The sequence below is a fragment of the Amphibalanus amphitrite genome, unplaced genomic scaffold (genome assembly GCF_019059575.1).
Source record: "Amphibalanus amphitrite isolate SeventyFive unplaced genomic scaffold, NRLGWU_Aamphi_draft 000453F_arrow, whole genome shotgun sequence".
NCBI lineage: Eukaryota > Metazoa > Arthropoda > Thecostraca > Balanomorpha > Balanidae > Amphibalanus > Amphibalanus amphitrite.
In genome coordinates, this window is record NW_024881947.1 from 251,584 (window position 1) to 520,183 (window position 268,600).

A 268,600-nucleotide genomic window follows, 5' to 3' on the forward strand; every position below is an offset into this window, starting at 1 on the left:
CTCAGTATCTCTTTATCTTGCAAATTTGAAGGACAACCAGGTAGCTGATCCGGTAGCTCATTTTCTATGCTTTCTTCGAATAACACATGAGAAACATGTGGGATGTATAGTTTTTGAGATATGCCGTACGATCTGAGAGGACTACAAATCGGGCGTTTTGCCCCACCCGTGGGGCATAACGCCCAATCCTAAAAGTTTCATCACTCTTTTGATACTCTGGCAAAATAATGTAGCATTCATCCATTCCCCATTTCGTTAGACTTCAACTCGACAGATCTAACACCATAAAAAAACATCCTAAACACTGCTGTCGGGCCCACCCCACTCTTAGTCCACCCCACTTATTCAGTCAACGCCTGTCATTGCCTTGAGGAGCGGAGATCATTCTTGCGAATAAATCGTTCCAGACAATACTAACCAGAAAATTGCATATTCAATCAGAATCCTGAGCATTAGAAACGTATCCCGCCACTCACTTTAAGCCCAAAATGCTCGCAGTTACCCGTGCTGTATTACTCCCATTGGCCCATGATGGGCGCTTTGCCCCACGGCAAAGTGGGCGTATTACCCCAACAGCACACCAAAATCAGGCCTGTCAGATTGTGTTGTAAACAAATACATGCTCAAAACGTAGCTTAAAGCTACAGGTTCGACATAGCGATATTTCATTGCCTTCTTTAACCCTCGCCGGACCTATTGGTTTTCTACATACGCGCCGGCCGAGGGGGGGGGGGGGCGGGTACGACCCCCCCCCTCGCCGTTTCGCCCCTGGTGGAGCTAGCGCGCCGCGGAAAAAACGAGCGTGTGCGCCGTTACGAGACGCAGAGATTGGTACCCGATTTTGAGGTCCTAGGTCAACCGGTGACCTCTGAGGTCAGGTCAAGTGCCCCAAGGTACGGTTCAGTTTTTAGTGAATAACTTCGCAAAAAACGGCCGCAGAGCGCCGATTTTGGCAGCATCGTGTTCGTCTCGCTCAGGCGCGTCGAATGATATACTTTTTGTCCGGGTCAGGTCAACTTGGGGTGTTGACCTCAGGTCAAGGTCAGGTCAGCACCCCCAGGTCACGAAGTTGGTCGAAAGAGGTCATGTCGCATATCATTCGATTCGGCAGGTCTTCCTGAGTCCATTGGTGGCTTTCCCGACTCGCTAGCTCAATTTGATCAAGAGTTATTGACGAAAAACTAATATGACCTTGATGACGTCATAAATGACGTCACGCAAGGTCAACATTGCAAAAGTGACGCATCTAACCTTGCAAGGAGTGCATCAAATCACGATTCTGTGTGCTTGAGATAGTTGAAGATCGTTCCCGGCGCCAGAATAGCAGTTTTCATTTTTCCCCATTGACTTATAATGGTGAGGTCACGAAAATGACCTGACCTCATATGACCTTTAGGAAAAATCCGAGATATACAAGTTGTGGGACTCATAATGGATACTAGATCCTGCAAGTTTCATTTCCCTGTGACATCTCCTCTGGCAGTGAGGGCGTTGCGAAGTTGCGACATCTGAAGACCGTGCAGAGGTTCACTTATGACGTCATAGGTCAGTGACCTGACCTGACCCAAAAATGCGGTTGGTGTCAAAAGATCCGGCTTGGATCAAAGGTCAGGTATGCCAAGTTTCAGCTCTCTATCGCCAGCGTGTTCGGAGCTATCGCGAAAAAAACCCTATGGGGGGGGGGCGGCACCCGCCCCCCCCCCTCGGCCGGCGAGGGTTAACCCTCGCCCGTATTGGTGTTTTTCCAGCCGCGAACGTATAAGGGGGGGGGGGTCCGTTGGACCCCCCCTTGCCGTTTCGCCTCTGATCGAGCTAGAGCTTCGCGGAAAAAACGAGCGTGTTGCCCGGAACGAGAGGAAGCCGATGATGCCTAATTTTAAGGTCCTAGGTCATTGGTTGACCTTGCAGGTCAGGTCAATGACCCAAAAGTCGGGAAAATCGGGACCTGTTAGAACGTCGTAAAGTGTGGCTGCTATGGGGTTTTTCGGGGCGCTGATCACGGATATCATGTTAGTTTTGATCACGGATGATGTCTTTATGCATTTAGTCCAGGTCGGGTCAGGTCAGGTTAGGTCAACCAGTAGGGGTCCTGCCGGGTATTCCTAGTAGGTGTCAACCGCCTCTGACAGCTTCGTAACATGTTACGAAGGCACCAAAACTACTTCGTAAATGTTCATATGGTTGCTAAATTCGAATTCAGCTCCAAAAACTGGCCTAGAAACATGTAAAACTCGAAAAAGTGAACCGAGGTCACCAAAGGTCAGTGACCTGACCTGACCTTCAGGTGACCTTGACACCCACCCTAATGCATGGGGGCAACATCATGTCACATGTTTGAACGCTTGAAACCACGAAAAGACTGCAAACGCGCGGCTAACGCGAGCCGACATACGTCGAATCGCGATTCCGGCCAAACATGGGTCTCGTAAAGTAGGTCACAGGTCAAAGGTCATTGGGGTCAGGGTCATGAAATTTTCAGGGTAGGTGTAAAATTGATTAACGCGAGGGTACAGAAAGTTTCGTGGCGATCGGCCGCTTTTTACGCGAGTTATTCGCGAAAAACCATGGGGGGGTCCGTTCGACCCCCCCCCCCCCCTATACGGGCGAGGGTTAATCTCTATCAGACAAAGTTTTAGCAGTAAGGAAGCATATATTTCCTAAAAATGTAAGAAATTTACTAATCTTTATCTTACGTCCAGAATCACCCTACTTGTGGAACCAAAAACGGGAGTACAAGCAGACTGCTGAGTGTTCTTGAAAATGGCTATCAAGGATTCTTTGAAAAGTCGAGCATTTCACAAAAAAGAGGGGTAGGCGTTTTACCCGCCCTGCAGGCGCTTTACCCCACTCTACCCTAATGCTGTCGAATGCACCAAAGCACTGATCAACCCGTGTCGTATGTTGGTATGTAAATACACATTACACATGCATATAGTCAATCTATCATAACTGGTTAGCTACTTGCAAAAAAAAAAACGTGATTTTGATCAGCAAACCCCTATTCAATCCTTCACTTCCATTACGTCCTCTTTGACCTCGTTGTGTTCTGCCAGTCAGTGACATGACATCCGAATAAACGGCACATTTTCGCATAGGCACTCGCGACTTCAGTCCAATAATGTGTTGTGGCGCACTACAGAAGGTTGCAACACTCCGTCTGTAGGTGATACCTGATTTATTTCGCAATTCTTCTACCGTGCGGTAAGAAGCACAGAACAGCTACCGATTCATTTATAACATTTCATATGAATAAAAATGCTCAGTGTCTGCTTTTGTCGCGATCGACCGCAGGCGCCGATCAAAAATATTGATCCAGTTGTCCCACGAGTCATTTGTCGCTAGGAAGATTGTTTCACACTGGCCCAAGGTGAGAATTTGATGAGCAGAATCAGACTTCAGTCATATCCGGATTCAGCCGTGATGCTCATATTTATGTCATGTATTCTAAAACGTTGAAATCTTATTATCCTTTATCACGGCCAAACTAAGGACAAGCAACCGCATGGTTTTAGAGTGGCTAATCTCTCCTGTGTTCTCTCTCGGGCTATGTCGAGAGAATCGGATTCAGTGTGCCACGGTTAGTGGATTTTTGTTGGTCTGCAGATAGAGAAAGCCCGTCTCGTCCACTGAGTCATTCTGTTTGTTGTGTTGGAAGACCTTGGAAGTAATACGACAACTGAGCGATAAGCAAAATGATATAATGATAAAGCGACAGCCAAAATGATATTATATAGCATATTTAGGACTACTATAGCATATTTCACAAAGGTTTATGAAGATTCACTAAGCATGCTTTTTCGAATATTCCCGTGATAACATGGGTCTCTGAATAACAATCTTAAACAACACCTCTTAATCACAAAAAGAGAACTAATATAAAGAACCCTACATCTTTCACTTGAGCAGGCACCAACAGTCCACACTTATGCATCAGATATCTCCACTCCTTATCTCGACAAGCCGATCTCCATGCGCGCACTTCCTGCCCCACCCAATACGCTACCCGCCACACTGAACTGGACCCCGCGGCGGTTATGGTAATTTCCGCTGGACGGCCGGCCGCTCACACAACATGAATAGGCTGCCTCAGACCGACTCACTTCCGAGGTCGCTGGGCCGGTGGATTGGGCGTTTTCCGCCAGAGCCGCCGCTACCCGGCGGAAAATGGTAGTGGTGTCAATTTCAGAAAACGTATGTCCAAAGTCCGTCCAATGTCCAATGCTTACGTCGATTGTCCGTCCAAAAATGTCCAAGCCAGCCATTTGTCCAAAGATGTCCGACACCTACGCAATAGTTTACACTCAACACTGTTATTTATATTGCTTTTCATGTACCGTTACAAGCTCAAAAGTGTTAATCATATCGAAAGCTGAGGTTTCCAATAGCCAATCAATGGTGTTTGTAAACACGACTACTTTTAAAAATGTTGAGGTGTAGCAAACGATTGTCCAAAGTTGTCCAAAGCCTGCTGCCATTGTCCAACCGAATTCCGATTTGGACATTGGACAAAATCGGAATCCCGAAGATTCAAGTTCCGATTGACACCACTAGAAAATGGGCCACAGAAACTGGCGGCGAATCAAGGGGCAATGGCGGGTAGCGGCGGTGGCGGCTCGAAATTCGAGAACGCGTCCACACGTCGCGTTGGACAGAAATCGTACCCATGATGGTTTTTACATGACCCAAGTGAGGTTGCTTGATGATGTAAGCTCGCCAGTTGATTTTGACTTTAAATGTTAGCGGCACAGGCAAGAAACAAAAATAAAAAGCGTGTTGCTAGTTAGCCGTAGCAGCAATATCGGGAATGTCAGTGACACGATTACCTATTCCTATTCTATGTCTATTCTTATTCCGAGCGCCCAGGACGATATTTTGATCGCTACCTGGTGCACACAGAGCCGCAGCGAACCGAATCTCGACCTCGATGCTCTGTTCCAATTGAATAACTTCGTGACATCTACCGAGACGGGAGGGAGGTCCAACATATGGCGAGGGATGGATCGTCACGGATGGCTGATCACCCCACCCTTGTCCGCACCGGCCCCATCTCACCTCATCGCGGGTCATTCCACATCACCTAGCCCGTCCGACCGACCTGGCCACGCTTCAGTTCACCTCATTCGCCTCTGTTCGATCTTCTTTCAACACACAGTTGATCGACTCAGTTATAACTGGAGACTCATTCTGCCCTATATCTTCAGCGGTGGTACAGTCGTGTACAGGTTGATGGTCCTCTAATCTTTATCCACCGGGTTCCTATGGCTCAGCATTGGCAGCAGCCGCCTGGTACCGGTAGGCTGTGCCGCATGACCCGAAAGTTATGCGGCACAGTCTACCCACGCCGTTTGACATCGGCTCGGGTCGCCGGGTGGAGCGCTTTGTAGACCAGCTGTTGCGTCAGACCAGCGCGGGGGGGAGGGGCTCGTCTCAGTGGTTGGCGTGGGCTGGCGAGTGGTGTGGGGCGTGTTGGTGGACCATGGGGGCTGGTCGGGTGCGTGTGGTCACTTCCTGGACCTGCATTGCACATTTTGCGTCGCTTAACAATGGCATTCCTGTTTGATAAGCACAATGCACGAAAGACCCAGCGAATATAATTTACTTTACTTGTGCATTGTGCAAAACGTGATTTGGCACGGTATAGAGGCAACCATAGGTCTTGTGCCTATGCATGATATTTAGGCAATACATTTAGGAAAACGGTAGATTGATACTGGATGTCAATTCGTACGCTAAATGTCGGCACGTATTAAATGAATGATGAATGAATCAATCAATCAAACAATCAATCGACATGTATAAAACCGCAACCACTAGTAGCAATCAAACCATCCTAACTCGGAAAAGCAGCCGGAGCCCTGATGAGGCTCGAACCGGGACTCCACGCTGTAAATTTTGCCTATGATCCATCACCATTCCACCAAGCTAGAGTGACCGGCACCCGAACCCACAAAAACATTAATTGACTTTGCCGCCGACCTCCCGGCCCCGCCGCCCGCCCGGCCAGACTTTGTCCCGGCCATAGCCACCGTCCGGTGTAGCTCAGCGTAGGAGTGCGCGACTGTCAAACTGACCGGTAGTGAGGGGCCCGGTTCGAAACGCTTCGGATGCTGGATGTTTATTTCTCGTTGGGAGGCTTTGCGTTTAGTCCACTTTTCAGAAAGATCAAGATCATTTGGTGACTGACCTGTTTTCTTTCTTTGCTGCAATTCATGAGGAGACCGTATGCACCCTTACCTGTCCTTCGGCACCCCACTTGGGAGATGGGTGGTTGCCCCCCCCCCCATGGGTTTTGTGAATATATCTAAAACGAATTTTTGGAGGGGGGATACGATCGGTTCTATGCGACAAGTGACCACACACGCCCAGCCCCAGGTCCGCCCGCTCACTCCCTCCCCATATCACCCCCTCCCCACACCACACTCCAGCCCGCCTCATCCACCGAGCCGAGCAATGACGAGCCTCAGCGCCCCGGGGCGCGACCTGTCAGCGAACCGGCGGGGACGCGGGCCGGCGGTTGCGTGCGCCGCGGGGGCAGGGGCGCGTCCAGGCGTTGGGGACATCGAGGCGGCGCGAGCTGGCGCCGCCACGGCGACACTGGACCAGACCTGATAATTGGACACCTCAACATTCAGTCGTTGAAGCCCAAACTGCCGGATCTGCGAGACGACATTCATAGAGTTTCAAGGATTTGACATATTGTCACTGTTATTATATAACAGTGTTCGCTGACAGGTCGCGCCCCGGGGCGCTGAGGCTCGTTATGGCTCGGCTCAGTGGATGAGGCGGGCTGGAGTGTGTTGTGGGGAGGGGGTGATGTGGGTAAGGAGTGAGCGGACCTGGGGCTGGGCGCTTGTGGTCACAAGCGCCCAGCCCCAGGTCCGCTCACTCCTTACCCACATCACCCCCTCCCCACAACACACTCCAGCCCGCCTCATCCACTGAGCCGAGCCATAACGAGCCTCAGCGCCCCGGGGCGCGACCTGTCAGCGAACACTGTTATATAATAACAGTGACAATATGTCAAATCCTTGAAACTCTATGAATGTCGTCTCGCAGATCCGGCAGTTTGGGCTTCAACGACTGAATGTTGAGGTGTCCAATTATCAGGTCTGGTCCAGTGTCGCCGTGGCGGCGCCAGCTCGCGCCGCCTCGATGTCCTGTAGGGATGTAGGCATTTCGTATTGGAATTTCGCATTAATGTAAACGTATGCTGTAGAAATGTAGAAATTGTAGGGATGTAGGAATTTCGTATTAATGTGAACATATGCTCGTAGAAATTGTGTGAACGTTGTTCGTCCGTTTGTTCCTTATGTAGGGATGTAGGAATTTCGTATTAATGTAAACGTATGCTTGTAGAAATTGTAGGGATGTAGGTATTAATGTGAACGTTGTTCGTCCGTTTGTTCCTCCGTTGTGCTCGCGTCCGCGTCGAGGGTTAAATCGTGGAGGTCAGCGTGACGGTAACCAAGCGCCCCGGTTGGTCGGCCTTAGCCTCGGGCCGGCGAACGGGGGGCGTTTCCACCTCGAGCCCGGTACATAAGCACAGCGAGAGGAGGAGTCGGGGCTCAGTGTTGGCCTGCCGAAGTGCTGTGCTGCGCTGTGCCCGACTACTCTTCTGCTGCTGGCTCTCCTGGCTCGAGGTAGGTTCCCGTCACGCAGGGATTGTCGCGGGCTCACGGACATCCCTTAGTTAGGTTAGGAGCACTTGGGTGGAGGATTAGGTAGTTTCGCGCGTCATTTGTCGTTAGGGTATTGATAGGGTAGTACGCGGAAATTATATTGTCATCTCTCTAGCAGTCCTTTATTATGTTCGGTATTTACAATAAATGGGGTTCGAATTGACCAGATGCTTTTGGAGACGGGTTGAGTCGGAGGAGAACGGAGTTTGAGCGGAGTCAGATTCACTCGGTACCTTAGTTAGTCATCATGGCTCAGGAGCTTAGCTCCAAACCCACGAAGGGCGCGCTAAAAACCGCGTGTGCTCCAAAATGGCGGAGTTATTCACCTGAACCACGATGCATAGTTTAGTTCAATTAGATTAGAGGACAGTGGCTCGTGTGGCAGACGGGGTAAAGGCTGGTGACGTCCCGGCCTAACACTGCTCCTGTAGAGTAACGTAGAGAACCGGAGGGGAGGCAACGAAGGGCCTACAGGACCGGCCTAAGCCCCCCTTTCCCGGCCGATGCACCATTATGTGAGGGGGGCTTAGGCCGGTCCTGTAGGCCCTTCGTTGCCTCCCCTCCGGTTCTCTACGTTACTCTACAGGAGCAGTGTTAGGCCGGGACGTCACCAGCCTTTACCCCGTCTGCCACACGAGCCACTGTCCTCTAATCTAATTGAACTAAACTATGCATCGTGGTTCAGGTGAATAACTCCGCCATTTTGGAGCACACGCGGTTTTTAGCGCGCCCTTCGTGGGTTTGGAGCTAAGCTCCTGAGCCATGATGACTAACTAAGGTACCGAGTGAATCTGACTCCGCTCAAACTCCGTTCTCCTCCGACTCAACCCGTCTCCAAAAGCATCTGGTCAATTCGAACCCCATTTATTGTAAATACCGAACATAATAAAGGACTGCTAGAGAGATGACAATATAATTTCCGCGTACTACCCTATCAATACCCTAACGACAAATGACGCGCGAAACTACCTAATCCTCCACCCAAGTGCTCCTAACCTAACTAAGGGATGTCCGTGAGCCCGCGACAATCCCTGCGTGACGGGAACCTACCTCGAGCCAGGAGAGCCAGCAGCAGAAGAGTAGTCGGGCACAGCGCAGCACAGCACTTCGGCAGGCCAACACTGAGCCCCGACTCCTCCTCTCGCTGTGCTTATGTACCGGGCTCGAGGTGGAAACGCCCCCCGTTCGCCGGCCCGAGGCTAAGGCCGACCAACCGGGGCGCTTGGTTACCGTCACGCTGACCTCCACGATTTAACCCTCGACGCGGACGCGAGCACAACGGAGGAACAAACGGACGAACAACGTTCACATTAATACCTACATCCCTACAATTTCTACAAGCATACGTTTACATTAATACGAAATTCCTACATCCCTACATAAGGAACAAACGGACGAACAACGTTCACACAATTTCTACGAGCATATGTTCACATTAATACGAAATTCCTACATCCCTACAATTTCTACATTTCTACAGCATACGTTTACATTAATGCGAAATTCCAATACGAAATGCCTACATCCCTACAGTCCCCAACGCCTGGACGCGCCCCTGCCCCCGCGGCGCACGCAACCGCCGGCCCGCGTCCCCGCCGGTTCGCTGACAGGTCGCGCCCCGGGGCGCTGAGGCTCGTCATTGCTCGGCTCGGTGGATGAGGCGGGCTGGAGTGTGGTGTGGGGAGGGGGTGATATGGGGAGGGAGTGAGCGGGCGGACCTGGGGCTGGGCGTGTGTGGTCACTTGTCGCATAGAACCGATCGTATCCCCCCTCCAAAAATTCGTTTTAGATATATTCACAAAACCCATGGGGGGGGGGGCAACCACCCATCTCCCAAGTGGGGTGCCGAAGGACAGGTAAGGGTGCATACGGTCTCCTCATGAATTGCAGCAAAGAAAGAAAACAGGTCAGTCACCAAATGATCTTGATCTTTCTGAAAAGTGGACTAAACGCAAAGCCTCCCAACGAGAAATAAACATCCAGCATCCGAAGCGTTTCGAACCGGGCCCCTCACTACCGGTCAGTTTGACAGTCGCGCACTCCTACGCTGAGCTACACCGGACGGTGGCTATGGCCGGGACAAAGTCTGGCCGGGCGGGCGGCGGGGCCGGGAGGTCGGCGGCAAAGTCAATTAATGTTTTTGAGGGGTCGGGTGCCGGTCACTCTAGCTTGGTGGGATGATGATGGATCATAGGCAAAATTTACAGTGTGGAGTCCCGGTTCGAGCCTCATCAGGGCTCCGGCTCCTTTTCCGAGTTAGGATGGTTTGATTGCTATTAGTGGTTACGGTTTTATACATGTCGATTGATTGTTTGATTGATTGATTGATTGATTCATTCATTTAATGCGTGCCGACATTTAGCATACGAATTGACATCCAGTATCAATCTACCGTTTTCATAAACGTATTGCCTAAATATCATGCATAGGCACAAGACCTATGGTTGCCTCGATACCGTGCCAAATCACGTTTTGCACAATGCACAAGTAAAGTAAATTATATTCGCTGGGTCTTTCGTGCATTGTGCTTATCAAACAGGAATGCAATTGTTAAGCGACGCAAAATGTGCAATGCAGGTCCAGGAAGTGACCACACACACCCGACCAGCCCCCACGGTCGACCAACACGCCCCACACCACTCGCCAGCCCACGCCAACCACTGAGACGAGCCCCTCCCCCCCCCCCGCGCTGGTCTGACGCAACAGCTGGTCTACAAAGCGCTCCACCCGGCGACCCGAGCCGATGTCAAACGGCGTGGGTAGACTGTGCCGCATAACTTTCGGGTCATGCGGCACAGCCTATCGGTACCAGGCGGCTGCTGCCAATGCTGAGCCATAGGAACCCGGTGGATAAAGAGTAGAGGACCATCAACCTGTACACGACTGTACCCACCTGTTGTCCGCATCGTAACCCATGGCAGCGCTTTATTATTTGCTCATATTCCGTCCACATCCTAGGAGATCTCTTCGACCCACTGCTGTTGCTTCCCACCAGCCTCATTCATACCGCCCCTCAATGTGTTAGCTGCGCTAGAGCTGCGTCTCAGAGACGTAGCCAGTAGCCTTCCCATAGTGTAACTGTAAAACACTTGAATACGGCTTCCTCCTCCTCGCTAGCGGCGTGCTCGAACAGTTAGCACGGTACTGCCATTTGCCGCGCCAGGCGGCGACACGAAGCGCTCGCGTTCAACCTGTTCTCCGGCCCCTGTTCAGTGTTCACTGTTCAGTGGGCTAACGTCACCGTAGTTATTCACTCTAAACGACATGATGTGGTAGTGTTTGAAATGACAGCGATTCACCAGTAAACCCAACGAGCTGACATTATTCAAACCACGATGTGCGCCCGTTATAATGGATAGTGTATGAGAAAATTCGCAGCAATCTGTTCCACATGTATCGTTACTATAACTACAGATGTTTTGCGTGCAATAGGACGACAAAAATGTAAAAATATAACGTCATGCAATCAAGATTCAAGACAGCGATCATTTTTTTATTTCAGTAGATGCATTCGTGATACGGTGTCATTCGTCGCCATTTCCGGACGGCTTTCCACATGTCTCCGTTGGACAGGAGGCTGACTTTTAACATTCAATGCAATGTGCATTTCCAACGACTCTCGTGAAAAAAAATCGGTGGTATGTTTTTCGGGAAAGTTCTAGCCAGGGATGCGGAGCCGTGGAAATTTCAGACGGCTCCGGCTCCGGCTCCGGCTCCGGAGAAAAAAATCGGCTCCGGCTCCGGCTCCGGCTCCGGGTGAAATGTAATGGCGGCTCCGGCTCCGGCTCCGGCTCCGAGTAAAATGGTCCGGCTCCGGCGGCTCCGGCTCCGGCGACTCCGGCTCCGACTCAGTACATCCCCTATGCAATCAATTAAATACGGGTGGAAGAAAAATTGGATTGGTTATACGCGTTACTCTTTGCCATGACCGGCTCATGACCGCGTCCCCGCGCAAACGCACCTGGGAGAGAACTGGCAGAACAAAGGACTAGGAAGCGATGGCATTGGAAACGCAGTCGCCGCGAATCGGAGTTCACTGAACCATCGTAAGCTGACACCCGTCTCGGCAGAGACGGTGCTGGGAGTCGCAGTCCACTGCACTGGCTTGAAAACAATGGCCGTCACCTGATGACCGGTCCTCATGTTCTGGGGATGCAGTAGACGTGGGGGGGGGGGGGGAAGGAGCAGACAGGAAGTTGATTGCGTACTGTGGGATACTGGGGATATTCGGCTTTTTTCATTCACTTGATGGCCCATGACGTAAGTACATACCATATGTTTCACTGCCTTGTACTGTCAAACCGAACTAGGTCAATTATTTTTTTCCTCTTCAAAAAATAAAAAGGAGCCGGAGTCGCCCCCTTTTTTGGCGGCTCCGGCTCCGGCTCCGGCTCCGGTCTATATTGTTTCACGGCTCCGGCTCCGGCTCCGGCTCCGGGCAAAATATGCCGGCTCCGGCGGCTCCGGCTCCGACTCCGGCTCCGGCTCCGCATCCCTGGTTCTAGCCGCCATACTTCCACCGTCAATAAGTTTTTTTTTTTTTGCAATAGCACAGCTGGGAGGGTTCCATCGGAAAATACATGGCTGAGAAGTGAGAATGTTTCGCATTCTTTTCATTCACGAGCGACAATGTCTGCTTCAAACGAAGACCTACATCACATTTTTAGCCCGCCAGTGACAAAAGCTATGCCTATCCCACGCATCTCCCTCGTTACTGCAGTGAAACACGTCCCAGGAAAACCACATCCACGGTCTCCACGCCGCCTCCGACAGCCCGTGAACGATCACGACTGTGTCGCTACCGTGGTGCCGAATTTTCACGGCGAACCTCTGCTTTCCGTGGCGGTCACGGCTCGGCGGACACGCCCACCGTTAGTTTGACCAGGGAGTGGGTGTCCATCCGTCCGTCAGCACGCACCACACAACTCCCCAAAACGACACCTCACCGGCGAGGTGGCGTGGGGACTGCGACAGTAGGGGAATGCACAGGGGAAATGTTTCGGCCGGGTTCACATCATCGTGTGGTGAGACTGAGTGCCAGTTATGCCGGAACGCATGCAGCTGACCCTGATGGCATGTCCTCGACAGCCAAACTAGTGCCAAATATCAAAGTACAGTCACGCATACGGAAGCTTCGATTTTTACATTGCACCACGTCAAATGAAATAAGTAATTCAGGTGTCAACTTGAGCTGTTCTTGCTATCTTTATCGAATATGATGAGGTATGGCCTGTCATTACCCCACTTCATACTTTCTGTATACAAAACGACCTTCTAATGAATCAGCAAAGAACAGGACCAAAGTCCACTTTCCGCTGAGTTTTTTTCATCCTCCCGTCTTCCTTGGAGCGGGTTTGTATCGTTTATCCTCCCGTTTGGGGCCCCTCCACTGTGGTCGTCGTTCGCCCACCACCGCGGCTCGGACCGGCCGGGCGGAACGACCAGCTACCGCCCGAGGCGGCGGCAGCGGTGACGGCGGCGGTGTGGCGGCGGCGGTGGCTGCGGCGGTGGTGTGGCGGGCAGTGGGCTGTGGAGGCTCGGCCAGTGAGGACGGGGCCGACGGAGAACACTGATACCGAGAGGAGAGTGAAGAGAAGTTTGGACGGACCGCCATCTGTGCAGAGCAGGTGAGCAGGGATGTGTAAGATTGAGAGGGTTTGCTATGTGAATTGCCAGTCGGCAATGCCAATTTTGATATCGTTTGAACGACAATAGTGTCTGAAAGTTACGAGCTGAGTTAAAATATGCGATGTTCGTCAGGGCAGCAGCGTCCAATCCTAAGACCGGTCACGAACTCGCCTACATCGATCAGCCCGGCCACGCCACAGAGCTAAAACCGCAGAACCGTACAGCAGGACCGTGCGCCGATTGGTAGACGGAATAACCGCAGCTGTGCTACAAAATATATTGACCACCATGCTGCAAGCTGTAACTCATCGCATCGAAAGCTTTCAATACATACTATCCCACAGCTTCGAACCCCCACCCCTCCCAACACCCACATACCCAGGGCACAAGCCCACTCAGCGACTATCACAGCACAACTCCTCTCCCCTCCCCCTCCCCCCGCAGCGTCGACCGTGGGAGCGCAGGGGTCACCGGCGGATCCATCCGGGGTCACTCCGACCTCCTGAGCCGACAGCGGCCGGGCGCGGGCGTTCACCCGCAGATGAACTATTAGCAGAGCTGGATGACTGTCGGTAGCACGTTGTAGTCGGCTCATGGGGCCGTCGGACGGGTTGGCTGCAGAGCGGGGATCAAGGCGGTAGGCTGAGAGCGGCGCAGTACTTCGCTAGCTACTTGATGTCATGCCGGTTTTTATCACGTGTATGGTGTACGACATAAGAGGAAAACTGTTGTGGTTGGGCCTGTACCTACTGAACACCTGAAAAGGACATCAAAGGACTTTCTTTGTATTGGCTTGATGCGGCTTCAATGCCCGTAGCCTCGTAGTGGTGATACTGACATATACGTAGTTGCAGTCTCCATCCGTCTATTTTTGTTCTGTGAACATGCGATGAATTCTTGGCCTATCATTCGCAGAAAATGTGTGCGTGCGGTACCTCCAAACAACCTCTTCTTGATGTGACTATCCATCATGTTTATAGTGGTCTCCCCGCAATCTGCCCTGCCGTCTCAGTCGGTAGATTATCACCCACGCCCGGTACTTTCTCTGAACCCCGGCCATTGACGGTGACGTATGGTGTTTTGGTCTTGGCTTGGTGGCAGGAAACTAGCCACAGCCTCATTCGTAACACCTGAGCACTGACGGTGTGACAGCTTTCTTCAAAACTGCATGCATCCCTCGACATTTATGAGTTATTTGTTTTTCATCTCGTTCAGGTATGTGTAACCTATGCGCAACTACAACTGCCGGCCTGAAATGTTCTGAACGTCTCAAGCATGATGCACTGATAAATCGCCTAATACTCGTAAGATCAAAACGTTTATAGGTTTCATTTCCAATGACGGTTTGGTTTCTTTAAATTAGATGAAAAAATACACTGAAAGCAATGTCAGCAAGCAATTCAATCCGTCAGTTCATAATTTACATCAATCTGACATTTCAGCACAACTTAGGAAGCATTGCATAAATTACCAGCTTTGTTGTTAAAAACTCGCTTTAAGTATGATGCTCATTTCGAAGAAGCAATATCTGTCGTGAAACACAGGACAGCGACTAGCGAGTGTCCTGGCCCTACACAGCGCGCCCGACAGCCGGCTACAGGAAGGTCATTCGCGGTCGTAGACGTCATTTCCTTTACCGGTAGTTTTGCTGAGACAACCAGACCAGGAAGGTGACGATATTTTACCAGGAATGTTGGGGCATGGCATGGAACTTTTCATTAGATATGACCAGCGAAGCTAAGCTTTTTTATATTTTGGGAGATGGAGCTGAGATGATAATTACGTAATTAGTAAGTTACGCACGTCTTTTGAATAAGTTGGAAATGAAAAGGAAAAGGAAAGGACTTGAGTTGTCCGAGGTAGGTATAAAATAGAAAGTAAGAGGAAATGATCCTAAGGATTGAATTCGTCCAGCTAGTGTTCAACTTATGTTTAATCGAATGATTTTTTTAATGAGTGTCAAATAAGAAGAGCTCAAGAACTGATTTGCATTTTCTGTACCTACAATATCGATCCATAATAAATTATTGCTGAGTGCTGGGTGACACTTAAACATGGATACGCCTCTGCACGACAATCCAGTCAGCGCCGACCCGAGGAGTGATTTACTGACCCATGACAAGCCATGACCAGCATGTTTCGGCGGATCGACTGGTATGGTCCGGTTCTAGGAAACGGTGGTTGTTGTACTGGGATTATGCGTCGCAGTGGACTCCGGTTCAGTGAACTTCCCTGAACACGCCTCGAGTGTTGAGCTCAGAAGCACGTTACGACGTCACAGAGGTCAGCGGCACCTCACTTCGACGTGTGAAGAGATCGTGTTAGGCATCGGCGTGGGGTTCGTATTATACAGAAGTGTGATAGCACACAGAAGTCTCACTGAAGCGTTACAATTGTTTCAAGCTGCTGGGTGTCACGGTCTACCGCCGATGCATGCAGAACGATCAACACCACATGTTAGCATCAGCAAGAGGGTGCAAATTAACAGTATCAGAACTGGTGACCTATAGGACTCGTCTAGAGGTCATCGAAATTTGGGCCAGAGGACCGAAATTGCAGTTGATAAAAGAACAGGGCGTCCTGAAGTCAAACCAGAGGTCTTACCAACGGTCATTTGCCGACAGGAAGAGGAAACGGCAATGACATTGTCAATGTAGAGAGTAGCTTATCCATTAGTAAAGGCGACGTGGTGTCTATGAAACATTTTCTTCACAGTTCACACAATATAAATTTCAACTTAAATGACATTATCTTTGAAGTTTATCGTGTGAACTGTCATAATCTGCAGCGCCAATCTCCGAGTAAGCTTGTCGCATACATCGCCGAGTCACTCATGTCCATTGCATGGATCCTTCCACGGGGATCCATGGACTGGAAAATCCTGCAGTCATCACTGGCTCCTACAGGGTGTCCCATAAGTTCCTTCTCACCTAAATTTTTCTTTAAAGGCCGGAACACAGCACTCGCTTGCAAATCGCGTCGAAATCGCGTCAAGCGCGGAAATCGCTTCGTCCGCTGTGTTTTCACTTGCAATTCAGCTCACAACCCGCGTCGAAAACGCGTCCCGCTTGGAAAACGCTTTGCGCTCCCAAATCGCGGCTGAAACGCGTTGATTTTTGATTGCACTTGACCTTTGCACGTGACATCTTAGCATATCAATGCGTCTGTTTCATGACAAAATTTTATGCGGCGTTCTTTCGATGAAAATTTTTTAGGTTTGATATTTTAAATGACCTTCTCCTCGATCATTGATTAAAATCAGCACAGGTTAAAAGTTACTTTCTTTTGAAGGAAATTCCTTAAAAACAGTTGATGCCATGCCACACAGGTAGTTCATCATGTCACATTTGGAACCTAACTATAATTTGTTCAGTCAATTTTATTTTAGTCAGCATTTGTTTGCCACGTATTATGGTCACAATCGGTTGTTCAGAAGTTTTTCAAACGAATACAACACCGCTCTTGCAAATCTAACAACTGTTATCGTTCAATCTTATCTAGCAATTCATTCAATCTAATAATCCAACGATTACCATCCGTAAGTAAACTACATGTTTCTCCCTTTGCGTTATGCAAATCACAGGATATACTTAACCCTCGCCCGCACATGCCATTTTCCCATCTTAGAACGCACATGGGGGGGGGGCGTGCCATTCCCCCGCGCCATTTCGTTCCTGTTGGAGATAGATCTTTGCGGTAGAGACCAAAAAGATTCTTTGGGAAGAGACAAATCCAATACTGACGAAGGCACCCTGAGGCCGAAACGTCTGGCTATTTAGAATATTTGTTTTTGTGTTGTCATCGAAAGTGAATAAATATCATCATCATTCCCAGTTTTACCTTCTCAGGTCAGTCGTTGACCTTCCAGGTCAGGTCAAACTAAAAAATGTTGTTGTTTCGGGTTACCGCTGGATATTAAAGGGACCCTCCCACCTTCAAAAAAGTTAATGAATTGGCACGAAAGTGATGTCGCTCGGTTCAGAAAGAGCGAAAACGAATATCTACCAAATTTCATCGAAAAATATTCACCGGTTTTCAAGATATTAGACTTTTACTTTTGTTTACTTTTTGGGATCTCCGCTGTTCCTAGCGACTTTATTTGAAAGTGCGGCATTTGTTGCGCGCAAAGCAGCATATACCACCGCGTGCTACCAAACGTTTTAGTAAAAGATTTAAAAATCGTTAGATCTCCGCTGACGTCACAAATTCTAAGGGGGCATACCAATGCACTAGCCCCTTAGAATCCGAAAACTGCAAGTTTGAAATTCCATATCTCCGAATTAAAGCATTTGTCGATGTTGTGAGTGCCCAAACCGGTATTTGCAGGCCATGGCCACCAATTTGGCTATCTCAACTCAAAACTAATGTAAAGGTGGGAGTGTCCCTTTAAGTGCGCTGCTCATCATATACGTACCGATGACGATGCCGTTTTGTGGTGCCAAGCCAGCTAGAACCTCTTTGTCACACTATCCGACCAGGTTTTTGCTGCTGAGGTCATTTCAGGTCAAGTTAGGTCAAGGTCAATGATATGTGTTTGCATGTCTGTGAGTGTATGTGTGTATACTGATGTGTGCACCGATTGTTATGTGTCCATATTACATGAGATCATGAAATGAGAAGGTTTTACCAAAAATACAGTCAAAGAAACTTCACGAAAAGTAAATTCATCTTGCCTAAATCGCAATGATTTTAGATGATGTAGGGGTGGAGAGTCGAGCCCGGTCCTGTGGGTCTGTCGCTATCTCCCCCTTTATCAGCTACTTTACTCTATAAATGACAAGTGGTTGGCTGGGACGTCTCCCTTGTGCCGTTAACCCGTCTACCACCCGGGCCACTGTCATTCTACATGTGCATCTACGGTGGGGCCGTTTACTCGAGTGGTTCAGTGGTGAATGCTCACCATTTGGTAGCCACGCGGTGGGTAGCGTGCCGATGGGTATACTAATCTAATGAGCACCAAACCCTTAAAGGGACACTCCCACCTTAACATTAGTTTTGAGTTGAGATAGCCAAATTGGTGGCCATGGCCTGCAAATACCGGTTTAGGCACTCACAACATCGACAAATGCTTTAATTCGGAGATATGGAATTTCAAACTTGCAGTTTTCGGATTCTAAGGGGCTAGTGCATTGGTATGCCCCCTTAGAATTTGTGACGTCAGCGGAGATCTAACGATTTTTAAATCTTTTACTAAAACGTTTGGTAGCACGCGGTGGTATATTGCTGCTTTGCGCGCAACAAATGCCGCACTTTCAAATAAAGTCGCTAGGAACAGCGGAGATCCCAAAAAGTAAACAAAAGTAAAAGTCTAATATCTTGAAAACCGGTGAATATTTTTCGATGAAATTTGGTAGATATTCGTTTTCGCTCTTTCTGAACCGAGCGACATCATTTTCGTGCCAATTCATTAACTTTTTTGAAGGTGGGAGGGTCCCTTTAAGCCAGCTAAAGTTAACTGGCAAAACTAAAGTACCGGCATAAAATTGCTTCCGCTCTTTCATTCCTCCTTCTCGTATTCCTCCATGAAAAGTTGATATCTATTTTACAAGTGGCTGCGATGGTCAAGTGGCCCAAGGAGCGGGTTCGGTTTTGGTAGGGGAGGATGGGATAATTTGGCCGCTTTTTTAGGAAGCGCTGTAGCTCGAAATTGGCGACAGACTTCTGTTCTCTCTCAAGGCTGACAGGTGTAGCATTCATTTTACTTTCTTATACAGCAAGCTGAAAATGATAGAGCAACTGCTTATGCCTGAATTTTGTCGTTATACAAAGGTTTGCAAAGCGGCTAAATTGCCCCGCTAGCAGGGTTATTTGGCCGGTGGGGTAGAGCAATTTGGCCGGTGTTAATTTGAGGCCTGGATTTTATGTTACAGGCAAGTCAGCTTCAGCGCCAGCAATGACATGTGTCCTTTGCCTACGCATTTTTAGGCTGACTCGATGTCGGACTTATCTTCGAATGATTTTGACTCAGGTCTTGTTTCAGCATTTTCCTGCACAACTGAAAATGCGCTTCCTTAGCATACACTGCTAAATCAAACATTTGCATTTTATTTGTGGTGAGAAAACGTTAACTGTTTATTCTAGTAAGGAAATACTAATCGACTAATTTCAATAAAAATTTTTAGCAATCAAAGAAACTACTCAACTCAGTCTCAAATCCTCACATCTCATAGGCCTCCGATGTCTGCAAACGAGTTGTTAATAGTGTTTACTAGCTGGAGATGTGACTATCAGTTTGGTTTGAGCAGATCCCTAGCAACGTCGTCGTGCTGCTTTGCGCAGTGTCTTGATGAGCCCCTAGGAGACAGACTGTGCCGCAATGCCACCGCCAACGGCTATAAACCCAACCAGCTCGGTACGACGACCTTATCATTACATAGGTGGCGGAACGGGGAGGGGGAAGGGGGCCACCGGGGCACCGTGCCCCCCTTGATCTTGCCATGTTTTAACATTAGCCCTTTGGGTGTTAAATGGAAAGAATGGGCAGTGCCCCCCCCCCCCTAATTGATGTTTCGCCGCTTCTGCTTATCCAGTCGGCCGTTCCAGCATAGCGATCCTGAGAGCACCGTCAAAGCTGTTCCACTAGCCGGCAAAATTACCCCGTATTGCCACTCTGAAAAGTTTTGTCTACAAAGTAGTTTGGTTTTACGGAAATACATGAAATTACTCTTAAAATCGCTGAACATCCTAAGCAATGGGACCACAGTGTCAAAATTTGTCTACAGCCCGAATTCTACATACCAGGCATATAATTTTTCGAACGGAAGTAAAAGTCACCATTTTCTAATCAAATTTATGTTTTACTGATTTTGAAGAAAATTACGAAGGGGAGATTTTTAAAAATTTTCCACGGATTCCTCATTTTATGTTGACCGCAGTACAAGATACGTTTAAGATTTTTTTAAACATCGAAATATAAAAACTAAACAATTTAATACTTTGTACGTATAAATCTGTCAATCAAATGAATACCGATGTGCTAAAAGCAGGAGGCTACGCCAGTATTTAGTTAAAATTGCCGTAAGCCAAGGTGCTTTATTTGGTTTCCATGGTTACTGACGCTATTACGCTTGCATTTCGCGAGCAGAGAAGCTGAAAAGTTGAAACAGATTCAACTTTTCAGCTTGCAAATCGCGCCGGACTGATTTTGCTTGCGTTTCGCTCGCGATTCGCTCGCGTTTTCCGAGCAGGATCCGGCGTGATTTCGCGGCGTAAAAGCGAGACGGCCTGCGTGTTGGGAGCTGAAAATATGCCATGTATTGCAATGGGAAAAGCGAGACGCGATTTGCGAGCTTAAAAGCTGTGTTCCGGCCTTTAGAGGCTCTCTTATTTAAAGCCACGCTTAATTTATTTTGTAACTGAGCTTTTGGGGTTGCCATGGCAACTGTGAATGTGCTCCACGGTAACTAATTCGTCTAGACAAAATATTTTTTGCCAGAGAGTTCACTTCCTTTGGAGACGGCTAACGCCGCAACATAGAGGTCTCTGATACGGGAACGTCTCGGTATTTAGACCGCACTGGGCCATTCACGACGGTTGAGGGTGATTGAGGCCATCCAGTATGTAGCCAATGTCTGTCGCTAACTGGACGCCGGCACAGTCAACAAGTGACGCCGATGATTTGTCGGGAGTTAATCGCTGCAAGTTTATGCTCTCTTTTTGTCAGCTTTCACGAGTGAGCCATGTGGCCAAAACTGTGTGGCGCCAAAATGGCCGTCAAAAAGGTCTTAGCGTTAGAAAGTTGGTAAACAGGCTTTTCAGGATGTATTACCAGCTGTCTAAGAGTATCATTTCGGGGTACCTAACTCAAGGTGACTTAAGCTCTACTTACCGGAGGGCTCAAAACAGTCAAAAACGTCTGAAAATGGCCAAACATGTGTTTCGTTATGCCTGAGGCTAAAAAAAACTGAAGGGTCGATGACATCAATGTGGTCATCTGGACTAGTGATGTCAATTTCAGAAATTTTGGAAACCAATACCAAACCGATACCGATCAAAACCACTGAGAGTATACCGAAACCGAACCGATTTTCAGAAACAGGGGGAAATACCGTCTAGATACCGAAATCAGGGAATTATCAAACAAATGCTTCAAACTTTCTCAAGACATATGGTAAGCCTTGAAAGGTACCTAATACTTTGAAATAAGGTAACAAAAACAAATCAGGCAATCTCTTAATTATTTGCATTGCAAAAAAAAACATAACTTATTTTGTAACTATTAACACATATTCAGGTCAGTTATTTTACTGGAATGTGGATTCAAGTCAACTGCATGAGGTGTTAGGAAAATAACTTGAACCCTGAATCTTGTCCATGCCTGGACCATCAAACCTTCTTTCAATTCAAGTCATTCATTTCGAGTCCGGTCAAGACAGGGTTAAGTGTGTTATCATGATCCAAGAGTGGTGACCCAATTGACAATGATGGGCTACATACACCTTGGGCTGGCTACTTTATACTACTTTATCGTCCTAAACAAAGCCCATGCCTAAACCTAAACAAGCCTAAACCTAAACAAAGCCCATGATGGTGATTGGTGACGATACTGACGCAGCCAATTTTCCTTCATAAACAAATGTGTAACACAACAAAACTTGATAAATAATTACTTACGAGGCACACTGATAGATAGCAGACACCACTGTAATGATATCGCGATGAAATCTAAGTAAAATGTCCATAATTTTACGGAAGCATTGACACACGTCATGTGTCATCTCTTCCATAATGGCGGCCTTACAGGCGGCGGCCATTTGCATTAATGATTAAACTGTATAAAATAAAGTTTTTCTTTTCTTTTTTGCTTAAGTCCACTTAAATCAAAATTCCTTGTATAAATTTTGACATCTTAAAATTAATTCAAGAAAGTTGTAGGCCACTTTTGCTGAAAAATGAAGTACCAGAAAAACATAGTTGTTCAATTAATTTCAATTAGTTTTTGAGCTATATCGGTTCCTCAACCTGGCGCAGCTGCGACATTGAAATGTTTTTAGATGTGTTCAGTTTTGAAACTGCTGTGTGCGAGTCAAGCCAACAGCCAATTATATTTTATGATTGCTTATGACTAAATTGCTAGCGATCTGTATCTGTTGAGAGAGCAGGAAAGAGAACACTAATTGAAGAAAATAAATTATCCACAGGATCATGACAGCATCGCTCACTACAAGGCTTTTTGAAGTTGAGCGAAGTTGAAGATTTGTGGGGTGATGCGGGTGATGATGAAGTGACAAATGCTGCCTTAAATATTAGATGATAATGGTGAAGCTAGTGCTGTATTAAACAGGGTTTTGGATAATGTAATTGCATTGCAGTAAAATGGAGAGGCAGACAAGGTCAAGATCAATCACAGTCTCCTCAAAACAAAGTCAAATTTGTTGCTAATAAATGCTTTGGAAATTTTGAGAAAGGTAGTTTAAGGATGTTTTCCAGCATACAGTGAGTTAAACATTAATTCATGTTTATGTCTTGCACATTGGCTTTCTTTGTAGGATAATTATCCTCATGGTATTGGAATTTACTAACACTGATAAGTTGCCATTTAACATTGGTAGACTGATGTATTTGATATTACAGTTGATGTGTTTGCCCATTTGGTAGGACATCATGCATTTGGGAGAAATGTGTCATGATTGCCATTTTTCTTCATCCAGTGTCATTTAGCTGAATCAAATTTGAGTTCAGAAGGTTTATAAAAAATGTTTTCAATTTTTTATGACAGTAGTTGATTTTCATGATACCGACAAAATACCAAATGCTTGTGGTATATAATACCGAATACCGAATCGGTATTGGTTCGGTATCGGTATACCGAAATTTTGGTAACCGATTGACACCACTAATCTGGACTACCTAGTCCGTGCTCGAGATAAAACACCCGTCCAAACCCCAAAACGGTCCCATATGGGCGACGGAAAAGGCCTTTGTGTCATCCAGCTTTATTCCTATGCAAAAGGCCAGGGTCACGGTAATGTGGGGTAATATGCGTCCAGACACTGATCACGTTGCGAATGATGCTCCAGAAACAGTCTTGGGACGCAGAATGCTTCTCCAAGAAGATCTAGGAGGAGTTTCAGCTTTCTAGCTTAACTTGAACCGCAAGTATGACCACATTTTTTAAGTAGAAAATGGCATCCGGGAGGTCGTAGGCCCATCTTCAAGCAAGACAGTGCATCAGTGCAGAGGTCAAGCAAAGCATAAAAGCAGTGCCAGGAGACTGTGATAGGCGTGTGTGGCAAGATCACATCCCAGGCAACTCATCAGATCCAAATTTCATAAAAATGTGTTGGGAACCTATTGAAATCGAGGCTCGTCGAAGCGAAGCGGTGTTCCAGCATTGAGGAGCTCACGGCGCATGCCAAGTCAGTCTGGGCTAACTTCAAGCCTACTATGCTGCCAAACATGCCGGTTGGCATGTCGCAGCATGTATTCATGTGTTTGCTTATGAAATGGGGAGCACATTGAGGGGTTATAAACATATCAAAACGCAATGTACTATGTTTTACATGCAAACAAAAGGTGAGAACGAACTTATGGGACACCCTGTAGAACCACGGCCCGCAGCCGCAGTCGGCTCAAAGCAGCCGCCGCCGCCCCTGACCGAGCTCAGCCCGTCTTTCGTCTGTCGCCGGCGCTCTCCTGCGGAGAAATCGGCACAGATCTGGCGCTGCCAGCTGTGCCGCGGCCGTGGGATCAGCCCAGCAGCCGGCGCCCATCCGAGGCTGTATCGTTCCTTAGTCACGCACCCATCCTCGCTCAGTGGGCAGGCATCTCCTGGCGGACGCGTCTCGACGGTTGAAAGTGCCGCTTTCTCGCCAACAGTCGCCGTCACTTGTGAAGTTTTCAGATTCTGCTTAGTTGCGTGTTACCCCAACGTAGTGCCTTTGTTCAACAGGAAGATGGAATTTGAGTTGTTCCGATTGGAATGAAAACAATCGGATTTAATTCTGCTTTCCCCAAGACGCATTACTCCGGATTTCAGCGTGAGCGGAAAATCTCCGACTGAAATGCCGTCACCTGTTTCCTGCTCTATGTCTATGCCACGCTGGACGAACACAATAGCCAATTAGCCGTATGCATACGACTTCCTATCTCATGCGTGACCGGATCGAACTAGTGGCGCTCCAGTAATCCCATTTACACGCGGCACATGGGCGTCCGTTTCCACTTGATGGTCCCTTCCGCCGACCGTCTCAGTTCGTGAGTAGTTTAGTGCGACCTAGCGCCAGTGGCGAGGGCAATAAATCCCCTCCACCTCCATTCACCCGAATTTAGGCCAGAGTTCTGTGAGGGTACCGGAACCGGCTCCACTCTGGACGTCAGGGTAATTGTCGGTGCGCTAGGGACACAACAGGACGGTGCCGTGTGACACATCCAAGGCTGTTCCCACGTTACTTGAGCTGACCTCGGCGTGGTGCTGTCGAGATTTATAGTCAAAGGGCCGAGCTCTGCTGCATCCCCCAGCGCCCTTCCTGTGATGCCGTTCGCCTACCCATGTGAAGCTGACCAGCTCTTTTGTTTTTCAGTCCTCCTTCGACGGACCAGACCAAACCAGCTCCTGCTCGCCACACCAGCGAACCTAACCAGCCCCCCTTGTGTGTGTTTCAGTACCCCTGTGACGGACCAGATCAGACCATGGAGTCGCTCCTGCTCGCCACACCGGTGAAGATCCCGAGGCCAAAGTTCCACTCGTCGCGAAGATTCTACCCGAAAGAGCCGCCAAAGGACTACATGGACGAGCCAGCCGACTCCAAAGACGCCCCTGAGAGGAAAACCACACCAGAGTCGTACACCACCGCTCAGCTCAGTAAGGATCTCCAGGACAAGCTCTGACGTCATCAGTGTGATCCATGACGTCACAGAAGGGTACGTCTGTGACGTTACTGGGACATGTGCCGAACATTATGCAGTGGACTGAGGCGGTGATTATCCGTGCGAGTTTCCGCGGGTGTGTGAACTGTGAGTGTGCCTGTGTGTTGTTGGCCGAGTGGTTATGATGGACTTATAGCGATATGCTCCCGGAGACGAGAACCTCTGGTTACTGGCTATCAAGAAGAAATGTGTGTGAACGCGGGCCTGCGCTATATTATAGGTGGGTAGTGGTTCGCTTATAGTTCGCTGTGGTGGGCATCTCGAAGGAGGTGAATCGTAATGATGTAGAAACTGCGAGACCATCGTGAATCAATCAGTCCGATGATTTATGGTTCATTTTTCTTTATGAAAACATTTGTACCTACTGTATTTATGCCTCAAGTCAAACTCTTCCCTTTTAACTGCATTGCTTTTTGTACAAAACGTTTCGTTTTATGAAGCGTTATGCTTGTAGCTGGTACCGCTGCGGCCGAAAATGTGTGGCAGTGTTTTCATATATGTCGTCGAAACTCGTATACATACGTTACATTGAAACGACAATTACCACTAAATAAATAAGACGGATGCGGTATGTATCTACCTACCAAAATGTGGCCAACACAACAGTGTGACATACGGCGCTGTACGGGTACTGGGACAGAACGAAAGCAAGGGAACTTTCAAGAAGTGAGTTAAACACTTCCGCCAATGTGTTCTCAACTTTGACCTGAGGTCAGCAGTTTGACCCCCAGAGGGTAGATTCGTCAGAACTGACATTATATTTTGTGGAAGGATTTTTTTTTTTTTGCTATAACTTTCGACACAAAACATCATAACATTGATTGGAACAACAACGTGGTTTTATCGTCAAGACTATCGCTTTCCTCCGACATTAGCTGAAAATAGAAAACGTCACAAAATTGACCTAACCATATGTCAACGACATACAAAACTGAGATCTTTTCATACATCTAGCCGGCTGCCACTCGCCGAAACTTTTAATGAATCGTGTTGTCCGTGCAGCTATTGCTGTATTTTTATTAAAATGGGGTCATCTGAGTTCTGACGTGACAGGGTGACCTGACCTTCAATGACTTGAGTTTATACCTAATTTTGAATATAGTTTCGTCGTCGTCGGCCGCCTTTTTCGCGAGCTATTTGCCAAAAACCGAGGGCACAAATGCATAACACACATCTAGGTTGTGTATTTCATATGATTGACAAATGATGTTGGAGGAAAGTGGGTGAATACATTGATGACGTTCAGTGAGATAGCCAAAACACGCTGTTCATTTTGACGCCAGATTCAGCAACTTATTTACGTTTGTTCAGATTGCGCGCGTTCAAAGTTTCACGACCGAATGTGCCTCCAAAACGGAACTGCTGGTTGGGCACATGTCCACCGTAGGTGGGTAGCAGGCCCTCTTCAACTCGGTATATCGGGTGTGGATCCTTTCTCCGGAACATCTTCATTTTGCGCCGGGGTCCCTCGGCGCCCGAGCCGCCCGCCTGCGGCGCCCCAGCGAAGTCAGGTCCCGCGCCGGCGCCGCTGAAGTCTGCCTCTGGGCTGTAGAAGCTGCCGGCCACCGCGCCCGTGCTCGAGCGGCCCGAGCCGGAGGCGCAGTCGCGCAGGATGGTTGGGTCGTACTCGATGCCCACGTCGGCGATGTTGATGGTACGCAGTGGCTCCTTACTGCACTGCTGCAGCTGCTCCACGGGCGGATCAAAGTCGCGCTTCTTGGTGCTCACGATCACCGGCTTGCAGAAGTTTTGTTTCACATTACACTGTAGATCGGTGAATTTGCGCAGGCCCTTGTTGCAGGTCAGTGGAAACACATTGCCGATAACGGACTGGGTATGCGGAACGAAGCCGGTGTAGCCAGACATGAAGAATTTTCTCGGGTCGTCGTTATCCATGTAGTAGGGTGACTCGGCGTAGTGGTAGGGCGCCTCCTTGTCGTACGGTCCGGTGTAAGGCACGGCGCCCTTGAAGCCCTGTTTGTTGCGGCTCCACAGCGGCACGGCACACTCGGGGTTGTAGCCGGGACGCTGGGGATTGCACGAGTGGCCGCCACTGTACTGGTTCATAAGCTGCTGCTGTTTCGCCACCTTGTTCTGGTCACACACGAAGTGGTTGTTTGGCAGCAGGAGTCTTTCTGTGGCGCATCCAGGAGGACCAGGTGGCATCTGAAATGGAATATAAATGTTCATCGAAATTATTATTTTTTAATTACAATTCAATGCGTGGATGGCGATACAACATTTTGACACATTTACAATGAAGAGCATATCGTATATATGTTACAGGCCGTATGAAAACTCAGTCCGTTTGCAAACGGCCTGGCCCGATTCAGGCCGTTTGCAAACGGGCTGGACAGCCCAGTCAGTATGCAAACGGACTGAAAAGTCAGGCCGTTTGAATACGGGCTGAAATTCCAGGCTGTATGCAAACCGCCTGAAATTTCAGGCCGTTTGCAGACCGTCTAGGCCGTATGACAACTTTCCAGACACCAGGCCGTTTGCAAACGGTCTAGGCATTTTGAAAACAATCTGGTCTGCATAAAGTTACAGCTGGACAATGTTGAGTTTGTTGAAGCACGACCGTTTCATGACATTACATGGCACCATGAAATCCTGAGGTGCATTCGGCATCCGGAAAAATATTGTCACTCGGATATTCTCCGTCGGAAAATTATTGTTGAGCGCCTATATTCAGCATGTTTTGTTATCGCGATACCGTTCGTGATCCCCGATGATTCTCGCTAGTTCCGGAAAATTATCCATCATTTTCCCGATGACGAATGCAGGCCTGGTCAGGAAGAGATTAGCAGAACTGAGACCCGGCCCGTATAGCGCCCGGTCGACCCGGGCTTCCCCCAGACTTCAAAGTTTCGCCTTCCACCGCAATGGTCAAGTATTGCCGGCGTATACGCCACCGGCCAGCCGCCGGCGGTCGACCGGGCGCGGTGAGGACTCTAATGTGAACCAGTGGCGCGGGAACTTCTTCCAGACTGGGGGGGGGGGGGGCTGAACCATAATAGAGATCAACCTAGGGTACCCCCAAATATATTTTTCTAACCGGTTTTAGGCCACTTATTTTTCAGACCTTGGCCTTTTCAACAAAAAAAAAAACGAAAATATTTGCAAAAAAGTCCGCTATTCCTTCTCAGCTGAGTGAAGAAACTACCGTTTTGGCAGCCTGGAATAAAGGTTTTAATCTGCCAAATGAGTTGCCGAGCCAGTGAAAGAGGTGGATTTTTCACTAACATGTTTTCTTCCTTTGCGACCCACAACCCCTAATTAGGGGAGGACAAGCTGCCCCAACGGTTCCTGACCTCATGAAAAGTTGTGGGGCACCGCCCCCACGGCCCCAGAGCTGTAGGAGCAAGCTTCCCCCACTGCCCCCTCCCCGGTTCCCGCGCCTATGTATGAATCTATGAAATTATGTTGGTATATTTCCGATTTTGATTCCTCCAGCGGGGGGGGGGGGGCTCAAGCACATTACGAGCCCCCCCCCCAGCCGAAAAGTTGGAGGGGCTCAGCCCCCGCTAGCCCCCCCCCCCCGGTTCCCGCGCCACTTATGTGAACTCTGATGTCCATTGCGCGCTCCGGCGTTTTATGCCACAAAATAATCGGTGAGTCTTGTAGTGATACGTTTCACCAGACCTCACCAGAAGTGGCTTCACCAGGCTCCATCAACTGGATGGCCGTACACAGGCGGACCGTGAACTTGTATAATTAGTAATATTGTCGAAAAAACGGCCGGGTCGAGCATCAGCACAGTAAGAAACTGTTCGACGTATGTAGACGAATCATTCGGCATGGAATGCGCAAGCATTCACATGGATGCAACCTGATTATCGACCAACCTGGATCCATTAAGTTCAATCTTCAGAGGCTGTTGTAGTTCGCCAGACCGTTTGAAAACTGACTAGGCCGTTTTCAAACTGTCTAGGCCGTTTCAAACTGCCTAGGCCGTTTTCATACGGCCTGATATTTCAGGCGGTTTGCAAACGGCCGGCTTTTTCAGGCCGTTTTCAAACGGCCTGACTGGGCCAGGCCGTTTGCAAACGGACTGGGTTTTCATACGGTCTGTAACATATACATATCTATAATAAAGTTCGAGTGGAAGTCCCACAATGCCACCATACCTGCTTCGGCGCTCCCTAAAACCCTGAGTTTATTACCTGCTGTTGGTGTCCATCCCTGAAAAACAATCACCGTTCATGACCATTGAGCACTTTGCAAAACAGGTGACAAGTGATAACTCCTACATTAGATTAAGACACAAGATATGCATCACACATGCATTTGATCAGGTGCAGTGATTACTGTGATAATTAATAAGCACTGACTGTTATTATAATTGCAACTGCCCAATATATTCACAGTATGTATTCCTACAATGTAGTTGCAATCATATGAATATCCAAAAACATATAGAAAACCTTCTTTATACGTGTTTTAATAATGCATACAGATGAGAGTCTGGAATTAATTTTGATTGCCACCTCAAGGTTAAAAATGTACCTAAAAGTTCACTCCTTCTTATTCGCTGCGTGCATTCGACCTCACAACCTGTAATGTGCTTTTCATTAGACAGGGCCAAAGCAGTTTATGCTCTCTTACTCTAAGCAAATACCTAACTACTTAAATAATAATTTGAGTTGAAACAAATAAGCGGGTCACCTAATCAGTTAAAATAAAAAAAAGCTAGATGGTACTCACTCGGGTAAACAGACCGGCTGGTATTTGCAATCTCCATTTTGCGGCGGCATCGCTTTGTATTTGAGTTTAAACCCCAATAAAAATTAAAACAGAAAATTTAATATGCAACTATTATGACTTAAAATTTATCAAATATTTCCCAAAAGATTAACTTGAAATTTTAGAAATTCTAACGCGGCAACAACCAATTTGCAGTGAACATATTTCTCTCTTCAATTTATTGATCGCGTGCATGCATGCTCGAGACAAATTCTAAAATGCACTTTTACCTTTTCAGCATAAAATAGAGCAGCCATGGCAGCCATTGTGTTTGCTATTCGGGGAAGGAACCATGGACGAGAAAATTCTCATCCATCCATGCGATTATCTCATCCATTGAGAACTATATAATGTAGCCTTGGTTCATTTTCGATCACTTCCTTGATAACCATACAATTTAGGATTATTTTCACGTCCAATTGTCTACTGAGGTCACTAAGGAATTATTACGAAACAAGATAAAGATTCAGGCATCTGCCCCAATTTCAGTCCGCACCAAAGCTTTGCAGTGGTCCGATCGCAACCCTTTGAGGAAAAAACGAGCACTTTGATACCCCCTCCTTCCCCCTCCAGCCCCGATGCTAAGCTATGTAGCGTCAAGCGGTAAGAAACATTCAAAAGGTCGTTGAAATCACGAAGATAAAAAACAGAAAGTTGCTTCCAGCTCACGAAAGGTCGATTTAACCAGCCATGACTTGGCTTAAGGCTGTTAGTGTGTAATTTACATATAGCTCGATGATGAAAAGAAAAAATGGGCAGTGCAACGTAAAGTAGGGCATCCATCATTTTGAACAGTTCCCACTTATCACCATGAGGTGCAAATGCCGACTAAGATCAAATCACGCAGTGGTCGGGACGAGGATTGACGACGAGGAAAAGGGCACGTGAACGATGCTGTGCTGCATTACTGCTTTCGAGCTCCGTGGATCAGTCTGTTACAAATTGAGAACACCGTTTCCCAATCAACTATAGGCCTAATGTAACTCCAAAAAAAAAATGCGGCAGTCTCTACCGCTTGACCCAATCGGATTCCCGACTCCGACTTCGAGACATCACTGAATAGTGCACACTGCACAGCCTCGTCCACCACACACACCAAATCAATAATTCACAATAGTCTGTATTTATGACATTGACATGATGATGTATAACAGGCGACAACAATGACCCACACAAACACAGTTCGCGGACGCAGGGCGGCACTCACCAGGCGGCGCTAGAAGCCGTACTTTGTCCTATAGGCGTTCTTGGTCGCCCGGTTCTGCGCCCATTCGTTCTTCAGTTCCACCTCGCGTTCCTTGGCCTGTGGGTAGTGGAATGGAGGGGTCAGACGATAAGCGGACAGACGGGGACAGTAAGACTACGGACAGTGGGGACGAGTATGGGGGGGGGGTGAAACTACAGGCAGGGGACAGATAGGGAGTCAGTGAGACTATTGGCAGGGGACGGACGAGGATAGCAAGATTACGGGAAGGGGAGGGGGACGAGTGAGATGAGCCAATGGCAGGGAACGGACTGGGGTAGTGGGACGACGGGCATGGACAGTGAGACTATGGTAGGGGATGGATGGGGACAATGAGACTACGGGTACGGGAGGGAACGGGTGGGGGTGAGACTACGGGAAGGGGACAGACGGGGACAGTGAGACTACGGCAGGGGACGGACTGGGGTAGTGATGCCCACAGATAAGGAACAGGCGGTAGAACAGAGGGCAAGAAAAGTAGGGAGAGTGGAAGTGAGCCACCAGACAGAGACGAACAGAGGACCGACATTGGAACCGAGTGGCTCGAACGGCAGGTGGGAGCGAGACACCGAACAGACCGACACACTTTGTCAGTCTCTTTCCTTTCGGTGTCCGCTTTCAAAGCAGATACCGAAACCGAGGGCCTACAACGCGGCAGGGTGGAAAAACGATGATCGGACAGAGATTGTGGCGAGAGTTCTGGAAACGACCGGCTGGTGGTACCGAGGGTCTGCGGAAGCATTGCCTGTACCATACCAAGCACTGACCGTATATTTGGGCACGACCGTACTTCACGGGATGTGGGGAGATATGGGCGTGAAGGAGACCGCGACTAAGTTTTCTCCGGTTTATCGCATCGGCGGATGTAATGAGCTTACAATCGTAATCAAACTGGCGGTAAGTCTTTTGACAGTGGTGATATTATCGTCAACTGTTGCCATTTTACGTAGATAACACCGATCATAACAAACAATCCTGCAATGCCTTGAGTTTGAACCGTCCCATGTCCCCGATTCAAGCCAAAACCACCAGCTCTCCCTAGCCTGACCATTGATAAGCACACACAGCGCCACCTGTGTGGCAGCGGTCTGTTCCGCCCGGTGCCCCTGACTGTATTATCTGTCCGTCATTGACCCCCCCCCCCCCAGACCACGCCATCTGTTCGTGGCCACGATCGGGCGTTCCACCGCACACGGCGCATCCATGCTGTACTAGCTGTGTGCACACAACGCGCCCAGACTCCACTGACTATCCGTCCCTGACCCTACCACTACCAGGCCACCTATCCGCCCAGCGCGGCGGTCGGCTCTCCCACCTGGTGTGCCAGGTACGTGATCTGATGCTTGCGACGCTGCTGCGACGTCGGGTCGTCCGCCGACTTCTGCGGCCGACGGACCACCTTCTCCTCCGTCAGCTGCTTCGTCATCCACTCGTCGCGGTCCGGCAGGATGTCGTCCTGGTTGACGTCAATGAACTGGATGTCCTCGGGAGCCTCACGCCGGCCGCGCCGCCCGCGCAGGTGCTGCAGCTGCGAACGGCATGTAAGGAGAGTAAGTGTCAGCATGGGACGATCAAACAAGGAGGGTCGGATACACACGCTGGCTTCATATTCGGTGTCAAAACTGAATAACAAAAGACTGACCTACGCTTAAATTAGCTTTCACTTGGCTGACGTTTCGCAGGCGTAAAAAAATAACGTATTCAGGGTGCAAGACCCAATTTGCCTCTAAATGATGAAGCGACTCCTAAACAATCTCAAGCAATGGATGATTTTATCGATATCTGTGCATTATCGCGTGAAAATGTTGCAAAGCAACATACGTCATCATTTTCTCAGCACACCTGCAGTTGAAACGCTCTGAAAAACTCTGCACACTTACCGCTTCTGCGGGCATATCCAACTGGGCGGCAGCCGACTGGGGCCACTGTGACCCGGCGGCGGCCGGCGGAGGCGCCCCCTCCATCGGCTCCGGGCTGGGCGACCGGCGCCGCGCCGCCGCCGCCGCCTCCTGCTCGCGCTCGCTGAATGTGAGCGGTCCGGCGGCCGGTCCGGCAGGCAGCGCCGGCAGCGACGGGCCCTCCTCCGACAGGGAGAAGAAGTCGCCGCCACCGCCCTCCTCGTCGTCCGAGTCGGCGGCGGCCGGCGCCGGCGGCGGGACGCGCGGGGGTGCGGGTGCCGCGCGCCGCGGCGCCGCCGGTCGGGACACCGAGTGGGGCACCAGCGCGCGGCCCAACTCCTTGGTGGTGGCTGCCTTGGGTGGCGGCAGCAGTGAGAACAGCCCAGACCCTTTCTGAGGAGGAAACCATGAAGCAGTTAGCAGAGCTGATAATCGTACTACCGCTGAGATCAACTCTTATCTTTGGCATAAATCAATTATTATTAGCATAAATCAATTAGTTTAGCATCATAAATCATTAAGATATGCTATCTTATTCAAATGGAACATATCAAAGATGCATGTGATGGCAAAAACCTACTACCATCAAGCTGTTGCTATATGCCCAACCTCACCTGTGATGGCTTCATTTTCTTGGCAGCAGGCTCCTCCTCCTCCTCATCATCCTTAAACTGAAAATAAAATGAGGCATGGTTCTTGTGCATTCAATAAAATACTCATAGAACAAGTCATTACAAATATACACCTCATGGCTCATTCCGATGCTGAAAATGTATGCAAGCACAATGTAAAAAAGCAATGACAATGAGTATAACTATAAGGTCCAAAATATAGTGAAGAAGGCTCATGAAATATAATAGTTCAAGAAAAAAAATCATCACCACTTCTAAATCCAACTATGTTCTGATGTATATCTAACTGTAATTAAATTACATCAGCACATATTTATGTCAAGAAAACATACTGACATTGAGCAAAACCTAACCTGTGATAATGATGGTATGGATATTTTCACAGGTTGGTTCTTCTTTGGAGGTTTTTCAGCCTGTATTTTGCTAGCCAATGGGACATCATCCACGACATCATCTGCCTGGAATATACTTCCAGACACACTGTCTTCTCTGCCTTCCACCTGTGGCAGTGAAGATGTCACTGTTGCACGGGCCACTAAGTCATCCTCTTCATCTTCAATCAGATCCACACCAGACTTCAGTTGACCTTGTGAAGAGCTTGAAGATGGAGTGGGACCAGGAGCTGGCTGACTCAACTGATTGCTGTTCACATTGCCAGCCTCTTCTGGTTCAGACTCACTTTCATCACTGCTGGCATAGGCAGCAAGGCTAGCCAATGACATCTTGTATGCAGACAATTACCTATATTATTTTTTTAACATAAATTTCTGCTCCTCTTTGCAGCAGTATTCACTTCAGGATTAGATCTGTAAGCAAAGCAAAAAGTATAAGATGTAGGCAAATGTCTCCTGCTGAATGCTGTGAAAACACCACAAGCAAAACTAGGAAATGGTTAGGGATCTCAGAGCTGCCTGTTAATGTGATGCAGTAATATCATTCATTTAAATAAACTCAATATGAGGGAGCATTCCACCATTACACATTTATCTGACATTTTATCACTTCTTCCAGAAAGTACATAGGCATCAGCATACTATGCAGAATAAGTTACATACTGACAATGCATGTCGCATGCATTGTTTTTTGGCTATTGAAATATTGTCATTTGTCACTTTCTAGCACTTTCTAGCAGCCATTCATGGAGACACTTATGAATGGCTCAGGGTCATTGTATTGTATTGTATTGTAATGAACAATCATGAGCAATCCACATTCTCAAAGTGTGTTGCGATTACTGCTCAGAAAAAGCTGCGAAGAAGCTCATTGCAATTGTGCTCAGCAGCTCGCTCAGCCACTGCCCACTTGCGGCGCAAAAACATGCGACTAATGACTAATGAGTGGAAGTAAGAGACTGTGCACGGTCCCAGTCCCTGAACTTGCACACAAAGTAGACTGCGCATAGCACGGATCACAGACAAACTGAAACACAAAAAAAAATACAAGCCAGGGTCACCCCCAGGCCCCATTCAATATAGATACCTGATATTTGGGGATCAATGAAGCCACTAGGATTGCCCGGTGGTTCCGTCAGAGAGCTCGGGTCAGAGCAGCTGGGGTAGCGTCAACAGTCTTCTCTATTTCAATTTACAAGCCCCGAGCCCCTATGTTGATATATTTTGACATCTCCCGTTGTTTTTGTCACCGTGTGCTTAGATAATCATTATTCACGCGAGAGTTCAGCTCTGCGCGAGTGCTGAAACAGGCCCGAATGACTGTTTGTGTGACATTTGGTTGTCTTGCCACTGCACTGGCTGAAATCATCAGTAGAGTATGGACCAGGGGGGTACGCTCCGGCTGTTTAGCATTATGAAAAATGGTGACAGACGTTTGTGGAGGATTGTCGACGAACTCTTGTTCCGTGAGCAGTACTTACACGCTAACGGAAAATTCACCAATCAGCGCTCGGCGGTACTCGACGCTGATTGGTCCGACGCTCGTGACGAAATTGCGGGGGACCGCAGTTATTCTCTATGGACCCGAATAGGCTTTTGGATTTCGGAGGGGTTTCTTTAAGATTATATGCTGTTTCGAGCTGTTTTCGAGTTGAAATATATTTCTTATGACTGTTACCTATATAATGGCACCATAAAATCATGATTTTGATAAATATTACCGATGAAATATCGGCCGAAAAGACATGCTGTCATGGTACGGACTGCCCTGCGGCTGATGTGGGGTCCCTAATGCCAGCGTATGGTAATAATGGGGTGACGAAGGGTTATTGGAGACTCTTAGAGCCCCATCAGCATTCAGCATAGGGTCATCAGAGGCCGGGAACGTCCATCAGGGGTCTGAGTAGGCCTGTCATAGGGGCATACATGACACATCATGGCCCATGGGTCAATGTAGATCCATTCCATGGGGCCGTTGAAGGGCCATCATTGTTCAGCGTGGGCTCGCAATTACCTCTGATGGGCATATGCCGTGCCCCGATGGACTAACGCTGGCCCCTGATGAACCATCACCAGCCCCTGATAGGTCTACAAAGCCCACTGCTGGGTCTAAATTGGTCACTGATATGCCCAAATGGGCCACTGAGAAACCCGTACAACATCCCCTGACTGCACCTGCTGGACCAGTGCCGTCCTCTCATGGGCCCACCACAGCTCTTGAATGACCTTTTCAAGTCCCTTGAAGTGCCTTAATTGGCCTAAATGGCCCCTGATTGGCTTATGTGGTCCCTTTTGGTCCTATATGGCCCCCATGAGCCCTCAACGTCCCTAGACGGCCTTACATTATATGTCACTGGGCCCTGTTGGGTCAGCACCGGCCCCTGATAGGCTTGCACTGGACCCACCGGGCCTATACCGACCCATGAAGGGCCTATGTCGAGCCCTCATGGGCCTCCGATGACCACACGCCGGCATGTGTGGCCCCAATCCCATCAGCAGTGGTCCGTCTATCCCATGTACTTACGGTCTTTTTGGTCGATGTGACACCGGTAGTATATAGAAATGTTATGATTAAATGTCGTTATTACACAGTCAAAAGTCACAGAAAGAATATCCAAGCTCAAAAATGGCCTCAAACCCAACAAAAACTGGTATAAATCCCCTTCAAAAGCCGTAAGTCTATTAAACGCCATAGGGGAATAGCTGCAGTCCCCCGCAATTTCGTCACGAGCATCGGGCCAATCAGCGTTGAGTATTGCCGAACGCCGATTGGTCGATTTCCGCTAGCCTGTAAATGCTGCTTGCGGATATAGTTTTGAACAAAAGAGGGTCGCGGCTACTAATTATCGCTTGTCACCACTTTTTCGTCGGGAGCGTTCTACCTGGTTTATATAGCCTTGGTATGGACCCAGAGTCTGAAATAAAGCTTATCTATCTATCTATCTATCTATTCAAGGTTTAAGGAAAAACAGCTATGAAATGCCTATAGTGCTACCAAACAATATGTAAGATACTTGTGGATCTGTTACTTGATTGGTCAGTACTAGGTAAATGACGTCATTGGTAGATATGGTAGCAACATTTCTGAAACCACGCAGCTGCTACAGTTTCTGGCGCACTAAACAAACGTGTTCTCTCTGGGCAATATAACAAACAAACGTGTTGATGGCAGTGTGCGAAGCAGTGATTGCAAGGAAGTTGGAAGGAAGTTTGCGAGGAAATTTTTAGGTTGAGAAATTCAGATGTCAGGAGCAACTCATCTGCCAGATACTCAGGAAGTGTTATTGGACCATCTTTTAGTAAAACTGAGGTATGTTAAGTGTGCCGTGTGCACAGAACAAGAACTAGGTAAGAAAACGGTATTTATTTACTTTAGGTCCGCAAAACAGAGGGGTAAATAAAAGTCATTCACACGATACTCTAAGACCTCCTGATTTCATTTCTGATACTTATTCCTTCTAGAAACCAATTTAAAAGCACCAGTACACTAGTATCACCAGTATCACCACCGCCGGCCCCACCTCTGACCGGAACTGCACGTGTCAAAAGACCGTCTGCGCAGCGCACCCGCTACAAATGGTCCAACCAAGGTTGAGCGAAATTACGGATGATAATAAATTGTAAGGAAAGTGACGTCAAAATAATTGAGGCGGAGCGGTGCAGTGCCGAAGGCAATGCCTTAGGAGAGATTACAGGCAATGGTAAGTCAAATATTTTTAGGTTAAGTGGTTGTGTATCTGGCTTCAGGCTGAAGGCCTGAAGCCTGATGCATAACCACTTAACCTGAAAATATTTGACTTACCATTGCTTGCAATCTATTCATGCAAGTCACTTTTTCCTTTTCCCCCAGTAGGCAAACATCAGTAGGTCAGGTTAGGTAAGGTTTGGTTATGTTCTGATCATTTTCTCATGCTCTATTAGCTTTGCTAAATATATTCTCTTTTTTATTCACCGTTTTTCTTGTGCTTTGGTATTATGACGTCATTTTCATAACGTCGAAAACTAATGAATATCCGCATCATTTTTTCTTTTATAGGGCAGCGTTGTATGTTTTGTTTTTGTCGCGGAAGCGTGCTTTCTTCGGTGTATATTGTGCAGCAATTCGGTGTAATGTGCTGGGGTTTTAGTATCTTATTTTACATTTTTGATGTATTTAAGCATCATATCTGAATTCAGGACATCAAATAGTGTAAGAATGTGCATTTTGTCTTGTTAAAATAATATTGCGGACCTAAAGTAAATATTTACCAAGAAAACTACCTAACTCAATTCAAATTTGGAATGCCTGCCTTGACCTATTGATTTATGAATCTCATGTTGTAGTTACGTACATCAACCCTGATGATTTCATGCCTACCTTAGTGCACAACTTCTTGAACATGCTTTTTTCATTTCATTTTTCATTTCAGGCACCTTTCGCCGGGTCAAGAGGACAGCCTGGTTGAACTTCTTGGCGAAGGTCTGACAAATGAAGAATTATTGCAGCTTCTTCAGTCAGACCGGGAGCTTGGAAGTGCTGTCCAAACATTGCTTTCTTATCAGCAGACTGGGAGGTAGGAATTGTAGACTTTGCACAAGCTGCTCACCTGTTCACACACTCTTTCATGCACTTGGTCATCTGTTCATTGAAATCTTTTCTTTATGTCTTGGTGGTGGAAGCCAGGAGAGGCATTTTTGGCCACACTTCATTTTGTTTTGTGTGTTAACAAAACTGCATTACATTGACATAGCTTATGATGCATCCATTTTGCATCATGTGCAAAGTTTTCTGTCCCAGGTCATCTAAGGTCAGGTCACCACTCACCAGGTCAAGCTAAGTGCCTAGGTGTGATCCTGTCATTCATTACTATATATTTATATATTATCTCTTAAAAGTTTGAAACTTTGAAGTGCATGAGGCCTAAGTAAATCAGTGGCAACAATTTGGATAGGTAGGTCTCTCTGATTTTTCATATCTTGATCTGTGCTTTGGGGTCAGATCAGATTTGTGACCTCACCATTGTGAGGTAATTGGGGAAACAAACACAAATGGCTCCTGTTTTAAACAAGATGTCAGAACCATGACAAGATGTTTACAGAAACAAAACCATCTGACATGCCAGCTGTGCCCTTTTCATATGCCATGGACAGGATGCAACTGATGGACAGTTGCCTCTCAAAAGGCCATGCTAGGTCATAAAAGGCCACCAGAAATTTCTTTTTGACAATAGCTTTTATATGGATAGCTTTTATATGGAGCTTTTAATGGATATTTGGTAGAGTGATAAAATCATCTATAATGTGTTCAGGTCATCAATACAAATTGATTGATACCTATGCAACATGACCTTTTCCAGCCCGGTCATGACCTTGACCTGAGGTCAAATTCTAAAATTGGCTTTAGGTCAACTTATTGTTTACCTGACAAGTCTCGACGAGAGAAACACGATGGTGGCAAAATATTTGTCATGGATGCCAAAGTTATTGCGGGAAAATTGTTTCGACAAAATCTGTCTATTTTGGTGGTGTTTGCTTTCTCTGGGCCAAACCGATGACCTGAGGTCAAATCTGAGAGCATGTCAGGGAAAGACTGACATGCTCTCCTGTAGCTCAGTTGGTAGAGCATTGGAATCCCGGTGGTAAAAGCCCGGGTTCGGGTCGCTCCGGCGCTCGATAGTTGAGATTCCAGATGGGGATGGTCTTTTTTTTTAAATATTTTTGGTGCCCGACCCGGGCTTTTTGTGGTAAGTAGCACACACTCATACTGGGTTAGTTCACACACGGCAGTGGTACGAAGCGTTTTCGGCACCCGCTACACGGGACAGCCTTGACCGCACACTTCCTGTCACGCACCCCAGGTGGCACCGCATTGGTGCGCACGCTGGGGCTATCCCGATTTCTCGGGCCCGGCAGGTCAGAGGGCTGCTCCGGGACATGAAGCGTGGCCGTGCCCTCGGGACATGTCACCAGACCGAATGATCTGTTTAAAGGCAGATCAGGCCCGTGTACTTACCTGCGGCCGGGGGCGCTGGCTGGCACAGCGGTACCGTAAACCAGAGCAACTTTGTACCACTTTTTAGGTTTTTGTTGAATATCTTTTTTAATTGTTGTCCAATCTGGCTAGTTTTTTGCAAGGTGGAAGCTACAACCTTTGTCAACAGTTTGCTCTAGAGTAAAAGAATGCTAGCATCTTGAGTTATTTTATTTTTTTATTGAACAAGTGGTCAAAGTTGTAGAGGGGTTCTACAACTTTAAACCACTGATTATAATCCTATTTTATTCAATGCTAACGAATAAAATGGTATTTTACAGAGCATCTTTGGTCCACATAAGTTCTTTTAAAAAATATCCTGACACACCAGGACTTAAACTGGCTGAAAACAATCACAGAAACACTGGTTTACAATGGGGCAACAGATTCACAGTGAACGGCTGTTCCGGGCTTTGGATGGAGTAAAATCTGATAGGTGCGACCTCCCACTTTTTTCTAGACTTTCCTGCACTTTCTCCTCCCATAGCATTAACAGTGAAGCAGGATCAAAGGATCGTATGGCACAACTCGGACCTGAAACAGAAAAAATCATATTGGATAGGTATGGAATACAACAGGCTGGGAAATAATCTGGATTTGGAGGGCTAAAAATGAAATATAGACGCAGCAGCATAACCAATCGACTATCAACATCAATAACTTCCAGCATTGACTGTCATAAATGACGAAAAAAGTATGCTATAGTGATGAGAAGCTTCCTAAGAATGATTTCCAGGTGGACCAAAGTTGTAGCATTTTGACGGAAAAAGTGCTTGCAACTTTGACCACCACCCCTAAAAATTGACCATAAAAAGAAAATGGGGGTTTTCTTCCTCTAAGCCTTTGGAGAGCTCATGTACTTACTGTCTAGATAGCCAGTGTCGCTCCAGTTCTTACCAGTTCCGCTCCTTACATCATCCTAGCAACTTCTGTTTTTTGCGCCAAAATCAAGGCTTTTATTATAAAAATTCTGCTGCTGTCAAGGTCACATAACAAAAGCAGGTCTGTTCACACATAGTTAGGGCACATATTGGGCTAAATTGCCTGCATGAAAAAATGTCCCAAATATTACGATGGATTTTTTAAAAAATCAGCAAAGTATCTTTTCCATGGTGGACCAAAGTTGCACCGATGGACCAAAGTTGGTCTGGTTTACGGTACCTAATCTCCACGACCGAGCGAACACTCCCCAGTTACTGCCATCTCCTGGGTAGGAGCCGGCCGAGGAAACGAGACGGGGATGGTCTGCGGTTGGTGGGAGCAGCCGCAGCCAGTTGAAGTCAGTTGAATGGGACAGATTGTTTCCGACTTTGATGGGCACGTTAAACTTTGCCATCTAACTTCTCCCATTACCCGGAATTGTGCGATCGGGCGTTAGGGGTCGTTGTCCATGCAACAAACTCTGCTTGGCCCTGGCTGGGGCTCTGTCAATCCGTCCATTCAAACATTCGAGCTAAATTTATTAAAAAGAGTTTTGAAAGAGGTATCGAATGCGCTCTTCCGTGAATCTAGCCCTTTCACTCGCGAGTTATACGCCGATTTGTGAAAAATTAGAATACATTCGGACATATTTTCGTGATATTGTTTAATTGGTGATCTCCAGTGACCGCAGCTAAGGCCTAGTAAAAAATGACACAAATAGCTCTGAAAGATCTTATAGCGAGCTATATTTTGCTTTTCGCGTCCTTCTTAGTTTTCGAGATAATCATGTGCGGCCAAATACCTCCTCCCGAGTCCCTCCTCCCCCACGATGGTGAAACTGGTTGAAGCCCCTCCCCCATGGACGCGGTTTTTGACCCTCCCCCCCCCCACACACACACTATCGTAAGTTGTATGTATGCGTAGATGTAGTGAATATTCTAGAGCAAGGTATTCCAAGGTCAGGTCACCAGATCACGTCAAGTATGTACCTAACCTGAACTCAACAAAAGTTATAATACCTACTCGTCACAGCTCCGCCGACGGGATGAGCGCTTTGAAACTTTCAGCGATTTATAGGGCATAAGTATGTAAAAAGCATTTCTCAAAACTTTGATGTCAGTTACCTAAGGTTAAATCAAATTTGCGATCCATCCGTTCCAAACTGGTGACTGAAAATAAAACTGCTCTTCTTTTGGCTGGACGTCATTCTAGACACTCTCAAACATCGGGTAACAGACAAACAATGAATATTGAATCGGAAAATTGCATCCGTGACCTCTTGTTATGCCCCTGAGATGTCAGTTTTGAAAGTTTATTTTAGTTTTTTTTTTCGACAATAACATTTGATAGAGAGATACTAGGGCGATGAAAACACCGTGGATGTGTCCAGGCTTCAGCTCCACAATACGAATCGACTCATATGCAACATGACCTTTCCGGCCAGGTCATTACATTGACATCAAATGACCAATGATTGCCTGTGAATTGGAGTGCGGTTTCCTTTCGTGACTTGTTTATTTGTCATTTTACCCACATTTAATCATTCATTTATGATTGACACCTAATTAGTTAGCTGTAGGTGTTTAATGTGCTCGGTGTTCATTGCTCACCATTCACATGATATGTTTGATTGGTTCAAGCTTCACCTTCTCTTGGGTTGAACTGTGTACATTACACTCGCACACTCCCGCACCGCTCGTTCACTGTGTCTGTGTCTGTCCGCCAGCCTGACGCTGGGGGAGGCGGTGTTTGCGCGCGTCTCCCGGCTGGACTCAGAGCTGTGCGCCCAGCTGAGTGGCATGCTGCTGGAGATGCCGCCCCTCCGGCTGGCCAGGCTGCTGCAGGACGAGGGACGGCTGAGGGAGGCCGTCGCCGCCGCCCGCGCCGAGTACCTCCGCTACACAGGCGCCAGTCAGGTGCGGCTCGTATGTCAGGGCCATTTCAGCATGTGCCCAATAAATCGTACCCAGCATGTGGTACTTACCCTTTGTAGTTATACCAGGTTCTTTTATCTTCCTTGGCTCCGTGAGCAGTTTACAAATAGGAAAATTATCGGGTGTTTTTCAACTTTTTTTAGCAAATTTGTTTTCCCAAATATTGAATATATGTAGACCTCATCCACGAATGGCCTATTCTGGTCCATATTTAGTTGCGACATCTCCCTACCAAGACTGAATCAACCACTTTATAACCCGTTTGTAGCCCTGCCCTCGCGCTAAAATTTAAATACCTAGCTATGATGGATAGATTGCGATTTACTTAGCCTTCACCTCTCAGTCTGACGTCCTATGACATTATCGCTACTCGGCAGGTGGCGGCGGCGGCGGGAACCACGGCACCGGCCACCCGCGAGGAGCTGGCTGAGCGGCTGTTCGCGGCACTGCACGAGCAGCACCCACAGCTGGCCGGCCGTCTGACGGGCATGCTGCTGGAGCTGCCGGAGCCCGAGCTGACCGAGCTGCTGGACGACCGTGAGCTGCTGACGCTGCGAACGGAACAGGCGCTCCGGGCACTCGGACGGTGACCGTGAGCTGCTGACGATGCGAACTGAACAGGCGCTCCGGGCACTCGGCAGGTGACCGTGAGCTGCTGGCGCTGCCAACTGAACAGACGCTCCGGGCACTCGGACGGTGACCGTGTATGAGCTGCAGTGTCTGAGACGAAAAGGGAAGCTGGCACAGGCGCATTTATTTGCGCTCTGCAACAATTTAGAGAAGTAAGCGATGCGACGCAGTGGCAAGCTGCAAGCTGCAACTTCTTTCAAAGCTGTTTAAGGTACGACTTACATCTACGAATATCCAAAGAAGAAAACAACGACGAAGGTGCGTGGCTCCAACACATGGTGAGTCGGAATCCGTACGACGCTGAGAAGCTTTCGATATCATTCCAAGATGCGTAGCTCGCTTAGGAGCATGCGTAATGGGTATATTTACCAGAATCGATAAGATTTCGTAAATATTTGCATATAATATTATGAGGGTACGCTTCCTAAGCTCTGTGATAAAGAAGAGCCGTATCGTACCTTGGACAAAAGGCTTCTAATATGGCTTTACTGAATTATGTCTCTGTTGGGCTGTTGGCATTTTATCGTTATCACATAGATATTCCATACACATTCCATTGGTAATGCTCGTTTATGGCTATTTTAACGCGACTGATCGGTGATGATACTTTGATAAGATATGAGTAGCACGGTTCTCGCGCGTAAATCGTAAACCTGCTGTTTTTACGATACTAGATGAGATATCATGAAGCAGATTGCCAATAGCAGTCCACACCCTATCTTATATTTGCTTCTCTTTTATCACAAAATAAAGCCTGTGGAACATGAGTTTGCAAAAGTTTGTCAAAGTGCAGATAGCTATGTATAATAGATATATAGTAGATATATAGGGCAGGGCTAAAATATCTATATATCAGGGCATATATAGTAGATACAGGGCAAGATCGAACACATTACAAATAAAAAGCAGACAATTCCAATCAATCAACCAATCAAACAGCCTATGCGATCTCTGCAGACGAGAATCAGAAGATTTGGAACATTTTTTTCTTAAGATGCGAAGCGCTCAATGATGTGAGATCTGTAATTGAGCCGTTGCAACGACCACATGTGGAAGATAGCACCGAAATATTGGCAAACCTTTTATTTAGTAATGATGAAAAGCAAATGGAGAAAAATAAACATAGTGTTTACAAGATGTGGGAAGCAAGAAGAAAAAGGATGAGGCAGTGAAGTGTCAGCAAATCAGCGCCACTATGAAAAGTTAAAACTATGAAAATGATGACAAAGAATCAGAATGAAAAGAAAAAGATTACGAAAACAATATTTTCAATTAAAGCCAACTATATGGAAATAACATGAAACAAACCGAGAAAAACATCACTGAAAATGTCATATAGGTACCTACTTGATGCCTACTTTGTAGTATGTGTTCGTGTTCGTGTTGGTCGTGCCATGTAAAACTGTTGTGTTTGTGGGGGCCGTTGCAAAGGCATTACCCAAATAAACGTCATGTCATATAATTATTTATCATTTAAGTTTTAGATGCCCCGATTTCCTTCCTTATGTAGAGGGACTCCATACTATTTCCTGACTCGTAGCTGGGTGAGTAATGTAACTGCAGTGTTTCGATATTAACGCACGTTTTTCGGTCGGGTGCAGTGTAGCTATTCCTTTTTTATTTCAAAGTTAAATCTGTTTTCATTTTCATTTCATTTCATTTTCATTTATTCACAGTATCACCCACGGGAAAAGCCCATTTACGGGTAAAGTCACATAGGCATAGGCACACTGATCATACAAACACGTAATAAAGGTATACAGTAAATGATACAAAACAGACCGCAATCTTGCGACACACGGCAACATCATTGGTCTGTGGGAAAGGCGCGGGAGGATAGCTGAGCAGCGTAAGACTTAGCTGTTTTCCTCACTGTGGCTAAGGAGTCCGTAAACAGGTCTAGCTGGTTGTTTTCACGCAGAAATTCATTTGCGAGCCTCGGCACCCTACAATAGAGCCCATTCTTGATGGTTTCGACTCTGGCGAACGGCACGGCGAACTGATCGAGGCGGGACGGCGAGGCCAAAATGAGATCGCAGGGAACTGGAGTCAATTTTGTGCTTGAAAAGACGAGCTACATAAACCAAGTCATGTTGCACCCGTCGTGCTGCCAGAGAAGTGAAAGAATGTGCCGAAAGAAGATTTTCGTAAGAGAGAGAATCCGAGTTGGTGACAGAGTTAACTGTAAGCCAAATAAGGAATTTATGCTGGATTCGTTCTATGCGATCCGTATGTGTTCTCGCCGCTCGGCCCCACACAACACTGCAGTTCTCGAGAACCGAACGTACATTGGCGAAGTATGCTGAGGTGATAGCGCCAGTGTCATACCTAATTCTCGCTCCGGCTTGGAGTGACCGAATCAACAAGCCGAGTGCTCTATTGCCCGCCGCGACAATCGAATCAACATGCCGCTCGAAGGTGAGTTTCTGGTCCAGAGTAACTCCCAGATCGCGCATAGTGGTGACGCGATCTAACGTCACTCCACCTATTCTATAGGGACTGATGATGGGTGACCGTTTGAGAGTGATGGTAAATGACTTGCACTTTGACGCATTTAGTTTTAATCTCCAGGATGACGACCATTCTACTAGGCGGGTGAGATCGTCATATAACAGCACGGCATCTGCATCTGTGCGTACCTCCCGGTAAATCTTCACATCGTCAGCGTACATCAGGCATTCTGAGTGAACATACGATGGCAAATCATTAATAAATGCAATGAACAAGAGGGGAGAAATCAGGCTACCCTCCGGCGTGCCCGAAATCACCGGAGTCCAAGCAGACGTTTGACCGTCTAACACCACCCCCTGTTTACGGTTTTCTAAAAACGAGCCTAGTAGTGCAAGAGCAGGGCCGTTGATATCGTACGATTTGTGCAGCTTGTGTAACAATAGACGGTGGTCAACACTTTGGAAGGCGGCAGAGAAGTCGGTGTATATGCAATCAAGCTGGTTACCGTTTGAGATTGCCTGCCAGCCTGCACGGACAATGTGACATAGGTTACTTTCGCAACTACGATGTTCGATAAAACCGTGCTGTTTCTCAGACAGAACACCGCGAACGTGCGCATACAGTGACTCATACACTATCCTCTCCAAAACCTTACCAAACAACGGTAGAAGTGAAATCGAACGATAGTTTGCCGCCACTTTTGTTGATCCTTTTTTGGGAACAATATTCGCCTCCTTCCACTCCACCTGTCCGGAAAGACCCCAGATGACAGTGACTGCCTGTACAACATGAACAGCGGCACAGAAAGCTCGGCAGAACACTCACGGACTATTCGCGCGCTGATGCCGTCCGACCCGCACGCTTTATGCACTTCTACAGCATCAAGAATACGAGAGACAGACCCAACTGACACATCGAACTCCGAGAACTGAGGCAAATCGTACTGAGGTGCTTCGGGTAAAGGGTCTGTAGACGGTGGTGCGAACTTGCTCGCGAAGGCGAGATTCAGCAGCTCAGCACTGAATCTCGCCTTTTTTCTTTTATCTTTACTTCTTCTAATCTTTTATCTGTACTACTTCTAATCTTTTATGACTTAGAAGTAGATATAGCCGAAGACAGTCGATGGGTCGTACCATCGTGGATACAAGCTGTCTATTTGGGTTTTCTATTGCAGTGCTTGGCTATTTTTGTATGCATTGGTGTACTGAAAATGAAATAAATGGCAATGGCATGATATGATGCTATAATAATCATGTTTTAATATTTCTTATTTCTGTCCCTGACTGGGTTTCATTGCTCGCAGATCTCGCAGATAAAGTTTTGGGTGGACCGTATTGTGTAGACATCTGAAGTGTGAGCGAATGTGGTATAATTATACGCCGATCAATCGCGTTGTAGTTTTCCCAAAGCTAAATTTCAAACTCATACGAGTGATATTGTGATAAATGCACAGCCAATTCATAGTGGGTAGAACTAACGATTATGTAGACTTCATTCGATCTGCTGTGCTACCGCGAAGGTATGCTCATCGTCAATAAGGATTATAAAACAGACTGGTGCGAAATTGGGCTCCCATATTTGGTGCTGATATTTGTGTATTAGACAGGAGTGATTATGCGGACGTATCACGGGACACATAGCTACATGGTCACATGGTGCACACATTTACAGGTCATGCAGGTTTCGCTCCCCGACCGGGTTAGCTCCAGTCGGCGCGTTCGGTCCGGTCGGGATCACTGGCGACCCCGGTCCGTTCAGTCAGCCTCAGTTGCGGCTGGTGCTCCGCCCTTCCCTCCCCATGGTGACTGGTGCCGGCCCTCCCCTCCCGCTGGTGATCGATGCTGGCTCGCCGCGCACCAGTGCCGCGATGTGCCGGTGCAGGTGGTCGCTGACGGTAGGAGTTCGGACCGCCGGCACCACGATCGTCACTATACCCCTGACAGGAGCCGGCGGCGGTAGCGGTGCGGGTCGCTTCCTGGCCCTGCCGCGCCTGCTGCCTTTGGTAGGACTCGGCTTGATGCGCCCGTTGCCGTTGGTAGGCATCTGCTTTATACTGGCAGAGTCCCGTCCAATGTCACCGTCCTGGCTAGCTGCCGTCAGGACAGACAGCTCCCTGCAGGCTCCGGGTTCCCGCTTCTGATTAGACTCATCAGGTCCCTCTCCAAGGGCATCGGTTTCTCGGCTTGTCTTCGCCTTGCCTTTCTCTTCGGTGAATCGTGGTTCTCCGATGTAGGAATCACAAGACCTTGGAATATCTCGCACCTTCCTCTGTTTTGGTCGACTCCCGGTGGTCTCCTCTGAAGTACAGCATTCAGACATTGGTTTCATACCACCGTACATTTTCTCATCCCGCGCCAGTGTCCAGTTTGAATCGATATTTGATTGAATGGACTCCGTGCCTTTCCTACATCCAAGAGAACTCGAACCATCCTGTCGCCGGTGGGACGCTCGCTGCGCGCTGTGACTCTGCGGTGCTCTCTCGGTGGATTTAGCAGATATGTTAGACGACGCTGCAAACGTCGCTCCGACCGGACAGACGGCGCTACCATCGGTGCTGGTCGGGGTGGTGACGGGAGATCCTGTACCTCGGTCTGCCTGTGCCGGCTCCGCACCGGCCGTGGCTTTGGACGATGGATCTTCAGTCGTCTGGGTAGTTATGCAGTCAGACTCGGTGGTGGGAGGTGTCAGAGGAGCTTCTGCTGTGTTCGTAGACCAGGGAGCCGTCTGAAGTGGAGGGAGATGAGAGTGAATTTATCATTATGGCATGCTACAGCTCCCTACTTACAGATTATCCGCTTGTCTTTTCTCTCTAGTGACATATGAATTAGAGCACGAAAGTGGCCCGATCTTACATTGAGTTGGCTCGACATGCAGAAACAATAACAAAATTATTCCAATAAACAAATTAATATGCAGGCAAATTTTGAAGAAAAAAACTCCCGACTTTTGCCCCTACTTTGGTGTATACCTATTACCTATATTTAGTTTTCAGTTTCAATTCAAAGTCATTGTCTTGCTTGGTAGCTTTGTACCCGGGTTTGGCAGCTGGAGCTGAAGAGGAGACCGCTTTGCTATTGGGCGTAAATTTCCATGTGTGTGTCGAATGTCCCCCATACTGGTTTTAAATGGCTCCCTCAAAATAAAGTATCTAATCATATTTATTGACATAACGATGGTGATGTGGCGAGTACGAGCAATGAATAGTTGACAGGCCAGTTCACACTTCACAAGACCTCTGAGGTCACGACAACGCCGCGAAATTCGCTACCCTGGCCAACCTCCAGCGATTTTCACTCCGCTGCTGACTGGGTGAACACTTAGAAACGTGGACGGGAAGCACAAGAGCGCGGCGGTCCAGAGACCGTCGTCTGCTCCCGACCTCTGCCACCGTGGACATATAGACCCACCACTACACGCCGAGCTCTGCTCGGAGGGTGCCAGGCACCAGAGAGCTGTTAGTGCTGTTCGATACATTTGTGTCAGTGGAGGTAACACTTCTGTGAGCGCTGTGAACCAAGTGTCAGCCAGGTTGAACAGCGTACGTGGCTTGTGATTGCTTCTGTTTTAGCATACTCCAATTCCAAACGTACAGGAAACGTGTTCATGTGTGATATCAGCTGTTCACCGGGGTGTAATACCAGAATCTGACTCCAGATTTAACATGGTCATCTAACCATGGCTAACAGACCACCTGGGACCTGCCAAGCCACACCTCGTGCGCCGATACCCATCGAGCAGGCTCTAGAACCCTCGATCGGGAACTGTCTGACGTCCTTCCTTATCCAGCTACTGGTACTACCGCCTTCACCGATACCAACCATCATCGTGAGCATTCCTCGGGACTAGCCCGTATTGCACATAGTTACACTCAACAGTATCATGTGTTGTTTTTAGAGGTAAAGATGCTTTGAGCTTGCAAAGCTACGCGCGTCGCTAGGAGGCAAGTGACGTCAAACTGCGTCGGACACCCTCGCTTGCTACTGGTTAGCTATACGGGCTACAGATGGCACTGCCTATCTAGCAGTAGCGTCGTACTACGCCTCTACGCGTCGATCTGAGCGACACTACGGCGAAGCTATAGCGTCCAATGTCATCAGTCAGTGCCGTCCTCTATCGTTTCAAGCTGGAGGCGGGTTCACTGCGGATGTCTACCAGCCCGTGCTACCGCACCTTCTGCCGTAGGCAGGTCACTGGGACCGCTGCAGGCTCTTGGGTCACTGCAAGTCACTGGGTAAGTGCAGGTCACTGCCCACTAGGTCGCTACAGGGCGCCCGGTCTTGCAGGTCACTGCTCATTGGGTCACCGCAGGTTGTCTACAGGGCGCCGGACGGCAGTACCGCGATGCGACCTGCGGCGTGGCCCTCCGGCGCCGCCATCTGACTCACAGTAGCCATGGTGAATGGTCGCTGACGTGTGAGGATGGTGAGTTTCCCTGAAACGGAGCCGGTGTGGTCAGCGCCTCGTTTCGGTCAGGTGTGAGAGCTCGGTGGGTGAAGATGCTAGGAGGCAACATATCAATATGAAAACGGGCTGAGGATGATCTGCGGGATTTTCTTACGGTGACATCTTTTTAAGACAAGCAATGGTATATAAAAAATAACACGTAGGTAAGGGATATAGCCTCACGATACAATGTAGCCAGCTTACAGTACAAAGATGTTAGAAATTCATGGTGTTTTATGCGTTTGAGCTAGCTCCAGGGGCGTCGACGCGTAAGGAAAACTGGTCCGACTTTTTCTCGGGGGCCCCCACCGGTGGGGGCCCCCAGGTGTCGAACGGCTTCCCAACGTACATTTACATACATACATGAGTATACAAATGTATAGTGCAGGGGTGCCAATTTATGGAAACTGTTGCGGGGGGGGGGGGCGAAGGCCGGGGGTCAAGGTACCCCCTATCAAAAACCAAAGTCAGCGAATTGGGCCCACTATTTTTTCGAGAGGCCCAAATTCACATAAAAAAGCTAAATGTAAATAAAATTAATAACTTTCTGTTGGCGAGGCCCATGGGGCCCAGGCCCATGGCCAAAAAGAATAAAAGAAATAAATGTTTCAGTATTTTGACATTGGAAACATCATTCAAATTGTGGTTATCTGCTTCTATTAAAGCTCGGGGCGATTGCTTTTTATCGTTTTATAACAACACCCTGCATTGTGCGCTTTACACGTTTAAAATAGCAAAAAAAAGCTTAAAAGCGATTTACCACCAATATTTAGGGTAAATCGTTCCAATGTGGAAGACAACAAAATCACTCTTCTGTCATCAGAAAAATGGTCATCTAAAAAACACATCCTATGTAGATATATTGATACCAGTTACCAGATACATCTTGCAAGTAAAACAAACTACTGCAGCTACATACTCGATTAATCGACCATCTTCAACAGCCTTAACAGTGTTCCATTTTTCGGAAAGTTGGGTGGAAAGGCACACCTATTGGCAAACATATTTTCATCCTAAAATTTCAAAACAATAATAAAATTGTGTCATCTTTGATAGTTCCAGTCACCTTAACCTGCTCTCGTGACCGTCTGTTGAAAAAATTTGCAGACAAAGGTATTCCAAAAAGGAGAACTATTTTACCACTCCTGATTACTGACGATAAAATCGGAATTGTCATCTTTGAGCTTGAAAAGCCACCTTTTACTCTCACATTCGTCATCCGAGGAAAATTATATCATCATCCGCACACCTAACTTAACCCGCGCCCTGCTGGGGGGGGGGGGGGTGTTTGAACACCCTCCCCCTTGTGGTTTTTCGCGAATATCTCAATAACGGCGGGGAGCGCCGCCGTTTTTGGTACACCTTATCATACATCAATTCTACACATGTTGTGAAATTTTCAGACCAAGGTCATTCAAGGTCAGGTCACCAGGTCACTTGAAGTGACCTCACCTCATAAAAAGTTTCAATGTCTGTCATAGCTACACCGAGTGACCAATCACTTTGAAACTTTCAGCGATTGCGAAGAGCAATAGCATGTAGGGGAAGTTGGGGGAACGCCGAATACTTTTTTTCTGACGCCCGTAGCACGCAAGGTAGACAACATAAGCTATACTTGTTGGCGTCATTCGAGAGGCCAGTCTTTTGCCTTTCAAACATACCAGGCGCATTTGATGAATTCGCATACCGTTAAGCGCACAAACTAAAAATATCAAAGAAGTGACTTTTTCGGCGTTGCCCCGGACTGCGGGGAAAGCCGAAAATGGGAGAAATGATCTACGGGAATGCCGGAATTGATGTTTTGCTATTTTATCTCAAATTTTATCCAGAATTCGTCAAAGCTGACACGCGTTTTAAGAGCTTGAGGACGCTTGGTGCACACTGGAAGTTATAATTGTGTGATATAATAAGAAAAGGCCAGGTAAATCATTCCTTATGGTAACAGGCCGTTGTGTCGGTTAAAAGTGTAATTTGTGTGACTAAAAATACGCGTTGCTATTCTACGGTAAAGTTAAAGTTCGGTAAAGTTCACGTAGCATGCTTTAACGCGCGTAATTGCACGTTTTCGGCATTACCCCAGCCAGCCATACTTTCATTTGCAGGCCCATAACTTTTCAACGTGCTGTATATATTTCAAATAGGCAGCACACTTATGCAAAGACGTGCTGAAGATTACTTGACCGAATTGGCCAGACAAACGGTAGCATAATGAGTAGGAAATGCATCTTAGAAGACGCATGTAGTACAAAGGAAACGTACCTTGAAAACGCTCTTGGCGCCCTCACAGCCGAAGTATTCCGAATTACGACTGGTAACAAACATGCGATAATTGGTAGTCACTTAAGCTTCAGAGCATCACTGACAGGTGTCATCCATGTCGTACGGTTTTCGAAATATCTCGAATTTCGGCTTTGCCCCAACCCCGGCATTGCCCCAACTTCCCCTACAAAATGTATATCTCAAAATTTTGATATCGATGACCTAAGGTCAGGTCAATTTTTGCGACCTCCCCATTATAAGTCAATGGGAGAAAATTGAAATGCGCCTCTTTTGGACAAAAGACATTATAAACACTCCCAAACACCAAACTACAAGTGGTTTAGACACACTGAACATGAAAATGGTGTCCGTGACCCTTCTTTATGCCCTGAGGTCATCTTAGGTCACACCTATCTAGCAGTTTTTCGCAAATAACTTTTGATAGAGGCATGCTAGAGCGATGAAAACGCCCTAGATGTGTTCAGCTCGACGATACGGATCGACTGATATGCAACATGACCCTTTCCGGTCAGGTCATGACCTTGACCTGAGGTCAAATTTTCAAGTTTACCTTTCAAGGTCAACTTATAGTTCATTCGATGCGTCTTGACGAGAGGAACACAATGCCGGTAAAAGTAAGCTCATACAAGGCTTGAGTCAAAAGTTATTACAGAAAAACTGTTTCCGAAAAAAATCGGCTATTTTTGCAGTTTTTGCCCCCTGCAGGCAAAACCGTTGACGTTAGGTCAAATCTGAGAGAATTACTCAGAAAGGGCTTTAATAGGGCTATGGAATGCGCTTTTGCGCGGCGCTGTAGCTCTATTGGTTCTCGAGTTTTGCGTTGGCTTCTTGGAAATTTTCGATATTCGACCTGGAAATCGGCGAAATTTTGCCTTCAATGACCTCTGGTGACCTGACCTTTGACATGACCAAAAAATTGACCGAAGTGATTTCGTCATTATTTTTGACGCTCTTTCGAACGCCGTCTTCCGCGTATCGCTACGTGGTCCAGGAGCCGAGTTACAAGGGGGGGGGGGTGTTCAAACACCCCCCCCCCCAGCAGGGCGTGGAAATCCAGGACCCCCAGCCGGGCGCGGGTTAATATCAATTTTCGAACACTGTGGGCACAACTGTACTGTATTGTAGTGTTGCGTAAAGTGTTTAGGCATCACCAAATACTCTCCTCCGGACGTCATCTGCTGCCACGAACGCCCGTATGACCTGTTCCGGGTCCACCTCGTCCAGCAGGGTCTGACGCACGTGGCAGACGAGTAGATCAGAGAGGCGTCTCTCGCCCATCCTGTTTCTGAGCCAGGTCTTCAGCGTTCGCAGCAGTAGGGCCCCGCGGTCTGCAAGACTAGGGGCCCCACGGGCCGCAGAAGGGCCCTGGCGAACCATGGGCCCAAACGTGGCGAGGCAGGGCCTCACGTGCCGAAGCAGGGCACCCTCAAGCTACAGAAGGGCCCCAAGGTCTGTAGAAGGGCCCCCGCGATCCGCAGCAGGGGCCCCGTGGCCGCAGCTGGGCCCCCGAGAGCCCCAACAGGGGCCCTTGCGGCCACAGCAGGGGCTCCCGCGGTCGCAGCAGGGCCCTCGCGAGCCCCAGCAGGGCCCCCGAGCCACAGTAGGGCCCCGCATTCTACAGCAGGGGCCCCCGAGCCGTAGCAGGGCCCCGAGAGCCGCAGCAGGGCCCTCTCAAGCTACAGAAGGGCCCCGCGAGGCGCAGCAGAGCCCCCGCGAGCCGCAGCGGGGGGCCCCCGTTGCCGCAGCAGGGGCCCCCGTGGCCGCAGCAGGGCCCCTCCGAGAGCCCCAACAGGGGCCCCCCGCGGCCGCAGAAGGGGACCCCCGGGCCGCAGCAGGGCCCCGCGGTGTCTAGCAGGGCCCCAGAGGCGCAGCAGGGCCCCCGCGGTCTCTAGCAGGGCCCCCGAGCCGCAGTAGGGCCCCCGCGGTCTGCAGCAGGGGCCCCCGCGAGCCACAGCAGGGCACCGCCTAGTCGAAAAAGTGGTCCGACTAGTCGGAAAAGTCGGACCGGTGTCGACGCCCCTGGCTAGCTCACCTGATCTCGACACGTGAGAGCCGTGATGAGCAGAGTCGTGCGTGCTGATCGGCTCACTCTTACGGTCCCGGCGTGAGTGGTGCGACCAAAACTTAGGAAATCTGCAGCAAAGGTCAGGGGTCAGTTACCGCGATTGCAGGAAAGGATTGTGATGACCGCTTTTAGGTATTAAGTTCATAAGTATTGTGAACGATGAGGGTTTCTTCTTAGCAACCCGTACTTGTCATCACTTGCTTAGATTTATATTTACTATGATTGTTCTCTGCAAAGATAATACATAATTCTTTGAAGTTGGAACCCAGCCCATCATTCCAGCTAGTGACCGTCACTGGAATGTCATGCTCACCGTTTGGCTCGCGTTGGCGCCTGGTGTCCGTCGTGGGTGTCGCGGTGGTCCCCTTCCTGGCGACGTCTCTCCGTCACCGGACTCAGGTGGCGCAGCAGGCTGCGGATGCTGGCCACCAGACGAGGCGACTCGGCCGGACCGCTCTCCGCTCCGGCAGAACCGCCCTCAGTCGCGGCAGGCCCACAGTCGACCCCTCTAAGCCGCCCTTCGACACTGGCAGAACCTGCTTCGGTTTCTGTCAGCAGGTTATCGGCTTCGATATGGTCACCATCGGGTCCATGATGCTCGTCTTCAGTTTGGGGATGTTCGTTCTCGGTTTCAATCTCCGAGTCTGCTGGGAGTTCTTCATGGTAGTTGGAAGATTGGAAGCGCCTGTCAGCATCAGCAGGATCGTTGGGATTTTGAGGAGCGGAGTCAGCTGCCTTGGGACAATTCAGACTTCCTTGAACTGTTTCGGCGAAACTTGTTCTCGAAACCTCTTCAGGAAGGCTCGCATCTGCTTTGACATCTGCGACGTTTCTGGTGGCCGCATCAACTTCTTCATCCATGCTACCGTTCGTCTTTAGATAGACACCAGGGTCTTCTGATGGTTTGAGAGCGAACCCAACCTCGTCTATCGGCTGGCTGGATTCGTTCGACGGCAACTCGTCGTCATCTGTTGTCCTTGGCTCTTGTTCGTCATTATTGTGTCGTACCCGGTCGCCCCTCTCCTTCGTTTGCGGGCTGTTGTCGAGTAGAGCAACATTCTGCTCTTCCTTACTGTCCCTCTGGTTTTGTGTTTGGTGGACTTCATCGTCTGTTGGTATTTGTTCTGGCGCCGGATGTTCAAACTGAGTCGACAGGGGACTAGATCCCGGTAATGGTTGACTCATTTGATTGTCAACACTATCTGCCGATGATTTCGTTGGAAGCTCCATAAGTCGGGTATCCTCTGAACTCACATTGACCTCCTTGGTTGATGCAATCTCCAGCGATTGTGGGCCATCCGTTAAAGCGATTTCACCAGATTCTCTCGCTGTTTCTCTTCCCGCAATATTGTTGGCTTTTGACGAGTCGTTTGTCGCGACTTCTTTCGTGTTGAGCGTTTCAGCGTCCAATGCCTTTTCTCTGCTGACTTCAGCGTCAATCAAACCTCTGCCATCGTCCTTCAGACTATCGTTGGCGGTTGGCTGATGCTTAGTCGCGTCGAACGCTTCAGCATCCTGATTTCGCTGTGCTGGTTGTTGTGTCTCGCCCTCCGGTTCTCCGGTTTCGTGCCCGCTCTTCTCTGAAGAGCCGTTACCATTAGCGAATGGTTCATCACCATGTCTTGGTCCATCGCCAGCAAGGTCGTCCTGCGTGGAAGATGAGGTAGGATTTGTTTGGCTATGTTCCGTTGTCTCGGATTTCGCCACATGTGGAGTTATGGTAGTCACCTTTGTTGAATCCTGCAGAAAGAAAGAATGAAAGGGAAATGAACGATATGGTGCGACGCTATCAATACAAATCGCTCATGAAACGACGTGGTCATGATCGGACATATTTTATAGGAGCTTGAGGTATTGTGATTTGTGGGAGGCATCGGTAATTCACCAACGATGCAAATCTATGTACCTACCGGACAACAATGCGTCAATTTCGTTATGGCTGTTATGCTGAGATAGAACTGAGCACTAACACTCTGATGACTTTACCAAGCTACGAGACGAGCGCACCTAAACTTGCATCCGAAATTCTAAAAGAACCTAATGGTGACATGCAGCGACACGTTGGTATGTACTAGGTATGTAGCAGCACTTGTGGCAATTATCCCCTGTCTTCATTGTTTGCCCAGTGCAAGACAAATAACATTCATGCGCGCCCATAATATGGTTTCTATCATCTGGCCTCAACAAGTTGAGTCACGTTCCTGCCACTTACCTTATCAGTCCGATGTGAAGGTGCTTCCTCTCTCACGGGAGACTCATGGGTTTGGTCCTCCGGACTTTCTAAGTCGTCAGGAACCTGTATTTCAGCAGCATCAGCTTCCTCCTCGTCGGGCTGATCCTCCGATCCGATCCCGCGGAAGCTGTCCGTGATGACTTCCAACGCTCGCTCAACGCTGGGCTGGCCAGTGTTTGCCACCACTCCCTCAGTGGTTCGATAACAGCCGTCTTCACCATGTCGCCTGCTGGTCTTCGGTCCGGAGTAGGGGATCACGTCGATCCCGTTTGCCCACATTCGCACCTTATTCCGCATGTGCTCGGAGGCCTGGTGATCCTGCTGCTGATTAACATCGCATTTGATTTGCGTCTGCCTCTTGCGCGGGACCGGCCTTAGGAAGGAATCGCGCTCCGGCGGCGAGGGCTCCTGCGGTGCGCTCGAAGAAGACGCCTCCTCGCTGATGGGCGACAAGATGTCTGAGCCGGACACGAAGCCGTCCAGTTCCTCGGTGATCTCCTCGATGTCGGAGAGCGGCATAAGGCGGTCGGTTTGCGTTCGGTAACCGTCGGCCAGCTCCAGAGTCAGGTCGGGCGCCACTTCGTCTTCCAGATCTGGCAGGCCGCCAAACAGCGAGTTCTGGCTGTCACCGCTGGATGGCGCCAGTGTGGCGTCCTCACCGGTCGAGTCCAGGTCGCAGGCAGATGCCGAGGTGGCCGGGGAGCCGGAGGTCAGGTAGCTGCCGCGGCTGGACGGAGTCGCCGGAGAGAGGTCTGCACTGCCCCGTTCGGGCGGAACCTGCCAGAGCGCGCCCAGGCTGGTGGCGCGAGGCACGGGCGCGGCTGGCGCCGCCGCTCCCGCCTGCCGCTCGAACGCTGCCACCTGTCTTGCCACGAGCTGGCCGTAAGGCCGCTGGAGCGCCTTGGTCGCCCCACGTCGCGCGCAAGGCACGTAACCGTGGCTGACGTCTGTCACCAGATCACAGCTAGTGCCGTGGCGCGTCAGCAAGGCGCCTGTGACGCCAGTGGTGCTGGCCCCTTGCTCATCGACGTCATCACACCGAAAGGCCGGCAGCACCTCTTCACTCCGACAGGCCAGGGGCGGGTCAGCCGGGTCGGCTCGCACCTCCGAACGGTCCAGCGAGCTGGGGATCGAGCCGGCGCGGCGCGCCAAGCTGGAGAGGCTGCTGGACAGCGCAGTGGACAGCACCTTCTGTGAGTGGCGCTCCAGCAGCTCGTCACTGCGCGAGAGGTAGGCCGAGTCCTCTAGCTCGGTGAGGTCGTCCCGCAGGACCGTGGGCTCCAGGATCGTTGTCTCCGCAGTCCAGCGGTCGTCGTCGGCGCCGTCACGAGCCGTAGGCTTCCCGTGATCGCCCAGCGAAAGTGTCGCGGGGATGCGGGTAGGCGAGATAGACGCACGCAGTACCGCGAAGTCAGTGGAGACTTCGCCGCAACCTTCGCCTGCGTCTGGTGACTCGTCTACGAAACCGCTGCACTGGCTACGAGGACTACCGGACGTTCTACTCTCAGACATGCGCCTGTCGTCATGCTCTTCGGCGCTGCTGTTCCGTTCTAAGCGCTCCACTCTACGACTATCCTCATCGATGCTTTCCTTTACGTCTCTATCGGCCGCGTCGCGAGCGTATGAACTTGGTTGGCTATGGCAAGATGCATCTGATGAAACTAGTTCTCTCGGAGAAACCGCAGAGGACTCACCGGCAACAGGTGATGGTGGAGGTTTCGAATGTACAATAGCGGCAAGAGTTTTGTCGTTTCCGTCATTTTCAGGGTTTACGCATATTTCGTAGCAGAGTGGCGCTCCCAGTACTCCATTTGAAGCTGGTAGTGATAGCTCCAGTACGGGCGATTCACTTTCGTGCTCCCCAGACCTGTTTGTCTCTTCTTCGTTCACACTGGTTTTTCTTTCGCACTTGCCAGTCGTCACGGATGATTCTGATTCACCGTTGCACTTCTTTGCCGTTCTGGAAAGTTTCTCACACTCAAACGATTGCTGATCGCGGGACTCTTGTTCGTAGCTTCGATCTATCTGCCTTAGTTTAGAGCCCTGAACCACATGATCAGTGGCCTGCTCAGTTACCCTGTTACAAGTAGTTACCCTGTTTGTCATCTCTTCTTCATTCATCTCCTGCAGCCTGGCCTGTCCGTTCGTCTTGCTCCCTGTTGATTCAACTGTCCCTCTCAGGAGTGACAGCCCGCCTGGTCCGGTAGGAGACAAGTCATCATCGTCTGCGAACTTCATGGACGGACTGGGCAGCAGGCCGCGTTTGGATTGCGCCGCGCCGCCGTTCCCGCTGTCCTCTGCGACCCCTGAGTCCTCTGTTGACCCCTGAGTGAGGGAGGGTCGGCGGACCGGCGCGCCCACCAGCTCCGGGTAGTCCTGCTCGATCCTGTCGTCCAGGTAGGGGTTGTACTGGGGGCGGCAGCGGCGCGGCGGCGGTGGCGCGCCCCGGTAGCGCACCACGTTCACACACCCGTACGACACGTGCCGGGAGCCCGGCGGCGGCGGAGTGACGCTGTTGGAGCTCAGCTCGTCGTCCAGCAGGAACGTCTCGAACGCGCCGTCGGCGCTGTCGGCCGACTGCACGTCGAACAACACCTTCTGACGCTTCTTAACGAAGTCGGCGATCGTCATGTCGCCCTCGCGCTCGAACACGGGCGTGACGCGGCCGCGCTCGCCGGCCGGCACGTTCAGGCTACTCAGGTACTGGCAGCACTTGGCGGAGGCGCTCAGCTTCTTCACGTTGAGCGGCCGCGGCCGGGCCGGTGCGCCGAACAGCCGCGCGCGCAGCGTGTCCGGGCGCTGCCGCTTCACGGGCGCCGGCAGCACGTGCGAGCCGCTGCTGGTGGAGAGCCGCCGATCAGACGTCGGCGGAGAGCTGCTTCTCCGGCGGCCCCGCTCCGCGCCATGCGGCTCGGCGGGCTTCAGGTCCTCGAACTGAAACAGGCCAAACGGATAGGTCAATTATTATAATTATCTGTCGTCTGTGGACGATGGCTTTGTTATGTTAGAGTGTTACTGTGGATATTTTATGTCGTCTTTGGACAAATCGCTTATTATGCTTATTGTTATGAGCCATGATGTACCGTGATAAACGATGACTTGTCGGTCATCAGTGGAACGCTGCCGTCGGCGTTATGGACGTAAACTGACTGGGACAGTCAGTGCGCTCTTAGGTCCCAATAGATAAACAAAATGACTCATTCGTAGCATCGTCAGAGTTGGCGATCAATTGCTGGTAACAGCCGTCAGTCTCTAACGTCGTAACTGACCAATTGGCCTAAATTCTTGCATTCTTTGAAATTTGTTTCCTTTTAAATGGTTATTTTGGACGTCTTTTCTAAATGACAGTTGATACATTGCTCTCGCTAGTCGCTATAATATTTGCCGTTATTAGCTCACAAAGGATTGCATAATACAAAGACATTGTCCAAACTAAACACAAAAATAAAAAAGAAAATCCGGTATTTGAGCACACTCGGGAAGGAGGCTGCGCCTCCACTACGCCCCGGAGCACGGTCCCCGTCAGTCCGTCAGCCTTGGCCTTGTCTCGCCACCGGCGGCGTCCCGTCACTACCCAGCCGTACATCACTGGGCCGTCACTAATCACATTGGCGGTGTCAGCTGACGATTGATGCGCCGCCGCCGCGCCACATTGTGCGTCCTTTGACGGGCTCACTCGGTGGCGCAGTGTGGACGGTGCATAATGGACGCACCGTGTCGGTCGGACTGCGTGCTGGATGACGGATAACGGGAAGTGTCCCGTACCGTATACCGGGCGTCAGGTGTAGGAACTTAGTACGGGGAAATTATGTAGTCCTGTACACGGCGAATATGTAGACTAATGTTGACTAACCACTCTACATCATACCTAAATACTGGATAAGTACTTTGCAAGAAGTTTAGTGAACTGGAGAAATAATCTATTTTGTCTTATTTTTTTCGCATTTTGACATTCAAGGTCCATGTTCCCATGTAATAAAAGCTTAGTCACCTAGGATAAAGATGTTCGAAGCTGTATTTTATATACATACTAGATGGCATGTTTTGCGCTATAACTGTGCGTTTTGATAGATATGTTTAACGGGGGCATTAGTTTGGGTGTGGGAACTTCTTATTTTTATTTGTCTTATTTTGTCGGAGTTTGATATTTGTTTGAACGGCATGATATGCTGGTGCTGGTTGCGGGTTGTTAGAGCCTTTCTCATGGTTTGCCTTTATCGAACTGAAACCCACCCTACCCTACCCTAACCTACCCATACCCTACCTTACTAAAAACCTACAAATAGTTACCCTTCTCGATTAAAGTAACGTACCAAATTTGAGGGCAATCGGCCCAGCCGTTCTTGAGATATAAAACTGGCCCACTGCACGTGCGCACGCGCTAACTGAGATTCCAGATGACTTGCGCCAGCCACCTTTCTAAATTGTCCCCAACAGTGTACAAAATTTGAGCGAGATCGGCCCAGCCGTTCTTGAGATGTATAGGTGGACCCCTCACGTGCGCACGTGCAATCGATCCACCCTACCTGTCACAAATGACCATGCATCGCCAGGTGAGTGCCCTGCCCACCCGCTGTCCAAGTTTCAGCGCAATCGGACCAGTAGTAGCTGAGTTATTCCTAGTACAATAATGTGCTGTTTACTGGTAGGCGCTTATTTTCAGTGTTTGGAATTCCCCTTGGCGGGCGGTGCATTGCAGCCCATGCTTTGATAGCTATTGTCAAAAGTTGAATGGCCTGCCTGCCGAAGCCACCGATCCGATTTCGTCGGAAAATACGCGTAACGTTATCAAAACACGGTCGCATGCTTGAGTCATTTTCACAGAAGTTTATTGACTTTTCGATAATATTTTGGGTGGATATTGGTCAGAAAAGAATGCTCTTTCCGAATATGTAGGTTTCATAGCGATTGATCAGCGTTTTCAATAAGTTTTGATGTTGTAAAGGACATCGCGCTCCGCGCGAATCAAATTTTCAAATTAATTTTTGATTATTAAGGAAATGGTACGGATCATCAGTTTTTGTTTGCTATTCTCTGATAACACATACATTTGTCTGCAAAATGATACAACACCGATTTCATTCCGTCAAACCGTTTTCCAGCGGCATCGATTTTCCCGTCACAATGCACGAAATCGGTCATTTTTTCACAACCGGGGGTGCTGTCTTGCACGTGGCGCGTGCTATACTATGAAACCATATCAATACGCTAGGCCCATCTCTCCTCTATCCAGTGGTGGCAACCCCACCTCGCTACGGCAATCTGTCGCCGAGTTTTGGGCCCGGGAAGTGGGCGCCGCAGGCCGGTTTTCGCCCGATCTTCGATTTGACCGTTTCCCGTGTTAACCCTATGGCGCACGCGAGCGCGTGCTGACGGCGCACCCCTGGTCCGATCACGCCCAAATTTTAATACAAAGGCCGCCCACGCCCACAGATTCGGCATGCCAAATTTCACGCCGATACGCGGCGCCTTTCAGGCGCATTAAGACACATAAGACATGACACATGGATGGATGGATGGAGAACGCACGGACGACTTATAAATCATAATATAGATGTACGCTTCCTACCCATTCTTCTGTGTGACCCTATTCCTACATTTAAAGAACCAAATGTATTGGTGAATGGTTGCGTAGCAAATTTCCACCGCTGCGTGGCATGACTCGGTGGCTCCTGCATAATGAATACATTGCTGGGATGCGTCGAACAAAGGCCGTGAATCATCATATAACATTCATGCATCTCGCCTCAAAGGAGCGACATGACACGTGCTTTGTTCCTATGAGACGTTCAAAGGAATAATGCATGTTTCTGCGTTGCAGGTGAGCACAAAAGTTTGCGCCTTGGACTGCGGAACTGAAATATGCCACTGTTCCGCACAAGTTAGGTGCACTAGATTGGAAATGTTGCCAAACATGTCGGCACAAAATGTCACCCAGAATTCACATGAAGTTTCTGACAAATGAGCGTCACGTTGTTGTGTTAACATACCTTGTACGTTTCGATGAGGGCGTCACAGGAGACGCTGCGCTGTGACGCCAGGCTGCCGGAGCTTTGGCTGGCCCTCATCAGACTCCTGGGGACACGGGGGAGGGCGGGGGCACCTAGGTCAGAGGAGAGCCTCAGCGGCGTACCGGCACACCGGCCGCTCAGAACTGCAGGTCGCTAACTTTCCCGACTGTTTCTCGGCTGATTAGAAAGGTTACCAAGCTGTGCCAGGAACAAGAAAACATAGTTGAAGCCATAAAGCAGTGTGGCACGGCGCACATTACCCCAATGTCTTACAAACTTAGACATCCCGATGTGCGAATGACTTCTGGAAAGCTGATGAATCTAGTTTGTGATATGTTCATTATTGCGCTATCCGCGTCAGACGGTCATGGATCTGGGCCTGTACGGCCGCCTTACATCTGCTTGTGGACCTGGTCCTCCCATGCGAGCTTGGCCTCCAGGTTTGGCGCGCGGAAGGCAAGACAGCGCGGCTTGCGATGACCGCCGCCGGCCGCCGGCACCGTCAACTGGAACTCTGTCTCTGGGGGGCGGGGATGCGTCACATCAGCTAACCTGTGTCGACAAGGTGTGTCACACCGTCCCACCTGTGTCAACAGGGTGTGTCATACCGCTCCGCCTGTATCAACCAGGTGTAGCACAGCACGCAGCTGCGACTGATCGACAGGCAGACGCATACAGCGCCTGTATCAGCCAGATGTGGCAATAAGAATGCTACATAAATGTTTGAGTAGTAAATAACTAGCATGAATAAAAAATCAGCGACCCTCAACTTCACGAATAAAGTCAGTGGAATATACACTGATCTACATTGGCTCTATGTATCTACATTGGCTTCGGGTTGCCACTTTTCGAGACACCAGGACCGTCGATGTGCCAGTTGTCTCGTACCAGTCGTACCTTTCTTTTTGACGTTGAACGTGTGCTGGATGACATCGACGAGCATCAGCGGCGGCTCGGTGACGAACACCACCTGCCTGTTGCGCTGTGCGATCAGCACCAGGTCGGAGAGCAGCACCAGGTAGCAGGGCCGCCACTGACGGCCGCGGCGCATCGCCACCTCGTCCGCGTGCACCCAGCGCCGCTCCGACAGCGACACCGGCTGGTGGGGGTCAGAGGTCAGCATTACGACACTGACACTGGCTGGCAGAGGTCAGCGCTTCGACAGCGACACGGGCTGACAAGGGTCAGAGGTCAGCGACACCGGCTGGCAGGGGTCAGAGGTCAGCGACACCGGCTGGTAGGGGTCAGAGGTCAGCGACACCGGCTGGTATGGGTCAGTGGTCAGCGACACTGGCTGGCAGGGGTCAGAGGTCAGCGAAACCGGCTGACAGGGGCCAGAGGTCAGCGTTACGAGACCGATACTGGCTGGTAGGGGTCATAGGGCAGCGACACCGGCTGGAAGGGGTCAGAGGTCAGCGCTACGACAGCGACACCGGCTGGTAGGGGTCAGAGGTCACTGGTCAGCGACACCGGCTGGCAGGGGTCAGAACTCAGAGGTCAGCGCCCGGACAGCGACACCAGCTAGTACAGTGTCAGATGTAGAGTGTCAGATGTAGAGTGTCAGATGTAGAGTGTCAGATGTCACGACTCACAGTTCACAGGTCAGGTGCATTGGATCAGGGTCAGGGCGCCGCTTGGCTACAGCGAACTCGGCAGTCGGCAGGCAGGGGTTCACAGAGGGAGGTATAGGTAGGAGGTTCACGCTCCGACAGACACCGAATACCGAAGGTCACATGGTCAGAATGCAGGGCGCTCCCGGTGGTCAGAAGCAAGGACTCCTCTGTAGAGGCGTTAATCGACAGGCACTTGCTGACAGGAGTCGTAGGTCAGATATGAGGGATAAGGGCGTTAGGGGGTCATAAATCAGAGATGATGGTTTGGGGCAGTCTTATGTCAGAGGTCAGGGTGCGTTTGGATCTCAAGACTGGCCACCAGAGACTAGAGGTCGGGCGCTGCTCCGGTTCGAACAGCGGCTGTCGGGGGTCAGAGGTCAGCCAACCGCGTTGAACGCGGCTGCTAGGCGGAGTTCAGGTGCCGAGCTGATTGAACGGATGCACAGGAGCGCAGTGTCAAAGTTGATTTGAAAGTTGGACTTGAATTCGATGTCAGAGTTGAACTTCGCATTTCGAGACGCATAAATTATACGCTTGGGAGTCATACGTTCTTAGTGAATTGAGAGCCGAGGTTGAACACTGAAGACTGAACACTGAACACCATAAATTGAGGGACCAGGAAGTGCCAGGCTGAATGAGCGGACTGACAGACAAACAGTCGTCTGGGCTCCCTTTATGGCCAGAAACAACGATAACAAATCCTACCGCTGGCACGAACGCTACACACCACAAAGTTACGGCCATAAATAACTAAATCGATCCGGTTATGTGACGTACCGTTGTTTATTGCCGCACTCTTCTCGTTCATAATCCCACTAATTCATTTCCGGCGGATGGATGGTGGCGCCGAGAAAACTACACCTTCCCAGGCGAACCAACAGAACCCCGCAGCGCCCTGCCCAGCCAGCAAAAATGGTCTGGGCCGTAGCCCGGTTTTACTCTGGCCTGGCTAGCTCCGGCACTTTACTCCGGCCGAAGTACGGGTAAGGTCTGGAGCTCTACTGGAGCTGACACACGATCCCAGAGCTCGCCCGCACCGCAGCCGGACTTATGACGCATCAGCCGCATGCCGTACCTCAACCGTACTTCAGCCACAGTAAGCCAGAGCAGCTAAGAGACAGCCGGACCTGGCCGTAGCAACGTCATGGCAGGAAGCAGGACTTGAGCCGGACTTGGCGGTCCGAAACCATACCAACTCCGGAGCGCTACGGCAAAGACTGGCTGGCCGGAATAGAGCCATACCGACCCAACCCCCTTGTTCCGACGGCGATCCGTTTACACCGGCCCAAATCTGGCATGTCGAATTTGCGGGGGGCAAAACAGACTTGAGTCAAACCAAATTCCGGGCTGGGTGGCTTGCCCTGTGACCCGACTGACCTGACTGACCTGGCTGACCAGCTCGCCTATGCCCCGACTAACCTGGATGCCCTTCATGTAGGTGAGCTGTGGCTGAGAGACGAGCATGTCTGCTTCCTCTGGCTGACCCCCAGTTATAGACTCCGCCGGCTCCAGAACATTCTGTCGGCAGCACATACGTAGATCGTCACGGTGGTCACAGCGGTGGGATTTCTCGCAGATTGATGCAGCCACAGTGCTTGGTCGTGGAATATTTGAACTAGGCATTTAAGGTGAAGGAAGGCATCTTTATCTCATAGCTATGCACTATGCAGCGCTCAACTTTTGCTGTCATCGTCAATTTTGTGAAATGAGTACCTATAACACAGAATAGGCAAGGCTGTTTAAACCGGTACAGATAAGTATCAATTAAAAGCAAGATTAGGAGGTAGGTTGTGCATGACTTCCTATATCCTACAATATAGGGCAAAGTCGTCACTGAAAGTCGAAACAGCGAAAATTGCATCGTCAAGCTCGGTCTCGTTAACATCGATATTTTAATTTTGGAATGACAATGTTTCACAAATTGTAATCAAGGGATGTCAGCCAATCTTTATTTGAGCACCGTGCTGTGGAAATTGGCCGTAGGTTCATCCAATGTTCCAATCGCGCCGGCCGCAGCTGGCCACCAGCCCGCCAACTCAGTAACGTTCATCACCGGCGCTGAAAATGACGTCATTGGGGTGGCAGCGCTGATAAATACGTCTGCAAACTGTGCTACGGGTGGCAGCCAATGTTTATAGTTATTCCCGATGCGATTCATTCCCGCTTCGATACGAAAATATGAAATGTAACTTTCTGTCAAGCGCATGGTGTTTTAAAATGACACTAAGCTGCAGAAGCTTGCCTGCTTTTGTTACTTGTGTAGGTATTTCTATTCATTAGATATCTCGTGCTACAGACGATGTTTATCATTAACCATTGTACAGTGAACAAAAACTAATGATCCTTGCATAACTGTTTAAACGGAGACAAAGTTTATCCAGCTTGACCTAAGTTTGTTTCCTTTTACCGGGTAAAAGGAAACAATTTACCGGTCAGGCTTCATGGGCATTCAATCGTACCTTGCATGAAGTTACATTTTAATTTTAATTGCTCAGAAGTTTTATATATGTAGAAGCGGGGTGGACGGCAGGGACATTTAGCCATCCATCCATTCACCACTTTTTATATCGTGTTTGTATCCTTTCCTCTAACAGAGAATCCCGTATTCACCGGGTGATCGACCTTCTGACCGTGGTCTATCTGTCAGGTCCCCAGATGAACTCCCGGCCTCTGTCGGCGTGCTGTCGAGCCCGGGCCATGGCTCAGTCGGACTGGCGAGTTACGGCTGATGTCACTGTCACCGTGTGCCGAGCCGGGGCTGAACGGAGCCCAGTCTCACACCGAGACCGACAAATCCCGGTCGGAGCGAGTCAATCCGGGACGCTCCAGAAATATGGCCCAGTGACACGAAAAGGATTCAGACCTGGCACTCTTCCCGCCAGTAGAAGCGAAAAGGCCGTTCAAAGGCGAATGTAAAAGTTGCGCAGATTTGGAATAGGAAAAATTACTTTCAGCTGTTTTTGTACTTCCCTGAAAGTTGTCTGTTAATGAATGGCTTTGCAAATTTGACTGGAATGAAATACAGTGATTAATGATTATTAACCTATGTGTAGACCAGTAGAAAATTTCAATCAATTTAAGTCTTATGAGAAGTATAGTTTTTTGCTACTTTTATATTGCTTTGCTTCTCTTCCCCACACCGCACGAGTCGCAGAATCGCTGGAGCAATCGCAGAGCTGCCTCGCGCTCCTCTGTTCCAAAATAAACCCGGGCCTGATGAAGTGACCGCGCCCACGGGCGGCCACAGCCCTATCGCCTGTCCACCGGCCATCTGTTACTGGCGGTCAGAGCCGCCCGGACGGCACTGGCTGCAGGTCCGCCGAGCTGGCAATTCAGTGACGGGAGAGCTGGACAGTTCGATGACCGTCCGGTGACCGTCTAATGACTTTTAAATGACTGTGTGGTGACCGTCTAACGACCGTTCAGTAACCGGTAGTAGGGTAGCCTGGGGCAAGACGCCCCAGATAATTTATTTTGCTACATAGAATTTGTCTTACATCACCTGGAAGGCCAAATTTGTGCTCAATGCGTTCTTTGGACATTTTACTTTAAATTGCACCCCTCAAATTCATTCACTTATGATTGGACTCCAAGCTAGGAAGTGATTTGTGAAGCAACTGCAAATGGGGCATTTTGCCCCAACCCCAGGGCAAAACGCCCCACGGCCTGGGGCAAGTAGCCCCATACTTAAGATTAAAGATTTAACATGGTAGTTGGCTAAATCTTATGTGAGAGGTCCGTTAGACCTCTGGAGGCACGGCACTGAAGTTAGCACATTCCATCCTGTCAGGTGTTCAGCTAAGACACTATTGTATGAGCAGGTTTTTCACCTACCTCATAAGACCAAATAATAAATTATTGCAATGCAAATGTTAACAAAATACTTCCTTTGCCATCCAGTTGCTGAGAAAAATACACATAAAGGCATAGAAACTTACTGTTCGCCAGCTACCGAACATTAGAAAGTGGGTAGCCCAAACAACACATGAGGTAAAACGCCCCAGGGGCTTTTTGCCCCGCGACCTACTGGGGCGTTTTACCCCATCACGTAGTTCGGTCAGAGAACAACGCCTTGCACTCCAGCAAGACATAATTTAACCCTCGCCGGACCTATTGGTTTTCTACATACGCGCCGGCCGAGGGGGGGGGGCGGGTACGACCCCCCCTCGCCGTTTCGCCCCTGGTGGAGCTAGCGCGTCGCGGAAAAAACGAGCGTGTGCGCCGTTACGAGACGCAGAGATTGGTACCCGATTTTAAGGTCCTAGGTCAACCGGTGACCTCTGAGGTCAGGTCAAGTGCCCCAAGGTACGGTTCAGTTTTTGGTGAATAACTTCGCAAAAAACGGCCGCAGAGCGCCGATTTTGGCAGCATCGTGTTCGTCTCGCTCAGGCGCGTCGAATGATATACTTTTTGTCCGGGTCAGGTCAACTTGGGGTGTTGACCTAAGGTCAAGGTCAGGTCAGCACCCCCAGGTCACGAAGTTGGTCGAAAGGGGTCATGTCGCATATCATTCGATTCGGCAGGTCTTCCTGAGTCCATTGGTGGCTTTCCCGACTCGCTAGCTCAATTTGATCAAGAGTTATTGACGAAAAACTAATATGACCTTGATGACGTCATAAATGACGTCACGCAAGGTCAACATTGCAAAAGTGACGCATCTAACCTTGCAAGGAGTGCATAAAATCACGATTCTGTGTGCTTGAGATAGTTGGAGATCGTTCCCGGCGCCAGAATAGCAGTTTTCATTTTTCCCCATTGACTTATAATGGTGAGGTCACGAAAATGACCTGACCTCATATGACCTTTAGGAAAAATCCGAGATATACAAGTTGTGGGACTCATAATGGATACTAGATCCTGCAAGTTTCATTTCCCTGTGACATCTCCTCTGGCAGTGAGGGCGTTGCGAAGTTGCGACATCTGAAGACCGTGCAGAGGTTCACTTATGACGTCATAGGTCAGTGACCTGACCTGACCCAAAAATGCGGTTGGTGTCAAAAGATGCGGCTTGGATCAAAGGTCAGGTATGCCAAGTTTCAGCTCTCTATCGCCAGCGTGTTCGGAGCTATCGCGAAAAAACCCTATGGGGGGGGGGCGGCACCCGCCCCCCCCCCTCGGCCGGCGAGGGTTAACACGAACCAACCCGGCATGATAAGCGTTAGACAATAGTTGTTCAAAATACATAAAAGTCGTTAACCTGATGTGGACCATAAAAGAACGCCATGATACATAATCTGACAACAAAACATAAAAATCACTCAAAAAACACATTTTTGGCTATATCTCCCGAAAGAGTCATCACAATTTCTTTCCAGTCTGCTCATATAATCATCATATAGTGCACGTTTTATAGAAGAGATGATGTTTCCCCAGAACTCTGCCAGTTCCGAGAAACATCGGTGAGGCGTTTTACCTCGGCGGGGCGACTTGCCCCGGTCTACCCTAACCGATTGGTGACCGGTAGTGATCGATTGGTAACCGGCAGTGACCAATTGGAAACCGGTAGTAATCGATTAGTGACCGGTAGTAACCGATTGAAGGCCGACAGTGACCAATTGCCAATAGGTGATCGTAAGTGGTCATTCGGTTACCGGTTGTGACATGCGATGATCTGCGGTAACTAGCTGACCATCTGTGGCCGTTAGTGACCACTCGTGCCCCCTGCGGTTCGTAAATCAGACATCGTGACGTTTATTCGGGAGAGTTGTTACATCAGCCAATTATGATGGTAGATTATCCAGGAATCGATGTGGTATGATGAAACAGGACCCGGGGTCCCGTACCCTGCCAGCATTGACTGCTGACTGCTGTTGACAGCCCAATAACAAATGGGTGATAAAGGGAACTGAGAACCGCCCGAGACGTGGTTCTCTATGATCGCTGCCAGCTAAATATAGGGCAGGAGCAGCTTGCAGGAGCTGTTAAAGGGCCTCATGCATCAACTGCACGGTGTACTTACTGCGCCAGAATAACAATCGAAGAAGAAGAATAGCAATCGTGTTCTGACCTCTTGTTGTGCGTAACTACGATAAAGGTGAATGATCTTCCATGGTCTTCCAAACACTGCGTTAGTTTGGACGCGTGAATACAAAACGTGGCATTTCATGACTCTTTGCAAATTGCAGGGCAATAATTTTCACTACAAGATCCAGAAGGAATTATAAATCATATCTTACAGGGTGTCCCAGAATTACCCGGACATTTATTTTCTGGCTAAAAGTACGACTGCGCTCGCTTCTAATGATATACAAGCATCATACTTTTATAAGATATCCCTAAACTATCGAGATTGGAGACTGTGTGCTTTTGGTGGCCGGTAACGACTCGAATCAATTATTATCCAGAGTCAAGTAAGAGGAGTCCTTTTCCGTTTTCAGCTTAAGCCACTAATAGGCAACCATGGTGAATCAACTCCCGTTTTCAACTTTGTAAACGGACTTTCGGCATGGTCTTTGCTGGAGAGCTTCAGCAGCTCATCTGCAAGCAGTTAAGATTGAGCAAAGCGCAATTATATCAGCTAACGAAGCCAGAGAGAGCAAGAGATAAACCTGATTGACAAGCTTGGGCTCGGCCAAAAAGGGCCATGCACCAGTTGTCAAACAAGGGGTTGCTTGTCATAGACAACAAACGTCACCGATCTAGCTAAAAACTAGCTAAACAATAGATCAGGATTATCTACAAAACATCAGTCTACTTTGCACCACTATCTTCGACAAAATTTTGGAATTAGGGGTCCTTCGCCAGAAAAAATATGCGAAAACTACGGGGAAAGCAGCGCAAATCACTACAACTCATCCCAAAAACATAACATATACAACTAAACAGTATATTGAGGCACACTTTGTGGTCTAACGAAGTTATTATGTCATTTGAACCGCCCCAAAAAAGGCTTGTGTGAACGTCAGATGGCTAAAACGCCCCAACAGCAGAGACGGCCAGGCACCCGTCGAAAATCAAATTGTGAGACATCTTGAGCCACCGTGCACTCATTGGGCTTGATATGATGGCCCAAAGACAACCGTTAGCACAGGGTACTACTGCGGTAATATTCTACCAGTGCGTAAACTGGATGCCGTGAACCAAATGGCCATGAACGGGTTTGTTTTGGAAACCAAATCTGTTGGAAGCCAAAGGTTGCGCAATGTTCAGACATGGAGCTTCTCCACTCCAGATGTAAAAAAACGCAGCAAAAGTGGCGTAGGCAGAAATTTTTGTTTTGGGGGATAATACCTTATGGCCTGGGAACACTTTGATGTCAAGTTTATCTTATATGATCGTATTATCCTCCGGCAAGAGGTCAATGAAAACAGGCCTACACCCAGTTTCGGGAGACCCGTAAAACAACTGAGACCAGCAATGGCTGGCATTTTCCATCATTGTCGGCTGAACTTGTAACAAGCGTATCTATTGCATGTGCTATTTCACAGCCACCCTAGTTGACTATATAAGACGGTAAAAAGAAAAAAAGCGCAATCATGTTTGCCTTATTTTATATGCTAATTAACAATGTCCGGGTAATTATGGGACACCCTGTACGTATTCGTTATAAAATCAGCGTTGAACGATGAAGAAGCAGGCATAAGATGACTTCTCACCATCTCCCAATGAGCCCGCACCCTACGGCCGTCACACGGTGTGTTTGCAGTATCTCCTGGTCGGACGGTATATGACGCCGGCGCCGCGCCGTTTTCCCATTTACCCCGTCTCCCGCCACTCTGGTGCCACGCCTCCGGCGGCGCACATACCCGTAATGGGTCAATATTTACCCACGGTCCGGCCGAGGGCCCTCCAGCGAACGGCGTCACACCATGAACGGCGCGCTGCCGCGGGCTCGATACCGCGAGTCGATACCGGCAATTTGGGGACCGAACGTGACAGCTGCGGGTGGTGCGTGACCGCTCCAAACAGTTCAGGGGCCATGAACGTCAGGTGACCATTCGACGATGGTTGTATGTGAATCGATGCTATTAATTAACCCTCGCCCGCACATGCCATTTTCCCATCCTAGAACGCACATGGGGGGGGGGGGTGGTTACCACCCCCCCGCGCCATTTCGTTCCTGTTGGAGATAGAGCTTAGCAGTAAAGACCAAAAGATTCTTTGGGAAGAGACGAATCCAATGATACCCAGTTTTACCTTCTCAGGTCAGTCATTGACCTTCCAGGTCAGGTCAAACTAAAAAATGTTGCTGTTTTGGGTCACCGTGGGATATCAAGTGCGCTGCTTATCAAATACCGATGACGATGCTGTTTTCTGGTGCCAAGCCAGCTAGAACCTCTTTGTCACACTATCCGACCAGAATTTTGCTGCTGAGGTCATTTCAGGTCAAGTTAGGTCAAGGTCAATTATATGTGTTTGTATGTCTGTGTGTGTCTGTATGTATACTGATGTTCGCACCGATTGTTTTTGGGTCCATATCACATGAAATCATGATCTGAGAAGCTTTTACCAAAAATGCAGTCAAAAAACTTCACAAAAAGTAAATTCAGCTTGCCTAAAATGCAATTATCTTAGATGACCTAGGTTGACCTTGACCCTGACCTTGACCCCTGTACATCGTCGAACAACATGTTCCATGATAGGTGGGAGGTAAGACTGGCAAAAAAGGCCGAAATCAGGGTGTCAAAAGCTCACAAGGCCCATGGCAAACGCAAGATGTTGAGAATTGGCCATTTGGGTCATGACATGACCTGAAAAACAAGGTCATATCTCCGAAACAAAAAATCACAGAAACTTGAAATTTTCAGTGGACATCAAGAAAGGATAGACGAGCAGCTATACGAAAAATCAGCCCTCTAGCTCTAAAAATGTGGAGTGCAGAGCAGAAAGACTGCCTGGGGGGGGGGGGTGGCAACCACCCCCCCCATGTGCGGGCGAGGGTTAAATGTTAGTGCTTGTATCTTTTTATTGTGAAATGGATGTGCGCTTAAAATTAATGTCATGGAAATATTCATGACAAAAATAGCCACCCTCATCATATTCAAAGAATCCGTTCGAGAGCTGCCCCTGCCTCTTCCATTGACCATTCTCTGCTGAGACGACAGGAATTTCAGCACGGTCCACTCGGCGTCCACTCGGCCGAACCCCCTGAGCCGGACCGGCGGCGGTCCGTGCCGCCTCTCAGACCGACCGGTGGCACGGACCGAGTGTGTCTAATCAGGCGACCACGGCTCCCGTGGGGCCGCTAATTGCGGCTTTGGCCGCCGGCCGTGCCGTGGCGAGCTGATGTGGTAATTCCTTCCGACGAGACTACCGGCTAAGAGGGAATTATCACCTTGGGGCCATCAGCGCACCATCGGCGAGCCGGGAGAGAATCCTCACCAGAGGAATTCGTGGGGCTTTGAGTTGACATGGCTAATGTGGTGGATTTCACGCCGAGATGGATGCAAATGTAAGTAATTTTCTCCAGGGGTCTGGACAAATTGTGTAATCTGGTGGCACGGCCACGGATTCGCTTACTAATCATAACAGACGCAAAAGCGTCACCCCCTCCCCAGCCAGCACTTACCGTGATTTCTCTGATGAGCGCTTGTAAAATCGGTGCCTCCGTTGATGAGCTGAGGCCACGGAGCCGCCGCAGGATTTTCAGTCGCTTCCTCAGATACTGAAAATGAACGAAACATCATCAACTGGCTTATACAGAGGAGTGGTATCAAACTGAGAGAAGAAACGGCGCTGGGAATCTCAGAGGCCACCACTATCATGCGGCCGGCTATTTAGTTTGTCTCGTACTCCCCGAACCGTGGTCATTGGCCACTATCTCAGCTGGTCGCCAGACCGATAACACCAGTAAAATTTGACCGCGCCCGGCTGGGCTGCATCCAAGCAGTCAAGGTCGGTCTGGCGGCCCAGGCTCGATACCGGAGAGGGAGGATGTCGCAGTCGCCAGGGAGCGGCTCAATACGGCGCCGAGCAGGACAGGATCGTCCCGATCGCCGCCGCTGCGCCGAATCACGTAACCTGCGCCGCTGTTCGCCGCATTATCGTGGAATGGTGGCACAATTACTGGCGGCGGGCATCCCGGTCACGGCACAGTCATCGAATTTCGCCTGGTCTGAGTCTCCGCGGCGCGTACGGGCCCCGGCGCTCGAGCGGGCCGGGTCGGTTTTCATTTTGTTTCGACTGGGCCAACCTCTGTGGACGTTTACGGCGTCCCGAAGCGGCGCGGAGCTGGCGGACAGAGGCTGTAACAGGGCGGCAGGCCAGTGCTCGACTTGGCACAGACACTCGCTCCGGGACCGGTTAGGCCCGCCGGCCACGGACGACTGAGTCCCTGGCCCAGCTTCAAAGCCGCCCAGTTGTGGACAGACGCTGCAGGAAGCTGTATATTAGCAGGAAATAGCTCACCCTCCAGAAACATAAACTGAGTAAATGGGTAATGAAACTTGCGATCGAAACGAGACTGAGCTATGCTGCGGCATTGAAAATGATTGTGCTATATGAAAATAGATTTTAACAGTTTTCTCAATTTCTAGACTGTGAAAAAAATGCATAACTCCAACCATTTAAACTATGGAAAGACTTTCAAACGGTCTGCTAAAAATATTTTATACCTTAGAGTGAGTGGAAATTTTGAGCATGTAAGACTTCACATTGTACAAGCTTTGCTTGAACGAACTTCAGGTACCTATACCGTGGCACAAAGACAGAAAGTAATCACAAATAATCGGTACCTACGTGCACTAAACAATTTGACTAGATATTCTCAAAGCTTTGCAATGTTTTTATCTTAGATTGAAATCATGCAAGGAACGTTTTGTTTTATCACTTGTCAAGTAGGTAGGTAGGGGAGAGTGGGGCACATTCGTGCATGGGGAACATTCGTTTTCAGCAATTTATGGGAACACGAGTGACTGCACGAGCTAAAGGTAAATATGAAAATATGTCTATCATTGCCGCCCTTCGTTCACTGTAGGAGACAACACTGTACCTGATGTCATGCTTGATAAAAACGCAAATTTGTCATATTCGTGGGCTTTCCAAACTTTTCTCATATCATCCATTTTCGTGATCCTGACTCGGAAATGTGGTTTAACTTTTCAAAATTGGGCCCGAAGAAGCTCATTTCACGGAACTGCTTTCTATTCACGGAACTGCTGCAAACTTGTTTGTTGAAAAACTGTCATTTTTTCAATAAGAAATTTTGAATTATATTACAAATAGTGTTGTGGGGCAGGTTCGTGCACGCACTGCCTAGGGGCACATTCTTGCATATTTTTTTCGTTTTTGCGATTTATGACTTTATCTGTAGTAGCGACGCTCGCCTGACTCAGTCTCGGCTGCTTGCGACGTCGTGACAAGTAATTCACGTGACCCTTGGAGAGGTCACGGAGGCGGGTCGATGGCCGGCGGTTGGCACATTCTTGTTGGTCAGCCAATTCTTTCTACATACGTTGTGCAATGCATTCCTGTGGAAAGGAATCAAGTAAAATGACCCCCTGCCCATTTCTTTTGGTAAATTTCTGGCAATGCCCGGTAATTCATTTAATTTTGCAGGGTGCACGGAAGTGCCCCACCCCATGCACGAATGTGCCCCATACCTGGGGCAGTTTCGTGCAAACGTTAAGAGTTATTAAAAGTCATTTTTTCTAATAGAAGCGGTAACTTAAGAGGATAAATTTTAAGAGGAAAAATATGTGCAATAGTTCCATTCCATACTACAATAAACAATTTTGCCGTTGCACTAACCAAAGAACATATATATGGATTTATCCATTTTTGCACGAATGTGCCCCACTCTCCCCTACTTACTTACTTACTTGATAAGTACATACAAAGTAGCCATCCGTCTACGATGTCACAGATTTACAGCTAAATGACGTTATAATTACAGCGCAGCAGTTGTTCATTACTGGCGGCGAATCACATGAAACATTTACATCGCCACGTCCATCATTATCTTTCTCGCGTGAGAGGTCCAGAATTACCCTGGCAAGGCCCTGTCCAACGTTCGCCATTTCGTGGCGTGACAAAGGCTGACACGTTCATGGCAGAACGACGTCATGAATAATCACTCACGACCACGCCAAAATCTGCTGCCGGCCTGTTAGAACCATCGATCGTCGGCTGATCTTTATTGCAAACTGCACAGTCGCTTCTAATAATTGAGGATAAGCTTCAGTCAGAGTGTTCAATGTTCTTGTGGCGTTTCTTGTCTGGTGGCTGGTGAGATGATGAAAGCAACGCGTGCTGCGCACTCGTATATGGTTATAATGTAAAGACGTCCGCTGAGAGTTTATACCACCACGCACGGCAGCAAGATAGATTTCTGCTCCCACAGCAGAGGACGGGAAATGGTCAGTGCACGGCCAGCGATTGTTCGCTAAACGTTATCGCAGCGCCGGGGTAAGGGGAGACGGCACCACAATCATCCAGCGCTCGGACCGCCCCTCGCACTGACGCTGAAAGGGCAGCACAAGAAAGAGATGGCGGGCGGAGACACAGAGATGGGGGAAAGCGAGGAGTGACGGACACAAAGAAAGAACATAAGTGAAAAGCAGATACAAGGCGGAACCGAAATGAAATGCATGATGCTACGAAAAAAACTAGGGTCTCATTGAGTTGTCACGATGTTAAACCGCTTGCAGCATACGTTGTCTGGAGCGTCGTTTCTAACCTAGCTGCGATACGCGGCGAATTTTATGTGGCAGAGCCAGCCAGCTCCAGCTAGCGATACCTTCGATGCATACCGATGAGTCCTTTATTAGCGGAACGTCAGAACATCACAAATTTAACAGGCTTGGGCGTCATTTCTTTCATTCATCAAAGTGCTACCACCCTGATTAAAAGAAAAAGACGGGCAAAATGCAAAATATGCGGGACGGAATAGACGGAGAAGACGAATAAAATCCTGACCGTTTTACCGCTCGATTAAGAAGCATTGTCTATGTGACCGCATTTGCGACTTATTGAGATCTAATGGCTGTAGCTAATCCCAGGAAAATTTGGGATTCGTGTTTGGTGTCGTATTCACATTGATTTTATCAGTCGGTTGTATAAATACTTGTTGGGACCCATCCTTATAAATACGAGACCTCAAGACTCCGTGATTTCCTGAGTCCTTATGCGATAGCAGAATTATCTTTTTTTTTGGTTGGGCCCTTTCGGTCTGACGAGACCATTTCAGGGCCGGAAGGATGATAGGAATTAGGGGGAGATATTGGTCTGGGCAGACACCCTAGAGAGTCGCCGGGGCTGAGCCCGTCCAAAAGGACCGGCCGATCAGCCCCCCAAGCACTCTCTGCACCCGGCTACGGGTTGCGCTCCCTCGGAAGCAGCGGTGCCGCTCCAAGGGAGCAGCCCGCATGAGATAAAGGTGCCTGTCCAGCCCGGAGTGGGGGTTGCGGTGTGGAGGAGAAGGATTTCTGTGTCCTGAGGATGGAAGCGATGGAACGGAGCAGAATTATCTGTTTTATTCTTTATCGTATATAGAACTGGAAAGTCGCATGAAAGCAACTTACAATATAAGACGATATACAGTGTATGTTTTACATAAGTTGGTAATCATGAGCACTCATTTTAATCTGCAAGGGAATCAGTGGCGGTCGAAAGGGGAAAAGAGATAAATGAAAATGAGGTGTTGCTGAAGCTTGCAATGTGTGGCGGGGGATGCCAAATGTCGTCACCGACTGCAGGGGTGCCGAATTCAGCGCGGACCTCAAATATCATACGAGATAGCCCGCAAAATTTGGGTTTCCGCCTTCTTTTCGCCTTCGGTGCATCATGTGATCAGTTTTTACTTACGTAAATGTGTTGGATAAACGTTCCTGTTCGAGTGATTGAGTGCTTTGCGTATAGGTTACCTTTTTGAGATCATATTTCATCTTTTCAGGCGTCGCATTTTTTGCCATTTTTAATATGGGGAAACCCATAGACTTATTAGCGACCCTCCCCGGTCGCTTATCGGGAAGAGTTCCCTATTAGCGTTTTTTGCGATGGTTTGCCAAAATGCTCACTACAAATAAGTTAGTGAATATTGGGGCAGAAAATGACTATACCTTAATAGAAAAATGAACGATCCCTCCGAAAATCAAGCCAGTAATACAGTGGCACCCACAGAGCGTGAGTAATGACGGTTCAAATTAAGGGGGTCGCTAATTAGGCACCTTACCCTACCCGTAGAAACGTGATAGGTCCATGGGTATCACAGCCCTTAAACGCTGTCTTGCCTTCGCGATATTACCATTTCGGAGTAATGACCTTTTTGCCACTGATAGCAATCGACCGAGCGAATAGCACGTCCAGCACTTTCTGACAATAACCCACTCAGGAGGAAAGTAATAATGTAAAATGTAAGGTAGAAATGAGTGCTGTTTCAAAGGTCAGGCGCCTTCGCATTGCATCGCACATAAAGTCTGCAGCGGAAATGTAGCACGATGTTGGCTTTCGTTTGCCTGCTTTTATGATTTTGAGTTCTGAAACCACGCTGTTGATTCAATATGGAATGTTCAAGATATATGGATTAGTCCAGAGTGCAGACAAGTCAAGTTGGTAGTCCAATTATTGACAATGTGAGACATGTAGCACAAAAACATTTGTTTGTAAGTTCTTTGATACTGTCCTGATAAGTTAATTTAAAATAGCTAGGTAGTTGATTTTTTTTTGCATTTGTTCACGCCAATCGAATTTTGCTCGATTAGTGGTGCTGTCTCTCTCTCTCTCTCTCTCTCTCTCTCTCTCTCTCTCTCTCTCTCTCTCTCTCTCTCCTCTCTCTCTCTCTCCTCTCTCTCTCTCTCTCTCTCTCTCTCTCTCTCTCTCTCTCTCTCTCTCTCTCTCTCTCTCTCTCTCTCTCTCTCTCTCTCCTCTCTCTCTCTCTCTCTCTCTCTCTCTCCTCTCTCTCTCTCTCTCTCTCCTCTCTCTCTCTCTCTCTCTCTCTCTCTCTCTCTCTCTCTCTCTCTCTCTCTCTCTCTCTCTCTCTCTCTCTCTCTCTCTCTCCTCTCTCTCTCTCTCTCTCTCTCTCTCTCTCTCTCTCTCTCTCTCTCTCTCTCTCTCTCTCTCTCTCTCTCTCTCTCTCTCTCTCTCTCTCTCTCTCTCTCTCTCTCTCTCTCTCTCTCTCTCTCTCTCTCTCTCCTCTCTCTCTCTCTCTCTCTCTCTCTCTCTCTCTCTCTCTCTCTCTCTCTCTCTCTCTCTCTCTCTCTCTCTGTCTCTCTCTCTCTCTCTCTCTCTCTCTCTCTCTCTCTCTCTCTCTCTCTCTCTCTCTCTCTCTCTCTCTCTCTCTCTCTCTCTCTCTCTCTCTCTCTCTCTCTCTCTCTTAGTATCAATGCTGGGACCGTGTTCACTGAACTCGTCTGCCAAATTGCATTACACCTTGTCTCACCTTGGCTGGGATCTGAAGAAATTCCAGCAGTTCCTCGCGTATCGAGTTTCCGGCCGCCTCATCAGCTACCCTCTCCAGGACCGTGAAGTAGGCCCGAAACAATTCACAGCTCGAGTCCAACTGGAAATTCAGCAACACGGTTAACAACGGTTCATATACGGTGCAGATGTTAACGGTTTAGCATCTCGCGGCACCATGAACAATTGAAGCTAAAAAATATGTCTTATAGGCCGTTAGAGCTTGTTCAGTGCGAGCATGAAACTGATAGATCAGTCAGCTTATACATGCACCGTATTACAAGAAAATTACTTGGCTCCAGAAAAGATCAAACTGGACGTCGATGGAGAGTCTCAGCGAAGACGAGCAGATACAAGTGCTTTTAGGTTCCGCATGATATGTTGAGACGTTGTGATAGGACATGTGGTGTTGATGAATGACATTCCGTTTGCAGGGTTTGATTTGAAATTTGCAGCCTTTCCATTGAATCGCCAGTCGTCACCTTAGATTTAGCTGTTGGGGCACTTAACTCATGTATGCATCAAATAAAGACTTAGTAGAATTTTATAAGAACTGCACGATGTCTAATGAAACGCACAATGCCAATTGCGCATTTGGCGGTAAATTTGGGAACTTTGTTGGGTTGATACGCATTACGCATGTCCCATGACCTCATCGTCAAGTCCGCCATAAGTGGCTCCCGAACTCTTCAAGCTTCACATTAGATTGACTAGCCAAAATTCATCATGTTTTACTTGAAAAACTGCAACAGAGAGGGTAATGTGGCGCTGCATCTTCTGTATTAGTCTCCCACTGCCCTCAATTATGCGCACTGACCTGTTCAGTCCCGGGAAGGGTCGCCGAGGCTCACCACTGCGCCGCTCGCGCCCACCAGACCCTCGTGGTCGGCCACAACAAAGCGTCGACGGCTCACGCTGCCGGTATCGACCGCGCGTCCGGCGGGTCGCCGCCACCCGTGCCTGCGCCCGGGCCAACGGCGGCGCTCGAATTCAGCCGCGTCGCCGCCGGCCGACCGACCCGTGCCGCGCGCGCCAAAATTGATCGTCGGCCGGTCGGCCAATCAAAGTCGCCGGCGGGTTACACCGACGGGCGCGCCGCGCGGCCCGGGCGATTTCGCGCAGCCCGGAACTGCGTTTGAACGAGACGTTCTGAAGTGGCGAATCCCACCCTTGGTGTTAGACTGTGTGATAAGTTACCCCCGGCCCGCATCGTGCGTCGAAAGAGTTGAATGTAAATGGCGTGCTAGAGCCCCATTGAGCTCACATTTCTGTAGAAGATTCTCAGGGCTAAGAAGCCGTTATCTTCAGACACCATGGATCTCATAACCTCGTCAGCAACGCCATCCACGTGCGAGATAATCTGAAAAGAACAATGGACAAGTTACACAGGCAATAAATATTACTATTACAACAACCTATCAATTATAAGAGTATGTATAGATTTTTAGCTATTTTAGTTCAATATTAGAATGGAGTAAGAAAAAGAATAACCTGCTCGATGCTATGTAGAATATCTTGCCGCAGCTCTGAGCTGAGCACGTTGAAATCTGAGGGCGCCGCGCAGGATGCGAGGTCCCAGTCAGACCCGGCCGAGCCAGGCTGGTTGTCCACCGCTTCATCCGATCCCGGGGGCTCGGGAGGGTCGACCACGATCGAGCAGGATGCCCCCGCCGCTGCAGGATCGCACAGTTCGTGGCTGTGCGGCTGGTCCGGACCGTCATCTTGCTGGTACGCCGGGTGGGTTTCACTGACCGGAGGACCGGCCAGAAGACGACCGATGAGCGCCTGGTCGGCGGTAACCAGCGCGTGCAGAAGTGCCGAGTAGTCCAGGTGTCTGACGGGCCGAGACACGCCCTTAGCCGGACCGGAGGCAGTCGGACAGTCAGCCGCAGTTAGACTGTCAGCCGGACCGTCAGCCGAACAGTCAGCCGGACCGTCAGAGGCAGCCGGACCGTCAGCCGCGGCCGGACGGTTAGCCAGGCCGTCAGCAGCAGCCGGACGGTCAGCGGAGCCTTCAGAGGCAGCCGGACCGTCAGCCGAACTGTCTGCCGGGCCTTCAGTCTCAGACGGCTGCCGGCCGAACGCAACCCAACAGGTGTTAGATGTGAGCGAGCACAGTAGGCGTGGGAAGTTAGAATACGAGCATAAACACGGAGTAGACGCACTAATTAATTCGTGAATTACGGCCGCGAGAAACGCAATAAGAAATGTACATACAATGTGCATGCATGTTCCGTACCTTTGCACCGATCCGGTCCTCGTGGTAGTTTGGCCTTGTCGCGTCTCTCCATATTTCTAATTCTACAGTTCCCTTGATATCCCTGAAAAGGAACACAAAAACACGGTATTAGTTTATCTCAATGCAACTACCTACAAAACTCTTTTCTGTCGATGTGGAGTCGAGGTGACATGCATCATCACAAGAATTCCTTCAGAAAAAAAATATCCATGGGTGTTTGCATTTTCACGAGCATGCCAGTGCACTGATTTCGTTGTTGAGGCGCAGTTTCCTATTCACTTACTGGCACGTAGACGCTTCTTTTGTGTACGTACACATAAATAGTTATCTTACTGCAATTTAACTGATAGTAAACATCTTGTTGACTTCCGACCATTATCAAATTCGCCAGCTGGTTGGTTGGACTGCCTTCAGAGGTAGACTGTTCCGCAGGACACAGCGGTCCTGCGGAACAGTCTACCTGGCAGACGCGGCGCCTGCGCGACGGTCGGCGCTCGCAGATCAAGCGAGGCCGTTTTGTCCGGAAGTGGATGAGCGGTACAGCCTTTGAGTGACGTGAGATGAGTGGCAGAAACTTCAAAACTTGTTCTGATGCCTACAAATACGTCAACTTAAAACTTCATAAGCATTTTGGCTGAAAAAAAGACGATCTGCTGGCAACATTTTGGCTTCGGAGGACGCTTATTTTTTACACAAGTGAAACGTTACCACACGTTATCTTTCACGCTTGGTTCCTGCAAGTTTTCCTTAATTTAAAAAAAAGTTACTCCAAATCGCTAAGCAGGTAGTGAAAGGTGCACAGCATAGGCCGATAAAAGCCTTAGCTACATTTACAATGCCAAGCCAATCCAAGATAAACCTTAGCCTTAGCTACAAAAGCCTTGTATGAGCTCAAGTAGCTATGCACTTACACCATTCCGGTATTTGTCACGACCTCCAGAGGAGCCCTCTCACCTCAGCAGCTGAATGGACTCGTCCTCAGTTAGATCGCTGAATCTGACACCAGCTGCCGAAAGGAGACGGTCCCCGGGCAGAATTCCAGCCTGGAATGCTGGGGTACCCTCGTGGACGGCCTCCACTCTGGCGGACGGGCGAGAGGGAGAGATAGAGAGAGAGAGAGAGAGAGAGAGAGAGAGGAGAGAGAGAGAGAGAGAGAGAGAGATAGAGTCGACAGTGAGATAAAAGAGAGGCAGAGAGTCGACAAAGATTAAAGCTTTTTAGATAAATCAAATAAAGCCTTTTCATTAGGGTAACTGTGGGGAAAACGCACCCCTGGGTTAAGCGCCTCCCCTAAAAATCGTATCTCTTATCGACGGATAGGTGTTTTATCCTGTCTTTCAGAACAGTCAGCTGCTTGTTTACGTAGATCTCTATTTCCGGTTATGCGTCTTGAGGAGCAGCGTGGGTAGGTGCTGATGTTGGTTTTGGGTGTTGTTTTTGTTGTTTTTACAGAATATTCCTAATATTTTGAAGCCCTCTTTATATAAAAAAAACTTGCTATTATGCACATCACTCAAAACTGCGTTTTATTGTCATTCTGGTGGTGCGGTGTGGGCGTATTACCCAGGGTATGGGGCAAAACGCCCTTTTGTAAGGGTATGCTAAAACCTTTTTGGGGGGTTAAATACCACACGCAGGTGTCTTTTTTTGTCTCAAAGCGCAGTAAAAAGAATGAGCTACATGATGGTGCCCAAAGGTTTAAGTAATCTGTGTTGGGTTGAGTGTCAGAAGGTTTCGCGCTTAAGGGGGCGTTTTTGACCTATTCACCCTACCTATGCTTGCAAAAGAACTTTGACTACTGGTGTAGTAAGAGTGCTTACGAGAATACGGATGATTTCAGAGACCAACTTGTTTTGATAAGCAAATGTGTAAAAAGCATAATTATTTTTCAGTCATTAAATTAATGGGAAAATGTGCTGCACGACTTTTCATCCAATATGCGAATGTCACGTCGAATATATTTCACAAAAGCTTTCAGTCGAAATTATCAAATACACATGAGCACCCATCTCTATAGATCAAACGTCCGCCTTACAATAGCGACACAATACAAGGCGCAAGAACGTTATTTAATACGACTTAGTTACAGTCAGCACTCAGCAGTTAGCACCATTGACCTCGTTGGTTACTATAGAGGTCAATGGTTAGCACCCACCTGGGCGGAAGACACCAGGCTACGCGGAACCCGAACGGGGCGCCATCCCTCCTGGGTAGCTGGACCCTGATGATACCGGTGCCCGCAGAGGGCGGATTGCTGGGGCCCGGGGCCGAGCTGTCCTGAGCCGACGGAAGGCAGTCCGCCGTCCCAACGGGAGGCTGGTGAATGGTGGTCATGGTGTCTGAGATTGACGCTGTGAAAGAGGCGCTTGGTAACTGAACGAACAGGACCAAAAGCGAAAAGCTAGTTGGTAATTTTATGGATAACAGCGTTGCGTCAAGATTTTAATTAGCAACTATTAAGCTAAAGGTGTGGGCCGTCGGTATCTAATTATGTAGGTATGTTTGTGTGAGTGTCTTTTTCTGTGTTTGTGTGTTGGCGTCTATTTGTGTGTCTGTTTGTATGTCCGCCCTGTGTCTGTCTGTGGAGGCCTGCCTGTCTGTCTGTGTGTCTGTCTGCGTGTGGGTGTCTGTTTGTGTGCGTCAGCTCAGTGTCGCCGGGGACGCAGTGTCCAGCCCGGCCGGACTGGGAGGTCGCCCTGCCTCATCAGCGGACCGCCATTCGGTCGGCGGATCAATCAGGAGTCGCGCGTGACACGCAATAACAGCATCAGAGCCGGCCCGGCCCGGGAGCAGGGCGCCGCCGGACCGCTCTGGAATAAGATGCAACGTGCTTTAAGCAAACTCATCGATCGAATAAGCTTAGTATCGCATTCCACGCAGGCTACATAATGCGGTTAAGGACCTGGGTCATGTTATATGCACATTAGTATCAACTCTGTCTATGTATTGAAGTGTAAATCTCCCAACAAAAAGGGTGTCATTGCAACGAAGCCATAGACATGCCAGCGTCGACAAATCAGTACCGATGATATGAGGATCAGCGGAGATGTTCCGCCATAGCAGGACGACTAATTGACTGCACGGGGATAAACCATGGCATTAAAACTATTGATAGGGATACATACGTAGATTATGACAAACATTATCTGCATATGATAGACGTCCTTTTGTTCTCAAAGGGCAACTTTTAAAGTTTGATCCTGACTGGCTTGCCCTTAAGCTGACCTCGACCTCAACTTTATCCGACTTTGGTTACAGGACGTGTCATGATGCCTCGTTCTTGTCTTTTTACCGTCTAGACTGTGTAACACAATGCTCGATCAAAATAATGCAGCAATAGTACATCAAAAAAGCAATGAATCTACCGAGGTGATCAGTTCATCAGTCAGCCTGTCTCACTACAACAAACGTCGGCTGTAACGCGTCTCACAGCTTCGCTATAATGTTACATACAGCCGGGCGCGACCAGTAATAGTGTCATGCGGTACAGTATACTTTTCAGGCGCTTACGCTGCTGCCATCTAGCGACGAAATGTGAAGTTACTCTACATCTGGTTCTTTTGTGGGTGTTGTCGCCAGATGAAGGGTATAAGCTGATTCGGAATTTCGGACATGTGCTATCTTTTTCAGTTTTCCTTATCATGAATGTCAACACGCATATACCTATCTTGACCACGCTATTTGAAAGAAGAAAAAAACGCAAATACGATAACATATCGATTTATTATGAACGAGGAGCTCCCGTGGAAGTTATTTACGAGAACATTTACGAGAAAAAATAATCCTGTGATATTCACTTAACAACGCACAATCAAGACTCAAAACAACACCCACTTCACGATAAAGACTGCAGAGCGCTACTTACCGACATTCCCGGAACGCGCGCTGCTCCTCAGACACCTCTCCTCACGATCAGACCCCACCAGTCAGCTGACAAGGCGCGGCAGATGCCCCGTCCACGTCCGTCCCGAGTTAGGCCCGGTCCGTGACGGGACCGGCGCGGTCGATCCGGGACATTCGCAGTGCGGCCCGCCGTCTGACCGGCGTCCTTAGCTCGCGGCGCAGGGGAGGAAGCCCCACGTGTACTGCAGACTGGGGGGCGGGGGAGGGGGGGGGGCGCATATAGGGACAGACCGTCTGCCCCACAGCCGACGAAACGTTGAAACTACAGCGCGCGATGCTTTTGTAGATATAGCTTAGCGACGTGCATTGTGCATGGCTGGCTTTCAACTATCAAGACGCCGATGATCGATTGCTAGCTCCACAAATGTGGAGGCCAAGTTAATCGATCGGACCGTGGCCTTCAGGCTGGTTAAAAGCGATGACCGGTAAAGGTGCATTAAGTCTTGGCTGCAGACACGTCTTTAATTAATCGCACTACTGTTCATGCCGCGTTCCTTTGGGAAGTTACTGTCGTGCGTCATACTGGACTGGATACTATAGACCATTCACAAAACATTACAATGCAACAGACGCAGGTAGCAAGATCAGCATAATATATTGTCCAGAATACCACTGTCAGCCAAAATCCCAGCCATCACTGTCCAAATGCAAAATGCTTTAGAAGCTAACGAACACTCCGGCATCTGACGCCGCATACAGGCCCGACCAGAGCCCTGTTCAGACTGACTTCAACGACTGAGATATCGCATTGTCCGTACAAAACAATTCATTATCGAGCGCTGTCACCAACCACAAACATTAACCAAAAATAGCGACGACTACCGGCGCACAACCACGACACAACTCGGCAGGGTAGCGCCATCTACCATTATACAAGACAGGTGCTGTCATTTACTTCTGGGCAGCAGACAGCCGACCGGCCACGTCCTTCCAGTTGGCAACCTTGTAGATTGCGTTGACGTAGTCGGGTCGCACGTTCTTGTACTGCAGGTAGTAGGCGTGCTCCCAGACATCAATGCCGAACAGAGGAACCAGACCTGTCGCGAAAGAGAGCATCAGACATCTGACATGAGACCCAAATTCGTTAAGGGCGGAACACCACACGCTACACTATCAAGTCGCCTCCTAATCTAACCATCCACTCTACCCGCCGGCCGACTCACCGGTGGTAGCCTGCAGCGGGTCCTGGTTGGCGCACGTGGCCACGCGCAGGCGTCCGGCCTCCTTGTCGTAGCCGAGCCAGCCCCATCCGGAGCCCTGGACAGCCACGGTGGCCGCCGACAGGCGCTGCTTCAGCGCCTCGAAACTGCCGAAATCACGCTGGATCGCCGCCAACAGTTCGCCTGAAGCAGTAGTGACACATAGCGGTGGTCAGGGATCCTCCGCGAGGGGAGGTGTTGGTGCAATATGTGACGTTTATGTAGCACGCAATACACGACACATTCTTTAAGACGGGACAGGCCGCTAATACCACTGCATGCAGCAAACCTATGCCGTACTGTACAACATGCACGGGCCAACATAACACAGGCACGACTTTATAAAATATGATCGACATTAGCTACGTCCTCCCCAATTCACAGTCGGATTAGCGGGCCTACCCCTCGGGGCGAGCCCGCCACTGGACCAACTCTCGAGCCCGACAGTCACTGGACTTACCCTCCGGCTCGCCGCTGCCGCCCGGGCAGAGGTTTTGCCAGAAGATCGAGTGATTTATGTGTCCGCCACCGTTGAACTTCAGAGCTCCTTGCAGGGAAATGATGGTGCTCGTGTCGTCTGCAGGCATTCATAAATGTGATTACATGTGACTGCACCATGCCAATTCACACTTAAGTCGTACCTCAGACTCTTTAGTGCCCTGACTCGTACACAGCAGTCAAAAAAAGTGAAGGGCGACAGCGCCTAATGCTATCGCGTAGCGCGCCAAGATATTCAGTCCTTGGTCCTACGAACGGACATCGAATGTCTTGAAATTAATCTATCTGATTTCACAAAAAAAACATGATATTGTCATCAGCGTGTAACATCGGTACCCTAATAAGAACAAAAAGTTTGGCCACATCACCGCACGATTTCGCCCACCAGCTCCCTCCACCCCCCGTTCACCAACTTTTGGCGACGGCCTCGGCCAGTTTCTCCTCTGCCACGTTGAGGTTGTTGACGTAGGTCTGGTGGTGTTTGGAGTGGTGCAGCTGCATAATCTCGGCGCTGATGACAGGCTCCAGGGCGCCGTAGTCGTACGGCAGGTCGGGCAGCGTGTGCGCCAGCCGCGTCGCCGGCCACGAGCTGGCCGCACAGCGCGCGGCGCCCAGCCTGGCGGGGCAGAGAGGGGTCGGGTCAGGGCGCTGGACAGCTCAGGGTGCCAGTCAGGTCACGATGCCAAACAGGTCAGGGCGCTTTGGACAGATCAGGGTGCTGGGCCAGTCAGCTGTCAGGTCAAGCAGGGTGCTGAATGTTTTGAGTCAGGGTGCTGGAGAGGTCAGGGTGCTAAACTGGACTGGCCCGGCCAGAGCACTGGACATCTCAGAGCACTGGACTAGACCAGTCAGGGCAGTGGGCCAGTCAAGTCACTGAGCAGGTTAAAGCTCTGTATAGGTAAGACATTGGGCGACTGTTAGGTACCCCAACTGACATGGATGATGGGACCAGTGTAGTCTGCTAATGCTGCAAGTACACAGCTCAGGGCATGGGTGCTGTGCAGTTGTTTATCTCCATTTTGTCTTCATTGGATGTCATTGTATACCTACTGAAATCACACAATAATGATGTTAATGCACATAATGACCTAAGGGACCTGTCCTGTGTTACACTCAGGACCTATAAATAAACCTAGAAATTAGCATTACACTTGCAGCAGGTAGCAGGTAGGTACATTTGAGGGTATTTCAACAAAGAAAGAGCATTAACCAGTCCAGTTATGATTCAATTTGTGGACAGAACAGTAAGCTAAAAATATCATGTTTCACTGCATTCTTATTGAATGGAGAAATAATTATCTAAGTATCAAATTATTTTCAAATTTTGGTGTTATATTATTGAGATTCTAGCAAGTAGCATGGTAGGTGTAGTAAATATAAAGTGGGTATCAAATTGGGTTAGGTAAAGTTTGATAGTATTTGTTATGTGAGACATTTTAAAAATAGAGCTGAGTAGTCAAACTGATTATGCAGCAAAGATCTGACATCGCAATAAGGAAAAGATCTGTAATCACCTGCAATCAGCAATGTCATTGGTTCTGAAATGGTGGCCAGTCAGTGTCACATGTTAAGTGACTCTTCTCTCAATGGTATTTCATTTCTTGTATTGTAGGGGGTTTAAGTGGTTTGTATGGGGTATTGTATGGGGTCTCCTCTTGTCAATTTTGATTTATAGTCAATGAACATACGCCTTAGTGTTTATCATCCAGACATGTGCATGGATCCATGAAAATTAATCTGGGATCTGATCCCACAGATCCTGATCTCAGATCTGAAGGGATCATATATCAACTCCTTAATTTATCCAGAGATCTATAGGGATCATAGTTCTGAGTCTTCTTTTTTTTTTGCTTGAGATCCAGTGACATCAAAGAACCTTACTTATTTTTGTCAAAACAGAAATAAAAAATACTCAAATGTAACTCACAGATGACATTCTGTTTTAGTGATTTTATGTGATTGCGAGAAATAATAAATGGTTTTGTGGCACTCATTCACATAAAACACTTGGAAACCTGGTTTTCAATGTTGAATTTGGTGGAATCCCGTAAGACCATAGATCCAAGATGAATTTTTCATGCCAGATCTGGTGGGATCATAGATCCTAACCTGCACTTACCCACTTTGCTTCAAGATCCATTGAGATCATTGATTCACTCGGATCCATGCAAATGTCTGCTATCATCCTTCAATTCCTGAATACAAAGAGTATTAAATCTTTGGCATGGTGAAGTGAAAATTATTACATTATTGACAATACAATATTCAACTTACAACAATGAGTTACGCTCCGAGATGTCAACACAAACATACAACAATTCATATAACCTCATATGACCTACCTAGTGACTGAGGAAAGAGCTCGGTGCATGGCCATGACTTGCTGGCTTGTGCGTCCCCAACTTATGAGGAATGGTCCACCCAAATTTAACTTCTAGAGTTCAAATGAAATCAAGCGAAGACGAAAATGAAGAATAGAATGGTTTTTCAACGCCAGCCGGGTGCAAGGTATATGCCGGGTGATGCGCAGTCGCCCCTTGTAGCTTTGCGTAATCGGCTCAAACAGTCTTGAGGATGTGTTCAATTCAATCGTTGGTAGGCATAAGTCCTGCTCAAGGTCGATGAAGCTGAGGCGTTTCGGCCTGAGTCTTCATCATTAAAACGTCACAAAAGTATTTTGATTTGACAAGAAAAGATTTTCGAAAAAGACGTTTACCTACATAGAACGATTGCACTTTTACCTCAGTCTCGATGACTTTGAAAAAAAAGTTTTTTCATTATTTTTTTAGTTGACTTTACTTTCGAACAAATGAGTATGTCTTATCTGCGCAGTATATGCAACAGAATAAATCAGCTGACTTTTCAGTCGTTGGTGTGGTCAGCTACTAAATTGTTGCTTGGCATCAAAACAATACATAGCCTGTGTGGCTTCAGTTTTTGCATACCATTTGTAGCACAAGTACGAAGCATACTGTTACCACCGCTACCGCTACTGCTACTGCTGCTAGCAGTGGTAGTGACCGGGTTGTATCGGGCCAGATTGAGCCGCTTGTTTTTGTTGTGCACAAATTAACTCGCTTGCTCGCTTCGCTCGCTCATCAAATACCGTGCGTTTTATACACACTTCTTAGGCAAAAACGTTATTTTGCCCAAGACTCTTCAAGATTTTGCCTACCAATTTTCTACATTTTCGCAGGTCCAAGACCGTCACAGAGAGGCTCGTCTGCAGGGGGACAGACCCACCGCACACTGGGCCAGGGGTCCGGAAAAGCGCTAGAAATTATTTGTGATTGAGTTGTTGATCTCAGTGACAAGCAAACATGCTAAAAACGAAGTGGGGCTGCTTAACCCTCGCCGGACCTATTGTCGGACCCCCCACCCCCTCGGCCGGCCGAGGGGGGAGGGTTGGTACGACCCCTTTTTGCCGTTTCGCCCCTAATGGAGCTAGAGCCTCGCGGAAAAAACAAGCGTGTGCGCCGTTTCAAGGCGGAACGATTGATACCCGATTTTAAGGTCCCAGGTCAACCGGTAACCTCTGAGGTGAAGTCAAAAAGCCCAAGTTAGGGTTTGGTTTTTGGCAAATAATTTCGCAAAAATGGCCGCAGAGCAGCGATTTTGGCACCATCGTGTTCGCCTGGCTCAGGCGCGTCGAATGGTATACTTTTTGTTCGGGTGAGGTCAACTTAAGGTATTGACCTCGAGTCAAGGTCAGTTCAGAGCCCATCAGGCCACGAACTTAATCGAAGGAGGTCGTATCGCATATCATTCGATTCGGGAGGTCTTCCCGAGTCCATTGGTGGCTTTCCCGAGTCGCTGGCTCAATTTGATCATGAGTTATAGACGAGAAACTCCTATGACCGGTGTGACGTCATAAATGACGTCACGGAAGGTCAAAAATGCAAAAGTAAAGCATCGCATCTTGCAAGGAGTGCACGAAATCACGATTCCGTGTGCTTGAGATAGTTTGAGATCATTCCATGCGCAAAAACAACAGTTTCCTTATTTCCCCATTCACTTTTAATGGTGAGGTCACGTGACCTCGAAGAGTAGCAGGCATTAGCAAAAATTGCGAGTAGGGCATGACAGAAAGATGATTGGTGGTTTGTATGGCATGGCCATTTTTAACGGCTCGAAATAACATTTCTCAAAAAGTCTAACTAAAGAGCAAGTTGTTGTTGATTATCACTGACTTGTGTTTAGGGGTTAATAATGACTGAATTTTTGAGTTTGGCCCAGAAATGTTGACAGCATTGTGTGCGTTGATCAATTCTGAGCTCAGGGACATATATTTCATTTAGATTATAAGCGTTTGTTTTTCACAACTTCCAGCGCCGGGCCTTCAGTAGAGCGGCGAGGTGATAATTGCCCCTACATCACGTGGTTTACTGGCGCATATCTCGAAAAGTAGCAGGGAAAAGCAGCAAAGCACCTATATGGAACAAAAGATGAGTAATCAGAGGCTAGTATGAAATGTTCATTTTTAGCCGCTCGAAATAACGTTTTTATAAAAGTCTATTTAAAAAATTGGATATGATTTCAAATTACGTCTTGCAGCTGCTTGCAAACAGCTAGCTTATCCTTGCAGAAAAGCGATGCAATATGTCAGAATGATGTTGGCACAGTGAACAACAGTGCCCTGAACTAGTCTGACAGGAAATTTCGTTCAAAACGACGATTGGTCAACTAATAAATTACGACTAAAGTTCATCATTAAAATCGGTAAATGTGGTGGCCTATAGAGAGTCTAAATTGTCTTGTGTTTGGTGACAACTGACGACCTCAATTTTGACCTTAGGGCAAAACTAGCATCGGAATCGTATTCTTCGATCAATTTGGGATTAAATGATACCTATTTTGTTCATATTGCGGACAGTCAGTTTGGGGGAATTTCTAGCGCTTTTTCAGGCTGCCGGCCTACAGTGCACCGTGCCCAACCCCCGCTCCCTCGAAAGATTCTGGATTCGTCCCTGCCTGGGCTGACCCCGGGCCTCGGGTGGCCCGGGGGCCCCTGTGAGACCAGGTGGCCCCCTCCTGGGCGAAATCCTAGGTACGAGCTGGAGTCTGACCTACTGTTAGTTGTTACTATAGAGGCCAGTGGCGTTGACGCGGCTCCTTAAGGAGCCGCAAGGCAATTGCCTTGGACCGGAGCTGGAGCCGGCTTATTCGTAACGAATGAAACGGAGATAAATAAAAGTGAAGAGCACTTTTTTATTCGTCAATGTTGCAAAAATAATAGATAGGCTCAAATACCCAAAAAAAAAATCAAATAGGCCACGGATCATGATCGTGGATTCGGATAATGTTGTCTTGAATGGACCTACGGCCTACGCTACTTACATAGGTTCAAGGTCCTACATCTACATTCACGTGAGGACTGTGGTCTTACCTATTTGTGTACCGTCGAACTGACCAGCTTCAAAATTCTTTTGTAGGTCTGTTTCTGTTTACATGGCTTCCTTATTGCGAATGACCGCTGCAAATAGTCATTTCTTAAATAATATCCTTGGATGTTTATTTTGTACCTACACCCAAGGACTCCTCGACTGGGAGGACGCGTCCCCCCGCCCCCCCCCCCCCCCCCGCTTTCGACGCCCATGACTATTATGTATGTAACTGTTGATGTTTTTGGCAATGCCGAAATGTAGGTATAGGTTAGGTGATGCGTGCATCCTTCAGAAAAAACGTGTCTTTATCAGTGTGAATAAAAGGTGTTTTTATCACACTGGAACCCATCACAGGGCCAGGCCGCTTCAAGCCTGACAACTGAGTGACAGTTGTTCTGTCACGGATAAATCTCTCCTTTCAGTCTCTGTGCCGCCAAAGCATGAAATCAGATGTTATTTTCTGTTCTAGAGGGCAGCCGACAGATCGGTTTCAGAATGACAATGGATTCGGAGCCGTGACCATGTGAATAACGTCGACAGACCCATCCAATTGTGGAAACGCCACCCGGAGAATGTCAGCCGGCATTGTATGCGGGGGCGTCAGCATTGTCCGACGACTGGTGCTTCTCGGCTGACCAAGCGCAGCTCGATCGTTCAGCGCTCACTGAACAAGAACAGGCGGCCGGCGGGGTTTTCACCAGGGGCGTCCTCTTTGAATACAGCGCTGACACAACGTGTCGCGCGCCACTCAAATTGGTGGTTACGGGACACTGTGCGCATTGGCGAGCAGAAAGGAAAAGTGGCCGTGGTAGGCGCATGCGTGCCGCCCGCCGCTCGGGTGTCTGAGAGCGTGCCGCCGGCCTGTCGCGATCACTGTCTAGCGCGAGCTGGTGCGCTGCAGGCACGGAGAGGAGCCCGGAGGTAACCGGTCGCGGAGCCTGGTGTTTAGGGACGATACCGCGGACTCAGACAGTGCTGGTGATAGACGCAGTGACGGGGATGTGATTGTGTGACCGGGCGAACACAGGACATCGTATAGTTATCAGTGTCGGAGACATGAGGCCGGCACAAGTAATTGTGCTCGCTGCTGCCCTGGCGGTGATGGCGACCGCAGAGTCAAAGGTACGATGTTCAATGACGTTTCATTACCTCGCATTATTACTCAAATGATTCATTAACATTTAATAGCTAAGTGTCCGTCGCTTTTGTGGAGATCTTGATAATGGAAGGCTGATTGCCGTCTCTACACAAAACAACCACTTCATATGAACAACATGACAATACGTGTGGTGGCTGGTGAAAACCACTGAGGTCAGCGAACAATTCGTTCAAGTTAACCTTGAACGACCCGGGTCCTAAATTTTCCAATGTGCAGAAACGATGCATCAATAACTGTGCCAAAACATATATAGTGTGCAAAACGTAGGTATGTTTTGGATTTTCGATGTCGGTGACCGAATGTCAGGTGAATCGTGAATTTTGTAACTTCATCATTATAATGGCAAACTGAGCGAAAGTTTTGTGGTGGAAATCCCTTATAAACACTCTAAAACTGCAACAGTTTATTATTGAATGCATATTGCATGTTGAGCCGGAAAATTGCACCCATGACACCATCTTAGACACCGGTGAGGTCACCGTAGGCCGTGAGAGCTAAATATAAAATTGTTTTCAATTACTTTTGACATATAGGTATATTCTGGAGCGATTTAACTTTGTTCAGAGTGACGATATGGATCGAACGGTACACTTACGACCCTTTCTGGTCATGTCATGAGTCATGACCTTGGGCCAAATTTTCAAATTGAGTTTTTTAGATCAAGTGATGGTTCATTCGACGCGTCTCGACAAAATGCGCGGATGCGGGTTAAATCAACTTAGAACATGCACATGGTGTTGAAAGCTATTGCAGGAAATCAAACTTTTTACGAGACATCGTCAGTTTTGAAAGTCTTTGCCCTCTTGAGGCTAAACCTTAGGTGAGCTCTGGGTACATTAATCAGTAATAGTATTAATGGGGCTATCGAATCCACTTTTCCGCGGCGCTGTAGCTCGATTCGTTCCCGACAGATATGCGCCGCATTTTCAAAAGTATCGACATTGGCGCAATTTGATCTTTAATGACCTCTGGTGGTCAGGCCCTTAACCACACCTATAAAAATTGTCTGAATTTCTGGTTAATTATTTTTGGCGCTCTCGCCAAGCCTGTTAACGTGTGTCGCTACGTGGTCCAAGAGCCGAGTTAAACAGGGGGTGTTCAATCCTCCTCACGACCCGGCGAGGGCTAAAATCAGCGTCGGCTTCCTCTTGTCATGTGCAGCGCGCTCGTTTTTTTACGAAGCTCTAGCTCTATGAGGGACCGATGGATTGAGGGTCAGGTCGATCTTCCTCTCTGTTCTTGACCGTTGGGGCCTGTAAAAACGCCAATGCTGGCAAGGATCAAAATGCAATTCCATAGTAAGTTACGATTTAAATAAAGGTACCGATTAGTGCCCTAAGAGTTTAGGTGAGCTGAAATTACTGCTGTGTTTTAGTACGGAGCAGCCGAGAGCACTTCCGGCACCGGCGTGGTTCATCTCTCACGGTCGGTTAGTTCTTAGTTGGTTCTCAGCGGTTACGGCCAGACTGCCCAACGCTATACAATGAATCTGCTATATGGCCCGTGACAGCTGACGAGCCTCAGCTGTTGATAACACTTTTTCTATGTTGTCAAATCATTCATAACAATAATTCCTTAGGCTTTTTCCCGTGTAGACAACTGAATTATTCTGTAGCAGTGTAAGTCTTCATTCGGAAGCGTGATCCGCTCATGACTGGAGTTAGGAGTATATACCTATATTTGATAAAGCGAGCGACTGACGGGAGGGGTTTTACAGAGCCCTCCGCGTTCCTATACCCAAAGCCTCCGCTCGTCCTATTTCCAAACTTCAAACGACGTGTAGTGATAACCACAGAAAAATTGTCATGCGAAACCTATCACCTAATTTTGTGAACCTCGAAGATACTGATGATGCCAAAAGTTAGGTCAAAGTAAAAGTTATCAAATTAAGGCATGTTCGCATTTCGGTCTCCGGCCGTATCGCCGTAATCGCCACGCCATATGCGGAAGGCTTTTTTTTTTGGTGTCAATACATACAATACATACATACATATCTGAGATCTCGTCTTGCTGCATGTGGCTGTGCCAACAGTTGCGTTCCTTAGAAGTGGTAAATAACTTGTTTTCCGAACACTCCAGGCGTGGTGGCTGTGTGGTTTTGTTTCTGACAAGTTACTGGTGAGCGACAAGAACACCTGAAGTCCCTCACCCATGACGATAACGAACCCCTTCGCTACTTCCGGGTAATCTCCGTCGAGCAAGATGACTGCAGTAGTGCTCACCCTCACTGGTTATTTAGCCTGCATTGTTAACCCGGCACCGCCTGGGCTATTTCCGTACCCACGACAGCCTGGGGGGGGGGGGGGGGGTCGGATCCGACCACCCCCCCCCGTTATCTCGAGAACCAATGGTCGCACCGAGCCCCGCAAGGCGGCGTTCGAAAGGCCTTCCCAAAGCACTCTTAAGATTTTAAGATTGAGGTCAACTTTCGGGTCAAGGTCAGGTCAAAGGTCAAATTCTGGGGTTTTGCATGATTAGGCTTACGGACAGCGGAATCGATAGCTGCTGCTCGAAACTCACCAAAAATGACCTCAAAGACCTAGTGAAGGTACCATGTGCGTATAGGGGTCATACTAAGTACGGGTCAAGGTCAGGTCATGTCACGAAAGGTCACGGTTTTCATTTTCTGCTACATGGGCGTGCGACACATGTTTTATGGCTTATTTTTCACGCCGAATCCGATAGTAATGGTTATATGTGACCCCAGCTGGTGATAAATGTGCATTGAAAGCATACATAACTAAACGAGGGCTAAGAAAAAAGGTCAATTTTTCAACTTTTTATTTTTGACATAAAAATGCACTTTTCTAGACGAGCTTTGTCCCCGGAATCTAGTGGTGCCATTTGTTTTCACATGCGATGTTCAGAAGTGCCCCTAATTCACGAAAATGCTTATGACGTCACCATGCCCTATGCATGTTGGAGCTATTTTTACATTTTGGGGGTCAAAAATGAAGATAGAAAGTTGAAATTTGGGACATATAATGTTCTAATAGAGCTCTATAACATATATTCCGTTTTTTTTTTGGAAATTCTCAAAATTTTGGATTTTATTAGTTGTTTTTCAAAAAAATATAGTTTTTTGAATTTTTAGGGGTTAAAAACGCATTTTATGGAAAATCCGAGATAGCCATTTTAAAGAACTCGTTGAGCTGCGTCTATTCTTGTCCTTAATTTGCAATTTGCTTCAAAGTTCAAACCCTGATTTTTGGCGATTTTTAAACATTTACCACTTTTTGACTGAAAACGCCATGTAGTTACATCACTAAAATCGATATCTCAAAATTTTTTGGAAAATGTTTCTTAAAAATCACACAGGAGACGTCAAATTGATGGGGGAGAAGGTATGCCAGGTTTCAAGTTGATAGCGTAAGCGGTTCATGAGTTATTCAAGAAAAACGGAGGGGGGGTCGGATCCGACCCCCCCCCCCAGGCGGTCGCGGGTTAACCGCAGGTTGTTTGAGATAGACAAACACTATTCCAGAGGTATACAGAGGTGTATGACTATTCGTTAGAATTGTGTTTTTCTATTGAAAAACAATCGGAGCAGTTCTCGTAGTCTGCAGTATTCCCGAGCCTTTATCAAATGCCTAGGTATTATCAGCTCAAGTGTTCAGTTATGTAAAAGTGGATAAAGCCCGACATCCTGTTCAGTGATTGCATATTGCCACATTAATATTACGTTACAGCACATTAGCCAAAACATCATTGCAACAAACCACGGATTTATACAGTTATACATTTGTATAAAATTTAACAATGCCGCTGAAAGGAGGCGTCTCTCCTGCGATCTCTGTAGGGCGGGACAGGCAGTTGAGTGACAGGTTCGGTTTGAATCGGTTTGGGAAGGGCCCGGTCTTGTTTCCCACCCGGTATACTCTGACGACACCCTGCACACTGCCGAGCCACTGCAATGCTGCAGCGCGCCCGCAGACACGCGCCAGGCACTTCCGTGAGAAATTGGAGGCTCTGTTTTGTCACTGCGAGCCGAACGTAACTGTCAGTTTCAGATAACTATAAGGTGTTTCTGCAACTTAACGTAATCGATGCCGTTTAGAATGTCGACAGAATACCTTTCTCGGTGTAAACGTAACAAGCGGTTCATTTGTCTTTACGAGAATAGTGTGGGAAACGTCGATGATTAGATATATGTTCATGCCTGTATGGTTTAGTCGTTGGCAACTATTGCACAGTGTACGGCTAAAGTTAGTCTGAATGATGCCACAACTGTCTGAAGCAATTCGAGACTGAATCAGCTCACCGTCTTGTCCGCTCCGCTTCCAGGTTGTATCGGGAAAGAAGGATGACTCCAGCGGCCAGACTCTGCCTGGAACTCGCCCGTCTGACTCCGGGTCGGACGGGAACCCTCCGGCTGCGGACACAGGTCCCTCCGGCGAGGTTCGAGCGGCCACCGCCCTTCAGCCACAGTTTGTTGTCCCTGACAACGGCGAACCGGTAGGTCTGCTGGTGAACTCTGGCGTGCCCAGAAGGGATGTCAGTGGCGATGGGGACACGGAACCTACAGTGGCGAGTCGCGGTGACGGTTCCGCGTTCCCCGGTCGCCATGGGCCGTCGGCCGCTGCCCGAACGGACCTGTACGGCCTCCTTAGCGGTCCAGAGGTGACCGCCAGAGACGCCGAGCAGTCTGCGGGCTCACTGGCCGCACAGAGGCGCAGCGGAGACGCGTCAGCTCGCCGCTCTCTGGCCGAATCCGGTCCCCGCAGCCGAGGCCGTCTGCTGTCGCTCATTGATGGCGTGTATCAGGAGAGTCTGGACCGGGACGGCAACACCACCTACATCACACCGCTGGACCGGGTGAGTGAGGAGCCGTTCGAGCTGTCCGTCAGACGCTACAGCAGGTTCGTGGAGAGCCGGGCACAGCGGGGCGGTCGGATGCACGCGGAAGAGGACCTGGAGGACCTGCTTCAGAGACTGAGGGGCAGACTGAACCTACAGGAGTCGAACGGAAATTCAGCTGGAGAATCAGAGGATCAGCAGGGAGATAATCGTGAACGCAGCCACACTAACCTGGAAACTTCTGATGCTTTGGTAAAAACAGAGCTCGGTGAAGGGAATAGAGTGGATGAGTCATTTGACCTTGCCCCTTTGATTTTGTTCAATTCCAAGAGTGATACAGGTTCGCCTCCATCAATCGAACAAACTGAGCAGATTAATGATATTAAATATGAAAGTGATCCCGACAGTTCTGATGAATATTACGAGGACATAAATGCTGATCATGAGTATGAGGACTACCAGTATGACACTTATACAGAATACGACCACGGACAAGAACTAAGTAATAATGATGTTGCGGAAAACAGCAGAGCTCTGGAGGGACTGGAAAATAAAGTCTCATTAGACACCGACTACTCAAATGCCAAAGCGGAACAGGACGCCGGCTTTGTTGTGCTACCTCCCGCAGAAAAGAACGAAAGACCAACGGAAGGTCACGACGAACCCACTATCATCGAATCTCCTTTCGGTGATGACACACATTCTAAGGAAAGTAAAAGTAATATTGAATCGCCAGCGTCGACAGCCAAACGCACGTTATTTGACGAAGATGAGGAGCGTGAAAACCATGTCGACACAAACGAAAAGATTACCTCTAGAAGACATTTAAATGACCTCACCGAACTACCCGATACGCTACAGCCACCTCTAGATGATGCATTGGAATCTTATCTGCATTTTGATCCGGAGGCACAAACAGTCCAAGAATCTGTACCTTCTCTACATGAGCACACAGATAACGTCTTAGTCACGGCTGAGTCAGTAGACGTTTCGGACACCGAGAAACATTCTGATGATGACCGATATTCAGGAGGAACAGACGAAACGCCTAGACGTCTTCCGGAGTATGAAACACATGCGGAGATCAGTCTTAGAGGAGGCATCGAATCCTCGGATCCAGAGGCGGAAGGCTACGGTCCCGCCAAGCCGTCAAGCATTTACAAACCAGGCGATGACACTGAGCTGAATAATGTGACCAAGTTAGAAGATAGCGATTCTGAACAAGTACTGCAACGTGCGGTCACTCCGCGTAGTCTTGACCAGGACATCTCTCTCTACGACTCTCCGCCTAACTCTGTTACCGAAAAAAGCAGCGAACAGGCCGAGCCTCGGCTGATCGAGCCGTGGGAGCCGCCAAAACAGCAGCCCAGAATCCGAATCCACCTCCCGTTTGTGCAGGAGGAGACCATCATCCAGTTCCATCCACCCGACCGACACAATTATGGTCCACCGAAGGGAGTCGCCTCGACCAGCTCCAAGCCGGCGACTCACAGCAGCCATCCTTCGAGGACTCGCGGCAGTGCTCCGAAGACCAAGAACTCGCCACCGCCCGCCCTCCGGAATCCTGGCCGTTCTCCCTCCGACGGACACATCGCGAAGGGCTCTCCCGTACCGAGTCAACTGCTGCCGAAGGAGCACAGAGTAGTGCCTCAGCGCCCTCAGCAAGTCAAGCGTCCACGACCCAGCGCGTCAGTGCACAAGCTGCCCAAACCCTCTGTTCCTGCCAGCACCCATCGGCCTCTTGCTCACACGACTCCTCGCCGGCCTGTGCACAAGACTCACCACAGACCGACCACCAGCCATTCCAAGCCGTCCCTGCGCCCGGCATGGCTTGACGTCCCACGAGAAGTTCTTCCGCTAGCAGGTCCTTCCGACACTTACGCTGACCTACCGTACGACCCAGCCACTGAGCTGTCCTTTGACCCAGTCCAGCTCACCACGACTTCTCCGGAGTACTTACCGGTCTACCCACCCACGCATCCGCACAGTGCCGCTCATGAAGACGAAGAGAAGTCGAGCTATTCACAGGTGGAGCCCATACCAACTCCTCACGAACCTACTCACACCGTGACGAGCTATGTATCTCCGATTCCGGTAAAGTTGAAGCCAACTGAACCCTCTTCATACGTGTCGCTGCAACCGAACCCCTTGTACGTTTCAAATAATCCTTCAGCATCACCGTCTTATGTCCCACCAACGCCTTCTTACCCTTCGACTACGCCAACCCCTTCATATTCGTCACCCACTCCATTCACGTCACCAAAACCAGTCACAGTACAAACATCACCGAACCCTATTTCATCGTATGCTTCGCCAACCCCCAGTCCTTCGTACGTCCCACCAACTCCCACCCCAGAATACATTCGACCACATTTCCCTTCAGCGCACGCTTCCCCCGTGCACCCCATCCCAAAACCTCTCATCGTAAATGTCCCTCACAATGACATAGTTCATCCTCTTTGGGGACATCAAGATCCACATCCTCTGCCTGGTCATCCGGAGTCGCATCCACCAGTCGTTCTACCCCCACCTGCCATCCGGAACTATGCCGTTCCGTCTGTGGACAAGCTCTCCCAACGTCCTCTGCCTCGAGTGCCAGCTTTCTCACACATTCAGGGTTATGAAGAGCCTCCAGGCTTTGCTCACCCCGCGATCGTTCCAGATGTTCCGCCTCCACATCCTGGACACGTTGAACAGCCCGTTCGCAACTACGTGCGTGCGCCCAGCGATAAACTAGTGCAGAAGCCGGCACCCCCAGTGGCTCATACGCCCAGCCCCGACCAGCCTAGCCACTCTGTTCGAAACTACGTGACCCCACCGAGCCACGAGCTTGCGCAGAAGAAGCCGACCGCAGTGTCAGCGCCCCATCCACCGGAGGTCCACACAGCCGACCCGCCGGTCCGTAACTACGCTGTCACAGCCAAAGGCCACCAGGAGAAGAGGCCCCACCTGGTGTTGGCTCAACCGTCCCACCAGGCTGCTATAGGGCACACCACCAGGAACAACCAACCACGGGGAGATGAAGCCGATCGTCGGACCGCCAAGCAGGACGCCGTGGAGCCGCACATCGTAGTCGGAACTCTGGAGCGTCCTGCTGATGGTACTGAAGATGCCAGTGATAATCAGCTGGAATCGTCCTATTCTTCATTGGAGTCTGAGCCACGGCAGACTGTGGGGGACGATCACGAGCTTCCGCAGCTGCAACAACATCATCAAGAGCTAGAACAAAATCGTCAGCAGCATCAGCATGATAAACTTCAAGAGGCGCAACAGGAAGGGGACGACGAAACCTCTCCCCATCAGCTTCCCGAGGCTTCATTCTCGGACAGCCACCGTCCTCAACCGCAGCGACGGGGGACGACCATCATCGACGTGCTCGAGGCAGCCGACTCCCGCCTCCTGCTGAAACTGATGGACCTCTCTGGGATGCGGGAGCTGCTGGAGGATACAGGTAGGTCGGGATCAGGGGACACAAGGGACGATTGTTATAGTTCAATTCAGGAAATGGGCATGATTTTGTTTTTAATAAGCTTCTCTTTAACCAATTTATTTCATACGCTCCTATAGGCAATGCTATACCGCAATACCAATAACTGTTTTATTTGTGTTTCATTTCAAGCAATTCTTTACATTTTTTGCTATTTTATAGGGAGTGAATGAAGTCCGGCATGTGTAGGTACGGGGACCCGCAGTTGCTACTGTACACGAACCCCAAGTCTAACCGTCTGTCCTATCCAGTAACAACCGACAACATTGATATCGACTGCTGGTCCCTGTACAAGAGCAGCTGAGGTTTTCTGTGCGTGCCCTCTGGCAGCTTACCGTTGTTCACTGTGAGGGTGCTGGGACAATTTGCTCAGGGTCGCTGTACAGTAGCAACTGCGGGTCCCCGTACGGTGTAGTGTGAACTACTACTCTGTAATGCACCACTTTAATAGGTTAGCGTGTTGTGCTGCGTTAGAGTTTCCCGTTTCTCCTCGTGTGCCTGTCACCCCGACACGCTGTTTGAGAAGTTGCCGTGGTAGACACCAATAACATACGAACACTTTCCCAGATAAACAGAGCAATGTTTACTGTCAGCGATCCGCCATTGTCAACCAGATGTTTTTCCTATTCCCATTGATAAACCTGTTTTGTTCGACATTGGAGTTAATTCAGTCGAGCTGTTTTAAATAATAGATCCAAATAAAACCTTTCTTCATCATTTGTTCTTACGGATTGTTCCTAACGCCACAGTATATAGTCCTAGTTACCTGCTTTCCTACCCATCTCCAGGCGTGTTTTCTGTTCCTCAATATGATTATCTTATAGCTTCTGATGATCTCGTTATACCTTCCGTCTCGGTCTGACAAATATGCATGCGTCACGAGTCGGGGGTAACCAGCGGGAGGGGGAGGGGCGGCGGTGTGAGCTCGGGTGCAGTCAGCGGCGCGCCCAGCTTTCCCATGCCGCCGTCGGGCGTGGCGGGTGACGTGTGACGAGTGACGAGGAGCGCTGTTACGCTCTTTGACGGGGTGTAACGACAGAAGGACGGAGCCCGTATCGGCGCCCTGACACGGAAATGCGCAGGCCGTACCTCCATCCCGACGGCAATGCAGAAAAAATGCACTTGACGTCTCGAAGCCTGTTAGTAACTGAAACGCTCTTTGCACCCGACGTTCATTACGGAGCGAGCGAAGCGAGTGGAGTCTTACGTAGAATAACGGAAATTTCTGAGTATGAGCGGCCGGCCGTGGTCACGCTTTTGCGAGGCTTATATCTCAGCAACCCCTTGACCGATTTACATGCGGTAATTTTTGTGGGGTAGCTTCATTCCTTCTACCAAGTATTGGACTATTCCCGATGCATGTGGGTGACCCCTTATGCACGTGCCACGTGCAAAACGAAGAGGTGTCACTTTTTACGGAGCGAGCGAAGCGAGCGTAGTCTTTCCTTAGATTAACGGAAATTTCTGAGTATGAGCGGCCGGCCGGCCGGCCGGCCGGCCGTGGTCACGCTTTTGCGACGCTTATATCTCAGCAACCACTTGACCGATTTACACGCGGTAATTTTTGTAGGGTAGCTTCATTCCTTCTACCAAGTATTGGACTATTCCCGATGCATGTGGGCGACCCCTTATGCACGTGCCACGCGCAAAACGAAGAGGTGTCAGTTTTGTAATTGTTGCAATATCTCGGTAACTACTTGGCCGATTGCGCTGAAAGTTGGCATGTAGGTAGGCACCCACTAGTCACTGCATATCTATGTGCCAGAGTTGGGGTGCTGCTGCACGTGCGCACGTGCAGGGGTCGTTTCCAGATCTCGAGAACGGCTGGACCGATGGCGCTCAAATTTGGTACACGGTTAGGGACCAGTTAGTAGGGTGCCGTGCACAAGTCAGTTGGGACCCATTCTGCACGTACGCACGTGCAGGGTGCCGCTTCCAGATCTCGAGAACGGCTGGGCCGATTGTGCTCAAATTTGGCTCATCGCTAGAGACCGGTTAGTAGGGTGCCGTGCACAAGTCAGTTGGAGGTACCCCCTCGAAATTTCGCACGTGCAAGGCTCACCCTCTCGCTCGCTCCGTTAGTCGCCCCAAAAGGCGCTATACTGGTGTAATTGTTGCAATATCTCGGTAACTACTTGGCCGATGCGCAGATAGTTGGCATGTAGGTAGGCACCCACTAGGCACTGCATATCCATGTGCCAGAGTTGGGGTGCTGCTGCACGTGCGCACGTGCAGGGGTCGTTTCCAGATCTCGAGAACGGCTGGACCGATGGCGCTCAAATTTGGTACATGGTTAGGGACCGGTTAGTAGGCTGCCGTGCAAAAGTCAGTTGGGACCCATTTTGCACGTGCGCACGTGCAGGGTGCCGCTTCCAGATCTCGAGAACGGCTGGACCGATTGTGCTCAAATTTGGCACATCGCTAGAGACCGGTTAGTAGGGTGCCGTGCACAAGTCAGCTGGAGGTACCCCCTCGAAATTTCGCACGTGCAAGGCTCACCCTCTCGCTCGCTCCGTTAGTCGCCCCAAAAGGCGCTATACTGGTCTGTTATCGCAATTACATTGGTTTTGACGATAAAGTTGTAAATTGTCTTGGCGAACTTGAACTGGCTTGCCAAACTCAATGTGTGATATTGATTATTGACTGACTTAAATTGATTTGGCAGTTAATGTTGAGCCAGATTTAGTTGCGTTAATTGTTCATGCACGAAGCGTTCGCAATTGTTCAAATTCGGTAATAGGTATCTATTACATTCCTATTTCCAGATTTCGCAAGATCGAACTCTAAACGAAAAACATTGAATTGCTAATAGATCCAAGATGGCGTGTTACATTCCCCTGATAAGCCTATCCAAACATATCCATATCCATTCAGGTATCTCAGCTTAGTGTCTTTTCGCGAGAGGTCAAAACTCGAAGAATGCAATTAACAATGTGCCACTAGCACAATAGGTCCGGAGGCTGCGATCACTTTGATTGGTGACGTCCATTCAGCTGCTTATAGCTTCCAGACGCAGCAGCGACCGCAAGGCGCGGATAGGGGGAGGGGCATGCAAATTGTTGCAACAGTTATGTTATGACGACGCATCGGAAGAAGCAAACTTCCAAACATCGATTTTGGCATCTGCTCCCCCGTTTCTTCATCACCCAGTAACACGCCCAGTAACATTGTTCACGGCGGAGCACCTATTTGTTTGAGTTTGAAAGAAAAACAACAACAAAGCAACCGACATGTCATTCGAAAGGTAGCTTCTTTTACTAGTAAACAACTGCTAAAGTTCATTAGATTCCAAACGGTTTAAACGGATCAAATAGGTGCCCAATGTTCCGTCGTGAGCACAGTGACTAGAATCAACCAGCCGGCAAACTAAATTGAAACTCCCCGTAACGTCGAGAGCGCCGCGCTGCCGGACGTCACGGCTGTCTGCGTGACGCCGTGACGTCACGGTCGATTGTGACGAGCGTCACGGTGACGGAGCCAGCCGTGACGCTCATGGATCGTGGGGGGATGTGGGGAGAGCGTCCCCAAAATTACCCGTAAGGTGAGCACGGGCGGCGAGGGGCAGGTGACGTCCTGTTGCCCAACACTGTCACAGCGTGACGGTCGGGCCCGTGTGACGCGTGTTGTGCGTGACGGGAGCGGAGAATGGAAGGGCCTGTCGAAGTGCGCCGCTCGATGCGCGCGCACTGAACTGGTGAAAAGCGGACAGCCGCGATGGTGGGTAATTGCTAACTAATGGGTGCAGTTCGGAGTGTTACGAAAGGCCGTATCGCCTCACACCTGTGCTTCTCAATGGCTCGGTCAATGTGGGCTCGACGTCTGTTGTTGGCAGTCTGGTGGCTCATCTGAACTTTTTTGATCGATTACAAAACGCAGCACACCACGCATGGGTGAAAATTGATATAATTACAGCCCATCAACCTACCAACATCTGCCTAGCATGACGTGCTGCTGCATGGCAGTTCATACCGAGAACAACGCGGACAGTAAAGGCGAGGACACTGATTACGCAAAAGATGTGAGGCATGACCGTATATATAAACGTGGATTGAAATCAGGCAACATTGGCAAACAAAAAACCTAATGTATCTACTCGTGTTACCAACCTACACACTATCAAGTCATGTGCTGAACCATGCTATGCCGTGGTCCGTCCGCCCCAGGTCCGTACACGCTGTTTGCGCCCAGCGAGCGGGCCCTGGGGGAGCTGCTGCACCGTCTCGGCGGAGTGGACACCATCCTCGACACCATGGGCAAGGACAGTCTGCTCAAGGTAGGCGGCAGCTCAGCCTCTCGGGCAGGGTGGTGGTAGGTCTGCTGATGTTAGAGCTGCTGTAGATAGGCGTTATTTTGTTTTATTTGATTTACCCACGTATGTCACAGACGGTGGGTTAAGTAAGCGGTATTAGGATTTTTACTTTATTATTATAGCCTCATTACATCATTATAATTGACAATACCTAGGGCTGCCCATGGTAATGCTGTTAAAAGGACCTTGAATATATAACGATATCGGCTCTATGTTGATTAGTTTGCCGTTCCCGGCCACCTCGCCCCACCCCGTCTCATGTCACCCAGCTGCTGCAGTATACTGCACGTCTTCGGTCTTACCCCATCCCCTCTCCTGCCACAGCTGCTGCAGTACCACGTGCTACGCGGCTACGCCCTCCTCGAGGACATGGAGCACGAGCTGCTGGCCAGGACGCTCGAGGGCTCGCACCTGCGCATCAACCGCTACGACACCTACGACAACGTGTACGGCAGCGCCAACGTCACGACGGTCAACGGCGAGCGGCTGGTGCGCGCCGAGCTGGCCGCTGACAACGGCCTGGTGCACTTCATCGAGGGCGTGCTAGCGCCGCCGCCAGCCGACCTGGTGCGCACCCTGAGCAGGGACCCGCGCGGCAGGTTCAGCGTACTCATAGAGGCCGTCAAGCTGGCCGGCCTGCAGGAGGTGCTGGCGGACACCACAGGTCGGTGGCTGCCGGGGGGAGGGAGGAGGAATACGGCTATAGAAGTGTAAAATAGATTGAGGCGGTGGTACGTTACCCATGATGATATAGGTAATGAAACACGATAATATATAAAATGAATAATTGGATTGCATAACAAAGTAGATGCCTACCCAAAACGTGGCATGCGGAGGGTAGGGACTGAGGATGGCGAGAAACGAACTGGTGAAAGGCGCAAGGTGTCGGCCGAAGGGCCGTTTGTTGCGTTTGCGTGACCCACGGTTGGTGTGCCTTGTCAAGTTTACCTTCACCCATCAGCCACATGCTTGCTAATTTTCCCCGCTCTGGCGTCTTTAATATTTCATTATCAAATCTTCACCGGCGTGATTAAGACGATGGGGTGCTCGATGGAACGTTTATGCAATAAACAAGCACTGAGTTTTATTCCACAGTAACTACCGCCCGAAACAGACTTAAAAGTGACCCCCCCCCTTCCCCCGGCAGCCGGTCCGCTGACGCTGCTGGCTCCCACAAACGTGGCGTTCACGCAGCTGCCGGCTGAGCAGCTGCGCCGGCTGCTGCGCGACCGTCGCCGGCTGCGGCAGCTGCTGCTAGGGCACGTGCTGGTCGGCAGTGTGTACTCGTCCGGCCTGCAGCCGTTCCAGGAACTGGAGACGCTGTCCGGATCCACCGTGCGCGTCTTCAGCGACACAGGTTAGCTGCAGAGGCCCTCAGCACGGAGTGTGCACTAGAAACGTACTGCAAATCAGTCTCTTCCTCCTCCTCCTCCAATTCATCCCACCTTTCTTTCTCTTCATATTCTCTCTTTCCATCTTCCTCTCTTTTGCCATCTTGCACACTCAATTGCACCCTGGCCTGTGATGATCACAGAAGGTTTAGGTAACACATAATAGATTGCCTTTCGATTTCGATGAATTGAGTCTCAGTACAACGCTTAATCTGTACAATTTTGGCTAGATAGGGATGAGGGAGCATCAGGTAGGGGAGAGTGGGGAAAGATGCCCAGGGTTTTGCCATGTCATATATTATTCGAAAATGACGATGGGAAAGCAAAAACTTGGAGTTTCAACGGAAGCCGCCATCATTTTTCTCCAAAAATATCACACTTTCGTGCCTGAAATATTATAACCTTTTTTGCTATTAAGCATTTTCCTGATGAAGTGAAAGGGGGCATCTTACCGCACAGGGTGGGAAAGACGCCCCCTGACGTTGGGAAAGATGCCCCCTGCACTATAAGTGACATAAATGGGCACGTGAATCGCCTGAACGAATCAGTAGTCCCTTCGAGCCTGCAGTAGACACCAAACGTCATCATAAGGGCCCTCAAAAGTAGTCGTAAGGGGCTTCAGAGGTCATCGTTAGGGCCATCATCGTCCAGCACGGCCAAACAAGCCTCTGTGGTGGCGTTCGGAGACCACTGTGGGGCTCTTATAGGTCTTCATGATGCTTGAGGGCCCTCGAGCCCATCGTGGGGACCTCCGATGCCAGCGCGGCCCGTGGGCCCAACGTGGGAACCCTCAAAGGATGTCGTGAGGGGCCCTGGAGCCAATAATGGGGCCCACAGAGGCCGTCGTGAGGGCTCTCAGAGTCAGATGCCGCCCAAAAAGTCGCTATGTGGGCCGAGAGACCGGCATGGGGAGCACCCGACCGTACTGGACTCTCAATAGTCCAAGATCGGCTTTTGTCTACATCACAAGTATGTAATAAATGATTTGACGGGCTGTTTGAAGGACAGCCTACGGATTTATGGGGGGCGTCTTTCCCCATCAGGACAGGGGGCATCTTACCCCAAGGTACCGAAGTAACATTAAATCAGTACAATTTGTTAGCCATAATACTACACCCTGAAACAAACTTTTTGGGACACAGTATATACACGCATGCTAATGTATCACGACTATAGTAAGGGACGCAAAAATTATTTACCTTCTTTGATATTTACAATGTTCTGACACCAAAATATTTTTTGAAAGCAGCAAATAAAAAACATGCAATCATCAGCCAGCCGTTGCTCAACTGAGCTTCGCATTTTTTTTTTGTGCAGTTAACAAGGCAGGCTTCCGCTTTACGCTAAGAACATTAATTTCCAGGTCCGATTCTTTGTTTCGCCGCTAGAGGGGTGGGGCGTCTTTCCCACCCTGGGCATCTTACCCCACTCTCCCCTACTGGACAATGGATTTTTTATTTGCGAGCAAAACAAAACGAGCTTGACCTTGCTCCTTATGCAGCATACCACCTATTGTAGTGAGTGTGACCCTTTCCATCTTAGATTAATAAAAAATATATTTAATGTCCATCGGTAATGTCACCTGTTTCCTGCCACCTGTCTTTTCTTTTGCCTCGGCCAACCGCCGTCCCCTGTTGTTGGCACATCTGATCACATTCGTTGGTCATCCGGCAGTGTCGATGAAGGTGGACAACGCGCTGGTGATCGTGCCTGACGTCACGGCCGGGAACGGTGTGGTGCACGCCATCGACGCAGTGCTCGGCCTCCCCGAGGAGCGGTGAGAAGTGTGACGTCATTGTGACGTCATCTGGCCGACAAGGTTCGCCGAGTGTTTCTTGTACTGCTATGATTATGATCACGGAGCTGACCCAAGGCCTGACGTTATTGGGATTCAAGACATGGGTGCATTTTCTACGAGAAAAAGTTGACGTTGAAATGCACGTGTATTTGTATAGAAGCGATCATAGTATGATAGCCTTATCTCGGTATTTACATTATGCTTATGAGCGAATGACATTACTTAGTGAGTGAAATCATAAGAGCGAAACAATTAAGAAGGAGATGAAGTGAAAATGTTCTAGGATGTTGTGTTAATTGTTAGCCGTGTCTTTCATCTATTATGGTAGAATGTGTGCATGCTTGTGGTTTAGTGCATCCGTACAAATTGGAACCCTACAATTAGAAAGGGACGTTTCTCTAGCTAAGTATTGATTCATGAATAACTCGCGATGTTAATACTCACGTGCGTTACTTGATAACGGAAAGGCAAGTAGTCATTTCGCAGCCACCGTTAAATTTCGCGTCCTTCTACACCGTTCCAATGAAAAGCGCCTCAGTAAGTACCTATGTATTTTGCATGTCTGCAATAGCTACCTCCATTATTCTCATGTCGAAATGTACACAATTTGAGGTCAAAGACCGTTGGCGATATCCGTGTCCAAAGAATATTTCAGATAAGCCGGTTGCAAAGTGCGATCTTGATTGGTGCGCACTGGTAATGCAATTATCATGTATATATTTACTTTTACTGCTGCATATATTCAGCATGTTCTTCGAGTTACGAGCTGCAGACTGTTGACGTCATCGTATGTAGTGTTTTTACTTATGTATTCTTAACTATTTGCTTTGTTGTTTCGTAAATATAGAATTGCCTATACAATCGCTGTTATGCCGGCATCTGGGTACTCGTCATTAGGTGAAATCGTCAGTCGTCACGCATCGAGCAAGGGTCTGAATGACGGGACAATATTGTCACTAGAAATCATTAAATTACCCGTGACAGTGACACCCGGGATCGGTAAAATTTAATTGCATCATTTCTGAGGATGAGAGTTTGGTGAACGTCATTTCAGTCATCTTTCCCTTCATCATATTCAGTCACCTGTTAATTTCATTGGTCTCATCCCAGTGCATAACTACGAGTGCTGAACTGCCTTTAAGGTTGCAAATAAACGATACTACATCAGACAATGTCACTATGAATGGGGAACGTCTAACAACAATAGGGAAGTTCCTCGACCGGAACGGATTACGCAGGCAGGCGATGCCCAGCCTTCGGAACCTCGTTTGTCAGGCGAGTTATTGCGAGCAGCTTTGAAAATGGATGCACAATATTGTACGGACTCGTCACTCGTAAGCATATCATTTCAACAGTCAAGGTCAATTATGCTTTTGAGCTGTTTGGCTGATAAATGTTTCTTGTATTTTGTTCCTCGTAATATGTCGATACTATTTACATGACATTTACTATTACTATTTACGATACTATTTACGATACTATTTACATTTCTGCTGTACATGACAATATTATTGAAGCAAATAAGTGGCAATTGTGCTATTCCACAGCCAAGCTGCGTACGGTGTATAATGTATATAGGTGAAGTTAATTACTGCATTGAACTGAAACCTTAGAAGTAGCCACTACTCACCATTAATAGCCGTATCAGTTTTTTTTTTTCAAATAGGAAATGAGCAATGAACAATGAGAACTTATATGGTACGTTTATATATGCACAAGCCCGCAGCATGTCATTAAACACATCGCATGCAAGCTTGCACGCAATGAGTTCTCACCTCACGTGTATCGCACGTAGCCTACAATCCGCTACGGACTGTTCTATCACCTTAACAGTTTTAGTCACAGAGTGGGTCAATGGCACAGAGCTAGTGACTCAGTACCTATAATGTCTACAATACAACATGAACATTTGTATGTCCGGCAACGACCGCACCTATACGGGTCAAAGTCACAGGTCGTTGAGTCAAATGGTGCCTGGAGTCGGACGCCCTGCACACCGCACAGTTCACTCCCGACTGTTTCGTGGACACATCAAAGTCCCATAACGGAAAATACTCCATGTCTACCGACTATGTCCTGAATGATGCTTAGGAATGAGAAAGTGGTTAATCAGCGAGACAATGAACCAATACTACATAGCCATCCCCATTGTTTAATCAGTTGTGATTAGCCGCTTTTGGTTGTCAGATAAAGCTCAAACGTCACACATTGTTATCATACATATATCGTGTAGGCCTAAAAGCAGGTACACTCGGGGGCAGATTGATGTTCCACCACTCCTTGCCCATCGGGCTCCCATGGCTCAGCACTGGCTGCTGCCAGTGTTGCCTGCCCTCAGCACTGCTCAGCACTGCCTGCCAGTGCCAGTGCTGCCACTGGCAGCAGCCAGTGCTGAGTCATGGGAGCCCGATGGGTAGGGAGTGGTGGAACATCAATCTGCCCCCGAGTGCACTACCTAATTCGCAATACCTTCAACATTCAACAAAGCTCTATGCATGGCTCTATGCACACAATACGCATTACACTGTCACTCAAATGGCACATGCTCCTCCACTGCACCCTCCTCTCAGAAGTCACTACCGTCCACGACATTGGCGGCCCTCTGTTCGTGCGCGGCCGACGCCAAACCGTACACCGCCACCGTCATACAGGCGACTAGCGCCACCTCGGCCACGTAGTGCTCGAACACCACCGTCTCCGGGCGCGTGTGCAGCGCGTACGTGGCGCTCACCAGCAGGTAGATGGCGGCGGCCGCCTTCAGAGCGTCCCACACGGTCACTGTGATGGCCCCGGCCGGCCACGAGCCGCGCAGACTGCCCAGCAACAGCAGGTGCAGGGCGATGTCCAGCGTGCCGGCCGCGACCGCAGCGACACCTATGTAGAGCTCGGTGGAGCAGGTGGCGCTGCAGTCGCCGTAGTGCAGGTAGACCAGGCGAATGCCGCAGGCCAGCACGGCGGCGCCACATACCTGTCGGGGAGATGAGCGATAAGCTGTGCTTTTGAATCAAGTCAGCATCAAAAGCTGGGAGCTTTTATTATGTTCGAGCAGAAATAGTGACGAGAAACCCTCCTAAGAAAGGTACCTACCTAAACAAATTCGAGCTTGAGTGACATGACCGGTGACCTAAGACCCGAGCCAGTCAGACACCAAACCAGACAGAGGGGCTCTTTTTTACAGGCGGATGATTGATACTTTTGCAAGAGCACCTGCGAGGGAGCTTGATGACTGGGTCTAACTGACAGGTACACAACTACCACACTTCCCAATACAACCCCTAAAAACGAAAATTCGGCTAAAATACCTAATTGATCACAAATTCGATAAAAACCCAGTCGGTAAGTGTGTAGACAGAATTTATAAAACGAAGATCGAAAAAGAGCGTTTCGACCATATGTATGTGTGTGTATGTATAGTAAGTGTGGTTATACTACAGGATCTTACGTTATCGGTTATCACATGTCATGACACGAAAATGGCAGTAAAGTGTCGGGAATTACCGGCATTTCCCTGTATGTACAGCTGAAACCGTTTACGATACACCGATATAAGCTTGATTTCCTGCAGCAAGTATGTAGAACGGAAAATGAGGACAAGACGTTTGATATACGCTTGATAAAGCCGGGCACCTATAGTCAAAGCTACAGCTGCACCAGTCTGTGCAGTGTGCAGTACGGTGCTGATTCTTTTCCAATGCTATAACTTCAGATGTGGTACAGCTCAAAACAGACAAAGGGTTAGACAAGACCCGTGCAGCTTCGCTGGTTGCAAATCGCCAACAATTGCACACACACATAGAGGCTTTAGATAACCACTAAATGATTCATTTGGACATCTGATAGGCCAAGGAATTGTCATGCCACTCAAAGTATCAGTTGAGCTCTTATCTACTCGTAACTGAGTCATCAAATATTCCCTCTCTGTTCTCTACTCTCGACAGGAGGCAAGCAGCGCTCCCTCCCATATTGACTCATTAAACATAACTACTGCGCTGCGGCAGAGCACCATCCGAGCTGGTCGAGCTAGTCGAGCTGGTGGTTCAACAGATCCCAAAGCGGGCGGTGGGCTCTGTATATGCGCTGTTCGGAAGCTGAAGCTTAGCTGCAGAGTTTTTCACTCCTCCTCCCCCCCTCACCCCCCACTCTTCGATGGCCAATCAATCAACAACCCGATCGATAAATGGTGATTCAGTCTGCAGTGCATGACCAAATCAGGCTGTGCTGCACTGCAGGCATGAATAAACCGACAGATGATTGGGGAGCACCAGCTTGGCAGACAGCAGTGGTGATGGGGCTGGCCCAGGCCATTCGCAGCACAATCGCAGACACACGCTGGGCTTCGAGCTCTACGGGTAATACATAAGCGGGATGTGTATAAGACGTGTGGTATAAATTTGGCTCGGGTAGTAGATGTGCTCAACATTTCATCGTCTTCTCCGTTGTAGGTATGCAATGTTTATGTGTGCATTCATTGATTGAGTGAGCGAGTGAGTAAGTGAGCGAGCGAGTGAGTGAATGAATGAATGAATGAGTGAAATAATGAATGAATGAATGAATGAATGAATGAATGAATGAATGGATGAATGCGTGAGTGAGTGCATATCCTATGGTTTCAACTCAATTGCTGTTTATCCGTAACCCGACCTTTTACACCAATGTTGGCGAGTTTTGACCAGGAAAATAAAGACACTGCACTCACACACATATATGGCACAATGCACACAGAGCCATGTCCGAGCTCCCAAACGATAATGATGTCTACATATGATGCACCGCAATAAAGCATACAAGTCCCGCATTCTACATCATCTCCCAAGTGAGCAGTGAGCACCCCTCGGCCTAATCACATCATTCCACTGCGCTGGCGCCCAGGTGCGCAGCGCCCCCCCCCCCCCCAGTTCACTCACCAGTAGCAGCGCCGCGATACACTGGCCGGCCCGTTTCCACGTGTAGGGCACCTGGAAGCACTCCACCGTCCGGAAGCCCGTGTAGCCCGTGGAGCTCATGGTGGTGGTCCTGTGCTCCCGCATGACGCCCCTCTGCCGGTCCGACCTCGGCGCACTGACCAGCTCGGGGCAGTGCAGGGTCCGCAGCCGTCCGCCCGCGCAGAGGCGAGCCCTCCGCCGCTGCACCGCGGGCCCGCGCCATAATCAGCTACGAACACAATTCTACGCAGCGGACGGTGTTGGGCCGACGGTAATTATGGCGATGAAGACAGACCTGTATGAGATTATATGTGAGATAATACACCATTGTATTTCACCATGCAATTAGCTTCATGACCGAACTTGAGCAGACGTCTTTTCTGTGTATAGCACAGCCCCCACACTGCAGTGTGCTGCACGACGGCAGTGTCACGGCTCCCCAAACGGCGGCGTTTCTGCGGACGGACGGAGGAGGGGCCGGCTCCGGCTCCGTGCCGGTCCGAGTGACGTCATCAGAAGTCAGGTGGGTGTGTTTGAGAGACGTGACCGTGTTTGACTGTTGGTCAGGTGTAACGAACCATCTTGGGCAACACTCACGGCGCCCCGCCCACATGGTAGGTAGGTACTGGTATTAACACAGAGGAGAGGCCCCGACCACACGGTTATACACTGGGGTGACGCTTCGCCTAACATTATAAACCGGGGGCCTAACATTATAATTTATAAAAGCTATTCGTTCGAAAACGAATAGCTGAGGCACACCTCTTCAGCTGCCTCTTGAACACTGATACACTAATATTGAATTAACAGGCGGTCAGTCCCAGCGGCATGTGGGTATGCTATATGCATTTGCGTGTATGGTAAACTTTCCATTCATTTCGTGCAGTGCCTGCCCGCAGCCCTCCCAGACCGCACTCTGAACACTGAACAAGTATCGGCGGCGAGACGCTGTGAATTCACTTGAGATTGGTTTTCTGCCCAAGCTTCCTTATGGGTAGGGTAGACCGGGGCAAGTCGCCCCGCCGGGGTAAAACGCCTCACCGATGTTTCTCGGAACTGGCAGAGTTCTGGGGAAACATCCTCTCTTCTATAAAACGTGCACTATATGATCATTATATGAGCAGACTGGAAAGAAATTGTGATGACTCTTTCGAGAGATATAGCCAAAAATGTGTTTTTTGAGTGATTTTTATGTTTTGTTGTCAGATTATGTATCATGGCGTTCTTTTATGGTCCACATCAGGTTAACGACTTTTATGTATTTTGAACAACTATTGTCTAACGCTTATCATGCCGGGTTGGTTCGTGTTAAATTATGTTTTGCTGGAGTGCAAGGCGTTGCTCTCTGACCGAACTACGTGATGGGGTAAAACGCCCCAGTAGGTCGCGGGGCAAAAAGCCCCTGGGGCGTTTTACCTCATGTGTTGTTCGGGCTACCCACTTTCTAATGTTCGGTAGCTGGCGAACAGTAAGTTTCTATGCCTTTATGTGTATTTTTCTCGGCAACTGGATGGCAAAGGAAGTATTTTGTTAACATTTGCATTGCAATAATTTATTATTTGGTCTTATGAGGTAGGTGAAAAACCTGCTCATGCAATAGTGTCATAGCTGAACACCTGACAAGATGGAATGTGCTAACTTCAGTGCCGTGCCTCCAGAGGTCTAACGGACCTCTCACATAAGATTTAGCCAACTACCATGTTAAATCTTTAATCTAAAGTATGGGGCTACTTGCCCCAGGCCGTGGGGCGTTTTGCCCTGGGGTTGGGGCAAAATGCCCCATTTGCAGTTGCTTCACAAATCACTTCCTAGCTTGGAGTCCGATCATAAGTGAATGAATTTGAGGGATGCAATTTAAAGTAAAATGTCCAAAGAACGCATTGAGCACAAATTTGGCCTTCCAGGTGATGTGGGACAAAATTTATGTAGCAAAATAAATTATCTGGGGCGTCTTGCCCCAGGCTACCCTACTCTTTTAACCCGCGCCCTGGTGTGTGTGTGGGGGGGTATTTTTTGCCCCCCCTCCCTTCAGCCCTTTCGATATATCTCCAGAACCGCTGTACCGATCGTCAAACTCGTATCTCGGATTTTTCCTAAAGGTCATATGAGGTCAGGTCATTATAGTGACCTCACCATTATAAGTCAATGGGGAAAAATAAAAACTGCTATTCTGGCGCCGGGAACGATCTCCAACTATCTCAAGCACACAGAATCGTGTTTTGATGCACTCCTTGCAAGATTAGATGCGTTACTTATGCAATGTTGACCTTGCGTGACGTCATTTATGACGTCATCAGGATCATATTAGTTTTTCGTCAATAACTCCCGAGCAAATTGAGCTAGCGAGTCGGGAAAGCCACCAATGGACTCAGGAAGACCTGCCGAATCGAATGACATGCGACATGACCTCCTTCGACCAACTTCATGACTTGGGGGTGATGACCTGACCGTGACCTGAAGTCAACACCATTAGTTGACCTGACCCAAACAAAAGTATATCATTCGACACGCCTGAGCGAGGCGAACACGATACTACCAAAATCGCGGCTCTGCGATCGTTTTTTTGCGAAGTTATTCACCAAAAACTGAACCTTACCTTGGGGCACTTGACCTGACCTCAGAGGTCACCGGTTGACCTAGGACCTTAAAATCGGGTACCAATCTCTGCGTCTCGTAACGGCGCACACGCTCATTTTTCCGCGACGCGCTAGCTCCACCAGGGCGAAACGGCGAGGGGGTCGTACCCCCCCCCCCCCGCACCCACCCCACCCCCCTCGGCCGGCTCGTATGTAGAAAATCAATAGGTCCGGCGAGGGTTAAAGCGACGGGGCGCGTCAAAAGGACCTATAGGCTTCGTCTGATCGCCAAAATAACGGTCACAATCGATTCCTCAGTCGAAGGTTCCAGACCTGTGGCTAAAACCGACGGGAGACGATCCGAGACAGGAGCTGACGGCGACTCTCATTCACCAGTTCAGCAGCACTCGCCTGGTATTTTGATTGAAAGCAATCCGTTTCCCGAAACGGCCTCTTTATTCAAGCAAAACCAATTACAACAATTACAGCGATCAATGCCTAGAACAGTTTTATTTTTGCAATTACAACAATGCACCTTTTCATCACCAAGCTGGATAAGTGAGGGGAAACGGCGAGAATCGGCATATTTTCGTTTCAATGTGCATTTGACGTGTGGGTCTGATCCTCCACCGATCACACCGAACCCAGTGCCACCCAATGCCCCTATAGTCCACCTATGACTTAGACAATGCCTACCCATGTGAAATCGCACGGTCCCTGTGTCCCTCAGACGGTCAGCCGCTGACGGTCAGCCTCAGTTGGCGGCCGGGTCGCTGCAGTACTCGCCGTCGGCGGCGTTGGCCGAAATCCAGGAGAGCGCATCGGTGACCCTGGCGTAGACGCCCGGGTAGTTGGGATCGGCGCAGCCGATGCCCCACGAGACGACGCCGATCAGCGAGTAGCGGTTGTTCTCGAGGCTGACCAGCGGGCCGCCGCTGTCGCCCTGACACGAGTCCTTGCCGCCGGTGCCCAGCAGGCCGGCGCAGAGCATGTTGGAGGTGATGGAGTAGTCCGAGTAGGCCGACTGACACGCCGAGTTGCTGATGACGGGGACGGTGACCTCACGCAGCGTGGTAGCCTGCGGGCCGTCCGGCGAGGTGGTGCCGAAACCGGTGACGATGGCGTCGGCGCCGACAAAGTCGTTGGAGGCAGTCGGCAGGCAGGCGGGCGCGATTTTATTGTCGGCGGGGAAGATGATGGCCGTGGCCAGCTTCAGCAGCGAGAAGTCGTTGGCGTTTGTGCCAGAGTTGTAGTTGGGATGATTCTTGATCTGGGCGATGTTGAAGCGGATCTCTCCGTCGTCCTGGTTGATGAGGTGCTCGCGCAGCAGGACCTGGATGCTGCCGGCCGACGTCCCGGCCGTGCAGTGGGCCGCCGTCAGCACGTAGCGGCTGTTGATGACGGTACCGCCGCACCAGGTGCGATTGTCGCCCGTGCTAACCAGACCTGCCTGCCACGGGTACTCGTTGGCCTCGGTCTCCACGCCGCCGACGATGCGCGAGGCGCGGTTGACGTTGCCGCAGGCGCAGTTGTCGGCGGGCGGCGGCGGCGCGGCCGTGGTGGTCGGAGGCGACGCCTCGCCGACCGTGACAGCGCACACGAACCCGGAGCGCACCACCGAGTAGTCGGTGTGCCAGTGGATCGCCATCTGGTCGATGGCGGCCACGCTGCTGGGCCCATTGGAGCCGCAAAACTTGTTGCCGTTCAGAGACAGCCAGTCGTACGCGCAGCTCGAGTGGGACTCGACGTCGAACTGCGAGCACGTCACCGACAGCTGGTCGCCGGCCTGGTCGGCGTACAGCTGGTAGTAGCAGTCGACGTCGTTGCTGTAGTCGCCGTCGCCGTCGGTGATAGTGTGCTGGCCGAGCGCCAGCCGACTGCGACCGCAGCTGAGCTGCGAGCCGGCCGGCACCACGGTCGGCTCCACCACCGTCACCGTGCACCGGTAGCCCGACCGGACGACGCTGTAGTCGCTGTGGAAGTCGATGTCGAGCTGAGGCGCGGCCACGGTCGACGGCCCGCTCGACCCGCAATACTTGATGCCGTTGACTCGGAGCCAGTCGTACCGGCACTGGGAGTGAGACTCGAGGTCGAACGCCTCGCAGCTCAGCTCGAGGTCCTTGCCGGTGTCGGTGGTGAGTGTGTAGACGCAGTCCTCGTCGTTGGGATAGTTGGACGGGTAGTTGGGCGACTCGATAACTGCCGTCGAGCCCTCGGCGACCACATGAGAGCCACAGGACAGGGCGTCAGAGCGCGGACTCGGAACGCCGGTGTCGCCCTTAGGAGCTGGCTTCCTTTTTTCGGGAGGCGGCTTCTTACCCTCAGGCCCCCGATTGTTCTCTTCAGGTTCCGGCTTCTTCTCTTCAGGAGGCGGCTTCTTGTCCTCAGGGGGCGGTTTCCTGGGATCCTTGCTCTGGAGCGTGCTGGGCAGCGCCAGAGCGCCGGCCAGCAGGCAGCCGAGCAACAGCAGCTGACACGTCTTCATCCTGTGACCTCCGGAGAGCAGAGAGCTGACTGGGACGCCGACACCACGGGATATGCTCTATTTATACCGCCGGGGGTGCCGCTCTCAGCTGCAGCAGATGCGCAGAAAATCAGCTGAATCAGCTCAGGCTTGACAAGCGATTACAGATGGCATGAAAACGAGCACATCCACAGCGGTTGATGCAAAGACTTCGGGCCGTCGGACACCTTCACACAGGTGTTCTGCGCGATCGAGATAAATGTGGTTGGCTGTTCAGGATGATACTGCAATAAAGCTGCAAGAGGACCGCAAATGTGGCGACGTGGGCCTCTGCCCTCTGAACTTTGTGCAATATGTGATTGTGGACTAGGTGGCGCTGAGCTCACGTCCATGAAGTTAGCGTCAGCAACAGCAACGAGTACAGCGTCGGATTCAGAATCGCATTAAAAACTCGTATCAGGTCAATTGGGGAACTGGGAGCACGAATCTGACATTTATTTTGACCTAGCTCCCTCCTTCATCCCTTAATCGTTCCTTAACCCGCGACCTGGTGGGGGGGGGCTATTTTTTGCCCCCCCCCTCCAGACTTTTCGATATATCTCCAGAACCGCTGCGCCGATCATCACCAAACTTTCAGTACCCTCCCGGACATCAATTTTACATATGGTGACCAAAATTTTTCCAAAGGCTATGATAGGTTGGCCGGAAATGACGTCAGAGTGACGTCATGTTCTGCCGTTTTCGACCCAAAAAAGGGTTTCGCGGGAAGAGCTGTCAGGCCTATAGCTTTGCAAATACAGAAAAATTATGATGACATAAAAGCTGTAGAATTGACAGGGCTACAAAACTGCTATCTCGAATTTTTAAAATTTTTGGATTTTGACCCCCCAAAATCAAAAAATAACTTTTTTTGGATATAACGATCAAAAAATCCAAAAAGTTTTTTGAATTTCGCAAAAACCGGTATACATGTGATAGTCCTTACCGCCTTCCATCCACATACCAAATTTGAGATTGATACCTCTTTTTTTGGCGAGGTTATAGCGAAAAAACTGTTCAAAATTGATGACGTCAAATTTTCAAACTCAATTTTTAGCAATTCTAGACCCTGTAGCGCAAAACAAAGACCACCATTAGACTCCCCGTGACGAGCTGCATCGAATCAATACCCATTTTATGCAAAACTATCAACTTTAAAATTTGACCTTTTTTGGCCTGACCTTGACCTGACCTTGACCTGAATTTCACCAGAAAGTGACCTAAGCCGTACCTGATAGTCTTATAACCAACACCATTGAGTTGGAAATGAAAAATTGGCCCTAAAACATGCATCACACAACCTTAGTAAAGTTGGGCTCATGTGACCTGACCTGTGACCCTTGGTGACCTGACCTGTGACGTGACCTGGTATTGTCAGTGACCTCTAATAGCAACATATCTACTAGGCAACTGACGCCCTATCGCTGATTCTCGACAAAATGCGTTTTCCTCGGTGTTATAGCGCATTCCCTAGAAGACCCGTGAACGGTGAAACATTTCATTTTTGACCTGACCTGTGACGTCATCGGTGACCCCAAGGTCAATGAAATTTGGTTTCCTTAGACAAATTTGACAGGCCTTTCGAACGCCGTTTGAATTTTGCGGATCCGTCCAGTAGTTTCGGAGATACGAGGGGGGGGGGCAAAAAATAGCCCCCCCCCCCCACCAGGTCGCGTTATAAACAGACCCCACCGGCGCGGGTTAACCCGCGCCCTGCTGGGGAGGGGTGTTTGAACACTCCCCCCCTTGTGGTTTTTCGCGAATATCACAAAAACGGCGGCGCTCCGCGCCGCCGTTTTTGGTACACCTTATCATACATCAATTCTACACATGTTGTGAAAGTTTCAGACCAAGGTCATTCAAGGTCAGGTCACCAGGTCACTTGAAGTGACCTCACCTCATAAAAAGTTTCAATGTCTGTCAAAGCTACACCGAGTGACCGATCGCTTTGAAACTTTCAGCGATTGCTAAGAGCAATAGCATGTACAAAATGTATATCTCAGAATTTTGATATCGATGACCTAAGGTCAGGTCAATTTTGCGACCTCCCCATTATAAGTCAATGGGAGAAAATTGAAATGCGCCTCTTTTGGACGAAAGACATTATAAACACTCCCAAACACTGAATTACAAGTGGTTTAGACACACTGAACATGAAAATGGTGTCCGTGACCCCTGTTTATGCCCTGAGGTCATCTTAGGTCACGAATGGTATTTAACAGTTTTTCGCAAATAACTTTTGATAGAGGCATGCTAGAGCGATGACAACGCCTTAGATGTGTTCAGCTCGACGATACGGATCGACTGATATGCAACATGACCCTTTCCGGTCAGGTCATGACCTTGACCTGAGGTCAAATTTTCAAGTTGACCTTTCAAGGTCAAGTTATAGTTCATTCGATGCGTCTTGACGAGAGGAACACGATGCCGGTAAAAGTAAGCTCGTACAAGACTTGGGTCAAAAGTTATTGCAGAAAAACTGTTTCCGAAAAAAATCGGCTATTTTTGCAGTTTTTGCCCCCTGCAGGCAAAGCCGTTGACGTTAGGTCAAATCTGAGAAAATTACTCAGAAAGGGCGTTAATAGGGCTATCGAATGCGCTTTTCCGCGGCGCTGTAGCTCTATTGGTTCCCGAGTTATGCGTTGGCTTCTTGGAAATTGTTGACATTCGACCTGGAAATCGGCGAAATTTTGCCTTCAATGACCTCTGGTGACTTGACCTTTGACCTGACCAAAAAATTGACCGAAGTGATTTCGTCATTATTTTTGACGCTCTTTCGAACGCCGCCTTCCGCGTATCGCTACGTGGCCCAGGAGCCGAGTTAGAAGGGGGGGGGTGTTCAAACACCCCACCCCCCAGCAGGGCGTGGAAATCCAGGACCCCCAGCCGGGCGCGGGTTAAAGGACGGGGTGCGTAGAAAGTGCCTCAAGGCTTCGTCTGATCGCCAAAATAATGGTCGCAATCGATTCCTTTGGTCAATATCTAACCTCAGTCGAAGGTTTCATTCAGACCTGTGCCTCATATCCCTCATCCCTTAATCGATCGTAAGCCCTCGCCCGCAGTGCGGGCCCCGCACATGCCATTTTCCCACCCTAGAACGCACATGGGAGGGGGGGGGGGGCACCCCGCACCATTTCGTTCCTGCTGGAGATACAGCTTCGCGGCAAAGACCAACAGATTCTTGGGGAAGAGACGAATCCAATGGTATCCAATTTTACCTCATTAGGTGGTCAGCTCAAACTAAAAAATGTTGCTGTTTGGGTCCCCCGTTGGAATGTCACGTGCGGTGCCCATCATACGAGTACACCGATGGCTCTGCCGTTTGTGGTGCCAAGCAAGCTAGAACAGCTCTTTGTCACACATCCGACTAGGTTTTTACTGGCTGTGGTCATTTCAGGTCAAGCTAGGTCAAGGTCAATGATATGTGTTTGCATGTCTGTGTGTGTCTGTGTGTATACTGATGTGTGCACGGATTGTTTTTGTATTACATGAGATTATGATCTGAGAAGCTTCTATCAAAAATGCAGTAAAAAAAAAACTTCACGAAAAGACGATGCGGCATAGCCCGGTAAGCATTCCATAAGCACAATCTGCATTCCTGGTTAGGAAGCACACGAGTAAGCAAAATATGGCAAAACACCAAATGCACGTTAATGGGACCGTATTAGAGCCGGCGATGATCACGGAACATTAGTGTCGGGGCAGACTGCGGCGGGGCAGACTGCGGCGACCCCTAGGAGGAACAATTGGGGAGAGCAACGTTCGACGGGTGGCAGCGCTGGACGAGATAATCGGGCAATACTTTGATAGTGATGGGAGAGAAATAATGTCAGTGTTTGCCCTCACCAGGCATGTTGCCACGACAATGGCAGAATGTAGTGTAGTACCCCTCCCCGGGCCCGCCGCGGGCTGGCAGCGGCGGCCGGAGCCGGTCCGACCTTTAGCCGGCCGGGTCAGGGAACCGGGACGGCCGCGCCGCGGCGCCGCGCCCGGGCGGCCGGGAGACGGAGTCGGGTGCCCGCCGGCGAGCCGTCGGCAAGGGCGCGGGGCACATTAGTCGAGTTGAATGTTCACTGTTCAGTCTTGAGTGGCGAGTGATGTATGTGTGAATCGATATGTGAGCAGCAAAATCCAACAAGAAAGCAGAATCCGTGAAGGAGGGGCGGCGCTGGCAAGCATCACCACCATAGTCTTCCTACGCCGAACGGGTTCCACACCAACGTGCATCAGCGAGAGTAAAACTAGGATCCTAACAGACCCGCCCACCGCCCCACCGTCACCCCATTCCTTCCCACGTCTCCTTCCCCTCCGCTCGGGGCGTCTTTCAGCTACGCAAGAAGGAATCGGCAGACACAGGCACCTGGGCGAGCGAGGAGGGGAAGTTGAGACCGTGTTTCCGCCAAAAGAGAAAACAACCAAGGTAGGTGGTAGGTAACTACACCTGCGCTATCTACATCAGCTGCCCCGCATGACACTAATAGTATATTATCTATTCAGCTACGATACATTGGTCATCACAGACTCAGTATCGGCGATGTAAGCATATAAAACGCTCGTCGACATAATACGAAATGACGAAGTCCCTTATCGCTCACCGCCCGTCGCGATCTACTGGGACCGGCATGGACGGATTATTCTATTGCAAACCAAACATTCATCACTCAGTGGATCCCACGTAAGCTCATCAAACCACACAGAGATACTGCATCGCAAGCCTTTCCAAAGGGCACAGCTAAATATTCGCTTACACAGACAGAATGAGGATGCCATACCTTTGAACAATGAACCGTTGAGAATCATTAGATAGGAGTTAACTCAAAGTGAGATGTGGTTTAAAATTGATTGGATTACATATGTAAGACACGTTACGATGAGAATGCACCGCAACAGGTAAATGTTTTTTACACCATTAGAGTAGCAATAGTGTCAATGTTAACATATCGCCATATGTCAACTGGTAGGTACTCATAAAACAGTTGCAGCAGGACTCGTCAATCACGTTCCGTAGATTTACCGACGACTTATATATCACAACACCGTTGAAACATCCATCGTCCGTTGAAAAAAAACTTAAGTAAGGGCAATCAATAAGACAATTTTATAGACGATACGGTGAGCATAAGGAGATGTCTGAGGATTAGAATGGGCGAACAAAACATGCTTATGCATGGACCTGAAATGCTTAAAAACGTCGCAATGAAAATCAGCAAAGCAGAATTCAACTGCAGGTCCAAGTTGCCCCTAAATCTTACACATTTAAAAAAGCAAATGACGATTAACACCTAGTAGTGTGTCGAAATGAGAAAGAGAAAAACGGATTCAGCAATCGATTATCATGATACCATCATAACATTGTAAGTCACATAAGAAGGCACTGATCCACTCAGCGTCTCACCACTGGACCGTTGGTGCTATGCTCCCCACCACTACGTTCGTTTCCACGCGGGTTTCGCACTCGATCTCTTTCTCATCATCTTTGGCTCACACTGGGCGTAGCCCTCCCCAGATCCTTTCTTGCATATAATCGCGGTCCTGGGCTTCCTCTACGTCACTGAACTTAGCACCGCTCCGCCGACCCGAGACCCTCTCACTGGCGGCGTCCTAGCTCTGCCGATCTGAAGTCAACGTTCTGCACAGCACGGGACGAACAGACTGCCCTGCCATGACCTACCTACCGCGACCTGCTGTGACCTGACATGGCCTATCGTCCGGTGGCCGATCAGACCGCCACCTCCGGCGCCTCTTCCTCCCTCTCAATGTTGGTGTACTGCCGCGACCGCTTCACGTTCTCGATGGCGGTCTGCAGCTGCGGCTGCAGGTTCTTGGCGCCACGCGCCAGCCGCCGCCGCTGCACGAAGATGACGCCCACCAGCACCACGCAGGCGGCCAGCGTCAGCATGCCCAGGATGACGGAGGCGGCCGAGGCGCGCGCCGGCGCCTGCTGGCACTCCATCTCGCGCAACTGCATGATGGGCCGGCCGGCATTGGTGAGCGGCCGGCCCGCGTAGCAGCGGTACTTTTCGTGCTCGAGCGCGCGCGTCTGCGTGGTCATGAGCCAGTGGTAGAGCGGCTGGATGTTGCAGTCGCAGATGAAGGGGTTGCCGGTCAGCCGGACGGTGAACATGTCGTCCCGCGCGGCCAGCTCGTCCAGCATGGCCGTCGTGTTGGCGTCCAGCCGGCGCAGCATGTTGTACTCGAGGCCCAGGTGCTTCAGCTTCGGCAGACACTTGGCGGCCAGGTTAACATCCGTGAGTCGGTTGTTGCTGAGGTAGAGCTGCTCCAGCGACGGCAGGTGAGCGAATACGCACGGGTCGCGCAGCACCCAGATCTCATTCTGCTCCAAGTGGAGCTTCTTCAGCTTGGTGAGCTTGCTGCCCTGAAAGATGACCTCCAGGCTGGCCATGTACCAGCGCGCGTCCACCTTTTCGGTGAAGGAGTTGGTGAGGTGCAGCGCCTCCAGGTTGACAAAGTTGCTGAAGACGCGCGGGTGGCGCTGCTTGTCGACGATGGAGAGGTTGTTGTGGTTCAGGATCAGCGTCTTCACGCTGGAGACCCGGTGGAACGCCTGGCCGTCGATGTCCGTGATGCCGTTGTTCTGCATGTCGATCGTCTCCAGGTCGTCAAAGTTGAACTCTGTTCCGAACAGGTTGGGCGGCAGGCGCTCCAGGAAGTTGCCGGTGAAGATGAGCACCTCGGTGTTGTCCGGCAGCGCGCTGAGCGCGAACGGGTCCGTGAAGCGCGTGTTGGTACAGTTGACCACAAACTTCTCGCCCTGGTTCGCGTACATGGCCATGGCGCAGACGCAGCGACCCTGGAACGCCTTGGGACAGCCGGTGTGGTCCGTCCCGTACAGGTCATCATCGTCCAGCGTCCCTCCGAGGCCGGACGTGGGCGCCGCGGTCGTCTCGGAGGTCAGCACCTTGGACGAGTCGTGCACGATGCTGTTGACGCCCTTGGACGGTAGCACGTGGTCCTTGGAGAAGGTGCCGGTCCGAGGTTCGGCCAGCGAGCCCAGCGTCAGACTCAGCAGCAGCAGCCATCGAGCCATGGTGTGCCAGTCCCTGCAAAAAGAGGAGTATTCAAAATATGTTGGTCTATTTAACCATGTTGGACAAAATTGAAACGATTTCACGAATGCAAGAAGCTTAACACCCTTGGAGTGCCCTGTCTTGCAGTCGAATTTCATAAATGAATAAAAGTGTTCGCCAGCAAAAGCATCGTTAAGATATTAAACATTGGAACGCTGTAAAGGCATGCGTTGAACTAGGTTTTTTTTTAACCTTCCATTTATTGACTTTAAAGACAGCAAACGCTTCCATTTCACTGGACCCACCAGCTAAGTGCACTTATCTAAGACAAGTTACACGACGGCTCATACACCTCTATGCATTGCAAAATATAAAACGAGTGAGTACATAAATATGTTAATCTGAGACGTTAGCTGCCAAAACGTGCGTAGCCCGTCCCGAAACCATGATTAGGGTGAGTATTCAGAGAAAGCACGACACAACGGGACACAAGTAAATGAGTAACTCAGCGGGGAGCAGAGGACTAGCGTGAGTGGATTACAGAGATTGCACGTGGGTCAGTGACGAGTCGCGGCGCAGTGCACGCCGTCTTTGGTGTCAGTGAGCGCCCGGCACGGCTGTACCGAGCCGGGGAGGTTAATACAGGCACATGACGATTGCACAACGGACAGCAGTGGACGGCGGAGGTGACAGCGGTGGCAGTGACGGTATCCGCTTCGGCGCCTCTCGTCAGCGGTTAATACTGGTGGGTGGCCGGCAGGGCGGCAGGGCCGAGCGCGGAATACGTCATCACTGGTCCGGTCCGGTCCGATTCCGTCCAGCGAACCAATTGTTCGCAGCGGCCTACACTAGTCCAGTAAGTTAACTCTCTAACAGCCATTATAACATTAAGTAGACGGGTATATAATAATCTCCAGTTTCCATCAGTCTGTCTTCCTAACGAGGCGCACGGCTTACGAATCTTCAGTAGCTGCTTTCCGGCCAGCGAGCGAGTGAGGAGCGATTGGGACGGATTGTTTGTGCTTGACGCGGTGTCTTCGAGGGGGGGGGGGCAGACAGAGCCCGGCGCGCAGACACCACTCCGCCCAGCCTCACGGTAGCGACTGCTGTGTTTGTTCCCATATAAAGCTGCCAGTTTTAGCTACCACCCGTCTGCAACACAGGGCGTGTCTATACATGAGGCAATATACAATACAGTGACATCTGCCCTGCCCTGTTAACACGCAGGCAACCTACATCCTCCCCACACGACTGTGTTCGTGTTGCTCTTACTGAACGTCGTACGTCCGTCGGCGGTTCCTCGCTCACCGCCGCGTCCGACGCCCGTCGATCTCCCGTCCGTCCGATCACCGACTATCAGCTACCAGAGCTGGTGGTGGTCGTGCAGGTTACGGACCTCACGGCTGGCCGGCCGGCACGGACTCGCCGACGAGCCGTGGCTGTGACGACTGAACGAGGGCGACCCGTTGATTCCGACCATCGAAGTGACTTCATACCCATTCTTCATCGGTGATCGCCTCTTGTTGGGATAGAACAGCTCATCCTCTTCGCGGTCTGAGAAGAATCCCGGGTAGACGACAAAGTTGTTCGTCTGCGGGCAGGGCTGTCGCAGTCCGCAGTGTTTGGCCAAGAACGATGTGAGCTTATCCGAGGGCCGGTCAATGGCCAGATGCACAGGCTCCACTCGCTCCGTCTGCAGCATCGCGTCGAACAGCTGTCGTCCGTAGCCGTGCCTCTGCAGCGACTCGTGCACGTAAAAGTCCAGCACGCTGACAGGCATCACCTCGTTCTGGCCACCGGAGGAGTCCAGGATGAACAGACGCTTCCGGCCTACCTTCAGAAAGCCCACGCAGATGTCGGCGCCGTCCACCGACCTGTCAGGGTGCTTCCTGGTGATAATGTACACAATGTGATTCTCTGAAGTCCTCAGCTTCTCCATGGTTGTGATGACCTGTGAGAGACCCTGAGCACGTGCTGATGCAGCTCCCATTCTGTCCAACACTTCACCCAGTGCCATCTTGCTGGATGGGTCAAGTCTGCAGAAGTGTTTGTAGTAATACTCTGAAGGAGTTGATGAATTCAGGGATCCATCAACCACTTTTGGAGTGAGATCTCGTCCGATGATCATCAAATCTTCAGGGAAAATAGAATCCAACGAAAATTGAAAGTTCATGACTAATTTTCCGGTTGATTCTGCCAATAAACACACAGGCTGCCACCAAAGTTTCAATACACTGATAATTTTAGTCCTCAAGCTCACACCTGCCGCGCCAAACCTGCGAGCGTGCCGCCCCGACGTGGCGTTGAACTAGGTAGGTACGCAACATTATTAGGCTGTATTTAAACGAAACTCACGCAATTTCCAATCAATTGCACGATTCACATGAAATTCAGAATGTCAGAAGCAATTCAGAAGAATCATTTACGTTTGTGCGGAAAGACTAAAGAAACGAATAGGTACCGCATTTAAAATTCAGTTATTCAGCGTCCTGCGGAGAGACGATCGGCTCATGCATCCGTCAGAGGAGTGGTGTCCTTGACTGGAGCGAGGACGGGCTATCACGACCATCAGTCGCCCGAGACGGGAGCGGGCGCCGGGTCACGCGCAGACAGAGTCGCTGCACCGAACGGGCTACCGGCGATCGGAGAGCGGTACAGCGGTGTGCGTGGGTGCGCTGCGCGCGTGTCACTTTCACCAGCTGATCGGGTGGAGTGCGGCGGCGCAGGCCAGGACGACAGGCTATAGAAGGTCGAGCGGCGACCGGTCACCCCACCGTTCCGTGCTTCTATCCATGGGTGTAACTTTGTATACTTTCGAGGTCCCATGTGGGACCCCAATGCGAACATTTGGGACCCCAATTGTCATTTTGGGACCCCAATAGTGGAGGCCCCCGAGACGCACCAGCTACTTTACAAATGGAGGTCCGATATTCATATAGAAGGTTCTCTGTATAAATAGGAGGCCCCTTGGATAAATAAGAGGCCCTGTTGGACAGATGGGAGGCCCCCTGGACAAATAGGAGGCCCCCTGAACAAGTAGGAGGCCCCCTGAACAAGTAGGAGGCCCCCTGAACAAGTAGGAGGCCCCCTGAACAAGTAGGAGGCCCCCCGGAAAACAGGAGGCCCCCTGGAGAAATAGGAGGCTCTCTGGACAAGCAGGAGGCCTCCTGGACAAATAGGAGGCCCTAGACAAATAAGAGGCCCCTAGACAAATAGGAGGCCCCATGGACAAATAGGAGGCCCTCTGTACAAATAAGAAGCCCTCTGTACAAATAAGAAGCCCCCTGAACAAATAGGAGGCCCCCTGGACAAGTAAGAGGCCCTCTGTACAAATAGGAGGCCCCTGCAAAAATAGGAGGCCCACTGGACAAATAGGAGGCCCTAGACCTAGACAAACAGGAGGCCCCTTTCACAAAAGGAGCCCTGGACAAACCTTTTACAAAAGGAGGCCCCCTGGATAATTAAGAGGCCCCCTGGACAAATAGGAGGCCCCATGGACGAATAGAAGGCCCCTGGATAAATAGGAGGCCCCCTGAACAAGAAGGAGGCCCCCTGGATAAAGAGGAGGCCCCCTAAAAATAGGAGCCCTCTGGATAATAGGAGGCCGCTTGGAGAATAAGAGGCTTCTTTAACCAAAAGGAGGCCCCCTGGGCAAATAGGAGGCCCCTGAACAAGTAGGAGACCCGCTGGACAAATAGGACAAATAGGAGGCCCGCTGGACAAATAAGAGGCCTCTTGGACAAATAGGAGGCCCCCTAGAAAAATAGCAGGCCCCTTGAACAAATAGGAGGCCCCCTGGACAAATAGGAGGCCCCCTGTACAAATAGGGGACCTCTTGAACAAAAAGGAGGCCCCATGGACAAGTAGGAGCTAGAGGCCCTCTGTACGAATAGGAGGCCCCCTGGACAAATAGAAGGCTCCCTAAACAAAAAGGAGGCCCTTCAAAAAGGAGACCCCTGGACAAGTAGGAGACCCCTGGACAAATAGGAGGCCCCTGCACAAATATGAGACCCCTGGTCGAATAAAAAAACCCTGGATAAATAAGAGGCTTCTGGACAAATAGGAGGCCCTGAACACGTAGGAGGCCCCCTGGATAAAGAGGAAGCCCCTGGAAAATAGAAGCCCCCTGGATAAATAGGGGACCTTCTGGAGAAACAGGAGGCCTCCTGGACAAATAGGAGGCCCCCTAGACGAATAGGAGGCCGCTTGGACAAATAGGAGGCGCCATTAACCAATAGGAGGCCCCCTAGACAAATAGCAGGCCCTCTGTAACAGTAGGAGGTTCTCTGTACGTACAAATAGGAGACCGGCGCTCGACCTGTAGAAGCTTAGCTGTATGTACAAAAAGGAGGCTCTCTGTGCAGGTAGTCGAAGTAGGAGGCTCTCTGTACTGTACCTACAAATAAGAGGCCCCCTGGGCAACTTAGATGCTACACAAATCGGAAGTCACCTATAAAAAAGCGGGACTCTGTTGGAGTACCTGTTTGAATAGATTATTTTCCTGATATTCAAATTATTTAATCCTCGCCCGCACATGGGGGGGGGGGGCAGTGGTTGCCACCCCCCCCCCCCCCCCCCAAGGTAGTTTTTTTCTGCTCTGCACTCAACATTTTGATTGCTAGAAGCCGGATGTTTCGTACAGCTGCTTCTCTATCCTTTCTTAGCGTCCACTGAAATTTTCAAGTTTCTGTGGTTTTTGGTTTCGGAGATATTGATATGACCTTATTCTTCAGGTGATGTCATAGCCCAATTGACAAGTACCCAATATCTTGCGTTGGCTATGGGTCTTGTGAGCTTTTGACACTTTAATTTCGGCCTTTTTTGCCAGTCTTACCTCCCACCTATCATGGAACATGATGTTCGATGATGTAGAGATGCCAGGGTTAGGGTCAAGGTCAACCTAGGTCGTCTAAAAATATTGCGTTTTAGGCAAGCTGAATGTATTTTTGGTAAAAGCTTCTCAGTTCATGATCTCATGTAATATGGACACATTCACAATCGGTGCACACATCAGTATACACACAGACACGCACAGACATACAAACACATCATTGACCTTGACCTAACCTTGACCTAACAGAAATGACCAAAGCCAGCAAAAACCTAGTCGGATAATGTGACAAAGAGGTTCTAGCTGGCTTGGCACCACAATACGGCAGCGTCATCGGTATATGATGAGCAGCACACGTGATATTCCAACGGGCAACGGTGACCCCAAAGAGCAACATTCTTTAGCAACATTTTGACCTGACCTGGAAGGTCAATGACTGACCTGATGAGATAAAATTTGGTATCATTGGATTCGTCTCTTCCCAAAGAATCTGTTGCTCTTGACCGCGAAGCTTAAAATATTGTAAGAAAAAATTGTGGTGATGTTGAATAAAATACCTACACAAGCAGCGGGCCAACCCATCATATACCGATGACGCTGCCGTATTAGTGCCAAGCCAGCTAGAACAGCTCTTTGTCACACTATCCGACTAATTTGCTGGCTGTGGTCATTTCATGTCAAGTTAGGTCAAGGTCAATGATATGTGTTTGTATGTCTGTGTATGTCTGTGTATGTACTGATGTGTGCACAGATTGGTTTGTGTGTCCCTATTACATGAGATCATGAACTGAGAAGCTTTTACTAAACATGCAGTCAAAGAAACTTCACGAAAAGTAAATTCAGCTTGCCTAAAACGCAATAATTTTAGATGACCTAGGTTGACCTTGACCCTGACCCTGACATCTGTACATCGTAAAACAACATGTTCAATGATAGGTGGGAGGTAAGACTGGCAAAAAAAGCCGAAATCAGGGTGTCAAAACTCAAAAGCTCCCATGAGGCCCATAGCCAACGCAAGATATTGGGTATTCGTTATTTAGGGCATGACATGACCTGAAGAACAAGGTCATATCTCCAAACCCAAAAGCCACAGAAACTTGAAATTTTCAATGGACGCTGAGAAAAGATAGAAAAGCAGCTTTACCAAAAAAAAAAACAGGTTTCTACCTTTCAAAATGTTCAGTGTAGAGCAGAAAAACTAACTTGGGGGTGACAACCCTCCCCCCAGGTGCGGGCGAGGGTTAACCCTCACACTTCCTGGGGTCGACTAGATTCCTTGCGCAATGCTGTGCCGTTAAATTATTATTTTTCTATAATAAAGACATTTTGTTTTATTGTCGAAATTGAAAAAGGCAGAAATTTTCGTCCATTTCGGACGCCACGGGGATTATTTACATACAATGTCACCCTGCTGGCCTGGATCCAACAGTAGGGTCAGGTGACCTACGATTTCTTTATTAATATTCAAAAAAAAAATAGATCATGGCATCCGAGCTGTGACAAAAAATAAGTGACCTAAATCCGATGAGAAAACTGGATTTGGGGGTACCCTAGGTTTGGCTTCTGAGCCTCTGGCCCCCCAGTGAAAATTTCTCAGAGGAGGCCCTGGCGTGGTTCGTAAATTACCGCTTCCGCAATTGGAGGCCCCTAATTGCTTGGAGGCCCCCACTAAATGGAGGCCCCCTTGGACGTTTGGGACCCCAATGGTGATGTCAAAGTTTCACCCATGCTTCTATCCTCAGGATACAGAAATCCTTCTCCTCCACGCCGCAAACCCCTCCGGGCTGGACAGGCAACTTTATCTCATGCGGGCTGCTCCCTTGGAGCGGCACCGCTGCTCCCGAGGGAGCGCACCCCGTAGCCGGGTGCAGTGAGTGCCTTAGGGCTGGGTGGCCTGTCCTCTGGACGGGCTCAGCCCCGGCGACTCACTAGGGTGCCTGCCCAGACCAATGTCTCCCCCTATATCCTATCATCCTCCCGGCTCTGAAATGGTCTCATTGGACCGAAAGGGCCTAACCCAACAAAACAAACAAACAACAACAACAAAAACCGGTCACCCAGCCCGCTCCCTAACGTTTCATCTCTGCCGCTGCCTCCTCCAAATTAGCACTCAGTAGGATGTCTCCTGTCCGCAGGATGGACAGAAAGAAGAGCTGGACAGAGTCCGAATTGGAGGCAGTATGGTAGGCAGACAGCCCCGAGGTCGACACAGCTACGGGCAACGGAATGTCATTTAATCTTTCGTAGAAAAACTCTTCACTTTACTCTTCACTTGAGAGCGTCATTCAGCGCATGGAATAGCACGCCTGGGATGCTATGAACTTATGAAGGTAGCGCCATGCCACTGCGATGCAGCTCGATGGCTGCTGGCCGCCTGGAGTCGCCGCTGCATGGGCCCGGTGCATTTCCGGCCGGCTGACTCGCACGTGATTCCGGCGCCGTCACGTCCACTGCAGCTGCAGACAGAGACTGCAAACGGTGACATACTGCAGACTGAAACTGCAAATAGCCAGAGTGAAAATGCAGACTACAGACTGACACTGAAAACAGACTGTCCACTGAAACTGCAGACTGAAACTGGAAACGGCTACATACCGCAGACTGAGACTGTAAATTGAGACTGCAAACAGATACTGCTGACTGAGGCTGCAAGCAGAGACTGCAGACTGTGGCAGACTGCAGACTGAGACTGCAAGCGGTGACAGACTGCAGACGGTGACCTGTGACAGACTTCAGAATGAGACTATAGACGGTGACAGACTTTAGACCGAGACTTCCGGTCCTGAAACTGCAGACGACGACAGACCGCAAAAACAATATCCGGAGCCGTTAGTTTTTAATTGAGGACCCTTTTTGAAGTACCTACGTCCCCACCCCGACTGCCACCAACCTTCCACGACTGGCTGCAGACGACATTTCGCTTCTTTATGCGATATTCATTACTGAGCGATATTCATACAAAGCAAACTTTTTGAATAAAATAGGTTTTCTTTGTTAGAATAAAGCAAGTGATCGTAAATCGTGACCGCCGCGGGAAGCCCATTTCTCTAATGCCCCGGATCCGTTAGGACGTCAGAGATAGCCTGAAGACAGAGGTATGGAGTGGACAGAAGACGTTATTTAGCATTAAAAACTGTTGATAAAATGAATGAATGAATGAATGAGACGTCGCTTCATTCTATTACAATATAGCTGAATAAGTTAACCGAACAACGAAGGTTTACGGTAGCAACTTTTTATGGTTGCCTATAGACATGACACTTCCTAGGATTTCCGTTTTTGCCGAAGTAGGTAATCTTTATTCGCGACCAATGACAAGCAACGTCAGTTATCCCAGTTATCATAACCAAACTTACCTATGAGTTTCAAAGTTCCAGGTCCACTAAAGGAATATCTTCGCTAGCCAGCACGCTCGGTGCCAGCACGCTCGGTGTGCCACCGCCCGGCCGTACCTGCCTCCCCACCCGTCCCTCCCGGCCGTCACAGCCCACCGGTCCCAGCGGCACACCTGCGCACTGGCGCTGCGCAGTGCACCGCGCCGCGGCCAGCGGTCTGCACAGGATCCCGGAAAGATGATGAGATGAAAGACACTTTCAACATTTGGTGATTCGCTTTAGATGAAGACAGAAAGACTGAACAGGCAAGGGACACGCATTTGCGTCTTTCTTTTAGACCACACTGACGGTATGGAAAAAATATAATCTGTCCAGACCCCTGGCGGACAGGTGCCGGCAAAGTGGCGCCTGGAAGCCAGCGGCGCCGCCAGGTAGTTAGCAGGGGATGCGGGCAGCGGTGATGAGCGGACCAAATGCACACGATAACCCGGTAATGGGATGAACAGGTCTATCCACCCTTCAGTAAACAGGGATGACTGCCGGGAATGTCTGCGGCCGTCCAGACAATGCAACGATCTCCCAGAACGGAGAGGGACGCCGGACGAGCCCCTGCGATGATTTAACCCTCGCCGGACCTATTGGTTTTCTACATACATACGCGCCGGCCGAGGGGGGGGGGGGGGCGGCGGGTACGACCTCCCCTCGCCGTTTCGCCCCTGGTAGAGCTAGCGCGTCGCGAAAAAAAACGAGCGTGTGCACCGTTACGAGACGCAGAGATTGATACCCGATTTTAAGGCCCTAGGTCAACCGGTGACCTCTGAGGTCAGGTCAAGTGCCCCAAGGTACGGATCCGTTTTTGGCAAATAACTTCGGGAAAACGGCCGCAGAGCCGCGATTTTGGAAGCATCGTGTTCGCCTCGCTCAGGCGCGTCGAATGATATACTCTTTGTTTGGTTGAGGTCAAATTTGGGTGTTGACCTCAGCTACGGTCAGGTCAGCGCCCCCTAGGTCACGAACTTGGTCGAAGGAGGTCATGTCGCATATCATTCGATTCGGCAGGTCTTCTTGAGTCAATTGGTGGCTTTCCCGCCTCGCTAGCTCAATTTGATCGGGAGTTATTGACGAAAAACTAATATGACCCTAATGACGTCACACAAGGTCGACATTGCAAAAGTGACGCATCGAACCTTGCAAGGAGTGCACCAAATCACGATTTTGTGTGCTTGAGATAGTTGGAGATCGTTCCCGGCGCCAGAATAGCAGTTTTCATTTTTCCCTATTGACTTATAGGTAATGGTGAGGTCACGAAAATGACCTGACCTCATATGACGTTTAGGGAAAATCCGAGATATACAAGTTGTGGGACTCGTAATGGATACTAGATCCTGCAAGTTTCATTTCTCTGTGACACCTCCTCTGGCAGTGAGGGCGTTGCGAAGTTGCGACATCTGAAGACCCTGCAGAGGTTCACTTATGACGTCATAGGTCAGTGACTTGACCTGACTTGAAAACGCGGTTGGTGTCAAAACATCCGGCTTGAATGAAAGGTCAGGTATGCCAAGTTTCAGCTCTCTATTGCCAGCGTGTTCGGAGCTATCGCGAAAAAAACTTATGGGTGAGGGGCGGCACCCGCCATCCCCCCCCCATCGGCCGGCGAGGGTTAAAGATCCCAAAAGTGACCTCAATTAGCAACTTTTTTTAGTTTCATCTGACCTGGAAGGCTGGAAGGTCAATGACTGACCTGATGACGTAAAATTGGGTACTATTGGATTCATCTCTTCCCAAAGAATTTGTTGGTCTTTGCTGCGAAGCTCTATCTCAATCAGGAACGAAATGGCGCGGGTGGCAGTTGGCACCCCCCCCCCCCCCATGTGCGTAATGCGTTATAGGATAAGAAAATGGCATGAGCGGGCGAGGGTTAACCTGACCTGGAAGGTGGTCAAACAATAATCTAGGACCTTAAAATTGGGTATTATCGACTTCCTCGCATCACGGGCAACACGCGCTTTTTTCTCCGAATCTCAAGCTTGATTAGGGACCGAGAACGCCGAACGGCAGGGGTCCACGGACCCGGTGGCCGGTACGCTGTAAAAAGACCAATACGGGCGAGGGTTGAAATCAAGCCGATTATGTCGAACTGGACTTCCGTGAGACAAAGTAAGTAGGGTAGGGTATCATTAGGGGAAAGTGGGGTAAGACGGTCAGGGTAGGTAAGACGGGCACCCCTTCTGCAGACCAAACCAATAGCGCTACGAGCGAGAAAAATTAGGACCAGAACTGCCTTTCCCACTACACACCACCATTGAAGTCTGGTAAATTTGTGTTTAGTCGATAATCTTTTATTTTGATTTCTTTAAAACACTCATTTCATTGAAAACATCCATAATGTATTGTGCAAGCTTTTGTGTGCAGCACTATAGAGTTAAAAACTCGCAATCACTGGTGGTACACTCATATGCCACCAGTGTTCATTTACCGCGGAGTTGCTTTGTCTGCATCAAATTGCCCACAGAGGAAAATCGTTCTGAAATTCTGACATTGAGTTTGGGGTAAGACGGAACTTTGAATCCCATGGGTCTGTAATGGTGAAAATATTTTTGTTGCTGTAGGAAAAAAGAAGCATTTCTAATAAGAATATGTTCGATTCCGATACTCACAGACATGCTAGCGATATTCCTTCGGCACAGTTTATTCTCGAATAATGAATGTGAAAAACGGTTCTACATGGCTTCTGAACTAGGGCCTATGTACGAGCATACGCCTTCTGCACGAATTTCGTATACTGCCATTTCCGAATGTTGATCAAGACAGCCCATATTCAGCCCAGATTCAGCCCGGATTCAGTCCAGATTCGGGACACCTCCGACCAAGCTGAAACTCGCACACAATGTAGGCCATGACATGCCCAATCCACAGTCCAAGTCATTCGGCGGCACTCCCAGCCGTTTGACCTACAGAGGTCAGCAAAGGTTACGTGGCCCAAATTTGCACAGCAGATTGTGGCCCACCCAGTAGAGCTAGAGCGCTAAAAATGGCACCAATCGACTCGCCAGCATCTAATCTTACTTTCCCAACACTCATTTGACCTCTCAAGGTCATGCGATGACCTAAGGTCATTTGTGGGCTATGTCGAAAATACACTTGCACAGCAGTTTTCGAGTAGAGGGATTGACCGAATTCCAAATCAAAGCACATAATCGGGTAGCCCATAGGCCGTAGTAACTTTCCTGAAAAACCGCTTTTCGATATGTGACCCCGTTTGACCTCGGCAGGTCAAAATGTGCAAATAAACGACACTCCATACGTCGCAGCCCGGATTCAGCCCAGATTCGGGACATCTTCTATCAAGCTGAAAATCGCACACAATGTAGGCCATGACATGCCCAATCCACAGTCCAAGTCATTCGGCGGCACTCCTAGCCGTTTAACCTACAGAGGTCAGCAAAGGTCACGTGGCCCAAATTTGCACAGCAGATTGTGGCCCACCCAGTAGAGCTAGAGCGCTAAAAATGGCACCAATCGACTCGCGAGCATCTAATCTTACTTTCTAAACACTTATTTGACCTCTCAAGGTCATGCGATGACCTAAGGTCATTTTTGGGCTATGTCGAAAATACATTTGCACAGCAGTTTTCGAGTAGAGGGATTGACCGAATTCCAAATCAAAGCACATCATCGGATAGCCCATAGGCCTTAGTAACTTTTCTCAAAAACTGCTTCTCGATATGTGACCCCGTTTGACCTCGGCAGGTCAAAATGTGTAAATAAACGACACTCAATACGTCACAGCCCGGATTCAGCCCAGAATCGGGACACCACCGATCAAGCTGAAACTCGCACACAATGTAGGCCATGACATGCCCAATCCACAGACCAAGTCATTCGGCGGCACTCCCAGCCGTTTGACCTAGAGAGGTCAGCAAAGGTCACGTGGCCCAAATTTGCACAGCAGATTGTGGCCCGCCCAGTAGAGCTAGAGCGCTAAAAATGGCACCAATCGACTCGCCAGCATCTAATCTTACTTTCCCAGCACTCATTTGACCTCTCAAGGTCATGCGATGAACTAAGGTCATTTGTGGGCTATGTCGAAAATACAATTGCACAGCAGTTTTCGAGTAGAGGGATTGACCAAATTCCAAATCAAAGCACATCATCGGGTAGCCCGTAGGCCGTAGTAGCTTTCCTAAAAAAACGCTTTTCGATATGTGACCCCGTTTGACCTCGGCAGGTCAAAATGTGCAAATAAACGACACTCCATACGTCGCAGCCCGGATTCAGCCCAGATTCGGGAGATCTCCGATCAAGCTGAAAATCGCACACAATGTAGGTGCTAACATGCCCAATCCACAGTCAGAGTCATTCGGTGGCACTCTCAGCGGTTTGACCTACAGAGGTCAGCAAAGGTCACGTGGCCCAAATTTGCACAGCAGATTGTGGCCCACCCAGTAGAGCTAGAGCGCTAAAAATGGCACCAATCGACTCGCCAGCATCTAATCTTACTTTCCCAAAACTCATTTGACCTCTCAAGGTCATGCGATGACCTAAGGTCATTTGTGGGCTATGTCGAAAATACACTTGCACAGCAGTTTTCGAGAGGGATTGACCGAATTCCAAATCAAAGCACCTACGGCCCATAGGCCGTAGTAACTTTCCTTGAAAACTGCTTCTCGATATGTGATCCCGTTTGACCTCGGCAGGTCAAAATGTGCAAATAAACGACACTCCATATGTCACAGCCCGGATTCAGCCCAGATTCGGGACACCTCCGATCAAATTGAAACTCGCATACAATGTAGGCCATGACATGTCCAATCTACAGTCCAACTCATTCGGTGGCACTCCCAGCCGTTTGACCTACAGAGGTCAGCAAAGGTCACGTGGCCCAAATTTGCACAGCAGATTGTGGCCCACCCAGTAGAGCTAGAGCGCTAAAAATGGCACCAATCGACTCGCCAGCATCTAATCTTACTTTCCCAAGACTCATTTGACCTCTCAAGGTCATGCGATGACCTAAGGTCATTTGTGGGCTATGTCGAAAATACACTTGCAAATTTGGGCCACTTGACCTTTGCCGACCTCTGTAGGTCAAACGGCTAGGAGTGCCGCCGAATTACTTGGACCGTGGATTGGACATGTCATGGCCTACCTACATTGTGGGCGAGTTTCAGCTTGCTCGAAGGTGTCCCGATTCTGGGCTGAATCCGGGCTGCGACGTATTGAGTGTCGTTTATTTGCACATTTTGACCTGCCGAGGTCAAACGAGGTCACATATCGAGAAGCGGTTTTTGAGGAAAGTTACTACGGCCTATGGGCTACCCGATGATGTGCTTTGATTTGGAATTCGGTCAATCCCTCTACTCGAAAACTGCTGTGCAAGTGTATTTTCGACATAGCCCACAAATGACCTTAGGTCATCGCATGACCTTGAGAGGTCAAGTGAGTGTTGGGAAAGTAAGATTAGATGCTGACGAGTAGATTGGTTCCATGTTTAGCGCTCTAGCTCTACTGGGTGGGCCACAATCTGCTGTGCAAATTTGTGCCACGTGACTTTTGCTGACCTCTGTAGGTCAAACGGCTGAGAGTGCCACCGAATGACTCGAACTGTGGATTGGGCATGTCAAGACCTACATTGGTTGCGATTTTCAGCTTGATCGGAGATGTCCCGAATCTGGGCTGAATCCGGGCTGCGACGTATGGAGTGTCGTTTATTTTCACATTTTGACCTGCCGAGGTCAAACGGGGTCACATATCGAAAAGCGGTTTGTTAAGAAAGTTACTACGGCCCAAGGGCTACCCGATGATGTGCTTTGATTTGGAATTCGGTCAATCCCTCTACTCGAAAACTGCTGTGCAAGTGTATTTTCGACATAGCCCACAAATGACCTTAGGCCATCGCATGACCTTGAGAGGTCAAATGAGTGTTGGGAAAGTAAGATTAGATGCTGGCGAGTCGATTGGTGCCATTTTTAGCGCTCTAGCTCTACTGGGTGGGCCACAATCTGCTGTGCAAATTTGGGTCACGTGACCTTTGCTGACCTCTGTAGGTCAAACGGCTGGGAGTGCCACCGAATGACTCGGACTGTGGATTGGGCATGTCAGGACCTACATTGTGTGCCATTTTCAGCTTGATCGGAGATGTCCCGAATCTGGGCTGAATCCGGGCTGCGACGTATTGGAGTGTCGTTTATTTGCACACTTTGACCTGCCGAGGTCAAACGGGGTCACATATCGAGAAGCGGTTTTTAAGAAAAGTTATTACGGCCCATGGGCTACCCGATGATGTGCTTTGATTTGGAATTCGATCAATCCCTCTACTCGAAAACTGCTGTGCAAGTGTATTTTCGACATAGCCCACAAATGACCTTAGGTCATCGCATGACCTTGAGAGGTCAAATGAGTGTTAGGAAAGTAAGATTAGATGCTGGGGAGTCGATTGGTGCCATTTTAGCGCTCTAGCTCTACTGGGTGGGCCACAATCTGCTGTGCAAATTTGGGCCACGTGACCTTTGCTGACCTCTGTAGGTCAAACGGCTGGGAGTGCCACCGAATGACTTGGACTGTGGATTGGGCATATCAGGACCTACATTGTGTGCGATTTTCAGCTTGATCGGAGATGTCCCGAATCTGGGCTGAATCCAGGCTGCCACGTATGGAGTGTCGTATATTTGCACATTTTGACCTGCCGAGGTCAAACAGGGTCACATATCGAAAAGCAGTTTTTAAGGAAAGTTACTACGGCCTATGGGCTACCCGATGATGTGCTTTGATTTGGAATTCGGTCAATTTCTCTACTCGAAAACTGCTGTGCAAGTGTATTTTCGATATAGCCCACAAATGACCTTAGGTCATCGCATGACCTTGAGAGGTCAAATGAGTGTTGGGAAAGTAAGATTAGATGCTGGCGAGTCGATTGGTGCCATTTTTAGCGCTCTAGCTCTACTGGGTGGGCCACAATCTGCTGTGCAAATTTGGGCCACGTGACCTTTGCTGACCTCTGTAGGTCAAACGGCTGGGAGTGCCACCGAATGACTTTGACTGTGGATTCGGCATGTCATGGCCTACATTGTGTGCGAGTTTCAGCTTGATTGGAGGTGTCCCGAATCTGGGCTGAATCCGGGCTGAATCTGGGCTGAATATGGGCTGTCTTGACGGACATCATTTCCGAAGCACTTGAGACCAACGAGCGACTGTATCAGTGCGACTAATCTCGGGCATTTGTTGCGAGCTGTGCTGGTCGGTGAAAGAAGCTGGCCGTCTTGCCCTACCCATGTGACCGTCTTACCCCATGGGGTGGGGTAAGATGGGTTTTTGCAAGGTTTTGAAAAAATAGCTGCAGTTTATTTGTTGAATCAGTTCTAAGTCTCATCTTGTAGCAAATGGAAGTAAAATGTCTAAAAAAGGTTTTCACTCAGTTTCTTGTTTCTATGATGTTCCTAACTGGCCGAAAAATGGCTCCATGCCCGTCTTACCCCACTTTCCCCTACTTCCCACGCCCTGCTAGCTCCGGAAACGACAGGTTTTGGAGAGTTGAGAAAAAACGACAATAAATCAATCGGCCTCATTGAGATGACACTAATAAGACGAAAGGTCAGGTCAAATGTAGAAACTTGCCTTTCACCCTCATTAGCTACCCTGGATTACCAGCTCAGAAGAGCAGTCAGATCAGCAATCCGTGCTCTGCGGAAGTAATAGTTCACCCACCGACAGACAGGTGGCGGGGCAGCCCGTTCCACTCCGCGCCCGACGGACCGCATGCACTCGGCCAGGACCCGAGTCATTCCGCAGAGGCGGATCGAACACTCAATGTAGACCAACTGTTACACCATTGACCATACCCTAAGTTTACGGGCGAACATTCCATGCATGAATGCCTCTTTCGCACAAAACAAGATGGCTCTTGAAACTTTGTCGAGGCATTACAGCAGCGCGACGACGAACATCCTCTCGGCTTCACTGGCCCTCCAGCACTGCCATGGCAACTGAATCGACCAGCTAGGGCTTTTCAAGGTCGACAGTGGGAGGGGTGGGACCGGGGACGGTAAAGTAGGCGTAGTCTGGCGCTCAAGGCCAGTACCGGGGCGCGCCGCGACAACTGGGGACAGACGAGCGCCGAAGGTCGATAAGTCGGGAGCTCATGATCGTGCGGGAGTGACATAACCAGTAACTGACCAAGGACCGCGAGATAGGGGTTCTGCCTCTCAGTGCTGATAGGGTGACGGTGTTCACGTGCATTTCGCTTGAGAACACGAGGAGAAAACGGATACCGTCGCATCTAAACAGGTTTGTAGCTGAGCTGAATGTTCACTTATCCTGTTGTCGTTGTGTCACGTGTAGGTACTGTATTCAGTGTGCAGTGAACCATACATCGGTCGTATATGTGAGACCTTTGACCTAACCTAAGACATAATGAAAGTGTCTTTCTTGACTTTTGGTGGCCTCGAATGCCACTTCTATAGTTCGCAGGAGCCCAGAGCCAAATAAGAAGGTGCACAAAACCGTCCTAGCTCCCCTGCCTCTATAGATCCTATACAATCGTACCACTACCCTGGCGCGGAGGCGGTTTAACTAGACTGGAACAGGAATTGAGGGATCTGCAAACCTGGGCCCAATCTTGCCAATGCCGGAATAGGATTTGGCAGCACGCGCCGGAGTTTATGGCACTGATATCAATGATATCCCTTTTATTTACACTCAGCTAATCTTGTCCAATGATTTTGGTGCCGAGAATGATTATGAATGTTGCCCGAACGAATGAATAAATGAATGTTGAATAGTTTTGAATGTTACCTGACCAAATGAAATGCCGTGAATGCGCATTCACGGCATTTGGTAAGATTGGGCCCTGGATACGGTTTTCGGTTTATTCAAACGTTCTACTATAGTTCGTTTTTTTTCAAAAGGACGCTGGCTCCAAGTATGTTTTTCGAACAAGCACGTGTTTTAGCGAGCAAAACGAGCAAAAACTGAACCTGAGAAAATCGAGCGTCGACTAATTTTAACATGTGATTTCTTCCCGATCAATTCCATATGTGCGTTTTGGAACCAGATATGAGAACAGTGGTGACGTTTTGCTGTCGAACATGTATTGCAATGTAACTTATAACTATCATGGACGGAACCGCTTACTCGATTATAAGCTCGGCAACATTTAAAATCTAAGTTTCACCTAAATTCGTTGACACTTGTCCCATTGCACGGACATTTGGGTGCCTGCTGCCACCAGTGACGTCATCAAAGTATGTTCATTTTTAGGAAACAATTTCCATCTACTTACCGTGCACAATCTGAAATCGATTATTTTTTCGGTAAGAAATTCTTGGCCAGACGCTGAAGCTGCCAAAACTCACGTGAGAGCTTCGATATTGAACTTTGAGCCAGCGTCCTTTTGAAAAAAAACGAACTTTTTTTTTATAGTTCAGAATCACTCGCTGAGGATAGTCATTCTCTGCTAGAGGCCAGGGATGGAGGTTCTCCGTGCTGAAAGTCACGGGCGTAGAATAGCGAGAGCTGTGTGCGCGAGTGGACAATCGCGGCAGTGTCCGGCCCTCGGCTGTCGGTTCTAAAGCCTATGGTATATTGTTGTAGCGGGCCAGCGGCACAGTGCGGTAACGGTTGCTGATATCCATGTCCACTGACCACCGACTTATGTAAGTGTTGACTCATCGCTTCTCTCTGCCGGATGTATCAGTCAATCCTCACGTCTTCAAATGTCCATGTTGCAGCCTGTAAGAGACTGGTTTCCCCAGCATGCTAACGAGAATCCTGTCGTATTGATTTGTCATGTGGACCTCAAACTCAGGTATCTCATTTCCTCCCACTCCAGTTCCGGCGCGGCGTGCCGTAGGATGACGGAGGTTATATGGTGCGTGACGTTCGGAAATTCTGCTCTCGGCCGGGGCAGCTCTGTTCTTTGAGAGCACGTCGCAGCGCCGCTGATCTCACGGCGCAGGAACTCGGTGAATTCCCAACTTTCCACCGAGACCGGCACGACGGCAAGCCTCTTACCAACCACTCGTTAATCAATAAACATCCTCATCACGCCTATGGTCCGGACAGCCAATCGTGATTTCTCCTTGCATCAGTTGCACAAAGCAATGTGCTAATGCATACTGGATAGCAGGCTCCTTAAAAAGGCTCGCCTTTGTCAATACGATTGATGTTATTTAGCCAAGCATCTAAAAGAGAAACTTAGGTGCATGCGAGCAACTCATAAATACCTACAATCTGGACAATCTTGTTTGGCCTTCTCCTTGAATACCTTGGTTTCAATAACGAGCCAAAAGCTAATCAAGTCATTGCGTGACGTTGTGATTTGTAAATGAACGCAAGGAAGCTCTTTTCACAAAACATCTACGTATCATTCTGATTCACCCGTGTGAATATAACCCAATTTAATAAATGAAGCACGATGATGTTGCATATGCAGTATGATGACACTGAAGTTATCAGTCGTGTATCCAAAACCTTTCTCCGCTTTTGAAGTGGACAGACTTCAGACAAGAAAACTGAATGCTACTTATCAAGAAAGGGTTTAGATTTATCTTGCACTACGAATGTTATACATCATCCATTTATCGGTTTGACAAGCTTGTCACACACTGATCTTCATTGGACCCAGCTCCGCTCACGGCGCTTCATTCATTAACAGGCGAGATTAGTGAGTTGACTGCTCATATGCTTAGTGATATCACTGCTCCATTCTGAGCTGAAGTCGAGTGAAAAAACACATCCAACGTCCAACCGCTCCTAGTTTGGCCTAGCTGACTAGTTCAGCGGACAGTTGACCCTCAGTTAGCACAGTCTACCCCGGCGCCGCCTCTCGCTGTCGCGGCTCTCAGCGGTCACCGCCGCCAGTTCCGCCCACCTGACACACGCCGCTCGCACAGGTCATGCTGGTCGGACAGTCGGTGTGGCGGCGGCACTGGACGCAGTACCCGCTGGCCCCGCACATGCTGCTGCGGCACTCCTCGTTGTGGTAACACAGGTCGAGGAGGTTGCCCTGTGCCTGGCACACACCCTCGGTGGAGCAGAACTCTGTCGTCGCGCAGTCGGCCTTCGTCTCGCAGAGTACGCAGCGGTTGAGCCGGCTGCAGCGGTTCGACAGACAGTGGTCGTCTGCCCGGCACGACTCGTCGAACAGCCCCAGCGGGCGGCACCGGAAAAAGTCGCAGAAGAAGCCGGCCGGGCAGTCGCCGGAGCCGTTGCAGTCGACGCAGCGTTCGCCGCGCTGGCAGATATTGGACCAGCACTGGCCGTCCTCCGAGCAGGGCGACAGCGTCGGCCGCTTCTTCTCGCACTTCTCCTTCTCACAGAAGCGTCCGGCGGGGCAGTCGGCGGCGGTGAGACACTCGGCGCTGCGCTGACACTGCTGCTGCCGGCAGGCGTGGCCGCGCGGGCAGTCGCGGTCGCCGCGGCAGCGCACGCACTGCTGCCGCTCGCAGACGGCGGCTCCAGCACAGTGCTCGTCGCGTGCACAGGGCACACACTGGTAGTGAGCGCACACCAGACCGGCGCCGCAGTGCGCGTCGTGCGCGCAGATCACACAGCGCCCGCCGTGGCAGTGGCCGGTGGCGCACGGCTGGTACGCCGAACACTGAGGCTTGATTGTTGAAGGCGTGTGCACAGAGGCTGCTACGTGGGGCTTGACTGCTGCGGCATGAGGCTGGATTTGTGGGGGCGTGTGCACCGAGGCTGCTACATGAGGCTTGATTGCTGGTACATAAGGCCTGATTACCGCTACATGAGGCCTGGGGGCCGGCTTCGCAGTGACGGGAGTCACAAACACAATGTTGCACAGTTGTCCCTGCGAAAAAAACAGGGTTGGGTGAGCTAACCAGGAAACGTCGCTCACAGGGCTAACAAGGTTAACCCGCGCCCCGTTGGGGTCTGCCGAGCAACGCGCCCTGTTGGGGGGGGGGGACCAATTTGCCCGCCCTGAGATCTCGAGAACCACGCAACATAGCGACAAGCGGCGAACAGTGTTGGATAGCCCCAGCAGGGGCTATCCAACCCCGTTGGGGTCTGCCGAGCAACGCAGTCTGATGGGGGGGGGATCCCCCCCTAAGATCTCGAGAACCACGCAACATAACAAGCGGCAAACGGCACTGGATAGCTCCAACGGGGAACTACCTTGTGACCCAATTTCATTGACCTTGGTCTAACCGATGACGTCACAGGTCAGGTCAAATGTCGAATTTTCACCGTTAACGGGCATCTCAAGAAATGCATTGTAAAATCGAGTAAAATGCATGTCATTGAAAATCATCGGTAGGTACTTGTCCATAAAACATATATTTTGCTATTTGAGGTCACTGATACCAGGTCAGGTCACAGAGGTCAGGTCACTGAGGGTCAAAATATGAAAATATCATGTGATGCATGTTTTATAATCCATTTTACATGACAAATGCGATTATGTGGGTCAGTCAGCCTTCGGGGCCTGTTTAGGTTATGTTCTGGTGAAGGTCAGGTCAAGGTCAGGTCAAATAAGGTCAAATTTTAAAGTTAATATTTTTGCATAAAATGGGTATCGATTGCAGCTTGTCACGGGGATTCTAATGGTAGTCTTTGTTTGGCGCTACGTGGTCTAGAATTGCTAAAAATGGAGTTAAAAAATTTGACGTCATCAATTTTGAGCAGTTTTTTCGCTATAACTTGACCAAAAAAGGAGGTATCGATCTAAAATTTGGCATGTAGATAAGAGAGCGCAGGGATATCATATATATTACGTTTTTCCAAATTCGAAAAAGTTTTGGGAATTTTGTGAGTTTCTTCTTTAAAAAAAAAATCGTTTTTTTATTTTTGGGATGAAATCCCATAATTTTGAAAATCCAAGATAGCAGTTTTGTAGCGCCTTCTTTTCTCTAAACAACCACATAAAGAACTTTGAAATTGCTTGTTAACTGTAGATTTTGTGAGCGTTTCAAGATGTCATGTTTTTTGCTCATTTTTTTCTCGAACATCGCCTCAGTTTGACCTCAATAACTCCTGACCTAAGGTGACCTGTAACTTGAAATGTTGTGTGTGAAGGTGTAAAATTGATACCCGGGAAGGTACTGAAAATTTGGCGGCGCTACGCGCCGCCGTTTTATCGCTATTAAAGAAAACCACAGGGGGTGGGGCCAAAATGCCCCCCATCAGGGCGCGGGTTAATGCTTATGATGCTTGTGTTTGCATTGTTGCCCTTGTGTGACGTCACATATGACGTCATTAAGGTTTTTGGAGCTTTTCATTAATAACTCCTGATAACATTGATCAAGCGAGTCGGGAAAAGTCAGTTAAGCCGGGAAGACTGGTGGTCCGTCGTGCCCCACCTTCCCTTACCACAATAAAGGCACATATGCGCTTTTCAGTATTCATGTATTCATTCATTTGCAATGTGCATGCGATTATTAGTTCATTGTTTTATTGGACAGATATAAATAGCATGCACATTGTACCGTCATTCTGTACCCAATCCAAATTATTGATTTATACTCGTATATGTACCAGATGTTCATTGGGTAGTCAAACGTTTCCAATAAGCATGACACTATTGGTTCATCGGATAATTGCCACGTAGCTTGGACACAAGTTCTGATCAACTTGGCTATTAGATGACCCAAAGAGAACAAAGTCATGCCATTAAACCAGAAGTCACAAGTGTTTGATTTTAGTAAGCTGACACACCGGTGAAAAAAACTTCACACCCTCGGAAGTCGGACAGAGGCTGCAGACTCACCTGACAGCGGTTCGGCTGTTTCGGCTGTGGGGTATTGAACAGTGAGCTAAATATGCCCCAGAAGCGGCCCCTTCGTGTCTGGTCATCCTGTGATATCTGGAAGCCAGAGTGTATGACGGCACAAACTACCTGCGGACAAATTAGGCAGCATTAGACGTCGTTGAATATTTGTTCTTGACCTTTCCCTCAAGGCATATTCAAAAGACGAAAGTGATATATTTCTTTATTCGAGAAAAAAGGTCATTAGCAAGTATTAAACAATATCATAACAATATGTTCCTCGCGAGAGCACTCAACAACATATATCTTCAGGCATGAGGCGTGTGCTGATCCGCTTATTTAATCAGAGGCCTCTTGCACCAAAATACCTTGCTAGGTAGCATCGAAAAACCAATTTCATAGTTAGCCATTCTACGGTGGTAAATTCTTTAGCACGTTCTCATAACGTAAACGTACAGGACAGGTGCTTGGCAGAATTTATAGGTAAATTGTCACAGAAGTTTTGGAGTGGGTGTCCAGCACAGCAGTATCTAAGAATTGGTGCAAAAGGTTTTTGGTGCAAGAGGCCTCAGAACTTTAAAACTTATCACATCGTCCAGGCTGATTCTTATCTTTCACTTTTGATTTGTAAACCCGCGCCGGGCCGGGGGGGGGGGGTGTTTGAACACCCCCCCTGCGGTTTTTCGCAGATATCTCAAAAACGGCGGCGCTCCGCGCCGCCGTTTTTGGCACACCTGTTTGGGCATCGTTTCCGCACATGTTGTAAAAATTCCAGACTCAGGTCGCCTTAGGTCAGGTCACCAGGTCACGCCAAGTGACCTAACCTCAGAAAAAATAAGAATGCTTGTCATAGCTACACCGATTGATTGATTGCCTTGAAACTTTCAGCGATTGATTAGAGCAACAGTATCTATAAAATTTATATCTCGGAATTTTGATATCGGTGACCTAAGGTCAGGTCAATTTTGCGGCCTCTCCATTATAAGTCAAAGGGAGAAAATTGAAAAGCGTCTGTTTTGCACGAACGCTATTCTAGACACTCTCAAACATCGAAATGTAGGTAAAATTGACACACTGAACCGGAAAATGGCAACTGTGACCCCTCGTTATGTCCCCGAGGTCATCTCAGGTCACGAACAGAATCTAACATTTTTTCGCTAATAACTTCTGATAGAGGTGTGCTAGACCGCTGAAAACGCCTTAGATGTGTTCGGCTCGACGTTGCGGATCGACTGATATGCAACATGACCTTTTCCGGTCAGGTCATGACCTTGACCTGAGGTCAAATTTTCAAATTGACCTTTCAAGGTCAAATGATAGTTCATTCGACGCGTCTCGACAAGAGGAACACGATGCTGGCAAAAGTAATGTCATGGCTCTTTTGAGTCAAAAGTTATTGCCGAAAAACGCTTTTCGAAAAAACGGCTATTTTTGGAGTATTTGCCCTCTGGAGGCTAAACCGTTGACCTGAGGTCAAATCTGAGAACATTACTCAGAAAGGTCTGTAAAAGGGCTATCGAATGCGCTTTTCCGCGGCGCTGTAGCTCTACCCGTTCCCGAGATAGCCGTTGGCAATTTCCAAAATGTTGAAATAGTCAACATTTTACCTTTGGTGACCTCTGGTGACCTGACCTTTGACCTGACCCAAAAAATGACCGAAGTGTTTTCGTCCTTATTTTGGACGTTCTTTCGATTGCCGCTTACCGCGTGTCGCTACGTGGCCCAGGAGCCGAGTTAGAAGGGGGGGGGGGGTGTTCAGACACCCCTCCCCCCGGCCCGGCGCGGAATCTCAGAGCACCGGCCCGGCGCGGGTTAATTATCTTTCCATTGTATCCTTCCGTCCAAATCTTAGGGAATGACGCATAGCGAAGGAAATGTAACAGTGAATGAAAGCTTACATGCATATTGCCATCATTTTTCTATTGCTTTATTCCTTGTTAAGCTTCTTCATGATCAATACAAATGTAAACACAAATGTGAAACCTTTTTCTGTGCTGTTTTTGTCGCAAGCTTTATCTCGTTTACCGCAGAAGTTTCTGTCACTGGTTACATCATGCTTAGGAGACAGGTCTCGAATCAGGATCATAAAATTTAAAAGGAAAATTAAAATTGCTCAAAACGAGGGTACCTAACATTCAAGTAGGGGAGACCCGGGAGGTATGGGCCGGTTTTATGAAAAGGCAATTTTCTTCCAGTGGGCAGTGGCTAGACCCGGTTTTTAACTCTGTGTACGTGAAATTGCCTTTCGCCTGCAAAGTGTGCGTGATATTAAGCATCTGGGATCAACTATTTTGTCTCGAAATAACTTTAAATAAATCATGCGCTTTTTCGATCCATCAAAATACACCGGGAGGTATGGGCCATGGCCCGGGAGGTATGGGCCGGTGCCATGTTTCATATTCTTTTCTCGACAATGAAAACAATACTCGCAGCTGATATATCTACATTGATCTCTCTTAGAGCCCAGGAACCGCATAAGCGGCCAACAGCTTACTTCATGGACGTCACTTGGGCACATATGTATTTTGGTAAACTCAATCATGTAAGTACCATGAAATAAAATAAATTAACATTTTTCTGTTCGAATGAAATTTGAAGTTAAATTTTCAACCTTGCGCGACAAAAATAAAAGTTATTGAAGATGACACTCCATGAAAGCATCTTTTTTTAGGATCAACGGGGGTGGGTGGCCCGAACCTCCCGGTTAGGACGCCAGACTTTGCGCAGCATTTCAGCTCATAATCTTGCAAGAAAGCTTCATATTGTCTATCCAGTCTTAATTTGCATGCTTTAAACTTTATGTTAGCATTGGTCTGACATCATAAAACGAGCCTGGTTCAAATTTATCACGAATTTTCTGTATGTACAGTATTTTACTCGAAGAGGGTAAAAATGCTTCATCACCGCTCATTGCCAAAGAAGACTGAGGAAGATTATGGAAATCACGTGGGTTGTATAACGGAATGGCTGCTACCAGCTTACGCGGTCAAATGTGTAAAAATACGCAACACTTCTTCAAAACTGCGATGGCCCATACCTCCAGGGGGACCATACCTCCCGGGTCTCCCCTATATAGATAGGACTCAGGGTCTCCATGCCATGATATAAGCGCACATTGTCCACCTTCGTACACTTCCTCCCATTTTCGTGCAACTAAAAATTGTCCATTAACAAGAAGTAGACCAAAGCATATTACAAATGATAATTCCCAGGTTAAAGAGTGTTCATAAAATCTTAAGGTCAAATTATTATAATAATAATAATTATTAATTAACTAGAGGGACAGCATTACGCGCAGCGTAAAGAGGGACAGCATTACGCGCAGATTACGCAAAATTGATTCATTCAAAAAAATGAATCAATTTTCATTAAAATCGGCCCAGTAGCGGCCGAGTTATTGCCAGAATAAATTTGGCGTCTCCTCCTGGCCGGCGGTGCCCTGTTCCGGTATTCATTGCCAAAGGTCAGTGACCTTCCGGCTCTGATTTCCCTCAGTTTTGAAAGCGAAGAAACTGAGCCTACGGCACGTGCTCTCTGCCCGGCGCCGGCCGCGGCCCAAAATGCTGCAAAGATGCGCCCGCCACGTGCACACTGCTGCACGCACCCCCTCGAAAAGTTGATACGACAAACAGATGCACGCGTCTGACTTGCGCCCAAAATTTCACCCCCGTAGCCCGCACCGATCCGGAGCAATAGCCCGCCAAGCGTGACTGACGCGTTACATACATACATACATACGGACATTTTGATTTTTATATATGTAAACTAGATGGACAGCATTACGCGCAGCGTAAAGAGGGACAGCATTACGCGCAGCGTATTTAATCAAGTTTCAATAAAATCGGCCCAGTAGCGGCCGAGTTATTGCCAGAATAAATTTGGCGTCTCCTCCTGGCCGGCGATGCTCTGTTCCGGTATTCATTGCCAAAGGTCAACGACCTGCCGGCTCTGATTTCCCTCATTTTCGCAGCGAAGAAACTGAGCCTAAGGCGCGTGCCGTCTGCTCGAAACCGGCCGCGGCCCAAAATGCGGCAAAGATGCGCCCGCCACGTGCAAACCGGCGAGCGCACCCCCACCAAAATTTAATACGACAAACAGATGCACGCGTCCGACTCGGCGCGAAAATTTCACCTCCGTAGCCCGCACCGTTCCCGAGCAATAGCCCGCCAAGCGTGACTGACGCGTTACATACATACATACATACGGACATTTTGATTTTTATATAAGTAACTAGAGGGACAGCATTACGCGCAGCGTAAAGAGGGACAGCATTACGCGCAGCGTAATGAATCAATTTTCATTAAAATCGGCCCAGTAGCGGCCGAGTTATTGCCAGAATAAATTTAGTTACTCCTCCTGGCCGGTGGTGCTCTGTTCCGGTATTCATTGCCAAAGGTCAACGACCTGCCGGCTCTGATTTCCCTCATTTTCGCAGCGAAGAAACTGAGCCTAAGGCGCGTGCCGTCTGCTCGAAACCGGCCGCGGCCCAAAATCCCACAAAGATGCGCCCGCCACGTGCAAACCGGCGAGCGCGCCCCCACCAAAATTTAATACAACAAACAGATGCACGCGTCCGACTTAAGTCCAAAATTTCACCCCCGTAGCCCGCACCGTTCCGGAGCAATAGCCCGCCAAGCGTGACTGACGCGTTACATACATACATACATACGGACATTTTGATTTTTATATATGTAAATTATTAAATATATATTGTTATAACTATAGGAATATTTACTATTAATTTTAAATAATATACTTATATACTTATAAAAAATAAACATTCAAACATGGGGATATGCAAGCATGTTGGGTACCTAAATGTCCGTATAGTCCACTGCCGCGCGGAGCACTCACCAGCACTCGCATCAGCCTGGCCGTCGTCATGACCGCGAGTCAGCGCCGCGTGCCGCCTTTGGCCAACTCGCGGACAAAATGACGCCGACAATACAACCATGGCGCAGGCAGCGCTTCTCCTTAAGACCGGTCGCAACAGGCAGGCATGGCTCAAACCAGTTCCAAACTTTCTCGAGAGTCGGAGTCTGTGCCAAACTGAGCCGACCCTCTATTGACCTGCACCCACCGCTCCATCTCTTCTGACACAAGCCCGAGTCCGGTTCAGAGGACGCAATCATAGCTGAGGTCACGTCGTTAGCAGACCTTATTAGCGTGAGACGTATGTATGTGCAGTTCTCTAAGACGTAAACTTAGTTCTCTAAAATTGGCAGTTTTCCTTGAAATGCTATTTTTAGCAGTATAAATCCTAAACCCCAAACCACAACTGAGTATTTTCGATGATGAGAACTTAGCAGCTCCTTATCGTAAAAATATGAAAAAATATGCTAGGCTATAAGCAATGAGCATGATTAAAGAAATCAACGAATTACCACATATTTAACCCTAGCCCGTATTGGTATATTGCTAGTCGTGAACGTATAAGGGAGGGGGGGGGGGGGTCGTTGGACATTCCTTGCCGTTTGGCCACTGATCGAGCTAGAGCTTCGCGCGCGGAGAAAAAACGAGCGTGTTGCGGCCGTAACGAGAGAGGAGAGAGAGAGAGAGAGAGAGAGAGAGAGAGAGAGAGAGAGAGAGAGAGCCGGTAATACCCAATTTTTAAGGTGTTTGGTCATTGGTTGACCTTCCAGGTCAGGTCAATGACCCGAAAGTCGGGAAAATCGGAACCTGTCAGAACGTCGTAAAGTGTGGCTGCTATGGGGTTTTCGGGGTGCTGATCACGGATGTCATCTTACTTTTGATCACAGATGATGTCTTCATGCATTTAGGCCAGGTCGGGTCGGGTCAGGTCAGGTCAGTAGGGGTCCTGTCGGGTATTCGATAATAGGTGCCAACCGCCGCTGACAGCTTCGTAACATGTTACGAGGGCACCAAAAATACTTCGTAATTGTGCAAATGGTTGCTAAATTCGAATTCAGCTAAAAACATATCCTAGAAACATGTAAAACTCGAAAACGTGAACCGAGGTCATCAAACATCAATGGGAATGGCAATGACCTGACCTGACATTCAGGTGACCTTGACAGTTGACACCGACCCTAATGCATGGGACCAATATCAAATTGACATGATTGAACGCTTGAAACTACGAAAAGACTGCAAACTCGCGGCTAATGCGAGCTGCCATACGCCAAATCGCAATTCCGGCCAAACATGGTCTCGAGAAAAAGGTCACAGATCAAAGGACATTTGGGTCAGGGTCATAAAATTTTAAGGGCATGTGTAAAATTGATTAACAGGAGGATAGTGAAAGTGCCGTCGTGATCGGCCACTTTTTGCGCGAGTTATTCGCGAAAACCGAGGGATGTCCGTTCGACCCCCCCCCCCCCCCATACGGACGAGGTTAACTTTACTTCACACATCATTTTACCGATTTACAATTCAAATTCCATTCATTTCATCCCTCGCACTTAGGGGGCCGGATGGACCATTCCCTGTTTTTGTTTTTATTATTATTATTACAAGCAAGCTTGTGTTAAAATGGCGAATCGAGATGAAACTTTTGAGCACCCTCGAGGGGGTAATCAATCTTACAGCTACCCCTATAAATTGCATGACCTTGATCCAAATGAACTTTGACTTGCAACCTCTTCTAAAGACCCATGTCAGGACAGAATTGCGATTCGAGGCATGCTGGTGCACATTACATTTCAGTAGAAGAGAATGTTTATGGCTTATTATAGCATAGTGTAAAACTGGTTGACGCCATGCGTAAGGGAAAGCATGCATTGGCTATACCTAATCGCCTTATCAGTCTAAAAGCCCGCGAAAGTAAATCATCATATCGCCGTTTGAAACGAGACGTTGCGTAACAGGCGGTTCTGTTTCCAAGCTAGAGGCTCCTGCGACTGTTCTGTCTAATTAAAAACCTGTTCAATTTCAGACGTTAAAATGCCACTTCAAATCCGAAACCTATGTGCCAGGGCTTCCGAATCGTGGTACTGAGTTAGTGACGTTCCGACTCTGACACCGATCATACGAGCTCCTGTCGGGTGCGACTCCGAGTTCGACTCCGGGTCAATGTTGGCAGTTCCGGGTCTAAGGATTTTAGCAGGATATCGCACCATTTGGCGGAACCCGCTGATATTTTTGGTGCCCTGTGAGACTTGGCTCGTCAGAATTTAGCTTCGCTTAGGGTAGTTAGCTTGAGGCTTGCTTAACCCTCGCCCTGGCAGGGGGGGGGGGTCGATGCGACCCCACCCCCTAAGGTTTTTCGAAGATAGCGTAAAAACGGCGGCGCGCAGCGCCGCCAAATTCTGCACAGCCTATGGGGCAACCTTTTTACATATGACCTGAAAATTTCAGGTCCGGGTGACCTTGGGTCAGGTCACCAGGTCAGAAAAACCGGTACAAGGTCATGGTCAAATTTTAATTTTCTTTTTGCACCTGTGCAGCTCACAGTTTTGGACTGATTTCCTTAAAACTTTCAGGGTGTGCTAAGTTCACCGAGTTGTATAACATATGGTGCGTTTTTTTTAGGTCACTGACGTGAGGTCAGTTAGAGGTCATTACGTCGTAGTGTTAAAGGGACCCTCCCACCTTCAAAAAAGTTAATGAATTGGCATGAAAGTGATGTCGCTCGGTTCAGAAAGAGCAAAAACGAATATCTACCAAATTTCATCGAAAAATATTCACCGGTTTTCAAGATATTAGACTTTTACTTTTGTTTACTTTTTGGGATCTCCGCTGTTCCTAGCGACTTTATTTGAAAGTGCGGCATTTGTTGCGCGCAAAGCAGCATATACCACCCCGTGCTACAAAACGTTTTAGTCAAACATTTAACGGACGTTCGAAAGCCTGATGACGTCATCAGATTCCCGTAATGGTTAAGAGATAGGGACCACGCTGGTCCCACCCTGCAAGTAAAGGGAAGAAATTTCTTGAACACCATAAAGCTTCGGGGGTTGCGACCAGGATAAATGGTGGTTTCTGAGCCTGGCCGCAAACTTGGCTATCTCAACTCAAAACTAATGTTAAGGTGGGAGGGTCCCTTTAAGTCTATGGGAAAATACTAAATTCGGAAAATACTGGAGATATCCGCTTCGTTCTATCACTTTTGTGCTTTGAAACCACAGTACTTAACAGCAGGTCACTTGGTGCTTCTTTGTTTGGTGTACTTATCCATGGGTCAGGTCAAATGAGGTCAACTGAGGTCAAATGACGTTTTTGCCAATAACTTGGCACATAATGACGCTAGAGCTTAAAAAATGGTATCATTGTGTTTCTGGTGATCAGCCGAATCGAATGATATGCGATATGATGCAATTTGGTTAACTTGAACTTAATTAATTAATTTAAGTTTACTTAAAATTTAAGAAAAAACTTTAAGTACACTTAAGCAAGCTAAAAGTAAATCATTCGACGCGCCTTGACGTGCTGAGTTCACTGGTGCTTTTCTTTTTGCTCTATCTTTATTAGATCAAAAGTTATAAGCGAAAAACTTTTGATCTGTTTTTAGCGAAATTTTTACATTTATACCCCCCAAAACCCCCTAAATATTGACCTAGAGCAACCAAATTTGCACAGGGGCGAGAACTCCAGGGGGCCCATCTACCTACCAAATTTGGTGTTTCTAGGTGCCATAGGAGCCAATCGCGAGGGGGGGGGTCGCATCGACCCCCCCCCCCCTGGCAGGTCGTGTTATGAAAAATGCCCTGCCAGGGCGAGGGTTAACCCGCGCCCCGCTGGGGGTCCTCGATTTCCACGCCCTGCTGGGGGGAAAGGGTAACACCCCCCTTCTAACTCGGCTCCTGGGCCACGTAGCGATACGGGAAAGGCGGCGTTCGAAAGAGCATCAAAAATAAGGAAGACATATCATCAGTCACTTTTTTGGTCAAGTCAAATGTCAGGTCACCAGGGGTCATTGAAGGCCAAAATTCGCCGATTTGTAGACGATATTTCGACAATTTTAAGCAACTCACCGCACAGCTCGGAAACTAATAAAGCTACAGCGCCGCAGAAAAGCGCATTTATTAGCCCTATTAACACTCTTTCTGAATAATTCTCTCAGATTTGACCTACCGTGTCCGTCAACAGTTTTGCCTGCAGGGGGCAAAAACTGCCAAAATAGCCGATTTTTTTCGGAAACAGTTTTTCAGCAATAACTTTTGACTCAAACCTTGCACGAACTTTCTTTTACCAGCATCGTGTTCCTCTCGTCAAGACGCGTCTAGTAAACTATTATTTGACCTTGTAAGGTCAACTTGAAAATTTTACCTCAGGTCAAGGCCATGACCTGACTGCTAAGGGTCACGTTGCATGCCAGTCGATCCGTATCGTCGAGCCAAACGCAACTGAGGTGTTTTCATCGCTCTAGCTATCAGAAGTTATTAGCGAAAAACTGTTCGATTCTGTTCGTGACCTGAGATGACCTCGGGGACATAACGAGGGGTCACAGTTGCCATTTTCCGGTTCGGTGTGTCAATTTTACCTACATCTCGATGTTTGAGAGTGTCTAGAATGGCGTTCGTGCAAAACAGACGCTTTTCAATTTTCTCCCATTGACTTATAATGGAGAGGCCGCAAAACTGACCTGACCTTAGGTCACCGATATCAAAATTCCGAGATATAAATTTTATAGAAACTGTTACTCTAACCCATTAGCGCTCGGCGGATCAAAAATGGACGGTGTCTTTGAAAGGTGCCACGGTTGACTGGTTTCGTCAGAGGTCTGTCAATCCCTGGTGATTGATGAGAAAGGTTATCTGTAGATGGTTATCTGAGAACTGAGGACCACAGTCCCTAGAACTTCATTTGGTGGGGTCCTAAAGTTAGCGATTTCTCGATATTACGACACGAATGCAGTGAAACGGCTGCATTTCGGTCATTGCTCTAAGTAATGAGACAGCCAGCTTATAATATACAGAGGAAGGTCCACTTTTGCTAAATCCGTTGACGATAACAGGCTAACTACGCCCAGGCGGTGCGTAGCGCGCGCGAAATTTTGAGCGACCAATTTGGACTCACCGGTCCTGTGGTCAGGCCCTCGCGCAGCTGGTGGCGGGTGCGGGGATTCCCGGATAGCGGCGGCTAATGACAGGGGAGGGTACGCCGGTCAGTTTGTCGCGAGAGGGCATAAAGTGCGATAGGTGGGCCCTATTACTGATTAGGGTGTCTCATACCGTACGCTCCCCAGATATGTTGTCCAGTATTGGCTGTTAATGGCCGTCTGCACCCAAATCGCGTTATCGTTCGTATCATGATCGACAACAAGACGCGATTGTGTCATATTTGAGATTGTAATCTTCCATCCGTGGAACCGAAACAATCACAAGGCCGCGGGAGCGGTATTTGACTCTACAGGAAGCCGTAAATATGGTAATGAACGATCTCGATTCTGTCGATGGTGATATCGATGTGGTGAGCATTCCGCTGGACGACAGTGACGAGGATGAGGGCAACGACGAATGCACCGGTGTCGCCAAGGTGGCAGACGTGCCTGGCGAAGTGGAAGTTCATTTCCAGACACCGCCAACCGAAGACGACACGCCTCCGCCGAAGAAAAAAACGACGCACGGATCAAGACGCTCCCACCTGGCGTAAACAACAACCGGAATACATTGGCTGGCAGGTGCCTTCTAACGGACCGGAAGAAGATCGGGAGAAGATCGCCAGCGAGCTGAGTGGGAGATACGGCTGTGGAGATTTTTGAGAAAATCTTCACACATGTAATGTCTGTTTTTCGTATCTTCTATCTTCACTCAAAGACGGTAAACTCTCTAATCACGTGCTCCAGCGAACATCTATAATTAAATCAACACCGCTGCAAAGTCAATTTTTATCTCGAACGCAAGATCGAACGTCTGTCCCCTGGCCTATCTCGTTAATCAAAATGCAATGTTCTTTGCCAAGTGAAATGCATTTGCATAAAAACGTGTCATCATATTTTCATTCTGGCAAAATTATCCCTTTCTAATTTCATTATGTTTTCAAACTACAGAAGGGCATTGGCCTTGGTCTCAGACAAGACAAAATGATCGTAACGTTTTCTTTCAACGTTTCAAAGCAAAAGAAATGTGGGTTAGGTGACTGAAATAAGGCGGTGAAGAAGGAGCACAACCAACGAATATCGCCAGAATAACGAATTTACTTCCCTGGATACCAGAAAGAAAAGTGTTGAAGGCGCGGAGAAACACCGACGGTGGTGGCACAGTTCAACTCCGTCATGCTTTCAGCGCAATATAATACGAAAAATGCATACGTGGGTGTTATTGTTATTATTACCTGCATTTGTGTATCATAATAGGTATAAGCCCTAAGGCGTTGGTGATTGCCAGTGGTCAAAAAGTCATGTCAGATGATAAAAATCACCAGCAGCTTTCGACAATACCTAATAGCTGCTAGAACTAAAAATGTTTCGACGGCGCTGTAGTTCAATCGGTTGACAAGGTTTGGTCAGATTTGTCCAAACATGTTGAGGTCGGGAGTTTTTTTAAATTTATGACCTTCAGTGGCCTTCACTATTGACCTCAGCAAAATGCGGTATATACTATATACGTATGTTGCTGAAAGTAATTGTTGAGAGCTATCGATTCTTGCCCGCGTCTTCGCATCTTTCTTACTTTTCGGGATGATCGCGTGAGGCAGATAGGAAAACTGTAAGATGAAGCAAATCTGTCTGGGGACCCCCAAGCGGGCGTGGGCTAAGACAATTTTGTTATTCGTCGGTGTAAAAGTTATCGCAACGTAAATAAAGCAAAACATAAATAAAGCATTTGAAAAAAAATATGGCAGAACATAAAACACATTTAGCTTCTTTTACCCAATGAAAAGGAAGTGCAAGCTTTAAACTTTTCTTTAAATGTTCTTAGCAAGAGCGCTTCGCACAATGCAAGTACCTATGAACAGCAAAACGTCCTTGTGTTTAGGTCGGTAGTCAGTACCAAGGGCGCACACAAGGGGGGGGCACACGGGCCCGTGCCCCCCCCATTCGAGTTGGGGGGCCCAGCCGAAGGAATAGGGGCCCATTTGAGGCGGCCGAAGGCCGCCTCAAATGGGCCTCTAACTAATCCTTAGACCACCGAAGCCCGTGTACAAAGGGCCCTCAAATGGCCTTAAAGAGCCCTCAGATGGTCTCAAAAGGCCCTCAGATGGTCTCGAAGGGCCCTCAGATGACCTCACTTAGCGTCATAGGGCCCTCATCTGGTGTCAAAGTGCCCTTAGATCAATGGTGTTAAAGGGCCCTTAAATGGTGTCAAAGGGCCCTCAGATGGCCTCGAAGGGCCCCAGATGGCCTTAAGGGCCCCTCAGATGACCTCAAAGGGCTCTCAGATGGCCTTAAAGGGCCCTCAGATGGCCTCAAATGGCCCTCAGCTAACGTCAAACGGACGTCAGAAGGCCTTAAAGGGTGTTTTAGAGTCATATTTTTCCCAGGTTTATGTTTGTAGATATAAAACTTTATAACTTTATCGGAATTCACTGGGATTGTATTGCGTATGCAAGTCCATGGACTTGCATACGCAATACAATGCCAGTGAATTCCGATAAAGTTTTATATCTACAGCCTTAAAGGGTGTCAAAGGTCCCTGAGCTGGCGTCAGAGGGATGCCAATGATGGCCCCACCAGTGTCTCTAAGCCCTAAGACCCCGCAACGGCGCCTGTGAGGACCCAACACCAGCGCATCTGACGGCCTTTCACTGGTACCTCTGAGCGCGCCACACACCGGTGACTCTGAGGAGCTCGCTCGCTTCGCTCGCTCGTAAAATACCATGTACATTAGGCATTAGTGTGCATAAGGCACACTCCTCGGGCATAAATGATACTTTTACTTGCCAATTTTCCGCATTTTCTCATGCAAAGACCGTTTTAAAGAGACCCGTCTGCCAGTGAGACTGGACCCACCGTGCCTCCCTCCTCCCATCGAAAGGTCCTGGACTCCTGGATACATCCTTGCCTGAGCTGACCCCGGGCCCCGGGTGACTCGCGGGCCCGGGGTCAGGTGACCAGCAGGTGACCCCCTCTTGGGCGAAATTCTGGGTACGTGTCCGACATGCATCGTACATAGTCCTGTTGATTTGATTCATCGGTTAAACATTAAATATAAGTTACGAGCTGGATCTCTAGTCTGTGATCCCGCATCGTATCAGATATAATGACATTTCATGTCATGTGCCTAAAAAAATCTGCGAACATACGTGAAAAAGGAGTGCTGCTCCCGCTCCTACACATCCGGGCCAAACAGTGACCGGCCCCTGCTTCTAGCCACCCGGGGCCGGTCGGCCGGCCGGCAGTCAGTCGCTGCCCGGGGCTGATTTCTGAGGGACTTGCAAAAATGTTTATTAATGAAATGTTTTACGTAATAAATTAAATGATTAGGTATGTGTACCGGCTCTGAGCGGCATTTGAGAAAAAAAACATGCTAGCGTAAAAATATAAATGTTTTGAAAATTAAGCTGGTACCGAAATAATTGTTTTACCTACCATGGATTGACAAAAGGTCAAGCTTCAAACCAACCGAAATTTAACTCCGTGGGCCGTATTTTTTTTTTGGGGGGGGGGCCTTCGGCATGGGGGGCCCAGTTCGAAGGTCGTGCACCCCCCATTCAAAAATCCTGTGTGCGCGCCTGGTCAGTACCAATAAACCGTGGTAACGGTAACACAAGCGATACTCTAGCTTAAAGGTTTCTTTTCCGATTTTATCTGCGCAGCGAAGGCGAACTCCAACACGAGCAACAAACTCTTGCAATGAGTGGTGGGCCATGCGGTCAAGATTTGAAAACTATACCCTAAAAACGTGCTGGAGGGGCAAAACATCTTTGAGTGAAGGTAGAAGATACGAAAAACAGACTATAGTATTCCATCCCATCCAGCTGGAAACCCTTCGGTATGCGAGAGATGTAAAAAACGACCAGGCTGTTCTCTCTGTCCGACCATGAGCTGAAGGCGTTTATCGGAATACTGCTCTATTCCGGCTACAACCCGCTCCCCAGTAGCGAATGTACTGGTCGAAGGACGACGACCTCGCCCGTCCTGTCGTCCGGCAAGCGATGACGAGATCAGATTACCTGAAAATCAAGTGGCCTACCTTCACGTCCAGGACAACAATATGTACACAGCAAGAGACAAAAGACCGTGGCTTCAAGGTGCGTCCGCTTCTGGATATCATCAACAAGTCCCTCCAGCAGTTTGGTATTTTTCAGTCCAAGCTAGCCGTTGACGAGATGATTGTGAGGTACTACGGTCACAACAGCTTGAAGCAGTTCATACGCGGAACGCCGATTCGTTTCGGCTACAAGCTCTGGGCGGTTTGTGGCAGTGACGGATACTGCTATAATTCGACCTGTACTGTGGAAAGGCGGAGCGTTCTGAGCTGCGTGACCAGCCGCTGGGCACGTCAGTGGTGATGGACATGCATGAGAGTGGTGTCGGATCATGGTGGTCATGAGGTGTTTTTTGACATCCTTTTCACCTCCAGAAGCCTCCTCGCGCAGCTGAAGGACCGCGGAGTCCACGCGACGGGCACAGTGCGGGAAAATAGACTGGACAAATGTCCCGTAACCGAGAGGAAGGAGATGGCAAAGTCACGGCGTGGCAGCTACGAACAGAGGTTCAACAGGACGTCAGATGTGCTGCTGGTCAGGTGGCACGACAACCGATCGGCGCGGGGCGGGGCGGTCCCCGCGCCGGCCGCGGAGGCGGCGCGGCGGCTGGGAGCGGGCGCCCGGTGGCTCATTTTGGGTCGGTATCGTATCTCAAAAAGTTTTTGGAATTTTTGCCTAATTTTTCAGGGCTTCTTAATCGCCCGAATTCGACACGAAATCCAAAAAAGCATCATGACTGAATACTTGTTTCTATGCTCGGGCGTTAATGGGCTAATCAATCGCTGAACGTTTCAAGGCAATCGATCAATCGGTGTAGCTATGACGAGCATTCTTATTTTTTCTGAGGTGAGGTCACTTGGCGTGACCTGGTGACCTGACCTTAAAGGGAGATAATGAGCTTTCTTTTTTCTTAAATAAAAATTATTCGACCTTCATGTTATTTTTACTGCAGTTTATGAAAAAGATAAAAATTTCCTGACACATTTTCGCATGTGAAAGCTGTTTTTATTTTTACAAAAAATAAGCAATACTTGCAGTACTTGCAAAACCCACTGAAATGCTTTGTCCTTCTCCTTCAAAAAGTCGCAGTGTAAATTCCTTTTGCTGGGGTATCATATTGTCATAGTTCCGTAACTTGACATAGTCTGGCTATTTCTGACCAGACGTTAAGCCGCGCCCTGCTGGGGGGTGTTTGAACACCCCCTGCGTTTTTTTGCGAATAGGCCGACATTTTAAGCACACTTTATCATACATTTTTTCTACATATGTTGTAAAAAAATTCAGACCCAAGTCACTTAAAGGTAGATTATGACCTTTTCCCACTTTATTGGAGTTGGGACCATTTTTTAGTAGAACATGTATAAATATAATGTGAATTCATTGCATTTTGCCGAAATTACAAAATTACCATGTTTTTTTTTAAGTTGAAGTAGCTCAAGCGCTCCGCGCTTGGTAGTGATGGGTGAGCAAGTACTTGCAGGTTTAAGTAAAATCGGCGAGTAAAAATAAATCAATATTTGAAATTTTTAGTACCACTAAAAACTAGTCAGTATGTCAAAGGATTCTTTTGATATATTGATACAAATACATTACCTTTCTTAGAATATCAGTGAGTCGAAATACATGTGTACCGGATGACATAAATTTCGTAGCTGCGTTCCATCTGATTTGAATGGCCACAATAACGCACGGCTATGGGAATAACGCGTCGTTGTTTGAAACAAAAGCGCCGTACACTGCGACTTTTTGAAAGAGAAGGACAAAGCATTTCAGTGGGTTTTGCAAGTACTGCAAGTATTGCTTATTTTTTGTAAAAAATAAAAACAGCTTTCACATACGAAAATGTGTCAGGAAATTTTTATCTTTCTAATAAACTGCAGTAAAAATAACATGAAGGTCGAATCATTTTTATTTAAGAAAAAAGAAAGCTCATTATCTCCCTTTAAGGTCAGGTCACCAGGTCACGCCAAGTGACCTCACCTCAGAAAAAAATAAGAATGCTCGTCATAGCTACACCGATTGATCGATTGCCTTAAAACGTTCAGCGATTGATTAGCCCATTAACGCCCGAGCATAGAAACAAGTATTCAGTCATGATGCTTTTTTGGATTTCGTGTCGAATTCGGGCGATTAAGAAGCCCTGAAAAAAATTAGGCAAAAATTCCAAAAACTTTTTGAGATACGATACCGACCCAAAATGAGCCACCGGGCGCCCGCTCCCAGCCGCCGCACACTGGGCCGATCGCCAGGTCTAACACGACATGGGTAAAAAAATCGAACTTTGTGGATGTGCAATGAAACCTATACCAATTTGTCCAAAAATGATCATACTACAGGGTGATTTTTTTTACTTGTTAAAAAGTAATGGGGTCTAGTGGCATTAAAATACAAATATATATTGCAAAATTATATACCAGGATGACAAGCATGCTGGGACATTTTGATTTCATGCAGACACGATGTGAAGGAACGTCTATCGTGTATTTTACTTGTGCTTGAAGTTGCCCCCTCTCTCACCAACACGAATCAGCCCGCCTGAGCACGTGTTGAACAGCACCATGGACTCACATACCCATTAGGCGGACTGAAAAGGCTTCTATCACCCATTTTCAGCTCTGCCAGATATTTCCAATGTTTTCTTGTTATATCTGCCATAGCTGGGTCCAAAAACTAGAAGTCTATTAAGGGCAGGTCGAGGATTTCGATACTGGCGGCCCTCGTGGTGTCTGATTCGTTGTTTTTCTTTCTCCCTGAAGACTGATTCTTCAGAGGCTGCACATACGCCAGATGAACCGTTTGAAGGTTATTTATGACTACAAGCTTGTTCGTGCATTATTTAGCGTCTTTCTGGGGTGTCTCCTCGATGATCGCATGCTTCGAACTGCCTCAATGCTTCAAAATCATCGTTTTGTGCCGTTCCTTACTGAACCGCGGTGGACCATGCGTGCCCGATTGGTGGGACATTTTCAGGCTCAATTGGGGCCGAGGTCTTCGGTTAAAAGGGACAAATTATGACACCATACAAAATGTCCCAGATTTATCTATCACGTGCATTGCTTTTTTGCACGCGATTTTTCGATTTAGGGACCACCATTGACATTTACTTTTTAACAGTATGATTTTCTGGAGACCCCATAGCCTCCCCCTCCGGTGCCCGATCCTCCCCTGCTACATATTCAATAATCATATATCAATGCCAATTGTAAATGTATAATATCACTGCATAGTGCGTATATGGTCCTCAAAGCGAGGCAACACAGTAGCAATGCGAGGATTAAACCGGGTGAAGGTTATAACCGGTTTATTTGATATTTAGCAGTTTCACAATACCCGTATGCTGCCAATCAATTTGTGGTCTAGAGACGCCGTTAAATATACTCTCTAACGATCAGATAGCGATAAGAGAAAGTCGTTCTGGTGTTGCATTCTCACATGCCGTGCAACAGTCTGCGGCCTGGCCTGGTCGTCTGCTGGCGGGCGGAGGTCCCCGCTGCAGATGTAGCGCACAGTACCGGCGCTGGTCGACCGGTCAGGGATTACTGGGCGGCCGCCGGGGGGCGGCTCGTCGCACCCGCCATGCCCGGTGGCTGGTCCCACCGGGTCCCACCAGCACCGGCGAACGACCAGAGTCACAGACCCGTCCGGGCCGCCGCCAACTGCATCGGAGCCGGAACCGAGCGACTGCCGCTGCAAAGGTGCATGTGGACCCAATGACCTGACACGTCGCCGGGGAATATTGAAAAAGGAAATATTTCCCGATATCCGAGATTCAGACTTTTCGTGCCAGTCGTCCTAAAAGTGCAGGGCAAACAGAATGTGCAGTACATACTCAATACTCATGAACAGAGATTAACCCGCGCCCTGATGAGGGGGGGGGAGCATTTTGCCCCCCCTGTGGTTTTTCTTAGCAAAAAAAAAAAAAAAAAAAAACAGCGGCGCGTAGCGTCGCCAAATTTTCAGTACCTTCCCGGGCATCAATTTGACACCTTCACACAAACTTTCAAGTCACAGGTCACCTTGGGTCAGGAGTTATTGATGTCAAACTGAGGTCATGTTCGAGTAAAAATCAGCAAAAAAACATCACATCTTGAAACGCTCACCAAATCTACAGTTAACAAGCAATTTTAAAGTTCTTTATGTGGTCGTGTAGAGGAAAGACGGCGCTACAAAACTGCTGTCTCGAATTTTCAAAATTTTGGGATTTTCACCCCTAAAAATTAAAGAAATTGATTGTTTTAGAAAAAACTCAAAAAATTCCCATAACTTCTTCGAATTTCGAAAAAAACGGAATATATGTGATAGTCCCCGCGCTCTTTGATATATATATATATATATATATATATATATATATATATATATATATATATATATATATATATATATATATATATATATACCACATTTTAGATCGATACCACCTTTTTTGGCCAAGTTATAGCGAAAAACTGTTCAAAATTGATGACGTCAAATTTTTTAACTCATTTTTTTTTTAGCAATTCTAGACCACGTAGCGCAAAACAAAGACCACCATTGAACTCCCCATGACGAGCTGCATCGAATTGATACCCATTTTATGCAACAATTTTCAACTTTGAAATTTGACCTAATTTGACCTGACCTTGACCTCACCTTCATCAAAACATAATCTCAACTGGCCCCAAGGGCTGCCTGTCTCACATAATCGCATTTGGCATATACACTGAGAAAAAAAATTTACCACCCTATGGAAACTAACCCTTTTATTCAGGATAAGACTCATGTCATACTCAGGTAAACTAACGTATTTACCAACGATGCCTTAGTTCGTTCGTAGCTCCCCTGGACCATAAAACATGCATCACATGATATTTTTATATTGTGACCCTCAGTGACCTGACCTCTGTGACCTGACCTGGTACCAGTGACCTCAAATAGCAAACTATGTGTTTGACGAACATTTCCCCATCGATGATTTTCAATTAAATGCATTTTACTTGATTTTACAATGCATTTCTTGAAATGAATGCATTTCTTGAAATGTCTAAACGGTGAAAATTCGACCTTTGACCTGACCTGTGACGTCATCGGTTAGACCGTGGTCAATGAAATTGAGTCAAAAGGTAGTTCCCCGTTGGGGCTATCCAACGCCGTTTGCCGCTTGTCGCTATGTTACATGGTTTTCGAGATCTTAGAGGGGGGGGGGGCAAAATGCCCCCCCATCAGACCTCGCTGCTCTGCAGACCCCATCAGGGCGCGGGTTAACTGATTGTGACATTTGTTCACTGTTTATGATGAAAAAATATCGAGAAGGTTTAGAAGTGCTTGTTTAGGCTATGTGAATAACTAAAAGAGATTGAATAGTCAGGTAACTATGATACCTATACCTACATACACGAATAAATACAGCACATAATTAAGCACGTCAAAATCGCAATCTCAAGGTATTACTGAGCAAAGTTTCATAAGCAAGATACAATTGACATATTGTGTACTTGTAATAACTTTGATTATTGCCAGGCTGCAGTGCTAATTAATTACTCAATAATTAATCGCTCATTAAATATAAATTATCGTTCTAACCTGATGGATTACGGATTGCATGTATTGCGCCAGCAGTATAATACAACTTATCAGTCTAGACATATTGTGAAATAAAACAAGTTTTAAACAACTTTTTGGACTGCGATTAAGCGCAGTAAATTGAAAAGCGATTCATTGCTTCTGCACCGTGGTAAGCTGATGGCATGATAAATGTGGAAGATTGTCGTTAGTTTCTGAAATATCTGTCTATCGAACTAATTTATCGCCGCTTAGCCTAGCCAACACTGCAGCATGGCGTTTCAGCCGTTTCAATATACCATGCATAACACGAATCTTATGCCGACGAGGGAATGCGAGTCTAGCGGACTGGCACATCTTTATTTTGCCAAGTAATTTATCCCTCTGTTCCATTCACTCACTATCGATGGGGACTCACTTCACTTCACACTGTCAGTTCCCGCATAGATACCTATCAATGTTATCTCTATTTTCATAGATAGATAGTGTTTTTTTTTTACAAAATATTGTTTCATGCATTTGGTGTGCCACGAAACAACAATGTTCTTATTTATTTAGTCTTGTCAGATTGAGCAATTGAGCTGATATGTAACATATACACTTACACCGGTCTGATTATTTGAATTTTGCCATCGATGTATGCGCTTGATTTTCAGAAGCATTTGTTTGAACAAGGCCTGCTAAAGGCACGAAGCGTCTCTATATCGCGACCTTTGTGTTCAAATCTCACGAAATGCATCAAATACACCCTCGCTCGTGGAGTTATCTTTAATTAATTGTTTTTGGCTTCCTGATCTGACGAAGGTTACTGCAGCTGCACCTTTAGTACCTACCTAAACTGGCTCACTTTTTGGCTTAGCAAAATTCTTTCAGCAGTCAACCATTTGGCTTGACACACCCTCGAAAACAGCGCTAACGATACAACTTGACCACTGACCAGTGATCATGGTCACCTCGTCGGGTGAGCCGCCGACTGCACAACTAATTTCGTGTGCCGCATCCCAGCGCTGGCGACCGCGCGAGCGCCGACCCGCCAGCATTGGGCGCCATTCATGGATTCACCGGGCGGTGTGATTCTGCACGGTTCGCGGGGCACAAGCGACGGCTGACGTCTGCAGAGGCCCCAACTTCAGTTTATTCTGCATATATGTGTGCTGAGAGGCGCACGCCTCGCCGTGCAGTGGCGACACGGCGCGGTGACCTAGAGGGATTGTCCAGCTTCTGCAATTGGCAAGTATGTATTGACAAACATGCAACATGCATCACATACCCGTGGCTGCACATTGCACGATGGATCACCCGGACCGGCAAGATTATATAAGAGAAAACTGGTCTGGAACTGGTTGGGTTCGAAGCAGCGAATGTCAAAATTGCACTTGCATACTAATATGTACATTGTACAAACAGTTGACAAATGACCGGCCTGGGGTCAGGACGCCCGCGGCCCCGCTCCGCCCGCAGCCGTGACCTTTCGGTGACCTTGAGCCGGCCGGCCGGCGACAGCGCGTGTGGGTACCGAGCCGCGGCAGTGTTTCGGCCCCGTACCGGGTAATTTGCGGCGCAGCGGCGGGTGATTCGACTGTGCTGGTGCAGTGATCGTGATGCCTCAGCCAGGGGAAGCAGCGGCAGCGGCGACGACAGGTAGTGCCGGTCCGGCGGTCACGCCAGACCTCACCGGCATGAAGACGGCGCTGCTCGCCCTGCTCGGAGACCAGGAGATTGTTAAGACGCTCCGGGAGGTGTTTGGAGTGGACCAGAAGGAGAAGGAGCTACAGACGCTGAAAGAAGAGGTGGCGGCGCAGAAGCTGATTATCGAGCAGCAGGAGGAGAGGTTGCACGATCTGGAGCAGTACTCCAGACGCAATTGTCTCAACTTCACGGGAGTTCCGGAGAACCCAGACGAGAACACTCTCCAGCTGGCGGTGGATTTGGCTAAGATGGCCAACGTCTCACTCCATCGCACCGATCTGGATCGAGCTCACAGGATCGGAGCTCCGAAGCCGGCCGCCCCTGGCCAGCCACGCCCGCCTCCGCGCCCACTGGTCGTGAAGTTCATCTCGTACCAGAAACGGTATGTACTGCACATTCTGTTTGCCCTGCACTTTTAGGACGACTGGCACGAAAAGTCTGAATCTCGGATATCGGGAAATATTTCCTTTTTCAATATTCCCCGGCGACGTGTCAGGTCATTGGGTCCACATGCACCTTTGCAGCGGCAGTCGCTCGGTTCCGGCTCCGATGCAGTTGGCGGCGGCCCGGACGGGTCTGTGACTCTGGTCGTTCGCCGGTGCTGGTGGGACCCGGTGGGACCAGCCACCGGGCATGGCGGGTGCGACGAGCCGCCCCCCGGCGGCCGCCCAGTAATCCCTGACCGGTCGACCAGCGCCGGTACTGTGCGCTACATCTGCAGCGGGGACCTCCGCCCGCCAGCAGACGACCAGGCCAGGCCGCAGACTGTTGCACGGCATGTGAGAATGCAACACCAGAACGACTTTCTCTTATCGCTATCTGATCGTTAGAGAGTATATTTAACGGCGTCTCTAGACCACAAATTGATTGGCAGCATACGGGTATTGTGAAACTGCTAAATATCAAATAAACCGGTTATAACCTTCACCCGGTTTAATCCTCGCATTGCTACTGTGTTGCCTCGCTTTGAGGACCATATACGCACTATGCAGTGATATTATACATTTACAATTGGCATTGATATATGATTATTGAATATGTAGCAGGGGAGGATCGGGCACCGGAGGGGGAGGCTATGGGGTCTCCAGAAAATCATTTTGAACCTGAGGAGTGTAGCTCCCTCCCCTAACTTTATTCGGGAGTACGAAATGCATTGGAAGCCAGCGATACACCGTGAAAGCGCATACAAATAATTTTTCAAAGTGTCATACACTGAAAAAGTGCATCCGTAGGCATTGACGGTGGTTCAGAGGTATACCGGGCATCCCCCCCCAAAAAAACTGAAGTCGGGCACTTTCTAAAAGTCATTCAAAAACCATAACGTTTTGGTGATATCGAAATCCAACATATTTTGATGCCATGGAGAGGTTTGGTTAAAATATGTTCTTGTGGTGTTTATCTTTTCTAAACTTCTACTAGGCGTTGCTTTTTGCTCCCTTATGCAATACAAAAGAGATGATTTTTATACATAAAGACAGACGTGTCGTATCACGTGAGTTCGTTATTACAGACAAGACAGGGATTTTGATTAAATTCTTACTTATGACCCCGGGACTGGCGCGTTCAGGCAGCCCAATCGAGAGGGTGCACCATCAAAAGGTCATTAGAGCAAAAAACTTGGCCCAGAGCTTGTTTGGCATGAGAGCTTCAACATGAAAAGGCACCAACAATCAATAAAGTCTTATGTTTTATGTTTAACGTTGCAATATGGTAAAAAAAAAACTAACAAACACCAAATATTTCGGCTTTATTGAGCTGCCTCGTTCACTGGTTTGAAATACGAAAACACAAATCACGATACAAAAGTGACGATATGCCAAACTGGTTCGCTTCGAACTATCAATGGCCTGTAACAGTAGCGGCGGAACACCTTCAATTAAGGGGGGGGGGGGGGCACTGCCGACTTTTGGTCCCATTCTTTCCATGCAACGCCCATAGGGCTTATGTTAAAATGCCAAAATCAAAGGGGGGGCACGGTGCCCCGGTACCCTCCCCGTTCCGCCGCCTATGGCCTCTAACTGTATTTCAAACTCTGCTGCACAAGCTAAAACAATCGATCGGTTCGCATCATCACAGCAACATCATCGTTGTTAAATTCGGTGACGTATCGCCCAGAATCGTGCAGTATCGCTATCATCGTCCTATGTCGTAAACGACAACTGGGGTCGTGCAAGGTTAAAAGCAGTTTTGCAAAAACAGCTTTCGATAAAGACGTTCTAGTTTTATAGAGCCATAAAAACAGCTTTAATGTATTCAGCTTGACGATACGGATCGACTGATATGTAGCATAGTCTCTTTCGGTCCAGTCATGACCTTGACCTAAAGCCAGAATTTCCCATAAAGCCATTCAACTCGACTTCATGAATTTTGTGCATTATCTTGTGACATTGAGATTTGGCGCAGATTTGGTCAAGTTTGGTGCATTCGACAAATAACCTGCCGTAAGAACGGCTAATAACTTCATGAGATAGGTCTACATGTGCAACACCCTGTATAACGTAATAATACTGATCAGTGATCAGAGGCGTAAATTGACATTGCCGTGGCTCAGGACTCCCCTAAGATAACTAACGCCAGGGCGGCTCATTGCCCGACCTAGCATACTGTACTCCAGAGTGGGGGCGTTTTCACTCCCCTTCCCACTAACTCGGCTACTGTGCCGCACGTAGCAATACGCGGCAGGCAGCGTTGAAGAAGCGTCAAAAATAATAGATGTCAAAACCTACGCGGTAATTTTTAGGCCAAGACAATGGTCAGTTCATCAGAGGACATCAAGGTCATATTTTCTCCGTTTTGACTTTTTTTGTCGAGCTGGATCACAGCTCGTCACATATATCATACGTACGTAAAGCTAGAATATCACGGTCAGACATTCGACATATCTTTTACCTTCGCCGGCCGCGGGGAATGGGCGGGTTCCCCCTCCCCCCTCCCATTAGGGTCTTACTTTTCGCGATAGCTCGGAAAGCGATGGCCTCATAACTTGTATATCTCGGATTTTTTCTTAGACTCACCTGAGGTCAGATCAGTCACAGGGGAGCTGGCATGGAAAACACGATGGTGCCAAAATTGCGGCTTTGCGGCCATTTTTCGCGAAGTTATGTACCACAAACCGATCCCGTACCTTCGGGCACCTGACCTGAGACCTTAAAATCGGGTACCAGTCGCTGCGTCTCGTAACGGGACACATGCTCGTTTTCTCTGCGAAGCTCTAGCTCAATTAGGGGCGAAACGGCGATGGGGTCGTGCCCCCCCCCCCCCCCCCTCGGCCGGGACGTATAGCAGAAAACCAATAGGTCCTGCGGTGGTTAAACCTGTCTCGCACGCCATGTCTCAGATTTGACCCTCAGGTAAACCGATGGCCTCCTGAGAGCAAAAACGATGAAGACTGACGATTTTATTTTATTTATTTATTTATTTATTTATTTATTTATTTGGGACACTTATAACGTCTCTCCTCAGAAAGTGAAATCTCTTGGCCATCAGATTTCATAAATATGTCTAGCAATTCTGAACACCCCTCCGAAAGTGTTGGGTGGTGAAATACCCCAGCGAATGTCGGGTTAACATTCATCGCGTATAACTCTGACAAAATTTGTATGTGTCCCGACTCGCGGTGCAAATACGCTTGACCTGACACTGTGCAACAAATCATGTGTCACCGATGTGAATGTACACGACGGTATTTTCGATTCCGACCATAAACAAGTCGAATTTACTGTGCGCAACGTCACTACTGCCGCACCTCTTACTACCAGGCGTTCAGCTTTCAACTACAAACAAGCTGACTTCGATAGAATGCGTGTGTCGTTACAATTATTGCCATGGACCGTGTTGGACAGTATGCATGTGGACGCAGCAGTAGACGCATTCTACGACCTCTTGAATGCAGTCATCAGCGACTGCATACCTGTCGTTGATATAAAGAGGAACTACCCACCTTGGTTCGACCGTGGCTTGCGTGATCTACTGCGAGAGAAAGAGACTGCCTTTCGCAGACTGAAACGTAATCGATGCGAGGAGACCGAACAGATATTTCGAAACAAGCGACGAGAATTTAGGAACTTAGCAAACAAAAAATACAGCGACTATTTAGTGGGACTCACAGCCGAATTTAAAACAAATCCAAAACGGTTCTGGTCTTTCTTAAAGTGTACCAAAAGCGGAACTAAAGGTCTATCAGCTCTCAAAGTAGACGGTGTAGAGGTCACGGACGACACAGACAAAGCGAATGCACTCAACAGGGCGTTCGCGGCCAAATTTACGGACTCCCCTGTGACCGTACTACCCCAGTGTCCGTCTTACAACTTGTCACCTTTGACCCATTTCGAATGCAATGCAGATCTGGTAAAAAATATCATGGAAAACATACCTGTAAATAAGGCCTGTGGCCCTGATGGCATAAGCGCCCGTATCATACGGGAGTGCAGCGGCGCGCTGTCAGTTCCAATTACTAAGATCTGCAAGCTCTCTCTGAGCCAGGGTGTTTTTCCGACGTACTGGAAGAAAGCCAATGTCGTACCACTGTTCAAAAAAGGTAGTGTCAAGGACCCTGCCAACTATCGCTCCGTGTCACTCATACCACTCTTCGGTAAAGTCCTTGAGAAAGTTGTTTACCTCAGCTTGCTTCGACATGTGACCCCCGCTATATCGCCCGAGCAGCACGGCTTTGTCCCAGGCAGGTCGTGTGCAACGAACCTGGCCACACTGCTCAGTGCCGCATACAACTCGATTGACGAACAGTGCCAAACCGACTGTGTGTATACAGACTTCTCAGCCGCCTTTCAGAGTGTCAATCATCGTCTTTTAATTCACAAACTTAAAACGTCATATCACATATCAGGTTCGGCACTGAGCTGGCTGACGTCATACCTCAACAATAGGCAGCAGCGCGTTGTGGTGAACGGGAAGTGTTCGGATTGGTGCTGTGTCACATCCGGCACCCCGGAAGGCGGCGTAATTTCTGCTCTGTGTTTCGCGCTCTTCATCAACGACCTGTCTGTTGGGATGTCCTCCCGGGTACTTCTTTTTGCTGACGACGCCAAAATTTATCGTAAAATAGCCTGTCCAAAAGATGCAACAAGCTTACAAGGAGATCTTGAACGTCTGCACCAGTGGTCGAAAACTTGGCATCTCAGGCTAAACCCATCAAAATGCAAAACGTTCAGAATGACTCTAAAAACAAAACCACTGGTCACGGCATATTCAATCGGAGGCACGGTTTTGGAACATGTGAACGAAATTCGAGATTTGGGCGTTATTTTGGACACAAAACTTACATTCGGACCCCACGTTCATCAGATGGTATCAAAAACAAATCGTGCTTTGGGTGTCCTAATCAGATCGTATCAAAGGGCTACCCCGGGAGGACATCTCAATCTCAATGTATCATCTGTCATGGTATCATACTTCGCCTATGTTCGTTCCAACATGGAATACTGCAGTGTAATTTGGAGTGGAGCCGCCGCAGTGCATCTCGACAGGATTGGCCGGATCGAACACAAGTTTTTAATGTGGCTGAACGCCAACTGTCATCATCGCTCAACTTCCATTTCATATGCCGATTTGTTGAAACATTTTAACCTCACTTCCGTATCTGCCAGGCTGGTGCAGCACGATATCATGTTTGTTCGCAACGTGCTTAGAGGCAGAATTAAGTCCGCACTCTTGCTGCAGGCGTTCTCGCTTAGTGTGCCTATCCGCGCAACTAGGCAACAGGCGAGTGCGCTGCTGCATGTGCCATTTGCAAGGGTGAACGCAATGAAAAACGGCTTATTTACAAGGCTGCCGAGGCAGCTCAACCGGCTTGTAGAGAGACTTCCCGCGGTGGACGTGTTCTGCGACGGTATTTTCACATTCCGTAGCAGCGTCAGACATTTTGTGGCGGAAATGTGACGCTAATGGAAATGCCTCGCTGTATTCGATGTGCCTGCCTGGCAGGTTCATTCATTTCATTTACTAGCATTTTACTGGCATCTTGTCGTCATCCTTGTTGTCACTTATCGCACTCTATTGAGTATTCTTATTTTATTTATACCTTCTATCTTTTATATCTATTTTTATTTTTTTATTTTTTTACCGGCCGTTTATTTATTGGTCTTTTATTATATGTATACCTACCCGAGTGTGTCGTCTTTGTACCTATGCATGTAACTTATTCGTTTTAAAAGTGCGACTTCGTCTTTTAATGGGTCCTCCCGTCGGCGATATGAATAAATAAATAAATAAATAAATAAATAAACAAAATTTGCAAGTTTGGGTGGGAAGCGACACCCTAATGAATACAATTTTCCACTCTCACCTCCAATTTTCCAGAGCGATTTTTCGCTTCCTGTTTTACCAATCGGGAGCATCCGCGTGTACATTTTACCTCTCTCCATATTCTACTTAATCATCCCATAATGCAGCTCCCCAGAGCACCCTCTAACATTCACAAATAAATTGTTGATCCCTATTTTCAACTCTTTTTAGTGCCTTTCTGACTGGCAATTTTCCACTCCAGCCCTTTATGTATTGAGGAATATTCCCCTCCGACACCCAAGCCAAAATATATTTTTGGGACACTGCGTTATACAGCCTCAGCCGATAACTCGAGAACCAATAACCGCAGCGGGACGAGCCAGTGTTTGCTGTCGGTGACGGGAGGCTGTGTTTGAGCTCGGCACTTAAAATGCATGCAATGGCATTAACGTAGCCGTAGGTACGTAGTTTTCAGCTTTTACATGGATATTCAAATAAAAGTACAGGCATCAACATGTTTATTTATGTATCTATTTGCAATGTCACACCTTGCAACATGCAAATCTTGGACAAAACTCGATATAATCGGGCGAGTTAAATATGAAAAAAATGAACATGAGGCGCAAAAGATCGTAATGATCTGCAGAGTCATAGGCACCACGACATATTGTACAACTTTTCAGAAAACAATGTGGCACACCAGTTCTCAGCGAAGAATTCAGCACTTCGGCAAGTGGCACAAAGAACGGCACAGCCACACGTAAAACTGGATATGATTGAGTGACTCAAATATCAAAAAGATGAACATGACGCGCGTAACATCGTAACGTTCTGCACAATGCAGCCTGACAAGCGAGCAAGCACTTGAGCCCGCGACCTAATGATCAATTATTTAAAAAAATCACCGTGGCAAAGGGCACAGCGTTTAACGTCGTCCGGCGTCGCGCCGAGACCTTTCAGCGCCGTCCGGTGTCGCGCTGAGACCCATGTAGCGCCGTCTGGTGGCCCCTGAGACCCTATAGTGCTGCCCGGTGTCCGCTGAGGTCTTCAGCGTCCGCCCCGTTTGGTGATCGCCCGTCCGAGACGCTGGGGCGGCGGCGGCGGCGGCGCGGACTGGCGAGCGCCCAGCTCTGCCGGCCGCCGCGGGCAGTATTTGACGGTGTGTGCGTTGTCGCCGTTAGCACCGCACGTTGGACAGGTGTAGACGCGCAGTATGGGGCAGCTGATGCGCCCCCGGTCGTCCTGCCGAGGCGAGGGGAAGGGGAGTTCGGTACACAGACCTGCGCTCATTGGCGATATGACACCTCCGGCGGGGACGATTTATTGCCCACTTTCGGTATTATGGGCCACCTTGTTTGTAAGCTCACTGCAGAGAGCTCACCGATTGCGGAGGGCTTCATGTAAATATCAGCATATGATCCTCACTTGCTAGGTTCCGCGCGTCTGATGTTAATTGTTTGACCGCTTATCCCGCTAAAGATTTACGCATTGTCTGCAGTCACCAGTGTCACGTATATGTTTGAAACTTTACATATTAAATGATATTGAGGGTTTCTTTGAAAATTGTGTTGAGCCCCTTTATGATTAAAAGATAAGCAAGTAATAGCCTTTGGCTCATTGTATAATTGGCAAAAGAAATGGAAAAGAATATAAAGAATACATGAATATATGCACATATATTCTTTTCCATTTCTTTTGTCAATCATACAATGAGCCAAAGGCTATTACTTGCTTATCTTTGAAACTTTACATACTTGTTATAATGCACCAAATAACGTTTCAAACCATCAAAGCCCAAATCTACCCACCTATCTATCGAACACAAAAACTCAAACGGATTTGGGAGCGGTCGCGACTGTGCTAGCGGCCTACTCAGCAGTGTGTCCCTCACCTTCAGGATGTGGCTGCGGTAGACGCACGGCAGCTCGTTGTTGTTCTTGCAGAACACACAGTGGTTGGGCTGCTTGGAGCGTTTGCGTGCCGCCGACCTGCCGCCGCGCGGGGGCCGGTGCAGCGGGAGGTCGGGCCGCTCGCCGAGAGCTGATCGGGCGAGCCCCTCGCCGCGACCGTTGATCGCTGGACGACCGTCGCTCGCAGGCAGAACCCCGTGGTGAGCCGACTCGCCGCACACACGGTCGGCCGGGCGGTAGGTGGCGCCACTGTTGTAGGTGGCGCTGTAGTCGCGGCACACCTGCCAGTACCGGGACCAGAGGACGCCTCGGAGCTCCCAATCGGGGCGCGCTGGCTGGCGGTGTGGAGATAATGACACCAAGTCCGGAGGCTCTTCCAGAGGCGAGTCTCGGCCGTTGGCACGAAACTCGTCCATGATCCGACAAAAGTCCGCGACTGGAGGCAGACACATCGAACCATTAACGAATAATAATTCCCCGTGCCAAAATTGGGCAATTTTTATTCGTGCACTGTTCGTACTAACAGGGTTACGGGGTCGGAGTCGAAGTCGAGGCCGGACTACGTGGGAGTGAACAATAGCCGTTTTCACGACGGCCATCTGGTATGTACACATCTGGTGAGTGGTGCAAAGCAGGTGGAGATTTGGTGAAATCAGGTTCAGTGTGTCTCTTAGTAGCTATCAGCTAGGGTTACACTAATTGCTGATATGCCTGCTTTGTTGTATTATCAGAGAGCATCATCGATTAAAACACTGAAATAAATTCATTAAATGAAGATATTTGCTGTAAAAGAGATTAGGTGCAGCTTTGGTCAAATTAGGTGCACACGCCGGAGAGACCGTCGTGAAAACGGCTAATATTGCCCGGAGTTTAAATATGAGCCACCAAAATCTTACCCACTGCATAGTTAAGTCATGCCCTTCACCTAGCTTGAAAATAGCGTCCCTCGTAACCTTTCGATGCCGAGGCTTAGGCAATAGGCATCCCGCTAAAAGTTAGGTATATGCCATTTAAAAATTATGAAACACATTTGCGGTGTAAGCTAGCAGGATTGCATCAAGAAAGATATCAGACATGAACTTCACTTAAATGACCTAGGGTTCGTTATCTTAATTTACAGGTTGGCTCATAAAAAGTTCGTGAACGTTGTTCGTTTATTTGATAGTTCACAAATTCTTCCACCCAAAGTCATCTGTTCCCGAACCATTGTCTGTTCACGAGCACTTCGTGAACAAGTCATCATTTATTATACTTTTGCATTATAATTTTGATAGTCACATATACACGGTTGCAGGACTGTTCTGTTGTGGAAAATGCACTAATCTCATCTCAGGCATATGGGATTAAAAAAAAAAAATACGTTCCCTGCAAGATTCGACACTGAAAATCTGCCTTTTTACCCTGAATGACGTCATGACCCTATACCCATACCCAGGGTTACTTTTACAGGAAAAGTCGAGAGGGGGAATAAAGTTCGGGGCAAGGGCGGATCCAGGGGCATCTGAAAGGGGGCTCAATGCCATTAGGTTTTTGTTAGGATGGCACCTGCAGAACCTTACCTACCCCCAAATCCTACTCTCTCCCCGGATTCTGGCCACTTCATATTGTTAGGTTGAAAAAAAAAATAAGCTAAAAAAATATACGTAGGTACCGGGCTTCTAAAAAAGTTAGACGATTTTATAACTAACGTATTGAAGGTTGTATCAGTGTAACGAAACATAATTGGGTATCACCTAAAAGCCACATCAGAGACATTTCGTTTGAGGGGATTTCGACCTTCGCCGCAGTCGCCTTTCTGAGCCGCGCCGAGGTCATGTTCGAGATGATTCCCTTTTTGCTCGATGCACAGTTTAGCCCGGCGCAGCGCGACCTCTGCTGCAGCACGACCCACGGAAGGCTGCAGACGGCACACCGCTGACTTCACTGCATCCTTATGATCTTCGGAACTTCTTGGGTGGTTTCGGTACACCTGGGACTTGAGGTGGTCCTATAGGAAAAAGTCCGGTGGGGTTACGTTCGGAGAATTCGCCGACCACGGGCGTGTCTCGAACCTCGGGATCACGCGCTGCCCGAAGCGCTCCCACAGCCCCTGCCGGTTTTCTTTAGCGGTATTGGCGTGGCGTGGCACCGTCTTGCTGTAACCTTGCTGTAACCATTGGATCTTAAGCGTTTCCGGATCTCTGCTCATCCTGATATTGCAGAGCCCTCCAAAACGTCGCCAGAGCCACCCGATATCGCTGACCATTGACAGTCTGAGTAGCGCATCTCTCACACGAGTGGTGTTCGCCGTGAGCCTTTGATTGGGTTTATGGCCGCCGCTGTGTTCCTTGAATTGCGTGAACCTATTGTTAACACGCGCACTGCAGGGGGGGTTGTTTTCACCCCCCCCCCCCTGTGGTTTTTCGCAAATTGCGAGAAAACGGCGGCGCGTAGCGCCGCCAAATTTTGCATACCTGTTCTCACAACTTTTGCACACCTTGAGTAAAAATTTTGACCCCAGGTGACCTATGGTCAGGTCACCAGGTCAGGTCAAGTGACCCTACCTCGAAACGTAAATTTCGAAGTTAGCAATCCCACCAAGCCCACAGTTGTTGAGATATGATCTTGAAACCCACAGGAAATAGTAAAGTCATCACGAGCTACAACTTGTATATCTCGGAATTTTTATATCGATGACCTAAGGTCAGGTCATTTTTGCGACCGGCCCATTATAAGTCAATGGGAGAAATTTCAACTTACTCTGAATGCCATCCCATGACTTCAATACGCTCAGGATCATAGTATTACAGGTCCCTGTTGGTGATTTCACCGAAACATATCACTTATGACCTTTGGAAGGTGATCTCCAGGTCATCTTAGGTCACCTGAGGTCACCAGCGGTTTTTCTTCAATAACTTGAGATTGAGTAGAGATAGAGACTCCGTTCGACGTTTATCGTGTTTTTCTCGTCAATGCGGATCGAATGATATGCAACATGACCTATTTCGGTCAGGTCATGACCTTGACCTGAGGTCAAATTTTCAACTTGACCTTTCGAGGTCATATTATATATCATTCGATGCGCCTTGACGAGCTAAGAACGATGGCGTTCGAATCGATCCTCTGTCTTGTGTGCAAGACAAGTTATTCAAGAAAAACTACCGCGAAATTCCTGTTGTGAAAATCGTAACATTTTGTCTTCGGTGACCTCTGGTGACCTCGTCTTCGACCTGACCCAAAAATGATCTTTGTATTTCTTGTCGATCTCATCTTAACCTATCCAACGCCGTTTACCGCTTGTCGCTACGTTGCGCCGTTTTCGAGATCTCAGGGGGGGGGGGGTGTTTTCAACCCCCCCCCCCCCAGGCGCGTAACCACGAGTCTGAAGTTACTGGGGACCACATGGTGGGCCGCGAAGATCAAATGCCTATTATATTTTAGGATAATTTTTTGCCCGAATGGAGAGTGGGGTTGGCCACACCTGCCATTTCTTTTTGCATGTGTAAAGAAAACCGCGGCGCGCGACGCCGCTTAACTTTGTAGGTATAGCTTATGATACCTCAATTTCGCATCGTGTGAATCTTTTGACCCCAGGTCACTTAAGGTCAGGTCACCAGGTCAAGCCTCTAAAAAAACTTTATGACTGTCATTCCTAGTGTGGATGCTGGTTGTTTTGCATTTGAAATGTGCTTCCTGGATATATTTTTCTATTTGCTTCTGTTTTAAGATTGTTTTGTTGACTATTTTATTGTTAACCTGAGCAAATGCACCAGGCATTGTGTTTTGCATTAAAAAAAGAAGAAAAATTATTTTATAGGTTCTAAGATATGATCGCCAAATACCCGCCACACGACTAAGTTGTGCTTCTTGAACCCGCAACAAATCCTGCGGGTTTTTAAAACCCGCAGAAAGCGGGTTCGCGGGTTCAAAAGTGGCATCTCTAATTCCTACAGTTTACATCCCAGAAGTCTGAAACTCGAGATTTTGCATGAGGAAAATCAATATGGACAATTCGTATACCTCAAAGTTTTTACGTTGGTGACCTAATGTCAACGTCAATTTTGCGACCTCAATTTTACGATAAGTCAATGAGAGAAAATTGAAATGCTCTTCTTTTGGCCGAAAACACATTCAAACACCGTGACACGAGTAAACATGACACACTGAACCAGAAAATTGTTCCTGTGGCTGTGACCCCTTCCATGCCCCTGAGGTCATCTCAGGTCATGAGACATCTCCGATAGTTTTTTTTACCATAACTCTAGGCAGAAACATGCTAGAGCGCTAAAAACACCACGAATGAAAACAGCTCAACAATACCAATCGAATGACAATGCAACATCACCTTTTCCGTGACCTTGACCTCGGGTCAAATAGGTCAACGTATAGTTCATTCGACGCGTCTCGACGAGACAAACGCGATGCCGGTAAAATCAGCGTCATACAAGTTTGGAGTTAAAAGTTATGATACAAAAACCTTTTCCGCAAAAACGCCAACCTGGAGGCTAAACCGTTGACCTTTGGTCAAATCTGAGAACACTATTCAGAAAAGGCCTTTGAAAGAGCTATCGAATGCACTTTCCCGCAGCACTGCAGCTCTATTGGTTGCCGACTTATGCGCCGATTTGTGAGAAGTTGTCAAAATTGGGAACAAAAAGTTCGTGAAAATTCTACCTTTGGTGACCTCCAGTGACCTCAGCGGTGACCTGATCAAAATGACATAGGTAATTCTGAAGATACTGTAGCGAGCTATAGATGTTGCTTTTTACCGCGTCTTTCTAGCTTGTTTCTTTCCGAGATAATCTGGTGTGGCCAAAAAGAACCTACCCCCACCATGGCGAAGTTGCTGAGAGCCGAGAGGCCTACCCGGGCGCGGGCTGAGCAAAACATCCATAGTTTTGTCTTCCGTTGACCACATTTCACGTCAATTTAGAGACAATATTTGGCTATTTAAGCAAATTGAGGAGGTCATCGGTTTTACTGGGGACGGTCCCCAGTAACCCAAAAGTTACTGGGGACCGGTCCCCAGTGTCCCCAGTGGTGGTTACGCGCCTGCGGCCCCCCCCCCCCCTGCAGTTCGTGTTCGGCTCAGACCCGCTGCAGTGCGCGTGTTAACACTTCCTCGAGCCAGAGCCTTGTCAACAATGTGGAAAATTTTGTTTCAAGATGTTGCTCTCTTTGCCCTTAAGGGCAAAGAGAAAGTGTTTGAGGATCTTCCGTGGTGTCGAACCGACCGACTTAGTCTGGGAAAGCATAATTTCACGAGTTTTGCTTTTACTTCCCAAGACCACGGCTTCATTTTTTAAGCTCAAACCATGGTGTCATATAAATCTACGAACAATTCTCCGTTTTTCAACGTGCATTGATTTTGCTTAAATGTTGTTAGGGGTTCTCCATTCGAAAAAGAAATCCGTCTAACTTTTTTGAGAAGCCCGGTACCTACCTGTGCGGTAAGGGGCGGGGGAACTTGACTGCGCCCTTGCAAATGTCAATCAATAGTATCAACCTATTACCCTGGCCAAACATCAAGTAGCGCCTTTCTAAATAGAGAGAGGTTAGCACGTGACTATTGTTGCTAGGCCAAGACCGATTGAAGGACCCTGGTTCGAAGGAAGACCATTGGTTCGAAGAGGTCATGACCCCCGTCCCCCGCCGGTTTCTACGCCTGTAGCGATATGTCAGTGATTGCGAAGAGACGGAAGAGACAAGACAAGAGACGGTCCCACCGACCATCCGATCGGTATCGGGTCAAATCTGGAGTTCCCGCTGCACTGAACGTAAAATGGTTGGATGGAACCTCAAATTGAAAATTATCTAAGCGCCAGCAACGTTGATTGATGACTAGAGTCTGATCGACGATGATTATAGAATCTGAGTAGCGAATTGATTGAAAATGGGCTCAAAAATAAATTTGAAAGGGGGAAATTCCCCCTTCCCTCCCTAGCCGTTCACGCACAATTTGAAAGGGGGAGCGGAATTTTCGAAGGGGGGAAATTCCCCCTTTTCCCCCTTTAAAAGTTACCCTGCCCATACCTGTTTGGATCTACACCTAGCCCTCGCCCGTAATGGTGTTTTTCCAGCCGCACACGTATAAGGAGGGGGAACCCCCCTTGCCGTTTCGCACGTGATCGAGCTAGAGCTTCGCGGAAAAACGAGCGTGTTGCCCGAGACGAGAGGAAGCCGTTAGCCGATGATAACCAATTTTAAGGTCCTAGGTCATTGGTTGACCTTCCAGGTCAGGTCAGTGACCCAAAAGTCGGGAAAATCGGGACCAGCTATGTAATGGAGTTTTGTAATACCACTTTAATTTTACCGTCTTCATCCGCTTGTAATGTCAATGTTATTTTACCGCCTCTTTTTCGTTTTCATATCGTATTGCCATGTCTCAGCGCCGGCCGCGCGGGGCCGACTTTGCCGACTTTGCCGACTCTCCCGAGCTCCGGCTGAGCTGCGCCAACCCCGCGTGCCGCGCCGCCGCCCAAGGCACGTCAGTCACGATGCCACGCATGCCCATCTTAGGAGGATTTAGCGGCGCGCGCTATTCAACTATCTCGACTCCGGCTGTTACTGTACAAAGCCTTAAATCTATCGTTTACATACGTGTCCATCATAGTTTAGTCACACTTAGCTAATGCCAGGTGCGCCTCGGGCAGTACATCGGTGTAAACTCCGCCCCGTACCCATTTTTCTAGCCACTAGCGTACTGTAACGTTTCGTTTCCGTCCATCGCTAACCACTAAGATCGTAGTTCGTGGGATGCCCGAGGCTAGCCCGGGACATTCCCGGGAGTGCAGAGGCAGTCTCCGGCTGGCTCTCAAACTGTGCACTTCCAGTGAAACTCAACTCTTGTGACCAGTGGCGGGTGGCCCCTAGTGACTGTTTACTGCTCTTCAACCTGATCTTCGCTCTGCTCTGCTGTCGACAAGAAAATACAAGAAAATATAGCTCTCATCAACGTCTTTTCTTCGCGGGTCAAACACACGTCGGCCGAGCCCGACCCAGCACGATAAAACGGCCGCCGTAACAGTTTTCGGGGTGCTGATCACGAATATCATGTTTGATTTGATCACAGTGATGTCTTCATGCATTTAGGCCAGATCGGGTAAGGTCAGGTCAGATCAACCAGTAGGGCCCCTACTGGTTGATCTGACCTGACCTTACCCTGTCGGGTATTCGTTATAGGTGCCAATCGCCTCTGGTGCAGCTTCGTAACATGTTACGAAGGCACCAAAACTACTTTGTAAATGTTTAAATGAAATGGTTGTTAAATTCGATTGCAGCTCCAAAAAACAAGCCTAGAATCATGTAAAACTAAAAAAAGTGAACCAAGGTCATCAAAGGTGACCTGATCATCAAAGACCTGACCATCAGGTGACCTTGACACCCACCCTAATGCACGGGACCAACATCATATCACATGTTTGAACGCTTGAAACCACGAAAAGACTGCAAACGCGCAGCTAATGCGAGCCGACATACGCCGAATCGCGATGCCGGCCAAACGTGGTCTCGAGAAATAGGTCACGGGTCGAAGGTCTTTGGGTCGGGGTCATGAAACGTTTCAGGTAGGTATAAAATAATTGATTAACTCGAGGGTACTGAAAGTTTCGTCGCGATCGGTCGCGTTTTACGCGATTTATTCACGAAAAACCGAGGGGAGGGGGGTCCGTTCGACCCCTCGTTTGACGTCGGGGTCACGACCCCGATGGGCGAGAGTTAAAAATGACGTACGTCACAGCCCACAAGGGTCAAAATTTTCGAAAATCGGAATAGTGGCGTTAGAGGCCATGAGTTTTTTTTTTTGCGAATACTTTCTAAACTTAGGTATGAAGCTAGAGCGAAACGAACACACCATTGATATCCACTTGTCAATCCGCAATAAAATGCATATGTTTCAACCTCGAAAGGTCCAGGTCAAAATCTGACCTGAGAAGAACACGTGAGCCCAACGTCAATAAGCATCACGAGTCTTGACGAGCTGACCACAATGAAGACCATTCGCGCGGCTGTGCTTCTTTTCTGTAAGGACTTGAGTCATCAGCAAAAACATGTTGGTTAGATTTGGTGACCCTTGATGGCGTCACGTGACCTTGTCAATTTACAGTGAACAAGGCATCAATGTAGTCAAGTTTGATTGTGAAATGTGAATGATGTCATTCATGGTAGAATTGGTCATTACAACGCGTATTTTAGAAAATAAGGCATATGGCTTTCCCTCATTGGATATAAAAGAAATTGACCCGACCTTAGGTCTTTGATTGAAAAATCCGATATATTTATGCAAGCTGTAGGTATGTACGTGCGTACCTAGGGCCTCATTAAATCCGTGGAAAGAAGACCCCAACCGGCTTTGGGTGCACATGCTACACGATTTTTATGCTGAAAACGAAGGCTGAGACAGATGCGACAAACACCGGGATAAGGGAAGCAGTAAAAAGGTAGCGTGTGCAGGGGCGGAGCTTCCTATACAGTTGGTGGGGCAGTCGCCCCACCATTTTGCCCCACTAACTTTAGCTGATTTCAAAGACTTCGTTGCTTTGCAAATTAATCTTTTTTGCTTTGAAGAGCTTTGGAATGTCTGTTTGATGCAAAATATCATGTCTGCAATGATGGGAATTGATTCAGTGTGGCATTTTATGCAACTTCATAATCGGACATGTGGACTTGACGACTTTTTGCCCCACCCACCACCTTCCCTGGAAAAGCTCCACCCATGAGCGTGTGGGTTCCCCTAGCCCCATTGTCACCGGAAGTTTCCTGTTCCAAACTTCCATGAGCACCCAACATACTGTCATGTAACGTGTTACGGAGTTTGTGTCTTGAAGCGGCCGCCTGACGAAACGCGGCATGCAGGTGGCCAAATAGTTTCCTACACCTACCTCAGCTGACTTTTTTTGCAGCATGAATTCGGAACAAATATCCATACCTATTTACCTGATGGGCTGGCGACGCGTGGCTTCTAGGTTGCGATTAACTGATGAAAAAATATATAATAGCGAGTCGCACCCCCTTCATTATTTCTACACACAGCAGTCACTGGCGGATCCCGTGGGCATTTAAAGCTAACCCCGCAGCGTCCAACATCGACGAAAAATAATCATGTTCAATGAAATGGTAAGGGGCGCATCCGCAGCCTGCAACGGATCGCCTCTCTGGAGTCTGGATCTACTACTTAAAGACAGCAGTCAGCCTACCCACTCCCTCGCCCGTATACGACCTTTTTACAGCATCTAACACATGCATGTGTTAGATGCTGTAAGTTTAACGTTAACGTTAACGTTAGATGCTGTAAGCTTAAGTTTAACCCGCGCGGGGCTGGGGTCTCCAGCCGAACGCGCGGGGCTGGGGGGGAGCAAATTTTACCCCCCCCCTGTTATCTCCCGAACTAATGGTCCGATTTGGAAAATTCAAACGCTAATCGAAAGATCTCATCACGAACAACTAAAAACATGTAGGGTAGCCTGGGGCAGACCGCCCCAGATAATTTATTTTGCTGCATAACTTTTGTCCCACATCACCTGGAAGGCCAAATTTGTGCTCAATGCGTTCTTTGGACATTTTACTTTAAATTCCATCCCTCAAATTCATTCACTTATGATCGGACTCCTAGCTAGGAAGTGATTTGTGAAGCAACTGCAAATGGGGCATTTTGCCCCAACCCCAGGGCAAAACACCCCACGGCCTGGGGCAAGAAGCCCCATACTCTAGATTAAAGAATAAACATGCTAGTTGACTTAAATCCTATATGAGAGGTCTGTTAGACCTTGGGAAGCACGGCACTGAAGTTAGCTCCTTCCATCCTATCAGGTGTTCAGCTATGACACTATTGTATGAGCAGGTTTTTCACCTGCCTCATAAGGCCAAATAATAAATTATTGCAATGGAAATGTTAACAAAATACTTCCTTTGCCATCCACTTGCTGAGAAAAGTACATATAAATGCATAGAAACTTACTGTTAGCCAGCTACCGAACATTAGGAAGTGGGTAGTCCGAACAACACATGAGGTAAAACGCCCCATGGGGCGTTTTGCCCCGCGACCTACTGGGGCGTTTTACCCCATCACGTAGTTCGGTCAGAGAACAACGCCTTGCACTCCAGCAAGGCATAATTTAACACGAACCAGCCCGGCATTAAAAGCGTTGAATAAAGTTGTTCAAAATATATAAAAGTCGTTAACCTGATGTGGACCATAAAAGAACGCCATGATGCATAAGCTGACAACAAAACATAAAAATCACTCCAAAAACACATTTTTGGCTATATCTCCCTAAAGAGTCATCACATTTTTTCCAGTCTGCTCATATAATGATCATATAGTGCACGTTTTACAGAAAAGATTATGTTTCTCCAGAACCTTGCCAGTTCCGAGAAACATCGGTGAGGCGTTTTACCTCGGCGGGGCGACTTGCCCCGGTCTACCCTACTTAATTCAAAGTTTGAGGTCAAGGTCAAGATCAGGTCAAGGGTACAAATTGCAAGTTTCATCGGCCTTGCACCGTAGTTGCCGAAGAATGGAGTCATGGACTGCGACTGATTGCCCAAAACGTGTTCTTAGGCTACCAAGACAATATTCGTTGCATACAATATCATTTAGAGGTCAAGGTCAAGGTCAGGTCAGGTCAGGTCAGGTCGCCAAAAACAAAATATAGAAAAGGGCATGTGCGACACATGTTTTATGGGTCATTTTATTCATAGAATTCAATAGGCACACTCAATAGGTGATATGGACCACATCTGGATGAATTTCAGGTCGAGATCAGGTCAAGGTCAGGTCAAGTGAGGTCAAATTTCGAAGTTGGTTGTTAACCTTCCAGGCGGCGGGGGGGGGGGGAATTTTTTTGCCCCCCCCCCTTTAGTTTTTTCGATATATCTCGAGAACCGCTGCGACGATCGTCACCAAACTTTCAGTACCCTCCCGGGAGTAGCTAGAGCACATGGCAACCAAAAATTTTTCCAAAGGCTATGATAGGTTGGCCGCTATTCACGTCAGAGTGACGTCATTTTTGCCATTTTCGACCAAAAAAAAGGTTTCGCGGGAAGAGCTGTCAGGCCTACAGCTTTAGCGATACAGAAAAATGTTCCAGACATAAAAGGTGTTAAATCAAGAGGGCTCCAAACTGCTATTTCGGTTTTTCGAATTTTCTGGATTTTGACCCCAAAAAAATCAAAAAATAGATTTTTTGAAAATAATAGCAAAAAAAAAACTTGAATTTCAAAAAAACGGAATATATGTGATAGTCCCTACCGCCTTCTATCTACATACCAAATTTGAGATCAATACCTCTTTTTTTGGCCAAGTTATAGCGAAAAAACTGTTCAAAATTGATGACGTCAAATTTTCAAACTCAATTTTTAGCAATTCTAGACCTCGTAGCGCAAAACAAAGACCAACATTAGACTCCACGTAACGAGCTGCATCGAATCGATACCCATTTTATGCAAAAATATCAACTTTGAAATTTGACCTTTTTCGACCTGACCTTGACCTGACCTCCACCAGAAAGTGACCTAAACCGTACCTGATGGTCTTTTAACCAAAACCATTGAGTTGGAAATGAAAAACTGGCCATAAAACATGCATCGCACAACCTTAGTAAAGTTGGGTTCATGTGGTGACCCTTGGTGACCTTTGGTGACCTGACCTGTGACCTGACCTGGTATGACCAGTGACCTCTAATAGCAACATATGTACTAGACAACTGACGCCTTATCGCTGATTTTCGACAAAATGCGTTTTACTCGGTGTTATAGCGCTTTCCCTAGAAGCCCCGTGAACGGTGAAACATTTTATCTTTGACCAGACCTGTGACGTCATCGGTGACCCCGAGGTCAATGAAATTTGGTTTCCTTCAACAAATTTGACAGGGCTATCGAACGCCGTTCGAATTTTCCGGATCCGTCCAGTAGTTTCGGAGATACGAGGGGGGAGGGGGCAAAAAAATGCCCCCCCCCCCACCGCGCGAAAGGTGGCTGGGAGGCCCACCGCCTGCCGGGTTAAGGCCTAAAAAGGTGTCTATCTGATGCAGTTTTTCACGCCGAATCGAATGGTGCTATTTTTGTTTCCGTACGAGGTCTAGAACTTCCAAAAATTTCATTTAAAAAAAAAGTTAATCGTGACGTCATAAAATTTTAAATAACTCCCACATTTTTAACCGATTCTTCTAAAAATTGGTATGTAGGTGCACATGGACCACTTCTCTGACATATATTCCGGTTTTTTATACACGCAAAATTTTGGATTTTATTATTATTTTCCCAAAAGACAGTTTTTTTAAATTGGGCCTAAATCAAAAATTTCCAAAAACAGAGATAGCCATTTGATAGACAAAGTGGAATCACGTATAACTTTTTGTTACATCTTGATTCCCTTAAAAATGAAGATGTTAGCGGCGTTTGAAATTTTGCCGTTTTTGACGCGAAAAAGGCGAACATGACGTCACTAAAACGTTATTTTCTCAAAAAAAAATCCGAAGGATTTCGCTCAAATTTTCAGGGAACGTGTCAAATTGATGTACGAAAAGGTACTGAAAGTTTGGCGGCGCTGCGCGCCGCCGTTTTTGAAATATTGCAAAAATTCGCGAGGGAGGGGTAAAATTTACCCCCCAGCCCCGCGCGGGTTAACCCTCGCATGTGTGCGGCGTTTGCCAGCTTCTAATGTGTAGGGGGGGAGGTTGGACCCCCCCCCCCTTGCCGTTTGGCCCCTGATCGAGCTAGAGCTTCGCGGAAAAAAAACGAGCGTGTTGCCCGTGACGAGAGGAAGCCGATGATACCCAATTTTAAGGTCCTGGGTCATTGGTTGACCTTCCAGGTCAGGTCAATGACCCAAAGTCGGGAAAATCGGGACCTGTTAGAAAGTGGTTAAGTGTGGCTGCAAAGTGGTTTTCGGGGTGCTGATCACGAATATCGTGTTAGTTTTGATCACAGATGATGTCTTTAAGCATTTAGACCAGGTCGGGTCAGGTCAGGTCAACCATGAACCAGTAAGCGTCGTGACGGGTATTCGTAGTATACTACGTAGTTGACACGTATACGTGTCAACCGCCTCCGACAGCTTCGTAGCATGTTACGAAGTCACCAAAACTACTTCGTAAATGTTCAAATGGTTGCTAAATTCGAATTCAGCTACAAAAACTAGCCTAGAAACATGTAAAACTCGAAAAAGTGAACCGAGGTCACCAAAGGTCAATGACCTGACCTGACCTGACCTTCAGGTGACCTTGACACCCACCCTAATGCATGGGAGCAACATCAAATCACATGTTTGAACGTTTGAAACCACGAAAATCTTGCAAACGCGCGACCATTATAGAGTTCAGTGGAGCCGACATATGCGGAATCGCGATTCCGGCCAAACATGGTCTCGGAAAAGAGGTCACAACTCACAGGTCAAAGGCCATTGGGGTCAGGATCATGAAATTTTCAGGGTAGGCGTAAAATTGATCAATGCGAGGGTACGGAAAGTTTCGTCGTGATCGGCCGCTTTTTACGCGAGTTATTCGCAAAAAACCATGGGGGGGTCCATCCGACCCCCCCCCCCCTACACATGCGAGGGTTAACGGATCCTCTCCCCATGGGGAGAGGGTCCGTAGGGCCATCGCCATGCCGTTCGGCCCTTGATCAAGCTAGACCTTAGCGGAAAAAACGAGCGTGTTGCCCGTGACGAGAGGAAGCCGATGCTACCCTATTTTAAGATTGCATGTCATTAATTGACCTTCCAGGTCAGGTCAATGGCCCACAAGTCGGGGAAATCGGGACCTGCTGGAACTTCATAACGCGAGACTGTAATATTTTTCGGGGTGCTGACCACGAATGTCATGTTAGTTTTGATCCCAAATGAGTCTTACCGCATTTCGACTAGGTTGAGTTGGGTCAGGTCAAGTCAGGTCATCTAGTAAGCGTCCTGCCGGCTATCCGTTGTAGGAGTGAGCCACCACTGACGGCGTCGTTACTGTTACATGTTAAGAATGCACTAAAACCACGGTATTGGTAAGGCTGACTTCGCACGAGCACTGAGCAGGCATATGAAACTACTTCGTAAATGTTCAAGTGAAGGCTACATTCGAAATCAGCTTAAAAAAGACCCTGGCAACATGTAACTCGAAAGAGTGAACCAAGGTCATCAAAAGTAAATGACCTTCAACCTGACCATCCCGTGACCTTGACAACCACCATAATGAATGGCACCAACACCATTTCACAGGTTTGAACGTGTTTAAACAGGTTTGTGGTTCAGTCAGTTTACAATCACAAAAAGACTGGAAACGCGCGGACATGAGCTGACACGCCGAATCGCGATTCCGGCCGAACATGGTCTCTTCCGGCCGAACATGGTCTCGGAAAGTAGGTCACAACCCACAGGTCAAAGGTCATTGGGGTCAGGGTCATAAACTTTTCAGGGTAGGTGTACAATTGATCAATGCGAGGGTACTGAAAGTTTCGTTGTGATCGGCCGCTTTTTACGCGAGTTATCCGCGAACAAAAAAAAATTGGGAGGGGTTGCATCAACCCCCCACCCCCACCCCATGTGCCGGCTAGGGTTAAATTTTCAGGATGGATGTAGAGTTCATCAACTCGAGGCCCGATGTTACCTAACGTTTCGCCACGATCAGCCCCTTTAAGCGTTTTTTGCAAAAAAAAAGGGGGCCATGCGATAATAATAACATATGTAGGTTTGTACTCACGAAATGCGCTGTCCATGATGAGGAACGTCAGCCAACACTATCCTCCGCAACACATCACACCACTCCCAGTCCAAATCAAAACTGACCGGTATCGGCAGGAAGCTGCGAGATGCGCGCTCCGTCCCTCCGTCCCCTCATGAGAACCAAAATATTCCCACGCTGCCGGTCGACACGGCAGCCAATCAGCGCGCGGCACGGCTGACGCCTGGATGCGCTGATTGGCTGGCGCCCCGGCGACTGGGTGTTGCACAGCATCGCGAAACGGAGCCGCCTGGTGTGAATCACCGAAGGGGAGGAGAAGGTCTCACGGCTCACCAACTTTTTTTCAGTGTTTTGACATTGAACATTTGGATAGATGAAGAGAGGTCAAAATGCAGCTTGTGCTGCATGCCGCAATTGCGATATGCTGAGTCCTGACCACCGGCTTTGCGTCCGTCCGTATTTTCCGTATTTCCTATTCGGTTGAATGAGGTCGATAACAGGTTACTATGCCTTCAGTTCTTGAGCCTTGAGGTCATGGAATTACGCCATCAAACGAAACGATCATCTGGTGAATGTTACATCATCATTCGCAGCCCAGGTAGTTATATGTAACTAATGGCGATTAGGTATTTCACTTCACTCGTATTTGACTTGCCACAATCTATTTGTAGAACATAGATCAGATATCCCGACCCCGTGCCCTCTGCAGCATTGCTGTCATGCAGCCATGCACACCGCCCCTCTATCCACTAAATAATTATTTATTACTGGCACCAAGCATTGGTGCCCCCCCCCCCCCCCCTCCTATCCCACATACACACCAGCTTGTCCACTCCTAAGACCTATGAACGAAACCATCGACCCTGCGTAGACCACCAAACAAAAGGCATGGTTAGATCCACTTGACAACACGTTTTACGATCCGCTAAACCTCATATGTCACAGCTAAAGCTTCGGATAAGATAGGGCCGGCTGGAGTGATTGTCTCTGTGGCTGAGGGCCAAGGCCAGCGCCCAGCCAGCGCCAAACAGTGGCTCATGTGTCAGTTGTGAATGTGAGCCGGTAAGTGCCGCCTGCAACAGGACACCTCTCTCCCTGCCTCTCCGGCCCTCTACCCGCTCTGTCCTGCTCGGTGCTCCAGTCAGCTGTTACCTGACACCTATCCGACTCGTGGGAATCGACCGGCCAGACGGACCGCTGGAGTCGGACTCCGGACTCTGCCCGACTGACACCAGTCTCTGTCTGTGAGCTGTGTGACTTGAGACTCTTGTGTGACTCCGGACTCGGCCCGGCTGACACTGCAGTCTGCCTGTGAGCTGGGTGACTTCAGACTCTGTGTGGACGACTACGGACTCTGCCCGACTGACACTGCAGTCTGCCTGTGAGCTGTGCGATTCCAGACTCTGTCTAGGTGACTCCGGACTCTGCCCGACTGACACTGCAGTCTCTGCCTGTGTGCTGTGTGACTGGCCGATGTGTGACCCCGACCTCTATCCGACTGACTCCGACCTCTGCCCTTGTGTGACCAGTGGCGGCGGATTCGATTTTGGCGTGGGGGGGGGGACAAGATCCCAGTCGAGATGATGTCATAGGTGGATCCAGAAGGGCGTTTTCGACGCTGTAGGGGACATACCCCCCCCCCCAAAAAAAAGTGTCCGAAATCCAAAACACCTCGGATTTCGATTCCTTACGGATCTACTGCTGAACAGTATAAAGCAAAAAAAAATCCTGATAAAAGTGTTATTATTAGGAAACATAAGGTACGTTTTGTCTATTACGGGCGGTACAGGGGCCAGGGGAGGGACAGTAAATATTTGCTTTAAATGCCCGCTCCCTGGATCCGCCAGTGGACGATGTAACGCTTCTCGTATTGCTGTATTAGAAAAAAAGCTCCAATGGGAAAAGTTGTGCCATAACCCGATCGCATATTAGATGTTGAAGAACGGTTCCAAACCTTTTGAAGTAGACGAGCGCTATTCTTCAATGAGGTAACTCGTTACCATTTCCTCTGTTCATTTTACGTTCGATTTCTGTTTAACCTTCCTTTAAAAGTATTTCTGAGACAGATATCAACCATGAAACTAGCTCACAGCGGGAGGAGACCGCTCAAACATTCAGAGACAGTCGGTCGCATCTAAACCTATTGGGACAGCGATCCGTCAGAAACCCTCCCCAAGGCAGTAGTTCGCCAACAAAGCTCACCGAGACGGGCTGTCTCGATGGGTTTATACAGTTAGCCTACAGCAAGGCTTAATAAGGCCCAAACGCTCGTCAAGCTGGGAACGGAGGGCTGAGGTGAGGGAGCGCGGCGGTGGGCTGGGGTGAAGGAACGGTGGACTGGAACGAGAATCCAGAAGCTCTGGGTAGGGCGTTTCTTTATTAGGGCTTTAGGTTGCGCTGACTGCGGTAAGGTCCAAATTAGTGATGTCAGTTACGGAAAATCTGAATACCGATACCAAACCAAATACCAACCGAAACCGTGGAGAAATACCGAAACCAAACCAACTTGGGAACATGAGGTAAATACCAACTTTTTACCGATTTCTTAGCCTTTTATACATTAGTGGGGGTTAATGATACCAACAAAATACCAAACACATTAGGATTGAAATACCAAATACCAAGTTGGTATCGGTTTGGTATCGGTATACCAAAAAGTCGGTATCCGATTGACATATCTAGTCCAAATTATCACACCAAATTTTGCCACGACATCTACCGGTTCAGGCACTCGAGAATCAGCGGCCAGTGATATCTGCAAAGACTTTCCAACCCAGCTGCAGCCTGGTGTCAGGGTGCCTCAGGTGGCTTTAATTACAGTTGCACATACCAAACGACCTCAGTGCAGCCAGTCTCTGGCCGAAACCATTCGGAACAGACTTCAACAAAAAGTGAGACAAGGTTAGTGCTATCGATAAGTGCCATTATAGACTTGGGCCCCGTTGGCTTGACCCACTGGAAGGTGGTAGTTATCGGACGCTCCGGGGCATATTCATTTTTTCAAAATGCCTCAGATTTTGCTTTCGTGTAAAGTGCTTGATGCTCTTTATTCTATAGTCAGCATTTAGACAGAGGGGGGCCCACTAATGATCGTGCCCTAACCCTCAAAAGTTTCCAACATTAATTTTTACTTTTTTAATGGTGAAAACTGAAATAAAGCGGATACTGAACTGTAAACATCCAGTTTTTACACTGGCCCCACACAAGCCTCCGAATGCCCAAAGCAGATCTCTGATGACTGGCCTTTGGGTGTCATACCATACCGGTCATTGGTCAATGCCGTCAATGTGTACGACCTCGGCGTTTACCATTTTATGCGCTGGAAACTGTTGCGCTCGAAAAAAATCAGGGGAGTGGCTTATTATGAGCGTTCATCAGTCCTAACTACCCGCAAGCGAATGGCTAGCCCTTCAGTCTCCGCTCGCTTGCGATTCCGCATTTATGTAGGTACAAAATAACTAGAAGCAAACGACCACTGAAGGTATGAGTTGCGTCTCTTGCACACATCTATAAATCGAATCTGAAAAGATAAAAAAAATGATATAAAGCGGAAATGGTTAGCATACATATACACATATTCAAAAGGCACCGTTGGACCAACTGTAGGAGCGCATAGCTGCAATATCAGGTTATGGAAATTTTCCTCATGTTTAGGGCCCAAATTGTGGAGGGGCAAGAATATACGTTTGTCCCTCCTCCAAAAGATTTTTAGGGAACGATGCCTCCTCAGCCACCCCGCATCCGTCGCCCCTGTAAGCGGTCACTGAAGGCCTGGGTTGCCGCTGCGTCACGTTGACGCTTATTATGCCTCCAAAACTAGGTTGAAGGGAGGAAAACTTCAATTGAACGTGAACGCTTGCCATTTAAGAAAGACAACGTATGATAAAGTATATGGGCATCTGGTAAGGTCACATCTTCAGATGATCGAACAGAATAATCAGGTATATGGTTTCTTCATTTCTTGTCTAAGCTTTGTCACAAATTATGGGGGGCAAAAAGATACTTTTGCCCCCCACGAGTTTGCCAGGGGGGCAGCTGCCCCCCCTGCCCCCCCCCCCCGAATCCGCCGCCCCTGTGTGTGACCCTGACCTATATCTGGCCTAAACTCTGCAGTGAACACTTCCTCAGCTCTCATACCTGTGATCTGTTCTAGCCTCTCTCACCTCTGACCTCGCTCTATGTCCCCTGACCTTTGACCTCAAATCTCTGACCTCCAGGCAGTGCACTAGCGAACACCATGGCTCTGCAGGTGGGGATCCTGGCGCTGGTGGAAGGCCGCCGTCTGCGCCGGATGGGCCTCCAGGAGTCGGGCTGGAACCGGCTGTTCCTCCGGCAGCAGGGCACCGGTCTGCTGGTCTACTCGCTGGTCATAGACTCGCAGCGGCGTCTGGAGCCGGAGCATGTGCGCAGTGCGCTGGCCGCCCTGCAGAGGTGCGTATACTCCTACCACTGACTGATGTCACAGGGAGGGAGACGCGGGCTGCAGTGGGGGGGGGGGGGGGGCAGAAGGGACGGTGCGGTGAGCGGGAAGGTCTTGAGATGATAAATAAGGAAACGTCTTCGAAACGCCGTGCTTCGATTTTCGATACTTTATCCATTTGTGATCGGCTGATGTCCTTCAGTTTGTGCCGACGGCTGTGGCCGTTCCGACACAAGCTGCGTACTGCGTATCGTATTTAAAGCTAAATCAGCAAATAAATAAATGATAACCACTCGGTTGACGGGAACTCTGCACGTCAGGTTTCAACGACCCACTCTCTGCCGTGGTTTCCCGACGGCCTTCTTAGCTTCTGTCAGCTTTCGTTTCCGCTTCCGTTTTCAGCATGAAATTCGGACATCGCATGCGCAGTGCGCACTGCACGCACAGTGCTTGCTCGTTTCTAGCCTCGTTTGAGTCCCTGTGAATTTCCCTGACTTATGGAAGGCAGGAAGAGTTTTCCTGGTGTAATTCTCCTGACGTATGGAGCTTGGAAGAGGTCTCATATGAAGCAATTCTCCTAACGTAAAGGTTGGGTAGTCTAATATGAGCTATTCATTAGCCGTTTTCACCAACGTTTATCTTGCAAATAACTTGCTTCCTTGAACAAATCCAACCAAATGTCTTTAACAGCAAGCATCTTCGAAGCAGGAATTTATTTCAGAATTAAAATCGAAAAAAATTGTTGATGATTTGATCCCAGTAAACATGCCGACGTCGGCCCGACGTTGGCCCGAGGCTCGGCCCGACGTCGGCCCAAAGTCGATTCAACCTCGGCCCGACATCGGCTGGACGTCGGGTACGCCCGCATGTACCGACGTCCGACGTGTTATGGTTGTATGTACCGCAAAGTGACACTTGCCGACTGGCCTTTCTATATGAACTGGGCCCGGCCCTGGTGAGTTGCCGGGGCTGAGCCTGACCAAAGGATAGGCCGAGCAGCCCCCAAGCACTCACCGCACCCGGCTGCGGGCGAGCTCGGCTTACGGGCAATCCCAAATGGGATAAAGTTTCCCGTCCAGTCCGGATCAGGGGGTTGCGGCGTGGAGGATGATTCGAGTTTCCTGAGGATATTTTGAATACAGAAGCTCTTTATGAAACATGCATTTTATATTATTTGAACGGTCAAAACAGTGGCCGATGTCGGTCCGACGTCGCCCCGATGTCGGCCCGACGTCGGCTGGACCTCAGCAATTGATCTCGGTCCGACGTCGGCTGGACCTCGGCTGGACGTCGGTACATGCGGGCGTACCCGACATCCAGCCGACGTCGTGTCGAGGTCGGACCGACGTCGGGCCGACGTCGGCATGCCGATGCCGAGATGCCGACGTCACCCCGATGTTTGCCGACGTCGGCATGTTTACTGGGATAAGTTAGACACATAAGCTGATAAGCACTGCTAAGCAACTAACTGCAACCAAAGCCAAAAACTTCTAAGAATCATTGACGAGATCGCACCAAATGTGACTAAATGTGTGCAAGGGCCAAGGTAACCGTCGTGAATATGCGTTTGATGAGCAGCCGGATAGGATGCGGTTACATTTGCACCATATATCCGCTCACGGCTCATGCCTTTGAAGCTTTCAAAGTGCCGGTGTTCACTTCAGACTACGTAATTGCTTGTGTCGACAGCTCTTCTATCAGCGAGATGAGACTTAGCAATGTTTTCAATCTAACCTATCATTCTCGTCCGATAAAAAGTGTTCAAACGAAATGCTAAATTGAACGTCTAATGACAGTTTAGCTAACGGCCGGTGCTGACTCGGGGTGTGAATGTGATGGATTATCACAAAGAGAGTGACCACGTTTCCATGGGCATCACTGATCCGGATCAGTGAAAATGGATTAGCTAATCCGGTAAAGTTGGACACTATATGAAAATCAAAATAAGGGATTAACTGATTATATAAGCCTAATCCACTTTGAATTCTACCCTGTAGCGAAGAGTTCGAGAAATATAATACGATTTAAATTTGCTGATCCGGATGTGATACCCATGGAAACGTGGTCGGTGTGGAGAAGGACCGTGCAAGTACGAGTGTCACAGCCACAGTTGGCCCCTCTGATGTCTCCTCGGGTGTCCCCTTTCTCAGGCAGTACCCGCTGCTGCGCGCGCGCGTGGAGCGGGTGGACGGCGCCGAGCACCTGGTGGCCGGGCCGTGCCCGGACGTGCCGCTGGCGGTACTTCCCCCGGCCCGTCACTGGCTGGCCGAACACCACCGCCAGCTGCGGCACGTGCACATCGACCCGGCCGCCGAGCCGCTCTGGAAGGCGGCGCTGCTGCACGAGCCGGCCGGCCTGGCGGCCGCGCCGACAGCGGCGCCGCACCGGGCCGTGCTCTACTTCTGCATCTGCCATAGCATCACGGACGGCTCCAGCAACGGCCTGCTGCTGGGCCGCTTCCTGGAGAACCTGGACCGGCTGGCGGCCGGCGGCCAGCCGGACGTCTCTCAGACGGCCCCGCTGCCCGCTCCGGTGGAGGAGCTCGTCAAGAAGCAGCCGCGGCCGCCGCTGAGCCTGGCGCTGGCGCGCGCCGCGCTGCGCACAATGAGGGTCTGGTACGGCCGCGATCAGCACCCGTTCCTCGATCGGTTCGTGGCACCGCTGGACCCGGACCGGCCGCTGGAGAGCTACTGGAACCAGATGCTGCCGCAGGTGATGTCGCAGCCCGAGTCGGAGCGTCTGCGCGCCCTGTGCCGCCAGCACGGGGTGACGATGAACGCGGCCGTGTCGGCGGCCGTCAGTCTGGCGGCGGCGCGCCTGCTGGCGGCCCCCGGCGCGCCGGCCGGCGCCGTGTCGCCGCCCGTCTCACTGCCCACTCTTTGGATGGTCAACATGCGCCGCTACCTGCCGGAGGCGCGTGGTGTGCCCATGGCCGGTGCCGGCCTCCTGTTCGACTCTGTGCGTGTGTCTCGCACGGACGGCGACCACTTCTGGCAGCTGGCTGCTCAGGTGCGCGACCAACTGAACGACCACCTCGACAGCCGTCTGCTGCTGAAAACCATCGAGCCGTTCTACCGCGGCCTCAGCCCTCCCGAGAAGCCGCCGCCGCCGCCGACCGCGCCCGTACCGCCGCGCAGCAAAATCCTGTACGGCATCAACAACATCGGCTCGCTGGACACGGTGTTTCCGCGCACGGTACACGTGCGTGCCGCCGAGCTGCACCGCACGTACCGCGACCACGCCACCACCAGCGCGTTCGGCAGCCACTGCTTCCAGACGGTGGCCGGCCGGCTCTGCTACGACCTGAATTTTGTGAACGGCCGCGCCGGGCCGCAGCACGCCGAGCGCTTCTCTCGGGAGGTGATGCAGGTGCTCAGGGAGGTGGTCGGCGACGGGCAGGGCGGACAGTGAGGGAGGGGATACACCGGAATACGCCGGGCAGGACAGGGCAGTGAGGGAGGGGATGTGCCGGAATACGCCGGGCAGGGCAGGGCAGTGAGGGAGGAGTACACCAGAAAGAACTGAGGAAGGGGATACACCGGACAGAACTGAGGGGGGATGCTAGGGAGGGGATACACCGGATAGAACTGAGGGGGGATACTAGGGAGGGGATACACCGGATAGAACCGAGGTAGGGGATACTCCAGGCAGGGCAGGCGCCAGACAGTGAGGGACGGGGGACGGCGCCGGGTGGGGATACCACAGGGATGACGCACAAGGATCGGACCACGTGGATCGGATTGGAACTGGGGAACTTTTAGCTGCAGTCTGAGCCCAGACTGAGACCAAGTTTACACTTTAGTGTGAACAGTGTTTCCGCTATAGCGGAAAAGGAAGTAAATCAATAATTGTGCTCTGCATGCAGTGTACCATTGCATGCCTTCAAAATAGATTTGACAGCTAGGACTTGGAGTCTTCCCAGAAAAGCTGTTTAACCCGCGACCGCCTGGGGGGGGGGGGGGGGGGGGTCGGATCCGACCCCCCCCTCCGTTTTTCTTGAATAACTCATGAACCACTTTTGCTATCTACTTGAAACTTGGCATACCTTCTCCCCCATCAATTTGACGTCTCCTGTGCAATTTTTAAGAAAAAATTTCCAATTTTTTTTTAGATATATCGATTTTAGTGATGTAACTACATGGCGTTTTTAGTCAAAAAGTGGTAAATGTTTAAAAAATCGCCAAAAATCAGGGTTTGAAGCAAATTGCAAATTAAGGACATCAAAAGACGCAACTCAACGAGTTCTTTAAAATGGCTATCTCGGATTTTGCATAAAATGCGTTTTTCACCCCTAAAAATTCAAAAAACTATATTTTTTGGAAAACAGCTGATAAAATCCAAAAGTTTGGGAATTTCCAAAAAACCGGAATATATGTTGTAGAGCTCTATTAGAACATTAGATGCCCCAAATTTCAACTTTCTATCTTGATTTTTGACCCCCAAAGTGTAAAAAATAGCTCCAACATGCATAGGGCATGGTGACGTCATAAGCATTTTCGTGAATTAGAGGCACTTTTGAACATCGCATGTGAAAACAAATGGCACCACTAGATTCCTGGGACAAAGCTCGTCTAGAAAAGTGCATTTTTATGTCAAAAATAAAAAGTTGAAAAATTGACCTTTTTTCTTAGCCCTCGTTTAGTTATGTATAGTATAAACGATTTTTTATGCTTTCAATGCACACTTATCACCAGCACAGTGACTTGGGGTCACATATAACCATTACCATCGGATTCGGCGTGAAAAATAAGCCATAAAACATGTGTCGCACGCCCATGTAGCAGAAAGTGAAAACCGTGCACTGAAAACAATTCAACCCGCGGATTGCGAGTTGGCCCGAGTATCGCGGGTATTTTGAAGAAAATACCCGCTCTGCGCGAGTTTTTGCTGCCGGGTAGGCTGACTACCCGTTTAGCTTCCCGCGTTTCGCAGAGCATCCCGTTATCATCGTAGCTTTCACCCGCTTCACGGGTGTCAACGCCCGCTATACTCGGGTAAAACAGCAACCCGTCATGCGCGGATACATGAAACCTCCTCTGGCGGGGTCAATCACTCGTCCGCAGCGGGTTGTGGCCGCAGGCGTTACTCGCGCCCACGGAGTAAGCGCATCACGCAGGTTTTGCATCGTGTAACTCGCTGCGCCAAGGTAGGTGACATGCTATACGCAGGTTGCCTTGATCACGCATGTGTCATGGCTGCCAAGTCCTATAACCACACTGAAAACAATTCAACAGTTGTGTGGGCGCCTTCTCTTGTGTGACAAGTTGGTGGTAAGTGTTTCCTGAAGCTGGCTTTGTCGGCTGCTATACCTAGGTTCCTATGATATACCAATAGATATCCCACTGATGCACGGCATTGGTTTTGAAACTTTTTTTTTTTACTTTTGACTTCGACGCTCAAACGAGTGTTGAAATGTGACGCGCCACAATAGTCGCTTTTTGGCTCGGCTGCGTGCTTGTGCAGGCCTTGTGCAGGGGTAGAGATGTGCAAGGCAATTGTAATCGTAACTGTAACAGCTGTGGGGCTGCGTTCTGTGAGTTAGGAGGGTACTTAACGGGCTTGGGACATTTGAATCATTGTTTGGATGACGTCACGTCTTGGCCGGCAGAATATTTCGCTGGAACGCTCAGCAGAATATTCTGCAGTCCGCGAATCTGGCGCATTGTGGTGAAGTTTGCAGACCGTTCTTAGCACATTTTATTGGTAAAAATAAGCCTGGATAAATAAATCTTTCCCGATGCAAATGAAATATTTGTCCAAACTATTCCTTACTATTTAAAACACTATAGGCGGATTCATGTCAATTGTCTAAGATAAGCCTTTTTACTTTCGAGTCCGCCGTCAGTTCTTCATTTCAATCTGATATCACCGACATTTCAGTCGCCTTGCATCAGGTCGCCTGTGGCGCAGTTGGTAGCGCATCGGTTTGCAATATCAAAGATATCGGGTTCGATTCCCGGCGGGTTGGCGGCGTTTTCCTCCTTGAACGCCGCCACTGGAGGGTACTTTACCCTCCAGCTGATTTGGACACCCTACCAGCGGATATTTGTACTCGCAGAAAGCGAGTTCCCAACCCACGCAGCGCAGGTAATACGCCATGTGCGGATTGTGTACAGGGACCCGCAGTTGCTACTGTACACATATATTACCAATTTAGAATTGCGTTATTATTTGCTAAGTGCTGGCCATTGGAGAAAAGAAATGTAGCGCAAAGTATGGAGGAATAACACATGTTTGCTTCCAGGATGAATGTTTTGCACAATTCCTCTTACCGCAACAGATATTCTTCCAAAACTACAATCGTGCTATTTTTCTGTGCCGGTTGCCTCCCCAGAGCCCGTCCTTGGTATCGCCACTAGCTCCCGCTCCCGCTACGTGAATGAAAGTCACGTGACTACTACACGTTTGCGCTCAGTACTAACACACCTAGCCCGAGGGCCGGTCCGTAGCGGGGAGGGGTAGAACGCCAGAGCTCCAGCGCAGTGGAGGTGGTGGTGGCCCGTATCATAAAGAGGCAACCGTAAGCAGAACTACAATTGCCGCAGTATGAGATTGTGATAAAGTTTTCTTTAAATGTATTGATTAACAAGAAAGTGCAACGCTTTTTCGATATTATAAAACGGTGTCCAAGGTCTTGGAAGAACTGTGAAACATATTCAGGAACGTATAAATTTCTGATACAGGCCATGACCTTTCACCTTGCCTCCGGGGAGGACCGCTCAGGAAGCCACATACCGAACGAATCGAGGCCTCGCAGCGCTGCGGCAGACGAGGTGGAGAACCATCGCCTGATCTTTCGATTACCTACTTATGTTTCCAGAAGAAGAAAAGGGGGAGGGCTGTTTTCAACCCACTCACCAATCCTTGCGTTAATAAGTTATAGCTTACCAAAAAGATACAACACAATGGTGGCCGTCACGGGCGTCACGAGATGTAGCGAATAGTGCCTCAGCCACACCAGTTTTAAGTAAACCTTAAGCATTGGAATTCAGGCCAGTGATCCTGAAGCAGTATTTTATTTTTGTCGTGCATAAGCTGGGATCACGTGGGCAAAGTTAATTGCGAAGAAACGGTTTTAGTTTCAGAACATTTCTGAGGCTAATCGCGCCAAATAGTATACGTTTGTTGCAAAATGTCCCATAGAATGTTGACGTGCTATCCAGATAATGGAATCTGGACGATGATGGAATCTGGATGGAACACAAGAAGTAAAAAAAAATGGCATCGTTAGTCATGTTCCATACCTTTAAATCGATTCGTCAGCTCGGTTCGAGCTCAATAGTTCTTTTGCGGATGATCGGTTCGTTTTTTTTTTTTGACAGTTTATGAGCCCGCAACCACCCTCCCCAGTCCCCCCCAACAACAACAATTGTTGACAAACACTGTGATGGCCTAAAATGCCCTCGGGAGAGCATTTGGGGCTCTCAACTTTGATTTGTTAAAATTATTGGTCTATTCATTATAAAAATCTGTCAAATTTGCCGTATCATTAAACTACTATTGAGTTTGTATTTCACACTTCTCTAAAATGAACATTTTTATCACTGGATAGTTCTTTTATGAATGGATGGTCGCATGAATGAACGAATGAATAGCTCTGCATCATTTGAGCGTCAGATGAAATTAATCCTAAAACATCTATCAGTCTGCAACGAAAAGGTTTTAAAACGGCAGTGCAAGTTAAGTGTAGTTTCTAATCTATGCCGATTTTCATTAAGTGTCTCATAGCTCCTCAATCTTGAGCCGCTTCTCTCACGATTCATTTTATGTGATGCTTATATTGTTCATGAAGTTATTGTGTATTCGAGCGGTCATTAAACTGCGATCGAAATAAATTAAAGTATTTCGGCACTTAAAAACCAATCGATATTTAAACCGCACCCGCTTAAGCATTTTTAAGCGTCTTACATGTAGCGGTAGGGCGTAGCCCTCAGTCGTTCGGCCCTTTATAATATAGAGCCAGAGCTTCGCTGAAAAAGAAAAAAAGAGCGCGCTCCTCGTGACGAGAGAAATCCGATGATTTTAGGGTCCTGGTCATCGGTGACGAGGGAAAGCCAATTATCTTTATGTCCTGGTCAATGTTGAGATCCTAGGTCATTGGTCGACCTCCCAGATCATGTTAATAACCCAAAAGCACGAAAAATTGGATCCTGCTAGAATTTATCCAAGTGAAGTTTGCCGGGGACTTGGCTTCCTCCTGACTTCGAATTTGCACTTGTTTTGTTCAAATAATCAAAGCATTTCGGGTAGGACGGGTCACGCCAGATCATCCATTAGGCGTTCCGCCGGCTATCCATAGAATGTTAACCAGCACTGACAACCTTGCAACATGTTGGATAGGCACTATAACTGATACCAAACTATGCCTAGTTTTCAAAGCTAAAATGGGTGCTAAATTTCAAAGCAACATTACCTAAAAACCACAGTAAAAAGGTGTAAATTTAAAGAGGCTAACCGACATCATTTCAAGTAAACGACCTTAATCTGAGTTTCACGTGACCTTGGCACCCACAACAATCAATGAGAAACATTAAATATTATATTTCACATGTTGTCACGTCCCTTATCACATAACGACTATGGAAACACTCAGAAGATGTGCGCTGACTGACTTTCAATCGCTCATCTGGCTAACATTATGATCAGTCACAGGTCAAAGGTAATTTGGTTCAGGGATTTCAAATTCTCGGGGAAGGTGCAAAAATAATAAGGGCTATTTACTTTTCCGGGAAGCTGTAAAATTGATTATCTCCAGGGCACCAAAGAATCGTCGCAATCCTTAGCTTTTACGCGATTTAGGTATTGGTGAAAAACAGAGGGCGGGGTCTACTTAACTCTATTTGTAGGTATGTGTGGTGAGGGTTAATATTCATTTTATCTGTGTTGATGAATGAGCGGCAATTTCTACATGAACTGAGACCAGTCCACTTGAGTATGTTTTTCTCACGGACAATGACAATACAATAACAATGCGAATAAATCAGACGTTTCGGACAACAACGTGCCTTCGTCAGTGGAGAAAAATAAGTGTAGGTTTAACATCGATTATTAATATATGCGGCACCGTCTCGGTATGGCCAGCCGGGTTGCCGATAAAATATACAAATGTTTATATGTTTCCATGATGTGCTTAAAAAACTGCTGAAAACATATCTGAAAAAAATAAAGATAACTACTTCATCGATTTTATCGAGAGATAACACCTATACCTACTATACCTATTATACTACCTATGTAGTGACTAATTTCTTGCCACTGACGAAGGCACTTTGTTGTGCGAAACGTCTGCTTTTATTCGTATTGTTATTGTATTGTCATTCCCTGTGAGAAAAAGCATAACGCTTCAGTTCTAACCATAAGAGTGAAGCGGCTTAATGTAACACTTCACTGTGTATGCGAAACCAAAAATAATCCTATTTACCTACAGCTTTTAAAAAGATACAGCTTATACAGCCTACTGCTTAGGCATACAATTTTTTCTGCAACAAGACAATATTCATTCATCTCCACAGAATATGTTAAAATAGTGCTGCTGAAGTTCACTTTCAAAGCGTCGCCTCCACGAACTCCACAGCTCTCGAGTGCCATTTTGGATCACGGAACATGGCTGGGCGCGGGACAGGTCGTGTGCGAGCTTGGACGGACCACGTGACCACCTCCTGCCCTCCCCTTCATTCCCGTCCCCTTCCCCAGCAGGGCCTCCGATCTAACCGCGCCCCAGGCAGTCGGCTCGGTCCGACCTTCACTGGTCGAGCCCCGGTGCCGCCTGAGTTTGTGCCGGGTGCAAAACTGGAGCAGTAACTAGCGCCGGAACTAGTAATCAGCACGACCATCGTCAGATGGCAGGAGTGAATGGAATAAGCGGTTCCAGGTTTTAGAAGGAATGGGGCAGGAAGAAGCGCTGAAAACAAGGTTTTGCTGATACAGCCATAAAACGTTCATTAAATTAGGAGAGCAGCACATCAGTTTAAAGCCCTTCAGATGGTGGTTTTAATAAGCACACAATCATTTCCCAATTCGCCTTCAACGGTGTCACAGGCCAAGAATACGCTGAAATACTAGTGTGTACAGAAGCAACTGCGGGTCCCTGTACCCGCTGCGAACGGGTAGGTTGCCTTCTGTGTGTGGGTTGAGTCCCCATCCTATGCGGGTTAGGTAGGTAGGTTGCCTTCTGTGTGTGGGTTGAGTCCCCATCCTATGCGGGTTAGGTACACAATATACTCGGGTTGACAGCCTGCGATATGCGGGTAAACGCACCCGCTGGTAGGGTGTCAAATTAGGTGGTGGGTAGGTGTACCCGCCAGCAGCGGGTTTTACTCGCTGTACGCGGGTTGAATTGTTTTCAGTGTGACCTTTCGTGACCTGACCTGACCTTGACCTGTACCTAGTATGACCCCTATACGCACATGGTACATTAACTAGGCCTTTAAGGTCATTTTTGGTGAGTTTCGAGCAGCAGCTATCGATTCCGCTGTCCGTAAGCCGATTCATGCAAAAACCCTGAATTTGACCTTTGACCTGACCTTGACCCGAAAGTTGACCTCAATCTTAAAATCTTAAGAGTGCTTTGGGAAGGTCTCGTAGAGACCTTTCGAACGCCGCCTCGCGGGGCTCGATACGACCATTGGTTCTCGAGATAACAGGGGGGGTCGGATCCGACCCCCCCCCCCCAGGCTGTTGTGGGTACGGAAATAGCCCAGGCGGTGCCGGGTTAAGGCAGGTTTAGCTAGGTCAAGAAACCTCTAAAATGACTGTAAATAAATTAAAATGAAAGTAATTATATTTTTGGTGCGCAGGACTCGCTGTTTTCTGTTATCATGTAGGTACTGTGCCTAGTCGTAAACAGTCATTGATGGTATTGCGAATATGCGACATGCATACCTAATATGTTACTGTATGTATTTCACACGGTAAGTACGCAAAGTTGTGTAATAATAGTGCACAACGTACCTATACGAATGTTTTATAGCTCAATAGCGTTTTTCTTACTATTCCCGGATAGTATCAGTAGTTTCAGACAATAAACTCGCTCTACATGAACAGAAGTGAGTTAACTGATGTGAGGTAAACAGTGCCAGCTCTGGCTCTGGCCTGCGCCAGTCAGCGGCCTGAAAACTAAAATGAGAGGGCAAAGGGACTGCTCACACCGGACTCTAGCCTCACATTTTCGCTGCTCATTTGCGCTTTCGTTTTCGAAAACATTTACTTTTCTCTTACTTATCTGTTTAATGTCACAAACCTTAATTTCAACAATTTGCCGACCTCGTTGAGCCATAAAAATGCACGAGTAGAGAGTCCGTTTGTATTGACAGATAGAGACAAACAATGCATCGGCAGATAAGGGTGTCTCGAGAGACTAACCGAAGGATATTTATTATTTATCCAGGCCATATAAAACGACACAAACCATCTCATTGCTGATGATATGTAGTAACAATATCGACTGTCGTGCTATCTCTTTCTATGCCATAGTTTGCACTTACATCCACTTCATGCAGATGAGCAGCTGCAGTCGCTGCCGCTAAAATTGTACCCTGAACCGCAGCCTAGGTCATGACCGCGCCACCGCTGTCAATCCGCTCCGAACCAGCCCTCGTTCGCTGCCCTGCCCTGACCATCCCACGGCGCCCGGCACTAGTAGCTGAAGTCGCCGCTGCCGCTGCCTGTCCGCTCTATGACACACCTTGTATGCTGCCCTGCCCCGGACATCCTATCCTACCAGGCCCGCCCTAGAAGAAGAAGTCTCCGCTGCCGCTGCCGCTGCCCTGGTCGATGTCAGGTTCAGAGTCGAGGTCGAGCGGCAGCAGGTCACCGATGACGGACAGGTCCTCGGCGCGCTCCGGCTGGGTGTACAGCAGCCGCTCCATCATCGCGATGCTCAGCTCCAGACGCGGCTGCAGGCTCCGGTACATGTCGAGCAGCGTGCGGATCAGCATCTGGAGGCCGCTGCCGCGCCGCCGACCGCTATGGTGCAGGATGCGCGCCTCCTGCTGCAGGATCGGCACCTCCTGCTGCAGGATCGGCGGCTCCTGGAGCGGGATCAGCGACTCCTGTTGCAGGACTGACGGCTCCTGAAGTGAGATTGCAGGCTCCGAGGTGGTGTGGGGACTGGCCTCAGCGGGCCGCGGCGCCACAGCGGCACCCAGCAGACACGCCAGCACCGACAGACAGACGGACCGCATGGTGGCAAGGCTGAGACGAGTGAGTGGCGACGGACGGCGGCGACTGGTTTTATAGGACGGACGGTTTCCGCAGCCAGGAGGGCGCCGGAGGGTAGGAAGGACGACGGTCCTGCGGCAGAGTGGCAGAGGGTGGGTAGGGAATACGGTAGAGCGGCGGAGTATGAGGAAGTTACTACGACAGGACGGAGGGTGGAGAGGGTCTTGGCAGAGAAGCAGAAGAACGGAAAAGGCCAACACAAGAAGGAATATGTTTTATCTGGCGAATGACATTGGAGATGCACTCGACATGCAGAATTAACCCGCGCCCCGCTGGGCTATTCAGCCATACGCGCCCTGCTGCGGGGGGGGGGGCAGATTCTGCCACCCCCCTGTCTAACTTCCGAACCGATGGTCGTAGAAAGACGGGGGAAAACGGCAATCGAAAGCTCTTAACCCGCGCCCCGTTGGGCTCTGCCGAGCAACGCGCCCTGTTGGGGGGGGGGGGCATTTTGGCCCCCCCCCCTAAGATCTCGAGAACCACGCAACCTAGCGACAAGCAGCAAACGGTGTTGGATAGCCCTATCAGGGAACTACCTTGTGACCCAATTTTATTGACCTAGGTCAAATTGATGACGTCACAGGTCAGGTCAAAGGTCCAATTTTCACCGTTTACAGGCATTTCAAGAAATGCGTTGTAAAATCGAGTAAAATGCATTTCATTGAAAATCATCGATGGGGAAATGTTCTTCAAACACATATTTTGCTATTTGAGGTCACTGATACCAGGTCAGGTCACAGAGGTCAGGTCACTGGGGGGTCACAATATGAAAGTGTCGTGTGATACATGTTTTATGGTCCATTTTACATGACAAATGCGATTATGTGGGTCAGGCAGCCTTTGGGGCCAGCTTAGGTCACGTTTTGGTCAAGGTCAGGTCAAGGTCAGGTCAAATTAGGCCAAATTTCAAAGTTAATATTTTTGCATAAAATGGGTATCGAATCGATGCAGCTCGTCACGGGGAGTTCAATGGTGGTCTTTGTTACGCCGTATGCGGTCTAGAATCGCTAAAAATTGAGTTCAAAAATTTGACTTCATCATTTTTGAACGGTTTTTTCGCTATAACTTGGCCAAAAAACGAGATATCGATCTAAAATTTGGTATGTATATAGAAGAGCGCAGGGACTATCACATATATTCAGGTTTTTTCGAAATTCGGAAAAAAATGTGGATTTTTTTTAGTTTTTCAAAAATATTTTTTTTGAATTTTAGGGGTCAAAAACCCAAAATTTTGAAAAGCCGAGATAGCAGTTTTATAGCGCCGCTTTTTGTCGACTAGACCATATAAAGAACTTTGAAATTGCTTGAAAACTGTAGATTTGGTGAGCGTTTCAAGATTGCATGTTTTTGCTCATTTTTGCTCGAACACGACCTCAGTTTGACCTCAATAACTCCTGACCTAAGGTGACCTAAGACTTGAAGTTTGGTGTGAAGGTGTCAAATTGATGCCCGGGAAGGTACTGAAAATTTGGCGGCGCTGCGCGCCGCCGTTTTCTTGCTGTTCAGGAAAAACCACAGGGGGGGGGGCCAAAATGGCCCCCCCAACGGGGCGAGGGACAAGGCGGATCTTGAAGGGACTATCCCACCTTCTGGAATGTTGTTAAAACCAGTTAAATTGTGCCCGACTTTATAGATTGGATGACCAGGAACACGGTTCTGGCATTTATTTTTCATTAAACATCTTAGGCTTCCCATATTCCAAACACAAACTTTCAAATAGGTGACGTCACAGCCCAAAATTACCTCCTTCCCCAGGCCACATTACTGTCATAAAGCTGATTCTTTTTACTCTCTAGGCACCACAACAAAGTTCAGACCAAGTTTTAAGCGATTTTTCAACGAACAAACCCATTTAAATGAGAATGACTAAACGAGGTGACGTCACACTAACGGTCGCTCCATGTTGAAGATAGGGCCTTGCGCAAGGCCCATTTTCAAATGAAGGGAACGAATTTCTTCAACACCAAGAGGCCGCGGGGGTTGCAACCTAGATAGATAGTGCTTTCTGAACCTCGCCGCAAACTTGGCTATCTCAACTCAAACCCCATGTTAAAGGTGAGATAGTCCCTTTAACACGCGCACCGACGGGGGGGGGGGCGGATATCCGCCCCCCTGAGGTTTACGACTATTCTCTCATCAATTTTACACATGGTGTGCAAGTTTGAACATCCTAACTTTGAAGGTCAGGTCACCAGGTCACTTTGAGTGACCCAACCTCAAGTCACTTTTTTGCAACTTTGTCACCGTGCCAGAGCTACAGTAGATGTCGGAGGCGTTTGAAAGTCGCAGGATGTTATTAGGTCATTACTAGCTACAATTTGTTTATCTCGGAATTTTGATGTCGGTGACCTAAGGTCAGGTCAATTTCGCGACCTCCCCATGGGGGGTCAATGTCAATGGGGGAAAATCAACTCCCTGTTTTTACCACTAAAACGGGTCGGAATGGCCCCATATACCATACATGACTTCATATACGATAAACCTTCACTATCTTGAGATCTGTTTTGCTATTGGGCAGCTGTAAGGTCATGTGACGTCATCAAAGGTCACCAAAGGTTTTTTTGCCAATAACTCCGTACAGGAACAAGATACAGCCGCGCGGATGGTCTCAATGTGTTCAGCTCGTCAAGACGCATCGAATGATATACTTGATGACCTCGAGGTCACGTGACCTGAGGTCAACCATTGACCTTGACCTTTCGAGGTCAAAATATATATCATTCGATGCGGATTGACGAGAGAATCACGATGATGCCCTTAGTTTGTTCCTATCATGACTAATTCGAAAGTTATTCGAGAAAAACTATCTCTTTATCTAGCGCTGCCATTTTGACTTTTTCGACCCCTGTGACGTCATCTTTGACCTGACCTGAAAATGACCTTCGTAAAAATTGTAGACCTTGTCCGTGCGTATCCGATGCCGTTTACCGCTTGTCGCTATCTTGCTTCGTTCTCGAGATCTCAGGGGGGGGGGGGGGGGCGGTCATCCGCAACCCCCGTCGGTACGAAGTTGGCGCAGACCCCCGTCGGTGCGCGGGTTAAGAGCCGATGTTTTGCTTAAGTAGGTCAGAGGTCAGGTCAAGGTCAGGTCAAGGGTACAAAAGGCAAGTTTCTACATTATCGGTGCACCGTAGTTGCCGAAGAATGGACTGAGACTGATTGCCCAAAACGTGTTCATAGGCTACCAAGACAATATTCGTTGCATACAATATTATGCAAAGGTAAAGGTCAAGGTCAGGTCAGGTCACCAAAAACCAAATATAAAAAGGGCATGTGCGACACATGTTTTATGGGCCATTTTTTTCATAAAATTCAATAGGCACACTCAATAAGTGATATGATGGACCACATCTGGATGAAATTCAGGTCGAGGCCAGGTCAAGGTTACTGCCGATAGGCTGAGACCATTTATAGGTTACTGCCGAGGTTACTTACAGGTTACTATTACAGTAACTTACTGGTTTTCTTTTATGTAAACAATGGTTACATAAAATTCACGTTTTCATTGCTTATGCTGAATATATGAAGTTCGAGCGGTTCCGATCGAGGAGTCAAGTAACTTAACTGTTTCTTCGTGCTTACTTCTATACATTACTCGATGTTTCCGTGACGAAACCTATGATCAATTCCATGACTCACCCGTGATCTTCACGTGACTTACCCCGAGATCCGTCGTGACCCACGATCGGTCATTGATCGTTCACCCATCGGACGCCAATCGTATCGATCAATGATCGGTCATCATTGATCGCTCACCCATCGGACGCCGATCGCCCACAGCCTATCACCACGCGTTTAAATCCCCGCTGCAGTTGTTTTGTACCTGTTATACGTCTCACGCAATGCCGTGACCGGACCGATAGACGCCGTGGCGGTCCGTACCGGGCGTGTCGTGATGCGGGCATGATTGCTGGATGGCCCTCTCGATCCCACACGATTCGCCGTTTGTTATGATGTGGATAACTAACTACAGTCGGCGCTAAAGTGTCGCTGTGATAAGTGTTGTCTTCCTGGCAAAACAGCGAAGAACGTATAAACAAAACGGCTTAGATGCGTCCTGCCGCTGAACGCACATGAAAAGGCTTGAGATGAAGTGAAATATTGATGTCAGCAAATATGATTTTTAGATGGCTTGGCGTCTATTTGAGCTTAGGCTGGGCCTTTCATCATAAGAACTTCATTCTTTGTCCTCTACAGTAGTAGAGCTCTACTGTAGTCCGTTTCGCTCGCCCGTTGTGCCCGATATGGTTTTATTTCGCGGGAGATTTGGTGAACAAAGTCAGAACATATATTCAGGAACGATTTTATTCGGAATTTTTTTTTACAGACTTTGCACACTCAGATAATGCTTAGCATTACCACCCATGCGATAATGTCGAGGTGTTCAGGGCAGAGGGTAGTTGGCGTCGGTGGCTACGCCGCACTGGTTACCGGCGTTCCTGCTCATCTTGATGTAGCCGTCCAGACCCCAGTTGGGACCCCACGAGTTCTTGACGAGCCAGTAGTCCTGGCCGTTCTCGGTGCCGTAGCCGGCGGCCAGCACGCCGTGGTCCAGCTCGTTGTAGCCGTTCATGCAGCGAGGCTCGTCGTAGACGCCGCTCGAGTACAGCTGGAACGAGAAGTGCGAGGCGTCGATGGCGATGGCGATGGGGCCGATGTTGGAGACGGCGTCCTCCAGCTCGGACTCGTCGCCCTCGGAGATCTGCACCCAGGAGGAGATCTTGGCGGCCGCCTTGGCCGGGTCGTAGTTGCAGTGCAGGTGCGACGACATGGTGTAGGGGTAGTCGTCCTCAGACATGATGCCGCCCTCGTCCTGGATGTACTGGAAGGCCTCAGACTCGAAGCCACCGTTGCAGGCCAGGTTTCCGTAGCTGCCGGCCAGCATTGAGGCAAAGTCAGACGAACGTGTAGTGCAGGGATATAGCGATATCTCTCTTAGTCTTATGCCTGAGAGCAATCTATCTAATGAAAAACATTCTGATAATATAATCTTGCCCTAACTGAAGCAAAAAAGCAAGTAAATTTGCCAGTAATCCAGCCGTGCTTGCGCTAAACCAGCTTTACTAACAAAGGTGAAGGCGGATGGGTCAACTCGGAATCAGGAGATCAAGAGATGCGAGCATAGGTAACTGGACATCAAAATGCATCGGAACTACGTGCATGTCAGAAGATTTTTAGCCTATGAAATATTTTACACAAGCCTATCTTACATCCTTACTACATTAGAACAGGGAAGCACATAACAGAAACGAGGTATAAGTGTTGTCTGCGAACACTTCTAGCTTGATATTAACATGAGGTATGGTGCAGGTGCGCTAAAGCAGATGACTTGCCTGTAGGAGCAGTCCATGAGCTGCTGCTCGCTGAGGGCAATCAGCGGGTTGCCAGCCAGGGCCCACATGCCCTCCACAGCGCCAGTGGTCGAGAACGCCCAGCACGAGCCGCACTGGCCCTGGTCCTTGACGGCGGTGACGGCGCCGGCCTCACGCCAATCCTTGGTGGCCTCCGTGACGCCCCTCTTCATGTGCTTGACGGACGCCTTCAGGCCGCGCCTCTCGGCCGCCCTGTGGCCGAGCAGCTGGCGGTACTCGGCGTTGGTGAGGTCGGCGAACTTGTTGACGCCCAGCTTGAAGGAGTGGTTGCCGGCGTTGTGCTCGGCGATCAGGCGCTGGTTGTCCTTGAAGATGGCCAGACGGGCGGCCTCCTCGGCGGGGTGCGAGTACGCCTTGCCATGAGCGCTCTGAGGAGGATGCATGTGCTCGCTAAAAGCGCTGTCTGAATTTATTTTTTAATTAACCCTCGCCCGTACAAGGAGGGAAAGTCAAACGGACCCCCTCGGTTTTTCGCAAACAACTCGCGTAAAAGCGGCCGATCGCAGCAAAACTTTGAGTACCCTCGAGTCAATAAATTGTACACCTACCCTTAAAATTTCCTGACCTTGACCTAAATGACCTTTGACCTGTGAGCTATTTCTCAAGCCCATGTTTGGCCGGAATTGCGATTCGGCGCATGTCGGCTCGCATTAGCCGCGCGTTTGCAGTCTTTTTGCGGTTTCAAGCGTTCAAACATGTGATATGATGTTGGCCCAATGCATTATGGTGGGTGCCAAGGTCACCTAAAGGTCAGGTCAGGTCATTGACTTTTGATGACCTCGGTTAACTTTTTCGAGTTTTACATGTCTCTAGGCTAGTTTTTGGAGCTGATTTCGAATTTAGCAACCATTTGAATATTTGAGAAGCAGTGTTGGTGTCTTCGTAACGTGCTACGAAGCTGTCAGTTACCCGGCAGGACCCCTACTGGTTGACCTAATCTGACTTGGATCGACCTGGCCTAAATGCATGAAGACATCATCTATGATCAAAATTGGGATGAAATTCGTGATCAGCACCCCGAAAAACCTCACGCTGACCTCACTTTACGATGTTCTAACAGGTCCCGATTTTCGCGACTTTTGGGTCATTGACCTGACCCGGAAGGTCAGTTTGACGTCATCATTTTTGAACAGTTTTTTCGCTATAACTTGGCATAGGCGTAGGAACAGGGGGGGCCAGGTGGGCAAGTGCCCACCCACTTTTCGAGGTGGGGGGGGGGCCAACCATGTGTTTTGGCCCACCCACTTTTTACTCGAGGCCCCTCGTCTCGATTTGAGAGGACGTCGTCACCTTCCAGAATAAACAAACTCGGTAAAAATAAGTTCCACGAATCCCCACGCACGGACTCCAAGGGGCCGTGATGGATCCAAGGAGGCCCTCTGTTCATACTTATCAGTCGAAGCCCCTGAGACTGATGGCCTGAGAGGCCCTAGTGGATCTGAGGAGGCCCCAATATCCACACTGGTCTGGGAGGCCCCTCCATCCACACTAGTCAGAATAGGCCCCTGACACTGGCGGTCTAGCCGAGGCCCCCTACCCTCACTAGTCAGAGGAGGCCCCTCTATCCTCAATAGTCAGAAGAGGCCCCTGAGACTGATGGTCTGGGAGGCCTATCCATCTACACTGTAGTCAGAGGAGGCCCCTGAGACTGATGACCTGAGAGGCCCTTATAATCACACAAGCCAGAAGAGGCCCATGATACTGATGGACTGAGAGGCCCTTCTATTCATACTGGCCAAAGAAGACCCCCAAAACTTTCGGTCTGGGAGGTCCCTCAATTCGGCACCAGTCAGAAGAGTCCCCTGAGACTGATGGCCTGGGAAGCCCTTATATTCACACTAGGCAGAGGAGGCCCCTGAGACTGATGGTATGAGAGGCCCTCATATTTACACCAGTCAGAAGAGGCCCCCGAGGCTGATGGTTGTGAGGCCCTTCTGTTCATATAACTGGCCACTGGAGGCCCCTGAAACCGGTGGTCTGGGAGGGCCCTCTATCCACACTAGTCAGAAGAGGCCCCTGAGACCGATAGTCTGAGAGGCTCTTATATGCATACTGGCCACAAGAGGCCCCTGAGACTGATAGTCAGAGAGGTCCACTCGTAATGAATCTGAGGGGGCCCTCTATCCACATTTACACTTTTCTAGGGAGGCCCCGGGACTGATGGTCTGAGAGGCCCTTTTATTTATACTGTCCACAGGGGCCCCCTGAGATTAATGGTCTGAGAGGCTCTTCTATTTATACTAACCAGAAGAGGCCCCTAGGATTGATGGTCTAACAGGCCCTTCTATTTATACTAGCCAGAGGAGGCCCATGAGACTGATGGTCTGAGAGGCCCTTCCATTCAAACTAGGCAGATGAGGCCCCTGAGAATGATAGTCTGAAGAGCCATGCGGCGGCAACTGGCCGTGGCCATATTTCGGCTAGGTAGGGCCCCACAGAGCTCATGAGAGCACCTCAAGGGCTTTTAAGTAGACACGCTTATCCCCATAAGGGTGCCACGCCGGCTTCTGAAGGCTCCTTGTAGGCATCTAAGGGCCCTTTCCGGCCTCTAACGGCTCCACCCGCCTGTGACGGCTCCACACCAGTGTTTATGAGCGCCACACAGCGGCGCCTTTGAGGGTCATACTAGTGTCTCTTAGGGCCCTATATCGGTGGCTCTGGGGGCCCCACACCGGCGCCTCTGTGGGCCACCACACCTGTGCATCTCAAGGCTCTATATGTACATCTGAAGGACCCACACCGACACCTCTGAGGGCCCCACACCAGTATCTCGGTGCTCTGAAGGCCCCACACTGGTGACTCTGAGGACTCACCGGCTCCTGAGAGCACCATGTTGATGTCTAACGGCTCCACAAGGCCACTGAAGGCACCACACAAAACTCTCACTGGGCTCTAATGTCCATGTACCGGCCTCTGAGGGATTTAAGCCAGCGCATTCGTAGCTCCACACCAGCAATTGTAAGGGCATCACACTGAAGTATCTGAGGGTTCCACACCGGTGTCTCTAAGGGCCACATACCGGCATCTCTGAGGGCCCCATACCGGCGTCTCCGAGGGTCCACATCTGGCGGGCACCCATCAGCGACTGAAGGTCCCACGCTGTCGACTCCGAGAGTCCCATCTGCGTCTGGGAGCACCATGCCGTCTCTAAGAACCACAGCGGCTCCTCTGTACGAAAGATGGGCGTCTGCATGCCAAAAAGGAGCGGTTCTGAGACAGTAGGGCACCTACGTGCAATAGAGGGGCGCCTATGAAGCCCATAGGGGCGCCTCAATGCGAAAGAGGGGCGCCTCTGAGGCCTACATATATGGGCGTCCACATGCAATACTGCAAATTGCAATTGATCAATGCCATGGGGGTGCATTCATAACCCGCGCCCCACTGGGGTCTGCGTATAACACGCCCTACTGGGGGGGGGGGGCTATTCATAGCCCCCCCTCCTAACTCCGAAACTACTGGGCCGATCGTCAAAATTCAAACGGCGTCTGATAGCCCCGGAAAAACTGTCGAGCGAAACCTAATTTCATTGACCTCGAGGTCACCGATGACGTCACAGGTCAGGTCAAAGTAAAAATTATTAGCATTTTGGCTTCTTCACGTTTTGGGCTCTGGCCGCCGTCTTACAAGTCAGATCAGGCTCATTTTTGGTTCACACACTCGTGAACAGATGCTCTAGATACTCTGAGGGTACCAAACTTGTACTTTGATTTTCAGGTCAAGGTCAGGTCATCACAGGTCACGAAAATATTATATCATCCGTCGGTCACGTGACACATGTTTTATGGTCCATTTAGGCCAAAAATTTCGAATTTGATGTCGTCTGTGTCATTCGAGGTCATTTTGAGTCAAATTTGGCTTAGGTCAGGTCACTTTCAGATCAAAAAAGGTCAAATTTTGAAGTTAAAATTTTTCAACAAAAAAGGTGTCTATTGAATGCAGTTTGAGCTCAGGAACACGATGGTGCTATTTATATTGGCGTACGATGTTAAATTCGTGCTGAAAAATTGATTTGAAAAATTAATAATTGTTAATTTTTTGCAATAATGTGTATAACTTGGCCATTTTTGAAGATATTTAGCTAAAACTTGCTAGAGTTAGTCATAATAATGCGTTCTATCACATATATTCCGGTTTTTTCGAAAAGTCAAAAAGTTTTTGAAAAAAATGTAAAAATGTAAATTTTGAATCTTATTATATAAAATTTTCGAAATTTTCAAAATTTCGAAAATCCGAGATAGCAGTGTGATAGCGCAGTCTCTTTTGAGTCCTCTCATGCAAAGAAATTGGATCTAGCTTGAAAACTGAGCTCTTGGGAGCGATTGCCGTGGTTCAATGTTTTGCGTCGAAATCGGCCGAACATGACGTCACTCTGACGTCATTTCAGGCCGACCTATGGTAGGTACGAAGTTCAAATTTTGACACAAGGTGTCAAATTGATGCAGCCGAAGGTACTGAAAGTTTGGCGTTGATACGTCAAGCGGTTTGGAAGTTATTACAGAAAAACGGGAGGGGGGCTATAAATAGCCCCCCCCCCCCCAGTGGGGCGCGGGATAAGAAACAGGGGCGCCGGCATGGCAAAGAGAGGCGCCTTCAAGTGTCCATAAAAGAGAGACGCCTATGATAAGCGCACATTGTACAGGGTGACACAAAAAAGCGGTCATCACCAAAATTCGAATAACTTCGGAAGTTTTATTCAGATCATCACCAAACTTCGGCCACTTTAGGTCACACCTATGTAGCAGACATCCACCAAGTCTCAAGTCTTCACTACGAATACTTTTAGTACAGTGTGTGTTTTACTGACGCTCCACAATGTGCTCCAGGTGAGCGCCACGGCGCTGCATGGCGTAGGCACACCTGCATCCGGAGGGCAAAGTTGCCGATAACCCGATAAGAATAACGTTTCAGGGGTAGCACACCCTCTGAGCACTGTCTCCAGAGGCCATTGCACTCTGTAAAGTGCACAGCCATCGGGTTATCGACAACTCTGCCCGCCGGATGCAAGTGTGCCTACGCCCTGCAACGCCGTGGCGCTCACCTGGAGCACATTGTGGAGCGTCAGTAAAACACACACTGTACTAAAAGTATTCGTAGTGAAGACTTGGAAACTTGGTGGATGTATGCTACATAGGTGTGACCTTAAGCGGCCGAAGTTTGGTGATGATCTGAATAAGACTTCCGAAGTTATTCGAAATTTGGTGATGACCGTTTTTTTTTGCGTCACCCTGTATGCGACAACGGGGCGACTGTGGGACATATAGGGATGTCTCTGATGACTATAGGCACATAGGGCGCTTATATGCCAAAGAGAGCGCCTATGAAGCTAATGGGGGCACCTGGGAAACGAGGAAGACATTTGTGTAAGGGTTTTCAGGGGTCATGCGCCGTTTGCGGCAAAGAGATTCTAAAAAAATCGGAGGGGGAAGAAGTTTTAAAAATGGTGCGGACTTTCCGCACTGTTCGCTTTAGCGGTTACGCCCCTGGGTACATCTGCCTGAAGCTAGATTTGGAGGTCATACTTGAAAGCAGCCAGCAGGATGAGGCAAAAGTGGAGGCCCCTGAAAATAGGAGGCCCCCTGGTAAAGGAGGCCCCTTGACAGGGTGGCCCACCCACTTTTCATGACGTTCCTACGCCCGTGTAACTTGGCCAAAAAACGAGTTATCGATCTGAAATTTGGTATGTAGATAGAAGACGGTAGGCACTATCACATATATTCCGTTTTTTCGAAGCTCAAAAAACGTTTTGGATTTTTTGGCGAATATATAAAAAAATGCTTTTTTTTATTTTTGGGGGTCAAAACTCAAAAATTTTAAAAATTCGAGATAGCAGTTTTGTAGCCCTGTTAATTCTACACCTTTTATGTCTTGATCATTTTTTGTATCTTTAAAGCTGTAGTCCTGACAGGTCTTCTCGCGAAGGTCTTTTTTCGGTCAAAAATGACAGAACATGACGTCACTCTGACGTCATTTGTGGCCAACCTATCATAGCCTCTGGTAAGATTTTTAGTCACCATGTGTAAAATTGATGCCCGGAGGGGTCCTGAAAGTTTGGTGGCGATATCTCCAGCCGTTTAGGAGATATCGACCGAAAAGGACAGGGGGGGGCCGTTTCGGCCCCCCCCCCCTACGGGGCGCGGGATAACCGGCTTCCTTTTGTCAGGGACAACATGTTCATTTTTTCCGCTAAGCTCTAGCTCGGTCAGGGGTCAAACGGCAAGGGGGGTCCAACGCCCCCCTCCCCCAATTCGAGGCAGGCGAAACACCAATACGGACGAGGGTTAAGTGATAGTCGAGAATTGATCTATCCTCGCGGGACGCGGAATACAATTTAAAGAATTAATTCATTTAATTTAGAAGTCTTGAGTGCTGACTTGAAGAACGCGACCATCAGTAATTCATAGGGAATTCAATTTTTTAAATCCTACTTGGAGTTTTCGCAAGAGGCAATCTGTTTTTGAAGAGTGAAAGGTGCGAGTGCTAAGAAATACATTTATTGAGTGCATTGAAAACTTTAAGATTGGTATTTGGTATGAATATTAAATATTCTTGCAATTTAAGACAGCTGCATCATTCATGGTCAGTAAGAGTCATGATTTGGATCCACAACAGCCGCGAAATTCAAGTTGAGTTAAGTTGATGACCAACACTCCAAACGCCCCCTTGCAAGTTGCAGGCCATGGTCTACAGTCGGCCCTCCCAAGGTCAGCCCGTCCTGAAGCATGCCCAGCACAGAGTCTCGACATGACCTTGGTGGTAGGTACTGACCTTGAAGGCAACCCAGTCGGGGTCGGTCAGCTCAAAGCCGACGGCCAGCTGAGCCAAAGCGATCACCAGCAGCACCTTCATGATTCCGGGTCTCTGCGGGGCATCGCCAAATGTTAGCATTTACGCATAAACACAAAAGGGGAGCGAAACAGCACAACGTAATATAGATACAGGCCCCTTATTTGTGCGTAGCACAGGATGACGATGACGTGACTATTATACACGCTAACATTTTCGGATATACATGCATTTTACAGCTGATACGATATAGGTAGAGCCGAGAAAAAGTTGCAGTTGTCACGATTGCACCAATTACCTACTGACCAGGCTTACAAAAAAATGCATTGAGAAGCTGGTCAACAATGTACGCGCAAAGCCATATGCTGAAAATAGCAAATGCGAGGAAATGCTCAATCAAATCAATTCTGGTCACACGTATTCTACAAGAATTACGCGGAAAAAGGCATAAAATCCGTACCACAGTACGGATTTGTAACACCGTACGGATTTCAAGACCAGCTTCTTAGACTGCAGTGTACCGTTCGACTTCGCCACTGCACGGTCCGACTATACCTACCCTGAGAAGAACTGGCAGAAGCGACATTCACTGGCTGTGGCCACATATATACCGCGAGTCTCAGATATCATGGGCGACACATGGGTAGGTGAAGATTGTTCCCACCGTCACGAGCGCACCGAATGTAAGAGCGTGCCGCTTTGGGAGGGGGGGGGGGGCTGATAGCACGTCCGGTGTACGCGAGAAATGGGTGCGGTGTGCTGCCGTCTGTCCTTGCAGCGCGGGCAGCGTGACGCAGCAGCCACAGACACCTGGAATATTCCGAGGGACTGGTTAGGTAAATACCTGGAATAATCCACAGGACTGTTGAGTGTTTATTGCTGCTGACAACGTGTAACAGGCACAGGGAGTGGTAGGTGACGAAGTTCTCCGCGCTGAGCCAGCGCAACTGGCACAGCAAATCGGAAACATGGTCGTACCCTTTTCGGCCGAAAATGGCTTTAGCTGCGTATTTAGATGTTCTAGAAACATGTAAAACTCGAAAAAGTGAACCGAGGTCACCCGAGGTCACCAAAGGTCAATGACCTGACCTGACCTTCAGGTGACCTTGACACCCACCCTAATGTATGGGAGCAACATCAAATCACATGTTTGAACGTTTGAAACCACGAAAAGCTTGCAAACGCGCGGCTAATGCGAGCCGACATACGCCGAATCGCGATTCCGGCCAAACATGGTCTCGGAAAAGAGGTCACAGGTCAAGGGTCATTTGGGTCAGGGTCATGAAATTGTCAGGGTAGGTGCAAAATTGATCAATGCGAGGGTACTAAAAGTTTCGTTGCGATCGGCCGCTTTTTACGCGAGTTATTCGCAAAAAAACCTTAGGTTGATGCAACCCCCATGTGCCGGCAAGGGTTAAGCCAGCCTGCTTCGTCACCCCTCACTACAAACACTTAACCCGCGCCCCGTAGGGCTACCGGCGGACCCTACCACCCGTGGGGGGGAGGGGGCGTTTTGGCCCCCCCTAAGATCTCGGAAAGTTACCGGCCGATTTTCAAAATTCAAACGGCGTTCGATAGCCCCACCCGGGAACTACCTTGTGACCAAATTTCATTGACCTAGGTCAAACCGATGACGTCACAGGTCAGGTCAAAGGTCAGATTTTCACCGTTCACAGGCAATTCAAGAAATGTGCTGTGAAAGCGAGTAAATTGGTAATTTATTGAAAAACATCGATGGTACATTGTTCGTCAAACACATACTTTGCTATCTGAGGTCACTGATACCAGGTCAGGTCACAGCGAGGTCAGGTCACCGGGGGTCACAATATGAATGTGTCGTGTGATACATGTTTTATGGTCCATTTTACATGACAAATGCGATTATGTGGGTTAGGCAGCCTTTGGGGCCAGCCTAGGTCACGTTTTGGTGAAGGTCAGGTCAAGGTCAGGTCAAATTAGGTAAAATTTCAAAGTTGATATTTTTGCATAAAATGGGTATCGATTCGATGCAGCTCGTCACGGGGAGTCTAATGGTGGTCTTCGTTTTGCTCTACGAGTTCTAGAATTGCCAAAAATTGAGTTTGAAAATTTGACGTCATCATTTTTGAACAGTTTTTTCGCTATAACTTGGCCAAAAAACGAGGTATCGATCTGAAATTTGGTATGTAGATAGAAGACGGTAGGCACTATCACATATATTCCGGTTTTTTCGAAACTCTAAAAACTTTTTGGATTTTTTGGCGTATATATCCAAAACAAATGCTTTTTTGATTTTTGGGGGTCAAAACTCAAAAATTTCAAAAATTCGAGATAGCTGTTTTGTAGCCCTGTCAATTCTACACCTTTCATGTCTTGATCATTTTTCTGTATCTTCAAAGCTGTAGTCCTGACAGGTCTTCTCGTGAAGGTCTTTTTTCGGTCGAAAATGACAGAACATGACGTCACTCTGACGTCATTTGTGGCCAACCTATCATAGCCTCTGGTAAAATTTTTGGTCACAATGTGTGAAATTGATGCTCGGAGGGGTCCTGAAAGTTTAGTGGCGATATCTCCAGCCGTTTAGGAGATATCGACCGAAAAGGACAGGGGGGCCGTTTCGCCCCCCCCCCCCTACGGGGCGCGGGTTAACCCGCGCCCCGCTGGGCTATTCAGCCATACGCGCCCTGCTGGGGGGTGGGGCAGATTCTGCCCCCCTGTCTAACTTCCGAACCGATGGTCGTAGAAAGACGGGGAAAACGGCAATCGAAAGCTCTCAACAAGGCGGATCTTAAGAGCCCAAATTTTTTGCTTAACCCTCGCCCGTATTGGTGTTTTTCCAGCCGCGAACGTATAAGGGGGGGGGGGGTCCGTTGGACCCCCCCTTGCCGTTTCGCCCCTGATCGAGCTAGAGCTTCGCGGGAAAACGAGCGTGTTGCCCGTGACGAGAGGAAGCCGATGATGCCCAATTTTAAAGTCCTAGGTCATTGGTCGACCTTGCAGGTCAGGTCAATGACCCCAAAGGCGGGAAAATCGGGACCTGTTAGAACGTCGTGAAGTGTGGCTGCCATTGGGTTTTTCGGGGTGCTGATCACGAATATCATGTTAGTTTTGATCACAGATCATGTCTTCATGTATTTAGGCCAGGTCGGGTCAGGTCAGGTCAGGTCAACCAGTAAGGGTATTCGTAGTAGGTGGCAACCGGCTCTGACAGCTTCGTAACATGTTACGAAGGCACCAAAACTTCTTCGTAAATGTTCATATGGTTGCTAAATTCGAATGCAGCTCCAAAAACTGGCCTAGAAACATGTAAAACTCGAAAAAGTGAACCGAGGTCTTCAAAGGTCAATGACCTGACCTGACTTTCAGGTGACATTGACACCCACCCTAATGCATGGGGGCAACATCATATCACATGTTTGAACGCTTGAAACCACGAAAAGACTGCAAACGCGCGGCTAATGCGAGCCGACATACGCCGAATCGCGATTCCAGCCAAACATGGCCTCGAAAAGTAGGTCACAGGTCAAAGGTCATTTGGGTCAGGGTCACGAAATTTCCAGGGTAGGTGTGAAATTGATGAACGCGAGGGTACTGAAAGTTTCGTCGCGATCGGCCGCTTTTTACGCGAGTTATTCGCGAAAAACCATGGGGGGTTCGTTCGACCCCCCCCCCCATACGGGCGAGGGTTAACCCTCGCCGGCCGAGGGGGGGGGGGCGGGTGCCGCCCCCCATAGGGTTTTTTTCGCGATAGCTCCGAACACGCTGGCGATAGAGAGCTGAAACTTGGCATACCTGACCTTTGATCCAAGCAGCATCTTTTGACACCAACCGCATTTTTGGGTCAGGTCAGGTCACTGACCTATGACGTCATAAGTGAACCTCTGCACGGTCTTCAGGTGTCGCAACTTCGCAACGCCCTCACTGTCAGAGGAGATGTCACAGGAAAATGAAACTTGCAGGATCTAGTATCCATTATGAGTCTCACAACTTGCATATCTCGGATTTTTCCTAAAGGTCATATGAGGTCAGGTCATTTTCGTGACCTCACCATTATAAGTCAATGGGGAAAAATGAAAACTGCTATTCTGGCGCCGGGAACGATCTCCAACTATCTCAAGCACACAGAATCGTGATTTGATGCACTCCTTGCAAGGTTAGATGCGTCATTTTTGCAATGTTGACCTTCCGTGACGTCATTTATGACGTCATCAAGGTCATATTAGTTTTTCGTCAATAACTCCCGATCAAATTGAGCTAGCGAGTCGCGAAAGCCACCAAATGACTCAGGAAGACCTGCCGAATCGAATGATATGCAACATGACCTCTTTCGACCAACTTCGTGACCTGGGGGTGCTGACCTGACCTTGACCTGAGGTCAACACCCTAAGTTGACCTGACCCGAACAAAAAGTATATCATTCGACGCGCCTGAGCGAGGCGAACACGATGCTCCCAAAATCGCGGCTCTGCGGCCGTTTTTTGCGAAGTTATTCACCAAAAACTGAACCGTACCCTGGGGCACTTGACCTGACCTCACAGGTCACCGGTTGACCTAGGACCTTAAAATCGGGTACCAATCTCTGCGTCTCGTAACGGCGCACACGCTCGTTTTTTTCCGCGACGCGCTAGCTCCACCAGGGGCGAAACGGCGAGGGGGGGTCGTACCCGCCCCCCCCCCTCGGCCGGCGCGTATGTAGAAAACCAATAGGTCCGGCGAGGGTTAAGTAGGTCAGAGGTCAGATCAAGGTCAGGTCAAGGGTACAAAATGCAAGTTTCTACAGTATCGGCCTTGCACCGTAGTTGCCGAAGAATGAACTGAGACTGATTGCCCAAAACGTGTTCTTAGACTACCAAAACAGACAATATTCGTTGCATAAAATTTCACTCAAAGGTCAAGGTCAAGGTCAGGTCAGGTCAGGTCAGGTCAGGTCAGGTCACCAAAAACAAAATATAGAAAAGGGCTTGTGCGGCACATGTTTTATGGGTCATTTTACTAATAGAATTCAATAGGCACACTCAATAAGTGATATGGACCACCTCTGGATGAATTTCAGGTCGAGGTCAGGTCAAGGTCAGGTCAAGTGAGGTCAAATTTTGAAGTTGGTTGTTAAGGCCTAAAAAGGTGTCTATCTTATGCAGTTTTTCACATCGAATCGAGTGGTGCTATTTTTGTTTCCGTATAAGCTCTAGAACTTCCAAAAAAAAATCATTTTTTGTGTGTCGTGACATCATAAAATTTTGAATAACTCCCACATTTTTGAACCGATTCTTCTAAAAATTGGTATGTAGGTGCACATAGGCCACTTCTCTGACATATATTCTGGTTTTTCGATACACTCAAAATTTTGGATTTTATATTTATTTTCCCAAAAAAGTCAGTTTTTTTAGAAAAAAAAAATTGGGCCAAAATCCAAAATTTTCAAAAAACCGAGATAGCCATTTGATAGACAAAGTAGAATCACGTATAACCTTTTTGTTACGTCTTGATTCCTTTAAAAATGAAGATGTTAGCTACGTTTGAAATTTTGCCGTTTTTGAGGCGAAAATGGCGAACATGACGTCACTAAAACGTCAATTTCTCAAAGCAAATTCCGACAGATTTCGCTCAAATTTTCAGGGAACGTGTCAAATTGATGTATGATAAGGTACTGAAAGTTTGAGCGTAACGCGTTTACAAGTTATTGGCGAAAAACGGGAGGGGGCAGATTCTGCCCCCCCCCCCCAGCGGGGCGCGGTTTAAACGATCCTTTCATGACATTCGTATGAATATTATAGGATTAAATTGGACTTACTCCACAAGAGAATCGTTTTCGGTCGGAGCTTTCGGCATGTATTACATGTCCTCTTCAGCGAAGGTCGGTAATCGGGGCGAAAATAAAACGTTCGGGTCGAATCGAATCGCACAAGATGTCGGTGAGCTGCGCAGAGTTATTTAGGCCGCTTGAATTATAAAATAAGCAAGACTGAAACACGTGACGACAATAAGAGTACACTCAATGAGAAAGTCTACCAAAAAACAAGAACGCATACCACACTAATAAAATCCTAAAAAATATAGAAATCAATACATACTATCTCGGTACAGAAATATAAAACGTTATACATACCTATAAATACCACAAAAGTTAAAAACTACAAAGATGCTAAAGCAGGTGGGGTACAAAAGTGTAAAGAGATCAATGTAAAAAACACTATCACACGATATAAATGTTTAAAACACTATAAAACTACTGGCAAACACGACGAATTATTGGCAGCCAGCGGTCTTGCAGCAGCGCACCTGAGTTTCTGTTCACATTCGCATCATTAGGCGACACCAAGACGGCCTCCCGCCGTCCCACAGTCCGGATGTACGCCGACTCGAGCAGCAGTCGCATCTGGTAGTGGTTGGCTCGATTTAGTACCTTGACCTCATCGAAGGCAGGTGAACAATCCCTGTGAGCACTGAAGGCCGATGCGTTGGCTCTCGAGCGAACAGCTCCAGTCCAGCTCTCCCGGTGTTCTCTGACTCTGGTTCCTAGCTCACGGTCTGTCTCGCCGATGTAGACCACAGGATCACCGTCAACTTGGCAGGAGCACTCGATCTTGTAGACCACGTTGCTCTCCTGCAGCTTCGGCAAGTGGTGCTTGGCTTTACTGCAGAGCAATGATCCGATGGTCAGCGACGGCTTGGAGACCAGCTGGATGCCGATCTTGCTGGCTTCCCGCTTGAGCTGGTAAAAACATGAGCCAGCGAACGGGACTGACACTCTGACAGGCGCAGCTGGTGAGGTCGAGCTTGGTGGTGACGGTAGAGCCCTGGCCTTCAGTCTGAGATCCGCTTGCGCTTTCTGGATGGTGGACTCGATGAATGGGAGCGGGTAGCCATGCTGACGGAACTTGCGGCGTATGAAGTCGAACTCCTGCTGGCGGGTTTTGATGGTCGTGCAGTAGCGGATGGCTCGAATGCAGTCCTTATTGTCGTCACGTGTTTCAGTCTTGCTTATTTTATAATTCAAGCGGCCTAAATAACTCTGCGCAGCTCACCGACATCTTGTGCGATTCGATTCGACCCGAACGTTTTATTTTCGCCCCGATTACCGACCTTCGCTGAAGAGGACATGTAATACATGTCGAAAGCTCCGACCGAAAACGATTCTCTTGTGGAGTAAGTCCAATTTAATCCTATAATATCTATTTGCTCTCCACACTAACATGTCTCTAAGTCTATTCGTATGAATGTTAGGGTTGTATATTATAACATTAATAGTGCAACATATCTCAGTTTTTAGCTAAAAACCCCTAAAATATCATTTTTGCTCTATAACTTGAACAATAATTTTTTGTTAGCGTTAACTTTTACGCTGGCGTTACCTCAGCTGTCACGCTGAAAGGACAGACAAACACTCTAAAATTTATTATTACGAGCGAGCGAGCGCAGCGAGCGAAGCGAAGTCTTTCAATATAAGGGAAAAATCTCAGTATGAGCGGCCCGGCCCGGCCCGGCCCGGCCTGTGACGCTTTTGAGAGGCTTATATCTCAGCAACCGCTGGACCGATTGGCGTGCGGTCTTTTTTGCTGGTAGCCCCATCCCTTCTACCCCGTAATAGACTACTTTTGATACATCTCAGTGACCGTCGTGGCACGTGCCACTGCCACGTGAAAAGTCAAGGGTGTTCAAGCAGTTTTGCAAAAGTAATGATTTTGAGAGGCCCATATCTCAGCAGCGGCTTGAGCGATTGCCTTGCCGTATTTTTTATAGGGTAGTGCATCCCTTCTACCAAAGGTCGGATACTCTTGATCTATGCGAGTGACCCCACTGCACGTGCAAAATACAAAAAGAAGAGGTGCCAAATTTGTTCCCATTTCAGTAACTCGGTAATTACTGGGGTGATTTCGCTGAAACTTCGCATACAGGTAGGCACCCACCAGGCAATGCATTCCCATGTGTTGCGGTTAGGGTGCTACTGCACGTGCGCACGTGCAGGGAGCGTTTCCAGATCTCGAGAACGGCTGGGCCGATTGCGCTCAAATTTGGTACACGGTTGGGGACCAGTTAGTAGGGTGCCGTGCAAAAGTCATTTTGGACCCCGTTTGCACGTGCGCACGTGCAGAATGCCGCTTCCAGATCTCAGGAACGGCTGGGCCGATTGCGTTCAAATTTGGCACACCGCTAGCGACCGGTTAGAAGGGTGCTTTGCACAAGCCCGTTGGAAGTACCCTCTCGCCTTCCGCACGTGCAGGGCTCACTATCGCGCTCGCTCGTTCTTCGCCCAAAAGGCGTTTTACTGGTGAATAATTTAGCCGGAAACGGGGCGGCCGGGCTTCCCCCGCGCCCGGGGTTCCCCCGGCTTCCCCTACCCTGACCTGACGCTGCCGGCCATGGTATATTGAAAAGGTGCATACGGCAAATCGTTTGGTGGTTTTATCGTCTCGATCGGCATGGTAGTTCCTGAGTTCCTGATTCGAGAAGACAGGAATAGAATGGCTGCAATAGGCAAAATCATCAAGTTGACCTTTTGAGAATACCGAGGTCAACTGAGGTCATGATACTCAGAATGGCTGGTAAAGTTGCTTATTGTTAAGCAAATGAGGCTATTTTTATCTATATTAATTCAGGGGTTCTTCTTCCGTTTATTGAATAGCTGCAAAGGCTGCGGCCTAATAGCGTTGTTCCTTACAAATAGCGACGTTTGTATAATTGCATGCAGATTGATATCAATCTCGTACATGCAGATTCAGGACCCTTTCAAATCGCCTCAAAATTGGCATGTAGACCAAACAGGACACGCTGATCACGAATCTGAAGTCCGTTCCGCGGCACATATAAAACCTTTCCCGTAATTGACAAATTACGGATCTGCATGCAGATTCCGGACCCTTTCAAGACGCCTCAAAATCGGCATGTAGACCAAACAGGACACGCTGATCACGAATCCGAAGTCCGTTCCGCGGCACATATGAAACTTTTCCCGTAATTGACGAATTACGGATCTGCATGCAGATTCCGGACCCTTTCAAATCGCCTCAAAATCGGCATGTAGACCAAACAGGACACGCTGATCACGAATCCGAAGTCCGTTCCGCGGCACATATGAAACTTTTCCCGTAATTGACGAATTACGGATCTGCATGCAGATTCCGGACCCTTTCAAAACGCCTCAAAATCAGCATGTAGACCAAACAGGACACGCTGATCACGAATCCGAAGTCCGTTCCGCGGCACATATGAAACTTTTCCCGTAATTGACGAATTACGGATCTGCATGCAGACTCCTGACCCTTTCAAATCGCCGATTTTGAGGCGCCGATTTTGAGGCGATTTGAAAGGGTCCGGAATCTGCATGCAGATCCGTAATTCGTCAATTACGGGAAAAGTTTCATATGTGCCGCGGAACGGACTTCGGATTCGTGATCAGCGTGTCCTGTTTGGTCTACATGCTGATTTTGAGGCGTTTTGAAAGGGTCCGGAATCTGCATGCAGATCCGTAATTCGTCAATTACGGGAAAAGTTTCATATGTGCCGCGGAACGGACTTCGGATTCGTGATCAGCGTGTCCTGTTTGGTCTACATGCCGATTTTGAGGCGATTTGAAAGGGTCCGGAATCTGCATGCAGATCCGTAATTCGTCAATTACGGGAAAAGTTTCATATGTGCCGCGGAACGGACTTCAGATTCGTGATCAGCGTGTCCTGTTTGGTCTACATGCCGATTTTGAGGCGTCTTGAAAGGGTCCGGAATCTGCATGCAGATCCGTAATTTGTCAATTACGGGAAAGGTTTTATATGTGCCGCGGAACGGACTTCAGATTCGTGATCAGCGTGTCCTGTTTGGTCTACATGCCGATTTTGAGGCGATTTGAAAGGGTCCGGAATCTGCATGCAGATCCGTAATTTGTCAATTACGGGAAAGGTTTTATATGTGCCGCGGAACGGACTTCAGATTCGTGATCAGCGTGTCCTGTTTGGTCTACATGCCGATTTTGAGGCGATTTGAAAGGGTCCGGAATCTGCATGCAGATCCGTAATTCGTCAATTACGGGAAAAGTTTCATATGTGCCGCGGAACCAGGGGCGCGGGAACTACTTTCCGACTGGGGGGGCACACCATAATAGAGATTAACCTAGGGTACCCCCAAATCTAGTTTTCTCACCGGTTTTAGGCCACTTATTTTTCACCCCTCGGCTTTTTCAACAAAAAAGGAAACATTTGCAAAAAAAGTGTGGTATTCCGTCTCAAAGCTGTGGGGGCACCGCCCCCACGGCCCCAGAGTTGGGGGGGCAAGCTGCCCCCACTGCCCCCCCGGCTCCCGCGCCTATGCGCGGAACGGACTTCGGATTCGTGATCAGCGTGTCCTGTTTGGTCTACATGCCGATTTTGAGGCGATTTGAATGGGTCCGGAATCTGCATGCCGATCCGTAATTCGTCAATTACGGGAAAAGTTTCATATGTGCCTCGGAACGGACTTCGGATTCGTGATCAACCTGTCCTGTTTGGTCTACATGCCAATTTTGAGGCGATTTGAAAGGGTCCGGAATCTGCATGCAGATCAGTAATTTGTCAATTACGGGAAAGGTTTTATATGTGCCGCGGAACGGACTTCAGATTCGTGATCAGCGTGTCCTGTTTGGTCTACATGCCGATTTTGAGGCGATTTGAAAGGGTCCGGAATCTGCATGCAGATCCGTAATTCGTCAATTACGGGAAAAGTTTCATATGTGCCGCGGAACGGACTTCGGATTCGTGATCAGCGTGTCCTGTTTGGTCTACATGCCGATTTTGAGGCGTCTTGAAAGGGTCCGGCATCTGCATGCAGATCCGTAATTTGTCAATTACGGGAAAGGTTTTATATGTGCCGCGGAACGGACTTCAGATTCGTGATCAGCGTGTCCTGTTTGGTCTACATGCCGATTTTGAGGCGATTTGAAAGGGTCCGGAATCTGCATGCAGATCCGTAATTTGTCAATTACGGGAAAGGTTTTATATGTGCCGCGGAACGGACTTCAGATTCGTGATCAGCGTGTCCTGTTTGGTCTACATGCCGATTTTGAGGCGATTTGAAAGGGTCCGGAATCTGCATGCAGATCCGTAATTCGTCAATTACGGGAAAAGTTTCATATGTGCCGCGGAACGGACTTCGGATTCGTGATCAGCGTGTCCTGTTTGGTCTACATGCCGATTTTGAGGCGATTTGAAAGGGTCCGGAATCTGCATGCCGATCCGTAATTTGTCAATTACGGGAAAAGTTTCATATGTGCCTCGGAACGGACCTCGGATTCGTTATCAGCCTGTCCTGTTTGGTCTACATCCCAGTTTTGAGGCGATTTGAAAGGGTCCGAAATCTGCATGTACGAGATTGATATCAATCTGCATGCAATTATACAAACGTCAAATAGCGAACCTTGCTCAAGAATTCACCTGTGAATCTGACGCTCTGAGACGTTTGTCGCGCGACGCGGTTTGCGTTCCTTTTCTTTCTCTCATCTTGCTATAGGTAATTTTATTCATTTTCATCGGTTTGATGCAGGCTTTGTATTCTCAATATTTTGACAATTGCATAATGTTAAAGAAAACATCATAATTTGAACTTGTCAATGTTATTAATGACTGGGTAGAGGGGTTAACTCACGAGTAAACTTCAGCATGACTTGGACTAGAAGTCTTAAAATATTTAGTTGTTATTTTTGTTTCTGGTGGTGTGTTACTGAGTTTCATTCAGTTCAGATTTATTAAGAAAATCAGTAAATAAGCAGCTAAATACTAAAGTTGTTGCTTGTATCGGACGACGGTGAAAACAGGGCGCCTGGGGCGATTTGATCAAGGTTCGTGAAATTCACACGTGACGTGTTGCATGTTGAAGGCCCACGGAGGGGGAGAAGCTCCAAATGTCACGTGACTAATATGCCCTCCGGCGCCCTGTTTTCACCGGCGTCCCTTGTATCAGTATGGTTTTGCTTGTATGACATTGCTGAACTTGTTATTTATCTACAACTATCAGTACCTACCAGTTTGCCATTTGGGTGTAGTTGAATTTATCCTTCGGTTTTCGGTTTTCCATTATTTATTATGTTGTTATTCCATTCCATTATGTTATTATTCAAAAGGCTTATCAAATCAAGATATATTTCATAAAAAAGTGTACAACTGTTTCACTGTGCACTTAACATTTGTCATGAGGTATAATTGCAATTATGGCACCATTTAGGGTCAAAAACAGCGCAAGTCAAAAGTATGTCAAATGTGACTAAATTGAAATAACAGCATAAACATTGCATGCTGATTGTGGGATCTCAAGCACTACAATAAGAAGCAAATCATGCATAAAATATTGGCAAACATGGACCTGTTCCTGTGAAATAATCTCATTGAGTAACTGAGTTACAATACTAAGCAATTTTATCAGCATGCTGCAGTTTCTCAGGTTTTCTTTGGTGGAATTTGGGCGGTCTCTGGTAATACTAATGAGGTTCTGTGATATGCTGGCAGCTATAGTTTGTTTTTATTCCAAAGGGATTTGGCTCTAAGTTAATTATTGAGGCTGTCTGGTGAGTTTTGCAAATTAGGCATCTGGCCAATTTTTTTTACCTCTCAAAAATTCAATTTCAAAATATGCTAGGAAATTTCATAGAAATGGACATTGGACAATGGTTGCTTTAGAAATGAGCATACTATGATGATGTCAGTTGTGGCAGCTGGCACACAATATCTGTATGATGGCATGAATTGCCAACAAATTCTAGGAAAACTTCATTTTTCTGTGTTACCTTTGTTAGAATCGAGTAAGCAGTTCTGTCCGTGGTAGTTACATTACAATGCTGTGCAAGTTTTACAGCATTACATCACTAGTATCTAATTCCAAAAGGCTTATAGGGAATTTATCGGGAATCAGCAGACTGCTTATTAAATAAACAGTGAATGAATATCTCACTCAGTACAACAAAGTGAACAATCTTTTTAAAATGTGCTCTTAAAATCACATCACTAGTTAAAGGAAATATACCACTTTCATCCAAGTATTTCTTTCTACAGTTTTATGATTATGCTTTAAGTGAAAAAATAAAATGTACAAAAAATGTTTAAGTATTTTCATATAAGAAGAACTATATTATACCTTTGGTAGAAGCTTAATTCCCACTCCTTGTTTAAAAAAAAACATTTATTGTTTAATCCTTGCCCAAATGCTTAACATTGACATCCTGATCCCTGAATGTGCAATTTGGAGTGCCTAGCTGCTGTTTGCACCATTTTTTCCTAAACATTTTCTACCATTTAAAATGGAATTTTGAAGACCTCTCTGTCATCTGTGTACCTAACCAATGTTGAAATGATTTATGATGACCTTTCGTGCATCGCTATGAACTATGAAGTCACTTTACACGTCACTTTTATCTCGTCGCCAAGGTGAAAACGCCCGCCTATGAGGTAGGATCGGACAACGACCCGGGCGCCGGTTAATGGCCCCGTATTGAGCTTACAGTCTTGGAGATTACTTGTACTGTCAGCAACTCAATGTGATGTAAATTTCCCTACGCCTCCTGCACGGTTGTTTACAGGTAGGACGGAACAATGAGCAGCTCCGAGGAGGTATCGTGGATCTCGTGGTTCTGCGGCCTGCGCGGCAATGAGTTCTTCTGCGAGGTGGACGAAGACTACATCCAGGACAAGTTCAACCTGACTGGCCTCAACGAGCAGGTGCCGCACTACAGGCAGGCGCTCGACATGATCCTCGACCTGGAGCCCGGTGAGTGGGCCGCCGCCGGTGGTAGTACGACCGAGGCCGCCGCCGCCGGGGGTGCTGTCTAGATGGTGGCAGAGTGACTGTCGTAGCTCCAGGCACTAGTGCTAAACTCTGCCGGTTTTTTCATGTACTGACCTAACAGTCCTATAACGTAAAGTTGACATCAATATTTTTTCACTAATGGCATGAAATGACCCCCTTTCATCCACTAGAAATATTTGTGACAACAATGATTCATTACCCAAATTGTACAAACGCATTTGAGCCCGACGCTGCGGCCCCTTCCCCTCCGGCCCCTGACGCTTTTACCCTGACGCCTTTACCCTGCGCCGACAGACGATGAACTGGAGGAGAACCCGAACCAGTCGGACCTCATTGAGCAGGCCGCAGAGATGCTCTACGGCCTGATCCACGCGCGCTACATCCTCACCAACCGCGGCATCGCCCAGATGATTGAGAAGTACCAGTCGGGAGAGTTTGGCTACTGCCCGCGCGTGTACTGCGAGAACCACCCCATGCTGCCCATTGGTGAGTATTATTGTCCAGAGAACTGTTGGTGAGTAGATTACTACTCAAAGAAGCACCCCTATTGTCAGTTGTCCATTGTTCAGTGCGGGCCAGGAACGAAGCTGACCGTGGAGAGCTCTGTTTTCAATTACGGTTGAACGCCTGTGTGATCTAGTGCCGTTGCTGCTCGCACCACCGATGCTGCTGGTGCCGCCGCCAACTGACTATTAGCTCCTGCTATGTGTTTTAAGCATGCAGACTTTCGTCTGCCTCACACCTTGATTGGATGGGCGCAAAATGACCTCGCAGTCGGCGCGCCCCCAATCCCCAACAAACAAAACACCTTGATTGGCCGGTTGTTTTCTGCTCTGACGCTGTCGCAGCGTGTTTTCTTATTTGACGCCGCTGGGTGTTTCCTTGTGGTCTGACGCTGCAGCTGCGTGTTTAATGCTCTGACGCCTTTACTCGTTGGCCAGGTCTGTCTGACGTGCCCGGCGAGGCGATGGTGAAGCTCTACTGCCCCAAGTGCATGGACGTCTACACGCCCAAGTCGTCCCGGCACCACCACATCGACGGCGCCTACTTCGGCACCGGTTTCCCTCACATGCTGTTCATGGTCCACCCCGAGTACCGGCCCAAGAAGCCCACCAACCAGTTTGTGCCCAGGTGAGTCGGCCGTCAGGCCACAGTCGGGTCGCCGGTGATAGGTGTCATGTCGCCGGCGCCAGGTCGCGGGTCGCTGGTGAGGTCTCGGGTCGCCGGCGCCAGGCCTCAGGTTGCTGGCGATGTGTCAGTCGGATCGCTGGCGCCAGGCCTCAGTGGCCCAGTCAGGTCGCCGACGTTAGGTCTAAAATATCTGGCGCCAGGCGCAATTGTTCGTTGGAAGCGGATAACTATTGCCTGCTGAGCTGAGTGGGATTACAAAGACGGGATTATACATATAGACACACGAAAATACAAGAGCCATGAATGACAGTATTGATTGCCATTGTGGCTGCTATCTAAACATTATGTTGAGGCAGTGGTTTACGAAGATAAACGAAGCGTTTCTTGTGTTTCCGCAGCAGACTTGACATGCATCGTTTTTGTCGTGCTATCAGTTTATAGAGGTGAATTCCGTCGCCCGGTGGTATCAGGCTCGGTAGGCGCGATAGTGGGACGTTTTAGGTGCCTGGGAGTCAGATATTGCCAGGCGGGTGGTGACGCTACACATGGCGCTATCAATGGGAAACCAGGCTGGGAAAACTGCAGTTCTGGGATAATTTATCAATGTGGCAGCGGCGTCTACAATCAGTTACATTTCTTAAATACTGCTTGGTTAAACTACCTTAAGCTGGTATGGAGCTTAATAAGCGACTGCTGACTATCTTTAGTTTCGCCCGGCTCTAGTCCTATTCGTTCAGCGTTATTCCCTGTGTGTTATCCCCTGTGTGTCAAACGGCCCTCTGCCCATTGTCTGGCGTCTCGCCTCGCCTCGTTTCTACCCGGGATGGCCAGACCCGTGCCGTGCTTCCGGCCGCCACTGCCGTGAGGACACGGGCTGGCCACGGACCGTTTTTCCTGCCGGCTGGCCGCTCACACGATGGCCAAATATGGACGTGCACCGGTTTAATAGCTTCTTAACGGGCGATGAAGGCCGGTTTGGCGGCTGTTTTCCTCAATGATCGCTGATTTGACACCTAGTTAACTGCTAGGCTATTTGGGCGGATTGTTGAATGGTTGAGTGCACCTACCTGAAACGTTTTTTTTTTTAGATTGTTGACCGTCGAAACATCGTGTTTTATATGGTAAGTTGTGATTCGTGTGGGTGTCACACTGTAAGACTGACCTCATTGGTATTTGTTTCTTCGACAGGCTCTATGGGTTCAAGATTCATCCCATGGCTTACATTATCCAGCAGCAGGCGGCCTGTAACTACAAGGCCCCGCTACGCGCCATCAACTACAACGGCAAGCGACCATAGAGCGGCGTGCCCTGCCTCTTTCCGCGGCCGGCAGACGGTTTGCCGCCGCATCCGCTCCACCCGGTGAGTCGCCCGCCGCCCGCCACCGACTCAGAACCGGCTAGAAAGACTGGGAACACAGCTGTATCACGGGGCAATCAGCGTGCCACGCGGCAACCGCGTCAGTGGCGCCAACTGACGGCATTTTCTGTAAGTAGCAGTGCGCGCGCCGTCCGCCGCGTGGCGCTGCTGGTCGGGAGGTGCGGCTGGGTGGGCGGGTGGTGGGGTTTCTAGGCTGGTGAGCTGGTGGTGGATGTTTGAGTGTGTGTCGAGGGCGTGCAGCCCTGCTAGGAGGTGGATGAGATGAACCTTAGCTCTGGGCGGGCACTGTAGGACGTCAGGTTCCATTAAGCCGAATCGCATATCGTTCAATGACAGAAGCTTCTCGGCTGGAGCAAGATGTCTATTCCACACCGTTCAGATATCGATTCCCGTAGTTAGTAAATCGTCTTTCGAACTGATCCAACTTCTAACCACTCTGATTGATATGACCCGGCTACAAATCAGCAGCGGCTGAATTCTACCCCGCCTCTGCGGTTCGTTTAGTGTATAATGTTTTGGAGGGGACCCAGGTATGCTTGGCTGCTGTTCCGTTTACGCTGAGAGGGCGGTTATCCGAACGCTGTTGGGCCTGCTGTGTACTTCCGGCGCGCGCGATGTAGGTGCGTCCTTGTGTCGTGTCGGGCCCGTCTCGGGTTCACGGGCCCCGGCCGGGTGCCTGGCTCGCTCGGCGCGTGGCGAACAATGTGTTACGGCTGTTTGTGTGCGTGTGTGCGGGGATGTAAGCGCGCCAGTGCGTCTGTAGCGTGTGAGTGGGTGTGTGTACATGACCTCAGAGCTGATGTGTGCCCTCGTTTCTGATCTGCTGTTCCGTTTTGTCCGGTGTCTATTCTAACAGTTGCTGATTAAGTTTGAGAAATTGAATGATGTAGTAGAGTATGATTAAAATTCAATAATGTTCCATTAATATTCAATCAGTATTTCAGTTACTGATCAATATGTTTCTTCAGATGTTGATACTTCAGCAGTGTCACGGGCGATTCGAGCACGATGATAACTGCCAACCCCGTGCTAGGTCTCGCATGTAACAAAGCGGTACCGACCGTGTCTCTCTCCCAGTCGAAATTAATGATATTGTGACTGCGCCCGCGTTACTCTTCGCGCCAAACACGTTCCCAACTGCGCGCCAATAAAACGACTCGTGATCAAACCGTGTTTCGCTATTCTCTAGCACACCCAAAAAAGTGACCGCGTACGAAACGATATTCACCCCTCACACGCTAAATAAATAAAAACCTTTCGGCTTGCGACACGTGATTGCATGATGTATAATTCACCCTGCGCGCGTCGCGGGTGGTCGCCAAGTCACGGCGGCCTCGGCGACCTCGGCGACCTTCCGGCGACCTCGATGACCTCGGCGAGGCGCGCTGTGACGGCGGCGGCACAGGTGGCGCCCGTCCCTGCCCCTCCGCCGACCGGCGCGGCTCGGCGGGGGAGGACTTAGGCAGATGGCACCGGCACTGAGGGTCACACAGGCGTAGCAATGTGTTACGCTGCGCAGTGCACACAGACGCGATGATGTGATACTTTGCTCTATATACGACACAGCACAGTGCTGATACGCTGTTTCCAGACACGACACAGCGCTGACAACGATTTAGTCACTTAATGACTTGGAAACATTTATAAAAAAAAACATGGGAGCTTAGAGCATGCATAGTGCCTTTATCATTTAGAGTAGTGCTTTCTATTGAGCACACTGTAACTATAAACCTTTGTCCTTTCCATCTGGATGTTTGAGTCCACGTATTCTTACACAGTGGGCACAAAATGACATTAGTAGGTAGTCGGCGCGCCCAAAAGCCCCAATGAACAACAGTGTATTTTCACACTAACCTACTTCAACTGATAAAGCGGTATCCCCCCTTCCGCTCGTGTTTGACCCGCATTCTGCAGCTTTCTGTGACTCCCCTACCTGTGCCCTCCCCCCACACCCCCACCCGGCGCTCCTTACCGGGCTCCTGGACGAGCGGCGAGGGCGCGCACTGGCACAGCACGCAGTCGCCGTCGTGGCGCACAAAACCGCAGTCCATCGGGCACTCGGTCACTCCGCATACCCTCGTGTCGTAGTCTGTGGGGAGGCGGTGCGGTCAGGGTTCGATGAGTGAATGTTTTGAAGTAAAACTGGCTCCGCAGAGGATGGGGAGAGGATACCGGCTCATGGACAAACTGCTGTTCAGAACTTTAGATTGTGTTGGGATTGTTTCCTGGTTATGAAGCACGTCCGGCTTTCAATATGTCTATGTACGGACAGAAGTTGTAATGGTATGCATATCTTGGATTTGTTCACGGTGTTTATGGACGAGATCGCGAAATTGATTTGCGAATAATTATTGAACATGGTGGCTAAAAAGTTTGGTAGGGGAGACCCGGGAGGTATGGGCCGGTTTTGTGAAAAACAAATTTTCTTCTAGTGGGTAGTGGCTAGACCCGGTTTTTCACTCTGTGCACTTGAAATTGCCTTTCGCCTGCTATGTGTGCCTGATATTAGGCATCTGGGATCAACTATTTTGTCTCGAGATAGCTTTCAATAAACCATGTGCTTTTTCGATCCATCAAAATACACCGGGAGGTATGGGCCATGGCCCGGGAGGTATGGGCCGGTGCCATGTTTCATATTCTTTTCTCGACAATAAGAACAATACTCGTAGCTGGTATCTACCTTGATCTCTCTTAGAGCCCAGGAATCGCATAAGCGCCCAACAGCTTTCTTCATGGAGGTCACTTGGGCACATGTATTTTGGTAAACTTAATCATGCACCATGAAATAAAATTAATGATATTTTTCTGTTCGAATGAAATTTGAAGTTAAATTTTGCCTGATATTAGGCATCAGGCAAAATTGATGCCTAATATTTAAACTTGCGCGACAATAAAATAAAACTTATTGAAGATAGCACTCAACGAAAGCAACTTTTTATTGAATTAGGATCAACGAGGGTGGATGGCCCGAACCTCCCGGTTAGGACGCCAGAATATCCGTAGCATCTCAGCTCATAATCTTGCAAGAAAGCTTCAAATTGTCTATCCAGTCTTAATTTGCATGCTTTAAACTTTATATTAGCATTGGTCTGACATCATAAAACGAGCCTGGTTCAAATTTATCACGAATTTTCTGTATGTACAGTATTTTACTCGAAGAGGGCAAAAACGTTTTATCACCGCTCTTTGCCAAAAAAGACTGAGGAAGATTTTGAAAATCACATGGGTTGTATGACGGAATGGCTGCTACCAGTTTACGCGGTCAAATGTGTAAAAATACGCAACACTTCTTCAAAACTGCGATGGCCCATACCTCCAGGGGGCCCATACCTCCCGGGTCTCCCCTACCTAATTGTCAACCGTCCTGATCGTGAACTTTTTCTTCAGATAAGTGCATGAGCAAATACTCCCAAACTACACAGATGATGCCTCGTTCAGTTAGGAACTGGTAGTCTACACATACCCAAAGTTTCGGAGATGTTGACGGTAGATAGGGCGAGGGATCCACTGGTGTCATTTTCGGATGAAAGGAGCGGTGGAAAGGTCACTTTGTACGCGTCGTCTTCTGCAAAAACATTCAGCACCAAATCAGTGCACAATGCACCACGTCAGGGCATAGATAAATGCAAAGGCTTATGGTAACTTGATGCACGCACCTAACAGATTTTGACATTTGCGTTTGAAACTTGTGAAGGAGCTGCAGTGTTTGAAACGGCGACGACCCTCCTCAAGACCGACATCACACTATGTCGTAAAAAACAATGAAGAATTGAAGCAGCTGCTGAATTAGTCATTCGCTAACCTTCGCAGAACCGGATGCACTCGTCAATGGTCTCAAAGTTGTTGGCATTGCCTCCGCAGCCTCCGTAGAGGAACACCTGGCAGACTCCAAACTCGGAGTTGAAGTAGAACCGCATCTCGGACGCTCGGCAGGGGCCGATGACCTTCGGTTGCAGGCACATCTCCACTGCAGAATGGATTGGATGGGGAGGGTGTGGAAAAGGATTGGATTAGGATAAGAACTGATTGGGTACCTACTGGCTACTGCTTTTCTCAATTATGGCTAAAATCGCCGATCTCTTTTGACTTGTTTGCCATTAAGATTTGTGCTGAGAAAGTATTTTGGTTTGAGAGTCAGGATCATCGAATAGGATGGTAGCATCGAGCCAACTTTGAAACCGACTGACTGATTTGGAAGATGGTTGTCACGACATTTCATATTAATATTCGGTGGATATACCTTTTGCCTACTTTTGGTAAACATGCTTGAAAACAATGTTGGCCTGAGCTTTGAAGTCAGGTTTACGACTTAACACCCAATCAGCACCGCCCAGCGCCCGCCCAGCTATAACCACTCTCTCTTCCGTTCGCTCTCACCGTCGTTATCCCCCGGCTGCTCCGTCTGGCTGACATCCTGCTCCTGCTGAGCGGCCTCGCTGGTGGCCTCCTGCAGGCCGGGCTCTCCCGTGCTGTTGTGCTCGCCGGAGCCGCAGTGCTCCTCACACTCCTCAACGCTGCTGTAGCGGTTGCCGTTGCCGCCGCAGCCGCCGTAGACGAACTTTTCGCAGGAGCCGGTGGAGGGGTTGAAGGCGTAGCGCTCCATGTACGCCATGCAGAGGCCGCCGTCGGGAGCTGAGCTGCAGTCTGAGGTGTTGGTAGTGTCGGCGCCGGCTGAGGACGGGGGGGGGGGGGCTGATCACGACGCGCAGTGCGGGGCAGTGCAGGGATGAGGATGATGGTCACAGTTCTGTATGTGTTGAGGCAACATTTTTTTTTTGCATTGTAGGCATACGTAAGGGGATCGACGACCAGATCGGTGAACAGTGAAGGAGAAAATCGATCAAAATTAAGAAAATGTATTTTTGCCATAGCCCTATACCTAACTTCTGAACTTTGCGAACATCGTATCCTTGAATGTCCGACTCCCTGTCTTTACCTTTTTCCGTGATGCACATTTTCTCGCAGTCGTGCAGCGTCTCGAAGTTGTTGCCGTTGCCGCCGCAGCCGCTGTAGTTGAACTCCATGCAGGTTGACCTCTCCGTGTTATAGAAGTAGCGAGGGATCATGCCCCGGCAGTCGCCAGCTTTGACCGGCAGCGAACAGATGGCAGCACTGTCCTCGTGACCTGCACACGGCGGGTGGTGTGACACCATCATTGGACGGAAAGCACAGCCATGGACTTCACCACTTATGACCAGTATGAGAGGAATAGTGAAAAACAGAGGCATTGCCATAGTAATACTGAATTGACCCTGACGGAAAATGAATCTAAATAAAAAAAAAAATGAAGAAGAATGAATGCTCCTAAGGCTTTTTCTGCGTGAATTGCTTTACGAATTTAGAATAAAAGTCCCATTTTAAATTTAGCAAATTAAAAGAAAATATCGATTTCAGACAACGCTCAGTTGACAAACGATTTAATGTCATTGAACTTAAATTGTTTTGCCAAAAATCGAGACGAAACGTTTCACAGCACCTCTCAAAAGCGAAATAATACGATACCTACTAGAAAAAATAAATCTCTCTCTCTCTCTCTCGCTCTCTCTTTGTCTACCCCCCCCCCCCCCCCCTCTCTCTCTCTCTCTCTCTCTCTCTCTCTCTCTCCCTCGCATATGCTTGCTCATATGTACCACAATCACTCACGTTCATCCTTATCTGGGCTGCTCTTTTCAACTCCGCAGTGAGCGTTGCACTCTTCCATCGTCTCAAAGTTGTTGGCATTGCCCTGACATCCGCCGTAGAGGAAGAACTCGCACGCCCCACTCTCTGTGTTGAAGAAGTACCGCGGCTTGCCCCCTCGGCACGGTCCGATGGTCTTTGGCAGAGAACAGGCAACTCCTGTGGCAAAATCGCGGTGATCGTTTCTCCAGCTCAGTCATGCTCGGCGGTTCATAAATGAAGTGTTTTCAAACTCAATTTCATCTAAGCGTCTCCGCGTGTTCCCTACTCGTATCTAAAATCCAGGTCCAGTTGGGTCTACTATGTAGGGGAAGTTGGGGGAACGCCGAATACTTTTTTCTGACGCCCGTAGCACGCAAGGTAGACAACATAAGCTATTCTTGTTGGCGTCATTCGAGAGGCCAGTCTTTTGCCTTTCAAACATACCAGGCGCATTTGATGAATTCGCATACCGTTAAGCGCATAAACTAAAAATATCAAAGAAGTGACTTTTTCGGCGTTGCCCCGGACTGCGGGGAAAGCCGAAAATGGGAGAAATGATCTACGGGGAATGCCGACATTGATGTTTTGCCACTTTATCTCAAACTTTATCCAGAATTTATCAAAGCTGACACGCGTTTTAAGAGCTTGAGGACGCTTGGTGCACACTGGAAGTTATAATTGTGTGATATAATAAGAAAATGCCAGGTAAATAATTCCTTATAGGTAACAGGCCGTTGTGTCGGTTGAAAGTGTAATTTGTGTGACTTAAAAATTCGCGTTGCTATTCTACAGCAGTAAAGTCCACGTAGCGTGCTTTAACGTGCGTAATTGCACGTTTTCGGCATTACCCCAGCCAGCCATACTTTCATTTGCAGGCCCATAACTTTTCAACGTGCCGTATAAATTTCAAATAGGCAGCACACTTATGCAAAGACATGCTGAAGATTACTTGACCGAATTAGCCAGACAAACGGTAGCATAATGAGTAAGAAATGCAGCTTCAAAGGCGCATGTAGTACAAGGAACGCGTACCTTGAAAACGCTCTTGGCGCCCTCACAGCCGAAGTATTCCGAATGACGACTCGTAACAAACATGCGATAATTGTAGTCACTTAAGCTTCAGAGCATCACTGACAGGTGGCATCCATGATCCATGTCTTACGGTTTTCGAAATATCTCGAATTTCGGCTTTGCCCCAACTCCGGCATTGCCCCAACTTCCCCTTTTGGCTTTCCCACACTGTCTTTGGGTGAGGGAAAAAGCCCAACAACCCCCCCCCCCCTTAGTGGTATATGGGGCATGACATTATTTTCGCTTTGTGTCTCCTGTTTTACAGCTTCAATGTAAACTCGGGATAACGAGCATTCGCCGCCCTATCCCATGATCAGTATCACTCACGCTGTGCGAGCTGGCGTTCACTGGAGCTCTCTGCCGGGCCTCCGCAGCGGTCTGTGCACTCCTCGATCGTCTCAAAGTTGTTAGCGTTCCCCTCACATCCACCATAGAGGAACGACTGGCAGGCGCCACTCTCTGTGCTGTAGAAGAACCGCGGCATAGCTCCGCGACACGGGCCGATCGTCTTCGGAAGAGAGCACTCAACTCCTGGGAATGGATAAGTCAGGATTAGAAACCAAAGATGAAGAAGCTGAAAACCGGAATGCCACCAACAGGAGGATTGCAAACCTGAAATAAATTAAACTAATGGTATCATTCATTTTAGCTACTTTGTTTATTGAAATATACATTTAACTTCCAATCATATATCCGTAGTGCCATGTTTGATGCCAATTAGGTATATATTCATTTCATGCTAAACTGAACGCAAAATCCTATGTCTACGAGTCATTCCTTTGCAAATTAATCACAAACACATCAGATGACGCACTCTGCTCCGCCCGCCTCTCGCCGGCTCCAGCGGCCGGGCCTCCGCAGCGATCGGTGCACTCGTCCAGCGTCTCGAAGTTGTTGCCGTTGCCATGGCAACCTCCATAGAGGAACGTCTCGCACGCGCCCGTCTGGGTGCTGAAGAAGTAGCGCGGCATGGCGCCCCGGCACGGCCCGATGTCCTTGGGCAGCGAACAGACATCCTCTGCGGGATAGGTGGGGTGTAGCGATGACGGTTATTAGTCTGGACTCTGGAGGTACTACTGGCGTTAAAGTGCTTTGTTGTTTGTTATGCATCACTTGCATGTTGCATATATGATATGCTCGTTCAATATACGATCAACGATAGGATGCATTCTTCAATATCCTTTGAATGAAGCGCCGTTTTACACACATTTACTCTTATTTTATATAATTATTTTAAATTATAACCGTGATAAGGGCACATACATCTCAGTGATTCTTGTGACTGTTCTCCAGACCCCGGAATTCCCGCACCCACCGTCGCCTCCGATCCGGATGACGCCAGCCCCGTGCTCCCCCTTGCCGAACATGCGGTCCATCCAGTCGGCCCTGCCGGTGCCCTCGCCCGCCTTGGGCACAGCCATCCAGGCCAGCAGCGCGATGGCCAGCAGGAGGGGTAGCAGCAGTGCCACCATCAGCAGGGTCCGCTGCATTCGGGACCTCCCCGCCGGCCCCGCCGGCTGCTTCGTCACCGTGGCCACGTATGGCGCCGTCATCTCAGCGGCTGGGGGTGCATAGGGGGGAGGGCGGGGGGGGGGGGGGGAGTAAGTGAGTGTGTGTGTGTGGGGGGGAAGTGAGTTGAGTTGAGTTGTTGAGTGAGTGAGCGAGCGCCGATACAGGAGTGGGAGGAAACGAAACGAAACGAAACGGTTATATGCCGACCGGCGAGCACGAGCAACAGAAGCTTCAAGCTGGCATATGTTGGTCAGTGGTCACTGCTATTTCCGATTGCTATATGCATACGTATTTAGGCATACTTCTTCATTTTTGGTTGGTGGTAAAATGAAATGATAACATTTTTTTGTGAAACGTGCAAGACATCCGAGGAACATTTATGGTAAAATGAGGCGAGGCAAATTGTTGTGACTAAATGCGTTTGATGTTCTCTTTTGTACACCAACTTTTGTTCGTTACAAACAGCAAACATGACGTCACCCGGAACAGATGTTGACTCTTCAGTGGAATGACTGGGAATATTCAGAGACAGAGACGGATTTGACGTTGAGCGGGACGGGGGAGGGTGCCACAGGTGTTGGGGTGTCGGTCGGACGCGGCTTCTGCCATTGACGCTGCGGGTTTTCCGCTATTGTACTGACGTGGCAGAGCTCGGCGGCAGAACAATGCGTCATAGGAAGGTACTGCACAACGTTATAGGTAGATTGTAGATATACATACGAGGCATAGGGACATACAGATTTTCAGAGCTGGTGTAGAGTAACATTAAACGCAATCAGCAGTTACAATCAGATACCTACACGGGAAGCGTTAGCTGTAAGTAATGAAACATTTAAAAGTTTGCGTGAAACTCTCCATGCACCAATCGCAATCACACTTGTAGTTATAGGCGTGATTTAGGCGCGGATGTTAAAACCCGCGCCCTGATGGGGGGGTCATTTTGCCCCCCTGTGGTTTTTCTTAAATAGCGAGAAAACGGCGGCGCGCAGCGCCGCCAAATTTTGGGTACCTTACCGGGCATCAATTTGACACCTTCACACAAAATTTCAAGTCACAGGTCACCTCAGGTCAGGAGTTATTGAGGTCAAACTGAGGTCATGTTCGAGCAAAAATGAGCAAAAAACATGACATCTTGAAACGCTCACCATTCTACAATTAACAAGCAATTTTAAAGTTTTTATGTGGTTGTGTAGAGAAAAGACGGCGCTACAAAACTGCTATCTCGGATTTTCGAAATTTTGGGATTTTGACCCCGAAAAATAAAAAAAATGATTTTTTTAGAAAAACTCAAAAAAATTCCAAAAAATTTTCGATTTTCGAAAAAAAACGGAATGTATGTGATAATCCCTGCGCTCTTCGATATACATACCAAATTTTAGATCGATACCTCTTTTTTTGGCCAAGTTATAGCGAAAAACTGTTACAAATTGATGACGTCAAATTTTTGAACTCAATTTTTAGCAATTCTAGACCTCGTAGCGCAAAACGGAGACCACCATTGAACTCCCCGTGACGAGCTGCATCGAATCGATACCCATTTTATGCAAAAATATCAACTTTGAAATTTGACCTAATTTGACCTGACCTTGACCTGACCTTGACCAAAACGTGACCTAAGCTGGCCCTAAAGTCTGTCTGACCTACATAATCGCATTTGTCATGCAAAATGGACCATAAAACATGTATCACACGACACTTTCATATTGTGACCCCCCCCCCCCCCCCAGTGACCTGACCTCTGTGACCTGACCTGGTATCAGTGACCTCAAATAGCAAAATATGTGTTTGAAGAACATTTCTCCATCGATGATTTTCAATGAAATGCATTTTACTCGATTTTACAAGTTACAACGCATTTCTTGAAATCCCTGTAAACGGTGAAAATTCGACCTTTGACCTGACCTGTGACGTCATCGGTTTGACCGAGGTCAATGAAATTGGGTCACAAGGAAGTTCCCCGTTGGGGCTATCCAACACCGTTTACCGCTTGTCGCTATGTTGCGTGGTTCTCGAGATCTGAGGGGGGGCCAAAATGCCCCCCCCCCCCCATCAGACCGCGTTGCTCGGCAGACCCCATCTGGGCGCGGGTTTTAATAGAGGGGATAGGCACCTGGCGACTGACGTCTACATTTGATATTTGTCTAAACGTAGTTGACACGCTGATGTCAAACATCACGGATCGTAACATCGCTAGGTATATACATACGAGTATTCATGCTGGTCAAGTGTAACAGCAGAACGATCACAGTACAGCAGATCATCCAAAATGATGTGCCGTACCAGAGTTAATCCGCAATACAAATAGGTATGTTTTGTATGCCTATATTTGCCAATAGAAGCGTTTTTTTTTTACTTCCTTTTATCAATTGCGAACAATTAAATCGAAACTTGTTCACTTAATTTGTACCTAAACAGCAGCGAGTTAAACCAATGCAGCTTAAAAGTGAAGCATCTTGTGCATTATCAAAACACGGTAAAACGATTTATGAGGTTCTGCAAGCACGATATATCCAATTTGAGGGCATGTTACCAAGTTTTGTCCCTGTGTACAAAACGTTACTTTTAGTTTTGTGTCCTAGCTAAAAATATAATTGACGGACGAGACTAAATTACCTTTTACAGTAGGGCCCAGTTAGTACGGCTGTAGGCCCTCAAAGACGGGGGGGGGGGGGGGATATCGTACTCACGCACCGTGGCAGGCCATCTTCCCTGAGTGCCATGCGGCATTTGTCGCAGTCGTGTGCAACCTTGGCTTTCCCTCAACGGAAGCTCCATGGCACGCTAAGACTCTATCGATCACCCGTATCGCCTTGTGGTGCGATCAATTCTGAATACAATTACCGTATTTGATCGAAAGAAATGGATGACAATACTGTGTTTACGTGAACAACTATATGAACGAGATATATGATTCAATGGTGTGTAATTTGAGAACTGTAGTTTCATAGTTATTTCATAGTTATTGTAATAACATGACTTCTTGTGATGGACAATGCTTTTAAAATTGACAGATAAATTGATCCCGTACTCAATTTGGGCTTAGAGATAGGACTCTGTTTTATCGCATACTGGTACAGCACGCTGTCAAACTGAGTAACTCACCTTTGTTTCCTCTTCTTCTCTCCACTGTAACTCTTCTATCGATACAAAATTACACCGTTCTTCTCCTCTGCTTCACCTCTCAGCTCTCTCTCGCTATTCGTCTGTGTGCTGTGTGTGTCTGGCCCGGTCTGCCGAGCGATGTCGGCCGTGGCGCCGGTAGCTGGGAGCGGGGAGCGGGGAGGGGGGAGGGGGCACAGGTGTGGGCCGTCGCCCTCCTTTGATAGACCACAATACCGGACACCTGTACACACGCTGCCGTCGACCGTGCCCTGTCACTAATGGTGCGGCCGTGCAGCGGTGGCAGAGAGGCCGGCGGCGCAGCAACCGAGACCGAGAGAGTTCGGGACGGTACGCCGCATATATCCGGCTCCCCACGCGCGCCGGATCGGTACGGGACGGGACGGGACGGTGCATTTATGCGGCCCTCTACGCAACCCTGACACGGCGCGGCATGGTACGCAGTGTCACGGCTACGATACGCAATACGCATGTCGTCGGACAAATAACCGATACAATCGGCTGGTATCGAAAGAGCCCAATAGGTGTGTACCTACATTGTAAGTACACCTCTTCTTTTGACGTCCAATGGCTGCTGTTATGGTGAAGCGTATAACTTTGAGAGATAAAAAGTGCAATATGTTTCAATATCTTCTATTCATTTTCACAAAAGAATCACTCCCAGCCCCACACTCCCAAATGATAACTAACATTCTCAACCCGTTATCACGATCGAGCAGTCGACAACGGGCCATGCGGTGCAGCATAACTTCAGGCGCATATCGTCCTGCCACCTATCGGACAGTACGAGCAGCTCAAGTATCGTCCGCCTCCAGTAGAGACTCGACTCTGCCGATTGCCGAAGCCCGGGATAACTATCGGTCTATACAAATCTGTTTCTGACTTCTGTATTATCCATTAGGCATTTTCGCCATTGCACATGGATTCTGTATGAGAGCATGACGACCTTAGGTCAATTTCAATATGTGTCATGTCATTTGCGGATGAGTAGGTAGGTAGGTATACCTATTTGGCTGTGCTGAGTGCTGACCCCTGACGTACGTACAGCCCACCGCTAAAGTAATGTAGGGTTTTACCAATCTCAACGGTTGGCTTTGACTGGCGATTGTTTAACCCTCGCACGACCAGGCCATTTCTCATAACACGAACGACCGGGGGGGGGGGGTTGTTACGACCCCCCCTGGCGTTTCGAAACGGAAGGTCGTAGAGCTTAGCGGAAAAAACCAACGGATTGCTCTCAACGAGATCTCGCGATTGGTGGTATATTTTTTGGTCCTAGGTCAACATTTGACCTACTTATGACCGGTCAAAGGTCAAATTTTCCGAAAAAATCAAACTTTTTCAACTTTCCGCGGCGATTGCAGCAAAACGGTGGGAGATATCGACTTGAAACCTTCACTATCGTATTCCTTGATCAATTCTCTATCGTTTGGTATGTATTTCGTTTCCCTAGCTCTAGAAATGGCGCGTTGGGAGCGCCGGAAGTCGGCAAGGTCACAGTCGGCGGCAGAAATTCGAAAAATCAAAATTTAAATTTTTGAAATCTGATTGTATTTTTGGATTTGGGAGGTCCATTTGCTCCCTATAGAAGCTAATATTGCTGCATATTCCCATTGAGGTGACAAGAATTAGCAAAATAGTGGTTCGGGCGCTTTTCAAAAATAGTACCGGACGCTGTTCCTCTTGTGACGTCATAGCTCCGTGACCTGATCTGACCCGGTCAATTTTCTTGCACCACACGATAGCCAATGCTTGCCCCAACATGCATGGGAAGTTTCATCATGATCCATCAAACAATGTGGGTATCACCGGCAGAAAACCTAGGGATTCGGCGCACACGTTTGGTAACTGTCGGCCGGAGGCTGTACCTCTTATGACGTCATAACTCCGTGACCTGACATGACCCGATCATTTTTTTTTTCGGCAAAAGATGCGCAAAGGTTGACCCAGAGGGTATTGAAAATTTCAGCCCGCTACGACAAGCCGTTTAGCGTGCACTTCGAAAAAACCTCAGGGGGGGGGGTTGATACAACCCCCCCCCCCTAGGCGTTCTAGGGTTAATGCAGAGTGATCGAAAAGAAGATGTCAATAGATAAAGTTGCAGCTGCAAGGGTGACGATACATATAAGCTACATTCAAAGTTTCATTGTAGTCTGGCTAATCGTTCCTAAGCTTCAGAAGAAGAACATACCCATGACTGAAACCACACATTACTTCTGCTGTGGACTGTACCTATCAACGAACTTGGAATACCGAACAGAGGAGCCGGAGCAGTCTGATATTTCGTGCCTTACGATCAATTTATGTTAACAATACATCATTAAACATTAACCCCTCATTTGACCTATTGTTCCAACTTCAACCCCTCATACTCGTATCGCATGTGAGAAATGAGCGAAGAATATGTCTTCTGTCATATAGGAACCTTGGCCTCCTGCTCATTACAGTAAGGCGAGCTGGTTTCTTTACCATATGGAAAAAAGGCATAGGAATAGAAAGAGTAATAAATAAGCAAAACTCATATATTTATGGTACAAGTTATTTGCTCACAATGTCTACTTGCAGGTTCATTCCACCAAAACACATCCCTATGTATATCTGGCTGCAATTTTCATGGTCTCGATACTGTTTTCAGCGGACCACTGCTGGCCATGTTGAAGCAGGTCTGATATTCCCCTCCCTTCAACTGGCCGTCTCCGGCGCTGTGCCGCCGCCGAGCAAGGTTCGTCTCACTGGCCTGATTGCCTGCGGCGCCCGGCGACCCCTGAGACGTTCCTGGCGCAGCCGCGGCCTGATTAAGCCGCGGCCGGGTGCGCCGCAATCTGCCGCAGACGCGCTGCATATGCCGCTAACCGTGTTAGCGTGGCAGCCGGGCCGCCGGCGGTGGGCGGCAGGTGATACATGCTCCCACCGGGAGCGGCCGCGAGCTCGACTCGGGACGTGGGCTGAGACGGCTGCAGCCCTGCAGGAGAGTGCTGCAGCCCGGCAGCCAGCTGCAGCCAGCTGCAGAAGCCCAGCGGCTCAACACCGCAGCTCGGCGGTCGACCGTTGGCTATCACAGCAGCCATGTGTGGGCAGTAATCGCCACGCCATGTGTGGATCGCCCATGATCGTAAATACATAGGTACATACATACAATCCATTGCAATGATGATAGTGAACGTTTTTCTCTTATATTTCTTATTGCATTTTAATATGAAAACTCTAGTATTTTACTAGCGAGTATTTTATTTGTGATACACGATTGAAAAATGTCCTAAATAAAATCTAGTGAATTTTACTTGTGTTGGAAGGAAATAAAGAAGTTGACACGCTACTCTCAAAGGTGGCGTAAATTTCATGCATATTGATGAAACTATATACACCATCCAGTAGGTATTTGTTAGTTGTTTGAGGTAACCTCAGATGATAACTTTAAACATCGTTCCTTTCTTCTTAGGAACCAAGCAACAAAATCTGCATCACCTAATTTCCAACATTGAACTGTCAATCTGACATACCTTTTTCAGCTTATTGCCAACTTTCAATTGCTGCTCGACGAGTGAATAAACGATAACTCAAGTTCTAAGCCCCTGATGTCGATATTGTTACCTACTCGTTAACTTTTGCCACAGTTATACACTACACACAACTGTAAACAAAACTTGGAAATAACAGCTTGCTCTCCGACTACATATAACTTCGGGTCACTAATTCATTTTTTAACGTGGACAGCTAATTACTCATATCACTGAACCCATCCATTTTTCAAGTTCAGTGCATCGACCTCATACTAAACGCAGCCCCAGCGAACCCCTCGCCGTGCTTTGTTTCCATGAAAGGGAGCCGGGCGGGTTTTATTATCACCGCCGATACGAGGGTGACATGGCGTCGGTTGGTGGTGACAGGAGGGCTCCCACAGCGGCCTGCGACACCCTCCATCCCTTCCTGTAGGGATTGTTTGCTGTTCGTGCCCCCTTTTCCTCCGCTTTATGCCGCGCTCTGCTCGGCAGTCGGTCACTCAGTGCGATAATGTCGAATGTCCGTATAACATACAAAAGATAACATGAATAGGGATCAGATAAAAGAGGGAGATAGTTTTAGTCGATGGTGCAGTAATGCGCTGCCATGTGACGGCACTATTGACATGTGCCTGCAGTCGACAAGTCATTGGCAAGGCAACAAGTCCAAGGCATCTTGCTGTTCTGTTATTTTCTTATTTATTGTCTTCGTAATGATTGGGATTGCTGATCAGCTGGGCTGGGCTGCAGCATTCGTTCATTTCACTCTCCTCACCATCCTCCTCACTCATCATCACCATCACATCATCATCTCATCATCATCACCTGCCTGCACAGTGCACCCTCTCTCCGTAGTCCGTACTATCTGTGTTAGTGCTCACCATCAATGTCCATCGTCCTTTTCCCGCTCGTGTCTGTCAGCCGCCGTCGGTACACCGTTACACCACCCATCCCGACTGCCTGCTCTGCTAGCGGCAATAGAAACGCTGAGCGCCCATCGGCCGCGCGGCGTGCCCTCATCGGACGCATTTGCACATAATCCAATCGGGAGCGAGCCGCTCGATCCGAACATGATTGGCGACCGTGACTAGCGTGTCTGGGTCGCCGTCCCGCCGCCGTCCCGCCGCTGTCCCACCGCTCCGGCACCGCTCTCAATGCCCGCCCGTCCGCTCCCAAAGGAACTGCGGGAGCTCCCGCCCGTCCAACACAAAGCGCAATGGATTTAAATACACGGCCGGTATCGGCTGTGCGCCAATCATTTCGGCCATTAGGGCTACAATGGGCCAGGACGGGGGATCATATGACGGCGGCCTCGCGGCGAGGGGAGAGAGAGACAGTGGCGGCGCGCTGCGGCGAGCGGCGGCGCGGCGGCGACAGACGTGGCGCCACCTCCGAGCCGAAAGGACCAGCTGCAGAGGACCGGGGCGAGTGAGAGTGAGAGGAGAGCGCCGGTTAAAGGGAGAAGGTGAGAGTGAGGGAGGAGACCACCAGTGTCAACATTGGAGACGGCGCAACAAATCTGTCAATCGAGTGATCCGCTGCGGACTGAAGAACACCATCATTTGTCGAAAAAGGAGCATATCTCATCAAAAACACAACTTCAGCACATATAAAGGTGAGTACATACCATAGTCGAACGTTGCGGCCCCCTCATAAGTTTTATGTTTACATTTTATCGTGAATTGGAGGAAGACCTTTCGGGTTTCAAAATAGGATTTGTTTCCGCCGTGTATATTTAGCGTGAGCGGAACTATACCGTCTCAATATAGCCGACCAGACAGGTTCCGAGGACGGTTCAGTCCCCCGAAGAAGGGGCTCAGGGACTCTAACAGGATGTCATTAGCTTTCAGTAGGCCGGCATCGGTGATGCTTTTCAGTTCTGCTCCTTATCTATTTTAGGAAGCGATTCTTTCTTACGCAGATATTTTATGTGATCGTTCGGGGCTGGTTTGTTCGGTTCGCTTGGATTTCTTGAACATCCTTGTCTTTCCGATTTATTACTGTCGGGGAAGTGTTGAGTAGCTTCAATACTTCTGAACCTAATCGAATACCTTTTATCACTACACTTGACTGTCCTGCAGCCCCTAAGGTCTACAGCTGTCATCAGTGTGCCAAATGCCTTATATACCCACCTTTGTCAGCGGAAATTAGTTCACGGCATGTTGGGTCCTTTGGCAAACGGTATGTGATATCACAATTGTATCGCTCATCTTTCTCAAACGAGACTGATTCTGATTCTGCGGATCCCACACGGATCCATTTCAGGGATCCTCTCCCGGACACCGCTGCTGGCTGATCTCGGATCGTCGGCAGTGCGTCGGTATCGTCGGCAGTGCGTCGGTGTCGTCGCGTCGGCGCCGCCCCGCGAGCCCGTCCCTCCGCGGTGGGCGGTCCGACAGCAGTTCGCGCAGTGGCCGCAGCGCGGCGCTACCGTCGCAGCCGGCCGGTATCTGCCCTGAGTTGTCCTCCGGCTGGGGAAGGGCGCTGGTCCAGGCCGCTTTATCTGGTCACAGCCGGGATGGCTGCCCAGCGCCTGGAGTCGGAGGGTAGCCTGCTGGCCACGGAGGCTCCCAACGTGCTGTGCACGCGGCTGCCGGGCCACTGGCGCTCCAACAAGACGCTACCGACGTGTTTCCGCGTGGTGTCACTAGATGGCATTAGTGACGGCACGGAGGTCATCCTGCGGGCTGGCAATGAGGACAATCCGTGTGCCGAGGTCCGTAACAACCGGGCCGTCATGAAGGGTCAGGTGGCCAAGTTCTCCGACCTGAGGTTCGTCGGCAGAAGCGGTAGAGGTGAGTGGAAATATTAAGTGCGGGACTTTCAGCTAATCGTAGTGTCACATCCTCAGCCCAATTCATTAGTGATGGCGAGCGAGATAGTCACACGGTTAATGAGATTTCGACAAATCAAATATCGACATCGACGAACAATTTCGACAAATCAAAATGGTTCCTCTATTTTTATAAAACAACTCGTTATGATGCAAGCAGGGTCAAAAGGATTTACCCTATGAAGTATAAGTAAAACTTAACGCCACGAACAGCGGCGCAATGCGTTGCAGTGCAGATATCACTTCTTACCGCAGTGGCTGTGTTGTGCCTTGTTATGAAGAAGTACCTACCTTTAATTTGGAATGAAATGTTTTGAATTAGATGCGCAATGAATACTCCAGTTCTATTAATGACGTTCGAGTAAATTATTCATGCATTTATACGACAACAAGATGCTTAAACATTTCACCTTAGGCAGAGGTCTGATGGTTATTAATTCAAAGCAACCCCTAATAATGGCCGAATGTCCTGCAGCTTTTAAACGCTGTCCCTTGCCCCTTATGTCGGCCATAATGACAAATAAATACACTCATCAGAAACATCCACATACTAGCTACATACTCGGCATATGGTTTACAACGATAGCAGCATCACCATGTCGTGCTTGACCAATTAAATGAGTCATTAGGATCAGTTAGGCCGCTGCAATGCACTAATCATCTTCTACAGTTTCTATTGCAAGGTGACTTGGTGACTACATGGTTATGAATTACGGCGTGCATGTTGATACTTTGTGGCGCTTAATATGCAGTGATAACTGCCATTGGGTCTCGTTGAAGGAGCGTCCAATGTCCCACGTAATGCATTGGTTGAAAGCGATGCAGTTTGACTGGGGTGGCGTATTATTATACTCATATCTCAGTAGTGATGTAGTCCACTTAGGCATGAATATTGGCCCCATTGTATTTTTCTACAAAGCAATTACTCATAATTTTGAAGCAGGACATGTCAGGTATCTTTTACCGTATTGTTATTGTTATGTAACACTGATTGACTTTCACATGATGATAGTGCTTTAGATCCAGTAAAAAAAGAAACTTGATGATACATTTTTAGTTCAAGAGTCAATGAGCTTTCTTATAAATGGCCGCCAAAAATTATCTCCCTTATAATCTTGCTTATATTTGTTTATGTTTTGTATATGAAGGTGCTTACATTTGCTGATGTTTTTGCCCCTGTCACGGTGCCCGCGCCCGCGCCGTGGCAGGGCGAATGAATGAATGTATGGAAACGAGTGGCGGTGACATAATGATACACTCTCCACACTCACTTAAAAAAAAAAAATAGTCTAAGGCCATTCAAGGTAAGATCGCCAGGTCACGTCAAGTGAACCAAACAGAAAAGCTCGCTATAGTTTAACCAACTGAACGGTTTTTTTTTTAAACTTCCAGTGCCTATTTGATGAGGATCAGCAAATACATCAAACGAAGAGATAGGATTTGTATACCACTGAAATAAGTCCGACTTATTTTTCCGCACTCTCAATCACAAGTCAAGTTATCTAGAATGCATTTAATTACTTACTAGCTTAATAGCATCTCATATTTTACATTTAGCCTTGACCCGGTTCAGGATGATTCCATCTCATATGCTCTAAGAAAGTTCTTCCTTGACCATTTGTCAGTAAGCATGGAGTTTGGCAGCAAAAATGTAAATTTGTAATGTTGCATGTAAATATGTAAATATGCATGTATTCAACTGCTCTTTTAACCCTTGCCGACAGAGGGGGGGGGGGGGGGCTCAGGTCTGTCAGGTCTGTCCGTCTCACCATTACATATAAGTCAATGAGAAATCACGGAAACTGCTAACTATTTTGGCGCCGGGAATGATTTAAAACTACCTCAAACATATGAAATCATGATTACATGCGCTCTTTGCAAAGTCCCATGTTTCACTTTTGCATCTTTGACCTTGCATGACGTCATAACTGACGCCATGCAAAGACACCATGACGTCATGTGACGTCATCTATTACGTAACAAAGGTCATACGTGTTTTGTGTCAATAACTCCTGATCAAATTGTTCTAGCAAATCAGAAAAGTCATCATGGTCTCGAGAAGACTCGCCAAATCAAATGGTATGCTGTAATATGATCCCCTTCAAGGCCAACTTTGTGACCTGAATGGCACTGACCCAGCCTTCACCTAGGGTCAACACCTTAACTTGACCTCATCCGAACAAAAGGCATTCAAGCATGAAGAACACGATGGTGCGAAAATGCGGCTCTGCAACGATTTTTGACGAAGATATTTACCAAAAACCAAACTTCCACCTTGGGGCACCTGACCTGACCTCAGAGGTCAGGTCTGATCTGAAACCTTACATAAGCTTGGGTACCAGTAACTGCGTCTCGTAACTGCGCACGCGCTGCTTTTTGCACAAGGCACTAACTCAATTGGAAGCGAAACGGTGAGGGGGCCATACCCCTCTCCACCCTCGACCGGCGCGCATATGTATAGAAAACCGATTGTTTCGGCGAGTGTTTGAGAAATTGCTTGAATATTTTTGTTTTCAAACAAAAACACGGTAGATAACTATGTTCTTAGTTTTGCGCTTCCCTAGCCAGGGGCGGCGGATTCGGGGGGGGCAGGGGGGGCAGCTGCCCCCCTGGCAAATTCGTGGGGGGGGGCAAAAGTATCTTTTTGCCCCCCCCCCATAATTTGTGACAAAGCCAAGAAAAGAAACCATATACCTGATTATGCTGTTCGATCATCTGAAGATGTAACCAGATGCCCATATACTTTATCATACGTTGCCTTTCTTAAATGGCAAGCGTTCGCGTTCAATTGAAGTTTTCCTCTCTTCAACCTAGTTTTGGAGGCATTATAAGCGTCAGCGTGACGCAGCAGCAACCCAGGCCTTCAGTGACCGTTTACAGGGGCGACGGATACGGGGTGGCAGAGGAGGCATCGTCCCCTAAGAAACTTTTGGAGGAGGGGCAAACGCATATTCTTGCCCCTCCATAATTTGTGCCTTAAACATGAGGAAAATTTCCATAACCTGATATTGCAGCTATGCGCTCCTACAGTTTGTCCAACGGTGCCTTTTGAATATGTGTAAATGCTAACCATTTCCGCTTTATATCATTTTTTTTTTGTCTTTTCAGGTTCGATTTAGAGATATTTTAAGCGTGCAAGAGACGCAACTCATACCTTCAGTGGTCGTTTGCCGCTATTTTGTCCCTACATAAATGCCGAATCGCAAGCGAGCGGAGACTGAAGGGCTCTAGCCATTCGCTTGCGGGTAGTTAGGACTAATGAGCGCTCATAATAAGCCACTCCCCTGATTTTTTTCGAGCGCAAGTTTCCAGCGCATAAAATGGTAAACGCTGAGGTCGTACACATTGACCGCATTGACCAATGCACGGTATGGTATGACACCCAAAGGCCAGTCATCAGAGATCTGCTTTGGGCATTCGGAGGCTTGTGTGGGGCCAGTGTAAAAACTGGATGTTCACAGTTCAGTATCCGCTTTATTTCGATTTCACTATTAAAAAATTAAATATTAATGTTGGAAACTTTTGAGGGTTAGGGCACTGATCATTAGTGGGCCCCCCTCTGTCTAAAGGCTGGCTATAGAATAAGAGCATCAAACACGAACAGTAGCGGCGGAACACCTTCAATTAAAGGGGGGGGGGCACTGCCGACTTTTGGTCCCTTTCTTTCCTTGCAACGCCCATATCGCTAACGTTAAAATGCCAAAATCAAAGGGGGCACGGTGCCCCGGTGCCCTCCCCGTTCCGCCGCCTATGAATACGAAAGCAAAATCTAAGGCATTTGGGAAAAATGAGTATGCCCCGCAGCGTTCGATAACAACCACCTTCCAGTGGGTCAAGCCAACGGGGCCCAAGTCATATACCTAATGGCACTTAACGACAGCACTAACCTTGTCTCACTTTTCGTTGAAGTCTGTTCCGAATGGTTTCGGCCACAGACTGGCTGCACTGAGGTCATTTGGTATGTGCAACTGTAATTAAAGCCACCTAAGGCGCCCTGACCAGGCTGAAGCTGGGTTGGAAATGCTTCGTCTTTGCAGATACCACTGGCCGCTGATTCTCGAGTGCCTGAACCGGTAGATGTCGTGGCAAGATTTGGTGTGATAAGTTGAACCTTTTACCGCAGTCAGCGCACCCTAAAGCCCCAAGAAAGAAACGCCCCACCCAGAGCTTCTGGATTCTCGTTCCAGGCCACCGTTCCTTCACCCCAGCTCGCCGCCGCGCTCCCTCACCTCAGCCCTCCGTTCCCAGCTTGACGAGCGTTTGGGCCTTATTAAGCCTTGCTGTAGGCTTCCTGTATAAACCCATCGAGACAGCCCGTCTCGGTGAGCTTAGTTGGCAAACTACTGCCATTGGGGAGGGTTTCTGGCGGATCACTGTCCCAATAGGTTTAGATGCGACCGACTGTGTCTGAATGTTTGAGCGGTCTCCTCCCGCTGTGAGCTAGTTTCAGTTGATATCTGTCTCAGAAATACTTTTTAAAGGAAGGTTAAACGGAAATAGAACGTAAAATGAACAGAGGAAATGGTAACGAGTTACCTCATTGAAGAATAGCGCTCGCCTACTTCAAAAGGGTTGGCACCGTTCTTCAACATCTGATATGCGATCGGGGTATGGCATAATTTTTCCCATTGGAGCTTTTTCTAATACAGCAACAAGAAAAGCGTTTCATCGTCCACTGGCGGATCCAGGGAGCGGGCATTTAAAGCAAATATTTACTCCCCCTCCCCCTGGCCCCTGCATCGCCCGAAATAGACAAAACGTACCTTCCTTATGTTTCCTAATAATAACACTTTTATCAGGATTTTTTTTTGTTTTATACTGTTCAGCAGTAGGTCCGTAAGGAATCGAAATCCGAGGAGTTTTTGGATTTTGGACACTTTTTTTGGGGGGGGGTATGTCCCATACAGCGTCGAAAACGCCTTTCTGGATCCGCCTATGACATCATCTCGACTGGGATCTTGCCCCCCCCACGCCAAAATCGAATCCGCCGCCACTGTCCCTAGCCATACCTCATTGATGCAGGATGCTAGAGGCCATTGTCATTGCCGAAAATGTTTGGGTATTTTACATAGGCAATGCAATACAATAGTGAACCGTATTCAATAGGCTTAGGTCACGAGCAACAAAAATCAAAAGTTGTATGACCCGAGTCGCTCAGCGTTCGCGACTCAGCCCATCGTTCTAAGATCGGTCGTGACGTCATCCAGCGTCGAGTCAACCCCTCCCAGGGGACTGCCCCGGGATCCCACTGTGTCAGCCAGCTGCCTCTCGAGCTCCTGCTGGCTGGTGGGCCGCCGCCGGCGCTGCTTCTCCCTGCTGCCTCTGTCCCTGTGCGTACACGCGTGAACGGGGAGCGGTCGCCGGCGGCGGGCCCACTCTGCCCGGCGTGTAATTAGAATTACCTTCAACGGCTGCCGGCGGGCAGACAGCGGGGAGTCGCCGGTCGGCGGGGGCGGGCCCGGCAGCGGGATGTTCGAACTCGGCCTCCGCGCCGTGTCGGTCCGGCCGCAATTATCCGGCGCCGGTAGCGCGCGCCGACCTGCCAAACGGCAGAGAAACGACCGGCCGCACGACTAATTTGCATTGCACAGGTGTTGATGCAGCAGTATGGCACACCTAGGGGGCCGGCACCGGTGGCAGCCGGCGTGAAATATGGCCCGTGCGGCCGCATCGCTCACCGCACGGGGGCCGTGTGTGGCCGCGGCAGGCCGCTGGCGTGACCGGCGGCAGTGGCCCGGACCGAGCGGGGCGCATCCCGGGGCCCCACCTGCAGCCGCCCCCGCCCCCGCCCCCGCCGCAGACCGCCGCCGAACCACGCACCGCAGCTCGACACTGCGTAATTCATAAATCTTGTATACTGCGCCGATGTGACTAGGCAATTGCTCTATGGTCAGCGTAATGACGGCCTTTGTTGGCGGCAATGATTGGCCGAGAGGGTAACGAATTGCACGGCGCCACCCGTTACTCAAATATTCAACGCCCGAGTTGAGTCACCGGCAATAGACAACTTTTGCAGAATTTAGAAAAAATGACGATATTGGGAAAGTTTGTGAATGGAGACGGGCTGAGGTGCGCTTTAGTGCTTTAGTTTGGCAGCGCGCATGGCTGGATTGAGTTGTAATACATTTTTATGTGTAAATGATACCATTCAACCCCATTAGCACGCATTAAATGATCCATAACGCCGACGAAGGCTCTACGTCGCCCCATGGTAGCGGCGTGATAGATAGTGAACCGCACTCATCCATCCCGGTTACGACATCTGAAAGGGCTGTTCCAGTCCTAACAGCACATGCTAGACCAATTAGCAACACGAAAATTACGGACCGCGCGCGGCGCTCTACAGTCCGGCCATGGTCCGCCCCCAGCCGCAGCGGGCCGCGGGTCTGACTGGACCCACGGTCCACCTCTGCCGCACAGTACGGACAGACAGGGCCACCACCGGCGGGCCGTGCGCGGTTCCGTGTCAGCGGCCGGGCGCATCCTTCCGGCTGGCCGGCACAGAGGCACACGCGCCGTCTGCAAATAGCACCCGCATTACCGGCCCTAAAATGGGCAAATTGTCGTTGGAGCGCGTTCGTCGTGCTCCTAATGGTGATGGATAATCAGGTGATTAGCATATGAGCCGGTGTTTTACCCCGCTAAGCGGCGTGTCCAGCGCCCGGCCCATGGTAATTAAATTAGCGTGCAGGTGGCCGCGAGAGGTAGCGGCGGGCAGAGATGACCGGGGGCTGACTGTGGGCCGCGTAGGACCAGATTCGGCGGCCGGTAAATACACGTCGGGTTAGGACACAGTGGTCGATTGGGAACTACCTGGTTGAACCAAACATATGGCGAGGGGGCTATCGCCCAGGTGTTGTTATTTTACAGAACATACGGACGTACACAACCCAGCGATTATTCAATTACTCATTATTCAAATTGCAGTTTGTATGCTGATAACGCGCGGTTCAAGGCTTGGTAAATTGCGTTCATCACACCTTGTTTCCGTTTAAAAATGACCATGATGATAACCTGCATATCACATTTGATACTGTTCTTCGTAAGAAAACTGGTGTGCTCCACAAACATCAATCATCTAATATTCTTTTAAGGCTCGTTGTATGTAAGGCATTTGATGATATCGTTTTTTTTTTGTTTTACTTTAATGACCTCCTTACAATGATAATGAAACTTTCATCTCAATTCGTTATTTTTTATATGAATTTTCGGCCACGGGCCATGATCACATATACATATAGTCAAAAGCAAAGTCAAAAGCAAGTTTTGACTTTGCTTTTGACTATATGTATATGTGATCATGGCCCGTGGCCGAAAATTCATATAAAAAATAAACGAATTGAGATGAAAGTTTCATTATCATTGTAAGGAGGTCATTAAAGTAAAACAAAAAAACGAAATCATCTAATATGGTAAATTATATTCGTGATTAATGTGCCGTGATGACTATTACATAAACAATGAGGCTACACAGAAATAAATTTTATCCCCATTTTCAGAACACTATTTGAAAAGTCTAACTTAACGGTGAAACAGCTCAAAATGATGTTACAAAGCATTAAAATCTAGAAATGTATACAATGTTGCAGGATTTATTGACTTCCATAATATGTACGACTACATAATATGTACATTCCATAATATGTACTATATGTACACGAGTACATATAGTTAGCCATGTAGAATATTGCAGTCCTTTCGATTGAGATTTTCGAATTTATGCCCGTATAACAAAAAACAAGTTTTTGAGCGTATTCTCAGCCCTGGACTTGAGAATAACAGCCCTGAATCGCGATCATAAACGTGTTGCATTCAGCGAAATACATAAACTAAAAGGAAGAAGAAGAAATAAACGAAACAAAAATGCGGTAGCTGAAAAAAAAAATTGTCGGTGGCGTGTGCGAGTGCCCCGTGTAACCTTCTCTTTACCTGTGTGTGTGTGTGTTGCAGGGAAGCAGCTCAACGTGAGCATCACGCTGATTACCAAGCCGATGCAGGTGGTGATGATCGGCAGGGCGATCAAGGTCACCGTGGACGGACCCAGGGACCCGCGCAACAAGTCACGTGAGTTTAACAGGACACGGGTAGTTGACCCAGGGCGACGCGGAACAAAGTCACATGAGTTGAGCGGAACCCACGAAGCTTGCTCTTACCCTATCGGGTGTTCTCCCAAAATCAATGACATGATCTCGCAGTTTTAACCTTACTGATCTAAGTTGAGACTAGTTTGCTGTACTCTTGATGTCGTCCTCCCCCCCCGGCCCCCCCCCAACCTAACCTGACCCCTCTTCTGTTCCAGGTTGCGACTTCTACCCTGGCCTGGGCTTCCCGAACCCGTGGCTGGAACATCGTCTGGCAGGTCACCTGCCCGCTGGCTGCCGCCTGGTTACCTGGCTTCCCGGGCCACCCGGCGGCCGACCCACGCCTCAGCGAGGCTCTCCTGCACGGCCTGAACGGTGAGCTAGACGGTGGGCCGCGGGTTGGATGGGGAGAGTCAAGAATTTGTGTTTGGTGCGAGGTAGAAGAGTGGATGGTGTGAATGCGTCATGAGGGGAACATTTGTTTTGAGTCTGTATAAGGGGCTTTTCGAATAAGTATGAGGTTCGATCTAGTGTGTAAAGGGAGAGCTTGAGGGTTTCACTTTACGAGACTATAGGAGGAAAATGATAGCGTATTCAGTTCTGATTTCTTGTCGTCAGTGAGAATCTCTGTCACCATCTCAAACTGTCCGTCCCCAGCCTGACCCCTCCCACACTTACCAACACCCCGTTTCTGTTTCAGGTGGTCTGGCCCGCTCGCCGCTGACCTGCCTGTCCAGCCGGGCGCCGCTGCTGACCAGCGCCCCACTCCCTCCCCCCGCCGGGGGATACGGGGCGCCGGGGCCGCGGTCCGCCTTCCACGCCGTGGCGCGGCCGGCCGCCGAGCCGGGATGGTCGCCGCTGGGCGCTCTGCTGGGTGCCATGTCCGCCCAGCGGCTGCTGGCCAGCAGTGGGGGCGCGGCGGGTCAGCAGGGGGTCGGAGGGGGCCGACTCGCCCTGTGCCGCCAGCCCGCGGTCACCGCCGACGGCTGAGGTGACGGACGGGGACGGCAGCCCGACCAAACTCTGGAGGCCGCATGTGGACTGAAAGGGGAGGGGAGGGTCCAGGGAGGGAATAGATCTCATTGTGAGGCGTGTGTTGGAGTGATATTGTACTGCAGACGGTGTTATAATAAATGTGCTTATTTATAAATAGTTTTTTGTCATTAAAATAAAGCTTATCCGTATCACAATCTAGTACCGTCGGTGCGTAAATATTAAGTGCAATGCGACGCAATATCATTAAACTTATGGAAAGCGTAGTTCTGCTGACAATCGTACTCATATTTGGACTAATCTCACCTGAAGCCTGCCACACGCTGTCCTGCATTCAGTAATATGTTTCATTCCAGCGTCAGCCGGTGTAACATACAATCAGCCTAAGTTGCGGGGCTGGTTTAATAAAACGAATGCCACCGCTTTCTCGGTTGCCACCTTTCTCACAGCCTGCTTTTACATTCCACGTTCAGCCAACGACAGCCATGCAAATTACATCCCTTTTCAGCCACGCGGATTTTCCCGTCCAGTGAAACACAATACGAATGAATTAAAACTCTTGATTGGTATTTAGATTGGGAAGCCTGAAGCGCGCGTGCTGGGGGAAATTTGACGGGTTTCCAGGGCGAAAATGTCACCAAATATGCAGCCCTGGTGGAGACGATAGCGTGGATTAGACGGCGAATGGCCGCCAGTGGAGTGGCGAAGAGAAGCGAGGGAGGAGAAGAGGAAGGAAATAGACTGCGTGCAATATAAACACGAACCGAGATTAGAAGGGTGTGACATATATTATTTTCGGGACTACGAATTTGGATATCAGCGGCGTTCTTACATATTAGCCCACAGCTGACTATGCTGACCGCTCGTAGACATCATCCACTAGATTTGGGGCCTCTTGACAAATGATATCAGTCAAATGATAATCCTAGGCTAACGTTATAGCTTACCTTAGAGCTTTCAAAGCGTCGATTTACTAAGAAATGCATTTGAAAATTGAAAATTTATCATGAAACTTGACGAGCCGTATCTACCTACATAGTTCTTATGAGGCGCCTTTCATATGGTGAAAAATTTGAAATTGAAACATTTGATTTCACACAGTGTGTGCAGGAATACAGATTAATTTTGCAATTCACCTTTGCATTTTCTAGTTTCGTTTTAAAGGTTGCTACATGCTTCGCAGCTGACTAGTCAGGTGAGGTGTATTTATGTGGCGATACCATTCTCGTGAAATCATACGGGTTATATTTAAAAAATCGTCGTGTTCTGTGCGTCGGATGTGCATACTCTTCACATCTAAACTGCACCTGGAAAATACTGCGTCAAAACAGCAAAATAGAACAAAGAACACCATGTCCCATTATGTGTTTTGGGCCTCGACTGTTGATGAAACACTTTTTGGGGAGATCCTTTAAGCCTAAAAGCACGCATGCTCCCCGGCCCGGTTGGGGAGCCAGGCCGCGGCGGCACCACTTGAAAGGCAGCGCGGCGAGCGTCTGGCCACGCTCCCCACCGCCGGGGGCGTCCCTCTCCCCGCGCACGCCCCTAATCTTTTATCTGCGCTCCCCCTTATAATTTATCCCGCATCGATTCGTTTTATCTAAAATCCATCCACGCGACTCTTTGTCATTGGCGACCTTTTATTCCCGTTCTTTATCCCCGAATCCCCTCGTCTGACCAGGCTGCATAATCGGCCGGCCAGAGAGCAAACCCCGCGCCCCGCCAGATTTCACCCCTGATTTGGCCGCTCCCGGCGCGCCCCTGTGTAATTTCGACGCGCCGCGCCGGCCGCCCCATCGGGCCACCTCGCCGATGAAGAAATCAGACGACATTACCGTGCCAGCTGACAGGCAGAACGGATGCCGGGTGGGGAGCCGCCGCCGCCACCGCTGCCGCCGCCGCGCGCCCGCTGTCGTCCCGCGGTACCCTGCTCGGCACAGCGGCGGCAGAGGGGAGCCGATCCGACTTATTGTTATGATGAAGAACAAATAATTCCCCAGTTGATGAATTATGCGAAAAGGGGTGGGATTAGAGCGGCTCAGCGGCGCCTGCGACCCTCTGATCCGCTGAAGTGGGCCAGCCGCCGGCGTGACGCAGACTCGTCGCTCTGCCGTCCTGCTGCACGCCACAACAATGCAGCACTTGGGACAAACTTGGCGCAAATTACGGTGGCTCTGGTGGTATTCACTGGCTTGGCGCGGACGGCTGTTGTTCGACAGTCCTCGGGCTAATTGGTAGCAGGTTCAATTAACGCGAATCAATACCCCAGCTGGCTGATTACATTTGGGTATGGGTACAACAAAATGGAGCCCGGCGGCGTGAGAGCAAGCAGACAAGGGAGATTCAGATTGAAACATCGGTTTCTCCAGAGTCTGTAGTTAATTGTGAGCTTTAACAAGTAAAACTACGGAAACTGACCGTGCTGTATTTTTATATTGATCGCAGAAATTGTATCGTTTGCGTGTAACTTCTAGTAATGTAATATCTAATGCGTTTCTAACCAGACGAAATTACATATAATCAATGATTTCTCGCGCAAAACTCGAGAAGGCAGCATCGAGCGTCTCAATTAGTAAAGCTAATCTTGTGCATGTGTATTTCATAATTCAAACATGTGCATTAATTGATAAATTCAGATCTTCTTTGTAATCAGCTCAACTGTCCACAACTCTCATTCAATTCATTAATCATTATCTGCATTTCTGTTACCTTGGGTAGTCGTAAAAATAACCCCATGAAAATGTCGGACAACTTTCTTTTCATCTTAACCCGCGCGGGGGGGGGGTAAATTTTCCCCCCCCCTCGCGAATTTTTGCGATATCTCAAAAACGGCGGCGCGCAGCGCCGCCAAACTTTCAGTACCTTTTCTTACATCAATTTGACACGTTCCCTGAAAATTTGAGCGAAATCCGTCGGAAATTTGTTGAGATATTGACGTTTTAGTGACGTCATGTTCGCCATTTTCGCCTCAAAAACGGCAAAAGTTCAAACGCCGCTAACATCTTCATTTTTAAAGGAATCAAGACGTAACAAAAAAGGTTATACGTAATTTTACTTTGTCTATCAAATGGCTATCTCGTTTTTTTGAAAATTTTGGATTTTGGCCTAAATTTTTTCAAAAAACTGACTTTTTTGGGAAAATCATTATAAAATCCAAAATTTTGAGTCTATCGAAAAAACCGGAAAAAATGTCAGAGAAGTGGTCTATGTGCACCTACATACCAAATTTTAGAAGAATCGGTTCAAAAATGTGGGAGTTATTCAAAATTTTATGACGTCACGACACACAAATTTTTTGAAAAATGACTTTTTTGGAAGTTCTAGACCTCGTACGAAAACAAAAATAGCACCATTCGATTCGCCGTGAAAAACTGCATCAGATAGACGCCTTTTTAGGCCTTAACAACCAGCTTCAAAATTTGACCTCACTTGACCTGACCTTGACCTGACCTCGACCTGAAAATCATCCAGAGGTGGTCCATATCACTTATTGAGTGTGCCTATTGAATTCTATGAGTAAAATGACCCATAAAACATGTGTCGCACATGCCCTTTTCTATATTTTGTTTTTTGGTGACCTGACCTGACCTGACCTGACCTGACCTTGACCTCTGAATGATATTGTA

General features: G+C 48.7%; 18 protein-coding genes and 1 long non-coding RNA gene across 28 annotated transcripts; 6 read left to right on the forward strand and 13 right to left on the reverse strand.

The window, feature by feature from the left end:
• Positions 1–13,201: 13,201 nt before the first annotated feature.
• LOC122391773 lies at positions 13,202–25,743 on the forward strand. Its single transcript, XR_006258407.1, has 2 exons — positions 13,202–13,306; positions 24,912–25,743. It is a non-coding gene; the product is annotated as an uncharacterized LOC122391773 (long non-coding RNA).
• A 601-nt stretch (positions 25,744–26,344) lies between these two features.
• On the reverse strand, positions 26,345–30,214 carry LOC122391772 (protein FAM166B-like). 3 transcript variants are annotated; one of them, XM_043386009.1, is made up of 3 exons: positions 29,883–30,214; positions 29,342–29,360; positions 26,345–27,341 (listed from the first exon to the last, which is right to left on the reverse strand). In XM_043386009.1, exons 1-3 carry the CDS (start codon positions 29,930–29,932, stop codon positions 26,469–26,471), a joined length of 942 nt encoding a protein of 313 aa, XP_043241944.1. In that variant the 5' UTR covers positions 29,933–30,214; the 3' UTR covers positions 26,345–26,468. The 3 variants fall into 3 exon arrangements, with proteins under 3 accessions (XP_043241944.1, XP_043241945.1, XP_043241946.1); XM_043386010.1 differs by having other exon boundaries at positions 29,306–29,360; positions 29,883–30,095; XM_043386011.1 differs by lacking the exon at positions 29,342–29,360 and having other exon boundaries at positions 29,883–30,098.
• Positions 30,215–31,021: 807 nt separating this feature from the next.
• Positions 31,022–35,508, reverse strand: LOC122391779 (proline-rich protein PRCC-like). 3 transcript variants are annotated; one of them, XM_043386018.1, is made up of 6 exons: positions 35,174–35,508; positions 34,048–34,500; positions 33,677–33,733; positions 33,045–33,455; positions 32,480–32,692; positions 31,022–31,224 (listed from the first exon to the last, which is right to left on the reverse strand). In XM_043386018.1, exons 2-6 carry the CDS (start codon positions 34,414–34,416, stop codon positions 31,138–31,140), a joined length of 1,137 nt encoding a protein of 378 aa, XP_043241953.1. In that variant the 5' UTR covers positions 34,417–34,500; positions 35,174–35,508; the 3' UTR covers positions 31,022–31,137. The 3 variants fall into 3 exon arrangements, with proteins under 3 accessions (XP_043241953.1, XP_043241951.1, XP_043241952.1); XM_043386016.1 differs by having other exon boundaries at positions 35,471–35,488; XM_043386017.1 differs by having other exon boundaries at positions 35,337–35,399.
• Positions 35,509–37,198: 1,690 nt separating this feature from the next.
• LOC122391767 (embryonic polyadenylate-binding protein-like) lies at positions 37,199–44,539 on the forward strand. Of its 2 annotated transcripts, none has more exons than XM_043385998.1 (4): positions 37,199–37,396; positions 38,496–38,639; positions 42,744–42,933; positions 43,329–44,539. In XM_043385998.1, the coding sequence occupies exons 1-4, from the start codon at positions 37,329–37,331 to the stop codon at positions 43,539–43,541; spliced, it is 615 nt and encodes a 204-aa protein (XP_043241933.1). In that variant the 5' UTR covers positions 37,199–37,328; the 3' UTR covers positions 43,542–44,539. The 2 variants fall into 2 exon arrangements, with proteins under 2 accessions (XP_043241933.1, XP_043241934.1); XM_043385999.1 differs by having other exon boundaries at positions 37,262–37,434.
• Positions 44,540–47,621: 3,082 nt separating this feature from the next.
• LOC122391768 lies at positions 47,622–80,975 on the reverse strand. Of its 3 annotated transcripts, XM_043386000.1 has the most exons (12): positions 80,828–80,975; positions 79,994–80,113; positions 74,186–74,281; positions 66,097–66,195; positions 63,962–64,163; positions 63,461–63,584; positions 63,044–63,128; positions 57,033–59,987; positions 55,134–56,560; positions 54,788–54,888; positions 50,418–50,464; positions 47,622–48,756 (listed from the first exon to the last, which is right to left on the reverse strand). In XM_043386000.1, the coding sequence occupies exons 4-12, from the start codon at positions 66,139–66,141 to the stop codon at positions 47,797–47,799; spliced, it is 5,946 nt and encodes a 1,981-aa protein (XP_043241935.1). In that variant the 5' UTR covers positions 66,142–66,195; positions 74,186–74,281; positions 79,994–80,113; positions 80,828–80,975; the 3' UTR covers positions 47,622–47,796. The 3 variants fall into 3 exon arrangements, with proteins under 3 accessions (XP_043241935.1, XP_043241937.1, XP_043241936.1); XM_043386002.1 differs by lacking the exon at positions 50,418–50,464 and having other exon boundaries at positions 48,601–48,756; XM_043386001.1 differs by lacking the exon at positions 47,622–48,756 and having other exon boundaries at positions 49,173–50,464.
• A 5,753-nt stretch (positions 80,976–86,728) lies between these two features.
• On the reverse strand, positions 86,729–90,888 carry LOC122391766 (superoxide dismutase [Mn], mitochondrial-like). The gene is made up of 5 exons (XM_043385997.1): positions 90,192–90,888; positions 88,263–88,465; positions 87,812–87,928; positions 87,316–87,495; positions 86,729–87,189 (listed from the first exon to the last, which is right to left on the reverse strand). Exons 1-5 carry the CDS (start codon positions 90,224–90,226, stop codon positions 87,044–87,046), a joined length of 681 nt encoding a protein of 226 aa, XP_043241932.1. The 5' UTR covers positions 90,227–90,888; the 3' UTR covers positions 86,729–87,043.
• A 3,200-nt stretch (positions 90,889–94,088) lies between these two features.
• On the forward strand, positions 94,089–111,035 carry LOC122391774 (mediator of DNA damage checkpoint protein 1-like). Its single transcript, XM_043386012.1, has 6 exons — positions 94,089–94,355; positions 98,677–102,640; positions 106,840–106,949; positions 107,310–107,649; positions 108,133–108,342; positions 110,051–111,035. The coding sequence occupies exons 1-6, from the start codon at positions 94,290–94,292 to the stop codon at positions 110,155–110,157; spliced, it is 4,797 nt and encodes a 1,598-aa protein (XP_043241947.1). The 5' UTR covers positions 94,089–94,289; the 3' UTR covers positions 110,158–111,035.
• Positions 111,036–111,862: 827 nt separating this feature from the next.
• LOC122391775 lies at positions 111,863–115,244 on the reverse strand. The gene is made up of 2 exons (XM_043386013.1): positions 115,079–115,244; positions 111,863–113,142 (listed from the first exon to the last, which is right to left on the reverse strand). The coding sequence occupies exons 1-2, from the start codon at positions 115,199–115,201 to the stop codon at positions 112,741–112,743; spliced, it is 525 nt and encodes a 174-aa protein (XP_043241948.1). The 5' UTR covers positions 115,202–115,244; the 3' UTR covers positions 111,863–112,740.
• Positions 115,245–118,109: 2,865 nt separating this feature from the next.
• Positions 118,110–120,193, reverse strand: LOC122391776 (transmembrane protease serine 3-like). The gene has a single exon (XM_043386014.1). It carries the CDS (start codon positions 120,155–120,157, stop codon positions 118,427–118,429), a length of 1,731 nt encoding a protein of 576 aa, XP_043241949.1. The 5' UTR covers positions 120,158–120,193; the 3' UTR covers positions 118,110–118,426.
• Positions 120,194–124,644: 4,451 nt separating this feature from the next.
• Positions 124,645–135,547, reverse strand: LOC122391759 (leucine-rich repeat-containing protein 15-like). The gene is made up of 2 exons (XM_043385986.1): positions 135,391–135,547; positions 124,645–127,236 (listed from the first exon to the last, which is right to left on the reverse strand). The coding sequence occupies exon 2, from the start codon at positions 127,221–127,223 to the stop codon at positions 125,895–125,897; it is 1,329 nt and encodes a 442-aa protein (XP_043241921.1). The 5' UTR covers positions 127,224–127,236; positions 135,391–135,547; the 3' UTR covers positions 124,645–125,894.
• On the reverse strand, positions 127,444–129,484 carry LOC122391761 (alpha-tubulin N-acetyltransferase 1-like). Its single transcript, XM_043385989.1, has one exon. It carries the CDS (start codon positions 129,374–129,376, stop codon positions 128,564–128,566), a length of 813 nt encoding a protein of 270 aa, XP_043241924.1. The 5' UTR covers positions 129,377–129,484; the 3' UTR covers positions 127,444–128,563.
• Positions 135,548–143,438: 7,891 nt separating the features above from the next.
• LOC122391758 lies at positions 143,439–201,512 on the forward strand. Its single transcript, XM_043385985.1, has 3 exons — positions 143,439–143,649; positions 197,381–197,594; positions 199,734–201,512. Exons 2-3 carry the CDS (start codon positions 197,401–197,403, stop codon positions 200,992–200,994), a joined length of 1,455 nt encoding a protein of 484 aa, XP_043241920.1. The 5' UTR covers positions 143,439–143,649; positions 197,381–197,400; the 3' UTR covers positions 200,995–201,512.
• LOC122391760 (sushi, nidogen and EGF-like domain-containing protein 1) lies at positions 146,119–154,195 on the reverse strand. The gene is made up of 3 exons (XM_043385988.1): positions 153,944–154,195; positions 149,090–149,218; positions 146,119–147,172 (listed from the first exon to the last, which is right to left on the reverse strand). The coding sequence occupies exons 1-3, from the start codon at positions 153,971–153,973 to the stop codon at positions 146,204–146,206; spliced, it is 1,128 nt and encodes a 375-aa protein (XP_043241923.1). The 5' UTR covers positions 153,974–154,195; the 3' UTR covers positions 146,119–146,203.
• Positions 177,126–193,299, reverse strand: LOC122391762. Its single transcript, XM_043385990.1, has 3 exons — positions 193,182–193,299; positions 178,500–178,954; positions 177,126–177,850 (listed from the first exon to the last, which is right to left on the reverse strand). The coding sequence occupies exons 1-3, from the start codon at positions 193,195–193,197 to the stop codon at positions 177,656–177,658; spliced, it is 666 nt and encodes a 221-aa protein (XP_043241925.1). The 5' UTR covers positions 193,198–193,299; the 3' UTR covers positions 177,126–177,655.
• A 12,579-nt stretch (positions 201,513–214,091) lies between the features above and the next one.
• Positions 214,092–227,842, reverse strand: LOC122391763 (procathepsin L-like). The gene is made up of 5 exons (XM_043385991.1): positions 227,728–227,842; positions 222,517–222,767; positions 221,940–222,032; positions 215,136–215,542; positions 214,092–214,673 (listed from the first exon to the last, which is right to left on the reverse strand). Exons 2-5 carry the CDS (start codon positions 222,541–222,543, stop codon positions 214,187–214,189), a joined length of 1,014 nt encoding a protein of 337 aa, XP_043241926.1. The 5' UTR covers positions 222,544–222,767; positions 227,728–227,842; the 3' UTR covers positions 214,092–214,186.
• A 5,473-nt stretch (positions 227,843–233,315) lies between these two features.
• On the forward strand, positions 233,316–239,371 carry LOC122391765 (casein kinase II subunit beta). 3 transcript variants are annotated; one of them, XM_043385993.1, is made up of 5 exons: positions 233,316–233,408; positions 235,468–235,655; positions 235,989–236,180; positions 236,636–236,825; positions 238,014–239,371. In XM_043385993.1, the coding sequence occupies exons 2-5, from the start codon at positions 235,481–235,483 to the stop codon at positions 238,120–238,122; spliced, it is 666 nt and encodes a 221-aa protein (XP_043241928.1). In that variant the 5' UTR covers positions 233,316–233,408; positions 235,468–235,480; the 3' UTR covers positions 238,123–239,371. The 3 variants fall into 3 exon arrangements, with proteins under 3 accessions (XP_043241928.1, XP_043241929.1, XP_043241931.1); XM_043385994.1 differs by having other exon boundaries at positions 233,407–233,430; XM_043385996.1 differs by lacking the exon at positions 233,316–233,408 and adding an exon at positions 233,416–233,446.
• LOC122391764 (actinia tenebrosa protease inhibitors-like) lies at positions 239,364–243,633 on the reverse strand. Its single transcript, XM_043385992.1, has 6 exons — positions 243,140–243,633; positions 242,581–242,874; positions 242,006–242,170; positions 241,667–241,768; positions 240,176–240,292; positions 239,364–239,681 (listed from the first exon to the last, which is right to left on the reverse strand). The coding sequence occupies exons 1-6, from the start codon at positions 243,435–243,437 to the stop codon at positions 239,662–239,664; spliced, it is 996 nt and encodes a 331-aa protein (XP_043241927.1). The 5' UTR covers positions 243,438–243,633; the 3' UTR covers positions 239,364–239,661.
• Positions 243,634–243,838: 205 nt separating this feature from the next.
• Positions 243,839–249,679, reverse strand: LOC122391756 (actinia tenebrosa protease inhibitors-like). Its single transcript, XM_043385983.1, has 5 exons — positions 249,550–249,679; positions 246,251–246,496; positions 245,750–245,953; positions 245,263–245,466; positions 243,839–244,041 (listed from the first exon to the last, which is right to left on the reverse strand). The coding sequence occupies exons 2-5, from the start codon at positions 246,486–246,488 to the stop codon at positions 243,839–243,841; spliced, it is 849 nt and encodes a 282-aa protein (XP_043241918.1). The 5' UTR covers positions 246,489–246,496; positions 249,550–249,679.
• A 4,860-nt stretch (positions 249,680–254,539) lies between these two features.
• LOC122391757 (runt-related transcription factor 3-like) lies at positions 254,540–264,971 on the forward strand. The gene is made up of 5 exons (XM_043385984.1): positions 254,540–254,682; positions 255,333–255,862; positions 263,851–263,964; positions 264,200–264,334; positions 264,682–264,971. Exons 2-5 carry the CDS (start codon positions 255,586–255,588, stop codon positions 264,969–264,971), a joined length of 816 nt encoding a protein of 271 aa, XP_043241919.1. The 5' UTR covers positions 254,540–254,682; positions 255,333–255,585.
• Positions 264,972–268,600: the final 3,629 nt, after the last annotated feature.

Coding starts and splice junctions, on each gene's coding strand:
- LOC122391772 (XM_043386009.1), bottom strand. CDS start 29,932: ATGCCGCCGCAAAATGGAGATTGCAAATACCAGCCGGTCTGTTTACCC.
- LOC122391779 (XM_043386018.1), bottom strand. CDS start 34,416: ATGTCATTGGCTAGCCTTGCTGCCTATGCCAGCAGTGATGAAAGTGAG. Junction 33,734..34,047: donor CCATACCATCATTATCACAG/GTTAGGTTTTGC, acceptor TTTTATTTTCAG/TTTAAGGATGATGAGGAGGA. Junction 33,456..33,676: donor AGAAAATGAAGCCATCACAG/GTGAGGTTGGGC, acceptor TTTCCTCCTCAG/AAAGGGTCTGGGCTGTTCTC.
- LOC122391767 (XM_043385998.1), top strand. CDS start 37,329: ATGTCAGGAGCAACTCATCTGCCAGATACTCAGGAAGTGTTATTGGAC. Junction 37,397..38,495: donor CATCTTTTAGTAAAACTGAG/GTATGTTAAGTG, acceptor TTTTCATTTCAG/GCACCTTTCGCCGGGTCAAG. Junction 42,934..43,328: donor GCTACACAGGCGCCAGTCAG/GTGCGGCTCGTA, acceptor GCTACTCGGCAG/GTGGCGGCGGCGGCGGGAAC.
- LOC122391768 (XM_043386000.1), bottom strand. CDS start 66,141: ATGCTCGTCTCTCAGCCACAGCTCACCTACATGAAGGGCATCCAG. Junction 63,585..63,961: donor GTTCAACGTCAAAAAGAAAG/GTACGACTGGTA, acceptor CCCGCCCCCCAG/AGACAGAGTTCCAGTTGACG. Junction 59,988..63,043: donor CCCTCATCGAAACGTACAAG/GTATGTTAACAC, acceptor GGCCTGTTTCAG/TTCGAGGACCTGAAGCCCGC.
- LOC122391766 (XM_043385997.1), bottom strand. CDS start 90,226: ATGGCCATGCACCGAGCTCTTTCCTCAGTCACTAG. Junction 87,496..87,811: donor CGGCAGCGGCGAGCCGGAGG/GTAAGTCCAGTG, acceptor CTACTGCTTCAG/GCGAACTGTTGGCGGCGATC. Junction 87,190..87,315: donor CCCGCTGCAGGCTACCACCG/GTGAGTCGGCCG, acceptor CTTTCGCGACAG/GTCTGGTTCCTCTGTTCGGC.
- LOC122391774 (XM_043386012.1), top strand. CDS start 94,290: ATGAGGCCGGCACAAGTAATTGTGCTCGCTGCTGCCCTGGCGGTGATG. Junction 102,641..106,839: donor GGAGCTGCTGGAGGATACAG/GTAGGTCGGGAT, acceptor CGTCCGCCCCAG/GTCCGTACACGCTGTTTGCG. Junction 108,343..110,050: donor GCGCGTCTTCAGCGACACAG/GTTAGCTGCAGA, acceptor GTCATCCGGCAG/TGTCGATGAAGGTGGACAAC.
- LOC122391775 (XM_043386013.1), bottom strand. CDS start 115,201: ATGCGGGAGCACAGGACCACCACCATGAGCTCCACGGGCTACACGGGC. Junction 113,143..115,078: donor GTATCGCGGCGCTGCTACTG/GTGAGTGAACTG, acceptor TCTCCCCGACAG/GTATGTGGCGCCGCCGTGCT.
- LOC122391776 (XM_043386014.1), bottom strand. CDS start 120,157: ATGAAGACGTGTCAGCTGCTGTTGCTCGGCTGCCTGCTGGCCGGCGCT.
- LOC122391759 (XM_043385986.1), bottom strand. CDS start 127,223: ATGGCTCGATGGCTGCTGCTGCTGAGTCTGACGCTGGGCTCGCTGGCC.
- LOC122391761 (XM_043385989.1), bottom strand. CDS start 129,376: ATGAACTTTCAATTTTCGTTGGATTCTATTTTCCCTGAAGATTTGATG.
- LOC122391760 (XM_043385988.1), bottom strand. CDS start 153,973: ATGACGACGGCCAGGCTGATGCGAGTGCTG. Junction 149,219..153,943: donor CCAGGCTGATGCGAGTGCTG/GTGAGTGCTCCG, acceptor ATTTGTCCGCAG/GTAGTTTGTGCCGTCATACA. Junction 147,173..149,089: donor AACAGCCGAACCGCTGTCAG/GTGAGTCTGCAG, acceptor TTTTTTTCGCAG/GGACAACTGTGCAACATTGT.
- LOC122391762 (XM_043385990.1), bottom strand. Junction 177,851..178,499: donor ACCGCAGCCACATCCTGAAG/GTGAGGGACACA, acceptor TCGCCTCGGCAG/GACGACCGGGGGCGCATCAG.
- LOC122391758 (XM_043385985.1), top strand. CDS start 197,401: ATGGCTCTGCAGGTGGGGATCCTGGCGCTGGTGGAAGGCCGCCGTCTG. Junction 197,595..199,733: donor GCGCTGGCCGCCCTGCAGAG/GTGCGTATACTC, acceptor CCCCTTTCTCAG/GCAGTACCCGCTGCTGCGCG.
- LOC122391763 (XM_043385991.1), bottom strand. CDS start 222,543: ATGTCGCTTCTGCCAGTTCTTCTCAGG. Junction 215,543..221,939: donor CCGACTGGGTTGCCTTCAAG/GTCAGTACCTAC, acceptor CATCCTCCTCAG/AGCGCTCATGGCAAGGCGTA. Junction 214,674..215,135: donor CTCATGGACTGCTCCTACAG/GCAAGTCATCTG, acceptor GCTGGCCGGCAG/CTACGGAAACCTGGCCTGCA.
- LOC122391765 (XM_043385993.1), top strand. CDS start 235,481: ATGAGCAGCTCCGAGGAGGTATCGTGGATCTCGTGGTTCTGCGGCCTG. Junction 236,181..236,635: donor CCACCCCATGCTGCCCATTG/GTGAGTATTATT, acceptor CTCGTTGGCCAG/GTCTGTCTGACGTGCCCGGC. Junction 236,826..238,013: donor ACCAACCAGTTTGTGCCCAG/GTGAGTCGGCCG, acceptor TTTCTTCGACAG/GCTCTATGGGTTCAAGATTC.
- LOC122391764 (XM_043385992.1), bottom strand. CDS start 243,437: ATGGCAATGCCTCTGTTTTTCACTATTCCTCTCATACTGGTCATAAGT. Junction 242,171..242,580: donor GCAGCCGGGGGATAACGACG/GTGAGAGCGAAC, acceptor TCCATTCTGCAG/TGGAGATGTGCCTGCAACCG. Junction 239,682..240,175: donor GCCGCTCGTCCAGGAGCCCG/GTAAGGAGCGCC, acceptor TGTGACCCTCAG/TGCCGGTGCCATCTGCCTAA.
- LOC122391756 (XM_043385983.1), bottom strand. CDS start 246,488: ATGACGGCGCCATACGTGGCCACGGTGACGAAGCAGCCGGCGGGGCCG. Junction 245,954..246,250: donor CATCCGGATCGGAGGCGACG/GTGGGTGCGGGA, acceptor CCTATCCCGCAG/AGGATGTCTGTTCGCTGCCC. Junction 245,467..245,749: donor CGAGAGGCGGGCGGAGCAGA/GTGCGTCATCTG, acceptor ATCCATTCCCAG/GAGTTGAGTGCTCTCTTCCG.
- LOC122391757 (XM_043385984.1), top strand. CDS start 255,586: ATGGCTGCCCAGCGCCTGGAGTCGGAGGGTAGCCTGCTGGCCACGGAG. Junction 255,863..263,850: donor CGTCGGCAGAAGCGGTAGAG/GTGAGTGGAAAT, acceptor TGTGTGTTGCAG/GGAAGCAGCTCAACGTGAGC. Junction 264,335..264,681: donor CCGACCCACGCCTCAGCGAG/GCTCTCCTGCAC, acceptor TTTCTGTTTCAG/GTGGTCTGGCCCGCTCGCCG.